The sequence below is a fragment of the Coregonus clupeaformis genome, chromosome 37 (assembly GCF_020615455.1).
Source record: "Coregonus clupeaformis isolate EN_2021a chromosome 37, ASM2061545v1, whole genome shotgun sequence".
NCBI lineage: Eukaryota > Metazoa > Chordata > Actinopteri > Salmoniformes > Salmonidae > Coregonus > Coregonus clupeaformis.
This window is the reverse complement of record NC_059228.1, coordinates 30730962-30967654: the sequence shown is the minus strand read 5'-3', so window position 1 is coordinate 30967654 and position 236693 is coordinate 30730962. Positions and strand designations below refer to the sequence as shown.

The 236693-nt window shown below is 44.2% G+C and overlaps 8 protein-coding genes across 19 annotated transcripts; 3 read left to right on the top strand and 5 right to left on the bottom strand.

Moving 5' to 3' along the window:
• The first annotated feature begins 12802 nt into the window (after positions 1–12802).
• Positions 12803–16465, top strand: LOC121553553 (heme-binding protein 2-like). 2 transcript variants are annotated; one of them, XM_045211446.1, is made up of 6 exons: positions 12803–12844; positions 13423–13482; positions 13637–13718; positions 14295–14415; positions 14539–15442; positions 15776–16465. In XM_045211446.1, coding segments are annotated over exons 1-5 (459 nt in total). In that variant the 5' UTR covers positions 12803–12842; the 3' UTR covers positions 14733–15442; positions 15776–16465. The 2 variants fall into 2 exon arrangements, with proteins under 2 accessions (XP_045067381.1, XP_041722674.1); XM_041866740.2 differs by having other exon boundaries at positions 12811–13482.
• A 2097-nt stretch (positions 16466–18562) lies between these two features.
• Positions 18563–22735, bottom strand: LOC121566943 (E3 SUMO-protein ligase KIAA1586-like). Of its 3 annotated transcripts, XM_045211445.1 has the most exons (4): positions 22300–22735; positions 21623–21806; positions 21076–21171; positions 18563–20921 (listed from the first exon to the last, which is right to left on the bottom strand). In XM_045211445.1, the coding sequence occupies exons 1-4, from the start codon at positions 22357–22359 to the stop codon at positions 19021–19023; spliced, it is 2241 nt and encodes a 746-aa protein (XP_045067380.1). In that variant the 5' UTR covers positions 22360–22735; the 3' UTR covers positions 18563–19020. The 3 variants fall into 3 exon arrangements, with proteins under 3 accessions (XP_045067380.1, XP_041732819.2, XP_041732820.2); XM_041876885.2 differs by lacking the exon at positions 21623–21806; XM_041876886.2 differs by lacking the exon at positions 22300–22735 and having other exon boundaries at positions 21553–22149.
• Positions 22736–39032: 16297 nt separating this feature from the next.
• Positions 39033–154750, bottom strand: LOC121553315 (inactive ubiquitin carboxyl-terminal hydrolase 54). 6 transcript variants are annotated; one of them, XM_041866339.2, is made up of 23 exons: positions 154647–154750; positions 134132–134233; positions 100853–101557; positions 78674–78766; positions 71885–72019; positions 68794–68907; positions 68527–68609; positions 66858–66963; positions 63654–63800; positions 63332–63481; positions 57777–57945; positions 57358–57537; positions 53917–54093; positions 52865–53459; positions 50934–51067; positions 49720–49881; positions 49078–49197; positions 47057–47261; positions 45368–46347; positions 45104–45249; positions 44738–44869; positions 42643–42871; positions 39033–42070 (listed from the first exon to the last, which is right to left on the bottom strand). In XM_041866339.2, the coding sequence occupies exons 3-23, from the start codon at positions 100997–100999 to the stop codon at positions 41433–41435; spliced, it is 4842 nt and encodes a 1613-aa protein (XP_041722273.2). In that variant the 5' UTR covers positions 101000–101557; positions 134132–134233; positions 154647–154750; the 3' UTR covers positions 39033–41432. The 6 variants fall into 6 exon arrangements, with proteins under 6 accessions (XP_041722273.2, XP_045067544.1, XP_045067545.1 ...); XM_045211609.1 differs by lacking the exon at positions 134132–134233; XM_045211610.1 differs by lacking the exon at positions 134132–134233 and having other exon boundaries at positions 45119–45249.
• Positions 154751–155835: 1085 nt separating this feature from the next.
• Positions 155836–162486, bottom strand: LOC121553564 (myozenin-1). Its single transcript, XM_041866753.2, has 6 exons — positions 162318–162486; positions 159982–160075; positions 157361–157548; positions 156864–157095; positions 156499–156679; positions 155836–156275 (listed from the first exon to the last, which is right to left on the bottom strand). The coding sequence occupies exons 2-6, from the start codon at positions 160064–160066 to the stop codon at positions 156038–156040; spliced, it is 924 nt and encodes a 307-aa protein (XP_041722687.1). The 5' UTR covers positions 160067–160075; positions 162318–162486; the 3' UTR covers positions 155836–156037.
• A 13027-nt stretch (positions 162487–175513) lies between these two features.
• Positions 175514–191556, bottom strand: LOC121553754 (synaptopodin 2-like protein). 2 transcript variants are annotated; one of them, XM_041867118.2, is made up of 4 exons: positions 191198–191556; positions 188564–188715; positions 187630–188372; positions 175514–180342 (listed from the first exon to the last, which is right to left on the bottom strand). In XM_041867118.2, the coding sequence occupies exons 1-4, from the start codon at positions 191297–191299 to the stop codon at positions 177623–177625; spliced, it is 3717 nt and encodes a 1238-aa protein (XP_041723052.2). In that variant the 5' UTR covers positions 191300–191556; the 3' UTR covers positions 175514–177622. The 2 variants fall into 2 exon arrangements, with proteins under 2 accessions (XP_041723052.2, XP_041723053.2); XM_041867119.2 differs by having other exon boundaries at positions 191180–191266.
• Positions 191557–196335: 4779 nt separating this feature from the next.
• LOC121553721 (threonine aspartase 1-like) lies at positions 196336–200673 on the top strand. Its single transcript, XM_041867055.1, has 2 exons — positions 196336–196672; positions 200366–200673. The coding sequence occupies exons 1-2, from the start codon at positions 196564–196566 to the stop codon at positions 200506–200508; spliced, it is 252 nt and encodes an 83-aa protein (XP_041722989.1). The 5' UTR covers positions 196336–196563; the 3' UTR covers positions 200509–200673.
• Positions 200674–209163: 8490 nt separating this feature from the next.
• Positions 209164–224765, top strand: LOC121553755 (ras-related protein ORAB-1). 2 transcript variants are annotated; one of them, XM_041867120.2, is made up of 7 exons: positions 209164–209347; positions 209523–209590; positions 218679–218751; positions 219139–219234; positions 223040–223135; positions 223312–223443; positions 223715–224765. In XM_041867120.2, exons 2-7 carry the CDS (start codon positions 209577–209579, stop codon positions 223910–223912), a joined length of 609 nt encoding a protein of 202 aa, XP_041723054.1. In that variant the 5' UTR covers positions 209164–209347; positions 209523–209576; the 3' UTR covers positions 223913–224765. The 2 variants fall into 2 exon arrangements, with proteins under 2 accessions (XP_041723054.1, XP_041723055.1); XM_041867121.2 differs by having other exon boundaries at positions 209166–209255.
• A 1104-nt stretch (positions 224766–225869) lies between these two features.
• LOC121553363 (centrosomal protein of 68 kDa) lies at positions 225870–235525 on the bottom strand. Of its 2 annotated transcripts, XM_041866411.2 has the most exons (8): positions 235332–235525; positions 230599–230972; positions 229011–230385; positions 228698–228912; positions 228290–228412; positions 227921–228017; positions 226904–227108; positions 225870–226794 (listed from the first exon to the last, which is right to left on the bottom strand). In XM_041866411.2, exons 2-7 carry the CDS (start codon positions 230923–230925, stop codon positions 226927–226929), a joined length of 2319 nt encoding a protein of 772 aa, XP_041722345.2. In that variant the 5' UTR covers positions 230926–230972; positions 235332–235525; the 3' UTR covers positions 225870–226794; positions 226904–226926. The 2 variants fall into 2 exon arrangements, with proteins under 2 accessions (XP_041722345.2, XP_041722343.2); XM_041866409.2 differs by having other exon boundaries at positions 225870–227108.
• Positions 235526–236693: the final 1168 nt, after the last annotated feature.

Here is a 236693-nt window from a genome sequence, read left to right as displayed (position 1 = left end):
GGGATATGAGGGAGATTTTTTAGTGAACTATGTGCTAAACAACGTTAAATCACGGACGTCTCTGTTGCTAATGAAGAACTAAGAATGGTTCCTTTCACTGGGCTTGTGTATGTGTGAAATGGGGATTTGACCTAGGGTCGAATTGCTCGCTCTTACCTAAATCCATGGCTGTCTTACCTTATCAGAGACTGAAACCAGACTGTTGCCTAATGCATCTCTCCTCAAACAAAGGTTCTGAGAGCGGAGCCAAAATTGAACAGCGTTTAGACTAGTCATGAGTAATTACAGCATGGTGGGAGGGGAAGAGGAGTAGGTTTGGGTGTGTTTGAAAGATTAAGTGTGAACCTGTCATGTCCAACAATCAATCATCAGGTCAAGCTCAGGAGAGCTGGGGTTGAACAGAGTTTAAACTAAACATGAGTGTTTTTGCAAGATAAGGGATTGATTGATTGTATTACAATTGATTCTGAACTGAATACAAGTTGAATTTAGCCGCCATCATAGACAAAGGAAGTGGGCGGAGCGATAGAGAGCGGAAACTAAAGAGGGAGGGATTTTAAGCTAGGATGTGTGTGAATGAGACTATATAGAGGGGGAGCAGAGAGAGAGAAAATGGGCTACTCTGCAGACTAGCCTGGCTTTGTTGAAATTGTAATAAAGTCAAATCTTGATTCTACAAAAACTCTGGAAGAACTTTGATTTTAATAAAGTATAGTGATTATTTTCCACAACATGCTCTGTTCAAGTAGACTGTGATTTTTCTGTGGTCTGATAGGGGTGTCAGTAGGCTGACTGTGAAAGCTCTGAGAGATTCTGGGTTGAGCTCAGTGATAAAGTAGTTTACATTACTACTGAGATGAGCTATAGGTGTACCTACCATAGGAGTCCCATCAAAGCCTACCATTGACTATGTACATACCCAGCGTGCGACAGAGCTGCAGGAGTTGTGACCTGTTTTTGTTGGTTATGTTGTCGTAGTTGTGCCTAGGGGGGTATATGGGTGTGGGAATGCTGTCACCTCCAGGTAGGTGTTTGTCTCTCTCTCACTCACACACTCACACACACATACACACACACACACACACAGTGTTAGACAATCTGCAGACTGAATCTGCGGTCTGTCAGTTTCTAGTTGAAAGATGCACAAACACTGTGTAAATATTCCCCCCTAAATTCCAGTATTCTGTAGCCTGGTCCCAGATCTGTTTATGCTCTTTCCAACTCCATTGCTGTCATTGTCAAGCCATCCTGACGGAATGAAGCTTTGAGTCTACGCTGTTGCTGCCTAAACAGGCAACAGGACTTAATAAATTCCTGGAGAAGCCGTGGATCTAACTCAAAGTCCTCCCCACAACCGGAAGCTGCATGCTAGTGAAGAAAAGGAGACGTAAATCCAAGGCCGAAGGTCTGGATGTTAAGTGCTCTGTGAACTGCCATAGTGGTGCCAATAAGTCACAAATACGGCGAGACCTTTGCTTGTCAGAGGAATAATAAGGCAACCTCACAGAGAGTTACACACAAGAATGATCTTTATTTCCAGAGGACATATGAAATGGACGTGGTTCTGTACAAAGAGTGATATGAATGAATACTGTATATACAAATACAGTAGCAATACAATGCAACGGGGAATGAAACAGTGAATAGCAAACTAGAGCAATCTATATGGCAAGGACTGCATGAATATGAGAATGCTACCTGAGCATGTTTACAACAAAGCCATCATAGAAACTGAGGAGTGTCTGACCTGAGCAGGCAGAAGGGCTACCAGGTGTCCATCAGTGGCCTGTCCAAAAGCCACTCCTGCGGTGTCTTGTCTGTGTGCTTAGGGTCGTTGTCCTGTTGGAAGGTGAACCTTCGCCCCGGTCTGAGGTACTGAGCGCTCTGGAGCAGGATTTCACCAAGGATCTCTCTGCACTTTGCTCTGTTCATCTTTCCCTCGATCCTGACTAGTCCCCCAGTCCCTGCCGCTGAAAAACATCCCCACAGCATGATGCTGCCACCATCATGCTTCACCATAGGGATGGTGCTAGGTTTCCTCCAGATGTGACGCTTGGCATTCAGGCCAAAGAGTTAGATCTTGGTTTCATCAGACCAGATAATCTTGTTTCTCATTGTCTGAGGTGCCTTTTGGCAAACACCAAGTGGGCTGTCATGTGCGTTTTACTGAGGAGTGGCTTCTGTCTGGCCACTCTACCATAAAGGCCTGATAGGTGGAGTGCTGCAGAGATGGTTGTCCTTCTCAACGTTTCTCCCGTCTCCACAGAGGAACACTGGAGCTCTGTCAGAGTGACCATCGGGTTCTTGGTCACCTCCCTGATTAAGGCCCTTCTCCCCCGATTGCTCAGTTTGGCCAGCTCTAGGAAGAGTCTTGGTGGTTCCAAACTTCTTCCAATTAAGAATGATGGAGACCACTGTGTTCATGGGGACCTACAATGCTGCAGACATTTTTTGGCACTCTTCCCCAGCTCTGTGCCTCGACACAATCCTGTCTCAGAGCTCTACGAACAATTCCTTCGACCTCATGGCTTGGTTTTTGCTCTGACATGCACTGTCAACTTTGTGAACTTATATAGACAGGTGTGTGCCTTTCCAAATCATGTCCAATCAATTTAATTTACCACAGGAAGACTCCAATCAAGTTGTAGAAACATCTCAAGGATGATCAATGGAAACAGGATGCACCTGAGCTCAATTTCAAGTCTCAGAGCAAAGGGTCTGAATACTTATGGAAATACGGTATTTCTGTTTTTATTTTTAACACATTTGAAAACATTACTAAAAACCTGTTTTCGCTTTGTCATTATGGGGTATTATGTGTAGATTGATGAGGATTTTTTTTTTTTATCCATTAGAATAAGGCGTAATAACGTAACAAAATGTGGAAAAAGTCAAGAGTCTGAATACTTTCTGAATGCACTGTCTATATATATATACAAAAGCATGTGGATACCCCTTCAAATTAGTGGATTCGGCTATTTCAGCCACACCCGTTGCTGACAGGTGTATAAAATCGAGTACACAGCCATGCAAACTCCATAGACAAACATTGGCAGTAGAATGGCCTTACTGAAGAGCTCAGTGACATTCAACGTGGCACCGTCATAGGCTGCCACTTTTCCAACAAGTCAGTTCGTCAAATTTCTGCGCCGCTATAGCTGCCCCGGTCAACTGTAAGTGCTGTTATTATGAAGTGGAAACGTCTAGGAGTGACAACGGCTCAGCCACGAAGTGGTAGGCCACACAAGCTCACAGAACAGGACCATTGAGCGCTGAAGCGCGTAACGCGTAAAAATCTTCTGTCCTCAGTTGCAACACTCACTACCGAGTTCCAAACTGCCTCTGGAAGCAACGTCAGCACAATAACTGTTAGTCAGGAGCTTCATGAAATGGGTTTCCATGGCCGAGCTGCCACAGACAAGCCTAAATTCACAATGCGCAATGCCAAGCGTCGGCTGGAGTGGCGTAAAGCTCGCCGCCATTGGACTCTGGGGCAGTGGAAACGCGTTCTCTGGAGTGAAGAATCATGCTTCACCATCGGGCAGTCCGACGGACGAATCTGGGTTTGGCAGATGCCAGAAGAACGCTACCTGCCCAAATGCATAGTGCCAACTGTAAAGTTTGCGGGAGGAAGAATAATGGTCTGGGCCTCTTCGAGATAGGCCCCTTAGTTCCAGTGAAGGGAAATCTTAACGCTACATCATACGATGACATTCTAGACAATTCTGTGCTTCCAACTTTGTGGCAACAGTTTGGGGAAGGCCCTTTCCTGTTTCAGCATGACAATGTCCCCGTGCACAAAGCGAGGTCCATACAGAAATGGTTTGTCGAGATCAGTTTGGATGAACTTGACTGGCCTACACAGAGCCCTGACCTCAACCCCATCGAACACATTTGGGATGAATTGGAACGGTGACTGCGAGCCAGGCCTAATCGCCCAACATCAGTGCCCGACCTCACTAATGCTTTTGTGGCTGAAAGGAAACAAGTACCGCAGAAATGTTCCAACATCTAGTGGAAAGCCTTCCCAGAAAAGTGGAAGCTGTTATAGCAACAAAGGGGGGACCAACTCCATATTAATGCACATGATTTTGGAATGAGATGTTCATGTAGTGCAAATATATAATAACAGATTTTCTCTTATTTTTGGCCCAAATTAAACATTTAATTGGGATTCTAAATATATGCAGCATAACACAGACAAAAACATGCAGCCAAGTTAAATCAGCCCATGTGATAAAGCATCCAGTCAGATTATGCTCTTTGTTACCAGTAGATTAATCAGGGTGTCCCACAGTCATATTCAATTTAACACACACTGTGAGAGCAAACACAACTTAAAGCCCTTATGGCAACATTGGCAGAGCCTGCACCTTATTCATCTGCATAAACTCAATCTAATGACTTACTCAACATTTCTTTCTTGCTATTTCAAAGTCTAGATTCCCCCATGCCTCCCAGGCATTGGTAAATTGAATGATAAAATCACTATTTTGGACCGTAATGTTAGTATACTTTATCTATTTCTCTAGGAAATTATTTGTACCTTTACAGGGTCATTGTGAACATAATAAGACAACAGACACATAAGACAGGGCACAGTTACACAACACAACACAACAACGACACGCATAATGTTATACAATATAAGTACGATATTCCCTGACTGCTTAAAAAGGCAAGAGGCTATTGGTGAGATTTGGATTCTAATAGCAGGAGAGAGGGGTATTGAATGCGGCTGAGCATCAAGCAGTCGTGTTCAGACAAACCCATCTGCCTGTGTGAGGACTGGAGATATGGTGGTTATGGTGCTATGGATCTGAGGTAGGCTTAAGGAAGCCACAGTATATTAATCATTTTATAATCTGCCTTCGATTCTTCCATCTGAACTTCCTACACCCTGAATGAGAGAGCAAGAGAGAGAGAGAGAGAGAGAGAGAGAGAGAGAGAGAGAGAGAGAGAGAGAGAGAGAGAGAGAGAGAGAGAGAGAGAGAGAGAGAGAGAGAGAGAGAGAGAGAGAGAGAGAGACAGGTGAAGTCTTTCTTTTATACACATCCTTGTGCATAAGCTGGGGATGACAGAGGCAGACTTGAGGCGGTTGTTTCACCATGTTGAAATGGGTCAGTCAGCAGTGTAAAAAGGTGCATTGTGCTTCTCCTGGAAAACATGTAATTTGCTCTGATTAAATTGTTGTTCTCTAGAGGTGCTCACAATCATTTGTTCTCAATCAAGCCAACTGGTTTTCATAGACGTGATTACTTTTTTGATGACACACACTCAGGGTACACATATTTACCTTAATTGTACAATTACAGAGGGATAACCTATGGAAAACATGCAAATATGTGAGTTGTTACTATATACAAATAGTAGGTCATCATTGACTGTCTATGTTATGTTCTATGTTATGTTCTACAGTTCTATGTTCTATGTTATTTATGTTCTATGTTCAGTTCTATGTTCTATGTTATACTATGTTATGTTCTATGTTATGTTCTACAGTTCAACAGCTGCACCATTAAGAGCATCCTGACTGGCTGCATCACTGCCTGGTATGGCAACTGCTTGGCATCCGACCTCAAGGCTCTACAGAGGGTAGTGCGTACGGCCCAGTACATCACTGGGGCCGAGCTCCCTGCCATCCAGGACCTCTATACCAGGCGGTGTCAGAGGAAGGCCCTAAAAATTGTCAAAGACTACAGCCACCAAAGTCATAGATTGTTCTCTCTGCTACCGCACGGCAACCGATGCACCAAGTCTAGAACCAACAGCACCATGAACAGCTTCTAGCCCCAAGCCATAAGACTGTTAGTTAAATGTGACCCGTTAGATAAACTGGGTGTATGACGCACGTCACTACTTCACAGGAGAGGCATTTGAACGTAAAAAATATTTTTTTGCTGAAATGCCTTCTAGAACATGTTAACTTTCATGTGCCTTAATTTAAAATAAAATGTTACCTGAGTATTTATAAGGAAAGACGATTACAAAACATGACTTGACAAGTGTGTTATAACTTGGTGGGAGGAGCGCATCAAGGTGTGTGACTCTGAGAATCTGCTGGGAATGACCTGTTTCTACTGTCCTTCAAGAAAGAAAGCAAATCCTTTAAGAAGATAAATTGCAGAAATGGGTGGGGTTTAGCTATAATTATGACTTTGTGGCTATGTTAACTAGGGATGACCGTGGTGACCAGCTGACATCACATTGGTTGTCAGAGGTTTGTTAAAGGTCATGACCTCTCTCATTATTCTAACTGTGAATGCAGAACGGCCTGAGTTGACCCCAAATGGGCATCTCTCTAATTTGAACTGAACTGACTTTGATTGTGCATGCCATGGATGCTTTTATTTATTTAATTTGTTTAGGTTAGGTTTCATTCCATGACTGCATCCATCTCGATATTCAGTGTCTTCCTTTTCTTATCTCCTTTTCCTGCACTGATTTGAAAGAACTGGGACAGGTGAAATCAGATTCACAGTGAGGAACTCCATTTTGTATTCAACACCTATCCTGGGTGTGTCTTCAGGTCAGCTCATGAGAAGGGAAGGAGACGAGGTGAGGAAGCCATTTTAGTCTATTGAGAGACACCTCAGAGTTCTGTTTTCTAGGCTGCTCTCTTTGTGGGGGTCATACAAGTGCTTTCTTATCTGTTTTAGGTGGGGAATATGGTTTGATATGAATTAGAAAATGTTTGCCCAATGTATATCTGCGCTTTACTTTATATTATAATGACATAATAATATCATAATAAAGTTGGATTTAACCAATTGAACCCTCATTGACACATAATGACACATAAAAAACATATAAAAGTGTAACGATCCCGGCAGTCTGAGTCGGGTCCTGTCTGGTGACTAGTTTTTCCTGTTCGTGATCTCCAGTTTCCCGAGGGTTCGGGAACGCTCCGGGGAGCTCTCTTGTTTTCCGCACCTGCATCCCATCAGCAATCTGCACACCTGGTCCTGATCATCACCCTTCTTAGGCTCTGGCCAAACATCCAGTTCCTGCCGGATCGTTAGCCATGAACAGTAGGTTTATCTGAGTATCAGTCCTAGAGCTTCTAGCGTTAGTTTTGTTGTTTTGTACCTTGTTGGTTTATTGTTGACTTACCTCCGTTTTTGTTCCATCTCCAGTCACTCGTCCGGAACCCTCACCCTACCTCTGCCTGATGGTCGGCGGCTGCCGAGCCATCATTGGACCAACAACTGCACCCTCAACAACTCATCCACGCCGCCCGCTCTGTTCCCTGGATTATCCTGCACCTTTTTGAATCTGTAATAAACCCTCACCTTCGTTCAACTCTCCTTGTCCTGGTCTGCTTCTGGGTTCTGTCTGAGGGAACCGTGACAGAACGATCCGGCCAGCAATGAACCCAGCGGACCTGGACTCTGTTCGCCATGCCATTACCCATCAGGAGAAGATGTTGGGCCATCATAGCACGGTACTACAGGAGATCGCGTTGTCAGTTCGGAACCTTTCTACCGGTCTGACGGAGGTCCAGAACCAACGCAAGTTTCCGGTGGAGGATCCACTACCGGTTTCACCCATCTCGCCTGCCGCTTCTGGAGCTGTGTCCTTCCGTGAGCCCGAGGTTCCGACGCCGGATAGATATGAGGGGAGCTGGGAAGATGCCGTTCCTTCCTTATGCAGTGTGGATTAGTGTTCGATCTACAGCCCTACTCTTATGCCACAGACAAGGCTAGGATAGCCTTTGTGATTGCGTTGCTGCGTGGTCGAGCGCTGGAGTGGGCTTCAGCCGTTTGGGAACGACAAGACCCCTGCATGGATTCATACCAGGGGTTCACGGCCGAGATGAGGAAGCTCTTCGACCATTCCGTCCGAGGGAGGGACGCAGCTAGGCGCCTGTTTTCGCTTCACCAAGGAACTCGCAGCGTGGCCGACTTCGTGATCGAGTTCAAGACGTTGGCGGTGGAGAGTGGGTGGAACGAGGAGTCTCTGCAAGCGGCCTTTTACCAGGGTCTGTCGGAGCAGCTCAAGGATGAGTTGATCTCCTATCCGAGCCTAGTGACCTGGACAGCTTGGTAGCCTTGTCTATTCGGGTGGATAATCGAGTCCGAAAGCGAAGGAGGGAGAAGCAATGGGGTCCGTCCAATCGATCAGCTTCTCAGTTCCCAGTCGGGTCGGGTGGTGGACCAGAACACGTCGATCATTCTCCACCACAATGGATTAGTGGAGAGGTCCTCTCTCCCGATTCTGAACCCATGCAAGTGGGGCGGCACGGGTTAACCAAGGAGGAGCGTCAACATAGACGTAAGACCAACTGCTGCCTCTACTGTGGTAGCTCGGGACATTACATCTCCACTTGTTCCCGGCGGTCGTCAAACTGCCCGGCTCGCTAAAGTTGGGAGGACTTTTAGCGAGCCAGTTTCAACCTCTCAGTACCTCTGTCAGACCCCGTTTCCCGGCTACCCTTGTGAACAGGAATCAGAGCTTAGCGCTTAACGCTTTTATCGATTCAGGTGCCGATGGAAGCTTTCTTGATGCCGAGTTGGTGGAACAGCTGGGGCTTTCCAAGGAGCAATTGCCGGAAGCCATTGAAGCGACCACTCTGAACGGCAGTAGTCTGGCACGTATCACGATGAGGACTGAACCGGTTGAGATGCGGTTGTCGGGGAATCATTCTGAGATGATTTCATTCTTCATTCTGCCGTCTTCCCATGTTCCTCTGGTCCTTGGTTACCCCTGGCTGAAGGAACACAATCCCACGTTCGATTGGGTGACGGGCAAGGTAACGAAGTTGGAGCCTTGATTGTCATGCTAACTGTCTCAAGACTGCCTGCCCCCATTCGGTTCCCAGTCAGGTGATTGAGGCTAAACCCCCCAGATTTGTCCCTGGTTCCCGAGACATATCACGATTTGGGGAAGTTTTCAGTAAGCAGAAGGCTCTGTCACTCCCTCCCCACCGACCATATGATTGTGCCATCAACCTGGTTCCTGGAGCTGTCTACCCCAAGGGAAGGTTATACAGTATCTCCCGACCTGAACGTGAGGCGTTGGAGACCTACATCAAGGAGTCCCTAGCTGCTGGTCTCGTTCGTCCCTCGTCATCACCCCCTGGGGGCAGGATTCTTCTTTGTGGGTAAGAAGGATGGCTCTCTTCGACCGTGTATTGATTATCGGGGGTTGAATGACATCACGGTCAAGAACAAGTATCCCCTGCCCTTGATGAGTTCTGCCTTCGACTCCTTACAGGGTGCTACGGTGTTCACCAAGCTAGACCTACGCAATGCGTATCACTTGGTCCGGATCAGAGAGGGGGACGAGTGGTTGACGGGTTTCAATACACCGATGGGTCACTTCGAGTATCAGGTGATGCCGTTTGGACTGACCAATGCTCCAGCGGTATTCCAGAGTATGGTGAACGACGTCCTGAGAGATATGATCGGTCTCTTTGTGTTTGTTTACCTGGATGACATTCTGATCTTCTCGAAGGAACCTTCCGACCATGTCCAGCATGTCCGGCAGGTTCTGCAGCGATTGTTGGAGAATCGCCTGTTCGTGAAGGCCGAGAAGTGCGAGTTTCACGCCCACACGACATCCTTTCTCGGGTACATCATCTCCAGGGGAGAGATTAGGATGGACCAGGAGAAGGTTAGAGCGGTTCTGGAATGGGCCCAGCCCGGTACGAGATTGCAGCTCCAGAGATTTTTGGGGTTTGCGAATTTCTACCGCAGATTCATCCGGGATTACAGCCGTGTGGCCGCTCCATTAACTGCCTTGACTTCCAGTATCAGGACCTTCAAGTGGAATCCGGAGGCGGATCGAGCGTTTCTGGATTTGAAGAGGCGATTCACCAACGCACCGATTCTCTCTCAACCGGACACGGCCCGTCAGTTCGTCGTTGAAGTGGACGCGTCTGATGTGGGAGTTGGCGCCATCCTGTCGCAGCGATGCTCCACGGACAGTAAACTCCATCCCTGCGCCTACTACTCTCGTCGCCTTTCGCCTGCGGAGAGGAATTACGATGTGGGTAACCGGGAGCTTCTCGCGGTGAAACTTGCCTTGGAGGAGTGGCGCCACTGGTTGGAGGGGGCGGAGCAACCGTTTATTGTCTGGACTGACCACAAGAATCTTGCTTACGTGCAATCGGCTAAACGTCTCAACTCCCGTCAGGCCAGGTGGGCGTTGTTTTTCGGACGATTCAAGTTTGCCCTGACGTTCCGACCTGGATCTAAGAACGGCAAGGCGGACGCCTTGTCCCGGATGTTCTCCAAGACGGAGGAGAGTGGGTCCAAGACCGAGACAATCCTCCCCCGGAACTGCGTCGTGGGAGCAGTTATGTGGAAGATTGAGGAGGAGGTGCTGGCGGCCCTTCGGACTCAGCCCGGTCCCGGTAACGGTCCACCCGGTCGGTTGTTTGTGCCTGAGTCGGTTCGTCCTGCTGTCCTCAAATGGTCCCACGCCAGTAAGATGGCTTGTCACCCTGGCGTGGCTCGGACAATGGCGTTTCTTCGCAGACGTTTTTGGTGGCCTGCCATGGCCGAGGATACTCGGGGTTTTGTTGCTGCCTGTCCAGTGTGTGCGCAGAATAAGAGTACCAATCGGCCCAGCTCTGGACTACTTCACCCCCCTTCCTATTCCCGGCGACCATGGTCGCATCTGGCCCTGGACTTCGTCACTGGGTTGCCCGCTTCTGAGGGGAACACGGTCGTTCTGACTATCGTGGACAGATTCAGCAAGTTCGCCCACTTTGTGCCAATTGCTAAGCTTCCCTCTGCCTCGGAGACGTCCGAGATCCTGGTTAGGGAGGTTTTCAGGGTCCACGGTTTGCCCAGTGATATCGTTTCCGACCGTGGCCCTCAGTTTACCTCTGCTGTCTGGAAGTCCTTCTGTTTGGCCATTGGAGCTACAGTCAGTCTCACATCTGGTTTTCACCCCCAATCCAATGGTCAGGCGGAGAGAGCCAACCAGAAGATGGAATCCACGCTACGCTGTCTGGTCTCTTCCAACCCCACCTCCTGGGTCTCTCAGTTGCCTTGGGTTGAGTATGCCCACAATACTCTCCCTACATCTGCCACTGGGATGTCTCCCTTCCAGTGCCTGTATGGCTACCAACCTCCCTTGTTCCCTTCTCAGGAGAAGGAGCTCTCAGTGCCTTCTGTTCAGGCCCATATTCGTCGTTGCCACCGGACCTGGCATCGGGCCAGAAAGGCACTCCTTAGAGTTTCGGACCGGTATCAGCTCCAGGCGAATCGTCGCCGGATCCCCGCTCCCACCTACACCATCGGAGATAGGGTCTGGTTGGCCACACGGGATCTTCCTTTACGGACTGAGTCTAGGAAGTTGTTACCGAAGTTCATTGGTCCGTTTGTGGTGGAGAAGGTGATCAATCCAGTGGCAGTTCGACTCAAACTACCGAGGACGCTCAGAGTCCATCCCACCTTTCATGTCTCCTGCCTCAAGCCTGTCTTCCTCAGTCCTCTGTTGCCTCCTCCGCCTCCTCCTCCTCCTCCTCGGATGATCGGAGGTGGTCCTGCCTACACGGTGCGTCGCATCATGGATTCCAGACGGCGGGGCCGGGGTTTCCAGTATCTCGTGGACTGGGAGGGGTATGGTCCTGAAGAGAGGAGTTGGATTCCGCGGCGACAGGTCCTAGATGCTGACCTCATCAGTGATTTCTACCGCCTCCATCCTGGCGCTCCGGGAGGTCCGCCCGGTGGCGTTGGTCGGAGGGGGGTACTGTAACGATCCCGGCAGTCTGAGTCGGGTCCTGTCTGGTGACTAGTTTTTCCTGTTCGTGATCTCCAGTTTCCCGAGGGTTCGGGAACGCTCCGGGGAGCTCTCTTGTTTTCCGCACCTGCATCCCATCAGCAATCTGCACACCTGGTCCTGATCATCACCCTTCTTAGGCTCTGGCCAAACATCCAGTTCCTGCCGGATCGGTTAGCCATGAACAGTAGGTTTATCTGAGTATCAGTCCTAGAGCTTCTAGCGTTAGTTTTGTTGTTTTGTACCTTGTTGGTTTATTGTTGACTTACCTCCGTTTTTGTTCCATCTCCAGTCACTCGTCCGGAACCCTCACCCCTACCTCTGCCTGATGGTCGGCGGCTGCCGAGCCATCATTGGACCAACAACTGCACCCTCAACAACTCATCCACGCCGCCCGCTCTGTTCCCTGGATTATCCTGCACCTTTTTGAATCTGTAATAAACCCTCACCTTCGTTCAACTCTCCTTGTCCTGGTCTGCTTCTGGGTTCTGTCTGAGGGAACCGTGACAAAAAGGAAGTGATGATGATGGTTGGAACAGACAATGAATAAAAAAAAACGTATTAAGTAGATGAATAGCAGGGAAGAAAAATGCCATTAAACACACCACCGGGTCGTCAGTAGGAGTACACTGAGACTAGTGATTTTGGCCCAACTGTGCTCAGTGAATAAACTCCATCAAAGTGCTATTTGTTTCCTCTAAACTTGACAGCCAGGCTCCTATTGCGAAACAGAAATATATAAGAGCCTACTACATGTGACAAATCTAGGTCACAGCCTCTTTCACATCAAGCTTATTCTAGTTTTGCAAAGAAACATCAACACTGATCATCTCACATTATCTAACTTGGCACACACCCATTTATAAACCGCCTTTGTTTCTCTTCAGCAGGTTAAGTCCATTGAACATATTTGTTGAGGCCACTGAAGTATAAAATTAAAGTTGAGGCCCCTGGGCTATTCGGGGGAAGTGGGTGTCATATGTTTGGGGGAGTGATCAACATTTTCTTTCATAACCTCCATTTGGTATAAATAGTTTCTCTGCAAGCATTTCTCTCAGTCAGTGGATGCATCCAGAGTGAGCTGATCTAAAAGACACACACTCAGCATAATGTAAGTAGAAATGATAGGTTATCATTGCTTTGATAAGGTTTGTTTGATTTGTGATGGTGTTAAATAATTATAATAAGAGTGATTTTTATAGAAATAGACGTGTAATAACATCGTTTACAAACTTTCTTTTAAAGTATTACAATATATTGCAAGAGGGATGAGTACTTAAGGTTTTTAATGTGATGACACTGACTGTATGTCTGTATTTCAGGTTTTTAATGTGATGACACTGACTGTATGTATGTATTTCAGGTTTTAATGTGATGACACTGACTGTATGTCTGTATTTCAGGTTTTTAATGTGATGACACTGACTGTATGTCTGTATTTCAGGTTTTTAATGTGATGACACTGACTGTATGTATGTATTTCAGGTTTTAATGTGATGACACTGACTGTATGTCTGTATTTCAGGTTTTTAATGTGATGACACTGACTGTATGTCTGTATTTCAGGTTTTTAATGTGATGACACTGACTGTATGTCTGTATTTCAGGTTTTTAATGTGATGACACTGACTGTATGTCTGTATTTCAGGTTTTTAATGTGATGACACTGACTGTATGTCTGTATTTCAGGGTTTATCTTGCAGGGTTGGTTGGCTTGCTGCTCATCTTGACTGCTGAAGCTAGAGTTGGGTAAGGAAGTTACACTTCTGTTATTTCTTCTCACACATCATAACCACACAATTCAGAAATCATACGCTGCTTATATATTGAATGAGCGCTGGCCGTCCGAAATCAAATGCTTTTGTCCCGTATTGATTTGTTTTCCACTGATCCCTATAAATAGGAACTCCTCTGAGTCTAGCTTCTGTACCGAGACCAAGGAATGTCTGCTCTATGATCTGGTTTGCAAGAATGATGATTATGAGGTAAGTCGATTGTAAACCACAAATTAACGGCACATAGCGGCTAAAACTAAGTCAGGAGTTTGTTTCACCACCATTTTTGTGACCAGTTTTTATATTGTTTAGTTTTAGGTCAGGGTTGCAGATACAATACAATAGCATTTTCATCACAATAAAGTTTATCATAATGTTCCATACAATTGTGAAAACAAAAAAGATACGTACCTGCATGCGTAAAAACAGGAGCTTCCCCCCACCCAGCTACCAAGCTTCCATCCACCCGACAACCCCAGCCCCAGAAACCAGGATTCCCACCCCTTCCCACCCACCGTGTCTAAAAACCAAAGTTGCTTGTCCCCCCCCCCACCCTCACCCACTTGGCAGCTCCCGAACCCCCACGTCCCCCACCCATGGACTGCCCCTTCCCCCGCACCCACAATGTCAGTTGTTTCACGACATTGGGGTATCGTATTGAGTTGTAGATCAGTAATGCAGGGTTGTTTCACTTTTGCACAGTCCCAACCCAAACCTACAACATCTGTAATGCACTCTACAGCACAGGACTCTGAGTGAATGTTTGTGTCTGTGTCTGTGTTGCAGGTGCGCCACTATGACTCAGTGAAATGGGTGTCGACAGACGAGGAAGCCTACCTCATGGACAAGGCAATAGTCACCTCATTCATGAGACTCTTCAAATACATCACCGGATCCAACGAGGCTGGTGTGTGTGTATGTTTGTGCGTGTAAATCTATTTGTGTGTGTGTACATGCACATGCATGAGTCTGTTTCCATGCTTGTGTGTCTCCCTGGCAAGATGTGTTTACCCATACATTTGTCCTATAGGCGTCAACATTGACATGACAGTTCCGGTGATTGTCAAAATCGAGGAGACGAAGAGGATGTCGCAGTCATCTGTTTACACCCTCAGCTTCGTCCTGCCATCTGCCCATCAGATGACTCCTCCCCAACCCACTGATGACAAGATAAGGCCCAATAGACCCCTACACCCTATGCCCTATGCACTTGTGGAGATCTGAGAGGATTTGATTGGTTTAAGCAATATGGTGAAACTTCCACTTAGCCCATCAGAGGGTAAGGTGGCGCTATTACCATATTGCTGACTGTCAAAAACGTGTCAACCTGACAAGTGCATAGGGTGTAGGGTCAAGGGGTCCATTTGGGATTGGCCCTAACTCTCTTTATAACTGATTTTAACCTGGACGCCTCAGATCTGTAAATTCTGTATAGCCAACTCCTACATGGTCGTTGTCATTGCATGTTCACTCTGTGTCACCAAGTACAGTCATTCCGCGCATGTACAGAATATGATTGTCTATCAGACCTGGGTTCATGTAGTATATCTTTAAAATACTTTGATTCAGCTTTTCTAGAGTGCCAGATGGGTGGGGTTTGCACTTTTGGGACTATTCCACTAGTGCCATTGTGCAAGACAAGCTCATTCGAGCACAGCTAAAGTATTTGAAATAACACAAATACTATTTGAACCCATGTCAGGTATGTCATCAATTTTTTTTAAGACTGCTGGCTAATGATCTTTATGCCATTGTGATTTCCCTGTGCAGGTGTACTTTACAGACGTGTCAGATATGAAAGTGTACGTGAGGAGCTACGGCGGATGGATGATGTCTTTGACATCCAGCATAAACTCCATGCTGCTGAAAAGGCAGCTAGACAAAGTCCAGGCCACCTACAACAAAGACTACCACTACACTGCGGGATATGACAGGTGAGTGCACAGGGACAAATACTTCCATATACTCATATCCAATATCCAATCCAATTCCACCAAAATACTTGTCTGCAACATACTTTAATATTTAATATTTTTTACTATTTTACGTTATATTGTATGTGTAAACTAAACTGTGTGTGCGTTTGTGTGTGTGTGTGTGCTTGCCTCCGTGCGTGCGTCTTGTGTGCACGTGTGTGACTGTGTGTGTCTGTACATACTTGTGTGTGTGTGTGTGTGTGTGTGTGTGTGTGTGTGTGTGTGTGTGTGTGTGTGTGTGTGTGTGTGTGTGTGTGTGTGTGTGTGTGTGTGTGTGTGTGTGTGCTACAGACCAAGCAAGATTCTGAACAGGCACAACGAGGTGTGGTACATGGTTGAGGGAGACCCTGTGTGCCCTGAGCCAATTACCTACCCCTAAACATCCTCCTTCACTACCTCTGTGTCTGGCATTACCATGGTCAGGAGGAGCACTGGGAGGTGCATGGTGGACTGAGAACATCTGAGGAAATTTGGTTTGGGATTAACAAGGATATTAACTAAGAGATGTGTCTCGGATCCGGTGGCACTATAATCCAAAACCAACATGCCACACTCTTAGTTGTACATAGTGTACAGTATACACACTGTATGTCTTAGAATTTGCTCATGCATATTGAGGGTTTGATTTGTTAGGGATGTGCCTAGCCGCCCCTAGCTCCATTGTAATTCCAACCATGTACATGACATGTTCTAACGATGTGGAGTGAATGTAGACAGGGATGTTTTTGTACTCAATTGTGTACTGTATTTGTTTTGACTAAATAACTGGGTCCGTTTGTCAAAAGGGAAGCTACTTTTCCTAAATTACAACATTCAATATTGAACATGATTTTGATGTTTAAAATATATATAGATTTTTTCAATAGAATATAAATAATAATAATTTGGTGGGTGCTTATATTTGTCCTGTTTCAAAAAACTGGACAAAATTTCCGCTAATTTCTTCAACACTCCATCCAAAGTGGGTTATGCACATGCTACCTTACTGTTGCAGTAAAATAAAATCTCATTGCAGTTTTATTTACTCAAAAGCAAAATAAAATGATTTTGGGTAGTGATAAGATATAGGATTCGGCACCCTTTTTAGATGGTGTGGAGCAGCAACAGTTGATATGGTTTCAGAAAATCTGGTGCAAAAATAGGTGGTATTTATTTAACAGTGCAGGTGATGAGAAGACTAGATCCAATTATGTAGGTCTATACACAAAATATACAAATTAAAAGAGGTGCGCAACCTGTGGCTAAAGCTGTGAACATTACTGCCGCAGGCTCACCAAGAAGCCATTTCAACAGCAGTGGTGGTGGAGAGAAAACAATGCTTAACATTTCTAAATAACTGTTAATGGTTACCAGACTCTGGCGTTTGTGTTCACTCAATATATACTGAAAAAATATATAAACGCAACATGCAACAGTTCATATAAGAAAATCAGGCAACTGAAATAAATGCATTAGGCCCTAATCTATGGATTTCACATGAATACAGATATGCAGATATGTTGGTCACAGATACCTTTAAAAAAAAAAGTAGGAGCGTTGATCAGAAAACCAGTCAGTATCTGGTGTGACCACCATTTGCCTCGTGCAGCGCGACACATCTCCTTTGCATAGAATTGATCAGGCTGTTGATTGTTGCCTGTAGAATGTTGTCCCACTCCTCTTCAATTGCTGTGCGAAGTTGCTGGATATTGGCGGGAACTGGAACACGCTGTCGTACACGTCGATCCAGAGTCTCCCAAACATGCTCAATGGGTGACATGTCTGGTGAGTATGCAGGCCATTGAAGAACTGGAACATTTTCAGCTTCCAGGAATTGTGTACAGATCCTTGCGGCATGGGGCCGTGCATTATCATGCTGAAACATGAGGTGATGGCGGCGGATGAATGGCAGGACAATGGGCCTCAGGATCTCGTCACGGTATCTCTGTGCATTCAAATTGCCATCGATAAAATACAATTGTGTTTGTTGTCCGTAGCTTATGCCTGCCCATACCATAACCCTACCGCCACCATGGGCACCTCATCCACACAACGCCATAGACGTGGTCTGTGGTTGTGAGGCCAGTTGGATGTACTACCAAACTCTCTAAAATGACGTTGGAGGCAGCTTATGGTAGAGAAATTAACATTCAATAATTTGGCAACAGCTCTGGTGGACATTCATGCAGTCAGCATGCCAATTACACACTCCATCAAAACTTGAGACATCAGTGGCATTGTGTTGTGTGACAACTGCACATTTTAGAGTGGCTTTTTATTGTCCCCAGCACAAGGTGCACATGTGTAATGATCATTATTATTATATTATTTATCATGCTGTTTAATCAGCTTTTTGATATGCCAAAGGAGAAATGCTCACTAACAGGGATGTAAACAAATTTGTGCACAACATTTTAGAGAAATAAGCTTTTTGTACATAAGGAACATTTCTGGGATCTTTTATTTCAGCTCATGAAACATGGGACCAACACTTTACATATTGAGTTTATATTTTTGCTCAGTATATAATGCACAATGTTTTTTGGGACTAGCAATGGCATAGTTAATTTAGCAAGTAATGTTTGTACCAAACATTCTACCAATTGTACCAATCGTTTTTTTTGTGTGGGGAAAAAGAGAGGGAAATGTCCGATTTCATGTGCAGGGGTGAACATAACGTTCCGGTATGCGTCCCGGCAAAATAAATAGTGGGGGTACGCCATACCGGTAAAACGTGAGCCTATCACAATTAATACAACATGCCCAAAAAACTATAGGCAATTACACCATTATTTAACATTACTGCATGTCAGCCACATGACCATTTTGCGAATTGACTGGAAACCAGGTGGTATAAGCTCCAAATTGCGTTGTGGTTTGAGGAGAACACTTACATTTCGTCAAGGCGGAGACGAGTGGTGGAGACGCTCCCGAACAAGTCGGAGATGAGTGGCGGTGACCCGAGGCGCGCATGGACAACAGTGGATGCATCAATTCAGGCTACAAGTGTAGGCCTAATGACAATCGCAGAATGTCATTATAATACACGTAGGCAGTGGTGTAGTGGTCCCTGGAGAAGTGGGTATACTCTCAGTATTCACCTTTTTTTTTTTTAAGTAGTCCAGAAAAAAGCCCTGTTTTAGAAACAGTGACATGTAAGACTATGATTTAGTTTACCCAAAAATATGTAATTTCTACTTGCACACTATTATAAAATGATCATGACTTGATTAGGAGCAGTTTGTAGTTACTACTGGTCACAAGAGCAGCCTGGATGAATGTAAAATGTATTTATCATGAGGCAAACAGGAAATGGTGTTTCGATTATTTTTTGCACATTTATTTAAATAAAATACTTCAAATCTGAAGGTGACAATGCATCCTTGTTCATATTGCTATATGCTTTGTTTTGAACATGTTCATTTACCGGTAAATCATTCAACAAAATATGTTACAACAATATTTAGTTAACAATTAACAAAAATATATGCATTAACAACACATCAACAGTGATATACTCTCTCAACCCAGCACTGGGTTTCTGACCTTTGCTCATACTACAGTATATTCCAGACAAATTTGCTTTCTGCAGGAGCTTTCACACTGCACTGTCTAGAACGCACCGAAGAGGCAGCACGATGGCTCTTCAACCAGGTCCTTGTATATTTTCTAGGATCAAACTTGGAAGTTGGTGGGCCGTTGATATTAATCATCATCAAGTTTGATATGTTTGAGATCAGAAGGACAGCCCTCTTGTCTGAGCTTATATTGTTCATAAGGCTAAAATTCCTCTCACACTCTGCTGTACCGACAGGGAATGTTTTCATACAGTTCATAAGTGGTTTTAGGTCCTTGGGCTCACTACTGGGCTCTTCCAGTAGGTCCCGCATCCCATTCAGTGCTTGGTCTGTGCACAAGTTAAATCGCTTGCACAGTCGCTTAACTTGTTCTTCACCATGGCGGATGCTGGGCTTTGATGGCCACTTACTCTGATCAAGGATGCTGAGGTCCATGATGGTCTCATCTTCAAAAGACAAGCGTTTCTCCAGATTGTTCACAAGGCTTTGTAAGAACTGGCCTGGATTGATAGACTTCAGCTTTGCATTTGTTTTCAGGGCTATAGACCGATACTCCCCAGTCTGTTTTGCTTCTAAAGCCTCACTATATTTCTCACCTGGACTCTCTTTGAATGACTGGATCACTCTGATTGAGCGTTTCAGCAGATGCTCTGCTCTGAGGAGCGTTATAGAACGAGACTGAAGCTCCTGTGACAGGAGACTTAGTTCATGGAGAGTGTCGTACATGAGGCCAAGGTCACAAATGAATTCTGGACTTTGAACACGGTCTAACAAACCTCTGTACATCTGCCTCTCTTTGGTGGACCTCATCTCATCACTGCAAGCATTTTTAAAGTGCTGCACAAGAGCTCCCAGGGATGTCCAAACAGCATGAACAGTCCGAAAGCTACTGGCCACCCAGCGTACATCCAAGATTCTGCCAATGCGAAGAAGTTGTGAGCCTACTTCAGCTGCTGCATTAACAAGTTCACGTTCATTTTTGTTTGACACACTATACAGAGAGTATAGCTTCTGGATAAAAGTTTTAAAGTGATTGACAGAGTTTACCTCATCAACTGCATCTGACACAGCAAGTTCAAGTCTATGGTTCATGCAGTGCCATACAAAAAGCTTTGGGAATCTCAAAGTCAGTCTGGTTGCTACTCCTGACTTCTTTCCTAGCATGACACTGGCTCCATCAGATACAAATGTTACCCAGTTTTCATGAAGCCACTCTTCTGTAAAGCCAGCATTAGTTAAACAGGTGAGTAACGCCTGTAATATGCCATCTGCTCTCTGATTTTCCAGTTCAACAAGTTCCAGGAATATGAACTCAGGGCTTTCTTCTTGAATTGATGCTTTAATAGAAACTGTCATGACAGCTTTGTGACTTAAAGAAGATGCCTCGTCAATTAGGACAGCTAACTTACTGGATGATGCTATAATGCTACTGATGATTTTGCTCTGCATCTCACTAGCAACATGTTGTATTATTTGTGTTGCACTGTAACGTGAATGAAGTATTGAGCCCATTTTTACACCATTCAGTTCCTGCAGCTCAATGAGGCTCTCATGGTCAGAAAAGGGTCGGTTCTTTTTGGCCAGATGGTAGGCTGTTCGAAACACAGCTTCAGTTTCCTTCATGTAGGACTCAGTCATAGTCTCCACTGCATTCTCAATGGCAGCTTCTTTCTGTTGCTCTGCCACCTTCACAGCCTGAGTGTGGGCCTTGGACAACGCATGTTTCCTCACCTTATTTCTCAAGATTGACAAACTTGTTGTTCTACTTCCCTGGCCAGACACTTGAATTTCAAAGTTCATCCATTCTCTTGAGAGCGATACACCTTGTCCTTGCTCCTTGTCGATCCCAATGGAGTTCACACTGCTACAGACCAGACATCCTGCGAAGCATAAACAAACAATGTAACTACTCCTGTATCCACAGCTGTACGTGTGCATGGTCCTTTACACACACACACACACACACACACACACAAAGTTATCTGTGCCCACTGTTTCAGAAGTTACCCAAACTAGCAATCTACCTAAACTTACCCAATTTTTTGTTTTTGGATCCCAACCAGGGGTTCTTGGATTTGAAGTCTTCTGTTTGTTTAGCACTCCACAGGTCTGGCCAGTCATTATTGATGTCTACAGACAACAACAAAACTAATTATGCATCTCCCTGTCTCTCTCTCTCTCACACACTTACACACACACACACACACACACACACACACTACTGTGATCACAATAGTCATCAGCAAGACATGGGTCCCCCTCTTTACATTAACAATCTGCATAACCAAGTGGAAATATTTTCAGCAAGTGAAGCTGAAGCATACAGGAGATTAGTGAGTGAAATACTTGGGAGAGTTTATTTAACAAAAAAACAACAAATTTAACACAAAATGTTATATAACAGTAGCATTGTAAAAAACAAACATGGATACAGACAAAATAAATAGAAGGGCAATAAAATAAATAACTTCACACAGAAATTCAAAATGAGGCTTAATCTGTCAAAATCACCTTTTGTTACAGTGTGAGGCTTCACTTTTCAATAAACTGGAGATGCAATTTACTGCCTGTGTGTTCTGACCTGGTGGTGGTAGACTGGATCCTTCTCTATGCTCACACTGACTTGCCTGGCTAGCTCCCGGTTGAGAGCTGCCAGGGCTGCTGGTTTTAGGGGTGGGGTCTGCCTGGGCCTGATCTGGGCCTGATTTGTGCCTCTTTACAAAAAAGTCTGCAATATCTCCCTTCCTTTTCATGGTTACCTGTCCCTATACAAAATAAGACAGCCTGATTAGACCTCAATATTGTTTTAGGCTGAATCTTAAACTATTTGTCCCCATTCTTGTGTTTTAACTTACTTAAAAATCAACTACCAGCTTAGCTACTATGCAATTAAACTAGATCATATAGGTTAGTTAGGGCTAAGTAACTTGGCTAATGTTATAATTTAGGGCTTAGTAACTTGGCTAACGTTATAATTTAGACCTTTACAATAATAAACAAGCTTCATAAACATTGAGATAATCAGTTTCATCAGTCTGGTATGAAATTCTTATGAACTGGGTTGATTAAACACTTACTGAAAACCAACAATGCCCCGGTTTCCCCACATTATCCCAATCTATGTAGCTAGCTTCATAACGTTAGCCGACTCGCACTAACTATTGGCGGCAACATCTCTTCTCCTCTAAATGTGCAGTCACTGGCAATTTGCCAGTAGTTTAAAATAATGATTCATTTGGAAACCACCTTAAAACTTACCTCAGAATGATGTCTTCCATCAACTGGGGTGGCACACCGCCGCTTGTGTCCTTTCTTCATCCGTTGTTTGGTCTGCTGCCGTTATCGTAGTCAAGTGGCACCGGCACCTGAGTTTTTTTTTTTTTTTTCACTGGCACCTGAGGTATTAGCGATATTTTCCTCGGCATGACCCGCCCTACTCTGCCTCTGATTGGCTCATCAGTCCTCATGCCTAAAGTTAACCAATCTAATCAGTGAAAGCAGCGAGTACCAGCCAATTAGAGGCAGAGGAGGGTGGGTCATGGCTTCACTATCCCCGAGGAAGAAAATAGGCAATCTGACTCACAGATATTACTGAATGATGCGCATCAGGGGGGATTTAGAAGTGGGTATACGCAATGCTGACTGAAAAATAAGTAGGTATACGCCGTATACCAGCGTATACCCTGGACTACACCTCTGCACGTAGGTGTTTTGTAACCGATGTCTCTTTCCATTCATCAAATTGCGGGTGCACAGTTCTCTGTTGGAGGTTTGGATGCTGAAATCTTTTGTGAGTGGACGAATGTGCGCGAGTAGCCAAGACCCGGCGGCAGAACGAACCAGTTGGACGGGCCTTTCATTTCCATAGGGGCGAAAGTTTTTCACCGGACCTCCTATGTGTGCACGCGCTTGCGCATTCACAATTGTTTTCATGGCTGTAATAGTAAAGACGATTATGCAGCTTGTGAGTTTCAAGTTTGGGGATGCTTACAATTTATCTTACCATTTCTACGGATCCGCGTGCCAGTTAGGATTATTTTTATATGCGCATTTTCTTGGAACAGTTTCATTTCAATAATAACGTTTTCGTTTCTCAAAATCATTGTCACTTGGTTAATCATACAAATGTGAAGTAAAATGATAAAAATCTAAAAGTTAAAATTAAACTATTCAACTATGCGGAGAGCCATTGGCGGCTAAATAAATGAGAGCATAGAACTCAGAGATGCAGCAGTAGGCCTATAACTCCCATCGTCAACTAAATAAAATACCTAGCCCTAAAGCCGAAAAAAATTAAACCTGTAGAAAATATCCTGATGAAAATTCCTGTTCTTTCAATCACATTCATCTCTTTTTTCCGCCTGTCAGCCTCCCTTTCTATCTGTCTAGACTTGAGCTATTCCCAGTGAAGTGCAACATTGAATCAAATCATCACTTGGTAAGGTCAGACGCTGTCTCTAACGAACTTGCAACAGTGAACTCCGGACAGAAAGCTGTTTTTTATGACGTTTCCACTGGATATATAGGATCATCAGATCGTGATATTTTGCACTTTGGCACGGCTTGGTGATTATCGAGGCCGGGAGTGTTGGAAATATTTTTCAAATACCGAGGAACTATCATTCGCAATGGATGTTAAAAAACAGACTTTGTTGACTTGTGTGAGGCGAAGAAAACATGAGTGGTGTTGCCAAATGGCCATTGCCAAATGGGCACTTTCCTACATATGCATGCTTTCTGGAGAGAGAGAGGCACAATATCTTCGACACACCACCTCCCCTTCTTCTTGATGCAACATTTTAAATTATACTCAAGACACATTATCTTCACACATATTTTAGATGCTTTTCACCTGACAGCCGCAACTCAATCAGCTAGACCTATTGCCACGCGCACTACCCAAATCGCAGGCTTTCCAAACACACTGGTGATTTGAAACAATCAGCAGCAAAAAAATATATAAAGAAGCTAATGATCCTCTAAGGCTAAGTCATGCTCCCTGATGGAGTATTTTGAATGATTTTATTTAGACAGGAGTAATTATATAATTTTGGTGAAACATCAATTTACTTTAGAGTAATCCAGCATCCTAGCAGTGCACTTTGCAACCGCTACCTTTCCTTTCCAATTTGCAAGAGGCTGAAACCAGAGATCTCTATATAATAAAGAGATGCTCATGTCTCCACCATAACAATGGGAGTCTTTGTCCCAAAGGCGGAAAGGCATGCGACAAGTTTAGGTCTGCATATTATTCCCATAGAAACGCATTGGGATTATACTGGACAGAATTTGGCGCGAGTGAGCCGTCTCGCTACGCCTATTCCTCTCTGCTTAAACTAGCCTATATCACTGGAGAAAGCTTCCGGGCGAGCGATACAGCGCCACTCTATATGTAGCCCATGTAGGTGATGCTGTCTGGTCAGAAATAGTATGACATGCCATATTATTTTGGTCCAGACAGCATCAGATACATGTTCTACACATACTGAGACAGAGGGGCGCTGTTTCGCTCGCTCGGATGCTTTAAGTGAGATTGATGCGTCTTTCGGTTGGCGCGCGTCTCGGTCAAATAAACAATAAATATTTAAATATTGTATTTGGAAGGGCAAGGAGGTACGGTAGGGTTGGGCAGGCCAGGCCCCATAAGGCCCACCTATAATGCCGGCCCTGGTGTAGCCTACAGGATCGCCTTTGTTAAGTAAGTGTTTGACAATCAGATGAAAACATCATGACTGTTTATTTTTATGCCACATTAAAGGGCATAAACGGCGTGTCCATAAGGCTAGGGGAAGTTAAGCTTTCCCTAAAGTAAATTGAATTAAATTGCCAAAATTATATAGTCTGTCTATACATAAATAAATAAAATCATTCAAAATAGGCTACTACACCAGAAAGCATGATTTGGCCACAGAGACTCATTAGTAAAAAATAAATAAAATAAAAAGCTGTGGATTGATTGTTTTAAATCGCATAGACTACAGTCGGAAGGGCCCGCAATTTGGGCAGCGTGCGCTGCAAATATCAAATAGATGATTGTTGAGTTGCGACTGTCAGTAAAAGCAGAGAGACCCCGCCAGCCAAATCGCAATATTTAAAAATACAATCGCGGAAAAACTGTTTGGAAAGCAAATGGCTATTGCTGTAAAGAGATGACAATGAAACTACTCCAATCTGTCTTTTAGTTGTAAAAATCCTTAACGTAATTGAGCGAACGGTAGCCTATCTTATTGGCACCAGCGGAGAACATCTGCCATATTCCCGGTGAATATGCATATCCACTGTCTTTGTAATTGGGTCAGTGCCACTTGTGTTTGTTTTTGGACAATCATTTCCTTATCCAGGTTAGATGGACGTCATATTGTACTTGTGTAACGTAGGCCAATTATATGGATCAGACAACATCGTTTTTATTGATCTGTTTGTCAGTGTAATTTTTGTAGTATAAAAAAAAATGTGTGCGGGCACTTGGGTGTCCAGTAGTGGTAAGAAATTAAATCTACTTCCACCCCTGGTCACGTAAAGCATCCATCGTCACAGGTACTGTAAAAGATTGAAGGTAGCCTCTTCTCATTAAACTTGGCATTGTTCTTGAAACTGAAAAAAATAAAAAAGATAATGAAAAGCCTCTTCTCACAGGTAGGCTACAGTAGATACTTCCCGTTCTCCAAATGCAATGAAGCACATAATGTGTGTCTGCAGGGAATAATTGTGTATACAAAGATGCATTAACAGTGATATGGCAGGATTGATAGAATCCTGATTGAACAGGATTCAAAGGGTATTATTTTAGCTGTATAAAAGCTTTGTGCATGTACATGAGTGGACAATAGTTTCCTTCATGATTTTAGGTGTCAGTCCTCACTTAGCCTTGGCCGCCAAATGCACTGCAAGTGTTCTCAGCTGGTAAGGCACTATTGACCACCTGCTCATGAATAGAGGTAACTGTTACATAAGACACTGATGCCTCACATTGTCCAGGTCTAAGAGATCCGGTATTGTTTGTTTCAGACAGCTTAAATCAAATTGTATTTGTCAGATAATAATAATATAATAATATGCCATTTAGCAGACGCTTTTATCCAAAGTGACTTACAGTCATGTGTGCATACATTTTTTACATATGGGTGGTCCCGGAATCGAACCCACTACCCTGGCGTTACAAGCGCCATGCTCTACCAAATAGATGCTTTGTAAATAACAGGTGTGGAAAACAGTGAAATGCTTACTTACGGGCCCTTCTCAACAACGCAGAAAGAAAGAAAATAGAGAAATAATATAATATATATATTTTAAATAATACAAGTAATAATAGATACATAATGAGTAACAATAACTTGGCTATATACAAGGGGTACCCGTACCAAGTCGATGTGAATGGGAACGAGGTAATTGAGGTAGATACAGTATGTACATATAACTAGGAATAAAGTGACTGATAGTAAACAGTATCAGCCGCGTATGTGATGAGTAAAAAAAGTTAGTGCAAAAAGGGTCAATGCAGATAGCTATTTGGTTAACTATTTGTGACCCACTGTCTCTTTTCAGTCTTATGTTCCAAAATTGGAAATTGTGTTTTTTACATTGGATAAAAGTACAGACTCAGAGCTTCAAAATGGCATCTCATACACTGTAGTTGGAGGAAACATGGGTGAAGTAATGCTGCAATAAAAGTTGATTAATTTATAATCCTATTTAGGAGAAAAAGGCATTCAAACATTTTGCTGTGATTTTCACAGCATCCTTGGGAAACAAATATTTAGAAAAGGACTACTTTCACCAAATTGCCTAAATGGATTCTCTGAACATTATCTCACCAAGTTACCCTATTAGGCAAACCATTTACAGTATTAAATTGCCTATTGTTGAATAATAAAGATAACCTTTCACCTTGAACAGCTACAGGGCTGCAATTTGTTTATGTCCATTTAGCATCTTTCACACCCTCTAAAGCCTTAGAACCACCCACCTCTTAAATCATTCACATTGGAACACATGGTAGTGCTTAAAAAACAAATAAAATATTTCAACAATAAAATACTTTATTAATTTCAAGTGCTAAAGGTAGTAGCCTTCAATTAGGAAAAACTTAAAACACACAAACACATAAAGGCTTAGTCCTAGGCCTATATCATAAGATCCCTTCAGTAACTTTGGTTCAGGTTATGAACAAAGGAATCTAGCCTGAGAGCATATTTCTGTCCTGCCCTTTGGAGCAGGACATGTAATGTCCATGGCCTTTTCATTGCAAATGTCCTGATCTTCTCAAAAATATATGTTTGCCGGGTTGTGTCCAGTCCGGGGGATGCTTTCACATCTCTGGGAGGAAGGGCGTCAACATTGCACAGCAGCTGAAACCTGGTTCCATCTGAGTGAAAGCTCCTTGGCCACAACACCAGGCTCCAGATAATTAAAGGAGGTAAGCTGACAAAAATAGACAAGACATTAAAACCTTGTATACCAGCAATGACATTCATTGACCCCCAAGTCCAAGCAATAAGCTCAAAGTACAAAGACAAAATACCTGAAGTGTTGCTTGTTCACCCTCGATCATCTCCTTGTACTGGTGGCGGAGAGCAGGTTTATGCTGAGACACATTCCAGAAAAATAGGTTAAAACATGAATGAATTAATGTCCTATAGGTTATTATTGCCTGTTGACTGCTACAGCTGTACTAAAATGCCATGTACACACTTAACCTGCTTCCAGCCTAACAATGGCAATGCAGACAAGATAACTAGCTAGATTTAGCAAATATTTAGCTTAATAATGACGAGCTGGCTCGATGTAAATTGTATTAATCTAGCTAGCCAGCTAGTTGAACATGCAAAAAAGATGACCTCAAAATATATAATCCAATAGCTAGCTAGTTATTTATCTATCAGTTCATTGGGGCTAGCTAGCCAATTTAGCATGTGCCCCTATAACTTAACATGGGGTTTGATTAGCTGAGGAGTATTTCTGTCTGTAATAAAGCCCTTTAGTGGGGAAAAACTCATTCTGATTGGCTGGGCCTGGCTCCCCAGTGGCTGCAATTCGGGAAAGTCATGTGCCCAGTCATGTGAAATCCATAGATTAGGGCCTGATTAATTTATTTCAATTGACTGATTTCCTCATATGAACTGTAACTCAGTAAAATATTTGAAATTGTTGCATGTTGCGTTTATATTTTTGTTCAGTATATATCATACCTGGTGTGGTCCTCTGTAGCTCAGCTGGTAGAGCACGGCGCTTGTAACGCCAAGGTAGTGGGTTCGATCCCCGGGACCACCCATACACGAAAAATGTATGCACTCATGACTGTAAGTCGCTTTGGATAAAAGCGTCTGCTAAATGGCATATTATTATTTATTATTATTATACCTACCAGCCCCATTCCTCTTAAAAAAAGATAACAAAATATTTGAGACTGTATCTAATGACATTCTACTGTCTCTGTTTCCTACAAATAATCACACTTTCTTGTTGGATGCTTTCCTATCACATTTAAGATGTTCAAGATGGCGCCGACAGACATGGCAGCTCTGCTTCTAGCTCCTAAGCAACTTCGCAGTATTTTGTTTTTTTGTGTGTTATTTCTTAAATTATTAGCCCAGAACGTTTTTTGTGTATTACATACAGCCGGAAATAACTTTGGGATATCAGAGCAGCGTTAATTCACCAGCATTATGACCAGGAATACGACTTTCCCGAATTGGATCCTTTGTTCGTAACCCCCAGGGCAATTTAAGTTATCCCAGAGGCTGCTCCAAGTCTCCGCCAGTGGAGAAGAGGTATTTGGAGTGGAATTCTAGTTCGACTCAGGAGGCTGGCACACCCTCCACCGCTTCCGAGTATATTACTTGCTAATGTTCAGTCTCTGGAAAATAAAGTAGACGAGCTCAGGGCGAGGATCTCCTTCCAGAGAGACATCAGGGACTGTAACATACTCTGTTTCACGGAATCATGGCTCTCTCAGGATATACTGTCCCCGTCCTTACAGCCAGCTGGGTTCTCAGTTCATCGCGCAGACAGGAATAAAGAACTCTCTGGGAAGAAGAAAGGCGGGGGGTGTATGCTTCATGATTAACTACTCATGGTGTGATTGTGATAACATACAGAAACTCAAGTCCTTTTGTTCACCTGACCTAGAATACCTCACAATCAAATGCTGACCGTATTATCTCCTAAGAGAATTCTCTTCAGTTATCGTCACAGCCGTGTATATTCCCCCTCAAGCCGATACCACGACAGCCCTCAAGGAACTATACTGGACTTTATGCAAACATCAAACCACATATCCTGAGGCCACATTTATTGTGGCTGGGGATTTTAACAAAGCAAATTTGAGGAAAACACTACCGAAGTTCTATCAACACATTGACTGTAGTACTCGCTTAGGAAAAACACTAGATCACTGCTACTCGCCTTTTCGAAATGCCTACAAGGCCCTTCCCCGCCCTTCCCAAATCAGATCACGACTCAATTTTGCTCCTCCCTTCCTATAGGCAGAAACTCAAACAGGAAGTACACGTGCTAAGGTCTATTCCTTGGGATATGTTCCGGGTAGCCTCTGAGAATAACATTGACGCTTACATAGACACGGTGACTGAGTTCATCAGGAAGTGTATAGTGGATGTTGTTCCCACTGTGACTATTAAAACCTACCCAAACCAGAAACCGTGGATAGATGGCAGCATTCGCGCAAACCTGAAAGCGCGAACCACCTCATTTAACCATGGCAAGGTGATTGTGAATATGGCAGAATACAAAACAGTGTAGTTATTCCCTCAGTAAGGCAATCAAACAGGCAAAACATAAGTACATAGACGAAGTGGAGTCGCAATTCAACGGCTCAGACACAAGACGTATGTGGCAGGGTCTATAGACAATCATGGATTACAATGGGAAAACCAGCCACGTCGCTGACACCGACGTCTTGCTCCCAGACAAGCTAAACACCTTCTTCGCCCGCTTTGAGGATAACACAGTGCCACCGACACGGTCCGCTCCCAAGGACTGTGGGCTCTCGTTCTACGTGGCCAATGTGAGTAAGACGTTTAAGCGTGTTAACCCTCGCAAGGCTGCCGGTCCAGCCGTCCTCAGAGCATGCGCAGACCAGCTGGCTGGAGTGTTTACTCTCCCTATCCCAGTCTGCTGTCCCCACCTGCTTCAAGATGTCCACCATTGTTCCTGTACCCAAGAAAGCAAAGGTAACTGAACTAAATGACTATCGCCCCATAGCACTCACTTCTGTCATCATGAAGTGCTTTGACAGGCTAGTTAAGGATCATATCACCTCTACCTTACCTGACACCCTAGATGCACTTCAATTTGCTTACCGCCCCAATAGATCCACAGACGATGCAATCACCATCGCACTGCACACTGCCCTATCTCATCTGGACAAGAGGGATACCTACGTCAGAATGCTGTTCATTGAATATAGCTCAGCTTTCAACACCATAGCACACTCCAAGCTCATCATTAAGCTCGGGGCCCTGGGTCTGAACCCCGCCCTGTGCAACTGGGTCCTGGACTTCCTGATGGGCCGCACCCAGGTGGTGAAGGTAGGAAACAACATCTCCACTTCGCTGATCCTCAACACAGGGGCCCCACAAGGGTGCATGCTCAGCCCCCTCCTGCACTCCCTGTTCACCCATGACTGCGTGGCCACGCATGCCTCCAACTCAATCATCAAGTTTGCAGACGACACAACAGTAGTAGGCCTGATTACCAACAATGACGAGACAGCCTACAGGGAGGAGGTGAGGCCCCTAAGACCCTCACAAACCTTTACAGATGCACAATTGAGAGCATCCTGTCGGGCTGTATCACCACCTGGCACGGCAACTACACCGCCCGCAACCGCAGGGCTCTCCAGAGGGTGGTACGGTCTGCCCAATGCATCACCGGGGGCACACTGCCTGCCCTCCAGGACACCTACAGCACCTGATGTCACAGGAAGGCCAAAAAGATCGTCAAGGACATCAACCACCCGAGCCACGGCATGTTCACCCCGCTATCATCCAGAAGGCGAAGTCAGTACAGGTGCATCAAAGCTGACTCTGAGAGACTGAAAAACAGCTTCTATCTCAAGGCCATCAGACTGTTAAATAGCCATCACTAGCCGGCTACCACCCAGCTACTCAACCCTGCACCTTAGAGGCTGCTGCCCTATAAACATAGACTTGGAATCACTGGCCACTTTAATAATGGAACACTAGTCACTTTAATAATGTTTACATACTGCTTTACTCATCTCATATGTATATACTGTATTCTATTCAACTGTATTTAGTCAATGACACTCCGACATTGCTCATCCTAATATTTATATATTTCTTAATTTTATTATTTTACTTTTAGATTTGTGTATTGTTTTGAATTGTTAGATAATACTGCACTGTTGGAGCTAGGAACACAAGCATTTCGCTACATATGTGTATGTGACCAATAACATTTCAATTTATTAGATTTTTAAAGTCTTACTCAACCAGCAGTGTCCCACTCTTAGTCTTGTAAAAATAGTCTCCTCTCTTCTGTCTCTTGCTGCCGTCCTCCCCTCCCAGACTTTCCTCTGTACCTTGAATAAATGCCTTCCCTTATTATCTCTATTCCACTGGTCCTGCCATCTCTGCACCACCACTGTATATATAAGGCTTTTTGCCTCTGCCCTGCTCATTGAAACTACAACATCAACATCCCCACTACTAAGTGCTTGTTTAGCCAGTACGTCAACTGCCTTGTTTCCCTCCACCCTGCCATGGGTTTGTAATACGTCATAAAGCAGGTCTTGTCTGTTACGTGAGCTAAAGGACTGCAGACACATCAACATTGCACATGAATCAGAGAAAATAACTACTCTGTCTGGCTTGACTTCCTCCACCCACTGCAAGGACAACAGTATCGCCATTAGATCCGCCGTATATACAGCCAGATGATGGTTCCTGACTGCCACCCCATATTCCTGCACTACAAATGCTGACCCAGTACGTCCTGTCCTTGGATCTTTTGAACAATCTGTATAAATGGCCACAAAATCCTGATATACAGTATCCAGACGTCTATTATACAAATCAGATGGATCAACACCCTCCCTATCTTTCCATAGTCACTCCAACACTTCTAGATAAACTACTGGAGGCGGGAGTAGATCCGCGGAAGCAGAGAGCAGGATGTGCCATTTAACAGAGAAGCCTTGAGTGACAGAATGGACTCTTTCTCGTGAATGTCCCAGCCCCCTCATTATCTCAACCAATTATGGCTAGGCAAGATTGTGTATTCTCTCCATGTCTAAACAGCTTTAAGATTTCACATTTTATTTATACTTACAGATTACATACAAGTATTTTGGTATTTCTGCATGTCAACAGTCAAGTTTTTAAGATATTGGACTTTCAAGAAGCAAAGTCTCACCGGCCACATACATTTCGCATCATCATTGTTTCTTTGGAAATATTCTGTTCAATGTTATTTTCTGACAAAGTCATCTCAATTCATTGAAGGTAGCCTATTATTCATGGTATTTCGCTTAAACAAGGTTCAATGTTGTAGTTGCGTTTTTCTAAACTCAAAGGTTGGGATTAGGATAGTTTTGATGCCAAAAATCTGGAAGGGTGGTTTTCAAGGTGGATTGGGAAAAGTGAAAGATAGTACAGAGAAATGTCAGTGTTACTAAGATGAGGAGGTTCATTATGTTAGATTGACTGCAGTTTTTCAGGATACCACAATATCAAGATCACAGAAACCGTATTTTCAATGCTTTGAATAGGCCTATCCTTGCCATCTACTGGACGGGTCATGTTACTACTTCTACACTCTAAATGAAACAGAGATGAGAAAACTACATGAATAAAGGTAACTAAGATTAAAAATAATAGAGCCTGCATATTAAATCAAATCAAATTGTATTTGTCACATGCACCGAATACAACATGTGTAGACCTTACAGTGACATGCTTACTTACAAGCCCTTAACCAACAATGCAGTTTTAAGAAAGAATACCAAAAAAAATCACAATAAAATACTATATAAAATAATACGAAATAAAAGTAACAAATAATTAAAGAGCAGCAGTAAAAATAACAATAGCGAGGCTATATACAGGGGGTACCGGTACCGAGTCAATGTGCGGGGGCACCGGTCAGTCGAGGTAATTGAGGTAATATGTACATGTAGGTAGAGCTATTAAAGTGACTATGCATAGATAATAAACAGAGAGTAGCAGCAGCGTAAAAGGGGGGTGGGGGGGGGTGGGGTGCAATGCAAATAGTCTGGGTAGCCATTTGATTAGATGTTCAGGAGTCTTATGGCTTGGGTTAGAAGCTGTTTAGAAGCCTCTTGGACCTAGGCTTGGCACTCCGGTACCGTTTGCCATGCGGTAGCAGAGAGAACAGTCTGGGGTGGCTGGAGTCTTTGACAATTTTTAGGGCCTTCCTCTGACACCGCCTGGTATTGAGGTCCTGGATGGCAGGAAGCTTGGCCCCAGTGATGTACTGGGCCGTACGCACTACCCTCTGTAGCGCCTTGCGGTCGGAGGACGAGCAGTTGCCATACCAGGCAGTGATGCAACCAGTCAGGATGCTCTCGATGGTGCAGCTGTAGAACCTTTTGAGGATCTGAGGACCCATGCCAAATCTTTTCAGTCTCCTTAGGGGGAATAGGTTTTGTCGTGCCCTCTTCACGACTGTCTTGGTGTGCTTGGACCATGTTTGTTTGTTGGTGATGACACCAAGGAACTTGAAGCTCTCAACCTGCTCCACTACAGCCCCATCGATGAGAATGGGGGCGTGCTCGGTCCTCTTCTTTTTCCTGTAGTCCACAATCATCTCCTTTGTCTTGAGCACGTTGAGGGAGAGGTTGTTGTCCTGGCACCACACGGCCAGGTCTCTGACCTCCTCCCTATAGGCTGTCTTGTCATTGTCGGTGATCAGGCCTACCACTATTGTGTCATCGGCAAACTTAATGATGGTGTTGGAGTCGTGCCTGGCCATGCAGTCATGAGTGAACAGGGAGTACAGGAGGGGACTGAGAACGCACTCCTGAGGGGCACCCGTGTTGAGGATCAGCGTGGCGGATTTGTTGTTACCTACCCTTACCACCTGGGGGCAGCCTGTCAGGAAGTCCAGGATCCAGTTGCAGAGGGAGGTGTTTAGTCCCAGGGTCCTTAGCTTAGTGATGAGCTTTGAGGGCACTACGGTGTTGAACACTGAGCTGTAGTCAATGAATAGCATTCTCACCTAGGTGTTCCTTTTGTCCAGGTGTGAAAGGGCAGTGTGGAGCACAATAGAGATAGCATCATCTGTGGATCTGTTGGGGCGGTATGCAAATTGGAGTGGGTCTAGGGTTTCTGGGATAATGGTGTTGATGTGAGCGATGACCAGCCTTTCAAAGCACTTCATGGCTACAGATGTGAGTGCTACGGGTCGGTAGTCATTTAGGCAGGTTACCTTAGTGTTCTTGGGCACAGGGACTCTCGTCCGACTCATTTAAAAAAAGATATTTGTGCAGTTCAAAGTGAGTAATCGCTGTTCTGATGTCCAGAAGCTCTTTTCGGTCATAAGAGACGGTAGCAGCAACATTATGTACAAAATAAGTTACAAATAATGCAGAAAAACACACAAAATAGCACGGTTGGTTAAGAGACATAAAACGGCAGCCATCCCCTCCGGCGCCATCATTTCCATCACTTGTGAGAAAATAGATGCATTTATTTGACACTTCTCAATATATCAACTGACCACATACAGTGAGGGAAAAAAGTATTTGATCCCCTGCTGATTTTGTACGTTTGCCCACTGACAAAGAAATGATCAGTCTATAATTTTAATGGTAGGTTTATTTGAACAGTGAGAGACAGAATAACAACAAAAAAATCCAGAAAAACGCATGTCAAAAATGTTATAAATTGATTTGCATTTTAATGAGGGAAATAAGTATTTGACCCCCTCTCAATCAGAAAGATTTCTGGCTCCCAGGTGTCTTTTATACAGGTAACGAGCTGAGATTAGGAGCACATTCTTAAAGGGAGTGCTCCTAATCTCAGCTTGTTACCTGTATAAAAGACACCTGTCCACAGAAGCAATCAATCAATCAGATTCCAAACTCTCCACCATGGCCAAGACCAAAGAGCTCTCCAAGGATGTCAGGGACAAGATTGTAGAGCTACACAAGGCTGGAATGGGCTACAAGACCATCGCCAAGCAGCTTGGTGAGAAGGTGACAACAGTTGGTGCGATTATTCGCAAATGGAAGAAACACAAAAGAACTGTCAATCTCCCTCGGCCTGGGGCTCCATGCAAGATCTCACCTTGTGGAGTTGCAATGATCATGAGAACGGTGAGGAATCAGCCCAGAACTACACGGGAGGATCTTGTCAACGATCTCAAGGCAGCTGGGACCATAGTCACCAAGAAAACAATTGGTAACACACTATGCCGTGAAGGACTGAAATCCTGCAGCGCTCGCAAGGTCCCCCTGCTCGAGAAAGCACATATACAGGCCCGTCTGAAGTTTGCCAATGAACATCTGAATGATTCAGAGGAGAACTGGGTGAAAGTGTTGTGGTCAGATGAGACCAGAATCGAGCTCTTTGGCATCAACTCAACTCGCCGTGTTTGGAGGAGGAGGAATGCTACCTATGACCCCAAGAACACCATCCCCACCGTCAAACATGGAGGTGGAAACATTATGCTTTGGGGGTGTTTTTCTGCTAAGGGGACAGGACAACTTCACCGCATCAAAGGGACAATGGACGGGGCCATATACCATCAAATCTTGGGTGAGAACCTCCTTCCCTCAGCCAGGGCATTGAAAATGGGTCGTGGATGGGTATTCCAGCATGACAATGACCCAAAACACACGGCCAAGGCAACAAAGGAGTGGCTCAAGAAGAAGCACATTAAGGTCCTGGAGTGGCCTAGCCAGTCTCCAGACCTTAATCCCATAGAAAATCTGTGGAGGGAGCTGAAGGTTCGAGTTGCCAAACGTCAGCCTCGAAACCTTAATGACTTGGAGAAGATCTGCAAAGAAGAGTGGGACAAAATCCCTCCTGAGATGTGTGCAAACCTGGTGGCCAACTACAAGAAACATCTTACCTCTGTGATTGCCAACAAGGGTTTTGCCACCAAGTACTAAGTCATGTTTTGCAGAGGGGTCAAATACTTATATCCCTCATTAAAATGCAAATCAATATATAACATTTTTGACATGCGTTTTTCTGGATTTTGTTGTTGTTATTCTGTCTCTCACTGTTCAAATAAACCTACCATTAAAATTATAGACCGATCATGTCTTTGTTAGTGGGCAAACGTACAAAATCAGCAGGGGATCAAATACTTTTTTCCCTCACTGTACCTATACAGCAGTCAATTTAACATAATCTATTGCAAAATAGGAGTTGTTTTCATGAGATTCCTTCGTGCCATGGCTTTCCTGCTCAAAATCTTATTCTGGGCTTTTGCATTTCTGTAATGTTATCTCAATTATAAGATGGTCTTTAAAGGTCAGATTGGATGACCAAATCTGAAACCTAATACGAATGATCACATTCTAATTTTTCAGTTTTGAAATAACCAATTCTACGATTTAATGCAATCTGCTCAGAAAAGTTTTGAAAAACTGGGTGCAGGGGATTTGAGACCGCACAGGCTATCTGGTCTTCTGGTTGAGATTGCAGCATCTCCACCTAATTAAGAAGCCTCCAGGATGCATCCATGCACCCATTTCAGTCAGTTCATTGTTTATTCATTGTTCATTCATATTACACATTGGGACACAGTCATTACTTTGCATGACACACTAACGGCCTGTCAGATGTAATGAAATGAAGAATGGGAGTGTGAGAAGTGTTTAGCATGCAGAGTTAATGCAACCTGATTCCATTATTGAAGCCCAGTGGAGATGCTCTCCTCCTATAACAGGCATTAGGCAAGTCCTCTGGCCTCACTGATCTGCATGCATAATATGTACAGTATGATACCATGTGACCTGACCAGGTGAAAGTCTGGGCTCTAGTTATTATATTGATATAATAAGTATTGGCCCTGATAATGGAGGCTATTCATTTTCATTTGGAGGGCTGGGTAACACCCCATGGACAGTAATGCTTTCCCTTATTCTCCTGTTTACCATAATGGCACATTGATGATTAATGTAACTGTTCAAGGCAACGTCCTCCAAACCTTCCATCAAAACAGAACATTATCTGTTTCAAGGAATCCCTTCCATCATTTCTGTGGCTAATAAAACTCCATAATGATGACAACCCTTCACTAAAACTGCCTTTAGAGGATCACCGAATACAACCACATAATTAGCCGTATGTGGTTTGGTCTGTATCTACACCCTAAGAAAAAAAGGGGTCCAAAAGGGTTCTTTGCCTGTCCCATAGCAGAACACTTTTTGGTTCCAGATAGAACTCTTTTGGGTTCCATGTAGAACACTCTGTCGAAAGGGTTTTACATGGAACCCAAAAGGGTTCTTCAAAGGGGACAGCCGAAGAACAGTTGTAGTTTTTTTTCTAAGAGTGCAGGTCCTCTATGGTTTTGCCTCTTAGCAGAGGTAATATACTGGACACACTCTATGGGTCTCTAACAGAATTAGCACAACAGAATATCTCATCAGGGTGTCTAAAAAGAGATCATCTCAACTAGCCGAAACAGGAAAATCACTGTATATTACCCACTAGAGCAGAGAAGGGCAGTCCAACCAGCTGTGTGCACTATGCAGATATTTGTTCCAGCTCAGATCTAACATGCCTGTTCCACATAACTTTGATCTACATTCAAGACCATGAGCTTCTTCAAGATGGATGGAGGACGCAAGGTTACAAAGCATTTAGTTAGAAATATGCTGTGTCGATTACCCTTTGGAGAACATGTCACCTCATTTCTATCTGCAATGTTCTGAACATTTCATCCTTCTGAGCACAGCCCATGATTGGCTGATTCGTTAAATCAGGTTTAGAGCTGAGCTGGAACAAAAGCCTGCAAATCCAGCAAACCCAAGGAAGTGGAAACACCCACCCCAGCTGTAAAGGTTACCTTACTTTAGACTGCAGTGTATAGTATAAGCTGTCCTCACCCTACAGGGTTAGCTTCAGTGGAAGGATATAAACAGCATTAAGTTCTATTTTCATAGTCCTCCCTCCCTCTGCACCTCCCGGGGTATATTATATTCATGTCATTCCCTGTACTGTGTGCTTCATTCAAGGCCCTGCAGTCTGAGGGCTGGCTGAGACAGCGCTGCACATGGAGATTCAAAGTATCTCGCTCTCTCTGACGCAGATACACACACAAAGGCATTCTCATGTGCAAACACTGGAATTCACACACTGTCAATTTGAGGTAAACGTCAGCTAGCACTAAGTTAGCTGTTCTTTTGACCTTTTTCCAAATTCTCAAGTTGGGGTGCTTTAGGGGTTTTTACAAGAGGGAGCAGGATGTTGTTGTACAGTCATTCTCAGCCTTACTGGCCACAATTAGAAGCGTCATATATCTTAACACTGACTAAGGTCAGTGAGTGACTAACCTATAGAGCACGGTTACTCAAGTACTATTTGAGAAGGTCCGGTCACACAAATTTCCGGATGGATATTGCCATTTATCGTCGTAATAATAAAGCCTCACCTGGCAACCCCAAACTCTTCACACCCTTCTTGTTGTGCGGTTTTAAAGCTAATTTCCCGCAATTCTACACATTGTTCATGGGGTAGGTATTTTTGTTTTGCTGTTTTAAAGCTAATTTCCTGCAATTCTACAATTTTTCGCTTGTCTTATGTGTGTTTATATGATATGGGGTCGAAGCCCGACTAAGTTCCAATACAGTCCGTATTGACCCCGTTCTGGGTCCCCATCCAGACCGCGGTCCGTCAGTTGAGTATGGGGGCTATAGAGCATCTTAGGGCCAGGAGCTTTTCCTGACCACGTGATCTGACCTGGAAAAACTCTGGGCCCTAGTTGTAGCCTACAATATAGCATAGTATAGCATAGTCACACAGAAACAGACCATCTTCATACTCTGCTCCTGTTTGGAGCACTTTATAACAACTTTATTGCAAAAATACAAGTTCCATATGCTAGCACAGCATTTACAGACTAAGTCCAAAATGGAAACCTTCCTTTATATTACCAAGAAAACACATCCTCTTAACATTTAAGTTCGAAGGCTATCATTATCTGTACACAAATGTTCACTGTTCAGCTGTCGCACTATCTGTATATTAGCATGTTAAAAAAAGAAAATGGACACCTGTCACCTGCTCTTCTACTGGCAATCCCCGAGGGGGCAGTGTTGCATAATGTACACAAACTAAGGATTATTAATTCCTTTTCATCAAAATGACTCTCACTAAAGTGGCACTCTTTGGTTAAGTGTTTAACATCTGCAACAATCCAGTTACATTTCAGTTTCAGAGACTGTTTTCCCTAAAGAAGGACAACACCACTCACACCCGGTGAATTGCACTGCAGTTGTGCATCCTAAATTCTTTATTAACCATATGATTTTAGCAATTGTTTTATCTTAAGACACTCAACCTTTCTTCCTTAAGCTACATTCTCTTCATATGCCCTCAGTCATATCTACAGTGTAGAAAAATAAGTGTACAAATATTCCAAAACAAATCAGCAATATCGTAGAAAGCAACAAAACATAATTTAGTAATTTCCTTCATTTCAGATTGTAGATAACGTAAGTGTATTTTATAAGGCTGTAGCTTGCTTTTCCTCCCAAGTCAAAAAAACCGACTTCACTGTAATTGAGGCTCTAATGATCCATAAGTTTACATCATCAGATCTAAAATCTGCCTCAAAAACGAGGCAAAGTTTGCGTTTGTTGTATTCCAGAGCTACTGTATAAATCAACGTCTTAGTAATATCTGGGTTGAGATTTCAATTAGGAACTAATTAGCCATCCCCAATGCTAGCGCATCACAAAGATAAAAGATCAAGAAAAAATGTAAATGCTCTAACGGTCAAGATACATCAAGTACGATTTGTTAAAAGCCATTGAATTGACAGCTTGATAGTCAGTTCCCATCTATGTTCTCTGTAAAGTATCCTAAAATACAGATGTGTACACTGTCATTACATTCTCTCTATGAGTGTAAACCTCTGTACTTCCTTAGCACTCCAGATCACCATCCTCTAAATATCACAAGTCTTTAAAGTACAGAAATAGGCTAATAACATTGAGCACCTCCCGTAACAATGGGAGAAATGTCAATAGAAATAAAACAGCAACAGATAAAACTATCTTAACACTTCTGAAGTGCACTAAACTTGTGTTAACGCAGTTAGGTAAATTCACTGCACTAAGGAAATCTCATATACACTTTATAACGTACACTAAGTTGAGCGATTCCCTCAGTCGTAGATCTGCTGAACAACCATGCATGGCTGCAGGGCTGTGGAAAGCCTAAAGAGAAACGTCTAGGGTCTTTAGCCCTGTCTCTCTGAGAGATACACAGGCCCATTCTACAAGAGGGCTCTAATCACCAGACAGTGCTAGCTAGTTGAAAGAATGCAAAGTACAGCAGGTCTATGGCAGAGTATATACAGGTTAGACCGATAGATTAGTTTGACAATCTATACACTACTTACCCAGGGCTCCCTAAAAAGTATAAATACAGTAGTACAGTAAGTAAATACATCTGAAAGCTCAGAGGGTACTGTTTTAATGTCAGTAATACAATGAGGAGAGGAGAGGGTGTTGTCTCTTCCAATCCAGACAGGGAAGGGTTGGTGTGAGGAAGCAGCCTTATGATGCATCCATTTCACTGTCTCACACCTGTTAAGAGTATTAATGACTGAACACGTTAACTCAACTTCCATCTTCATTCTTCGTCTGTAACAGGCTTCCTCAAAGCATGGGTATTATTGTGACCCCTGGGAACATCAGTGGAACCCATGAACTCCAGCTGTGTTGGTGCTGATGTGTCAATGGGGGAGTGAGGGGTGTACTAAACTCCAAGAAGCACAATGCCTCTCGCCATCCACCTCAGTGGACACTCAGTGCAAGTGGGGCTTTCACAACCCCACTTCTACCCAGCCTGGACTCTGTGACCTTCCAATGTTGTTGGCATCACTCTGGATCACATCATCTTTAAATAACCTTAGACGAGGCTAAACATAAACTCTATAGCAATAGACCAGGTTAAGGACCAGATAGTGGTTGGCCTGTCTGGTTAAAGAGGGTTGGGGTGGGGTTTTACTATAGACAGTAATTAATGGAAAGCGAAAGGGCTAGAACAACGTGCCCCAAGATCGCTGTTAGTCTCCTTAACACTCAGGACTAGAGTCTGACTTCTATAGCTCAACAGGGAACAGAGACAGAAAGAAGACAGAGAGAGAAAGAGGGGGTGTGTGTTGGGAGTAAACTGGGTCTGTTTCTAGGGTGACGGTGAGCTGGATCAGCTGGCATGCCGGAAGCGGGCCATGTAGGCCCCACAGGACTGGCAGTAGTGGCAGGAGGGCTCGGTGGGCAGCTGTTGGCACAGGGAACAAAGTGGGGCACTACCGGGGCCGCGGGATGTTGCCCTCATTCGGGGTTGGTCAGGCTTCTGGGTGGGCTGATGGAGGGGGTGGGCGTCCCGCATGGGCATGGATGGTGGTACCATCCTGTAGTTGGGAGTCCTCCAGTCAACATCCGGGGGTACGTCCAGGCGGAGGGGCTGGGTGGAGGTCTCGCTGGACAGCCGGTGGTGAGCTGGGTGGTGTTGGGGAGGTAGGCGGATGGGTAGGGTTCCGTTGATCCTGCTTGGTTGAGGGGGCTGCCTGTAGCCGTTAATGGTGCCACTAGGGGGGGCAGAACGGCGGGGGTGGGAGAGGGTGGCGTAGCCCGTGTCTGGGCGGCTGTAGTACCCAGGGCCAGGGCCGGGGCTGCGTCCTTCCCTGGGCTGGGGGAGAGAGGATGACCCAGAAGGAGGTACCCTGCGAGGTGCCCGCGGCAGCGTGCCGTAGCTCAGTGCAACACTCTGGTAGTTTTCACGGGAGAAAGCTTCACCCCGGTCAAACACAGCCAGAAACTGGTCTCCCTTCTGGTGATCTCCTGTGGGGCAGATCATTATTAGAACACAGCAGAGCACTAGCTATTTCAGTACAGGCACAGTGGAAAACACACTATACAATCAAAGAGTTCTGTCAATTTGTTCCTGTCCCCTGTCACACTTTCTTTCCAAAAGGGTAGTTTTGAGATATTCATATTAATATTTTTAATGTTGAATAAATTAATGTGGAAATGCATATTTCAGAATCTAGACATACTCCATATGTTAGAGCACACTATAAGGAGCATAATGACACCAATATGTTGTCTGTATCATGTACGGTTCACAGATCATTAAGTCTTAAAAATGGTTTGTGATACACATGTAAAAAGCATGTCAAACATCCTTCCTCCCAATGAAGTTTCTATGTGAGAATTGACTGAACAATCTGGGATACCGAAAATATTTTCTGCTACCGCTGGTATGGAATCGCCTAAACCCTGTAGTGTGGCCAGACATATAGAGACAATGAAAGGGATAACAGACAAAGCGAGAGTGTAATGTGATCTACTTCTGATAGGGCCAGGATGGTGCTGTGGTCTGATGACTGGAGGTGGAGGGGGCTGATGGTTACCTGAGCGTCCCAGATAGGGCCCCGAGGAGGGGGGCCGCGCTGCCTGCTGAGGGGGGTGCTGGGACATTGCTGGGGGGTTGTAGAGGTGGTTGTTGTGGATGTATTGGTGTTGGTGCTCGGGTGGAGAGAGGTGGGTGGAGGAGGGAGGGAGGTGCAGGGAGGACGTGCTAGGGTGACGTGCGGTGACTCGGGGGTCCGCATGCTTTGGCATCCTGGTAACTGGGGTCTCCTTTTTTTTTATTAAAGAGAAAGAACGAGGTTCAGTTTGAGAGAGAGAAAGAGAGAGATTTCCACCCAGCAGTTGAGAGGTAGAAAGGAGAGGAGAGGAGGATGAGAGGAAGACAGATGAGTTAAAAACAGGTTGACAAGGGACGGCTGACCCACAAACGAAAACAAAACGAAAACAACAGTCAGCACTTCAATGGCAGCACAAACCTCACCATCTATTCATATAATGCAACAGTGCCATGTCTAGTGCTGGCCTTTGTTCTTCAGCCAAAGAATGTAAGCTGAACACAAGGTTAAAAGCTTAATGGATGAACTAAATTATTTATTAATCATTTATAGATTCCGCCTCCGGCATTTTGCTGAGTGAAGATCACACCACTAGGGGCTCCATCACAGCACAGCACTGCAGATACATTATGTGAACACCAGATGGTAGTATGACAGTATGAAACAATCACATCCACTGGGAGGGAGGTGTGATGATGATGAGGTACATGATGATGTAATGATGTGCTCACCAAAGGTAACACAGACAGCACTGAGTGGGAGTGACAGCTGTGGCCTTCCCCAGTCAGGAACTGAGGATTGCGTGTAAGGCTCTGTGTTTGTGTGTATGACATATGCACAGTGTGTGTGTGTGTGTGTGTGTGTGTGTGTGTGTGTGTGTAGTGCTGAGGGATTAGTGTTTTTTGAAGTGGGTTCGGTTTGTAAAAAATCATCAAGTTTTTCGAATTCGGTTAAAACATTTTTTATTTTTTATTATTTTTACATTAAATGCATTATGAAATATGACCTTGAAATTATTTTAGAGATTTTTAATTTAAATTCCAAAGCTAAACAATGAAAACATTCCACTGTCTCTAACAACATAGAATAAAAACAATTAATAAAAGTCCCATGATGGTAGTGACTGCCCATTACTGCTTATCACTTACTAAGAACATTACTTAAATTAAATATTTCAGTTGTGATTATATTAGATGGTTGTTTGGCTGTCAGGCAGTAGCAGCCAGACAGCCAGACCACCATCTAACGTTATCTATCTGCTCCCCAACGAGTCATACTATTTAGCTAGTTGGCTCGAAAAGGGTAGCCCGTGATCGTTGGATTGCCAAAGCTGCCCATGCTGCAGAGCTGTCTGGCGAAATCACTATTTTAGTAGTTCTTCAGCATAGATAAGGTTTCAAGACTGCTACAACTACCAATCTGGTAGAGCTACCTCGAGTCACAAACTGTGTCTATCCCTCTCGTCGCTATGTTGTGTACGTTCCTCTGTGTGGGGCCGGGAAGACAAGCGCAATGGATTCTGGTCATTGTAGTTAAATACAACGTTTTCTGCACTGAACTAGGACTTCTGATAGGGCCAGGATGGTGCTGTGGTCTGATGACTGGAGGTGGAGGGGGCTGATGGTTACCTGAGCGTCCCAGATAGGGCCCCGAGGAGGGGGGTAGAGCACGGCGCTTGTAACGCCAAGGTAGTGGGTTCGATCCCCGGGACCACCCATACACCAAAAAAAATTATGCACGCATGACTGTAAGTCGCTTTGGATAAAAGCGTCTGCTAAATGGCATATTATTTATTATTATGAATATTTGCCTATTGAAAACTACATCTCCCTACAGCATCCCACAGTTTGTTCTTGATTTGATGTCTCTCGTGTTTGATATGATTTCTCTCTAGAGAAACGGCGCGTTCAGCTCACAAAAAAACTAACTAAATGGTATTTATATACATTACATTTTAGTCATTTAGCAGACGCTGTTATCCAGAGCGACTTCAAGTAATTGAACCGCCCTCTGTCAATTAGTTGTTTAATCAAAAAAAAGAATCGCTTAGCACTAGTGTGTGTGTGTGTGTGTGACTCACAAAGCTGCGGGAGGGGGCGAGGTGTTCTGGTCGTCCCCCTATGACTGTGCCACTCAGACTGCGGGCGATGCGGCGGAGGTTCTCAGCACTGTAGTTCTCGTCATCTCCCAGTGGTCGCTCACATGACCCAGGCTACAGGGAAACAACAGACACATCGTGTCAAAAACCCTCCTACACACACACACGCACGCACAAATACATACATGTATAGACACAGGGGCTGACACAAACACATGCCATTCCACCCACACACGTCACTCAGATACAGCCTTCACATATCTGCACCAAATCACTACACACAGCTTTGAACCTCACAACCAGCCAACAAACACACACACATATATATGCACACACACGTACACACACCCTGTGGATGCCGACCTTGGGGTGTTGTGTGGGGCTGCTGGGGCTGCTGGTGTAGCCTGGCGTTCTGTAGGCATGTCTCTCTAACTCGGCTGTGGGAGTCTTGGAGCGGCCAGGTGCAGCCAGCCCAGACAACAGCTTCCTAGCAGCTGCAGATACAACACAGAGACACAGTATTAGTGGTGGACAACTTTCACCCAATTCATTTTTCTCATTCATCTTCTCTCTTTTTTTTAACAGTGGTCACTGGTCGGTGAGTATCCTTACGTTGCTTGTTCGTAGTGGGCTGGGGGCTGACTCCGCGTGGGCCCCGGGGCAGGCTGGGGGCCTGCAGGCTCGCCTGGTACAGAGAGTCCAGCTCCGACAGCTCCTCGCAGGGCGACCCCACCACAGGGGCAGGCTGGGAGTTGTAGAAGCGGGTCACGTTCTCTGCCCAGTGATCCACTGGCATGGCGGCACCTGACCGGTAGTCCCCAGACGCTGGGGATGGGGTACGCCCTGGTCGGATGGGGGCGGGTGGAGGACAGTGGGAATCTGTGGGAGGGGTGTAGAAGGGGGAGTCGATAGCATCCGGCCGACCCAGGCTCCAGCCGGACCAGTTCCGGGTGGGAGGGGGAGGAGGAGGGCCGAGCCTGGAGGTGTTGGAGGAGATCAGGACAGTGGAGCTGTGGTTCTGATGGGTAGGAGGGGGCTGAGAGGGTCCCAGGGAAGGCCGTCTGGGGTAGGCATCCTCCATGTTGGCGTGGCCCCTTTCCTCTGAGGTGTGGCTGACTGGGGAGGGTGTCCTGGAGTGGGGGTGTGGGGTGGGCAGAGTCTGGGCTGGGGTGATACTGTTCCAGTGCGGGGATGCAGCTGGCTGGTGGTTGGGAAGAGCTGGGGGCTGGTCATGGCCTCCCTCAGTATAGCTCTCGTCCCAGCCGTCCACACACAGGGCAGGCAGGGAGAAGGCAGCGTGCTTGTGGAGGGGTCTCACACGAGGGCAGGAGTTCTCCAGCACACCTGACATATCCAGTCCTTCCCAGCTCCCCCTTGCCTTCGCCACATACCCCCCTGTGGGTGACCCTGTGTGATTGCTTGGGGGCATAGAGACAGGGGGGTGGCTCGAGGGCTCAAGGAGTGAGTTTGTACTGGAGGGGAGGGGCTTAACATGGAGAGGAGAAGGCGTGCTTCTGGTGGCTTCCAGGACTGCTTGTGGTTGGTCCTCCTGGGCGTCCATCAACAGTATTTTGATCGGGACAGGCTGTTCACTAGGAAGGAGGAGGAAAGAGGCTCATATTATGGGCTGGTTAGTGAATCATGGCCAGGCATCTCTCACATGTCTGAGCTCTGAAACAGAGCTTGTGTTCTAGGTCTAAAACTGGTGTGTGTGTCATGTTCCTGTAACAGATGGACTCTTTAGGCCTGGTACAGGCTAGCCCAGGGGATGGCTCAGAACCGATCCCCTGGGTCCTGGCCTCACAGCAACCCCCACAAGACTAAACAGTAAACACCCACACACACAACCCTTCCTCCACAAAACACAGCAGCACTAGCTACATTTTCACTGAATACGAGGTGGCATTAGCAAATATTAGTACATCTTTAAACATAAGGGTAAAATTGTGTGTTTGGAAAAAATATGTTGGATTAATGGGTGGATGTAGGATAACATCAGCAAACTGTTAAAACTCCAAATATATAGGCCTACTTTAAAGAACCTAGGTTAAATGAAATGAAACAGCATTTCTCACTTTTTGTATGCACGTTGAACACAACTTCTACGTACAAATCAATGGTATTTTTCCTATACTACATGCAAAGCATTTTGCATGTTAAAGAATAAACCAGGACTGTGTGATCCCTTGTTCCACTCCTTCCAGAGCCACATGAGGAGCTCAGCCAGGGGTGTGGGCTGAACAGGGCAGGTCAGCTGGGGGACGGGAGTCACAGGACACAGACAGGAGACAGTGCTGGTACCTGGGGGGCCCCTGGGGACAGGGACAGGGCTGATCCTGCTCCTCTGTCTGCTCCTGATCCTGTTGCTGGGTTCTGTCTTCCTGCTGTTGTTGCATGCGCTGCTGCAGGCCCCTCGCTCTCCTCATGCACTTTTGCAGCCGGGCCTCAGCCACTGTCCTGCTATGAGTGTTAGCACCGCCCTCATGCATGGGAAGCCCGAGTTTAGCTACAGGGCGAAAAAAGGAAGGAAAGCAGAAAAGAAAAAAAGAAAGAAAAATGCAGAAAATAAAGAGCTGAGTTATGGGGATGCATGCAAAAACACTTGGCACAAAACTAAATCATAGGATTAGACTTAATGGGGGTGGGGTTTGGAGGGGAGGGGTGGGGTTTGGAGGGGAGGGGTGGGGTTTGGGGTGGGGTGGGGGAGGACACAAACAGGCACCACGCTTGGTGAGTAACATGGATGTTGTGTGTGTTGTACATTAAAATAAAATTAAGATCAACAGTGACTCTTAACAAAAGATTCTGTTCATACGGCGCAATGGTTAAATCATATACAATAACGTTAAATTAATCAAAGTGAATTATGTTAAGCCAAAAAACGTAAATTGATGGTTTTAAACTGAGCCCTTCCCTAGGCGCAATATCTAAGAAGGCTGAGAAGAAACTAAAGGCTGTTCCTTGGTATTTTGACTCATACTGTATCATGGCAGCTGAATTGAGAAATATAGCAGCAATTTTTCTAACTCTGTCTTGGTTAGCTGGTGAAATATCTTTAGTTCAGATGTTTGTAGTACTCGACTTGACTTGCTGTAGATCTTAAAGAAGAAATGGGGTTTGTGGGACGAGGGTTTACTGGGGTGTCTGACAAGGGAAACAGTGTGTGTGAGAAAGAGTTGGGTGTGTGTGAGCATTCTTCTGTGGACGAGTCAGGAGTATCAAACACACATTCAATGTCCAAGACGCTCACGACAGAGACAGTGATACTGAGAAAGTCACATCAATACACAGATATACTAGGAAATGTGGACAAACACAGACAGAGAGACACACACCATACTAACAGACTCACTTCCATGTTGACATGGTTGTCATAGCGCTGGGTTCCCCACCCCCCTCCACCCCTGACCTGTCCCTCTCTGCACTGCCAGGCGGGCAGGCTAGTAACCACGGTGATGGGTAAACACCCATGCAACTCGCCTCGTTTCATTATCATCAGACAGAGACGGTTGGTAGACAGAGGGCTGCTGACCTTATCAGCATTCCCAAACGTGTGTTTCGACAGACCAAATTGTCCCTTCCCCTTGTCATTACTCATTCAAGACTGCTCCTGCTTATGTTTATGGGCTTTTATTTTAGGTTCAGGCCTCTTATTGTGGGTATGACTGAACAGAAAGCATAAATGTCATAAGATTTGGATAAAACAAGAGCTACAGTTGTGGGCACTAAAAAGTTAGAGTTTTGTAACAAACTATCGCTAGGAGACGATAGAGCACTGTGTTGCACACGCATTGCGGCAATTGTTCTGCCAATACCGTGGCACAACTTAACCTTTCAGGTATAGACTAGTCATATGACTGGTTCAAACCAAGTGACTCTGTGGCCTGGAAGTAGATATTTGTCCAATAGGACCCTCAAGTTCACACCAAAGGTCAAAATTACCCTTCTTGTAGCATTCACGTTCACATTATTAAAAATGTATATATTTATTTACATTTTAGTCATTTAGTAGACGCTCTTATCCACAGTGACTTACAATTAGGGCATTCATCTTAAGATAACTGGGTGAGACAACCACATCACAGTTGTAGCAAGTACATAATAACTCAATAAAGTATTTATCATGGCCAGCATGGCTAGCATCATGGCTAGCAGTTAGCGTGACTGTCTTATGCACAATATTGGTAAGGACTACAGGAGAAACACCAACAGAGACACACATAGACAGACAAACGGACACAGACAGGTAGGTGGTGATACAGTGTTATAGTGGGGCGGCTGGGCTGGCAGCAGGCACAGGGAGGCAGGTTAAGGCTACTTACACACAGCTTCGTTAACCACAGACAGAGCGGCAGACAACTCGCCAGCCTGCTCCAGCCGCAGAGACTGGTCTAGCAGCAGCTCAGCGTCCGACACACACCGCTCAAAGCAGTCCCCTTTGCCTAAGGAACACGCATACCAAAAGCAAAGCTCTTTAAACACACCAACAAAGCTATTTAAAACAAAGAAGGCACACTGTGGAGTTGAGTTAACTCAGACTTTTCTTCACTTCAGAATCGCAGCTGGCTAGCACTACTTACCTAACTCACTCAATACTGCTACAAGCCTCACTAGTTCATCCAATTTCTCTCCACTACAAATGCAGCAAACAGTCAAACATGTTTTTTTCCCTCCCTTTCACACAGTGACTGGGCCATTGGCCGGCCACACATTCTAACCCTCTGAATGAGGAAACTTCCTATTGTGTGTGTGGGGGAACAATGCTCTTTTCTGTTGGAAAACAGCAATCCCATTAGGCAGCCCACTCAGGCTGCTTTAAACATGGAGCACTGAGACACCTGCTACATAAAGAGACACACACACACACACAAACACATGGTGGGGCAGGGCTGCCTCCCAACAGAACAACTAATATAAGTCATTGTTCTCTAGGTTGGGCCTGGGGGCTGTGTCTGGGGCCTTACCCTGGTTCTGTAGTTCGTCTAGGTCCATGAACTTGCTGGGTCTGGGGTTGAAGCCCATGGCGGCCTCCTTCTCCTTCTCCTTCCTCCTCTGTAACTCCTGCTCCCTCGCTCGCCTGGCCACCTCCTCCTGCAGCTCGTCCAGCTCGCTGCGGCCCTCTCCCGCTGTGTCACACATGCACGCACACAAACACATTAATATCGTAGCTTTCTATAATGTTCCCTGTTCTATATCAAGGCAGTAAGAGAAGGTGTGAGGAGTGACAGTGTGTACACTTCATCACACTTTACGCACACAGACACACAGATATGAATGAACATAAACCATCTGCTCAGGGGTCACATGCTATGAAACACAGCGCACATGTGACATAATAATGTGTAAGTACATGCTATGGTGAACACGCAGACATTCACATTAAACATGGTGTGATGTACACTACCGTTCAAAAGTTTGGGGTCACTTAGAAATGTCCTTGTTTTCGAAAGAAAATCATTTTTATTTGTCCTCTTGCTCAGTTGTGCACCGGGGCCTCCCACTCCTCTTTCTATTCTGGCTAGAGCCAGTTTGCGCTGTTCTGTGAAGGGAGTAGTACACAATGTTGTACGAGATCTTCAGTTTCTTGGCAATTTATCGCATGGAATAGCCTTCATTTCTCAGAACAAGAATAGACTGACGAGTTTCAGAAGAAAGTTATTTGTTTCTGGCCATTTTGAGCCTGTAATCAAACCCACAATTGCTGATGCTCCAGATACTCAACTAGTCTCAAGAAGGCCAGTTCTATTGCTTCTTTAATCAGCACAACAGTTTTCAGCTGTGCTAACATAATTGCAAAATGGTTTTCTAATGATCAATTAGCCTTTTAAAATGATAAACTTGGATTAGCAAACACAACGTGCCATTGGAACAAAGGACTGATGGTTGCTGATAATGGGCCTCTGTACGCCTATGTAGATATTCCATAAAAAATCAGCCGTTTCCAGCTACAATAGCCATTTACAACATTAACAATGTCTACACTGTATTTCTGATCAATTTGATGTTATTTTAATGGACAAAAAAATTGATTTTCTATCGAAAACAAGGACATTTCTAAGTGACCACAAACTTTTGAACGGTAGTATATATACACACACCCTAAAACAATTCCACATAGAAATACACTTTCCCACACACATTGTGGGAAACATACTCACACACACGGACTCAGACCTACCCAGGCTTATGTGGCTGTTGCCCCTGCATGAAGCCTTGACATCCTGCAGGAGAGCACTGCTGCTCTTAGACTTGGGCACGGTGCGCCATGATGGACCTGAGCTGGAACTGGAGGGCTTCTTCAGACCGGTGTCCCTGAGAAACACACACAGAGAGACAGACAGAGAGGTCAGCCATACCATATGCAGTTCATCATGTCCCTGTGTGAGTCTACCCTTTTCGGATATGTGAGTTACGATCATCTGGAATCTTTCATAGCGGTCCTAGCAGTATGTACAGTTGAAGTCGGAAGTTTACATACACTTAGGTTGGAGTCATTAAAACTCATTTTTCAACCACTCCACAAATTTCTTGTTAACAAACTATCGTTTTGGCAAGTCGGTTAGGACATCTACTTTGTGCATGACACAAGTAATTTTTACAACAATTGTTTACAGACAGATTATTTCACTTATAATTCACAGTATTACAATTCCAGTGGGTCAGAAGTTTACACACACTAAGTTGACTGTGCCTTTAAACAGCTTGGAAAATTCCAGAAAATTTTGTCATGGCTTTAGAAGCTTCTGATAGGCTAATTGACATCATTTGAGTCAATTGGAGGTGTACCTGTGGATGTATTTCAAGGCCTACCTTCCAACTCAGTGCCTCTTTGCTTGACATCATGGGAAAATCAAAAGAAATCAGCCAAGACCTCAGAAAAAATAATTGTAGACCTCCACAAGTCTGGTTCATCCTTGGAAGCAATTTCCAAACGCCTGAAGGTACCACGTTCATCTGTACAAACAATAGTACGCAAGTATAAACCCCATGTGACCACGCAGCCGTCATACCGCTCAGGAAGGAGACGCGTTCTGTCTCCTAGAGATGAACGTACTTTGGTGCGAAAAGTGCAAATCAATCCCAGAACAACAGCAAATGACCTTTTGAAGATGCTGGAGGAAACATGTGCAAAAGTATCTATATCCACAGTAGAACGAGTCCTATATCGACATAACCTGAAAGGCCGCTCAGCAAGGAAGAAGCCACTGCTCCAAAACCGCCATAAAAAAGTCAGACTACGGTTTGCAACTGCACACGGGGACAAAGATCGTACTTTTTGGAGAAATGTCCTCTGGTCTGATGAAACAAAAATATAACTGTTTGGCCATAATGACCATCGTTATGTTTGAAGGAAAAAGGGGGACTCTTGCAAGCCGAAGAACACCATCCCAACCGTGAAGCATGGGGGTGGCAGCATCATGCTGTGGGGGTGCTTTGCTGCAGGAGTGACTGGTGCACTTCACAAAATAGATGGCATCATGAGGAAGGACAATTATGTGGCTATATTGAAGCAACATCTCAAGACATCAGTCAGGAAGTTAAAGCTTGGTCGCAAATGGGTCTTCCAAATGAACAATGACCCCAAGCATACTTCCAAAGTTGTGGCAAAATGGCTTAAGGACAACAAAGTCAAGGTATTGGAATGGCCATCACAAAGCCCTGACCTCAATCCTATAGAACATTTGTGGGCAGAACTGAAAAAGCGTGTGCGAGCAAGGTGGCCTACAAACCTGACTCAGTTACACCAGCTCTGTCAGGAGGAATGGGCCAAAATTCACCCAACTTATTGTGGAAGCTTGTGGAAGGCTACCCGAAACGTTTGACCCAAGTTAAACAATTTAAAGACAATGCTACCAAATACTAATTGAGTGTATGGAAACTTCTGAACCACTGGGAATGTGATGAAAGAAATAAAAGCTGAAATAAATCATTCACTCTACTATTATTCTGACATTTCACATTCTTAAAATGAAGTGGTGATCCTAACTGACCTAAGACAGGGAATTTTTACTAGGATTAAATGTCAGGAATTGTGAAAAACTGAGTTTAAATGTATTTGGCTAAGGTGTATGTAAACTTCTGACTTCAACTGTATATACTCTACTGTACCTGTGTGCATTAGCAGAATTGGGTCCCTCGCCGAGAGGCATGTCCAGGCTGACAGGACTGTTACTGTTCCTCTCGCTGCTCTCATAGCCGCTCTCCATCCTCTGGATGAGCCTGGGGGGCTGCTGCTCCATGTTATGGCCCCTGGGGGTCGGCAGGGTCCAGGAGGAGGCCATATTACCAAAGGGCTCCTGTCCTTTTCCAGTGAGTGACCCTGTGGGGCCCTCGGCTGGGGCCCCACTGTCTTCAGGCAGGGTGGCCCCTAGGGGACTATACCCGGCCTGTTTGCGTTTCTCCCTGCTGAAGATGCTGTCTATATTGAGGACCTCTCTCCGGGGCCTCCAGGCCGGTCTGTAGCGTCCCCCAGAGGAGCTTGACTTGGACTCACTGCTGGTGCTGTCGGCCTCCCAGTCTCTTGACTTGGTGGTGGCCCCCGGCTCAACCCTTAGACCCCCAAGGGCCCCGGAGCCCGAGGAAGAGGCGGAGAGGGGCCGGCTGTGGATGATGTTGCTCATGGTCTCCTTGAAGTCCCTCAGTCGACTGGAGGAGGAGGACTTGGTTGCGGTGCGAGGTGCCTGCTGCTCTTTCAGAGTCTCACCTAGAAACCAGGGAGAGAGGGGAGAAAAGAGGAGTGAGATGGAGGGAGGGAGACAGAGAGAGAGTGGGAGATAAAGACATTAGTAGTGTGATGTCATGTGTTGATGGGGGAGGTGGAAAAAGCAAGAAAATAATGGGCTGAAAGTGCAACGTGAGTGACAACTTTGGTGATAACTGATAACTGGACAGAACAAAATAAAATGGTAAGGACACACATATTTTTGTATACTACACGATACCCTACTCCTGTACCTGATTCTGATCTTCTGGTTAAATTTCTAAAACCAAAATATTTTGAACTACTGAGGCACTGATTCTGATGAAGTCTAAGTTGCTAGATACAGTATATAGTCTCCTGAGTCATCATGCCCTTCTGTCATAGGTCACTTGTCCCCTGGCTCTGCCATGTGATTGGTCTCTAGTCTCCTAGTTCTGCCGTGTGATTGGTTCCTGCGTACCCTCGCTGTGGTAACCTGCCGACGTGGCCTCGTCAGTCTTAGAGCCCCGGCTCCTCTCCTCAAGTCGCCGTGGACGACTAGAGCTCCGCCTCCTGTCACTGGCCCCGCCCTTTCTGTCCACTGTCCCGCCTTTCCTCAGAGAGTGGCACTGCACTGACCCACTGTCCGCCACTTGGCCTTAGCAACAACGAGAAGTGGGGGAGGACATTTTCAATGACCGTTTATGTGGTTAGGACATGAGAGACATGATGACACATGATCAATGATCAACATGATTGAGTAATGGCTGTGGCTCTAATCCTCTATACAGTACTTACAAATATGTCTCAGTATGTTTGGGTAAGCATTACATGCTTAATCCTAAGTAGTTGCATGTGTGCAAGGTAAAAGCATGAATAAATATATAGCTTAGTCTGTGTATATGCGTGGGAGTCAAATGTTTGGACACACCTACTCATTCAAGGGTTTTTCTTTTATTTTTACTATTTTTTACATTGTAGAATAATAGTGATGACATCAAAACTATGAAATAACACATATGGAATCATGTAGTAACCAAAAAAGTGTTAAACAAAACAAAATATATTTTATATTTGAGATTCTTCAAAGTAGCCACCCTTTGCCTTGATGACGGCTTTGCACACTCTTGGAATTCTCTCAACCAGCTTCATGAGGTAGTCACCTGGAATGCATTTCAATGAACAGGTGTGCCTTCTTAAAAGTTTATTTGTGGCATTTCTTTCCTTCTTAATGCTTTTGAACCAATCAGTTGTGTTTTGACAAGGTAAGGGGGTATACAGAAGATAGCCCTATTTGGTAAAAGACCAAGTCCATATTATGGCAAGAACAGCTCAAATAAGCAAAGAGAAACAACAGTCCATCATTACCTTAAGACATGAAGGTCAGTCAATACAGATCATTTCAATAACTTTTAAAGTTTCTTCAAGTGCAGTCGCAAAAACCATCAAGCGCTATTATGATACTGGCTCTCATGAGGACTGCCACAGGAATGGAAGACCCAGAGTTACCTCTGCTGCAGAGGATAAGTTCATTAGAGTTACCAGCCTCCGAAATTGCAGCCCAAATAAATGCTTCACAGAGTTCAAGTAACAGACACATCTCAACATCAACTGTTCAGAGGAGACTGTGTGAATCAGGCCTTCATGGTCGAATTGCTGCAAAGAAACCACTACTAAAGGACACCAATAAGAAGAAGGGACTTGCTTGGGCCAAGAAACACAAGCAATGGACATTAGACCGGTGGAAATGTGTCCTTTGGTCTGGAGTCCAAATTTGATATTTTTGGTTCCAACCGCCATGTCTTTGTGAGACGCGGTGGGTGTGAACGGATGATCTCTGCATGTGTATTTCCCACCGTAAAGCATGGAGGAGGAGGTGTTATGGTGTGGGGGTGCTTTGCTAGTGACGCTGTCTGTGATTTATTTAGAATTCAAGGCACACTTAACCAGCATATGCCATCCCATCTGGTTTGGGCTTAGTGGGACTATAATTTGTTTTTCAACAGGACAATGACCCAAAACACCTCCAGGCTGTGTAAGAGCTTTTTGATCAAGAAGGAGAGTGATGGAGTGCTGCATCAGAGGACCTGGCCTCCACAATCCCCCGACCTCAACCCAATTGAGATGGTTTGGGATGAGTCGGACCGCAGAGTGAAGGAAAAGCAGCCAACAAGTGGTCAACATATGTGAGAACTCCTTCAAGACTGTTGGAAAAGCATTCCAGGTGAAGATGGTTGAGAGAATGCCAAGAGTGTGCAAAGCTGTCATCAAGGCAAATGGTGGCTATTTGAAGAATCTCACATTTAAAATATATTGATTAGTTATTTTGATTCTATATGTTTTATTTCATAGTTTTGATGTCTTCACTATTATTCTACAATGCAGAAAATAGTCAAAATAAAGAAAAACCCTTGAATGAGTAGGTGTGTCCAAACTTTTGACTGGTAGTGTATATCACCAGTAGTACATTTACCGTTAATTCCTATAATTTATAATCTACAATGTTTGTTTGGTTATGGTAATTTCTGTTAATCCATTCAATATATTATTATTCCAGTCTTTTACCATTCTCATTGTCAGAGTGGACACGTTGTGTGCAGAGTGCACAACCTATGCTACACTTGTGAGAAACAAGTTGGTTTATTTCATTCCATTTACGAGTTTTGTCAATTCAGTCATTGTCTTTTGTTTGGAGCGCTACTGTCAATGTTGAGTAAGGACTCACACCTGATTACACATAGAAGTAGGCCTACTGGCTACCTGGCCTGCGTGCAAATGTAGGCATATATAAATGTGCCCATTTGGGGATCTGATAGTATTTCTGATTGGCTTAATGCGCCACCACTAATGAGCTGTGGAGCTTCTCAAAGTAATGTTTTCTTCACCTCAAACAAGCAAACAAAGTCTGTTTTTACATCCATTGAGAATGACAATAGTTCCTCAATGTATCTTTAAAATATTTCCAGCTCTCTCCCTTTCGATAACCACTCAGCATGAATGGAAAAATGTCATACTCTGATCCAGTGGAAACTTCATAAAATAGGCCTACCTGATGAGCTCTTATCCCTTGCGCAAAAGCCTACAGCTGTGTCTATCCCGAGCTCACTGGCGCTGGAAACTCTGAGGGCCCAGAATATTTTATACAATGTTGCAAGTTTGCTAGCACAAGCTTCAGGCCTGACCCAAGTTAATAGTTGATACAATGTTTCAAGTTCGTTGCAGACAGGCCATGCGTAGCCAATGTGATTTATACGATAATTCACTTTTATCAGGATATTTTCTACCTGCAGGCTGCAATGTTTTTATTTGTTGGCTTTATGTAGGCTATGTTTACATAGTTGGCAATGGCAATAGAAGTTACTTTTTAGGTTTGTATAATTTTCATTTAGATTTGGATAGAATTTTGATTAACCATATGGCAACGATTTTGAGATACGAAGACATTATTATAAATTAAATGAAACTGTTCCACGGAAATGTACATATGAAAACCACAACTGGCACGCAGATCGGTACAAATTGTAAGATAAATTGGCATTCCACATGAGAAAGGTTGCCGACTCCTGGTGTAGCCTATTACCGGCAACTTCAGGAAAGTAGAAAGCCAGCAGGAACTGGAGGAGGATGGTCGGGTCAGGTTAATACGTTTTTTCCCTTATGGTTATCTTGATCTCTGGCTCCCTCTTGAGTCATTTGTGTCTTATTTCATCAAACAGTTCACTTAAAGCATCAGACAAGCATATAGTTGATTTGATTAAAACACATAGGGTGTGTCTATACTGTATATGGAAAAATACACGTTTAAAAATGTCGAAAGAACAGACGACTTTTGGTCGACCAACATTTTTTTTGTCTGGGACAGTCCTAGTATATATATCCTGTCTGTGTGTGTATGTCACCCCTGTATTCCTCCTCCTCCTACCTGGGGTCTCCAGGCTGCTGTGGGAGGCTGCATCATTGTCCGGGTTACAGATTATGGTTCCCTGGGAGTCGGAGGAGAAGTGGCTGGCCATGGACTCATGGTGGGAGTGGGAGTGCTTGTAGGAGTAGCTGTCTGTCGACGAGTCAGTGCGAGTGTCACTGGAGATGGATGGCTCTCGGCCTGATGACAACACATGATAAGCAAAACACATCACCATGACAATGGAACAGACACAGACAGCCTGCAGAGATAATGGGACGACACAAGCCGGAGTACCAGATGGGCAGGGTTTGCAATTTGGGGACTATTCCATTAGTTTCATTTGAAAGAAAACAAATACTATTTGAACCCAGGTGTAGTATGTAACAGCCATCCTGTGTGTGTAGCACTGATCTTGTGTGAAGCGAGGCGTCTCGTACCCGAGTCCTCGCTGTCGTAGTAAGCCTTGTTGAAGTGGTGCAGGTCCAGGCGGGAGGGCAGGTCCTGCACTGACACGGGCGTCCCCCGGGGGTCAGCGTATAACAGTAGCAGGGGCTGGTAGTGGCCCTTGATGCACCGTGACACCACGTCCTTCCACTTGGGTCCAATCTACCAGGAAGAGAAGGAAACTCTGTCACAACTTTCCAGGGAACTCAAAATAATGGTGGTTAGATGTGAGTATTCAGCTCATCCCTAATGTGAATCTCAAACTTTTGGGAAAGAGAAACATCCAGAAAATTACACACAGAGCGATGCGAGTGAGCTCACATAAGAATGAGAGTTAGTCAAGACAACATTTACAGTCCAATATTTACTGGCTAACATTAACTGACTCTGTAAGCGCCAGAGGGGAGGGAACCAAAAGAGTCAGGAGGGAAGTTGTTATCAAGCGAAGTCTTTCCCTCCCATTTTCCAACCCCATCTTACCTCAACCTGGTTTTCCAAACGTACGATGAACGCTCTGCTCTCACTCAGCACAGGAATCAGTAACAGCACAACACCGACGTATCAGCAAAGTGTGTACGTGTGTGTGTGTGTGTCTACAGTGGTGGTCGCTGTGCTCTGGCTCTGTATTGGCCACGCCCTCCTGTCCAGCTGTCCAGATAAACAATGGAAGGATATCCTTGTTTTCAGGCCACTTTTGTTCAAACCCTCACTGGCTCATGTACCGGCTTTACAGACAGACAGAGACACACAGAGAGAGAGAGAGAGAGAGACAGACAGAGACAGAGACAGAGACAGAGACAGAGAGAGAGAGAGAGAGAGAGAGAGAGAGAGAGAGAGAGAGAGAGAGAGAGAGAGAGAGAGAGAGAGAGAGAGAGAGAGAGAGAGAGAGAGAGAGAGAGAGAGAGAGAGAGAGAGAGAGAGAGAGAGAGAGAGAGAGAGAGAGAGAGAGAGAGAGAGAGAGAGCTGCTTTGTGTGCAACTGTCCAGGAGTGAATGTACAGCACAGCCATTATGAGACTAAAGCAATGATAGGATAGAGAGGAGAGAAGGGAGAGGAGAGAAGGGAGATGGGAAAAGTGGGGAGAAGATAAAGGATAGAGGAGGGGGAAAAGGGAAGAAGGGATGTCAGAAAGGAGATGAGAGAGACCCAGACCAGTGGGGGAGGGGGGAGGACTTGGTAGAGAGAGAAGAGGGGAAAAAGATAGCAGAGAGCCAGAGCAGTGGAGGCCGGCCCGGTGCCCACAGAGCTGTGTGTCATTTCCTTCCCCCAGGAGAGGGGCTGAGAAAGATACACCACAGCTGGGTCAGCAGGCCAGGCGTGTGGAACTAACTAACTAACGCCTCTGCTCGTTGCTCACACACCTCGTCACACTGGGAGAGGGGACCTGACCTGGAACTTCAGGAGAAGCCAATCAGTACTCACACCCATGACTGGTCACAACACTGCTGAAGTGTGAACCACCAATCAGAGTTCATCCATTTGACCTCATGTGACAGGCTTTGAGGTCCTCAGAAACTTTGCAGACCTCTCATTGTCCATGATAAAGACTGTGGCAGGTTACATGTTTCTCTGCATGAATACCTGTATATACATGTTGATTGTTGTTTATATTGTCTTTTTGTATGGCGTGAATATCCACCGTAGGATAATAAAGTTGACTAAGGGCAATTCCATTGGTAACAGAATTACGCTGAGATTTTTCACTTTAAAATGTATACCAAACAAAAACCATTGATTTCAAAGTTTAACAAACTATAGAAAACTCTATGCACAAGGACCACTTTTAACAATTTCCACTGAACATTTGACAAAAACCCATTTACAGGAAGAACTGTAAATGGAACTTTCCAGTAAATGTATTTTTTTGTTTTACTGTATAAATTGTTCCAAGCAGTCTCAGCGTAATTCCGTTACTGTGAAATTGCCCCTAAACTAAACTACTCCTATGACAACCATCCTTCCTTTGGCTGTCATGACAACTATGTCACAGATAAAAAATGGAACAAAAACACCCCCAGCCCGTCAGTGAGTCAACGTAAACTAATGGCGCTGCGGTGAAATGAGCAATAAACACACACAGAGAGAGACAGAGGGCTTAGAATAGAGCCGACGGGCCAGGCCACTGTTTAGCAATGAAAGAAAACATTAGGTATTTCGCTGTTAAAAGATTAATATCCTCTCCCTCTTGACACAGCAACGTGAGAGAGGGAGAGAGAGAGAGAGAGAGAGAGACAGAGACATTAACATATAAGATGGAGGATTCATATCTGAGAGGATTCTGAAAAAAGACCTGTATAGCTCATGTTCATCTCACAGTAACATCATCCAAGTGAGGAGCACAGCATAGCCAAACACAACTTGTATGATTTCTTACTACAAACACAGAAACTACGCAGTAAACATTCAAAAAATACATTCACACAGAGTTAGGATGGGCATTTGACATTTTTTGACTGTTCGAGTTCTCAAAATACATATTTAAAACACAAGGCCCACACTGTAAAAAAAATATGTGCGCAATTACAGTGCCTTGCAAAATTATTCATCCCCCTTGGCGTTTTTCCTATTTTGTTGCATTACAACCTGTAATTTAAATGGATTTTTATTTGGATTTCATGTAATGGACATACACAAAATAGTCCAAATTAGTGAAGTGAAATGAAAAAAATAACTTCTTTCAAAAACGTCTAAAAAATAAATAACGTGGTGCGTGCATATGTATTCATCCCATTTGCTATGAAGCCCCTAAGTAAGATCTGGTGCAACCAATTACCTTCAGAAGTCACATAATTAGTTAAATAAAGTCCACCTGTGTGCAATCTAAGTGTCACATGATCTGTCACATGATCTCAGTATATATACACCTGTTCTGAAAGGCCCCAGAGTCTGAAACACCACTAAGCAAGGGGCACCACCTAGCAAGTGGCACCATGAAGACCAAGGAGCCCTCCAAACAGGTCAGGGACAAAGTTGTGGAGAAGTACAGATCAGGGTTGGGTTATAAAAAAATATCAGACACTGAACATCCCACGGAGCACCATTAAATCCATTATTAAAAAATTGAAAGAATATGGCACCACAACAAACCTGCCAAGAGAGGGCTGCCCACCAAAACTCACGGGCCAGGCAAGGAGGGCATTAATCAGAGAGGCAACAAAAAGACCAAAGATAACCATGAAAGAGCTGCAAAGCTCCACAGCGGAGATTGGAGTATCTGTCCATAGGACCCCTTTAAGCCGTACACTCGGAAGAGTGGCCAGAAAAAAGCCATTGCTTAAAGAAAAAAATAAGCAAACACGTTTGGTGTTCGCCAAAAGGTATGTGGGAGACTCCCCAAACATATGGAAGAAGGTACTCTGGTCAGATGAGACTAAAATTGACCTTTTTGGCCATCAAGGAAAACGCTATGTCTGGCGCAAACCCAACACCTCTCATCACATCGAGAACACCATCCCCCCCACAGTGAAGCATGGTGGTGGCAGCATCATGCTGTGGGGGTGTTTTTCATCGGCAGGGACTGGGAAACTGGTCAGAATTGAAGGAATGATGGATGGCGCTAAATACAGGGAAATTCTAGAGGGAAACCTGTTTCAGTCTTCCAGAGATTTGAGACTGGGACGGAGGTTCACATTCCAGCAGGACAATGACCCTAAGCATACTGCTAAAGCAACACTTGAGTTGTTTAAGGGGAAACATTTAAATGTCTTGGAATGGCCTAGTCAAAGCCCAGACCTCAATCTAATTGAGAATCTGTGGTATGACTTAAAGATTGCTGTACACCAGCGGAACCCATCCAACTTGAAGGAGCTGGAGCAGTTTTGCCTTGAAGAATGGGAAAAAATCCCAGTAGCTAGATGTGCCAAGCTTATAGAGACATACCCCAAGAGACTTGCAGCTGTAATTGCTGCAAAAGGTGGCTCTACAAAGTATTGACTTTGGGGGGTGAATAGTTATACACGCTCAAGTTTTCCGTTTTTTTGTCTTATTTCTTGTTTGTTTCACAAAAAAATATATTTTGCATCTTCAAAGTGGCATGTTGTGTAAATCAAATGATGCAAACCCCCAAAAAATCAATTTTAATTCCAGGTTGTAAGGCAACAAAATAGGAAAAATGCTAAGGGGGGTGAATACTTTCGCAAGCCACTGTATCTATAGGCCTATACCAACAGTACGCAACAATGCCTAATTTATCATAACTATTAGAGATAACAAATCCTAATTGCTAAATTGCACCATACATATGTAGTCAATAAAAAAGCAATTGCTATTTAAGATTAATTTATTGAAACCGTAATATCAACTGGTTATATTATATAGTGGAACACAATCTTCAAAAAGGCAGTGACCTCAGCAGTGGTGCTTGCTTGTAGAAGCCTATGGCTGTGCAATGGCATAGCTTTGTTTCGTTAATTTAGCAGACAAGACGGTCTTATTTCCCAAGCCCTTATCACAGTCAAGACACCTATTTTATAGTAAAAAACATGATGTAATATAACAGAATATTTTTCCAAATGAAAAAAGCTGCCAGTGCGAAGTGATGCGCATCTCGAATCTGGAACGGTTATTCTCAAAAAGTGATCATTTGAAGCAGGGCTCAATTTGGCGAGTTGAAAGAAGAAAGAATTCTGGGTTACAAACCAAAATCTGTTTTCTTTTCGATATACATACATTCGATTTAGTTTATTCTGCCTGTTCTTTGGAATTTTGTAAATAGATTAACAATTTCACATTGAACACTGCATGGCAATGCCATCTGTTTGGTGAGTTAGGCCTATGCTTAATGATTCTGAGGAAAATATGCTCTTTGTCTTTATCAAACTAATGTTTTTGCGTATTTTCAGTGTGGAACCTGTCTATGTTTAGGGGAGTTATAGCCTAAGCTAACCAACTCTAAATGGCAGTTCGCAAAGTAGCCTAAGCAGAAAATAGACAGGACGCAATTATTCAGAAACTGAAGCTCGTTGTTGGAACACATATTTTCCTACTTCAATCAAGCAGTCCAGTTAGAATTAATGATAAAACTGTCATCATTTCTCAAGGAATGTAGTTTGTGTATCCTATCAGTTAGATACGTTTTATAGGTATTTATTTCTGTAGGCCTAACGGGAGCTTGTGTGCGCACTCAGCACGGGTGTGTAGGGAGCGGTCGGAATGCAATTGAGTGAATAAGACACAGAGGGGAAAGGGAATTTAGGGAGAAGAACTGTGTGATGTAAAGCAAAGTAACATTGTCTTCAAGACAGAATTTTACTTGGCCGTTCAGGCAGCCACAAAGCACATTCCACCAAATAGTTTTACAGTATTTGAAAATAATTAGACCTCTGGTTGAAGATTGAGCTTTGACGTCCGTTCGAGTACTCGATTACTCATGCCCATGCCTAACACAGAGTAGGTAAAAGTTGCCCCTAACCACTGATACAGGGTCAGATATTTTTTCATCATAATGGTTATGGTTAGAATTAGGGGTAAAGTAATCTAATCCTAGATCTGTGGATAAGGGCAACTTCTGGAGCCTTTCACCCGGGTCGATTTGGTATTTGTTTTTTACCTCCTTGACATGTGCGTCGTCAAAGTACATCCACTTGCGTATCTTGGTCTGGAAGAAGAAGGTGGAGTAGTGCTTGCCGTAGTAACACACCATGCCCACCAGGTAGAGCTCTGTCTGCTTGGCTTTGTCATCAGTCACTCTGTAGAAGAGCTGTGGGGGACAGGGAGAGGACAGATGGATGGTGGCAGGGGCTAGAAACATTACAGAACATGCAAACCCAGTACAGTCTAACTTTGTGGCATCTTGTAAAGTAAACTTTAAGAGTGAGTGTGTGTGTCTCTGTGTGTGTGTTTGTGTGTGCGCATGTGCGCGTGTGTCTTACATCCCCCAGGCGCAGGCAGGTGCCCAGGCTGTGGATGACATCCTCTGCCAGGTCTGAGTGGTCAGAGTCCCACACCAGACCTATAGTGATGATCTCTGGAGAGTTCATCAGCACCCGACGGATACGCAGCTTCTCCCCACAGTTACTCTGAAGGTAGGGAGGGAAGGAGGAGAGAGGGAAGAAGGAGAGAGAGGGAAGAAGAGAGTGTGTGAAGAGGAGGGGGGAGAAGAAAGGTAGGGGGCAAGAGATGGAATGGGAGAGACAGAAGGTAAATTGAGCGTAATAAATCACAAAAATAAACACAAAATCATCTAACAAACAAAAAAATCCTCAAGCAAAGTCTACCATGACTCATTACGTACTGAGTGGACAGTGATCTTTATCCATTTAGCTAGTTCAGCATTGACGATGGTTCATTTCAAGGCAGCCCTCACAGTGAGCTGTGTCTGAAAAGGTCAGCTGGCTGTAGGCCAAGTCCTGACAATGACATCCCCCAATTCAAGTGTCACTTCTATGCCTGTCACAGAGAGCCAACCTTCCTTTACACATACACTCTACCCACACACTGGGCCACACTGGGCCTAGCAGCATGTGGGGGTCCTTAAGAGAAGGTTACCACAGGACTCCTTTCATAGAGCTGATTTGGCCAGAGCGGTATGTGTGTGTTTGTATGTGTGTGTTTGTATGTGTGTGTTTGTGTGTCTGTGTGTGTTTGTATGTGTGTGTTTGCGTGGGGAGAGGGACGCATGTCACCGCATGCACCTGCCATCTTGACCTCGTTTCCCAGAAGTGAGGCTGGAAACAGGCAGGCGGCAGGCCCCCTGAAGGCAGCGATTGTGCACACGCCAAATTTGCCATAAACAGAGGAGACTTTCTCAGAGAACATGAGAGCACTGGGGTTTCTCACACACAGACCAGCGGTAGAAGCCTCAGAGTCAGCCAATACTTAGTGGGAAAAAAATACAGTTCTGAAAAATTTCTAATTTGTACAACACTGTGTGAGCTCGTTATATTTATGTAGACTCTAGTGTTTACCTTATGGTACTTTAGAGGCTTTAATGTTTGATAAGATAAAGCTGGAAGGGAGTATCAGAATAATAAGAGTCATGTCTGACAGAGATTTCATATGGGTTACATTTTCAAAGCTAATACTTTGAGCTGCTCATGTTGAGCCACCCTGGTCCTTTCAGTTCAGTTTCTAACCCAGAGATATTACAGTCGGAGCACTGAGGACTCCGAATGTTGTTTACTGCCACTCTAGAAGCCATGGAGTTCCGCTGAACCAGTCGGCCAACACTCAATACAAGCCTCAGTTAGATTGTGTGTCTGTGCATGCGCATGTGTGAGAGTACATTTATTTTCCTTGACTGAAGAATAACCCAAAGGTGGCTACAGGACATATGAATAATCAGACAATTTTCACCACCATAAGCAATAATATGTGGTGAATATAAATGCAATACACTGAACAAAAATATAAACGCAACATGCAACAATTTCAAAGATTTTACTGAGTTACAGTTCATATGAGGAAATCAGTCAATTGAAATAAATTCATTAGGCCCTAATTTATGGATATCACATGACTGGGAATACAGATATGTATCTGTTGGCCACAGATACCTTAAAGAAAAGGTAGCGGCGTGGATCAGAAAACCAGTCAGTATCTGGTGTGACCACCATTTGCCTCATGCAGCGCGACACATCTCCTTCGCATAGAGTTGATCAGGCTGTTGATTGTGGCCGGTGGAATGTTGTCCCACTCCTTTTTAATGGCTGTGCAAAGTTGCTGGATGTTGGCGGGAACTGGAACACGCTGTCGTACACGTCGATCCAAAGCATCCCAAACATGCTCAATGGGAGACATGTCTGGTGAGAATGCAGGCCATGGAAGAACTGGGACATTTTCAGCTTCCAGGAATTGTGTACAGATCCGTGTATTATCATGCTGAAACATGAGGTGATGGCGGCGGATGAATGGCACGACAATGGGCCTCAGGATCTCGTCACGGTATCTCAATAAAATGCAATTGTGTTCGTTGTCTATAGCTTATGCCTGCCCATACAATAACCCCACCGCCACTATGGGGCACTCTGTTCACAACATTGACATCAGCAAACCCCTCGCCCACACGACGCCATACACGTGGTCTGCGGTTGTGAGGCTGGTTGGACATACTGCCAAATTCTCTAAAACAACATTGGAGGCGGCTTATGATAGAGAAATTAACATTACATTCTCTGGCAACAGCTCTGGTGGACATTCCTGGAGTCAGCATGCCAATTGCACGCTCCCTCAAAACTTGAGACATCTGTGGCATTGTGTTGTGTGACAAAACTGCACATTTTAAAGTGGCCTTTTATTGTCCCAGCACAAGGTGCACCTGTGTAATGATCATGATGTTTAATCAGCTTCTTGATATGCCACACCTGTCAGATAGATGGATTATCTTGGCAAAGAAATGCTCACTAACAGTGATGTGAGAAATAAGCTTTTTGTGAGTATGGAACATTTCTGGGATATTTTATTTCAGTTAATGAAACATGGGACCAACACTTTACATGTTTTGTGTATATATTTTTGTTCAGTGTAGAATGCTGTCACATTCATGTTTTTGGACATTGCATATCATCCATGTCCATGTAAAACTTGCTACTGTAACTACAACGGCACTCTCACATTGAAAAGTTTAGGTGGCTACTGTCAGAATTGTGGTCCTCTGTAGCTCAATTGGTAGAGCATGGCGCTTGTAACGCCAGGGTAGTGGGTTCGATCCCCGGGACCACCCATACCTAAAAATGTATGCACACATGACTGTAAGTCGCTTTGGATAAAAGCGTCTGCTAAATGGCATATTATATTATAATTATAGAATGTAAGAGACTTGATGCATATCCAATCAGCATGTGTTATTTCTATGCTTCAGGGAGTAAGAAATTAGCGACTGGCTCGCAGAATGGGCTGCGGTGAGTTAATTGATTACCCGTCCCGTGTGCTAGGGGAGAAATCTATATTCTTATTTTTATGCCAAGGCCCGGTGGCCTGTTAGCAAACACTCTGCGGCCTCGGTACCGGTCCGGGGCCCGGTGGTTGGGACACCCTGGTCTATGGTATGGTAAGGTATAGTGTGCTAGTATGGGTTAAGTTTTCAACCAGCAATAATCATTCCTCGGATTAACCTCATACGCCTCTGCAAAACTCACCGGACAGTTGCGTAGGTCTCCGACGGTGCTGGCGTTGCGGAGCAACTCTCCAAACATGTCTGGTGTGGGCTTGTCTCTACACTCCAACATCCTCACCGCCTGGTTACTGTAGCAGAGACACACAGAACACTGACACTCAGACATCTACAGTATGAGACAACACTCACTCAGACATCTAGTCCTTGCAACACCGGGGTTGTGGGTGTGACCCATGGGCCACATATACAGAGTGTGTTAAATGTAAGTCACTTTTCGATAAAAACACTTTCGATAAAGACGTCCTACAAAAAGACAGACATACAGCCACAGCCTTAACACTGCTGCTACTGTTCATGTGAGACAGCACTGCCCTTCACTGCAGGGCACTAATCTACAAGGTTACTGCTCCTGAGTGGTGCAGCGGTCTAAGGCACTGCATCACAGTGCTTGAGGTGTCACTACAGACACCCTGGTTCGATTCCAGGCTGTACCACAATCGGCCGTGATTGGGAGTCCCATAGGGCGGAGCACAATTGGCCCAGCGTCGTCTGGGTTTGGCCGGTGTAGGCCGTCATTGTAAATAACCATTTGTTCTTAACTGACCTTTTTTTTAAGGTGACTTTGTCCTTTCCCATTCTCTCTAGGTCTCTGGGGAGCTCTCTCCACCTATAGAGGTGCACACCTCAAAGACACTCCAGGGTTATACTGTAGCTTTTCTCTGTGCTCTGGTGCAGGAGAGATGACTAGGTCTCAGGAGACAGACCTTTGTTATTGGCAAATAAACCGTTGTCAGGATACAACATACTCCTCTGAGGGGTTTGTGGAGAGTGTGTTTGTGTATGTGTGTGTTTCTCTAAGACAGAGAGAGAGAGAGGCTTGTGTTGGGGGATTTTGGGCTTATATGTGGGCCAGAACAACGTTGAAGAATCAGATAGAGCCCATACAGAACAAATACCAGACTCATCTCATGAAATATTAACGGAGACATTTCATCACTTTTGCATAAGGTTGCTCACAACATAACAAGCCCTCTGGGTTGACTGGCTACAGCACACAGCTGGAGACGCAGGCAGGCGGGCAGGCTGCCCCTGGTTCACTACAGCTGGTCTGTCGCCTAACAGAGGGATGATTCTCCTCCCACAGCCCAGAGAGGTGTTGCTGACAGCTCATAACCCCAAGAATAAGAGAGCTATTACCCGTTCCTAGGCGACCTGATATCTAACCTGGCGTGTTACTTCTCTTTAGCGGAGGAGAAAGAAAGCATTTTCGGTCACAATGGTGTAATTCACGGTCTCTGGGCCGAAAGAGCGTACATTTTCTGCTCTGCGTAAAAGAGACCGGAAAAGGTTTTTCATTTAGTCTATTTATGAAGTGAAAGGAGCATATTTCAATTGGAGAGCAGTGTCCATTAATTTTCACTTTTGTATAAAAGTATTCACCTAATGTGCCCCTATGTATGGTGTTAGTTAATTAACTGCATGGTTTGAGTCATATCTACCCAGCCAAGTTATAACTAATCAGAACTTGTCAGAGCCCGCCAGAACCCCTGAAAACAAATCTGAACATTAGTCAGAACCAGTCAGAACTAGTCAGTACCAGTCAGAACACTAGTCAGAACCAGTCAGAGCTAGTCAGTACCAGTCAGAACCAGTCGGTCCAGTGCTGTTTCCCCAGTCAGAGGGTTACTCACCAGAGGGAGGTGGTGGAGATGTAGTGCACCATCTGAATGAAGGGCAGTGGGTCAGAGGAGGCCCCACAGCTGCTGCACACACACTGCAAACACACACACATATAAAGTTACGCGACTAAGATAAGCAGAGATGGCTTCACTTCAGTTAATGAAAATAGGAATGGATGGGCGGATCAATTCTGAGATGAAAACAAAATGGATTGACTGTGATAATATAAAGAAGTTACTTAGGCTTGTGATTGTAGTGAGGCTTGTGTTTGTGCTCACCTGTTCGAAGAGTGTCATGGCAAACTTCTGGTGTGGGATGCAGTGCTTGGCTGTGCAGATGTCCTCTTTGGTCTCGTCTGAGATGTGGAAATGGATCCGCATTAGAATGTTCTCCTGTGGGGGCAACAGGTAGAGACAGTCATGTTAGCGTTATGCCCGTTCTTCTGTGTAATTGTGTATGTACGCAAGTGTGTGCTTGTCCACATATATGTTTTTACTTAATCACGCTACTACGTCACGACAAAGCCAACGTCACGACAAAGCCAACACACAAAGAAAATATCATTTTGGCAAAAACTTGAGAAAACGTATATCACTGAAGTCCAGTGAAGCACAGAGGCTCTTGTCGGCTATACTGGGCTAATTTACTGGTTGATTTATCACTCTAACTGCAGGCAGGAGCCCTCTGGGCGGTGGGATCACAGCAGAGATCTGCACACATAAGCTGCAGCACCGCAGAGAGAGGGTCTCCAGGGGGAGGGTCCAGTCTACAGTTAGCATCTGCCCCGGCCCTCCATCCCACTGCCTCCGGACTGCAGCCGTAGCCAAACACCTCAAATAATACGAATAAAAAACAACCCACGTTGCAGTTTCTGTATGTTCCTGGTTGTCAGCAGAACATAAGGGCTGCTACACAAGCAGGAGAGGGTGAGAGAGGAGAGACAGGAGAGAGGGAAGAGAGGTGGAGTGGAGACAATAGGTCCAGAGAGGGATACAGGGTAAGGAACAACCCTCTGGCTGGCTGCCCAACGCCGTTGTTATACATTGAGCCAGTGAGGGGGAAATAAATGATTCTTTACAAACTCCGCTTTGAGAGGGGAGAAGGAGGGATGGCCAGTGGAGGAGCGCAGGCCCGTTTGTTTCTTTGTGGTAGTTTGGAGGCCAGGTGGACTGTCACGATCGTCGAACAGAGATGAGGACCAAGGCGCAGCGTTGCAGGCAAACATACTCTTTATTAGAGACACGATCAAAACCAACAAAACGAAAACGTGACAGTTCACGGTCTAACACAACAGACTCGAAACAAGATCCCACAAACTCTGTGGGGAAACAGGCTGCTAAAGTATGGTTCTCAATCAGAGTCAACAAGCAACAGCTGAATCACGTTGCCTCTGATTGAGAACCACACTGGCCAACATAGAACCACAATACCAGAATGTGAAACCTAGAACAACACACATAGACTTTACACACCCTGGCTCAACATATTAGAGTCCCCAGAGCCAGGGCGTGACAGTACCCCCCCCTAAAGGCGCGGACTCCGACCGCGCCCACCAAACACCACAGGGGAGGGACCGGGTGGGCACTCCGCTTAGGCGGCGGATCCGGCTCCGGGCCTGAACCCCGCTCCCTCTCCAACCCCCCAAAGTACCCCTGGTCCGGTCTGGCCCCGCTGGCCGGAGCTGGACTGCACACTGGTGGAGCGGATTGCTCTAGCTCCGGCGTGAAGCATCTGACCGGTGCCGGACCAGCCACCGGTGGAACAGGCACGCGGCCGTGCCGGACTGACGCACGCACACCACTGGCTTGGTGTGGGGGAGCAGGAGCGGGCCGAGCCGGGCTGACGAGCGCACCACTGACTTGGTGCGGGGAGCAGGAACGGGCCGTGCCGGGCTGACGAGCGCACCACTGACTTGGTGCGGGGAGCAGGAACGGGCCGAGCTGGGCTGACGAAACGCACCACTGACTTGGTGCGGGGAGCAGAATGGGCCGGACCGGGCTGACGACGCGCACCACTGACTTGGTGCGGGGAGCAGGAACGGGCCGGACAGGGCTGACGAAACGCACCACTGACTTGGTGCGGGGAGCAGGAATGGGCCGGACTGGGCTGGCGACGCGCACCACAGACTTGGTGCGGGGAGCAGGAATGGGCCGGACTGGGCTGGCGACGCGCACCACAGACTTGGTGCGGGGAGCAGGAACAGGCCGGGCCGAGCTGGCGATGCGCACCGTAGACTTGGTGCGAGTGGCAGGAACAGGCCGGACCGTACTGGGAACACACACCACTGGCCCTACGTGGGGATCAGGAACAGGCCGGACCGGACTGGCAACACACGCCAGTACCTCTCGCCGTGCCTCTACATCCTCCTTCCCCCTGGTGACCAGTGACTCCCGTAACCTGGCGGCCTCCTGCTGCCCCGTCGTCCACGGCGTTAGCCCCCCTAAAAAAATTTATGGGCTTCACTCCTACCCGTGGACCAGGTCTCCATGCTCCTCGCCAGCCTTTCACCCTTCTGCCTCCACGTCAAGCCCCTCTCTTCCTCACATGGCTTGACCCAGTCGAGGAGGCGAAGGAGATCCGCTAGAGATCTCTCAGGCGCTGGCTCCTGGACTTGCTGCTTGGTCCAGTCTTGGTGGGATCTTCTGTCACGATCGTCGAACAGAGATGAGGACCAAGGCGCAGCGTTGCAGGCAAACATACTCTTTATTAGAGACACGATCAAAACCAACAAAACGAAAACGTGACAGTTCACGGTCTAACACAACAGACTCGAAACAAGATCCCACAAACTCTGTGGGGAAACAGGCTGCTAAAGTATGGTTCTCAATCAGAGTCAACAAGCAACAGCTGAATCACGTTGCCTCTGATTGAGAACCACACTGGCCAACATAGAACCACAATACCAGAATGTGAAACCTAGAACAACACACATAGACTTTACACACCCTGGCTCAACATATTAGAGTCCCCAGAGCCAGGGCGTGACATGGACTCTGCTTACTGTCGGTGGGATCAGGAAAAGGCCCTGTACAGAACTCTGCACTGCAGCATCCTAAAGTGAAAAACACTTCCCAAACTTTTCCTTTGTTCTGCCAAAGGAAATCTTGGCCCTGCCATTGTTTTGTAAATGTTATGCTACTGCAAATGTCTGGTTTCAACATAGAGCATTTTGCTATGAGATCACTTTTAGCTGATCTCTTAGCTCTTCTGTTTGCTAAGCATGTACAGTAATGTATAAAGAAAAAGAGCAGGAGTGGAAGAATGAAGAGTAATGCACGTGGGGAAGTGAGGGATGAGGTAAGTAAGTATGGAGGAATAGGGGAGGTGAGAGAGGAAGAGTGGAGGAGTGAGGGAGGGGCTGTCTCTTACGAAGCACTCTGCAGCATCGTCCATGATGCCCAGCTGGAAGCGCTGTTCGTCCTGGAAGGTCTTGGCCAGGGCGCTGCGGAGCGCGTCAGACGGCAACACCTTCTCACTGCTGAACTGGAACTGGGCAAAGATACTCTAGAAACAACAAGAGACACAATAACACAGCACGGTCAATAACAGTGTAACTCTCTCTGGAGTAACAGGAATTGTACAAAGAAATTATAAATTCACAGGGTTCACATATTTTGACCGCAACAGGAAGGTGGTAAATATCCTTCATATCAAGTTAACACTCATTTCCTACAGTGTATGATAGTCTTAATACGTAGGCTAAATACACTGCTCAAAAAATAAAGGGAACACTTAAACAACACATCCTAGATCTGAATGAATGAAATAATCGTATTAAATACTTTTGTCTTTACATAGTTGAATGTGCTGACAACAAAATCACACAAAAATTATCAATGGAAATCTAATTTATCAACCCATGGAGGTCTGGATTTGGAGTCACCCTCAACATTAAAGTGGAAAACCACACTACAGGCTGATCCAACTTTGATGTAATGTCCTTAAAACAAGTCAAAATGAGGCTCAGTAGTGTGTGTGGCCTCCACGTGCCTGTATGACCTCCCTACAACGCCTGGGCATGCTCCTGATGAGGTGGCGGATGGTCTCCTGAGGGATCTCCTCCCAGACCTGGACTAAAGCATCCGCCAACTCCTGGACAGTCTGTGGTGCAACGTGGCGTTGGTGGATGGAGCGAGACATGATGTCCCAGATGTGCTCAATTGGATTCAGGTCTGGGGAACGGGCGGGCCAGTCCATAGCACCAATGCCTTCCTCTTGAACTGCTGACACACTCCAGCCACATGAGGTCTAGCATTGTCTTGCATTAGGAGGAACCCAGGGCCAACCGCACCAGCATATGGTCTCAAAAGGGGTCTGAGGATCTCATCTCGGTACCTAATGGCAGTCAGGCTACCTCTGGCGAGCACATGGAGGGCTGTGCGGCCCCCCAAAGAAATGCCACCCCACACCATGACTGACCCACCGCCAAACCGGTCATGCTGGAGGATGTTGTAGGCAGCAGAACGTTCTCCACAGCGTCTCCAGACTCTGTCACGTCTGTCACATGTGCTCAGTGTGAACCTGCTTTCATCTGTGAAGAGCACAGGGCGCCAGTGGCGAATTTGCCAATCTTGGTGTTCTCTGGCAAATGCCAAACGCCTGCACGGTGTTGGGCTGTAAGCACAACCCCCACCTGTGGACGTCGGGCCCTCATACCACCCTCATGGAGTCTGTTTCTGACCATTTGAGTAGACACATGCACATTTGTGGCCTGCTGGAGGTCATTTTGCAGGGCTCTGGCAGTGCTCCTCCTGCTCCTCCTTGCACAAAGGCGGAGGTAGCGGTCCTGCTGCTGGGTTGTTGCCCTCCTACGGCCTCCTCCACGTCTCCTGATGTACTGGCCTGTCTCCTGGTAGCGCCTCCATGCTCTGGACACTACGCTGACAGACACAGCAAACCTTCTTGTCACAGCTCGCATTGATGTGCCATCCTGGATGAGCTGCACTACCTGAGCCACTTGTGTGGGTTGTTGTAGACTCCGTCTCATGCTACCACTAGAGTGAAAGCACCGCCAGCATTCAAAAGTGACCAAAACATCAGCCAGGAAGCATAAGAACTGAGAAGTGGTCTGTGGTCACCACCTGCAGAACCACTTCTTTATTGGGGGTGTCTTGCTAATTGCCTATAATTTCCACCTGTTGTCTATTCCATTTGCACAACAGCATGTGAAATGTATTGTCAATCAGTGTTGCTTCCTAAGTGGACAGTTTGATTTCACAGAAGTGTGATTGACTTGGAGTTACATTGTGTTGTTTAAGTGTTCCCTTTATTTTTTTTTGAGCAGTGTATATTGTTGATTAGTATATGGTCAATTCCATTGGAAAGTCAACCTGACCATCACAAATAAAGTTCATTTCATAACTATCCTTAGGGTCTATAGGTTAGAATTCAGGCTTTATTTGACCAGTTTAAGTAGGAAATTATATGAATTTTCTCCATTACAGAATAGGATGCCAAGTCTCAAAAAAGGCTTTTCAGTCAATAATATTTCATGGCCTTTAGAAAGGGCTCACAGAGCTTGTTTTTCCACTCACCGCTGTCCCCCAGTGTTAGTTATGAAGATGAGATGTTAATGAAGCAATACAGACCAAAGTGTCTTGAGATTTGGTTGCGTGTTCTACAGTGTTGTCTAGATAGAGGGGGTGACTTGGACAGGCAATGTAACATCCATAAAGTTTTTGGGGAAAGTTTTTGTAAAACATGCACCTTACATCGGATCATCTTCAAACGTTCTCTGTTAAGGTTCTGCTCGCCTGAGTTAAAATACTAATGATAAGCTGTAGACCATACTATTTACCAAAATAGTTTTCATCTATAGTTTTTGTTTCGTAGACCACACTCAACAAGCTGTATAGGGCCATAAGCAAACAAGAAAATGTTCACCCAGAGGCTGCGCTCCTAGTGGCCGGTGATTTTAATTACATTAAAGTTGTGATTTTGCGTGCAAATGTAACATCCATAACACTGGAATCTCCCATTATGCAAGGTTCTATTGGCAACCTGTGATGTCTTGGTGATGGCATGATGGGAGTGAACGCTGTAGGCTGACGAAAATAACACCTGCATCTCGAAGACAACACCATCTCCCACAGTTCACCTTCTAAAGGAGTCAGCATGCTTTGTTTCAGCTGGCGCCTAGCTGAACCAAACGAATGTACTCGCATACTCCCTTAAAAGACATTCGCTTGATAAACAAGAAAAAAGCAACAATAGTACTGTTTGTACATCTTAACATTTACATTTTAGTCATTTAGCAGACGCTCTTATCCAGAGCGACTTACAGGAGCAATTAGGGTTAAGTGCCTTGCTCAAGGGCACATCGACAGATTTTTCACCTAGTCGGCTCGGGGATTAGAACCAGCGACCTTTTGGTTACTGGCACAACGCTCTTAACCACTAAGCTACCTGCTGCCCACTGCCAAGATGTGGTGGCTTTTCAGCAGTCGTGGCATCACCCAGGTGGGTGCTACATGTTCGACAATTGAGGACCAGTACCTACGGAAGAGTGGGTCCTATGGAGGAACTGACTGTCGGAGAAGCGGAAGTGGTACACTGATGAAGCCGTCGCCAGTATACACTTCCTCAAAATAAAGATAACTAAAAATAAAGTTTTGCAGAGGTCTTACTCGACAATTTTACATCTAACTAAGATGTTGGGTGCAGTATTTCTCAAGTGAAAACATTTGCATGAAAAAGAGTTGTGAATGACAACAAACACTTCATTGAAGAATCCCTACTGTTGACCAATCACTGACGAAGGGGCGTAGACTTTGGCTACCGACTTCGGCTTGCCTTGAGAAAAAATGGCTTGTGCACGAACAGCCAGAAAGAAAACTTGCAGAATACCAAAACGAACAAAACGTCACAAAATGTAATCATAATATATGCACAAACTGTTCCGAACTGTTTTGGATGGGAAGCATGCAGCTGCCTTAAAGGGATAATCCACCCCAAACCACTAATTCCTATTATTAACAGTGTTAAAAGTGTTAAATAACACTAATATGTGAAAATAATATTTTTGTGAACAAATTTTTCATTTTGTCTTAAGAACAAGATTGGTAGAAACCTGTGAAAATCATTTTGGAAATTCTGTTGCAGCTCAAGTCTACTACAAAACCCACAATGCAATGTTCTCTCTCTTCCTGGGCTGGCTGACTGGCTGGCTGGCTAGGTAGCTAGCTATCTAGAAAACATAGCTACACACAATAATACCAAAGTCAATATCAGCATGTGAAGTAGCTAGCTAGCTGTAAAATCGCCTAAACAAACTGCACTAACAATTTATCAGCAAGTTCAACTTACAGTTCATTTCTAACACTAAGATATAAATGGCGTCTCTGCCCAGAGCGAGAGCAGCATTACGTTTCTTTCCCACAGAGATAATTTTGAGATGGGGAAACTCCATTAGAATCAGATTGCGTGACGATTAGCTTAGCAACAACGTGACGCAGCATGACAATGTGAATGCGATTGGTTGACAGTCAGTTGGGTGGGGCATTTCTCCATTCATTGCCCAATGGGATTACTATCTCCTCCTTTCTGTAATATCACTGTTTCCTACAGACACGGTGCATTGCGACATGGTACTTGAAGGAGAAACGGAGGTGAATAATTTAGTACACTGTTCAGATTGAGCACCTCTAAGCAAAATCTATAATCTGTCATGACGATATAAACGGATGGATGTGTTCTAGACAAGTATGGCCATACCATCTATCGGTTGATTTGGCGATCTGGAGTGCAGGTAATTGTTTTAAAAGCGTTCTAAAATGTGATAGTGTGTAATCCCCTATCTCCAGTGACGAGAATGATATAGCTATGACGCGTTCCTACATGATTTCCTGATTTTCTCAGGCGGACCACTTAGAAGTTAAATCATGGGGGAAGATTGTATTTTACCCACTGATAGAACATAGGCTTTCACCAAATTGACAGGAGTTTCATGATTTTTATTTCTGGGGGTGGATTATCCCTTTAACCCTAACACTTCATCACAGCCATACTGTTAAACATAAGCGTTAACAGCCATAGGGGAAATTATTATAGCTTTGTACTCCTCACTGTCACTGTGCTGCTTCAGAGTGTTCAGTTATTCACCAGGGCATGACACATTCAGGTGGAAGACATCCTTATGAATGGACTAATCTCATAACACAACCTAGATTTACTGAGAGTAGATGGCCCATTATAATGTGCTTTCGTTTCCTCAATCAAAAACACCCTGAACAATGTGAGAGTTTATTGGGAAAGCGGACACAGACACATGCAGGCACACAAACACCCACACGTGTGCATGCAGTTGTGCACGCGATCGCACACACACACACACACGTTTGCCCTGCCGCTGCACCTCAATTTATCTTGCATAAGGAGGAGAGAGGGCGAGAGGAGAGGAGAAGATGTGGGCGAGGTAAGGGAGAGAGAACAGCAGCGAGAGGATAAATGATCATAGCCTAATAATTCTGCTCAAATTAAATGCCTGGCAGAAATGCCCTGTAATCGACCCCTCAAATGAGCCCTGGTGAATTCTGATAAGGCTGAAACATCAAGAGAGAGGGAGAGAAAGAGAGGAGAGAGCGAGACCAGAGTGAGGGAAGGGAAAGAGAAAGGGAGCCTAGGCAGAGATGGAGAGAGCAGAGGGGGAGAGAGAATGGGAGGGAGAGAGAGATGGAGTAAGAGAAGGAAAGAGCAGAGGGAGGGAGATTGAGTGAAAGAGTGAAATAGAGAAAGTGCAGCGGGAGCAGCAGAAGTACACTTACGCCTACAATGACTATGACTCACACTGAGGTACAGTAGACACTAGTGTGAAATCAGCTAACCTGTCACAGTCAAAAGGACCAGACCTAGTCAGCCGGTAGCTAAAATGATGGCCTCGTTGAACCCACAGGGCTCTTTCACTCTCCAAGTCCTGCCAGCTGGCCAGATTCAGCTGCTCTAAGCCATGCCTGCCTGCCTGCCACAGACCGTGTGCGAAGGAGAAGAATCAGACATGCCACAATCAAACCCCTCTGATGGCCCTGCAGCCCTAATGCATCGCAGATCACACCACTCAGTTTCACAAGAGCCCATTAAATCTGCATTTGGGGGTAAAAATCCCACACGGCTGAGTGTGTGAAGTGCCATCCTGCAGCCACTCAAAAGGCATTTACGCCGCCTCGACTGTCACCTCTGGTGTGTGTGAGTTTGTGACACCTCTTCATTAAGATAGAATCAATGACTCAAACCAGGAAAAAATAAACTGCTGGCCCACAGGACAAGCATTGTGGTGTAATGAAAGTAGCATAGAGGCAAAGCTAGTCTGGTTCTGCCAGCCAGACAAAGAAACAGACAATCAGACAGGGATTTGGAATGCCAGACAAAGAGTCCCGTACAGAGTAAGACCTAAGTTAGATAGACCACAATCAGACAGACAGACATGGTCATGGTGAGACATATAGAGATGGTCATTGGTCACAGTGAGAAGGAGACGTCACGGACACGTTAAGACAGCGAGACGGACCATCACGGTGAAACAGAGAGAGAAACATTGAGTCTGTCACACTCCTCACAGACAGACAGACAGAGACAAACAGACAGACGGACAGAAAGGTCTGCTGGAACAGGGGAAAGCACTAATTTCCAACTGAGTTATTGAACGTTTGATGGAGAGTGCCAGTGCCTGCGCATTAGATGGAATGTAATAATAAAAGAAAGAGTGGTGAGAGTGGGGGGATTGGAGGGAGCAGAGTGAGATAGAAAGGGGGGAGAAAGAGGGAGTGTGAGAGAGATAGAGAGATCTACATTCAGCGGTCTGTCCAGATCAGAGAGAAATCTATTTTACATAATCCATAACCACTGGCCAGACATCCAACCACTGCCTGTCCACACCAGGGTAGAGTACTTAGTTACTGACAATTCACATGCTGAGATACAAATATTCACATTGAAAGGCATGGTCATCCATCTCTCTGGGGGCACAGCTAAATCCACAAAAGTCACTTCAGAAAAAACTCCTAGATTTACTGTTAAAATAAACACAACAGTCCAATACCAAAATAACCATCCTCTATCTGCATTATTTGGAAGGCATTACCTGGAAAGCATTGATGAATAAATGAACCAACTCTCCTCCACCCCCAGGCCCCCTCCTCTCTCCACCCACAGCTCTACTCTTACCTTCAAGGCACAGAAGATACACGAGTCCTCCATGCACTTGTGTGTGGTCAACTGCCGGAAGCTCCGGCGAAAGATGTCCAGGTGCCACAGTACCTGTCGGAAACGAGAGAAGAAGGAGTGAGACAAAACAACATAAAACCGCTCCTCAGGTCAGGTCTCCTCATTTCCTGATTTCTAAATGGAGTCTGAGTTGTTTACTGAGTAAACAACATAAAGGTGCTACAAAGGTGCTATGTGCGTGACATTAGAAGGTTGGTAGAGTGTGTCCATCGAACCTCTGAGGGAGACAAAGCTGACAGTCAGATTGTCTCTGTGTCGCCTCTGCTGCTGCCTCAGATGGTCGATATCCCTGCAGTGCGTGTCTGATATAAAATGCAACGGGAGCGTGTGACAAACGTTTGCTCCGCAGCGTCGCCTGCATTTGACTTTCCCACCCTCTCTAAGTGCCGGTGCTTCGCTCCAAAAGTCAAAGCTTTTCACAGATTCAAAACCCTTAGAGAGAGCAGGGTCTGTCGATCTGTGGAAATCTAACTCTAAAACCAGTGGAATTCCCTCGTTAACTCATACCTGATGCTAAAGGATGTCCCTCCCTGGATTTGAGGTTAGTTACACAACCACAGTGGAACCCACTGTTGTCCTGTCCAATCCCCCGTTGGCTCTGAGAGCCCACCACTGCTGCAGTGTCCCAAGCCCATCCAATAGGAGCAAGAGCAGGTCCTCACCAATCAGATCCCTGATGCCCTCCCAGGCTCTTAATCCCCTCAGCATGGGAGGAATCCTGCACGCCTCACCGGGAGTTACAGGAAGATGAAGGAATAAAGACTGAGGGGGGAGCGAGACAGACAGATGGAGAAAGAGAAAGATGGTACGTGCTAGACCGCGGGAGAACGGGAGAGAAGGTGGAATAGAGAGACAGAGAGGTGAGAGAGAAAGAGAGAATGTGTGTGTGTCTTGGGTATGTGTGTGAGGGAGAGCACCAGGCCCCCTCTGAAGCCTATCACTTTGAGGAATGTACGCTTGCCCAGGTTGGGCTGAAATGCAGGTTGTCAGCGGAACAAACGCGGCCCTGGCAGTTTCCTGTCGGTAGGCTCCATGGCATAACATCTCCCATCTGGCACCCTGCCTGGGCAGCCCCAAAGGGATGGGGCCCACCCCCACCTGTCTAGTGTCTACCCCGACCCCACAGTGCCCATGTCATGGTCCTGCTGCCAGGCTGCCACACGTCACCGACCAGAATCATAGAGAGGTCTGTCAGTCTCTGTTAACCTAACACCCCTAACCTTCCTTCTTATATCTCTCTGTTCCCCGTCTCAGACACTACCTACTGCACAAAATTGTCACCCTATACTGTACAGTACAGCTGTGCTATCTTAATTTGATCCCTCTGTTGTCACAGAGAATTTACAAAAAGGCTTCTTAAGTCAGTAATTTCCACTTTAAATGTCAGACTTGACTTATCCTAACTAAAAATGGAGCAACCCCTACAAAAATGTCCATTCATTATAATCCACATAATAATTCACATTTCTTGTTGATGCAGGATTATTTTCCTGCTGTGAGAAACTGGTCAAATTAAGATAGTACATATGTACGTCAATAGTACATCTGTACGTCAAACATGGCTTCAATCAATTGAAACACCAACCATGATCCAACCAATTGTCACCCTATACTGTACACCAATACACTTAAGCAGCGGTGTAAACAGCTATCCAGCTATAAGTATTCAAACTAAAACATTGCTTCAATTAATTTAAACAATATTAGGGGAGAAATAGTGAGTGTGGTCAGGCATGAGTAATGCCTCAGCGAGCAACAAGCCTGGAGCATCTGTTGGCCTCCAGCAGGGCCAGGCGTTACAGCACTAGTACCCAGTGGAGCAGGTTAATAGCAATCAACAGCAATGATTTTGACAGGCCTCCAAAGGTCAATATAGCTGACCTCCAGTGACCTACTCTAACAGTTTCTGCAAGGCAAGAGACTCCTCTAGGACTACTCCAGCACAGTGTGAACCAATAACATTTCTTACCGGTGCATGCTTCCTCAGGCGTGAATATACAATCTGTCCAAGTGCGTGATAAAACACTATCATGGTCACTAAATTTGAAAGGAATTTAGCTTGTTACAGCTGGTACAGTTGAAGTCGGAAGTTTACATACACTTAGGTTGGAGTCATTAAAACTCGTTTTTCAACCACTCCACACATTTCTTGTTAACAAACTATAGTTTTGACAAGTCGGTTAGGACATCTACTTTGTGCATGACACAAGTAATTTTTCCAACAATTGTTTACAGACAGATTATTTCACTTATAATTCACTGTATCACAATTCCAGTGGGTCAGAAGTTTGACTGTGGGTCAGAAGTTGACTGTGCCTTTAAACAGCTTGGAAAATTCCAGAAAATGATGTCATGGCTTTAGAAGCTTCTGATAGGCTAATTGACATCATTTGAGTCAACTGGAGGTGTACCTGTGGATGTATTTCAAGGCCTACCTTCAAACTCAGTGCCTCTTTGCTTGACATCATGGGAAAATCAAAAGAAATCAGCCAAGACCTCAGAAAAGAAATTGTAGACCTCCACAAGTCTGGTTCATCCTTGGGAGCAATTTCCAAACGCCTGAAGGTACCACTTTCATCTGTACAAACAATAGTACGCAAGTATAAACACCATGGGACCACGCAGCCGTCATACCGCTCAGGAAGGAGACGCGTTCTGTCTCCTAGAGATGAACGTACTTTGGTGCGAAAAGTGCAAATCAATCCCAGAACAACAGGAAAGGACCTTGTGAAGATGCTGGAGGAAACAGGTACAAAATTATCTTTATCCACAGTAAAACGAGTCCCACATCGACATAACCTGAAAGGCCGCTCAGCAAGGAAGAAGCCACTGCTCCAAAGCCGCCATAAAAAAGCCAGACTACGGTTTGCAACTGCACAAGGGGACAAAGATCGTACTTTTTGGAGAAATGTCCTCTGGTCTGATGAAACAATGACCATCGTTATGTTTGGAGGAAAAAGGGGGACTCTTGCAAGCCGAAGAACACCATCCCAACCGTGAAGCACGTGGGTGGCAGCATCATGCTGTGGGGTTGCTTTGCTGCAGGAGGGACTGGTGCACTTCACAAAATTGATGGCATCATGAGGAAGGAAAATTATGTGGATATATTGAAGCAACATCTCAAGACATCAGTCAGGAAGTTAAAGCTTGGTCGCAAATGGGTCTTCCAAATGGACAATGACCCCAAGCATATTTCCAAAGTTGTGGCAAAATGGCTTAAGGACAACAAAGTCAAGGTATTGGAGTGGCCATCACAAAGCCCTGACCTCAATCCTATAGAAAAGTTGTGGGCAGAACTGAAAAAGCGTGTGCGAGCAAGGAGGCCTACAAACCTGACTCAGTTACACCAGCTCTGTCGGGAGGAATGGGCCAAAATTCACCCAACTTATTGTGGGAAGCTTGTGGAAGGCTTCCCGAAACGTTTGACCCAAGTTAAACAATTTAAAAGGCAATGCTACCAAATACTATTTGAGTGTATGTAAACTTCTGACCCACTCGGAATGTGATGAAATAAATAAAAGCTGAAATAAATCATTCTCTCTACTATTATTCTGACATTTCACATTCTTAAAATAAAGTGGTGATCGTAACTGACCTAAGACAGGGAATTGTTACTAGGATTAAATGTCAGGAATTGTGAAAAACTGAGTTTAAATGTATTTGGCTAAGGTGTATGTAAACCTCCGACTTCCAACTGTATAAGTTGGTTGCTTGAAGCAGTAGTAAAAGCACTGAGGCGGTTTGAAGACAATGTTGTGACACTGCTGACTGAGATACAACAAGTACAAGAGCTGTGAGGTTGAACTATAAAACTAATAGATGTTCCTTGATTAACAATTACCAACATCAAGCATATAAATTATTATTATTTTTTATTTTTTTTACACTGCTGCTACTCGTTGTTTATTATCTATGCATAGTCACTTTACCCCTACCTACATGTACATATTGCCTCAATTACCTTGACTAACCTGTGCCCCCGCACATTGACTCGGTACCAGTACCCCCTGTATATAGCCTCGTTATTGTTATTTTATTGTGTTACTTTTTATACTTTCATTTATTTAGTAAACTTTTCTCAACTCTATTTTCTTAACATTGCATTGTCGGTTAAGGGCTTGTAAGTAAGCATTTCACGGTTGTATTCGGCGCATGTGACAAATAAAATTTGATTTGATTTGACATGCAATCATTTCTAGATGTAAAAAGGCAATGTGTCAAATACAATGATTTAGTCAAATACAACGATTTAAGTGGCCCAAAAAGTTTTATGTTTCGTTTTGTTAGTACAGACTTCCCTTGAGTAGGCCGTCATTTCAGCAAGATTTGGGCCAGAGGCTGGGGGTTGGAAATACTCACATTGAGATCAAAACATCCCAAAGAGAGGGATGAGAGATAAGAGGTTGCTGGTAACGCTCCATATGACAGCCATAAGAAGGCTGTCAGCCACACGCACACATTCAAATCCCCAGATCTTAAAAAGTCCTGACTGAACCTCTCCTCCAGGTTTCATAACCGGACAAGACACCAGACCATCTGCACTGCAGCAGCTTCACAGAAACACAAAGGATGCCTCAACACCTGGATGAGGCCAAATATGTGAGTTTCAGTTTCACCTAGACTCAAAGAGCTGTGAGTTGGGGTCGAATGCCAGGTGAACCATATGTAATATCCTTGGCCCGTCAGTCTGACAAAAAGTATGCCAGAACATTCTATCTTTGCACCAAACATTCTTAACATCAGCGACAGGAAAACTTGAAATGGTACTGTGTGTGTGAAATACCCCAAGGCCTTCAGTTCTTTTTCTGAAGTATGTAGCCAGAGACATTGGGAATTTCCTCTCATACAGAGACTGTGGAATTCTTCCATTCCAGAATCGTTGGAATGTATGTTCATCTTATTTACGAGACCCCTACTGTGTTGCCACTCTGTGTGACCCTGGCCCTGATAATGCCTTCAGTCTGTCAGCCCTCACTTGCGATAAAAGTGTTTCAGTGAACAAGAGGCATAAAAATCATGATGAAAGGCAGAGAAAAGCTGACTGGAAGACATGCAAATCGATGATATAACAAAAAGAGCACAATTCCAGCTTTAATGCTGCCATGACGTCAGCACTCAAGGCAGGATTAGCAGATTACACTTAAGCAGAGAAAGGGAGGTGGCAGTGGAGGGGGAAAACAGACACAACTTCTAACCCCACCAACACAAACATATGGAGAAAAGCACACGCACACATGCATGCATGCACCATCCAAACACACAGCAAACCCACATCCCCACATCATCTTCACTTCCAGGGGCAGTGCTCTAAATCAACATCTCTAACCTCTCCTCCACATTGAAAGGCTACTGTAGCTAGCTCTCCATCCAGCCTGCCTCGGTGCAGCATGTACGGCACTATGCAACCAATCACACCCCAGAAACCCAACAACACTGACTGATTTACTCTCCCAATCAGAGAAGAGCGAGCATCACAAAACCCAGGGAACCGCCTCATTCCAGGCCTGCCCCTCAGATAAGATTTAGGAAAGAACATGCGGCATGACAGATTTTATACCGAAGGTGGAGGTGTGACTGCAAAACCTTTTTAGGCCATGATGAATAGCTCCCTGCCTTCATGAGCAGTGGCTGGTATGGTATCAGTGTCTGTGTGCAAGTAGTATGTGTTACTGCAGTTATTTTTCGAGGGCTAAGGTAAGAATAACAGAAAATATAGCTTTTGAATCTATATTGCATAAAGAGAGAATGGGATCATATGTGCATCATGCGCAATCAGCACAATTCCTGGTTTGTGTTTTTCTTCCTGTCCTATGCCCCCTACCAGGTCCAATATGTTGCTTGTTCTCCCACTGCGGAGTGCAGACAAAGACCATGGCATTCTTCCGACGCACACAGACTATTCTTCCCAGGTGTGTGAACCCTTCTCACTTTGTGGTGGTCTGTTTGTCTTCGAGACAGATGTCCAGGATGGAAACACTGTCCAGTCCACAGCTGTACTACACAAAGCAGAGAGAAGAAAATGAAGGTACCTCTCCATACAGAATTGATAGCAGGCAGTGGAGGCTCCTCAGAGGAGGAAGGGGGAGGACCATCCACCTCAGTGAATTTCATGCAAACAAAAATGATGAAACATTTAAAAAAGTTTTACTTTACTAAATATATTCACATCCTCAAATAATTGATTAAAACACACTGTTTTGCAATGAAGGTCTACAGTAGCCTCAACAGCACTCTGTAGGGTAGCACCATGGTGTAGCCGGAAGACAGCTAGTTTCCGTCATCCTCTGGGTACATTGACTTCAATACAAAACCTAGGAGGCTCATGGTTCTCACCCTCTTCTATAGACTTACACAGTAATTATGACAACTTCCGGAGGATGTCCTCCAAGCTATCAGAGCTCTTGCAGCATGAACTGACATGTTATCCACCCAATCAAAGGATGAGAGAATTCATCTAGTACTGAAAGCATAAGCTACAGCTAGTTAGCACTGCAGTGCACAAAATGTGGTGAGTAGTTGACTCAAAGAGAGAGAAAGACAATAGTTGAACAGTTTTGAACAAATACATTTCTTCAAAAATGAAAAAGTGAGAGAGAGAGAGAAAGAGAGAGAGAGAGCTAGCTATATTTCGTAGTATTATTTTCACTTTCACTTACTTAGCTAGCGAATGCAGCTAGCTAGTTTATCCTACTTAAATACCCAGCTCAAATTGAGAGTGATGCTATGATAGCTAGCTGGCTATGGCTATCCAACATTGGAACTCTTTCAAGTCAAGGTAAGCTTTTGGTTTTATTAATTTATTGCCACCGGGGCCCGCCGGTGTAACTGCTAAACTGCTTGCTGACTGTACACACTGTACTGCATGATTGTAGTGGGTTTACTAATGCGTAAGTTCTATTAGCTATGTTGACTATGACGTTAGCTAATATGGTGACAATAATGTAGGCTGTGTGTAGCGGTTAGCGGTTATGATATGAAGGTTTGGCTTGGAAAGGTTTTTTCGTCTGGTCACAGACAGCTGATGTGTTGTGCACTGAAGTCCACAATCAAAGGGAAAAGGCGAGAGAGGAAGAGAGCGCATAGATGTAAGAAGGAATTACAACGAGCAAAGTGATCATGCTGTTTGTATGTGGCTGCTATGAAAGTGAACTGTGTTTGCGTGTGATCAGAGGTGTATTCATTCCGCCGATTCTGTTGAAAAACATTTCTTAAACGGAAACAAACGGAACGGGGTTAAACATACCTGAATTTGTCCAATAGAAACTCTTGTTTGCAACTGTTGGACTAATGATTACACCCTAGATCAGCTAGATGCAGGCCAAGAGTGTGCAAGGCGGTATTGAATGTGTCACTGTCTGTCACCTTGATAATAAAAAAATATTTCGACCTGTGCACCTACATTGTAAACTTTCATTCATAGGCTAGGTTGTAGCAACCTCATGATGGGTATAGGGAACATTTTTGTATCATGTAGTAGCCTAAACCTATTGATATTACATTGAGCTGGGTGAATGGAATATGAATGACAGTCATCCAATACGCTGTAATAGAAATAAGGCCATGGTCATAAACAAATAATTGTCCTCATGATCTTAAACGGCACCGACCGCCACTGATAGGAAGGCCAAAGGAAGACAGGTGTCTGTCTGTATGGTAACATGGGACATAGCTGCTTGTTACTGCAATGTTCCAGCCCTTTCCCTCATCCTAATCAGATGTCAGAATAATACGACAACTCTACTCCTCATCTGAGCACAGACCCAACTACTACAATTCACAAACGTGCCATTTCTACTGGCCCTGTGAGGCCCTGAGGTATTCCAAGCATACATCCTCTTGATCACTTTGGTCACAATTATACAACACTTGCATGCCATCCTAAGTCAGGCAAGTGAAGCTCAACATATTTGTTCCCAGGTTTGCGTGTCCTTGTTGGACTGCGGAGTGTAGAGGAGAGGGTTGTTAGGAAGGCACACGGCACAGATGTACAGATGCTGATCTCCTATTGGCCTCGAAGCATCTCCCGGGCCCGTTTCTGTACATGATATGGAAATGAGAGAGGCAGGAGAGCATGACAAAGTCATCCCGACTGGACAGCTCTGGAGGAAAGTGATAGCCCAGCAGAAAAAAAGAGCCGTCGTTGACTATTTGTTTCTGCATTATCATGAAGTGCATGTGAAAAAGAGAAGGCAGGAAGGAGAGAGGAACTGATGGAAGGAGAGAGGGAGGGAGGAGAGAGATGGATGGAGGGAGGGAGGAGGGAGAGAGGAACTGATGGAAGGAAAGGGGGAGGAGGGAGAGAGGAACTGATGGAAGGAGAGAGGGAGGGAGGGAGGGATGGATGGAGGGAGGAGGGAGAGAGGAAGAAGGGCTCTGTTGAACCGCAGGACATCTGTTTCCTGAGATGGGATGTCAGGTGATATATTTCTCATGTTTTCCCAACACTTAATCAGAACTATGGACAGTCTATATATCGTTAAAAAGAAGGTGTGGTGCTCAAAGCAACTTTAGGAAAAATGTTAGGCTAGAAACATGACCAAATCAGACAGAGCCAAACTGTGCAAGTAATTACTATAATCAAAACAAACACCACAAGGCTATTCTGAACAGCAGACAAATGCTCAACTCAAGCTGTTAACTCAAGTCTCCAGGGATGATTAGGACACAGGAAGTACTAAGCTGCCACCAGGAAGTAGGCATGCTTTGCTTTGTTTGCTTGCTCGAGTCGTGACGGGAAATGGGTTATGTAATAGTTGTTTTTTCTTTCCTTCCATCTCAAGCCCTAGAACACATGAAAGACAGATGCCCAAATACCCAACACACAGGACCACTAGATTGGACAGATTTCCATCTGATTAAGTTTTCAATCTGGAAAACATTTACTTGACAGAGGGATGCCATGGGCTGCTTCTTTTCCGATATGGACTATCAGACAGTATTGTGGAGCTGTCCTTTGGCAAAATGAATGTCCTATTTCAAATGGAACTTCAGCGCTAAATCGGACATCTTATAAAAGAGTGATATGATTTCCCCCTGGGATTTATAGGACATTCAATGAACCTTTCAATGCAGTGTGACTTCCATGCTCCCGTGCCCCTTTCTTTTTTCAACACGGCTACAATAGGAGCTACTCAATTGCTTCATCTATTAAAACCAGATATGCACAGACAGTCACAACACAGACCATTTGCTGTGGTTGTCAGCCCCATTTGTGATCAGTCTGGATGAGAGCAAGGGAAATGAAGAACACAGAGAAAACTGAGTGGCAAATATTTTAGCAGAAAGATTGTTCTTCTATAAGAATACATTAACATATTCAAATGAATGAATAAATCATTGCAAACTGCCGCCCCTACTGTACATATTAGGCTGTAAATTAAATAGGCCTAGATGCTCAATGCCGGGTGTTAGGAAAAGAGACACTAGAATGTTGCAATCAATCTAAAGATACTTTATACATGTTTTCATTGTATCCTGTTTAAATCTTACATATCAGTCTTGACATTTATTTTAGATTCCTTTCACATGATAGGAAGCTAATTAACTAAGGCCAGAAGGTCCTTAATCTTAAACATGACCCATGACTCATGTGTGTGAGTTACACTCAGATAGGTGTTTACAAACACAGGGGGTGTCTAGACGCTACATTTCTCCTACTCTCATGTTTTCCCCTCTCCCATTTCCTGTAACTCAACTGGTTCTTATTATGTGCCTCGGTATGAAGGTTTTACTTTCAAACATTTGATGAAGAATGTGAACTCAAACTAAATGGCCTTTTGTGCGTCCCTGCATAGCATGCCTCAGAAACTCAAAAGACCATGATTAGATAAAACTGTAGCGGTGATGTTAGAGAGGGGTAAAGCTAAAGATATTTGTTCGGGCCTCAGGCATGTATTCACACTGCCAACGAAAAAATAAGAAAGTACATGTAGGATTCGGTTCCATCACTGACTGATGCTCATCCACATAGCGAAGAACTTGTAATTTAGTGCTTAAATCATCTCTCAAATGTAGGTACCTCAGATCCTCTCCTCTAAGCAAAGATAGAAGGGCAGGTATGTACCTCAGGTTTCAATAAACCCTTTCACCCAGGGACAGTAATTAAGCAGAGTCCTGCAGCTACCAGAAGTGGTTTCTGGGCTGAACTTTATATGTTAACATGGTGGGTTCTAGACATCAATCAAAGTGTTTTGAGCTGTAGCAAATTAACATTAGAAAACATACTTAAACTCAGAAATAGACTGAAATTAAACCATTCTAATAGCATATAGCAATATGTACATGTCCAGATTACACTTTTAAATGCAGTGGATTGCAAACCTTCTGACATACAGTACACTCTTTGAAAAAAGGTGCTATCTAGAACCAATTTGTAAGTCGCTCTGGATAAGAGCGTCTGCTAAATGACGTAAATGTAAATGTTCTTCGGCTGTCCCCATAGGAGAACCCTTTGAATAACTATTTTTGGTTCGAAGTAGAAGCCTTTTGGTTCCAGGTAGAACCCTTTTGGGTTCCACGTACTGTACCTGAAACCAAAAAGGGTTATCCTATGGGGACAGCCGAATAACCCTTTTTTCTAAGAGTGTACTTCCAACTCAGCATAGAACTTATTTGCTTAAATACTTTTTATATGCCCATATTCAAATGTTCCAAAATTATTTCCTTTTCAACAAAGCTATGCCTGTTAAACCATGTGTAGGTAAAAAAAAAAAAAGCGACAATATCAGAGAACTTAATGAAGCCTAGTTAACGTACAGCATTTAATTTCAGACAAAAATTGACTGTTTTCGCCCCCGGGCTTCCGATGAGCTGTTTCAGCATATTGTTATGGCTCCCAGCAGCAGACAATACATTATCAGCTCCCCCCCTCTGTCTCCTTACTCATAACTGACACTAATTTGTAGCTTTGGAGGTATTATCAGTCGTCTAAGCCCCTGTATTTCTATATGGCTGATTATATGGTAATCCAAAAATAGAGTGAAAACTAATGACAGGTTGTTTGGCTAGGTAATTATGGTGTGTGGCATCATCTGTCTGCCAATTGTTTATGGGGACTAAAAGCTTGGCTTAAGTCACAGGCGACTGACTGCCTGGCAGGCACCATATTAAACTATGGAAACGCCCATTTCCCATTTCCCCCGAAGTACGGTGTGAGTGGGTCCTCCCAGTCAAGCTGGCAGTGCCTGGCCAGCAGTCCTATAGAAGGCAATGGTAGAACCACTTTCTTAAGCCACTTCTGTGCTTTTTCAGGCTGAGTCCATCTGGATGAGAGAGTGGAGAAGAGTCTCCCACCCACTACGTCAAGTAAAGTGTCTATGAGTACACTAATGAGAGGCTGGTTATCCAGGCATTTCATAAGACTCAAGCCTACTTCACCAATAATTTACTTAACATGAGTCCTTCAAGGATGACTTGGTGACTTGTTGGTGTGGTGACTTGCAGTGCTTGAATTTGAAGACGACTACATAATGGTTAGTTGTCCTGTAGAACAAATGAATTGCTGTTATTGTTGTTTTATATTTATCAATGGATTGACATTGTATGGGACAACATGATAATCTGTAATTACAGTAATGCATCAGTAGAGGGATTAGTCAGGAACAAAGGCTGATTATAATGAGATCTAGCATTTAGTTTCATATCACTGACAGCTTGGAAATTGGACTAATCTGAGAATGTGGGTATGAGAAGCTAAAAGTATGGGAAGCAGACTCCGAGTGAAGAACATTACCACACTGAAATATTCAAAGCTACACTTGGCGCATGAAGTTCTGAGAACATACTGGGTGTGTGTATTATGCTATATTAAATGTATTGTTTCCCCCTCTCTGTCATGTCAAGTGAGGATACTAACACGTATTTCAGAGAGTTGTGTTCCACTATAGTTTCCTAAGGGTGCCACACAAAACTAGTCTATTACTGTCTGTTAATGTCCGTAATCACTGCTCCTCCCCTGAAGTGTCACAGAAGTCGAACTTTTTTTCCATAACGTTATCGAGCAAATTAAGAAGGAATGTCGACATAACTTGTAGCGACGTAAGAAGCAAAATTCGGTTTCCATCAAAATAATAATTATTGTGAGTTAATGTGACATAATAAAGGAATTTGCATACGTCGAAAGAGAAATTATGATTCGGCCTTATTAAACTCGACAGATCTTTTTACATCAAAGGATGTCGATTTAACTCGTTTGACTGCTAGGATTGTACATAAATCCCTTTGCGCATGTGCATAATTATTGATAAATCCGACAGGAGAATTTTTATTATGACAGTTGGACAGAGGATCTCAAAATCTCTGTGCAAGAAACACTTTCACGAACTTAAATGTATTTAGATTTTTTTGGCAGTATCCAGATTGTCTTACCGTCATACCGTTTCTGTACCATACCGGGGTGTATGGTATTACCGGAAGTGCACACAAGGGGCGCTATAAAAACAAAAAAATGCACAAAACAATTTAGGCAGCAGGGATCGTGATCCAGGAGGGTATTGAATGTCTCTGCTGTAACCAAGAAGCTTGATCTTGACATCTAGTCACTGCTCCAGCTCCTTCAAGTTGGATGGGTTCCGCTGGTGTACAGTAATCTTTAAGTCATACCACAGATTCTCATTTGGATTGAGGTCTGGGCTTTGACTAGGCCATTCCAAGACATTTAAATGTTTCCCCTTAAACTACTCGAGTGTTGCTTTAGCAGTATGCTTAGGGTCATTGTCCTGCTGGAAGGTGAACCTCCGTCCCAGTCTCAAATCTCTGGAAGACTGAAACAGGTTTCCTTCAAAAATGTCCCTGTATTTAGCGCCATCCATCATTCCTTCAATTCTGACCAGTTTCCCAGTCCCTGCCGATGAAAAACATCCCCACAGCATGATGCTGCCACCACCATGCTTCACTGTGGGGATTGTGTTCTCAGGGTAATGAGAGGTGTTAGGATTGTGCCAGATATACAGTTGAAGTCGTAAGTTCACATACACTTAGGTTGGACTCGTTAAAACTCGTTTTTCAACCACTCCACAAATTTCTTGCTAACAAGAAGTTTTGGTAAGTCGGTTAGGACATCTACTTTGTGCATGACACAAGTAATTTTTCCAACAATTGTTTACGGACAGATAATTTCACCTATAATTCACTGTACCACAATTCCAGTGGGTCAGAAGTTTACACACACTAAGTTGACTGTGCCTTTAAACAGCTTGGAAAATTCCAGAAAATGATGTCATGGCTTTAGAAGCTTCTGATAGGCTAACTGACATCATTTGAGTCAATTGGAAGTGTACCTGTGAATGTACTTCAAGGCCTACCTTCAAACTCAGTGCCTCTTTGCTTGACATCATGGGAAAATCAAAAGAAATCAGCCAAAAAATTGTAGACCTCCAGAAGTCTGGTTCATCCTTGGGAGCAATTTCCAAACGCCTGAAGGTACCACAATCATCTGTACAAACAATAGTATGCAAGTATAAACACCATTGGACCACGCAGCCGTCATACCGCTCAGGAAGGAGTCGCGTTCTGTCTCCTAGAGATGAATGTACTTTGGTGCGAAAAGTGCAAATCAATCCCAGAACAACAGCAAAGGACCTTGTGAAGATGCTGGAGGAAACAGGTACACAAGTATCTATATCCACAGTAAAATTAGTCCTATATCGACATAACCTGAAAGGCCGCTCAGCATGGAAGAAGCCACTGCTCCAAAACCGCCATAAAAAAACCAGACTACGGTTTGCAACTGCACATGGGGACAAAGATCGTACTTTTTGGAGAAATGTACTCTGGTCTGATGAAACAAAAATATAACTGTTTGGCCATAATGACCATCGTTATGTTTGGAGGAAAAAGGGGGGAACTTGCAAGCCGAAGAATACCATCCCAACCGTGAAGCACGGGGGTGGCAATATCATGCTGTGGGGTTGCTTTGCTGCAGGAAGAACTGGTGCACTTCACAAAATAGATGGCATCATGAGGAAGGAAAATTATGTGGATATATTGAAGCAACATCTCAAGACATCAGTCAGGAAGTTAAAGCTTGGTCGCAAATGGGTCTTCCAAATGGACAATGACCCCAAGCATATTTCCAAAGTTGTGGCAAAATGGCATAAGGACAACAAAGTCAAGGTATTGGAGTGGCCATCACAAAGCCCTGACCTCAATCCTATAGAAAATGTGTGGGCAGAACTGAAAAAGTGTGTGTGAGCAAGGAGGCCTACAAACCTGACTCAGTTACACCAGCTCTGTCAGGAGGAATGGGCCAAAATTAACCCAACTTATTGTGGGAAGCTTGTGGAAGGCTACCCGAAACGTTTGACCCAAGTTAAACAATTTAAAGGTAATGCTACCAAATACTAATTTAGTGTATGTAAACTTCTGACCCACTGGGAATGTGATGAAATAAATAAAAGCTGAAATAAATAATTTCTCTCTACTATTATTCTGACATTTCACATTCTTAAAATAAAGTGGTGATCCTAACTGACCTAAGACTGGGAATTTTTACTAGGATTAATGTCAGGAATTGTGAAAAACTGAGTTTAAATGTATTTGGCTAAGGTGTATGTAAACTTCCGACATCAACTGTAGCATTTTCCTTGATGGCCAAAAAGTTTAATTTTAGTCTCATCTGACCTGAGTACCTTCTTCCATATGTTTGGGGAGTCTCCCACATGCCTTTTGGTGAACACCAAACGTGTTTGCTTATTTTTTTCTTTAAGCAATGGCTTTTTTCTGGCCACTCTTCCATAAAGCCCAGCGCTGTGGAGTGTACGGCTTAAAGTGGTCCTATGGACAGATTCTCCAATCTCCGCTGTGGAGCTTTGCAGCTCCTTCAGGGTTATCTTTGGTCTCTTTGTTGCTTCTCTGATTAATGCCCTCCTTGCCTGGTCTGTGAGTTTTGGTGGACGGCCCTCTCTTGGCAGGTTTGTTGTGGTGCCATATTCTTTCAATTTTTTAGTAATGGATTTAATGGTGCTCTGTGGGATGTTCAAAGTTTCTGATATTTTTTTATAACCCAACCCTCATCTGTACTTCTCCACAACTTTGTCCCTGACCGGAGAGCTCCTTGGTCTTAATGGTGCCGCTTGCTTGGTGGTGCCCCTTGCTTAGTGGTGTTGCAGACTCTGGGGCCTTTCAGAACAGGTGTATATATACTGAGATCATGTGACAGATCATGTGACACTTAGATTGCACACAGGTGGACTTTATTTAACTAATTATGTGACTTCTGAAGGTAATTGGTTGCACCAGATCTTATTTAGGGGCTTCATAGCAAAGGGGGTAAATACATATGCACGCACCACTTTTCCGTTATTTATTTTTTTGAATTCTTTGAAACAAGTTATTTTTTTCATTCCACTTCACCAATTTGGACTATTTTGTGTATGTCCATTACATGAAATCCAAATAAAAATAAATTTAAATTACAGGTTGTAATGCAACAAAATAGGAAAAACGCCAAGGGGGGATGAATACTTTTGCAAGGCACTGTATCATTTCATTAAAATCTCAGTTTATGATTGTAATTCAACTTTGCCATGGTTTGCTTTGCCATGGTATAGCCCTTGATAAGCCTATCAGATAGCCTAAAGTAGCCTACACAGCAAATGTACAAGTGTTAGAATCTTGGTGTTAAGGTAAAAAGTGTTGTGTTATATCTGAGTGTTGATTAAGGCTGTCGAGAGTCGTCTGTTCTTTCAACCAATCGATTGGTCAACATTTCTAAACGTGTATTTTTCCATAGACACATCCTATGTGTTTTAATCAAATCAACTATATGCACTGAGCTTGTCTGATGCTTTAAGTGCACTGTTTGAGGAAATCATTAAGACACACAAATGACTAGAGGGAGTCCGACCGCAATTGATTTGATTGTGCCGGGCCGGGCTCAGACTGTGTAAAAAGAAAAACCGCTAGTGACTGTGTGACTAGCACCCATTGTCTCTCTCTCCTCCCTGCTGCAGCGACCACCACAGAACATCAACAGTGTTTATCACGCTGTCCGGGTTGCTGAAGCTGCAACATAATTATAGCCATTTCTGACTGAAAAGTTATGTTTAGGAAAACAATTCCCTATTGCCTTAACCCTTGCTCTCTTTACGTGACACATGTATGCATCTCATGCACGTGACCAATAGGACCTATAGCATATCATAATCACGTCAATAAATTGGATATAACAATCTCCAAACACTGTCACATGTGACAACTAAATGGATCCAGAGGACATGACAAATAAACTCCATACGGGGGAATGTTTAATGGTTGCTCAGGAGGTAAAGGGGAAGTCAGATGTGTGGAATAAATTTGAGTAGTTGTGGAAAATACTGGAGATCAAGAAAATAAGGTAAGGAGCAAGCACTGCGTGCATATTATGTGTGCCAAACAGGTGCTGTTAGATTACAATATAAATTTTCTGACCATTTGGAACCATGTAAATAACACTAAATACATTATATGCGTACCAGAGAGTCTGTTTTAATGTTGTTGTTGTTGTTGTTGTTGTTGTTTTTTAAGCCTTTATTACAGCAAAGACTGAAAACAGTCACATGCATTCGTGAATGCAATTGCCGAAATGGAACAGTTTATTTATTGTTTACACTAATTATTCAAGGTTCGCTTTGATATTTTATTTTAAAGCTAAAATGCTTGATTGCATTTCAAATAGGGAATGACTCATACAGTGAGGGAAAAAAGTATTTGATCCCCTGCTGATTTTGTACGTTTGCCCACTGACAAAGAAATTATCAGTCTATAATTTTAATGGTAGGTTTATTTGAACAGTGAGAGACAGAATAACAACAAAAAAATCCAGAAAAACGCATGTCAAAAATGTTATAAATTGATTTGCATTTTAATGAGGGAAATAAGTATTTGACCCCTCTGCAAAGCATGACTTAGTACTTGGTGGCAAAACCCTTGTTGGCAATCACAGAGGTCAGACGTTTCTTGTAGTTGGCCACCAGGTTTGCACACATCTCAGGAGGGATTTTGTCCCACTCCTCTTTGAAGATCTTCTCCAAGTCATAAAGGTTTCGAGGCTGACGTTTGGCAACTCGAACCTTCAGCTCCCTCCACAGATTTTCTATGGGATTAAGGTCTGGAGAGTGGTTAGGCCACTCCAGGACCTTAATGTGCTTCTTCTTGAGCAACTCCTTTGTTGCCTTGGCCGTGTGTTTTGGTTCATTGTCATGCTGGAATACCCATCCACGACCCATTTTGAATGCCCAGGCTGAGGGTAGGAGGTTCTCACCCAAGATTTGACGGTACATGGCCCCGTCCATTGTCCCTTTGATGTGGTGAAGTTGTCCTGTCCCCTTAGCAGAAAAACACCCCCAAAGCATAATGTTTCCATCTCCATGTTTGACGGTGGGGATGGTGTTCTTGGGGTCATAGGCAGCATTCCTCCTCCTCCAAACACGGCAAGTTGAGTTGATGCCAAAGTGCTCGGTTTTGGTCTCATCTGACCACAACACTTTCACCCAGTTCTCCTCTGAATCATTCAGATGTTCATTGGCAAACTTCAGACGGGCCTGTATATGTGCTTTCTTGAGCAGGGGGACCTTGCGGGCGCTGCAGGATTTCAGTCCTTCACGGCGTAGTGTGTTACCAATTGTTTTCTTGGTGACTATTGTCCCAGCTGCCTTGAGATCATTGACAAGATCCTTCCGTGTTGTTCTGGGCTGATTCCTCACCGTTCTCATGATCATTGCAACTCCACGAGGTGAGATCTTGCATGGAGCCCCAGGCCGAGAGAGATTGACAGTTCTTTTGTGTTTCTTCCATTTGCGAATAATCGCAACAACTGTTGTCACCTTCTCACCAAGCTGCTTGGCGATGGTCTTGTAGCCCATTCCAGCCTTGTGTAGGTCTACAATCTTGTCCCTGACATCCTTGGAGAGCTCTTTGGTCTTGGCCATGGTGGAGAGTTTGGAATCTGATTGATTGATTGCTTCTGTGGACAAGTGTCTTTTATACAGGTAACAAACTGAGATTAGGAGCACTCCCTTTAAGAGTGTGCTCCTAATCTCAGCTCGTTACCTGTATAAAAGACACCTGGGAGCCAGAAATCTTTCTGATTGAGAGGGGGTCAAATACTTATTTCCCTCATTAAAATGCAAATCAATTTATAACATTTTTGACATGCGTTTTTCTGGATTTTTTTGTTGTTATTCTGTCTCACTGTTCAAATAAACCTACCATTAAAATTATAGACTGATTATTTCTTTGTCAGTGGGCAAACGTACAAAATTAGCAGGGGATCAAATACTTTTTTCCCTCACTGTATGCTTTGTGATGACATTAATAAAGTAATGATTGATTGATACAGTAGCCTATATAAATATTAAAATATAGGCTTATAAGTTACGGTATTAAGACTAAAAAGGATGCACATTTAGGCCTACAGCTCGATGGTGGTTATAAAAGGCTGCTATACTAAACCTAGTAATGATAATGACATTTCTTATTAGTATAATGATGATCATAATAATAGTAGTAATAATAACAATAAGAAGGAGATCAAGAAAAAGGAGGGTTATTATTATAAATATAATTTTTCAGACAATTTGGAACGGTGTAAACAACATTTACATTTTACATTTTAGTCATTTAGCAGACGCTCTTATCCAGAGCGACTTACAGTTAGTGAGTGCATACATTTTTATTTTATTAATTTTTTCATACTGGCCCCCCGTGGGAATCAAACCCACAACCCTGGCGTTGCAAGCGCCATGCTCTACCAACTGAGCTAAATAATACCAGAAAGGCTGTTCTAACAAAAAAAGTGTAAAGCCTTCATTACAGCATAGCAAAGATAAAAAATAGCCGAATTTGCGATATTGTTTATCCGACATGTTGTGGTTGCATGAGGCTTGGTGCTCACGGAATCAGTAGGCTATTAAACAAACAGGCAACAGAAGCAGGATCTGTCTTGTTTCTGTAGATATATATGGATGATAAATAAAGCCAGGCACATTTAACAGTTAGGCTACTAAGTTGGGGTTTCCTCTCTCCTTTTCTTAGACAATTAAGGCATGGGCTGTTTTCTCGTCTCCTAACTCCGCTGCTGCTTCCGCCGCATTGTTCTCAACACCAATATGCTGGTTAATATTGCTATTATGCACACAGCAACATGGTCTAGGGAAAGGCGCCAATTCAACAGCACACTGATGTTTCTGAACCGCGGACAGCGACCGCTATCAAACGCGGGAGAAAGCGCATTTCTTATAAAATAATATTATTATCACCATTGTCCTTATCCATATTCAATTTCAGTAGCACATGTCTTAGAGTGATGGACTGTGCCATCCCCACAGCCTCCACAATGGATTAGTCCACTCAGACATTACTTTTTTTTTTTTTGCTACTGCTCGACTAAAGAAATCTCGGTCGACCAACAGCCTATCGACAAACAAATAAATGGGGTCAGCCCAAGTGTTGATTCTGGTGGGGTTAACACCAGTGGGATTGAAATTGCCCCCACATATAGTGAATAAATTAAGTGTTATTTGAATCACAGTGGAGTCAACACTGTGTGGTGTTGTTGTTACTCGACTGTGTTGAGTTCATTTCCGTTAACTCTCTGAGTGAAAAAGACGTGGGAGGGGCCTCTATAATTTTTCCCAGAATGCTTTGTTGCAGGTAGATTTTTTGAATAATTTGTTTTAATATCTATATTTCTGCATGCATATTGACTGATTAATTGATCTTATACTATACAAAGATAAATAACTTTTCTAAACTAATCCAATCTGTAAGGGGTTGGATTTATTGCACCCGTTACTGAGATGGTTGTTCCAGTTTAGATGGTTTAGGTAGTCTTGATTGTTGTGTCCTTAACAATAGCAGTCATTCTGAATGCAGGTTGTGGGTGATAAAATATTCAAATTGTTGGATGTCCTCCCTCTGGCTGGATTCCATAAGGAATTAATAATCACTTCACAAACCAGTTTATTGTGACTTGCAGGTCTGATGTGGCACATAAACCAAGATTTTAAGAGCAAAATGTTGAGGATAACAAGGCAATAACTAAAGGCCTTATGAAATGCATAATATATAAAGGGTTGACTTTTAACTCAAACACATTCACTTAGGCAGTCACTCACTTGGTGAAGGCTTCAGGAATAAAAGTTATTGAATACAACAACTATGTCTCTGTCAATAACAAACACAGTCATGGGTGGGTATCGCTCATGTTCAATTGAAAGGCATGCTGGGAAATATGCAAATAAGGCTTTACAACCTACAACGTTAAAAGAACCTCCCCCACCAAAAAAAATACTGTAACACTACATGAGTTATTCCCTAACACTAAAGTCGGAATTTGCAACACCCATGGTGTTAGGTACCAACACTCTAGGGGTGTTAGTTTGTGAACACTTTGAGAAGTGTTAGTTTAACATTATTTTGGTGGGTCACATATACAGTTGAAGTCGGAAGTTTACATACACCTTAGCCAAATACATTTAAATTCAGTTTTTCACAATTCCTGACATTTAATCCTAGTAAAAATTCCCTGTCTTCGGTCAGTTAGGATCACCACTTTATTTATAATAGTAGAGAGAATTTATAATAGTAGAGAGAATTATTAATTTCAGCTTTTATTTCATTCATCACATTCCCAGTGGGTCAGAAGTTTACATACACTCAATTAGTATTTGGTAGCATTGCATTTACATTGTTTAACTTGGGTCAACATTTTCGGGTAGACTTCCACAAGCTTCCCACAATAAGTTGGGTGAATTTTGGCCCATTCCTCCTGACAGAGCTGGTGTAACTGAGTCAGGTTTGTAGGCCTCCTTGCTCGCACATGCCTTTTCAGTTCTGCCCACAGATGTTCTATAGGATTGAGGTCAGGGCTTTCCAATACCTTGGCTTTGTTGTCCTTACGCCATTTTGCCACAACTTTGGAAGTATGCTTGGGGTCATTGTCCATTTGGAAGACCCATTTGCGACCAAGCTTTAACTTCCTGACTGATGTCTTGAGATGTTGCTACAATATATCCACATAATTTTCCTTCCTCATGATGCCATCTATTTTGTGAAGTGGACCAGTCCCTCCTGCAGCAAAGCACCCCCACAGCATGATGCTGCCACCCCAGTGCTTCACGATTGGGATGGTGTTCTTCGGCTTGCAAGCTTCCCCCTTTTTCCTCCAAACATAACGATGGTCATTATGGCCAAACAGTTCTATTTTTGTTTCATCAGACCAGAGGACATTTCTCCAAAAGGTACGATCTTTGTCCCCATGTGCAGTTGTAAACCATAGTCAGGCTTTTTTATGGTGGTTTTGGAGCAGTGGCTTCTTCCTTGCTGAGCGGCCTTTCAGGTTATGTCGATGTGGGACTCGTTCTACTGTGGATATAGATACTTTTGTACCTGTTTCCTCCAGCATCTTCACAAGGTCCTTTCCTGTTGTTCTGGGATTGATTTGCACTTTTCGCACCAAAGTACGTTCATCTCTAGGAGACAGCACACGTCTCCTTCCTGAGCAGTATGACGGCTGCGTGGTCCCATGGGGTTTATACTTGCGTACTATTGTTTGTACAGATGAACGTGGTACCTTCAGGCATTTGGAAATTGCTCCCAAGGATGAACCAGACTTGTGGAGGTCTACAATTTTTTTTCTGAGGTCTTGGCTGATTTCTTTTGATTTTCCCATGATGTCAAGCAAAGAGGCACTGAGTTTGAAGGTAGGCCTTGAAATACATCCACAGGTACACCTCCAATTGACTCAAATGATGTCAATTAGCCTATCAGAAGCTTCTAAAGCCATGACATCATTTCCTGGAATTTTCCAAGCTGTTTAAAGGCACAGTCAACTTAGTGTATGTAAACTTCTGACCCACTGGAATTGTGATACAGTGAATTATAAGTGAAATAATCTGTCTGTAAACAATTGTTGGAAAAATTACTTGTGTCATGCATGTCCTAACCGACTTGCCAAAACTATAGTTTGTTAACAAGAAATTTGTGGAGTGGTTGAAAAACAAGTTTTAATGACTCCAAACTAAGTGTATGTAAACTTCCGACTTAACTGTAATTTCTAAGAAAGTCTTGAATTTAAAATTCAGATAAAAAATGTGCTGTGTGCGCGTGCAAGCAGGCGTGTGTGTGTGTTTGTATCCCTACCTGCAATGCGCTGTTGAGGAAGCAGCTGTTTTGGCCCGGCTCATTGCTGAGTCCTTTACTGGGGGCGATGGATGTCATGGTGCGTGGGGTAAAGATCCCCTGCAGCCCACCGCTTCCGGACGCAAAGTAGTTCCTCTTCCAAGACATGGTCCTGGCTGTGAGTCACCTCTTCCCCGGGATCAACACTCAACAGTCCGCCCCCATGACAAAATACACAGGGCCATCTTTGCAGAGTGGCAGAAAAAAACTGAGTGAAAATCAGTGGGTGTCGAAAAAGGGCTAGAGGGACAAAAAATCAATACAACTGTGGTTAGTTTTTCCAATGGTTTGTTTTGTCTGATGGAGTCCAGAGACTAATGTTCCTATTGCAATATTGGACAGGGTGTGTCCTGTCTAGTCCAGTCTTCAGAGAGAAAAAGTGAGTGGAATCTTCTCAGGGTACAACACTCATCCTCTAGCTTTCACACTCCCTCTCAGTCTCCTTCCTGGACTCCCCCTCTTTCTTGGACTCGTTTGTGGAATGTCACAGACGTCTGACACTAGGGGCCTTGTTGATGGTAGTTGTTGTTGCTGCTGCAAGTGTGTCGACCTTCACTGGTGTCTCCTGCACAGCCAAGTACAGCCGAGTCTTCGCTCCTCAACAACAGAAGCTCTTTACAGAACAGGCCAAAGGGGAGAGAGGTGAAAGTTCACACTTCAGCAGATCTGCAGGGGGACAAGAAAATAGAAGTTTATGAGCGGGCTCCTCCCCCAACCACCTCCCCTCACTGGTTTTATCACTCTCCCACACTAGATATATTTACGATCAAGACCCTCTCTTCTAGTCAAAGTCAAATTTCTCCTCCAGTGCTCTCCCTTTCCTACCAATTCAATTCAAAGGGCTTTATTGGGCCCTACCTCTTTACTCTCTCGATTTCCACACACAGTATGCAGATGTCTCCACTATCACCATGGTGGAAGGGGAATAGATTTGCTGACAGTCATCCCATTTGAGGAGAGTTAAGACAGGAGTATAGGATACAGCTCAGTCGAAGCCCACCCTCCACTGGGTCTCCACACGCTCTGCACAAGTGTCTGGGACTCCAATCCCTCCAATTATGATAAAGGGGAATAATATATATACACTGAGTGTACAAAACACTAAGGACACTTGCTCTTTCCATGACATACTGTAGACTGACCAGGTGAATCCAGGTGAAAGCTATGATCCCTTATTGATGTCACTAGTTAAATCCACTTCAATCAGTGTAGATGAAGGGAAGGAGACAGGTTAAATAATGATTTTTAAGCCTTGAGACAATTGAGACATGGATTGTGTATGTGTGCCATTCAGAGGGTGATTGGGCAAGACACAAGATTTAAGTGCCTTTGAACGGTGTATGGTAGTAGGTGCCAGGTGCACCGGTTTTTGTAAAAAACTGCAACGCTGCTAGGTTTTTCATGCTCAACAGTTTCCCGTGTGTTTCAAGATTGGTCCACCACCCAAAGGACCTCCAGCAAACTTGACACAACTGTGGAAAGCATTGGCGTCAACATGGGACAGCATCCCCGTGGAATGCTTTCGACACTTTGTAGAGTCCATGCCCCAACGAATTGAGACTGTTCTGAGGGAATAGAAGGCGGGTGCAACTCAATATTAGGAAGGTGTCCTTAATGATTTGTACCCTCAGTGTCCAGTGCATTCGGAAAGTATTCAGACCACTTCCATTTTTCCACATTTTGTTACGTTACAGCCTTATTCTAAAATTGATTAAATAAATAAAAATCCTCATCAATCTAAACACAATACCCCATAATGACAAAGTGAAAACAGGTTTTTAGACATTTTTGCAATGTAAAAAATTTCCATAAGTATTCAGACCCTTTGCTATGAGACTTGAAATTGAGCTCAGGTGCATCCTGTTTCCATTGATCATCCTTGAGATGTTTCTACAACTTGATTGGAGTCCACCTGTGGTAAATTAAATTGATTGGACATGATTTGGAAAGGCACACAACTGTCTATATAAGGTCCCACAGTTGACAGTGGATGTCAGAGCAAAAACCAAGCCATGAGGTCAAAGGAATTATCCGTAGAGCTCCGAGACAGGATTGTGTCAAGGCACAGATCTGGGAAAGGGTACCAAAAAATTTCTGCAGCATCGAAGGTCCCCAAGAACACAGTGGCCTCCATCATTCTTAAATGGAAGTAGTTTGGAACCACCAAGACTCTTCCTAGAGCTGGCCGCCCGGCCAAACTGAGCAATCGGGGAGAAGGGCCTTGGTCAGGGAAGTGACCAAGAACCAGATAGTCACTCTGACAGAGCTCCAGAGTTCCTCTGTGGAGATGGGAGAACCTTCCAGAATGACAACCATCTCTGCAGCACTCCACCAATCAGGCCTTTAGTGTAGAGTGGCCAGACGGAAGCCACTCCTCAGTAAAAGGCACATGACAGCCTGCTTGGAGTTTGCCAAAAGGCACCTAAAGGACTCTCAGACCATGAGAAACAAGAGTCTCTGGTCTGATGAAACCAAGATTGAACTCTTTGACCTGAATGCCAAGCATCACGTCTGGAGGAAGCCTGGCACCATCCCTACGGTGAAGCATGGTGGTGGCTGCATCATGCTGTGGGGATGTTTTTCAGCGGCAGGGACTGAGAGACTAGTCAGGATCGAGGGAAAGATGAACGGAGCAAAGTACAGAGAGATCCTTGATGAAAACCTGCTCCAGAGCGCTCAGGACCTCAGACTGTGGAGAAGGTTCACCTTCCAACAGACAAACAACCCTAAGCACACAGCCAAGACATTGCATGAGTGGCTTTGGGACAAGTCTCTGAATGTCCTTGAGTGGCCCAGCCATAGCCTGGACTTGAACCCTATCGAACATCTCTGGAAAAACCTGAAAATAGCTGTGCAGCAACGCTCCACATCCATCCTGACAGAGCTTGAGAGGATCTGCAGAGAAGAATGGGAGAAACTCCCTAAATACAGGTGTGCCAAGCTTGTAGCGTCATAACCAAGAAGACTCGAGGCTGTAATCGCTTCCAAAGGTCCTTCAACAAAGTACCGAGTAAAGGGTCTGAATACTTATGTAAATGTAATATTTCAGTTATGTATTTTTAATAAATTACCAATTTATTTATTTTAAACTGTTTTTGCTTTGTCATTATGGGGTATTGTGTGTAGATTAATGAGGAAGAAAAAACAATTTAATCCATTTTAGAATAAGGCTGTAACATAACAAAATGTGGCAAAAGTCAATGGTCTGAATACTTTCAGAATGCACTGTATATGCTTATGGTAACATTTATGATACTATGAAACATTTATGAGGTTTGGTGGCTAAAATTCGGAGCTCTTGGCGGTTTTTAAGTAGGCTCTTTCTCAGTCTTTCCATATCCATCATCATCACAATATGCTTTAAATGGTCCGACTTGAGGGCAGAGTTGCAGGGACGGGAAGAGGAGTGATGAGATGAAAGGGAAAGGGATTAAGAAGGAGGGAGAGAACAATGAAAGAGGTAATAAGGCTGAGGTACAGAGGAGGAGTGCAAGAGTCAGTACATCCCTTTTTCTGAGCAGAGCTATTGTGTGTGGCTGTGATGAACCGAGCCTTCTCACCTCTTCCTCTTCCGTTCCTCCTCTCCTCTCTTCTCTCCTCCGGGTGTGTTTACCCAGCGCTGAAACACAGGCTGGCCTGTACTTGTGATGTCACCAGGTCACGTCTGTCTGTTTGTGTTTGCTCTCACAACCCGGACCTGAGGCACCGACTGGCAGGATCAACCAACCTCTGGTGTACAGTGTACACAGTATGACTCTGACAGACACAAAGTTTTGAGTTTTGTGTTTGCAGACACCAAAAGGGAAACATCAATACTCCTGAATGAGTCATTCATTAATGAGTCATTCATAAACCATCACTGTTAAAATGTGGGAAGAAATGTCCCCCTTCCACACACTTTATAAAAAACGGTGTAAAAAAACAAATGTGAGCAATTAGTCACCATCGCGTATTCAAGAGGATAGACTCTTCGTGAACCTGAGGCGACACTGAGAGCAAGACTAAGGTGTGTGTGTGTCTGTGTCTCTACTCTGCATGTATGCATGTCTGCATAAGTACTTGTTTACTTCAAGGAGGAGGATCAACAGCCCACACACCTCCTCCTGTCCTCTCTATCCCACAAGCCCAGTGAATGGTGCTGACAGAGTCCAAAATAGTTCCTCTGCCAGACAAAAACAACACTTTCAGTGCTTGTGGTGGGAGTAAGACAATCCCTGAGCTGGCTGGGCTGGGGAATTATATGGGCGTTGTGCAGCAGCCTAATCACCATCGCAGGGAGGAGAGGGTTCAAAGGGGGGCTTAGCCGTTTCCTGTAACGAGGTGGCTTGTTAACACCAATGCTGGGTGAAGACGGTGGATAGGACGGCTGAGGGTGCTTGGGCATCTCCTATAGGTGGAGTGTTGTGTTGTTATCATCCTGACCCCACCAAGGGTGAGGTTAAGGGGGTGTGTAGCATTGGCATCTCCTATACAGCTAACTACCGTTTTGTTGTGGTCGTGGGGTGGGGGAGGGGAGGGAGTTCAGTTAAGAGGCAGGTCATGTGGGCAGATTAGCCTGATCAGACCCTGCCTAGGATTAGTCTGTCCCATTGGTCAGGGATCTGTCTGGGCCTGGGAGGGAGGCAGACCTGACTAACCTAGCCGCTACGCTACGACATGAAGCTCAAATTAGCTCCACCACAGACACAGATGTCTACTGGGCTGTAGGAGGCTCCCTCAGCATGGCCCGTAGCCACTGTGCATTTGCAGTGGTAACCAACACCACATGGCCAGGGACAGCCACAGGGAGTTAGTAAACATGCTGCTAGTCCCAGATACTCATGAAGGGAGATGGGATTCCCTCCCTCCCTGTTGCCTTCACATGAGCTCATTGCAGACAGCTCTGATGAAATGTTCTCAAAAAGCCATCATCGTCAAAGAAGTGACCACAAGAGCTGAATGATTTCTAAGCAGTAGGTTAATTGGGACACTACACTGCAAGCATAGCCCTAGCGTTCCATATACAGTGGGGAGAACAAGTATTTGATACACTGCCGATTTTGCAGGTTTTCCTACTTACAAAGCATGTAGAGGTCTGTCATTTTTATCATAGGTACACTTCAACTGTGAGAGACGGAATCTAAAAAAAAATCCAGAAAATCACATTGTATGATTTTTAAGTAATTAATTTACATTTTATTGCATGACATAAGTATTCGATCACTTACCAACCAGTAAGAATTCCGGCTCTCACAGACCTGTTAGTTTTTCTTTAAGAAGCCCTCCTGTTCTCCACTCATTACCTGTATTAACTGCACCTGTTTGAACTCGTTACCTGTATAAAAGACACCTGTCCACACACTCAATCAAAGACTCCAACCTCTCCACAATGGCCAAGACCAGAGAGCTGTGTAAGGACATCAGGGATAAAATTGTAGACCTGCACAAGGCTGGGATGGGCTACAGGACAATAGGCAAGCAGCTTGGTGAGAAGGCAACAACTGTTGGCGCAATTATTAGAAAATGGAAGAAGTTCAAGATGACGGTCAATCACCCTCGGTCTGGGGCTCCATGCAAGATCTCACCTCGTGGGGCATCAATGATCATGAGAAAAGTGAGGGATCAGCCCAGAACTACACGGCAGGGCCTGGTCAATGACCTGAAGAGAGCTGGGACCACAGTCTCAAAGAAAACCATTAGTAACACACCATGCCGTCATGGATTAAAATCCTGCAGCGCACGCAAGGTCCCCCTGCTCAAGCCAGTGCATGTCCAGGCCCGTCTGAAGTTTGTCAATTACCATCTGGATGATCCAGAGGAGGAATGGGAGAAGGTCATGTGGTCTGATGAGACAAAAATAGAGCTTTTTGGTCTAAACTCCACTCGCCGTGTTTGGAGGAAGAAGAAGGATGAGTACAACCCCAAGAACACCATCCCAACCATGAAGAATGGAGGTGGAAACATAATTCTTTGGGGATGCTTTTCTGCAAAGGGGACAGGACGACTGCACCGTATTGAGGGGAGGATGGATGGGGCCATGACAACGACCCGAAACACACAGCCAGGGCAACTAAGGAGTGGCTCCGGAAGAAGCATCTCAAGGTCCTGGAGTGGCCTAGCCAGTCTCCAGACCTGAACCCAATAGAACATCTTTGGAGGGAGCTGAAAGTCTGTATTGCCCAGCGACAGCCCCGAAACCTGAAGGATCTGGAGGAGGTCTGTATGGAGGAGTGGGCCAAAATCCCTGCTGCAGTGTGTGCAAACCTGGTCAAGACCTACAGGAAACATATAATCTCTGTAATTGCAAACAAAGGTTTCTGTACCAAATATGAAGTTCTGCTTTTCTGATGTATCAAATACTTATGTCATGCAATAAAATGCAAATTAATTACTTAAAAATCATACAATGTGATTTTCTGGATTTTTGTTTTAGATTCCGTCTCTCACAGTTGAAGTGTACATATGATAAAAATTACAGACCTCTACATGCTTTGTAAGTAGGAAAACCTGCAAAATCGGCAGTGTATCAAATACTTGTTCTCCCCACTGTACGTTATTTTCGGTATGCAACACCAGAAGCAGAAAAACGGAGGCAGCATCATCAGTGCGAGACAATTATTTCAGTTGAGAACACTTTGGAAGCGTGATTGAAATGCTTGTTGATCACAGTGACTCTGTTTCACCAGAAACTTGCACTATGCGAGCGCTTTGGCCGGTTTGTGCCACAAAGCGAGAAAAAATGTATGCACGCATGACTGTAAGTCGCTTTGGATAAAAGCGTCCGCTAAATGGCATATTATTATTATTATTATAAGACCAAAGTGGGCTAAGTCTCCTAGGCAACAAAAGTATAGGCCTAGATGAGAGCTGGGATGATGTGCTCCAACAGGTTTGAATTCATCCATCTCTTTTCATTCACTTAGAATTTCTAGGACATATGAAATAGGTCTCAGAAGGGATGTTCTCTAAAAGAGGGATCATCACTGAATGAAGTCATCGATGAAACCACCAATGAAAGGGGAGTCAGGATAACGACACCGGTCCCTAAATCCACCTCTTCACACAGCAGCACAGCTTTCAGTCAGCATTTAGGGAGCCGAGAGAGAATCTGTTTGACTCAGGGAAGATGGCGCCCATTGCCAGGCAACAGGCTGCCACATCTGATTAGAGGGCTGGGTGCTGATAGACTGGCCTCTCTGACCAGGAGGCATGTTGACATGCCCACATCGATCAGCGTGTGTCACATCACGTCCAGGCCAGCTCTGCTCACAGTGATTCCTCAACAGGAAGCTACACAGACCACAACAGGCCTGGGTGCCATCACACACATCGTGGCATGCTGGCTTCTCTCTCGCCATACGATTGTCAGGTAAGATTAGCCTACATGCTTTTGAGTAGGCCTACATATGAACGATTAGGAGAATCAAAATTGGAAAATGGAATCAATAGCCATCTATCTGCATTCAAATGAATCATGGTCCTTCATAAGAAAGATCCATACTAATGCAAACCACACAGAATGATGCTGGACCCTTGTGGCTGTGTGACACTGACTGGGCAGTGTGTACACAGTGTGACTGTGAAACCCACCAATTTTGACTAATTCAATTGAACTCAGTGAGGCGAAAAGGCTGAGCTGAGTGCTAGCGAGACAGAATAATTAATGGGCCATTATTAATGGGCCATTATACAGTTCTCCCAACCTGTCTGCCATACATCACACAGATAAAGCGGGAAAAGGCTTCTTAAAAGATTCCCCATCAAATTAAAAACGCTGTATGACCCAGAGAAATACCATTTGGGTGCTTGAGAAGTATCAACAATAGTAAAATGCTGTTAAAAGCTTAAATAGCGTTATACTGCCTCGAACACGCTAGGATTAAGCAAATGAAGCCTGACAAGACTCTTTGGTGCAATTCGAGGTTAACGGGCATAAAGAGCATAGTAATCCCCCCCAGCCCTCCCCTTCCATATCATCTCATAATAACTAATCAATAGAGGCAAGAGACAGTCTACAACACCTTTACTGGCAGTCGCTCCCTGGGGGGGGCTTGCCTGGAAGTGGTTACGCAACATGATGACAGTGTAGCCCCTCCTTCGCCTGCACCCCTATAATCACCACTAATGCCTCCCGCTGGCACCCTTCCAGCACCACTCTACCACAATGCCAGCCTGGCAGGGCGCCGTGCCAGGGCCTGGCCACCGGGACTACGCCCACAGGGGGCTGCAAAGTAGACTTGTGGAGGCCGCATGGGGCTCGCTCCCAAAGACATCCCTCTGCTGCTCACATGCAGGCCCACTGCTGTGCTGCCATTTAATATTGAAACTGAATTAAGGACTGTACTGGCAAATCTGTAGCCTGATCACCAGAAACGGTTCATGCCTTAGGAAACTCTTCCAATCTTGAAATGGCATGCCATAATGTTGTTTCACTTTCATTAGAGACAGGTGAGGAGGACAGTTTGGCCACACTGGCATTGAGTCTCACCATCGAGCAAACTCACACTCCAGTCTGACAGTAACATCTTCAGCTACTGGTGATTTTATCACAGTCTACTTCTGCCAAGCAGACCTCTTTAGGAGCTTACAGTGACACATGAAAACAGGAGCCCTGCTGGTGAGAACCACACCACCATTAAACCAAGAGCCAAGGCTCTGGGAGATTCTGGCTTTGACTACTGAGAATATTAGTCAAAAGGCAACCATTGAATGAACAGTTTGATGGGACTTGATGAGGGATACCAATGAAATGTTGGTCAAACAATGAGGAAAGAGGTCACTTTAAGTATTGAAAAACTAGGCTGCTGACTTGTCTGTATTCCAGCAGCCTAACCTGAATAACGTTTGCCACTATTAAAACCCTGGCCTCTGACCTGCCAAATGATAAAACATCTGCCCCCAGCTCGCATTGCTGGTAAATCTGGGCTGTTTGGGCATTTAATCTGTCCTCCTAATTGTCTTAATGCGGCATTACTGTATTTATATAATCAGCTCCAGCCCTATTTCAAATTACCTGGCCTGGAAGATCATTCTAACATGGGAGGAGGGGGGAGAGAGAGACAGGCTAAATTAATATTGAAATAACCTTGCATAATTCTTGCATCTGGTTTACTGTTACTGAGAATGTGGCGCTAAAGCAGAATAAACAAACTAAACTCAGCCAAAAATACTCTACCTCACCTCAGTGAGAGAGAGAGCACTTGGGTCTTAATGAGTATTACATAAGTTAAGTCTAGCATGACATAGGCCTACATCTGTTTGCTGACAGACAGCAACTAGTGACAATTAATGACTCTGAAATCTTAAGGCTGACTCCTGATTCTCTCAGTCATTCACACGCACTTGTGATTTAGTATTGAGATGACTTGCTATGGCTCAGGTGAGGAAGGGGGAGAGATGCTGAAGAGATTAGAAGCATGCTGTGGGGTGTGGGGTGATGCCAGGACAAACAATGTAAGTGTGCAGTGTGTACATCCAAACACAGACACACCCATCCTGGCTGCCTGTCTGCACACTAGCAGAGATCTGGCAGACAGCATGGGGTAGGGGTAGCCTGCGAAAGTAGGAAAAGGAGGGATTCAGTATAGAGGGCTGCCAGTGGGACCCGACATCATTGCGGCGCGGTTGGCATTTTTCATGCTGCGGGCGGGAGTGGGCGGTCAGACAGACAATATTTTTGGTATCGTAGATTAGGCTACTTGGAAACAGTTGTCTGTCTGTTTTGTAGGCTATGCGTTAGCCAATCTACTGTATTAAAAGCACCTCTTTGTCGCACTATTTACACACTCTCTCTCATCATTCGCTGTTTCAAGTTCAATAGCACCTCTTCTCTCCTAGTTGGGTGTGCGAGATCAATTGCACCCGTAGGCTACAGTGGGGGAAAAAGTATTTAGTCAGCCACCAATTGTGCAAGTTCTCCCACTTAAAAAGATGAGAAAGGCCTGTAATTTTCATCATAGGTACACGTCAACTATGACAGACAAATTGAGGAAAAAATTCCAGAAAATCACATTGTAGGATTTTTAATGAATTTATTTGCAAATTATGGTGGAAAATAAGTATTTGGTCAATAACAAAAGTTTCTCAATACTTTGTCAAAGGACACCAGAATCAAAATTGTAGACCTGCACCAGGCTGGGAAGACTGAATCTGCAATAGGTAAGCAGCTTGGTTTGAAGAAATCAACTGTGGGAGCAATTATTAGGAAATGGAAGACATACAAGACCACTGATAATCTCCCTCGATCTGGGCTCCACGCAAGATCTCACCCTGTGGGGTCAAAATGATCACAAGAACGGTGAGCAAAAATCCCAGAACCACACGGGGGGACCTAGTGAATGACCTGCAGAGAGCTGGGACCAAAGTAACAAAGCCTACCATCAGTAACACACTACGCCGCCAGGGACTCAAATCCTGCAGTGCGAGATGTGTCCTTCTGCTTAAGCCAGTACATGTCTAGGCCCGTCTGAAGTTTGCTAGAGTGCATTTGGATGATCCAGAAGAGGATTGGGAGAATGTCATATGGTCAGATGAAACCAAAATATAACTTTTTGGTAAAAACTCAACTCGTCGTGTTTGGAGGACAAAGAATGCTGAGTTGCATCCAAAGAACACCATACCTACTGTGAAACATGGGGGTGGAAACATCATGCTTTGGGGCTATTTTTCTGCAAAGGGACCAGGATGACTGATCCGTGTAAAGGAAAGAATGAATGGGGCCATGTATCGTGAGATTTTGAGTGAAAACCTCCTTCCATCAGCAAGGGCATTGAAGATGAAACGTGGCTGGGTCTTTCAGCATGATCCCAAACACACCACCCGGGCAACGAAGGAGTGGCTTCGTAAGAAGCATTTCAAGGTCCTGGAGTGGCCTAGCCAGTCTCCAGATCTCAACCCCATAGAAAATCTTTGGAGGGGAGTTGAAAGTCCGTGTTGCCCAGCGACAGCCCCAAAACGTCACTGCTCTAGAGGAGATCTGCATGGAGGAATGGGCCAAAATACCAGCAACAGTGTGTGAAAACCTTGTGAAGACTTACAGAAAACGTTTGACCTGTGTCATTGCCAACAAAGGGTATATAACAAAGTATTGAGAAACTTTTTTTATTGACCAAATACTTATTTTCCACCATAATTTGCAAATAAATTCATTAAAAATCCTACAATGTGATTTTCTGGATTATTTTTTCTCATTTTGTCTGTCATAGTTGACGTGTACCTATGATGAAAATTACAGGCCTCTCTCATCTTTTTAAGTGGGAGAACTTGCACAATTGGTGGCTGACTAAATACTTTTTTTCCCCACTGTATATATGTAGTCTAAATTAAATGCATGGGCGGAGAAGCACAGCAATGTTGTGCCTTTTCCTTTTGAATAAATATTGATAACCCCTTTATTTGTCTCTGCCTGCAACTCGTCCCGCTCCTAAAAAGGTAGCCTATAGGCTATGCAAAACGTAAGAGAAAGTGCAAGTGTCCGCTCTCATCATTCTTGCTGCTTCAAGCTCAGTAGCCATACCTCTCCTCTCCTAGTTGAGCGTGTTAGATCAGGTTTGCGTGTGGTCTCTATTAAATAGAGCAGGCTATATGCATTGGCGGAGAAGCATGGGGGTTATCTTTCCAAGGAAATGTACTTCCTAAATATAATTAAGCTATAGTTTAGGCCTACTACATTGTCTGGAAATAAATATTGACCACTCATATTTGTCTCTGCCTTCAAATCATCCCGCTCCTATTAAGGTAGGCTATATTGTGCAAAACGTAGCTCAAAAGAAAGTACAAGTGTGATAACCCCCGTGCTTCTACGTTCTTGCTCCAACTCTGGCTCTCTTTCAAACTACGTCTAGCCTATTGGCTGATATATCCCAGTAATACCAATAGCCTAATATAGCCTAATGGGCCAAGTGAGAATCTCTGGTAATTTAACCTATTTCTTCGGTTATTTCGGATCATTTTGATATTGCCTATAGGGCGCAAAATTGCTGGGGACCATGGCTGCCAAGCGAGCTCCGTGACCTATGCGAGCTGCGGGACTGCGGTCAGGTTCGGGACCAGTTCTTGTGGGAGCGGGTGGGAGTTGGACTAACCTAACGTAGCAGGCGTAAAAAGACGCCTGAGCAGAGTCCCGACATCCATTTTTCAGGGGAAACGGAAGTTAGGTTGAACATACTGTATCCCTGACAACCGGAAACATCCACTTTCTACTGACCCTGTGGAGAGTGGAATTGGACAAAAAGCCAGCAGGAGCGAGCGGGTACGGTATGAAAAGCTGCGGGAGCGGGAGGATGAAATCAGTCCCGCGCAGACCTCCAATTCAGTAAATTTCCACTCCAAAAGAAAACAGGGCAGATAAAGACGTAGCCCGTTGCCATGGAAATGGGCTGGGTTCTTTTTTTGTGATGAGGGAGTGGGTGTGGGTATGTGGGGTGGATGGTCAAACACACAAGACATGATGACACATTCCATGGGGACACATTGGTCAGTACCAACACCCCTCTCCCTCCCAACCTCTTTCCACCTCTTTATCAATATTTCTAAGAAAACTAAAATGAGAGAGGAGAGCAGTCGGAAGCAGTAAGAGGACACTCAATAGTTTCAAGTGACTGACAGTGAGAGAGATGAACAATCGAAAGAGACAGAAAAAGAGTTTGAGGGGAGGGGAGAAATCTAGGAGACATAGCTATGTAGCTAGAAGAGAGGAGATGCGATGAGAGAGAGAGAGAGAGAGAGAGAGAGAGACAGAGAGAGAGAGAGAGAGAGAGAGAGAGAGAGAGAGAGAGAGAGAGAGAGAGAGAGAGAGAGAGAGAGAGAGTGAGATGAGAGAGAGAGAGAGAGATGGAAAGCAGGGCAGGGCAGGGATGAGCAGAGAGCATGGCAGCAATCACTCTGGCCAGATCAGTGCAGATGAACTGGGCTGCAGCCAGCCAGAGGTTGAGTCTGGGCACAGAGCTCCATCTCCGGCTTTTAGCCTCTCTCTCACTCACTCTTTGTCTCTCTCGCTCGATCACTCATCAGGGCTCTAAATTTAAACAATTAATTGGTAGCAAAAAAAGTTAAGAGCACCACATGAAATTTAGGAGCACCAAAAAATATGATTTTTTAAATTGATTGCGACACAGCCTATATTGGGCCTACATGAATTCTAGCTACTTTTGAAGCACATGTTGTGCCCTAGAAACTAATATCCCTCAATATTAGGAATGTGTGCATGTATGTCTGTGTGGGTGTGTGCATGTGTGCTAAGGTGCGGAGAATCAGAGCAGATGGTCAGTCCAGTTCAAGTGTTCAGTGTATGAGCCTGTTGGTATCAGACCTCACGCTCCAATACTGTCTGACCGACGGTAAGGGAGAGAATAGCTTGTGGCTGGGGTGTGTGGGGTCCTTGATGATGCTGTGTGCCTTCCTCAGGCACTGTTTTGGTGAGGTGTCCTGGATGGGTGGGAGCACGGTCCCAGTGTGGAACTGGGCCGTCTTCGCCACCCGGTGGAGGGCGTCGTGAACGGAGCAATTCCCGTACCAGGCCGTGATGCAACTGGTCAGGATGCTCTCAATGGTGCAGCGGTAGTATTTAGAGAGGACCCGGGGGTCATGCAAAATTTCTTCACCCGCCTTAGGAAGTAGAGACGCTGTTGCGCCCTCTTGAAAAGAGTGGTGGTGTTGTTGGTCCATGACAAACAAGTCCTCAGTGATGTGGACGCTGAAGAACTTAAAACTAGTAACTCTCTCTACTGCAGTCCTATTGATATGGATCGGGGCATGTTCCCTCCTCTGCTTCCTGAAGCCAACAATCAACTCCTTTGTTTTGCTGACGTTTTGCTGACACCACAATGCCAGTTCACTTACCTCCTCCCTATAGGCTGACTCGTCGTTGTTGGTTATCATGCCTACAACCGTGGTCTTGTCAGCAAACTTGATGATGGAGTTGGTGTCGTGCAAAGCCACGCAGTCGTGGGTGAACAGGGAGTACAGCAGAGGACTGAGGACATAACCCTGGGGGGCCCCTGTGTTAAGAGTCAGTGGGGAGGAGGTGTTGTTGCCAATACTCACAGCCTGTGGTCTGCTCGTCAGGAAGTACAGGATCCAGTTGCAAAGGGTGGTGTCCAGACCAAGGGCTCTGAGCTTGGGGTCGATCTTGGAGGGAACAATAGTGCTGAATGCTGAACTCAATTGTTACGGCCGTGTGAATAGCTATGGACATGGCATCATCCGTGGATCTGTTAGAGCGGTAGACAAATTGGAGTGGGTCCAGTGTGCCTGGCATGCTGGCCTTGATGTGGGCCATGACCAGCCTCTCGAAGCAGTTCATGATGACCGAGGTGAGCGCGACGATAGTCGATAGTCATTTGGGCATGTCACCTTGTTTTTCTTGGGCACAGGTACGATGGTGGTCTCCTTTAAGCATGTGGGGACCACAGCCTGGGACAGGGACAGGTTGAAGATGTCCGAGAAGATGCCTGCCAGCTGGTCAGCACACACTCTGAGGACACGGCGAGGGATGCCATCTGGGTCGGCGGCTTAGTGAGTATTCACTCTTTTGAGAGTTTTCCTCATGTCAGCCTCTGAGAGCGAAAGCACCTGGTTGTCCTGAGCAGCGAGAGTCTTCCTGGATGGCGCAGTATTGTCTGCCTCAAAGCGAGCATAGAATGTGTTAAGCTCGTGTGGGAGGAAGGCTTCGGTGGGCACCACACAGCTGGATTTGTGCAGTGCTTGCCACATGTGACGTGAATCTGAGTTGTCGAACATCAATTCAAGTTTGAGTCTGTATTGTCTTTTTGCGTCCCTAATGGATTTGCGGAGCGAAAGAAAGGCAGTGCTGCTCTTGGATCAGCTATCTCCATTCAAATCTTACCATAACATTATAATTATTCCACAATACTGATGATGGATCAGCTCCTAGAAAGATTATATCACGTATGGCTACAAATATTGAGGCAACTTATTCTAATGCTTACCCTACGAGAATGCACTAAATCGAGATTTGTTGTTGTTGTTACATATCGTGAAATATATGCAAGCAAAAATGACAGACAGTAGCCTACAATTTGCAAAATAGAACTTAATTGAATGAACATGAACTTGGCTTCAATATTATATAATTATATAGGCCTACAGTTGAAGTCGGAAGTTTACATACACTTAGGTTGGAGTCATTAAAACTCGTTTTTCAACCACTCCACAAATTTCTTGTTAACAAACTATAGCTTTGGCAAGTCGGTTAGGACATACTTTGTGCATGACACAAGTAATTTTTCCAACAATTGTTTACAGACAGATTATGTGGGAAAGGGAGAGATTTAATATGTCCATGAACACACCAGCCAGCTGGTCTGCGCATGCTCTAAGGACGCGGCTAGGGATGCCGTCTGGGCCGGCAGCCTTGCGGGGGTTAACATGCTTAAATGTCTTAATCACGTCGGCCATGGAGAAGGAGAGGCCACAGTCCTTGGTAGTGGGCCTCGTCAGTGGCACTGTGTTATCCTCAAAGCGGGCGAAGTGTCACGATCGTCATCTACAGAGGAGGACCAAGGCGCAGCGTTGAATGCGAACATTTTATTAAATGAATGAACACACGAACAAAAACAACAAAACGAAAACGTGACGTCCCTGGTTACATACACGAACCAACACGGAACAAGAAACCACAAATAATGAATGCCTAACGGCTACCTAAGTATGACTCCCAATCAGAGACAACGAGCTACAGCCGTCTCTGATTGGGAGCCACCCTGGCCAACATTGAATTACAACAACTAGAACATAAACAAATGAAAACTCACACCCTGGCTCAACATACTAGAGTCCCCAGAGCCAGGGCGTGACAGTACCCCCCCCCCCTAAAGGCGCGGACTCCGACCGCGCCAACCAAATACAACAGGGGAGGGACCGGGTGGGCACTCCGCCTCGGCGGCGGATCCGGCTCCGGACATGACCCCCACTCCTTCTCTAACCCCCCAAAGTACCCCTGGTCCGGTCTGGCCCTGCTGACCAGAGCTGAACTGAACACTGGTGGAGCGGATTGCTCTAGCTCCGGCGTGACGCAGCACCTGACCGGTGCCGGACCCTCCACCGGTGGACCAGGCACGGGCCGTGCCGGACTGACGACGCACACCACTGGCTTGGTGTGGGGAGCAGGAGCGGGCCGAGCCGGGCTGACGAAACGCACCACTGACTTGCGCGGGGAGCAGGAGCGGGCCGGACCGGGCTGACGAGCGCACCACTGACTTGGTGCGGGAGCAGGAAACGGGCCGTGCCGGGCTGATGACACGCACCACTGACTTGGTGCGGGGAGCAGGAACGGGCCGGACAGGGCTGACGCAAACGCACCACAGACTTGGTGCGGGGAGCAGGAATGGGCCGGACTGGGCTGGCGACGCGCACCACAGACTTGGTGCGGAGAGCAGGAACGGGCCGGACAGGGCTGACGCAAACGCACCACAGACTTGGTGCGGGGAGCAGGAATGGGCCGGACTGGGCTGGCGACGCGCACCACAGACTTGGTGCGGAGAGCAGGAACGGGCCGGACAGGGCTGACGAAACGCACCACTGACTTGGTGCGGGGAGCAGGAATGGGCCGGGCCGAGCTGGCGATGCGCACCGTAGACTTGGTGCGAGTGGCAGGAACAGGCCGGACCGTACTGGGAACACACACCACTGGCCCTACGTGGGGATCAGGAACAGGCCGGACTGGCAACACACGCCAGTACCTCTCGCCGTGCCTCTACATCTTCCACCCCCTCTTCGACCAGTGGCCCCCGTAACCTGGCAGCCTCCTCTGCCAATCCGCTGGGCCGCTCTGCCGCGGTCTCCTGCTGGCCCGTCGTCCACGGCGTTAGCCCCCCCCTAAAAAATTTCTGGGTGTCTCCCCTACCCGTGGACCAGGTCTCCATGTCCCTCGCCAGCCTTTCGCCCTTCTGCCACAATGTCAAGCCCTTCTCTTCCTCACTCGGCTTGACCCAGTCGAGGAGGCGAAGGAGATCTGTTAGGGATCTCCCTGGCGATGGCTCCTGGACACGCTGCTTGGTCACATCTTGGTGGTTTCTTCTGTCACGATCGTCATCTACAGAGGAGGACCAAGGCGCAGCGTTGAATGCAAACATTTTATTAAATGAATGAACACACGAACAAAAACAACAAAACGAAAACGTGACGTCCCTGGTTACATACACGAACCAACACGGAACAAGAAACCACAAATAATGAATGCCTAACGGCTACCTAAGTATGACTCCCAATCAGAGACAACGAGCTACAGCCGTCTCTGATTGGGAGCCACCCTGGCCAACATAGAATTACAACAACTAGAACATAAACAAATGAAAACTCACACCCTGGCTCAACATACTAGAGTCCCCAGAGCCAGGGCGTGACACGAAGAAGGTGTTTAGCTTGTCTGGAAGCGAGACGTCGGTGTTGGCGACGTGGCTGGTTTTCTTTTTGTAGTCCATGATTGTCTGTAGACCCTGCCACATACGTCTCGTGTAACATCTCAATACATCAGTCAGGAAGTTAAAGCTTGGTCGCAAATGGGTCTTCCAAATGGACAATGACCCCAAGCATACTTCCAAAGTTGTGGCAAAATGGCTTAAAGACAACAAAGTCAAGGTATTGGAGTGGCCATCACAAAGCCCTGACCTCAATCCTATAGAAAATGTGTTGGCAGAACTGAAGAAGTGTGTGCGAGCAAGGAGGCCTACAAACCTGACTCAGTTACACCAGCTCTGTCAAGAGGAATGGGCTCAAATTCACCCAAGTTATTGTGGGAATCTTGTGGAAGGCTACCCGAAACGTTTGACCCAAGTTAAACAATTTAAAGGCAATGCTACCAAATACTAATTGAGTGTATCAACTTCTGACCCACTGGGAATGTGATGAAAGAAATTAAAGCTGAAATAAATAATTCTCTCTACTATTATTCTGATATTTCACATTCTTAAAATAAAGTGGTGATCCTAACTGACCTAAAACAGGGAATTTTTACTAGGATTAAATGTCAGGAATTGTGAAAAACTGAGTTTAAATGTATTTGGCTAAGGTGTATGTAAACTTCCGACTTCAACTGTATATGTGACCCACCAAAATAATGTTAAACTAACACTTTTCAAAGTGTTCACAAACTATCACCCCTAGAGTGTTGGTCCTTAACACCATGGGTGTTGCAAATTCCGACTTTAGTGTTAGGGAATAACTCATGTAGTGTTACATGTAATGTATGTAGCCTATTTATCTTTTAATACAATCATCTCGGTTTTCATTTTTATCCTTCACTTGTTTGTAACAATTGCAAAGACCTTGGGCAACTTTGTATTTGTAGTCAACTTCGTTGTGAAGTTAACAGCGGTCACAGAGAGACAGATAAATATCTTGATTCTATGTTTAGTGGAGATCTTCTGTGTATAAAACGTATTTAATGATGCACTTAGAGTGGTCTGAGGCAGTATATTCCGGACTCTGACCTTTCTGGTTTTGATATTGCTCGTTTTAGCTGTTAGTAGTAATTGTGCAGCCATGAAATCTGTATCTCTCTCTCTCTCTCTCTCTCTCTCTCTCTCTCTCTCTAAATTTCATCTATAATAAAGTCTTCGTATCTCAAAATCTTATCATGTGGTTAATCAAAATTCTAAAAGTAACTTCCATTGCCAACTATGTAAAAATATCCTACATAAAGCCCACAAATAAAAACATTGCAGCCCGCAGGTAGAAAATATCCTGATAAAAATAAATATTCTATAAATCACATTGGCTACACATGGCCTGTCTGCAAGGAACTTGAAACATTGTATCAACTATTAACTTGGGTCAGGCCTGAAGCTTGTGCTAGCAAACTTGCAACTTTGTATTAAATATTCTGGGCCCTCAGAGTTTCCGCTCCAGTGAGCTCCGGACAGACATAGCTGTAGGCTATTTGCGCAAGGGATAAGAAGTAATCAGGTAGGCCTATTTTATGACGTTTCCACCGGATCAGAGCCTGACATTTTTTTACCCTTTTCACACTGAGTGGTTTCCGAAAGAGAGCTGGAAAGATTTATCAAATAGTCTACGTTGAGTAACTATTATCATTCTCAATGGATGTACAAACATACTTTGTTTACTTGCTGTTTGAGGTGAAGAAAAAATTACTTTGAGAAGATCCACAGTGGTGGTGAGTTAAGAGAATCAGAAATACAGTGGCTTGCGAAAGTATTCACCCCCCATGGCATTTTTCCTATTTTGTTGCCTTACAACCTGGAATTAAAATTGATTTTGGGGGGGGTTGTATCATTTGATTTACACAACATGCCTACCACTTTGAAGATGCAAAATATTTTTTTGTGTGAAACAAACAAGAAATAAGACAAAAAAACTGAACTTGAGCGTGCATAACTATTCACCCCCCCAAAGTCAATACTTTGTAGAGCCACCTTTTGCAGCAATTGCAGCTGCAAGTCTCTTGGGGGATGTCTCTATAAGCTTGGCACATCTAGTCACTGGGATTTTTGCCCATTCTTCAAGGCAAAACTGCTCCAGCTCCTTCAAGTTGGATGGGTTCCGCTGGTGTACAACAATCTTTAAGTCATACCACAGATTCTCAATTGGATTGAGGTCTGGGCTTTGACTAGGCCATTCCAATACATTTAAATGTTTCCCCTTAAACCACTCGAGTGTTGCTTTAGCAGTATGCTTAGGGTCATTGTCCTGCTGGAAGGTGAACCTCCGTCCCAAACTCAAATCTCTGGAAGACTGAAACAGGTTTCCTTCAAGAATTTCCCTGTATTTAGCGCCATCAATCATTCCTTAATTTCTGACCAGTTTCCCAGTCCCCGCCGATGAAAAACATCCCCACATCATGATGCTGCCACCCCCATGCTTCACTGTGGGGATGGTGTTCTCGGGGTGATGAGAGGTGTTGGGTTTGCGCCAGACATAGAGTTTTCCTTGATGGCCAAAAAGCTCAATATTAGTCTCATCTGACCAGAGTACTTTCTCCCACATGCCTTTTGGCGAACACCAAACGTGTTTGCTTATTTTTTTCTTCAAGCAATGGCTTTTTTTCTGGCCACTCTTCCGTAAAGCCCAGCTCTGTGGAGTGTATGGCTTAAAGTGGTCCTATGGAGAGATACTCCAATCTCCGCGGTGGAGCTTTGCAGCTCCTTCAGGGTTATCTTTGGTCTCTTTGTTTCCTCTCTGATTAATGCCCTCCTTGCCTGGTCCGTGAGTTTTGGTGGGCGGCCCTCTCTTGGCAGGTTTGTTGTGGTGTCATATTATTTCCATTTTTTAATAATGGATTTTATTGGTGCTCCGTGGGATGTTCAAAGTTTCAGATATTTTTTTATAACCCAACCCTGATCTGTACTTCTACACAACTTTGTCCCTGACCTGTTTGAAGAGCTCCTTGGTCTTCATGGTGCCGCTTGCTTGGTGGTGCCCCTTGCTTAGTGGTGTTGCAGACTCTGGGGCCTTTCAGAACAGGTGTATATATACTGAGATCATGTGACAGATCATGTGACACTTAGATTGCACACAGGTGGACTTTATTTAACTAATTATGTGACTTCTGAAGGTAATTGGTTGCACCAGATCTTATTTAGGGGCTTCATAGCAAAGGGGGTGAATACATATGCACGCACCACTTTTCCGTTATTTATTTTTTTGAATTTTTTGAAACAAGTTATTTTTTTCATTTCACTTTACCAATTTGGACTATTTTGTGTATGTCCATTACATGAAATCTAAATACAAATCCATTTGACAGGAGGGCTACAAACGAATGACAATGAATAAATTGACAACTCCTAAATGGAATGAAATAAACCAAAACTTGTTCCTCACAAGTGTAGCATAGGTTGTGCAGTCCGCAAACAACGTGTCCACTCCGACAATGAGAACGGTAAAAGACTGAAATAATAATATATTGAACGCATTAACAGAAATTACCGTAACCAAACAAACATTGTAGATTAGAAATTATGGGAATTAATGGTAAATGTACTACTGATAATACTGGTGTGCCATCCCCGCGGCCTCCGCAATGGATTAGTCCACTCAGACAGGTGTGAATCAGACAGGTTTCTCATGTGCCATAAAAAAATACATATATATTTTAGACTGCTCGACAAAAAAAAAGCTTGTGTGGCCTATCACTTTGCGGCTGCGCCATTGTTGCTCCTAGATGTTTCCACTTCATAATTTACAGTTGATGAGGGCAGCTCTAGCAGGGCAGAAATTTGACAAACTGACTTGTTGGAAAGGTAGCATCCTATGACGGTGCCATGTTGAAAGTCACTGAGCTCTTCAGTACGCGCCATTCTACTCCCAATGTTTGTCTATGGAAATTGCATGGCTGTGTGCTCGATTTTATACACCTGTCAGCAACGGGTGTGGCTGAAATAGCCGAATCCACTAATTTGAAGGGGTGTCCACAGATTTTTAGTCATGTAGTGTATATATTCCGGACTCTGACATTGCTCTTTCTGATATTTCTTAAATGTTTTGTATTGCTAGGTATTGCTGCACTGTTGGAGCTAGAAACACAAGTATTTCGCTTCACCTTTGTTAACATCTGCAAATCTGTGTACGCGACCAATACACTTTTTTTGATTTGGATGGGATAACACAACTTGGGATCAACTCAATAAAACTAAAGTATGGTATGGTCAACAGAAACACTACAGCCCAAACACAGGAGCTGAGGCAGTCACGTTACTAAAACACACTTTCAAGGCAGCCCTACAGCACTTGTTCCATTGGGAGCTACACTTCAAAAGGAGCTTAATGATGATGAATGTGTAAATACATTGTTTTTGTATTTTTTCAAAAATAATTGTTTATTTGCACATAGGCCTAAGTGATAGATTCACAGTCGTAATTCTTTTACATTTGCATTTCTAACCCTAAACCATTTCTGGACCTGCATAGGGCATATAAAAATGCAGTGGAGGATAACATAAACTAAGTCAAAAATTGGCATCTTCTGTGTTTACAGCTATTCCCTGCCTTTTAGCTTGGATTAAATACTGCTCTATTGCCTATCTAAACATAAACAACATCAGACCTACAGCAGAGAAAACTGTCATTGTTAGGGGATCCGATAAGGAAAACACTTTGTGTGGAAGTAATCTTCCCTGTGTTACCATGACAGATATGATTGCTATTACACAATACAATAAAAGGTTCTTATAGAACTCCTCCAATAACTATAATCTTTGGGAAATCCCATATGAACCATGTCAGTCACAAATGGTAGGCCTATATTGTGTCCTTCAATGACCAGCATTATATAAAATGGGGGTGAAAACTGGGTGAGGAATAGAAGGGTGGGGAATGAGAGATAAAGAGAGAGAGAGAGAGAGAGAGAGAGAGAGAGAGAGAGAGAGAGAGAGAGAGAGAGAGAGAGAGAGAGAGAGAGAGAGAGAGAGAGAGAGAGAGAGAGAGAGAGAGAGACAGAGAGAGAGAGAGAGAGAGAGAGAGAGAGAGAGAGAGAGAGAGAGACACAGAGAGAGAGACAGAGAGAGAGAGAGAGAGAGAGAGAGAGAGAGAGAGACAGAGACAGAGAGAGGGAGAAAGAGAGAGACAGAGAGACAGAGAGAGAGAGAGAGAGAGAGAGAGAGAGAGAGAGAGAGAGAGAGAGAGAGAGAGAGAGAGAGAGAGACAGAGAGAGAGAGAGAGAGACAGAGACAGAGACAGAGACAGAGACAGAGACAGAGAGAGAGAGAGAGAGAGAGAGAGAGAGAGAGAGAGAGAGAGAGAGAGAGCGACAGAGACAGAGACAGAGACAGAGACAGAGACAGAGAGATGCTGTGATGATGGCACTCTGAACTCTAATCACAAATTGGCAGTATGTGCTAATGGACCTTGACTGCTTTCGACACAAAACGGCCAAAACCCACAGACACGCCTTGCCCCAGAGACACCAAATTCTTAATCCAAACCAACCCCTAGCCCCTACCCCATTGGCACTTCTGATCTGAAATTAGTGGATATGAGCAATATGGCAACAACAACAAAAATCCACCCAGCCTTTCAGAGGACATGACCTGGTGATGTCATCATGGGTCAACCAAATTCCTTCCATCATCCTCAGACAATAATCCAGACACCTGATGCAACAGTTGCACTGACAGATTATACATTTGATTGAGTTGAGTTGAATGAGTTTAAAGCTTATGAAAGAAGTTAGCCTACGGGTTCATCAAAGTGAACGTTGTACACACCATTAGTATGTAATTACATCACTTTCCTACTCTGACACACAGACCATCACCCCACCACAACAGAGGGGTGGGCCAGAGTGCAGCGAGTCCTGGCCTGTCATGGGTACCAAAGCCTGTTAACACGGTCCATTAGTTCTGGAGGTGAACCCAGTGTGAAGCAGACCGGTCTTGTAATGGTGAAATCAGTTAATTTGACTGATGTTAAGGTGGAAGCCCAATGATAGTGAATCTGTCTCTATAAAAAGTATTTGTGAAGAGATGACTGGTCAACATGTATAGCAATAGCCTAACAAAATAAGAATCCTCATGATTCATGATCACACTGTAATTTACATGATAATTATCACATAATAAAGTGGAAAATTGATAAGGTTATTTTGATTCAACTTCGGTCCATGTAACCCTTATCAATCTAATACACTCATTCTAATTGAACAATAGAATATTAGTTTCCATTTCTCAATTTCTCATTCACACACATTTATGTCAAACGTTACATGTGAATACACTATACAATGCATCAAAGACAGCTGTTAGCCAGGGGAGTCAGTATAATATCCAATAAAAAGAATGAAAACAAACAAAATATGTTGTCCTCATTCCGACCACCAAAGATAAATCAAGTAGCCTGAAGAGCAGGTGCGTCAAAACATATGAGAGTATGGCGAACTCAATTCAGTCATGTCTGCTATTCTGTTATTTCGAAGGTAAACGTTTTTTGGGGGGATCAACGCTCTATTTCACCATATTACCAGGGTTATAACTGTATAATAGCCCAATCAAACGTAGGGTAGTTTACCGGAAGTCCCCATTCATCATTCGAATAACCTACTTTCAACGTTATGTTTTTATGCTGTTACGTTAATCGCACCGATACATTGTAACATTTCGCGGTGTGCAACATTCAAATGTGAACATGGGATGGATACATGAACGGATACATATAACATTTCTGCTAAACAGTTATCGCGAGTGAAGTTTAAAGCATCTCGTTAGTCAACTCAACTCCCAGAGAACAATGAACAAATTCCGAGCAATGCATCATCCCGTGCCTCACTTCCACAGCTCTATATACCGTTATTCACAGACACTGCGCAAGGGCGAAAACTTATATTCAGCGTTTCTGCTGCCTCTAGTTGGAACTACACCAACAAACCGCTGATAATTCTTCCAAAAAACTTCAAATAAAGACTGTAAAGTTGTATGAAAGTAACGGTCCTGTGTAATAACAACATCTTAACCCAATGTATTTACATGTATTTTCAAAACAACAAGTCAAAACACATTCCTCTAAAATAGTAGCACGAACAACTTACCTTTTCATTCGGGAAAATGTTTCTGGATAGCCAACGGTAGTAACCTTCGCTTCAGCTGCAGGATTCTCAAACCCCCAGAAATTCCGCATGCCAATTTCAGCAGTCATTGAACTCTTCCTAATGTGCTCTGTGAGTCTGTGCTGGGTTGGAAGCTGGGCGGGGGGTGGGGTGTCGCCATTACCTGCCTACCGAAACAACGACAGGCAGCCCCCCAAAAAAATCACAGTGGAGGGGGCGTTTGAGACACAGAGCCGACACTTTTTGCATGTTTGATGGAACTCGACCGCGCAGACCTCCGCGCGAGACATTCTGCTACAGAAAAAAATATTACTCAGTTTAGCAGTGTTCTGCTGTGACTATGGTTAAACTGAGTAGCCTAAGAATTACTATACGATGTTGATAGTGGGAGGAAGGTGTAATGATATGTAGCCTCATCGATTTTGAAATAGGCTATAGAATAATTTGACATGAAATAATATTAGTAATCCTGCAATAGAGTAACTAAAATAAATATTTAGGACCTGGGTGAACACTCAAATATTATGCTTCACCATACCCATTTTGAATTTGTCTGGATGGTGACATTAACCAGCCACAGACCTATTGTACATTCAGTAGAGGGTATGGAGGGTACGCTATTGACTTCTGTAATGATTAGAGCCAACACATGTCAAAATCAATAGATGGCAACTAACTGGCCCCTATATTTGAACGGGTGTTTCAGCAATCAGGATTGAGGGTGTTATACATACCCTGGGGTTGTAGCCAACTAGAATGAAAAAACTTGTCTAAAGGGCCTGCCGAGTGGCGCAGCGGTCTAATGCACTGCATCGCAGTGCTTGAGGTGTCACTACAGACCCGGGTACGATCCCAGGCTGTGTCACAACCGGCCGTGACCGGGAGTCCCAAAGGGCGGCGCACAATTGGCCCAGCGTTGTCCGGGTTAGGTGAGGGTTTGGCCGGGGGGGCTTTACTTGGCTCATCGCGCTCTAGCGACTCCTTGTGGCGGGCCGGACGCCTGCAGGCTGACTTCGGTCATCAGTTGAATGGTGTTTCCTCCGACACATTGGTGCAGCTGGCTTTCGGGTTAAGTGGGTGGGTGTTAAGGAGCGCGGTTTGGCAGGTCATGTTTCGGAGGACGCATGACTCGACCTTCGCCTCTACCGAGCCCGTTGGGGAGTTGCAGCGATGAGACGAGATTGAAATTGGGAGAAAAAGGGGATACAATTTTTTTTATAATAATAACTATCAAAGGTAAGAGAAAAATTACCCACTGGGCAAAAACTGGTTGAATCAACATTGTTTCCACATCATTTCAACCCCAAAAATCTATGTGATGACGTAGAATCAACGTGGAAAACTGATTGGATTTGCAAAAACTCATCAATTTAAGGGCATTTAGTCTTTTTTTCATCCAACTTTTAACCTAAATCCATTGACATGGTGAAATGTTTTGTTGATTTCACATAGAATTTACGTTAGTTGAAAACTAAATCAAAACTAGACACACTGACGTCTGTACCAGTGGATAATATTTCCGCTCTTGTGCTACTCTGACAATGGGAATTACCCAAACAATTTACGCTATATTGAGTGAGCAACAGCTACCACGCCACACTTCTAACAAACAGCCATTTTCATTCTCAAGGAATGTTTACACCCAGTCTGAGGGCTACGCAGCTATGAGCCACATAGTCCTCATCCACCCATATGACTAACAGGGCTATGTTACCCTTTAATCTGGAGCTCTGCCAGTCCGGGAACTCCTTAATTTGAGCCAGTTTGCTACAGCAGGAAAATAATCCTGCAGCAACACAACAGGAAATGTGAATTATTATGTGGATTATAATGAATTGATATTTTTGTAGGGGTTGATACATTTTTAGTAAGGGAAAATCAAGTCTGAAATTTCAAAGTGGAAATTAAAAATTCAGAAGCCTTTTTAAACCTCAAATACACTACAATTTTAAATTTCATTGCAGGAAAGTTCTCCTGCAACTGGGTGATGAAATTAAGATCCTACATCTGTACAAGTACTCCTCAATACAAATAGTATGATGTGGTGTTCATTAGAAATTAAATTGTTCAGGGTCCTTCATTAAAGGTCCAATGCAGCCGGTTTATCAAATAATTTCTGATTGTTTTTAATTAATATGATCCAAAATAAACAAAAATAGCTTCTTCGCAAAGAGCAATTTCTCAAGTAAGAATTTTGCTCGGACAGCCTGGGATTGGTCTGAGTGGGGAGCACAATAAATAAGACCATAAAAAATCTGTCAATTTAAGATAGAGATATCAGTTTTCTTGCATTAGATGCGTCTCAATCCACCACATCCGCCGATGTCGCACTTCCGCATCTGCGGTGAAAGGTGACAGTGCTAGAGAGTGTGTTTTTTTCAGACATCCTGAAAATCTGTCTTCTCACAAAATCGTTTGGCATACAAAAACTATTATGACCCCTCTATGAAAAGACGAGACGCCCACGAACACGATAGCGTTCTCCGTTTTGCTCTACGACCCCCACAAGCGTATTGGGACTAGTCTGAAGTCGGTACCACCGATCTGCCAACTTCTGTCTGTAGCGTCCGAACAGTTTGTGCTACACACTAATATGACTCGTCTGGAAAGGTGAGACTTTCACACAGTGGTTTAAAGTACTTAGGTAAAAATACTTGAAAGTACTACTCAAGTAGTTTTGTGGGGCATCTGTACTTTACTTTACTATTTATATTTTTTACAACTTTTACTTTTACTTCACTACAATCGTAAAGAACATTATGTACTTTTTACTCCATACATTTTCCCTGACACTCAAAAGTACTCGTTATATTTTGAATGCTTAGCAGGACAGGAAAATGGTTTGATTCACACACTTGTCAAGAGAACATCCCTGGTCATCCCTACTGCCTCTGATCTGGCGGACTCACTAAACACATGCTTTGTTTGTTAATGATGTCTGAGTGAAAATGGTGGCATCTGGTTTGCTTAATATAAGGAATTTGAAATGATTCATAAAATTACTTTTACTTTTGATACTTAAGTATATTTTAGCAATTAAATGTACTTCTGATACTTAAGAATATTTAAAACCAAATACTTTTAGATTTTTACTCAAGTAGGATTTTACTGGGTGACTTTCATTTTTACTTGAGTCATTTTCTATTAAGTTATCTTTACTTTTACTTCAAAGTAGCCACCCTTTGCCTTGATGACAGCTTTGCACACTTTTGGCATTCTCTCAACCAGCTTCATGGGGTAGTCACTTGGAATGCATTTCAATTAACAGGTGTGCCTTCTTAAAAGTTAATTTGTGGAATTTCTTTCCTTCTTAATGCATTTTAGCTAATCAGTTGTTTTGTGACAAGGTAGGGGTGGTATACAGAAGATACCCCTATTTGGTAAAAGACCAAGTCCATATTATGGCAAGAACAGCTCAAATAAGCAAAGAGAAACGGCAGTCAATCATTACTTTAAGACACGAAGGTCAGTCAAAACGGAAAATGTCAAGAACTTTGAATGTTTCTTTAAGTGCAGTTGCAAAAACCTTCAAGCGCTATGATGAAACTGACTCTCATGATGACCGCCACAGGAAACTGTTCAGAGGAGACTGCGTGAATCAGGCCTTCATGGTCGAATTGCTGCAAAGAAACCACTACTAAAGGACACCAATAATAAGAAGAGATATGCTTGGGCCAAGAAATACAAGCAATGGATATTAGACCGGTGGAAATCTGTCCTTTGGTCTGATGAGTCCAAATTTGAGATTTTTGGTTCCAACTGCCGTGCCGCTCTTACACTAAAAGTGTATTATCATACATTTCACAATTTCAAAGTATTATTCCAACCTCATAGTTTGGAAATATATATATAAAACACAGGAAAATAAAGTTTTTGACTACACTGGTCCTTTAACTCTGATTGAGCTTTGTGACTGTGTTATGGTGTTAGTGGCACACAGCCAAGCTGTAATAGCTTTAATCCAACAGTGGTTGTTTTCAAAGGTGGTAAATGTATAATCCAGAGAGAGACCATAAAGCGACGTTGAACTCTGAGAGGAGTCTGTGATAACAGCGTGAGTTTATACACACAACATGACTGGAAACAGTTTTCACATGAAACTGTATATGACTAAATAGGTGGATGATTTTCAGTAAATTCCACAGATGAAGGAAGGGAGGAGAGAGACCGGCCAACATTAAACTTTATATTGGCGGATGAATAGTTGTGTGAACCCTCAGTGTGTTAGGCTTTACTTGTAAAATGATAGGGCAGGAAGGGATTGGGGGGGAAATTAAACTTTTTAATACAGGGAGAAAAGTTCCACCACACCACAATAAAAACACAAGAGGTAGTGCTTATCGCAAGGGACATTTGTGGAACTTCACATAAGGAGAAGCTTAGGTAAACACATTGTTAAAGGCAGTAATCTTGTTAAGTCAACAAATACTGTGTTTGACTGCCTACACACTCCCTGCAAAAATCCATAGCACCACATATTATAGAAAGCTGTAGCTGTGGTGTGAAAGGAGGATAAAATATTTCATACATGGAGTTAATCTAAGGAAATCAGTGTTAGCACTAGGAGCATGGTCACAACATAATCTGATCCATGATAAGTCACGTTAGGTTACTTTGTGTGTCACATTTTTTATACAGTTCTCTGAGAAAAACACAACAATATGATTGAAATGCAACACTTGTGTGACTCAATGTGATCATAAAGAAAAGGCCTATTCGGCTCTGTTCTAAGCTTTCCTCCTTTGTTGGGAGCTTGGACGCACCAGTGACTCGGTCAATAAAAAAGTGGTCAGATGAAGCAGATGCTAAGCTACAGGACTGTTTTGCTAGCACAGACTGGAATATGTTCCGGGATTCTTCAGATATCATTGAGGAGTACACCACATCAGTCACTGGCTTCATCAATAAGTGCATCAAATCACGTCGTCCCCATAGTGACTGTACGTACATACCCCAACCAGAAGCCATGGATTACAGGCAACATCTGCACTGAGCTAAAGGATAGAGCTGCCGCTTTCAAGTAGCAAGGCTCTAACCCGGAAGCTTATAAGAAATCCCGCTATGCCCTCCGACGAACCATCAAACAGGCAAAGCGTCAATACAGGACTAAGATCGAATCGTACTACACCGGCTCCGACGCTCGTCGTATGTGGCAGGGCTTGCAAACTATTACAGACTACAAAGGGAAGCACAGCCGCGAGTTGCCCAGTGACACAAGCCTACCAGACAAGCTAAATTACTTCTATGCTCGCTTCGAGGCAAGTAACACTGAAACATGCATCAGCTGTTCTAGACGACTGTGTGATCACGCTCTCTGTAGCCGATGTGGGTAAGACCTTTAAACAGGTCAACATTCACAAGGCCGCAGGGCCAGATGGATTACCAGGACTTGTACTTCGAGCATGCACTGACCAACTGGCAAGTGTCTTCACTGACATTTTCAACCTCTCCCTGTCTGAGTCTGTAATACCAACATGTTTCAAGCAGACCACCATAGTCCCTGTGCCCAAGAACACTAAGGTAACCTGCCTAAATGACTACCAACCCGTAGCACTCATATATGTAGCCATGAAGTGCTTTGAAAGGCTGGTCATCGCTCACATCAACACCATTATCCCAGAAACCCTAGACCCACTCCAATTTGCATACCGCCCCAACAGATCCACAGATTATGCAATCTCTATTGCGCTCCACACTGCCCTTTCACACCTGGACAGAAGGAACACCTATGTGAGAATGCTATTCATTGATTACAGCTCAGCGTTCAACACCATAGTTCCCTCAAAGCTCATCATTAAGCTAAGGACCCTGGGACTAAACACCTCCCTCTGCAACTGGATCCTGGACTTCCTGACGGGCCGCCCCCAGGTGGTAAGGGTAGGTAACAACACATCCGCCACGCTGCTCTTTAATTATTTGTTACTTTTATTTCTACTTATAATTTTTTTAAATGTTTTTTTTGTATTTTTTGGGGGGAGGGGTATTCTTTCTTAAAATTGCATTGTTGGTTAAGGGCTTGTAAGTAAGCATTTCACTGTAAGGTCTACACCTGTTGTATTCGGCGCATGTGACAAATACAATTAGATTTGATTTGATTTGTACTTTGAGAGGATTGGTCCACTTTTGATCCCTTTCCAGCTAATTTGCAGTGCAACAGGTGCCTGCTCCAACTCTTTATTTCCATCACTAGGATCAAATAAACACTTTTGAAGGCTGCAGCACGGCCTGTAATCTGCACACTAATTAAATAAAGCCCAGAGAACATCACAAACACAACCCAGAAAACAAAGTGTACGGCGTGAACACTACTGTGTGTCCTGTAAGAACTGTTACAGAGAAGACGCCCCTATTCCAAGAAAAGCCATTGATTACTTCAATAAAAAATACAAAGGGACTCAATCTGCAAGTTGTGTCAAGCTTTAATTTGGGAATTAGAACACTTTCCCACAATAGGCCATTCATTCAGAAGACAAAAGCTGTTATTTGAAAACAAAGCATTAGCCCCGTAACAATGCACCGGCTTTCTGCTCAAACATGAGCTTCCTCTTCTCCAAAGGCCCTCACTCGGCCAGCTAACAAAGGGGGGTCCACATCCCGACCAATTAATAAGGGTTTTGTTTTGCTTTTCCACGGGGACAAATATGTGTTTGTGTGCGTGTGTATGTTTGTGGGAGAGAGAGAGGGAGTAAGATTGTTGGATATTTTTATGCTTTAGAAGTCTGTTCCAGTTAATATATCATACTTGAAAGGCTCATATGCCTCTATTTAATAACAAAAATACATAACCTTTTGTGTCATAATAATCCAATACTTGAGCATAACAGGGACATTTAAAATGATTAATAGTAACAGTGTGTGGAAACACAAATTAGGGGACTTTGTAATTTGACGGTAAAATGTCTCATCCTAGTTCTGCTTTTGCAAAACAAAGGAGCAACTTAACTTCTCTCAAGCGTTGCAAACAAAGCAGAGTAATAAGATATGTGTCATATTGTGACAGGACATACGGTACAGTAGACCTACAGTACAGTACCTTATTTCACTGTGTCTACTGACTCCACTTCCTGAATGACATCATCCGACCTAGCTCTTAGTCAGCCACCTTGGCTGAGACACTGTTTACTCACAGTGTCATATGATGGTACATAAACACACACACACCCTGGGGCTGTTCTCAGTCATACCACCCTGCTCCCAAGAATTAGAGGCTATTTGATAGACAACACACCTATTAAGTAAAAACCTTGCCCTTCTAATAGGTACCTTATCATTCAAAGAGTTTTCCTAGGACTGTTTTGCCTAACAGATCTTCTCAGTCATTTGAGTCACATAGACTGAGAAAGTATCTTTCAAGGTTTCCCTTGAGGCACTTTTTTAAGGGGAAGTTGCCTAGTGTCTTAGTTTCCTCTCTGTATGCAAATGTCAGGAAAGGATATATGACCATATTCACCACAATAATGGGACAATAGATTCAGCAGGCATCTCTCAACCAAAAGTTTTCAACATTGAGATTGGGGAAGAAATTGCTTGGCTCCCACGGTTTCATACATTTACTAATACACAAATAGTCCAATCTTGGATAAAGCCCAGTGCACTGAGCTGGGAGCATGGTGAATACTGCATCTGGCCCATGCACTAGTCTACTTCAGGTTACTATTTTAAGGGGCATAAATTCAACAATAAGTAAGGGATAATCAACAAGGGGCTATGCGTTCTATGGAAAATAATGAACGACGTGGAAGGTGTGTTGGAGTGGAACTGACCTTCCACGGAGTTGCATTATTTTCCAGAGAACGCATAGAGCCCCGAGTTGATTATCCCTTTCATACCATGGCTATAATTTAACACTAGAAATGTGTGCATTTACTAGATAGCTACAGTAGTTTCCGTGGTAAACAAACAAACAACTTGCTAGTTTAGCTAACCAAACCATCGTAGCTTGCTATTATGAAAATCGAATTCAACAATACCATTACTGTTTTCAATTCGACTTTTGCTTTCAAAAGCAGCTCAAACAAAACGTAAAAATTAACTATAGATATTGAATTCTACTGTGCAACTATACCGTGCGTTATAGGGAAATAATGCACGCTCTAGAATGCCCTTCAAGCCAATCAGAAAGGTGTATTCAACAATGCCATGGCATAAAGGATATTATAAACTGGGTGGTTCAAGCCCTGAATGCTGAATGGCTGAAGATATACCACGGGTATCACAGCACATTTATTTTTACTGTTCTACTTATGTTTGTAACCAGTTTATAATAGCAATAAGGCACCTCAGGGGTTTGTGGTATATGGCCAATATACCATGGCTAAGGGCTGTTCTTATGCACGACGCAACGCAGTGTGCATGGATACAGCCCTTAGTCGTGGTATATTGGCCATATACCACACCCCCTCGGGCCTTATTGCTTAATTAAATCTGCAAATAATATTTTTTAATAAGGTTGCGGCTTCTCACATTAGCATTCAGTTACTTATTCAGGAGACAGCTGTAGTCATCACATCTATACTTAAAATATGCTTCCCCAAAAGATACACTATTCATGCCCCACAAGGGATTACTGGCGGAGAAACATACAGTCTGTGATGTCTGCTGCTCAGTGATGCTACGCTCCCATCCTGTCACACCTGCTACGCAGGAGCTAAGCTACTTGTGAAACAGGCTTCCCGGGTGTAAGACAACCCCTTACCTTGACAAAAGTGCAGTTTCAATAACAGACAGTGCTTTTCTGTACTTACTTATATCAACGTGCCGCCTGGGAGGCATCTGCACTCCGGTCTCTCTACCAGCTGTGAGGTGTGATAGTGGAGCTGCTACAATGTAGGTCTTCCCAGGTGACACTGAAATAATGACATCATCCCTGTCAGCACATACCTGTTTCCTCAGGAAGCCCCTCCCACCTCCCCTCTGTACACCTATTAAAGAGACAGACACTCAGCGGGGCTGCCAGGAAAGAGGAAACACACTGAACTTGACAGGGCTCCCCATACAATGAGTCTGTTTACATTACCTCTACAAGCGCTGAGATACACAAGGCATTATATAAGATGAAGAATTCATGCTGTGCTTCAGTATAAAGGGAACTTTGGAAAACATAAACTTCTAAGACCCAGTTCTAACATGCATTTTACATTTTTACATTTTTGTCATTTAGCAGACATTCTAATCCAGAGCAATTTACAGTAGTGAGTGCATACATTTTTCGTACTGGTCCCCTGTGGGAATTGAACCCACAACCCTGGCGTTGCAAGTGCCATGCTCTACCAACTGAGCTACAAGGGACACGGTTTCATACATCTTTTGGTGTTTCTCAAGTTTAAATACACAGTAAGCATTTAGTAATGCTAAATTAAGGATGAGGTCTAGCTGAGAAAAATGTCTCCCCAAATTCCTATAGTCAGTGACACAGACTGCAAGACATAACCACTGTATAAGAATTGAACAAATGTGTGATATTGCTGTTTGCTGCCAACCCCATTGAAAAATTGCCATTTGCTCCTCACTTTAATATTTATGCATCTCACACACTATGCCTCATTGAATCAGAGCTTCAAATTTATGGTGAGGCAATAGGCAAGCAGAACAGTTATTGATGATGTGTCTCTGCCATTAGTTGGACTTTATAGCAGTTAAATAATCATATTCTTAAGTCTATAAACAGCCAAGGGCTTGGTCTGCAAGTGGCTAATAAATATCAATATTTCATTGCTTACTTGTTGATTGGATGGATTGAGTAGCAATAAGTACTTTAACACTCGATGTTGAGGCACATAGTGGACTCCTAATACTGTCACTCAAATACTACAAATAGCAATAATATGATCTCCCATTAGCAGGAGGGAGATCAGACATTTTCTGCAGGCTAAACATCAATGAGTTTCAAACAAAATTCCACTTGATCTAGGCCTAAGTCACCAACACTGTCATACGGATCATAAAAAGGTTCAAAAATTCCTGTGATGCGTAAATTATTACCATACATCCCAAATTGTATCATAGCTGCTATAAAGGCCAATGTCATGACTGATTTGTCATGTGAACGTGTGATTCATTAGAAAGCTAAGCCCTATCCGGCCCCGCACCATCCTTTCATTAGCCTACAGCCTCATTAAAAGCTGGGATCTGGAAACAAAGTGGCTGTCAGTTATCTGTCACAGGCCAAGCGTTTTCAGAGCAGTGGACGGTGATGATAATTATCATATAATTCTTAATCTGTTTCATCCTCTAATCTGGAGTGTAAAACAGGGGGACATCCTGATCCTGTGACCAGGGAATGGTAGGGTAAAGTTAGGCTACATCAGCCACTGAGGCACATATTGTGATAACAGTGTAATAACACTACAGAGATAGTCTCAAATTAATTGAAAATGAATAAAAAAGTAGGCCTACTGATTAATTTATAGACGGTTTGCTTCAATATTTAGCCTAGCTAGATGACCAGTGTTATTCTCATCAGAAATAGCCTGGTTTCCATGCTCACCATAATGGCAATGCGGAGGGAAATGGAAATGAGGTTGGCCTACTAAAAGCTTGATAAAAACAGTCAATCAGAGAGCTCCCCCAAATGAAATAGAAGAAAACACAAGCAATGCAAAGGAAGCGATAGCGAGCCTTGAGGAAAGATAACCAAAAGACGCAGTGGAAATATTAGCACAAAAAGACTGTGGAATAAAAGACTAGAGTGTCTTTATCAAATCAAATCAAAATTTATTTTTCCACATGCGCCGAATACAACAAGTGTAGACATTACAGTGAAATGGTTACTTACAAGCCCTTAACCAACAATGCATTTTATTATTATTTATTTTTTTAAGAATAAAAGCAAATAACTAAAGAGCAGCAGTAAAATAACAGTAGGGAGGCTATATACAGGGGGGTACTGGTGCAGAGTCAATGTGCGGGGGCACCGGCTAGTCGAGGAAATTGAGGTAATATGTACATGTGGGTAGAGTTAAAGTGACTATGCATAAATAATAAACAGAGTAGCAGCAGCGTAAAAGAGGGGGATGGGGTGGGGGTGGGGGGGCAGTGCAAATAGTCCGGGTAGCCATGATTAGCTGTTCAGGAGTCTTATGGCTTGGAGGTAGAAGCTGTTGAGAAGCCTTTTGGACCTAGACTTGGCGCTCTGGTACTGCTTGCCGTGCGGTAGCAGAGAGAACAGTCTATGACTAGGGTGGCTGGAGTCTTTGACAATTTTGAGGGCCTTCCTCTGACACCGCCTGGTATAGAGGTCCTGGACGGCAGGAAGCTTGGCCCCAGTGATGTACTGGGCCGTACGCACTACCCTCTGTAGTGCCTTGCGGTCGGAGGCCGAGCAGTTGCCATACCAGGCGGTGATGCAACCAGTCAGGATGCTCTCGATGGTGCAGCTGTAGAACTTTTTGAGGATCTGAGGACCCATGCCAAATCTTTTCAGTCTCCTGAGGGGGAATAGGCTTTGTCGTGCCCTCTTCATGACTGTCTTGGTGTGCTTGGACCATGATAGTTCGTTGGTGATGTGGACACCAAGGAACTTGAAGCTCTCAACTTGTTCCACTACAGCCCCGTCGATGAGAATGGGGGCGTGCTCAGTCCTCTTTTCTTTCCTGTAGTCCACAATCATCTCCTTTGTCTTGATCACGTTGAGGGAGAGGTTGTTATTCTGGCACCACACGGCCAGGTCTCTGACCTCCTCCCTATAGGCTGTCTCATCGTTGTCGGTGATCAGGCCTACCACTGTTGTGTCGTCAGCAAACTTAATGATGGTGTTGGGGTCGTGCCTGGCCATGCAGTCATGGGTGAACAGGGAGTACAGGAGGGGACTAAGCACGCACCCCTGAGCCCCCCGTGTTGAGGATCAGCGTGGCAGATGTGTTGTTACCTACCCTTACCACCTGGTGGCGGCCCGTCAGGAAGTCCAGGATCCAGTTGAAGAGGGAGGTGTTTAGTCCCAGGATCCTTAGCTTATTGATGAGCTTTGAGGGCACTATGGTGTTGAACACTGAGCTGTAGTCAATGAATAGCATTCTCACATAGGTGTTCCTCTTGTTCAGATGCGAAAGGGCAGTATGGAGTGCAATAGAGATTGCATCATCTGTGGATCTGTTGGGGCGGTATGCAAATTGGAGTGGGTCTAGGGTTTCTGGGATAATGGTGTTGATGTGAGCCATGACCAGCCTTTCAAAGCACTTCATGGCTACAGACGTGAGTGCTACGGGTCGGTAGTCATTTAGGCAAGTTATCTTAGTGTCCTTGGGCACAGGGACTATGGTGGTCTGCTTGAAACATGTTGGTATTACAGACTCAGTCAGGGACATGTTGAAAATGTCAGTGAAGAAACTTGCCAGTTGGTCAGCACATGCTCGGAGTACACGTCCTGGTAATCCGTCTGGCCCTGCGGCCTTGTCAATGTTGACCTGCTTAAAAGTCTTACTCACATCGGCTACGGAGAGCATGATCACATATTCATCCGGAACAGCTGGTGCGCTCATGCATGCTTCAGTGTTGTTGCCTCGAAGCGAGCATATAAGTGATTTAGCTCATCTGGTAGGCTGGTGTCACTGGGCAGCTCGTGGCTGTGCTTCCTTTTGTAGTCTGTAATAGTTTTCAAGCCCTGCCACATCCGACGAGCGTCAGAGCCGGTGTAGTACGATTCAATCTTAGTCCGGTATTGGCTCTTTGCCTGTTTGATGGTTCGTCTGAGGGCATAGCGGGATTTCTTATAAGCGTCCGGGTTAGAGTCCCGCTCCTTGAAAGCGGCAGCTCTACCCTTTAGCTGCGGATGTTGCCTGTAATCCATGGCTTCTGGTTGGGGTATGTACGTACGGTCACTGTGGGGACGACGTCATCGATGCACTTATTGATAAATATGAAGCCAGTGACTGACGTGGTGTACTCCTCAATGCTATCTGAAGAATACCGGAACATATTCCAGTCTGTGCTAGCGAAACAGTCCTGTAGCTTAGCATCTGCATCATCTGACCACTTTTTTATTAACCGAGTCACTGGTGATTCCTGCTTTAGTTTTTGCTTATAAGCAGGAATCAGGAGGATAGAGTTATGGTCAGATTTGCCAAATGGAGGGCGAGGGAGAGCTTTGTATTCGTCTCTGTGTGTGGAGTAAAGGTGGTCTAGAGTTTATTTTCCTCTGGTTGCACATTTAACATGCTGGTAGAAATTAGGTAGAACGGCTTTAAGTTTCCCTGCAATAAAGTCTCCGGCCACTAGGAGCGCTGCCTCTGGATCAGCATTTTCCTGTTTACTTATGGCCTTATACAGCTCATTGAGTGCAATCTTAATGCCAGCATCGGTTTGTGGTGGTAGATAGACAGCTATGAAAAATATAGATGAAAAGTATCTTGGTAAATAGTGTGGTCTACAGCTTATCATGAGATACTCTACCTCAGGCGAGCAAAACCTCGAGACTTAGTATTAGATTTTGTGCACCAGCTGTTGTTTACAAATATACAAAGACCGCCACCCCTTGTCTTACCGGAGTCAGCCGTTCTATCCTGCCGATGTAGCGTATATCCCGTCAGCTGTATGTTGTCCATGTCGTCGTTCAGCCACGACTTGGTGAAACTTAAGATATTACAGTTTTTAATGTCCCGTTGGTAGGATAATCGTAATCGTAGGTCGTCCAATTTGTTTTCAAGTGATTGAACATTGGCTAATAGGATTGATGGAAGAGGCAGTTTACTCGCTCACCGTCGGATCCTTAAAAGGCAACCCGACCTACGACCACGATATCTCTGTCTCTTTCTCATGCGAATGGCGGGGATTTGGGCCTTGTCGGGTGTCTGTAGGATAACCTTCGCGTCCGACTCGTTGAAGAAAAAAATCTTAGTCCAATACGAGGTGAGTAATCGCTGTCCTGATATCCAGAAGCTCTTTTTGGTCATAAGAGATGGTGGCAGAAACATTTTGTACAGAATAAATTACAAATAATGCGCGGGAAAAAAACACATAATAGTACAATTGGTTTGAGGGCTGTAAAACGGCAGCCATCTTCTCCGGCGCCATTTGAACTCTGCTCATGCTCTGTTACTCTTAGTTGGGATTTTTGGCTACTGTTGTTGCTTCCCCTTCAGGAGTATTCACAGGCACACCTTTAGTGCTGCTGCCCAACTAATCCCAATGAGTCTATCCAGAGGGAAAACACAATATCAGTGTGCTACGCTGTTTATTCCCAGTATAGCACCAATCTGCTCTCTGCCAACAGTGTAATAAGCCAGCGCAGGTCCTCAAGCACAATAAACTATCATCACATTTTCATAAAACCCTACTAGGCAATTCCAAAATTTTGCTCCCTAAATCTCCCTTACACAAGATGAACACAATCAATTATTGAAGTATGCAAATTTGGACAATTAAGGATTATGTGTGGTTGAGATTGGATTCATCTCAGCGTGTCGCCAACGGTGGAAGTGAAATCAACACAGCTTCACTACTACCATTTTCAACACCAAACAGTAGGCTACCTCAAACTATCTTACTTCCCCCTACAGTATTTCGCCCTTTCTCTCTTTCTGACTAACGTTTTATTGTGTGAGACACGTTTAAAAATTGAGATAATGCACCACTTGTTTCATTTCAAGCCATAAACAGAGGCCTTAAGACAAATTAAATTGCTGCGCATCAACATAGAGTACATTATAGATTCCTCTCTTCCCACCAATTAGGAGTGGACCTGACCTGACCCATAACGTCACTACAGGCTAAGAATAGGATCCGTCACTGTTATATATATAGGGAGCAAAGATCAGGAGGGCTAGGGGACGAGGTGCAAAGGGTGCATCAGGACAATGAGGCTAGCTGGCTGTAAACACAGATGCTGTCAGTTTCCTCAGGTGTCAACCTCCACACGTGTCGTGGACAGTCATTCACCATTCACCAATGCTCATGCATCCAGTTAGTCACAATTGCTGGCATCTCTAAGGGATCCAGCTAGCTAGGACATCTTCTAATCTACTGAACATAATTATACATAATTCTACTGTAAAATGTTTTCTGATGCAACACTTAGTGCTCAGAATAGCCTATCTCTCTCTCAGATCCCATCAACGTACTCTAGTGGGCTGGAACCTGGAACTTGTCCCAGCTTTCACGCACCATATGCCTGCCTGGCATACACTGGTGCCAAAGGTAGGAAGTGATCCACTGGTCAACAAATGAGCAACAGTCAAAAAACCCTGATGCTCCTCAAGTCTACAGTCCTTCACTGGTCTTGTTTTGTAACAGAAAAACTGCATAAGGCCTCTCTCTATCTTTAGTGCCAGACACCGGCTTCAACATCATAAGCACAGAAGAGATGAGAAAAGAGAAATCCCAATTCATTGTTGTCTAAAAAGGATATGTGAACATATTATATGTAAGACTGGTTAAACTTCAAATAGAGGCTAATACCTCTGATGTCAACCCAACATGCTCTAATTATGGCCGTCGGGCCGGGCTGGAGTAGGATGACTCGTCACTGCTGGTGTTGGGTGTGGACTTCCTGATGGTGGTTTCTGGCAAACTTTTCTATCCAATCAAAATGGTAGTAAGTAATTTATTCTGTGATGATTCTATCAACACCCCCCATCTTTTTATGAAATTATTTGATCTCTTACAGTAAACCAAAAATCACAGTGGGAGGGAGGAGGGGGGTGTTGGGTGTAGGGCAAATCCACGGTAACAGAATGATGCTGATACTCACTTTCTTATTTAAAAATGTATGGCAAGTGGTGCAGCGGTCTAAGGCACTTAATGACTAATTTCTCTGAACAAATCATCACCAAATTCACTGAGATTACATTACATAGAATGAAGAAAAAATACACAGAGCCGCAGCTCCATACTACTTGTCAGACATAGAAAACTGATGCTGTATACTCGTTGTTGGGGTGGGATTAGCGTGGGGTTTGAGGAGCCTGTGGGTTGCTTTTGACCATTTCTTTGGATTTCTCATGTCTTACTCTTTGTTAGAAAAATAATTGGTCCAAATCGGATGTTAGGTACTATATTTATTGAATATTATATGAATCCTATAAATGAAAATGGCCAATTTGGGTGCAATCAATTAGCTTAATTTCTCAGAGATCAAATTATAATTTAACAAAATAATGTTGCATGAATGCTAATCTTATCTGTTTTTAACTAAATAAATGATTTCAGAACAATCTGAGATGGTGAATTGCTGAAATGAATGGAACGATCCTTCTGCAAACTTTTATTATCCTCTCTCCTCAGAGAAATTAGAAAATATCTTAAAGGTCCAATGCAACTGTTTTTATCTCAATATCAAATAATTTCTGGGTAAAAATTAAGTACCTTACTGTGATTGTTTCTTTTTACAATTTTATTGAAAACAAACATAGCCTCTTAGCAAAGAGCATTTTCTCAAGCACAAATTTTGCTAGGACTGTCTGGGTGGGGAGGGGAAAATGGAAAACTACCTGTTATTGGCAGAGAGATTTGGAACTCTCTTTCTTACTGGTCTATTAACTAATTTACCACCTGGTGATGTCACCAGGCAGGCAAAAACTCTATCCCACCAAAACACGCTGACATTTCAGGCGGTCTTTTCAAACTGCCCTTACACTAAAAGGGCATTATCATCATTTTCACTACTTCACAGTATTATTCCAACCTCATACTCTGGAAATATAATTTATATAAAACACAGGAAATCATGTTTTTGACTGCACTGGGACTTATGTGGGTTTTTGGTAACAGAATGACAATACACTAGGCAATATTTCTAAAACTTACAGAAGGCAAATCATTTCTGCAAACCTAAATATAAATGTAGATATCAGTTGGCAGGGGTCTTTACTTCAACATTGTGTTTTGATGTATTCTTAATACCTTTTAAGACTTAAAAAAAAAAAATTCTTAGACCCCTTTCCACCTGTTTAACCATAAATCAAAGCCTTTGCTTATTCCTAATATTTAGGATAGAAAATTGTTGGAAAATGTATCTATGCCTTCATTTCTCAAAAATATAGACTCTTATCTTTCATTTGACATGCTCCTATGAACTTCACATGTTGGTGCTCATTGGTCCTTTTACATGAAAATGCCCTGTATTAAAATGAGCAAATCTGCATGGTTAGGCTACCCAGCTTGGCAAGCACTTGTGAGCCTTTCTATGACCTATGGTAGAGTGCAATGTTTCACCAATGTGTGAAAGTGGGCTTTGAGAAAGATGGAAAGAGAGAGGAGAACATGGGACTAATGGGTCATGAAGTTTTAAGGAACTTTGGAACAAGATGTCATCTAACCCTCACTACTTCTATTGTGTTGTTGTTAACATAGCTAACATAGTCTTCCTCCCAAGCTTCACACTATTTGAGTGGTCCACAATGTGGTTTAAAAATATATGTATTTTGTATTGTTAATTATTGTATCATTGTGGAGTGACACTTTTTTTTTTTATCGAACCTTCTAACCATACCATAATAATGATCCTACATGTCAGATACAAAGTGTTATGTCAGCTTCAATGACAGCAAATATTGTGGTTCTGATTGTACTGTCATTTTGTAAGAGTCTCAGCCTGTTATTTGTTGTGCTGTAGCCTACATTCATTCTGCCTGTTCTAGCACTGAGAGAACAGCAGGGACAGCTGACATTTGTACATGTTTAATAGCAGTGTGGTTAACATTAAGTCATCTCCTCTTAAGGAGAACTGTAGGTCCAATCAAAACAATGAAGAGAGCATCCTACTAAACAGTGATGCGAGCCAGCCTGACTAACAGGAGCTATAAGCCACCCATATTCTATGCACTCACACTTCAGGCATGCGTTAAATAAGCCTATGCGTAAATTTTGTGATTATCTAACATATTTTATGTGTTGCATATTGCATGGTCAATATCCCGGGGGACATAATGCAATCTGGTTGATTGTTGGGGGCACTATTACTGACTCTAGGGGTAATTTTGTCTCCATTCATTATTGTAGATAAGAGTAGAAATGGCCAATGGCCCACTGATAAGATCCGTCTAGAGCTGTGATCCGTCTAGAGCTGTGGTGTAGCCTGTGAGGGCATTATTAGGTGAACTGGAAATAGACCAACGCCTGAGACACAAGCCTGAGTGCCTGAAGGTGTCCACTCCACCATTCCCTACACATCATTGAACATTAAATGCACCCCTTCTTTCCCTCCCTCCACATACACAAAACAGCTGTGGCAACACATTTGGCAGAACAAGCTTCTTCTGAATCCATTTAACAATGATGTCAGTGCTGAATACTATGCTCAGGTGGACTGACCTCCTAATAATTGAGATACTTGAACAATGAAAACGGATTGAATCTGCATCCCACCGAAACAAGTTACGACAACAGTTCAAAAAGAGTTTGATGCAAAAGTAAAACGTTAATGGATGAGGGGGTGAGACTGGCTAATTACATAATGGCCAGTCTAGACTGCCTCAGCTAGTCTGCTTACACACAGATTCAATGCATTAGGCATTACATGGTGACTGAGCCAGAGGCTACCTCTGTAGAATACTCTCCATTACCATCTAAAGACCAGCCTCTTGTCCCAATGCGTCTGCGTAACTCCTGTTTAACAACAACTCTAATTTCTGCCACGTCCCCTCTCGGCAATCCTGCTTAGCCGTGTTCCATTTCTGCACTGAAGATTACAGCTGATAGAAAACATACGGCCGCTGCTGTCGGTGAAAATAAGCAGGCCTGGGCAGAGAGTGCAGGAGGAGGGAGGGGAGGGAACTCAGCTCCGGGTCCATGGACGACATGCCAGGCATTGGTTGGCTCTGCCACAGAGGGTCTAATGGGAGCCTGGTGCAGTAGGCGCAGGTTATCAGTAGACTGAGCAGCAGTACCTATAGAGAGGTACAGCCCAGCCTCGCTAGCCTCCCGCTGGGAAAGGAATTGAATTTACCCGTTTTTTAACCATCCTCACTTCTCTGACAAATTGAAAAGGGAGGCCACATATTTCAGATCTGTTAGACCAAAGAATTGCAATTTACCAACTTGTGGGACTGTAATGGGAGAAATATAACACATCCTATACCAAAGGAGATGCTGAGTAGGCTAGCTTCAATGAGAGGCGCAGTACTGTTTTGCACAGGACTCCTATTGTATCACCCTCTGACATTCACAGAGATGCTGCTTTTGCTCCACTGTTCCCAGGCTTGTTTATATTATAAATAGGTTGGGATAGCACATCACACCATGGGGTGGTCTCTCCTGCTTATCTGAGTTTGCACAGGATGCTGGCTGCCAGGATGGACCTGCCTGATAATGGAGGTCACTGAAGCCCTGGTTAATAGAGCGGGAGAGGATCAGAGCTTGAATCTAGACACCCAGAGCTCAGGAGCCATGAAGTCTGAGTAGTGATCTAACTCACTTTCTTGGGAGCTCTTTCAAGCAATAATCTGTTTTTGTTTCTCCTCAGAAAGTAGCACTTTTTCCAAAAGTAGGCCTTATCCTCAGACCTCTAATAACAAACTGGCTTTACCCAGTCCCTTCCTGACTAACATCAGGAAGCTGCACCTGCAACTTTCAAGCACGGTATACCACCTACCAAAACAGTCCACAGACCCGCCTACCCACCCTTTCTCTAAATGAATGCATGGGAACACTTCGTCAGTATGTTAAGTTATTCGTCTCCAAATTTTACATAACAATCCATGGCCTAATTTAGCATGCAGGCCAGGACTCACATTTACTTTTCACAGCTAATCTCTGCTAGAGAAAGGGAGTGAGAGACAGAGAGAGAGAGAGAGAGAGAGCGAGAGACTACTTTTCCCAATGCACAAGTGGTCATCTCAACCCTGCTACCACGAAAATACTTCCACCCTGCTACCATACAGCAGGTTAACGCAAGTATTTCCCGTGACTGTGCCTCAAAACCAAATGTCTACCTGGCCCACCACTCCACCCTGAACTTGAACTGCCTTTACGACCAGGTCCACCTATACAGTGGGGAAAAAAAGTATTTAGTCAGCCACCAATTGTGCAAGTTCTCCCACTTAAAAAGATGAGAGAGGCCTGTAATGTTCATCATAGGTACCCGTCAACTATGACAGACAAAATGAGATTTTTTTTCTCCAGAAAATCACATTGTAGGATTTTTAATGAATTTATTTGCAAATTATGGTGGAAAATAAGTATTTGGTCAATAACAACAGTTTCTCAATACTTTGATATATACCCTTTGTTGGCAATGACACAGGTCAAACGTTTTCTGTAAGTCTTCACAAGGTTTTCACACACTGTTGCTGGTATTTTGGCCCATTCCTCCATGCAAATCTCCTCTAGAGCAGTGATGTTTTGGGGCTGTCGCTGGGCAACACGGACTTTCAACTCCCTCCAAAGATTTTCTATGGGGTTGAGATCTGGAGACTGGCTAGGCCACTCCAGGACCTTGAAATGCTTCTTACGAAGCCACTCCTTCGTTGCCCGGGCGGTGTGTTTGGGATCATTGTCATGCTGAAAGACCCAGCCACGTTTCATCTTCAATGCCCTTGCTGATGGAAGGAGGTTTTCACTCAAAATCTCACGATACATGGCCCCATTCATTCTTTCCTTTACACGGATCAGTCGTCCTTGACCCTTTGCAGAAAAACAGCCCCAAAGCATGATGTTTCCACCCCCATGCTTCACAGTAGGTATGGTGTTCTTTGGATGCAACTCAGCATTCAAAACACGACGAGTTGAGTTTTTACCAAAAAGTTATATTTTGGTTTCATCTGACCATATGACATTCTCCCAATCCTCTTCTGGATCATCCAAATGCACTCTAGCAAACTTCAGACGGGCATGGACATGTACTGGCTTAAGCAGAAGGACACGTCTGGCACTGCAGGATTTGAGTCCCTGGCGGCGTAGTGTGTTACTGATGGTAGGCTTTGTTACTTTGGTCCCAGCTCTCTGCAGGTCATTCACTAGGTCCCCCCGTGTGGTTCTGGGATTTCTGCTCACCGTTCTTGTGATCATTTTGACCCCACGGGGTGAGATCTTGCGTGGAGCCCCAGATCGAGGGAGATTATCAGTGGTCTAGTATGTCTTCCATTTCGTAATAATTGCTCCCACTGTTGATTTCTTCAAACCAAGCTGCTTACCTATTGCAGATTCAGTTTTCCCAGCCTGGTGCAGGTCTACAATTTTGTTTCTGGTGTCCTTTGACAGCTCTTTGGTCTTGGCCATAGTGGAGTTTGGAGTGTGACTGTTTGAGGTTGTGGACAGGTGTCTTTTATACTGATAACAAGTTCAAACAGGTGCCATTAATACAGGTAACGAGTGGAGGACAGAGGAGCCTCTTAAAGAAGAAGTTACAGGTCTGTGAGAGCCAGAAATCTTGCATGTTTGTAGGTGACCCCCGCCGAGAGGACCTACATCCAGACCACAGCAACACCAGCCACATCCACACCCCCACCAACTAACACCCCCCCAAGTCAACCATGCCCACACCCCATTTAGGCCCCCTAAGATCAGACCTATGCCCCTCCTACCCACCCCATGGACATGGGACATCAATAATTTCCAGACCAAGGGACATGTACTAGTCTGTGGCGACCTAAATGCCAGAACTGGACAAGAACCTGACACCCTCAGCACACAGGGGGACAAACACCTACTTGGAGGTGACAGCATTCCCTCCCCCATATGCCCCCCTAGGCACATCTACGACAACATAACCAACAAAAACGGGTCACAACTCATGCAGCTCTGTCACAAGCTGGGTATGTACATAGTCAATGGTAGGCTTCGAGGGGACTCCTATGTTAGGTACACCTATAGCTCGTCTCTTGGCAGTAGTACTGTAGACTACTTTATCACTGACCTCAACCCAGAGTCTCTCAGAGCGTTCAAAGTAAGCCCACTGATACCACTATCAGACCACAGCAAAATCACAGTCTACTTGAACAGAGCAATACTCAATCATGAGGCATCAAAGCCAAAGGAACTGAATAATATTAAGAAATGCTATAGATGGAAGGAAAGTCGTTTCGAAACCTACCAAAAAACAATTAGGCAACAACAAATTCAATCCCTTTTAGACAACTTCCTGGACAGAACGTTGCACTGTAACAGTGAAGGTGTAAACTTGGCAGTAGAAAACCTAAACAATATATTTGACCTCTCAGCTTCCCTATCAAATCTAAAAATCTCTAACAGAAAACTGAAGAAAAGTCACAACAATAGACAAATGGTTGGATGAAGAATGCAAAAACCTAAGAAAGAAATTGAGAAACCTATCCAACCAAAAACATAGAGACCCAGAAAAGCTGAGTCTACGCCTTCACTATGGTGAATCACTAAAACAATACAGAAATACACTACGGAAAAATAAGGAACAGCATGTCAGAAATCAGCTCAAGGTAATTGAAGAATCCATAGAAAATTGGAAAACACTAAACAAACAACAACACGAAATGCTATCTATCCAAAACGGAGATGTATGGGAAAACCACATCTCCAATCTTTTTGGCCCTATAACAAAGAACAAACAGCAAAAAAATATACATGATCAAATGCAAATCTTAGAATCAACTATTAAAGACTACCAGAACCCACTGGATTATCCAATTACATTGAATGAACTACAGGACAAAATACAAACCCTCCAACCCAAAACGGCCTGTGGTGTTGATGGTATCCTCAATGAAATTATAAAATATACAGACCACAAATTCCAATTGGCTATACTTAAACTCTTTAACATCATCCTTAGCACTGGCATCTTCCCCAATATTTGGAACCAAGGACTGATCACCCCAATCCACAAAAGTGGAGACAAATTTGACCCCAATAACTACCGTGGGATATGCGTCAACAGCAACCTTGGGAAAATCCTCTGCATTATCATTAACAGCAGACTAGTTCATTTCCTCAGTGAAAACAATGTACTGAGCAAACGTCAAATTGGCTTTTTACCAAATTACCATGCGACAGACCACGTAGTCACCCTGCACACCCTAATTGACAAACAAACAAACCAAAACAAAGGCAAAGCCTTCTCATGCTTTATTGAGTTCAAAAAAGCTTTTGACTCAATTTGGAATGAGGGTCTGCTATACAAATTGATGGAAAGTGGTGTTGGGGGAAAAACATACAACATTATAAAATCCATGTACACAAACAACAAGTGTGCGGTTAAAATTGGCAAAAAACACACACATTTCTTTCCACAGGGCCGTGGGGTGAGACAGGGATGCAGTTTAAGCCCCACCCTCTTCAACATACAGTGAGGGAAAAAAGTATTTGATCCCCTGCTGATTTTGTACGTTTGCCCACTGACAAAGACATGATCAGTCTATAATTTTAATGGTAGGTTTATTTGAACAGTGAGAGACAGAATAACAACAAAAAAATCTAGAAAAACGCATGTCAAAAATGTTATAAATTGATTTGCATTTTAATGAGGGAAATAAGTATTTGACCCCTCTGCAAAGCATGACTTAGTACTTGGTGGCAAGACCCTTGTTGGCAATCACAGAGGTCAGACGTTTCTTGTAGTTGGCCACCAGGATTGCACAAATCTCAGGAGGGATTTTGTCCCACTCCTCTTTGCAGATCTTCTCCAAGTCATTAAGGTTTCGAGCCTGACGTTTGGCAACTCGAACCTTCAGCTCCCTCCACAGATTGTCTATGGGATTAAGGTCTGGAGACTGGCTAGGCCACTCCAGGACCTTAATGTGCTTCTTCTTGAGCCACTCCTTTGTTGCCTTGGCCGTGTGTTTTGGGTCATTGTCATGCTGGAATACCCATCCACTACACATTTTCAATGCCCTGGCTGAGGGAAGGAGGTTCTCACCCAAGATTTGACGGTACATGGCCCCGTCCATCGTCCCTTTGATGCGGTGAAGTTGTCCTGCCCCCTTAGCAGAAAAACACCCCCAAAGCATAATGTTTCCACCTCCATGTTTGACGGTGGGGATGGTGTTCTTGGGGTCATAGGCAGCATTCCTCCTCCTCCAAACACGGCGAGTTGAGTTGATGCCAAAGAGCTCCATTTTGGTCTCATCTGACAACAACAATTTCACCCAGTTCTCCTCTGAATCATTCAGATGTTCATTGGCAAACTTCAGACGGACCTGTATATGTGCTTACTTGAGCAGGGGGACCTTGCAAACACTGCAGGATTTCAGTCCTTCACGACATAGTGTGTTACCAATTGTTTTCTTGGTGAATATTGTCCCAACTGCCTTGAGATCATTGACAAGATCCTCCCGTGTAGTTCTGGGCTGATTCCTCACCTGTCTCATGATCATTGCAACTCCACGAGGTGTGATCTTGCATGGAGCCCCAGGCCGAGGGAGATTGCCAGTTATTTTGTGTTTCTTCCATGTGCGAATAATCGCACCAACTGTTGTCACCTTCTCACCAAGCTGCTTGGCGATGGTCTTGTAGCCCATTCCAGCCTTGTGTAGGTCTACAATCTTGTCCCTGACATCCTTGGGGAGCTCTTTGGTCTTGGCCATGGTGGAGAGTTTGGAATCTGATTGATTGATTGCTTCTGTGGACAGGTGTCTTTTATACAGGTAACAAGCTGAGATTAGGAGCACTCCCTTTAAGAGTGTGCTCCTAATCTCAGCTCGTTACCTGTATAAAAGACACCTGGGAGCCAGAAATCTTTCTGATTGAGAGGGGGTCAAATACTTATTTCCCTAATTAAAATGCAAATCAATTTATTAAAAAAAATTTACATGCGTTTTTCTGGATTTTTTGGTCGTTATTCTGTCTCTCACTGTTCAAATAAACCTACCATTAAAATTATAGACTGATCATTTCTTTGTCAGTGGGCAAACATACAAAATCAGCACGGGATCAAATACTTTTTTCCCTCACTGTATATATATATCAACGAATTGGCGAGGGCACTAGAACAGTCTGCAGCACTCGGCCTCACCCTACTAGAATCTGAAGTCAAATGTCTACTGTTTGCTGATGATCTGGTGCTTCTGTCACCAACCAAGGAGGGCCTACAGCAGCACCTAGATCTTCTGCACAGATTTTGTCAGACCTGGGCCCTGACAGTAAATCTCAGTAAGACAAAAATAATGGTGTTCCAAAAAAGGTCCAGTTGCCAGGACCACAAATACAAATTCCATCTAGACACCGTTGCCCTAGAGCACAAAAAAACGATACATACCTCGGCCTAAACATCAGCGCCACAGGTAACTTCCACAAAGCTGTGAACGATCTGAGAGACAAGGCAAGAAGGGCCTTCTATGCCATCAAAAGGAACATAAAATTCGACATACCAATTAGGATCTGGTTAAAAATACTTGAATCAGTTATAGAACCCATTGCCCTTTATGGTTGTGAGGTCTGGGGTCCGCTCACCAACCAAGAATTCACAAAATGGGACAAACACCAAATTGAGACTCTGCATGCAGAACTCTGAAAAAAATATCCTCAGTGTACAACGAAAAACACCAAATAATGTATGCAGAGCAGAATTAGGCCGATACCCGCTAATGATCAAAATCCAGAAAAGAGCCGTTAAATTCTAAAACCACTTAAAAGGAAGCGATTCCCAAACCTTCCATAACAAAGCCATCACCTACAGAGAGATGAACTTGGAGAAGAGTCCCCTAAGCAAGCTGGTCCTGGGGCTCTGTTCACAAACACAAACAGACTCCACAGCGCCCCAGGACAACAACACAATTAGACCCAACCAAATCATGAGAAAACAAAAAATAATTACTTGACACATTGGAAAGAATTAACAAAAAAACAGAGCAAACAGAGCAAACTAGAATGCTATTTTGCCCTACACAGAGAGTACACAGTGGCAGAATACCTGACCAATGTGACTGACCGAAACTTAAGGAAAGCTTTGACTATGTACAGACTCAGTGAGCATAGTCTTGCTATTGAGAAAGGCCGCTGTAGGCAGACCTGGCTCTCAAGAGAAGACAGGCTATGTGCACACTGCCCACAAAATAAGGTGGAAACTGAGCTGCACTTCCTAACCTCCTGCCAAATGTATGACCATATTAGAGACACATATTTCCCTCAGATTACACAGATCCACAAAGAATTCGAAAACCCAGTGTGCCATCACAGCAGCAAGATTGGTGACCTGTTGCCACAACAAAAGGGCAATCAGTGAAGAACAAACACCATCGTAAATACAATCCATATTTATGTTTATTTATTATCCCATTTGTACTTGAACTATTTGAACATTGTTACAACACTGTATATATACATAATATGACATTTGAAATGTCTCTATATTCTTTTGGAACTTCTGAGTGTGAGGTTTACTGTATATTTTTATTATGTATTTCACTTTTGTTTACTATCTTCATCACTTGCTATGGCAATGTTAACATACGTTTCCAATGCCAACAAAGCCCTTACATTGAAATTGAGCGAGAGAGAGAGAGAGAGAGAGAGAGAGAGAGAGAGAGAGAGAGAGAGAGAGAGAGAGAGAGAGAGAGAGAGAGATGAAGTGGGGGCTAAGAGAGAGAGAAAGAGGCCGAGGGGGCTGGTCTGAGATATCAAGGCATGCACTAATCTAATCACCCCCTCTCTGTCCATACTTCACAGAGCTTGTGTTATTGTTTACTTGTTTATGCAATGCGAGGAGTGTTGAGAAGATACGCATGTCTGCACGATTTAGTCACGTTCACGTGGGAAAAGCACTTAGGGCAAAGGAAGAGAAAAAACTGTCTGGCATTTTACATTTTGAAAGTAGCATAGAATAACTCTCTCTCCCTCTCTAGACTAAGCCTCTCTGTGTTTTTCTAACTTCTGCAGATCTCGAATTGTAACAGATCAGCAATTCATAACCAATTAGCCTAGCTACAGTATAACCTTATATACGTTCCCACCTATCATAGATGAAATGATACAATCCTGTCATTTTCTCTCCATCAGCAGAAAACAAAGTGGAGACTTGCACGGTGGGGGCTTAAAATAGATTTACAATCATGTTATGTAAGAAAACACTGACTATGCTAAATAATATAGAAAATCCAATGGTTGATTATAAATGTGCTACACTCACACATCGATTTGGGTGCTGGGGAACCATATGTTACTGGGGTGAATATTCACACCCACATCACACATGCAGCATCTCCCACAGTCCTACCCAGAATACATGTAATTGAAGGGACATTCAATAACATGCCACTTGGCAAAATACTGTACGTTTTGAAAATGGATGACTCTACAGAAAAGCTGCATGTAATTGTATGCACTTTTCTCAATGACAGAGCCCTGTATGGTCCCGTGTGGCTCAGTTGGTAGAGCATGGCGCTTGCAACGCCAGGGTTGTGGGTTTGATTCCCACGGGGGACCAGTACGAAAAAAGTATGAAAATGTATGAACTCACTACTGTAAGTCGCTCTGGATAAGAGCTTCTGCTAAATGACAAAAATGTTCAAATGTAAAATGTAAGTGAAGAGTAGCCTTGACAAGGGCATATTATCCCCCAAGTGTCTATTTTCCACACCCATAGGACATCATAGGCACACAAGTTTAGGCTATTCTATCTCTATTCACCTGTCTGCAAATTCTATTTTTTTAATCCATCATATTGTAAACTGTCTAATTTCTCTGTACTTCACCTTGAATGTACATAAGAGCAAGTTTATGAAGCAAAACTATTCCACTGTGTAAAAACTGCAGCAAGCAATTTAGCTGTGAATCACTCCTTTTCCTGGATCCAGGACTTCCTGACAGGCAGACTAGGTGGTGTGGGTAGGCAACACACCTCCACCACCCTGACCCTCAACACGGGGGGCCCCCAGGGGTGTGTGCTTAGTACCCTCCTGTACTCTATGTACACCCACGACTGCTGGGCCACGCACGACTCCAACACCATCATTAAGTTTGCCGACAGCACGACGGTGGTGGGCCTGATCGCCGACGAGACAGCCTACAGGGAGGAGGTTAGAGCCCTGGCAGAGTGGGCTCTAATGTTGATCGTGGACTACAGGAAACAGGAGGGGGAGCAGGCCCCTTGTCATCAACAGCGCTGCAGTGGAGAGGGTCAAAAGCTTAAAGTTCCTCGGCGTAAACATCACAGATGACCTGACATGGTCCAATCACACCACTACTGCTGTGAAGAATGCACAACAGTGCCTTTTCAACCTCAGGCGACTGAAGAAATTTGGCATGGGTCCTCGGGTACTCAAGAAGTTCTACAGCTGCACAATCGAGAGCATCTTCACCGGCTGCATTACCGTTTGGTACGACAACTGCACCGCCCTCAACCAGAAGGCTCTACAGAGGATGGTGCGGACGGCCCAATACATCACTGGGGGCGAGCACCCTGCCCTCCAGGACATCTACTCCAGGCGGTGTCTGAGGAAGGCCCGAAAGATTGTCAAGGACTCCAGTCACCCGAGCCACAGACTGTTCACTCTGTTACCATCTGGCAAGCGATATCGGAGCATCGGGTCTCGGACCAACAGGCTCCTACACAGCTACTACCACCAGGCCATCAGACTGCTGAACAGCTAACCCTAGCTGTCTCCCTGCACAGACCTGCACATATAGAGACTATTTGCACCTCAGAGACTATCTGCACCTTAGAGATTATTTTCACTGACTACCCACACATCCAACCCTTACACACAAACTCACACACAAGCACCCACACACACTCATAACTCTCTCACTCACTCACTCACTCACACACACACTCACACACACACACACACACACACACACACACAGTCAACACTGCTGTTCTATTTATTCCACTACGTGACATGAAGACACTACCCACTTTATATTTGTAAATACAGTGTAATACAGTCCAGTATTACTATGCATACTGTATTATTGTTATTGACTAATGTACTGCACTGTTGAGGGAGCTAGCGCATAAACATGTCGCTACACATGTTATACCTACTATAAACTGTGTATGTGACTAATACAATTTGTTTTGATTTCAACTGGTAAACACCGTTGGAGATTATCCGTATCAAGGCACCGTGCACGCAAGTTAAATATCTGGTAGAAGCAAGCAACCTACAAGGTATGGCGTGTATATGGCTACGTACGCGCATTCTAAATAATCAAGAGAGCCCGTTAGTTAGATAACGGAGTCGAAATCCAATGTGCAGTGGTTACGGTGCAGACAGAGCATCCTCTTGCAATGCATCCCTATGGTGAACGTCACTCTCAATTTATCACAGGACTCGCGTGCACTTAGGCTACACGCGATTGCAGCCTGTTTTTGTCCATGTTCCATAACTTAAGTCGTCTTCTAAATAGGTACGTTTATCTAAATACTTCAATTTTATAATTGGGTTTATGTATCAAGTTTGTGGACAGCCGACTTACCTTTTCAGGCCCGATGTTGTCTTGTCCCTTGTCCTGAGAGACTCGAGTGAAACCCTCTGCCGCTAAACCCCAGTCAAACCTCCTCTAGCGTCACCCTGCGCTGCAGCCAAGGCAACCAATGCTCGCGATATTTTGGCTCGGCGTCTTGAGAGGTGATAGTAAAGTGCTTGGCACAGGGGGACGGACTGAGGAGGAAAACAGGGGGCACTGACTGATGAGGAGGAAAACAGGGGGCACTGACTGATGATTTTATTTCACATTTTTAAGGCGTGTTTGTCACAGGTAAAGATACTTTGAAATTCATCCTTGTTACATCACTGTCTTCCATCAAGTGAATTACACTGAGGGGCCCTAAAGAGGGGCCCCACACATTAGACTAACATCCTGTCTATTTTTTCCACTAAAGATTATAGTCAGCCTTACACTGCACACATGCGAGATACAAAGGATAACAGATGCAAACTACAATTGCAAAAAGTTTATTAGGGAGAAATCTTCGTTGTTGCAGTAGAACAGAATCTCTATCATTGAACAGAAATTAGCACACCTCACCTCATGCTTACTGCATGCATCCTAGGCTGGGCTGGATTTGCAGGGGCTTGACAAAGCTGTCAAAAGTGAAAACGGCATAGAAACACAGAAAACACAGAAATACAGTAACAGCCATGATGGTAGAAGGCTAGAAGCTAAAGGAACAACTTGTGGCTGTCCTGATGAGCAACGGGTCACATTAACATGCTGAAAAGCTAAACAAAGCTCAAACTCTCAGTCCTGTTTACCTGTCTCTCCTCATCGACAAAATATGTTATTTTGCTGCTTTGTGAATAAGCTGCAGACTTGTAGTGTGATTGCACAGTATACTATGCCCCCTAAATGAATCATCATGAAAAAATAAGTGTAACCATAAATCACAGTTATGGTAGCCTATTGTGTTTACCAGGAAGTTGAACACAATAGGCTCATGATTGATTTTTTTGTTCATGATTGATTTCTTTGTTTCAAACAGATTCACTAATCCCTCTCTCTCTCTATCTCTTTCTCTCTCTCTCTCTCTCTCTCTCTCTCTCTCTCTCTCTCTCTCTCTCTCTCTCTCTCTCTCTCTCTCTCTCTCTCTCTCTCTCTCTCTCTCTCTCTCTCTCTCTCTCTCTCTCTCTCTCTCTCTCTCTCTCTTTCTCTGTCTGTCTGTCTGTCTGTCTGTCTTTCCAAATTAAAGAACCCAATATTGAGCTACGTAGTTCGTTTCATAGACACTTTTCTATTAATGAATTCAACCCAAGGAAAAGCTGACTCGATCACAAACATTTCAAAAAAAGTTATGGCTTTTGTTTATGTAATTGTATATATTTGTGTGTGGTCTTTATCTGCACATCTGGGTCTGTGGGGCATGCTGTTCACAGGTCGTCAGTCTCCCCATCGAAGGGCATGGCGTCCAACTCGATGTGGATGCTGCTGGGCTCACCGCTCCCCACCCAGCCTATAGGAGTGCGGTTGAAGGAGGGTCGAGCACCAATCTCATGCTGGTATACCACAGCCAGTTCAGGCTCCTCATTGGCCACCTCATGGGTGTCTGGCAGCTGGAAGGTCATGAGCTGAGAGGCCTTATCAAAGCCCCCAAAGGGTGTAGCACTCCTAAGACAGATAAAGTGATGGGCAACACAAGAAGATGAGGCAAATCAATTAAATGAATCTCCTACGATAACTTCTGTACATGTGCTACACATACATGGATGGACAATATATGTGTCTGAGTTTAAGAGTAAATGGGTGGGCTCCATTACTTCATACTCATTTCAAATAAATACTTTTTTTAATGCTATCGAGTCGACCAGGCAAAGCATAGAGGGGACTGTACCTGTTGAAGGACTTGAACTTGGGCAGATCATGGTGGGCATGGGGGCCTGGCATATGATATCTCATGCTGGATGTCAGCTCCTGGTTGCCTTTCATGGCCTTTTCCCATGGTGATATGTATGAGGGAACATAATCATGCCTCTTCTTGGCCTTGTCTAAGGCAACCTCTACTCCATGACTACCTGTAGGAAGAAAACAGTGAGTCAGGAAAACAGATTTTATATCACATGATATTTAAGCCTCTTTGGAATAAATCTCCAGGAAAAGTCAAATCAGGCAAAATATGATATATTAATTGCACTGCAGGTCCATTAATTCCAAAATCACTTTTTCTAATCTCATGAGTTGATATGAGCGGAGACTGACCATGACCATGTTCTCCTGGAGCAACATCATCATGATGTACATGTCCATGGTGTCCATGCTCATGTCCATGTTCATGATCATGACCATGCCCATGCCCATGACCATGACCATGCCCATCTTTGCCTGGTTTGGGAGGGGGCACAGGAGGGCCTGCCTTCTTCTCCACCATGTGGCCACTAGCATCCAACATCATTGTGCCACCCAGGCTGGGGACCAACTTCTGGAAGTTCTCCTGAAATGAAACACACAAGTAAGACAAGCTTCCAACCTGGGTGGTTGTTGAAATATACATTGATATCCTCAACATTGTGATCATTTCCCTATTTATCCATGCGTAGTACTTCCTTCCCTCATCCATTGCCAATTTTCACTGCAATTGTTTTATGTTAAAGCTCTTTGGACAGAATTTCTACATGAACTATCTATAACACTAACATTTATTATTGTTATATCAAGTTTTTAATTTTGACTTGGATGATTTACCTCCTTTTTCTTACCATAGACTCACTGCCGAAGAGGTCAGGGTTATTCTCGTATATGAACTTCTCCACACGCTTCTGCCTCCTCTGGAACATCTTGGAGCCCTTGTTGGTGAAGAGGTTGAGCTCCTCCAGCATGGTGTCCTTGGGAATCTTGATCTTCGTCCCCAGGTCAAACTCTGACGCCTCAGGCTCTGACTCATACTCTGCAGATGAGAAATGTCCACATTGTCTATTCATTTCTCTTGTTGTTTCTCTACATTATACTGTATGAACATACTGTATAAGGCCCTATTCCATTAAACTTGTAGACCAGGTTTCCGGGATAAATCTAAAACATAATTATTCTGGTTCAGCAATTGTTCAAACTTGGATTATAGGACTCAACAATGTCTGCAGTGTGACACAAAAATACACTCAGCAATGTATCTCACTATGCAGAAAGAATCTTACCGATTACCTGTTTGGATTGAATTGGTTTCACGGTTTGCTTAGCATTGTTTGAATTAATGTTAAAGTACTTTGTGTGCATCATCTTTCACCTATAAAACACATCTGTGTGGGTGTGAGGTGATCTCTACGTCTTTGTAGAAATTACGCTCAGCGCAGATGGTTGCCTAGGATGGGGATGCTCTCAGATTCTTGGTATCATTACGGTGGAAAATTCATAAATCTCTCTGCCCAAAGATGAACTGGCAGTTCTTCAACAATGTGGCTGTTGAAGGAGTGAGAGCAGAGAACATCTCATCCCCGAGTCTGGGCCTGGCTGGGAATGACTCTGACTGCGGCTTTATGAGGTAAGGCCTGAGTCGTTTTCATATCTGTGTTGTCTCAATTTGTTCTGTTCTCAGTGCTTATGATTAATTGGTCAGAAGTCACAGGGTGTTGAAACAGAGAGGATGGGTGAAGGGAGAGAGTCTTAAGTCCATAACACTGCACAGGGAAGATGTTCCACAACAATTCTAAAGCTACGGTAGCAGAGTATAGTAATACAATACCTGTGTAACAGTAGGCTATACTACTAATATGATGCATATGTGTCTTTTATACTTTTTTTTGTAGTAGCCTAATCATTATTTGCTTTGTTCTTTATCTATCTATCTACGGTATGCTCTAATGTAAAATGTTCTCTGTGTGTAAAAAAACTGGTTGTTCAGATAGCAGCTGATTATTTACATAACACCACCAGGCCCTAGAACTTTGTTATGAGAACATTCATCCCACACTGTTTTGACTAAGCACATCCTCTCAACATTATCCTTTTAGTTCCTGCTAAGAAGTTATTGCCACCCTTTTCCATTGTAGGAATTGTCACTGGATAAACACATATTAACTCTGATTAAGTTTGGTGGATTTAATAATTTAAATTTTTTCACAGGTCAAAGGAGGCTCAGGGAAATACATGATCCAAAATATATTTTGGAGTTATTTTCATTAAATAAACACACAGTGATTTATTAGACATGCAGTGATGATTTCAAAATAAAATGGCAAAGATTGTATGGGGACTTTAACCCTAACCGTAACCACACTTCTAACCCAAATGCTTAACCCTAACCGTAACCACACTTCTAACCCAAATGCTTAACCCTAACCGTAACCACACTTCTAACCCAAATGCTTAACCCTAACCGTAACCACACTTCTAACCCAAATGCTTAACCCTAACTGTAACCACACTTCTAACCCAAATGCTTAACCCTAACCGTGACCACACTTCTAACCCAAATGCTTAACCCTAACTGTAACCACACTTCTAACCCAAATGCTTAACCCTAACCGTGACCACACTTCTAACCCAAATGCTTAACCCTAACTGTAACCACACTTCTAACCCAAATGCTTAACCCTAACCTTAAATGAAGACCAGAAAGCTCATTTTTGTTTTCATAACTTTTTACAATATAGCCAATTATGACTTTGCAGCTGGCCCATCTAGCGGAAATCGCTCAGTTCTGCCTTAAGGACAAGATTTATCTCAATAATCATCAACCTGCTGTTAAAACACAGCTTTCTGCTTAGGTTTTATAGCTATATCTATCAGGACACTTGACACAAAAAGTGTGAAGTGCACTGCACAACTGAAGTGTAAGGGCAGCATACATTTACACTTGACTGATGTCAAAGGAAGTCTACTATATTTACTTGCACGCAGATCTGGAGCACTTAATGGATGGAGGGGACAAACACCTGTCATAATTTTCATAAAAAATGGTTATGCCATTGCTGGTTAATGAAGTATGGATCCTAACAGCTGAGAGGGAGGGTGTAAACCATTACTGTGATGATTGTAAAGGACAGATCGTATTTGTGCTGTGAAATCTAGGAGATAAATGTTTGTGTGTGTGACAGGGCGCTAGTCATTAGGACATGTTAAGTGCAGCCATGTGGAGGAGCCTCTTTGACAAGTGTCCCCCTGCCTGCCCTCTCGGTTTACCAGTTAGTGCAGTATGTTACTCTTGATAATACCACGGGCTCATATTGATAAATGTTACTGAGCAGAATTTAATGTATGGTACTGTACGGTCTCTTACATAGTTTGGAAGATCTCCTTATTATATATTTTTAATGATGTGTGAGCAATGTACATTTGTACATGCAATGTATTGTGTTTATGAGCTCACATGTTCGTGCCTTACCATCTTGAGTGACATGTGACAGGTCAGTGATGATCTTAGAGGGCTTTTTCCGCTTGTTAGGCGGGGCAGGTGTTCCATGAGGCATGACTGCAGACTAAGAACACATGTAAACAGGAAGTTAGAAAAGGTCACACAACATACCAAGCTACTGTATAATATGTCTGGATTTAGCTTATATACATATATATATATATATATATATATATATATATATATATATATATATATATATATATATATATATATATATATATATATATAGTACCAGTCAAAGGTTTGGACACACCTACTCATTTTTACTATTTTCTACATTATAAAATAATAGTGAAGACATCAAAACTATGAAATAACACATATGGAATCATGTAGTAATCAAAAAAGTGTTAAATAATTCAATAATTTCTGCAAAACTAAATATAAATGTAGATATTAGTTGGCAGGGGTCTTTACTTCAACATTGTGTTTTGATGTATTCCTAATACCTTTTAAGACTTTTTTAAAAATGTTTTCTTAGACCCCTTTCCACCTATTTAACCAGAAATCAAAGCCTTTGCTTATTTAGGGTAGAAAATGGTTGGAAAATGTATACCTTAATTTCTCAAAAATATAGACTCTTAGCTTTCATTTGTGTTATTTCATAGTTTTGATGTCTTCACTATTATTCTACAATGTAGAAAATAGTAAACATAAAGAAAAACCCTTGAATGAGTAGGTGTGTCCAAACTTTTGACTGGTACTGTATATATACAGAGAGACTACATACATTACCAGTCAAAAGTTTTATAACACCTACTCATTCATTTTGACTATTTTCTACATTGTAGAATAATAGTGAAGACATCAAAACTATGAAATAACACATATGGAATCACATAGTACCCAAAAAAGTGTAGATGTGTCCAAACTTTTGACTGGTAGTCTCTCTGTAGCCACTCAATAGCAGAAAAAAACGAATTGTGGAAAATAATGTGTTTCTGTTCAAGGCAGCACAGAGAGAGGAGATAGGGGATTGGAGTCCCTCTAGTGATAATATCTAACCATTGCACCATTTAAAGACCAACCAACCACCATCCCCGTTGGGATACACACTTCTGAGGCCATGCAGACTACGTGCAGACTGCACCCTGCTCATTTTTCAAGTTCAGAGGGGCTTCAGATCCCTAACATTCCCCGAGCCAACAGATGTCTGTCTGTGAGAAAACATATAGCCCACTGTAAGTTTCAGTTTTGTTTGGTCTGACAACTCTAGACATTAGATAGGTATAACACATAGAGTATACTCTAGGCCTACAGTGGGTGCAGTAAACACATTCCTCTTGATGAGCTGATGAGCACAAATGACAAAGACTTTCAGATCAATCCAATTTGCATTAAACACATCGATCCAATTTGATGGATACGATGAACATGGCTGTACTCATAGATTCTTACATTATGTAGAAATCTGACACAGGAACTCTGTAGTCTAGGTTGCTAGGTTTAGCTTGAAGATATGGAAGATCTCAGTTGGGATACAGTATAAGCGCCACACCACCTAGCATGTTTATGTCTCACAGAGCCCACAGAGCCCTTTTTCTCCTTTGGGCAATACTGTTCTGTACCTACTGAGAGTCTGCAGCTTCTTTAAGACCCACTCAGTGGCAAACTTCGCATCACATCAACTGACTGTAACCTAATCCACCAGAGCTATTTTTAAGGACCATTTTCAGCCAAGACCTTTTAGCGACGAGTAGTGGCGTCAGTGTACTATCAGATGTGTGAGACGCAATGGACACTCATATACAAACACATACACACTGGCACAATTGTCAAGAGAATGATCTAATCTTCCCAAAAGTCAAATGAAGATGTTGATGGGTGAGAGGTGGGTGGATTGGAGGAAGGATTGTGGGGGAGGACTTTGTAAATCCCCTGTAAAATTATCACGAGCTGAGAACCCCAGCGCTCAGGTTTCCCCTCCCCAGCTGGGTATTACAGGCTTTGCACACCATATAAAATGTGCAGTTGGACAGAGGGGAGCGGTCAGCACATTCTCTCAGAGCCTGCCTGCATCTTTGGGACATGGGGCAAATTCTAAAAATGTTCAAGGAACTTCAAGATCACTTCACCATGCCTTCAAAAGCACTTTATATCCCATAAATGAATAAATAATGCATTCCTCATTGATTCAAGGTCTTCAACCATTAGTTCAATTCTCAAGTGCAGTTATTTTCATCCCAATGAATGCTATATGTAAAGTTATTGCACAACTTTATTTACTTTCCAGTTTGCCGTTGACAGCCAAGTCATGCATGCAATTGGTTAGTACAATCAAGCTGATGGCATGATCCACTCACCCAGTTGTTTTAATCCTTCTGTTCAGAGAGGTCTAGTAATACCAGTTGGAGATGAAGGCTTCAGGTTAATCTCAGTCAGAAGTTTACAAATCCCAGGGTGCCTCTGACCTGTGGCTGGACTCAGATCCCAGGGAGTGCGAAATCCACCCAGAGCTTGGATGGCAGATCTTTGAGGGGGGTTGAGGTTGGGGTAAAAGTAAAAGTGGGGGGGTGGGGGTGGGGGATGGGGGGTGAAAGTTCTTTGCACAGCACAAAGTGCTGATGGGGCTATCAAGAGATGGTCCGGGAGGCCTATATATAGAACCGGAGAAGAGTGAGGGGGGAGTCTAAACTTAGTTATAATATAGCCTCAAAGGACAGAGGAGTGTCCGAGGGGGTGTTTTGGGGGTGGGGTCATTGGTTTGCCCATTTTCCCCTTCATTAATTAACTCCAACCTTCCAATAGATTGTCACTTTTCTGTCAGGCAGAGGCGTCCTTGCTGTTCTATAGTATTCATGGTCATATAGCCCCCTAAACCAAAGTGGGTGCTGATTTGTTGGCTCAGACAAATCCCCAGCTCTCTCCATTGCTTAACGGCTGAACATTATTTAATATATGTGCCTGTTAGTATTATTTCGATCCATATGTTAGACCAGGGTGTGATGTTTTGTAGAAGAGTGAAGAAAAAAAGCAAGGTGAATTCGGGTGAAGAGTGCCATCATACATCTCACCCCCACATTCCTATTCTCACTTTGTGATGATTTATTTTACAGTCATCATCGCTGCCTCTCTCTCCCCTGTGTGCTCACTAGAAGAGAAGAAGAGAGTAAAATGTACCATTTGCACCTTGCCTCTTCATTTAAAACATTTCCGTTAGGACGGGAGGTCAACAGTTTAACCTTGACATTTGACCTTGCGGCTTGCAGTGCTTCACTGTTAGCACCAGGAGCTGGTCTACTAAGATTGAAGGAAGGGTTGTGTTGTGTTATGGTGAATTGTTGTGTTATAGGAAACAAATCCATTAATCACAAATAAAAACTGCTGGCATAATATTGTATAATATAAAATATAATGTACTGAATTTCCCAGCTGAGAATGGATATTCCTTATTTATTTTCCATTGTTCTCATTTTTAATGTTTTTTTCTGGACTCATCATTTTAGCCTTGGTATATCCGTCACAGATATAGGCTACTACTGTAATACTACTGTTATACCATTTCCTCATATCATATTTTTTATTTTATTTTCTTATTTTACCCCTTTTTTCTCCCCAAATTCGTGATATCCAATTGCAATCTTGTCTCATCGCTGCAACTCCCCAACAGGCTCGGGAGAGGTGAAGGTCGTGTCATGCGTTCTTCCAAATATGACCCGCCAAACCGCGCTTCTTAACACCTGCCCGCTTAACCTGGAAGCCAGCTGCACCAATGTGTCGGAGGAAACACTGTTCAACTGACGACCGAAGTCAGCCTGCTGGCACCCGGCCCGCCACAAGGAGATGCTAGAGCGCAATGAGCCAAGTAAAGCCCCTCTGGCCAAACTCACCCCTAACCCGGACGACGCTGGGCCAATTGTATGCCGCCCTATGGGACTCATGGCTGGTTGTGATGCCTCAAGCACTACGATGCAGTGCCTTAGACCGCTGAGCCTCTCGGGAGGCCTCCTCATATCATATAAAATGGGAGTGTTGAGCAGCCATAAATACTTTCTGGATTATAACAGCCCTATATATAGGTGGCAAATGGAAAAGATGCCAGCTAAATGTCCCCACCAGACTGTCTGTTTTTTAGCATAGAATGTATGGGTTTGTAGTACCCTTCATCAAGAAGTTGTGCCCTGGTGCTAATGGGTTTCAGAATGAGTTGAAAATATAGCCCATAACACCATCATGTGGTGAATGGTTGTTAGGATTTCACTATTCTCTGTAGCTCAATTGGTAGAGCATGGCACTTGTAACGCCAGGGTAGTAGGTTCAATCTCCGGGACCACCCATACGTAAAAATGTATGCACACATGACTGTAAGTTGCTTTGGATAAAAGCGTCTGCTAAATGGCATATTATTATATTCTGTTTACATGCATTCACTAGTTTACATATTGTGGAAATGGAGATAGACCGGAGTCTTTTTGATATCCTACTATTAGACCATGATAAGATTCTTTGGGACAGTTTCTTGGACACAGATTAAGCCTAATCCTTGACTAAAAAGCATGCTCAATGGAAATTCTCTATTAAAATGTTTGGTCCACAACTGGGCTTAATCTGTGTCAGAGAAACTGTCCCTATGTGTTCAATTGTCTAATACAATCAATATGTTAATGGAAGACAACCTGGGACAATTAAAGCTCTATTTAAAATCAAATCTAATTTTATTTGTCACATGCGCCGAATACAACGGCTGTAGACTTAACTGTGAAAAGCTTATATAGTAACACAAGAGGAATAAAATACACAAGAATGGAGCTACCAGTACCAGATCAATGTGTTTGTACATTAAGGCAGGGTATAGTGACTATGCATCAGGATAGATAATAATAATAAGACTAAAATAAAGAACGGAGTAGCAGCAGCATATGATGAGAGTATAGTGTGTGTGTTTGTGTGTGTGTTTGTGTTGTGTCAGTATGTGTGTGTGTATTATGTGTGGGTGTGCATATGTAGTGTATGTGAATGTGTGGGGTTTGTGTGAGAGTGTCAGTGTAGTGTGTGTGTGAGTGTGTATATATAGTCTTGTGAGTGTATATAGAGTCAGTGCAAGATAGGGTCAGTACAGATAGTCCAGGTAACCATTCATGAACTATTTAGCAGTCTTATGGCCATTTAGCAGTCTTATGTCTTAGGAGTAGAAGCTGTCTCAGAGCCTGTTGGTCTGAGAGCCGATGCTCCGGTACTGTTTGCCAGATGGTAGCAGAGCGAACAGTCTATGGCTTCGGTGGCTGGAGTCTTTGGCATTTTTTCAGCCTTCCTCTGACAGCTCCTGATATAAAGTTCCTGGATGGCAGGGAGCTCGGCCCCAGTGATGTACTTGGCTGTCCGCACCACCATCTGTAGTACTTTGCGGTCGAGGGTTGTGTATTTGCCATACCAAGCGGTGATGCAGCAGGTAAAGATGCTCTCGATGGTGCAATTGTAGAACCTTTTGAGGATACGAGGGCCCATGCCAAATCTTTTCAGCCTACTGAGGGGAAGAGGAGCTGCCGTGCCCTCTTCAGGACTTTGAGGGTGCGTGTGGACCATGTTAAGTCCTTAGTGATGTGGATGCCAAGGAACTTGAAGCTCTCGACCCGCTTCACTACTGCCCCGTCGATGTGGATGGAGGCGTGCTCTCCCCTCTTTCTCCTGTAGTCCACACTGCTAAGTCTCTGACCTCCTCCCTGTAGGCTGTCTCATCGCAGTCTGTGATCAGGCAAACTTGATGATGGTGTTGGATTCGTGTGTGGCCACGTAGTTGTGGATGAACAGGGAGTACAGGGGGGGGACTAAGCACACACCCTTGAGGGGCCCCAGTGTTGAGGGTCAGCATGGTGTTGTTGCCTACCGTCACCATCTGGTGCCATCCCGTCAGGAAGTCCAGGATCCAGTTACAGAGGAAGGTGTTCAGTCCCAGGGTCCCTATCTTGCTTCCCTACCCCACCTTCCTTGCTCGGTTCAGGGCGGTGTTATATCATCCCACGGAGGGAAAGGACGTGGGTGAGCGTCTCCTCCATCTACAACAGCGAAAGGGGCCCGTGTCGGAGTACGCTCTGAGCTTTCGCGTGGTGGCGGCGTCTTACGGCCTTCAGGAGAGGCTTACGGGAGGACATCAAGACGGAACTCGCATGTCGGGATGACGAGATGGACCTTGATACCCTCATCACCACGTCCATCCGTCTTGACGGCATGTTGAGAGAGAGACGGCGTTCCCAACACCTTCCGGAGCATCGACGCTCACCCCATCTGAGCTTTGGAAGCCGCCCTGCTTCCAAGTCCTCACCCATGGAGGTGGGCAGCACCCCCTACACCACCACGGACCACAGATCTCCTGGCAGCTCCCTATCTAGGCGGTATGACTCCCGTCACCGCTCCGTGAGTGTTACGTCATCTCCTATCACCAAACCATTGTTTTTAGTTCCCATAACGGTGACTGGTTATTCCTTCTCTTCCACTTCTACTGCTATGATAGATTCCGGATCAGCGGGGAACCTTATAGATAGGGAGCTGGTCTCTGAATAGGGGTTGCCCACCGTGCCACTGCCATCTCCGCTACACATCACCTCACTGGACAATAAACCCCTTGGATCAGGCACCATTACGCACGTCACTCTCCCCATCACCATCACCATTCCCACACTACCGGAGCACCATGAGGAGCTGTCATTCCACATCGTCACGTCACCCCTTCACCGGACCGTCTTGGGATTGCCCTGGCTCAGACTACACAACCCCACCATCAATTGGAGCACCAAGAGGATCACAGCCTGGTTCACCTCATGCCGGAAGACCTGCCTGCCAGTGGTTTGTTGTTCCATGTTAGTGGAGAGTCCGGAGTCCGCCCTCCAGCCCAACATTCCACGTGAGTACGCAGATCTCTCCGATGTCTTCTCTTTATTAAAGGCTACGTGTCTCCCTCCTCACAGGCCCTGGGACTGCGCCATTTACCTGCTGGAGGGACAACACCCCCCGAAGAGTCGCATTTACCCCCTTTCCATGGCGGAGACTGAGGCCATGGAAAAGTATGTGGAGGAGACCCTGAAACAGGGGTTCATCAGACAGTCTACCTCTCCTGCCTCCACCAGCTTCTTCTTCGTGGCCAAAGAAGACGGAGGACTGAGACCATGCATTGACTACAGGGGGCTGAACGCAGTCACCACCAATACCGGTACCCCCTCCCTCTGGTTCCGTCGGCCATCGAGCAGCTACGAGGGGCCCGGTACTTTACCAATTTGGACCTGTGGAGTGCCTACAACCTGATCCAAATCCGGGAAGGAGACGAGTGGAAGACTGCATTCAGCACTACCTCAGGCCACTATGAATACTGCGTCATGCCCTGCGGCTTCGCCAACGCACCTTCTGTGTTCCAGTCCTTCGTCAATGACATGTTCCGGGCTGAGTAGACAGGTGGTGGTGTACATCGACGATATCCTGATCTACTCAGCTACGTTCGAGGAGCACGTCAGGGACGTCCGAGCAGTCCTACTCCGCCTCCGGGAACACAGCCTGTTGGTGAAGGGCGAGAAATGTGAATTCCACCAACAGGCCATCTCCTTCCTGGGATACCGGATCAGTCCTCAGGGGGTGTTCATGGAAGGAGTGAAGACGGACGGCGTCAGGTCATGGCCAGTTTTCACCACCATCAAGGGTCTACAGAGCTTTCTGGGCTTCGCTAATTTCTACTGGCGTTTCATCAGGTCCTTCAGCTCCATAGCCGCCCCGCTCACCTCTCTCCTTAAGGGTGGGCCTCAGAAGCTGGCCTGGAACCCTGAGGCTGACGCTGCCTTCAAGAGGCTGAAGGAGAGGTTCATCACAGCGCCCATCCTAAAACACCCAGATCCATCTCGTCCTTTCATCCTGGAGGTGGACGCATCGGAGGAGGGCATGGGTGCGGTCCTCTCCCAGCGGTACAGTAAGCCAGAGAAAATGTATCCCTGTGCCTTTTTCTCTAAAAAGCTTACCCTCACAGAGAGGAACTATGGAGTTGGAGACAGGGAGATGTTGGCGGTGATCCTCGCTCTGGAGGAATGGAGACACTGGCTGGAGGGTGCAGTCCATCCATTCCGGATTCTTACTGACCACCGGAATTTGGAGCACATACGGGCAGCAAAACGGATGAACTCTCGTCAAGCCAGGTGGGCCCAATTTCTCACTCACTTCCAATTCATTCTGTCCTACCGCCCAGGATCCCAGAATGTGAAGGCCGACGCACTCTCCAGGATGCACCATACTGGAGAAAGGAAGGATCTGGGGGGTCCTATCCTGCCCTCGTCTCTCATCAGAACTCCCTCGTTCACTCCTCCACGGGGCTCACTCCCTTCCAGTGCGTCCTGGGGTACCAGCCGGCCCTGGCCCCTTGGACACCCAGCCAGACCGATGTGCCTGCTGTCAACGAGTGGTTCCACAGGGCCGGACAGGTCTGGGACGCCGCACATGTCCTTCTCCAGAGGGCCATTCGTCGGCAGAAGGACCAAGCCAACCGGTGGTTCCTGGTCCTCTGGCAGATCCGTCCCCCGGGGTATGCCTCCTCCGCCCCTGGACATTGACGGGAGTCCGGCGTATGCGGTGAGGGACCTGCTGGACTCCAGGTTCCATGGGGAACGGCTCCATTACCTGGTGGACTGGGAGGGGTATGGTCCTGAGGAGAGGAGCTGGGTTCCGGCTGGAGACGTTCTGGACCCCAACCTAATTCGGGACTTCCACCGTCGCCGCCCTGACCGGCCCGCTCCTCGTCCTCAGGGTCATCCTTCTGGTCGTCCAGGAGGGGGGGGGTACTGTCACGTCTCCTCCCGTTGCTCCCCTCCGGCGCTCTGATTTGCCGGTCTACTGAGCCACCAGTCTGAGCGCACCACCTCGGCAACACCGGAATGGAAACCCAACGCACCCTAATCACCTCCAGCGCACCTGCACCTCATCATCTCATCACCACCCCTATTTAGCACTGGACTGTTCTGTATGATGTTGTTTGTGATTGTTTAGCTTCGTGTCGTTTACTCTATGTTTGTTATTTAACTTTCTCATTGTTAAGTAAACCTTGACCTTGTTAATTCCTGCGTCTGCGTCCTGCCTCTTCGTATACTCAGTACTCGTCACAGTAATCTGCTATCGTCTGCAAACCCTGCCACTATCATGTTTCAGGAGAAGACCCAGATGCAGACAGTGTCGAAGTAACAAAAGTTTATTACAAAAACAGAGGGCAGGCAAACGACAGGTCAAGGCCAGGCAGAGGTTAGTAATCCAGATCAGAGTCCAAAAGATACAGAACGGCAGGCAGTCTCAGGGTCAGGGCAGGCAGAGGTCAATAATCCAGGGTGGTGTGACAGAATGGTAAAAACCGGGAAAACTAGAAAACAGGAACTTGAGAATGACAGGAGCAAGGGGGAAACTGCTGGTAGGGGAAAATGGGGAAGATGGTTGACACCTGGAGGGGGGTGGAGACAATCACAAAGACAGGTGAAACAGATCAGGGTGTGAGAGCCACATACGACGAGTGTCAGTGCTGGTGTCATCAGATTACACCTTCCTCCAAAAATATTGTCCTTTTGCATGTTTGATGTCTTGTCGGAGGTCCGTGTCCCCTTTCTTGTAAGTGGTAGCTCTAGTCTTTAGCCCAGATATTGCCTGTAATTCATGGTTTTTGGTTTGGATACCTTCATATAGTCACTGTGGGGACGATGTCGTCTATATACTTACTGATGAAGCCCGTGACTGATGTGGGTAACGCCTCAATGCTATCGGATGAATCCTGGAACATATCCCAGTCTGTACTAGCAAAACAGTCTTGTAGCCTCGTGTCTGCTTCATCGGACCACCAGTCCATACAAATTAATCATTGATATATTGGATTCACGTCTCCGTCTCAACCAAAAAGTTAAAGAATAGGACTAAATCAAATCAAACTTTATTTAAAGTGCATTTAAAGTTAGATTTTGTCCTATTCTTTGACTTTCATTTTTGGTTGATATGGAGATGTAAATCCAACATATCAGTTATAATTTTAGACAAACTGGAATTAAAGGCAGACTAACTCAGTGGCACAGATGGAACAATCCAAGCAGAAGATAAATCACCTTCAAATGTTGATATTTGGTTGCGTTGACAACCAAACACAATTCAATATCACTTTTGAAATACAAGAAATTGTCTTTTAATTTATTGACAAGTTAACAAATTACATGTTGGATTCACATCTCCAACTCAACCAAAAAAATAAAAGTTAAAGAACGTGATTAAGCCAGTGGCTCAGATGGAATTATCCAAGCAGTAGATACATCTCCTTTAAATGTTGATATTTAGTTGCATTGTCAACTAAACATAATTCAACATTACTTCTGTTATACAGTAAATAGCCCAAAGTTAAGGCTATCTTACAAACTAATGTAACACTCAACCTTATTAAAATTAGTAACACATCCATGGACACATTTTGAGGTTACTGTAACTATACATTTCATTTTATGTAATCATATAAAGCGTGCATGTTCAAGATAGCATGCATAGGTCACTGCAGGTCTGCGGAGAACCTTAAATGACATTGATCACTTGCACCATGTACTTTTAGTGTAATCTCAACTCCAATCTTGGTCATTTGGTTCTGCTGTTAGATGAAGCACAGTGATAACACATGCATCTGTTGTATAAATAAACAAAATATCTGACATTGTATTCCCATTTGAACTTTGCTGTGCTTTTAAGTGGTTGAAAGTGCAGTTAAATAGACACTTGGGTGACAACTAAACCAAAAATCAGACATTGTTTTTCCATTGGAAATAGGTTGTGATTTTAGATGGTTCAAAGTAAAGTGATAACACATTGGAAATTCAACTAACTTTTGGCTATCTTTTTGAGTGGGTGAATAAAGGTTGTAATCTCATTGATCAACGTCTCAACCAAATATTACCCAATTATCCACATTGAAGTGATGTGATGTGCCCAGTTGGCAGGATTCCGGGACGTTTCCCGCGTCTACGCCTGCAGCGTTTTGAGGCCCTTGGGGTCCAGTATGAACAAGGGAAGAGTTGAGTCGGAGTTAAAGTCAGATTTGAAGTCAAAATCAAAGTTAGTAACCTAACTGTCGATCTGATGTCCAGAAGTGTTTGGCGGTCATATGTGATAATAGTATAAACTTTCTGTTCAAAAATAAAGCTAAATGTGAAAAAAGTAACTAAAAGCAAAGAAGGGTTGGAACTCGTAAGATGTCGCCCTTCTCCGTCGGTGCCATCTTTCAGAAGTATTCATTTTGACAGAACTATTTCATTTTGAATTTGTAAAAAGGCATCTGTTTTAGAATATTCTATTTCTTTGTAGTCCTGTTTAGCTGTTTACATCAAATAGTTCTATCACATCATGTGTAGGCCTAGTTGGCCTATATATATCCTACAGGTGGTTTTTGTAAGTGATATCCCCTTTAACAGCTGAGATAGTTGCACAGCAAATTGGCCAGTGTTGATTTTTCAGTGCAACATTTCTAGTTATTCAGGAGTTAAATTCATTCTGTAAGAGTGAAATTAACACTCAGTGGTGTAAAAGAACCCCCAGTGTTGGTGTTAATAACCAGAGTTAGTGTTTTACACTGTGGAGAGTAAAACAGTCCCATCAAAACAACGCTCATATTTCCCAGCATGCTCTACTGCAGGTAGATGTTTTGGGATTGTTTTTAATATCTGTGTTTTTGCATGTACATTGATTGATTGATTAATCCTATGCTACAGAAACATAAATAACATACATTTTTCTAAACTAATCCAATCAGTTAGTTAGATTTATTGCACCCGTTACTGAAATGGATGTTCCGGTTTAAATGGTTTAGGTAGTGATTTTAAAAAATCTAGTTTCCTAACCCTGACAGTCATTCTGAATGCAGGTTGCAGGTGAATAAAAACTCAAACTGTTGGATATCCTAACTCTTGCTGGATTCCAATAGGAATTACACATCACTTTGCAAGCCAGCATATTGTGATTTGCAGGCCTGATGTGGCCTGTAAACCAGGAGTTTCCTAACACCACTGTGTTAGGGTAGAACTAGGCCATCAACTAGGCCAATATGTATGGCCTGCCCGTCGAACATCTAATTCTAAAGTCATGGGCATTAATATGGAGTTGGTCCCCCCTTTGCTGCTATAACAGCCCCCACTCTTCTGGGAAGGCTTTCCACTAGATGTTGGAACATTGCTGCGGGGACTTGCTTCCATTCAGCCACAAGGGCACTAATGTTGTGGCGATTATGCCTGGCTCACAGTCGGCGTTCCTATTCATCCAAAAGGTGTTTGATGTGGTTGAGGTCAGGGTTCTGTGCAGGCCAGTCAAGTTCTTCCACACCGATCTCGACAAACCATTTCTGTATGGACCTCACTTTGTGCACAGGGGCATTGTCATGCTGAAACAGGAAAGGGCCTTCCCCAAACTGTTGCCACAAAGTTGGAAGCACAGAATTGTCTAGAATGTCATTGTATGGTGTAGCGTTAAGATTTCCCTTCACTGGAACTAAGGGGCCTAGCCCGAACTATGAAAAACAGCCGCAGACCATTATTCCTCCTCCACCAAACATTACAGTTGGCACTATGTATTGGGGCAGGTAGCGCTCTCCTGGCATCTGCCAAACCCAGATTTGTCCGTCAGACTGCCAGATGGTGAAGCGTGATTCATCACACCAGAGTCCAATGGTGGCGAGCTTTACACGACTCCATCCGACGCTTGGCATTGCGCAAGGTGACCTTAGGCTTGTGTGCGGCTGCTCGGCCATGGAAACCAATTTCATGAAGCTCCCAATGAACAGTTCTTGTGCTGACTTTGCTTCCAGAGGCAGTTTGGAACTCAGTAGTGAGTGTTGCAACTGAGGACAGATTATTTTAACGCGCTAAGCGCTTCAGCACTCGGCGGTCCCGTTCTGTGAGCTTGTGTGGCCTACCACTTCACAGCTGAGCCGTTGTTGCTCCCAGATGTTTCCACTTCACAATAACAGCACTTACAGTTGACCGGGGCAGCTCTAGCAGGGCTGAAATTTGATGAACTGACTTGTTGGAAAGGTGTCATCCTATGACGGTGCCATGTTGAAAGTCACTGAGCTCTTCAGTAAGGCCATTCTACTGCCAATGTTTGTCTATGGAGATGACATGGCTGTGTGCTCGATTTTATACACCTGTCATTAACGGGTATGGCTGAAATAGCCGAATCCATTAATTTGAAGGGGTGTCCACATACTTTTGTATATATAGTGTATATGTAATGTATTGTCATATAATTACATTATTATTGCTAAGATTTGTATAGGAACTCACTACATGAAAGCCACAGGCCTTAAAAAGTAGAGTTCAACAACCATGTCTCTGTCACTAACAACTACAGTCATGGGTGTTAACTGTACAATTTACTAAAAAATAAAAGGCAGCCTGGGAAATATGCAAATTAGGCTTTACACCATACAGTGTTAAAGCAACACTCAGAAATGATTTACTGTAACACTACAGGTGTTAATTTCTAAGCAAAGTGAGTCCAGTTTACTCTAAATCAAGCGTTGTGTTTTACACTGTAGGTGTTGCGTAATCCTCTACAGTAGAACTATGCAAACACCACAATCGAGTTCCTTTGAACACTTTAAGAGTAAAATGGGGAACACTGCAACAGAGTTAAATCTTTAACACTTTCAAAAGTGTTATTTTAACACCAGTACAGTGGGACTCATATGTTAACAGAAAAAAGTGTACATTTTACACTTTAGAGTTAAATGTATGCCATTGATTTTCCTGTGTAGGCTTCCTGTGACGTCAGACATTTCACTCCATTCCCTCCCCATTTGGCGCCAAACACAGATTGACAATGTTTGCTAATGTTTGTGTCCATTGCCAGCATGTGTGCCTGGCTACACACATATTATTGTTGCTAAAACGTACCTAGCATCCATTGTATTTGTTATATAAAAGAGCAAACGAGAAGAAATGTTAACATTGTTTATTTATAAGTTAAGTTACATTGTATCGCAGGCCTGTAGCCTACCACCGCAGATTGTTAGAGGACTGATGCTTCGCACCCCCTGTCAAGACCATGGGGACAAGACCGCCAATTATCCAATATTTGACACTTCTGTAGGTCTACAGTAGGCCTAGCCCATGCAGCACTGCATTAGTGGAAACCAAGACTGTTCTCAGGGCAGGCATGGTTGTAGCTAGATATGTTTGAGTTGCATCAGGGACAATTGTAGCATTTTAGCTAACCATAACCCTTTTCATAACCTTAACCTAATTCTCCTAACCTGCCACATTAATTATTCTAACCTGCCAAGTTAATTCTCCTAACCTTCTGTGTAAGTTCTACAAACGTGCTACAAAAAGTCACTTCTGCTAATCAAAACGGGCAGACCTACCCTGAGAACAGTCTTGGTTTCCACTAATGAGGCATGTGCACTGTGACTTTCATGGAAAAGTCAGATTCTGTACTGGCTTCTTGGAACTGATATTAACTTGTCTTCATTCTATTCAGTTGGTAAGTAGCTGCATGTTTGTTACCTTTTGCAATTTACCTTTTGCTACCTTTTGCAATTGAAAGACCATTTTCTGGCTGTGGGTGGTAGAATCTGTGTTATAATTAGGTTTGTTGTAGATGTTTTGAATATCAAATGGGTATTCTCCTAGATTACTAAAATAGATAGATAGATAGATAGATAGATAGATAGATAGATAGATAGATAGATAGATAGATAGATAGATAGATAGATAGATAGATAGATAGATAGATAGATAGATAGATAGATAGATAGATAGATAGATAGATAGATAGATAAAATGAGCTACACAAAATTAATAATTTGACCAAATATTTAGGAAGAGGTCATCATTTCATGGAGGCTGTAAAGGAAGAAACCACATGGAAAAAGTGGTAATCAACTTAGGTCCAAAAAACCAAGTCAAATTAATTTATTGTGTTATAGGTTATGATGCTTGAAGGAAAAGCAGCCAATAAGTGCTCAGCATATGTGGGAACTCCTTCAAGACTTTTGGAAAAGCATTCCAGGTGAAGCTGGTTGAGAGAATGTGCAAAACTTTCATCAAGGCTAAGGGTGGCTACTTTGAAGAATCTAAAATCTAAAATATATTTTGATTTGTTTAACACTTTTTTTGGTTACTACATGATTCCATATGTGTAATATTTCATAGTTTTGATGTCTTCACTATTATTCTACAATGTAGAAAATGGTAATAATAAAGAAAAACCCTTGAATGAGTAGGTGTGTCCAAACTTTTGACTGGTACTGTATGTATCTTTGTTAGAAAGAATACTATATTCCCTTGATGGAGTGATGCTGAATGTAAAACATGTCTCAACTTACCCCACTCTCCCCTAATTGAATTAGAGAAAAAATTGTTATTTTAGGGAAACAATGGCATTGTCTTCGCATGTATCCTACTATTCCTGTTCATAGATTGGTGTGCTGTAGTACACAAATATTGTGTATCTGAGAATTGCAGTGTCACACAGTGCTTTTTAATGACAGGGGGCAGTGTGGAATCAGAGGATTCAGACAATTGGATAAATGTTTAAGTATTTTTATTCCTCTAAAATGAGCTCATCTCTCAGTCAGTAAAAAGCTCTTACTGCCCTCGTTTATTGCGGCTTCATTAACAGACATTTCCACACTCACTTTTATCTAGCTATATCCAGGATAAATGACAAGTCAATTATTGTATTTTTACACACCGAGACCACTATGCACAACATATCACATACTTTAAAACCCATAATGACATTAATGCAGATAGCCTACGTTAGGTTCAATTAGATTAACAAATTAGAAAAACAACATGAAATTACAACGAGTTACCATTGTCAGATAGGTAAGTCATGAACCCTGTCAGTGAATGGGGGTCATATCCATATCCAAAAGCCTGTATATATTTACAGTTAATTACCATCAGCTGTTTTCATTGTTAGAAGAACATGAATGTTTATGGTTTCATTCATGATCGGGTTCATTATGTGTCATCTCTGCCATTTTATACACTACCTGATCACCTCCATGTCTCAGAGAGGCACCGGTGGAGTCTGTTATTCTCTCTCTCTACCCTCCTCCCTCACTAGGCCTCAGAACCAGGCTTTCCTAGTCACTTTCGTCTACTTTCTAAAGGCTGTGGGAAATCCTTGACAAATATCCAAACTGAAGTTTCTCTCTCATGGCACGCTGTGACATATCTCCCCTCCTCTAAATAAGAGGCTAACATGCCAGTGAGGACCTTGCCTCAGTTCATAACCGACACCCCTCTAAATCCTTTGGCAGGGACTGTATGTCCTTGGTGCTTCCATATCCACAGCCCATCTCATGTCTTTAACACTTCTGTTGCCGGTGCCTCCCTGTTTCTCTATACAACAAATCAGATTCAGTCACAAAAAAGAAGAAAGAAACATCTGTCATCAGTGTCATTTGTTTTAATACAACATGGGTGGTGACATGGACACCAGACATTCAGAAAGGGAACACTAGTCTGGGAAGGGCTGGGTTGCTGTGCTCATCCAGTTCGGTTGGCTGTCTGATCAGCTCCGCAAATAGGCAGTGACTGGCTAGAAAAACACCTGTTAACTACGAGCCCCGCCAAAACAGATGGCATTTCCCACTGACCACTGGGAGCCGGGGATCTGGTACCACCAACACAAACAGTCAGGATGGAGAGAGGTCTAACATACAGTATCTTCTACCTCCTCTGATCTTCCGAGGTCGGCTTCAGCAGACTGGAAGGGAGCACCAGCCCTAGGTCCATTAAATATTCAACCTAGCCATTGCCCAATGAAAAATTAGCAATGACCTCTGTTGGAGAGCCCAAATTTCATGAGAGAAGCATGTCAGTGGTTTCTTCTGAGTGAAGCATCATCGTGCTTGGCACTCGTCTGATGGTGCTCACATTGAATCAGCGCTGCTCGGACCCCTCTGTGTTCACCACTCTCTGTGTTAGCCTCACCTCTCCCTCCTCTGTCCTCTCATCAGAGAGATAGAAGACTCATGGCCTCAGCGATCCTCCTGTGGTAATTTTTTGTGAACGGTCGGTTGCTATGCAAAATGATATCCACCACTTAATTTCATTTCAGAAATCCTACATGTCAACATTTCAAGTTTCAAATAATAATTCAGTACAGGCTCTCTCACTCCCATGGCTATTTAAACAGTATTTAGATGACTGTGTAGAAAGATAAGCCTTACAAAAACCTCCTCCAGGACAGGTGTATTTGTGACATGACTGGGCCAAATGAGTTAAAAGACAAACCAGACAAACGCAGGTCAGCAACAGCATGTGTGACAAGCAAGTTAATCTACGACTGCAATCACATGGATGACCATGATTTGAAGTTGATCATAGTACTTAGTGACGTTGATAGCAAATGACCTCAACTGCACAAACAAAAGGGTTGAAAAAAATCAAATGAATGGAAACACATTTCTGAGTTTCACCAATCAAACATTCATTTAGTGAGGCTTTCAAATCATTACAATCAAAGATACGTAATACATTTGTGAAAACGTATTTGTTGGGCACTGAACAAGCTTATTGATCAGTATTTTACCACTTTATTAATTTGTTGTTTTGCAGATATGTATTTTTTTATAGGGCTGGGATGTGTCCAGTTCTCAGACAGGGTCTCCCACTCCCGTTCACATGGCACCTGGTCTCCACACACGCGGCTGGACACCCACCTTGGTGGCGATGAAGCGGGGTTTGGGTGCCTGCATGGCATTCGCCCTGAGGGGAGGGGGGAGGTTAGCAAGGAAACTCAGATCAGGGGCACTCTGAAACTGCTTGGCTCCTTGGAGCCCACTGTTGGACACTCCAGGATAGGGTGCTGGGTGGGGGATGGGGATGGGGTTGGGGACAGGGGTGGCATTGATTCTGGGCAGCCCGGGCAGGCCACCTGAATAGGTAGGAGCAAGGACGGGATGTGGGGCAGAGACAGGGGCAGGGAGTGGGGAGAGAGGAGCAGGGGTTGGGGAGATCATGTCGGAGCGGGTCAGGCGCTCTCCCAGCGTTGTGGCTGAACGAGGAGCGATTACGATAGGGGCCAGGCACGGGGCTGACATGGGCGTGGGTGTGGAGAAGCGTTTGATCTCGTACACACGGGCCGCCTTTACTGGGATCTGTCTGGGAGGAGTCATGGTGCTGCCCACCATAGTAGTATACCCTCCCTGCTGCTGCCTCTGGTCCTGGTAGGAGGGCATCGCCGACAGGTTGGCAACACTACCCCCGAACATAGCTGAGTTGAGCTGGTAAGGCTGCCTTCTCATGAAATCCAGAGCTTTGATTCCCTCCCTATGAGAGGCTATCCCCCCTCTGCTTCCCCAGCCCCTCCTGTCAGACCTGCCTGTATCTCTCTGTGGCCCCACAGGGCAGGAGGGGGCCAGCAACGGGTTGTAACCAATGGGCGGGGGGGCACGGATATTAGGGGATAACTTCCACTGTGAGTTGATATTGGGGTTGGGGGCATCCTGGGACTCGGCCCCTGGATGGGTGACCTCTTGCTGGTAGGCGGTCTCCAGTGGGGTGTCTACCACATACCGGTCCATGCGGCTCTGCCTGCGGGCAAACAGCTGAGCCCCCTTCCCCTCCGCCTGGGGAATCTGGGGGGCCTCGTGGATGACCCTGGGTTTGGGGGCCACCGGTGGAGGCATCCTGCCCCGGCCGGCTTCAGCACCCTGGTCTTCCTCTGCGCCTGACTCAAAGCCCATCATACTCCCTGAGTAGCTTCCGTAGCGGGGCTTGTCATCCAGGTTCTGCACCATGTTCAGCAGGTCAGGGTTGGGAGAGTTCTTCTTCTCATCAGGGACTCGGAACATGGGCCTCCTGCCGCTGCGCCGACAAGCCTCCTGGAGGTAACCGGTACGACCACCAGGGAGAGGTGGGACCTTGGACATGGGGGATCTGGGTACAGGTGCAGGGGCTGTGGGGGGTGGGAGTGGGACAACTGAGACTGAAGCTTGGGGCATGTGGGCAACAGACACTTGAGGTTGGGGTATGGGGTCAAATGACACTGGAGCTGGGAATGTTTGGGCCACTGAGACTGGGGCTAGGTGTATGGGTGCACCTGAGAATGGCGATGGGGGTGGAATTGAGGGTACGTTGGCAAATGATACTGGGGGTGGTGGTACGGAGGCAAACGAGACTGGAGGTGGGGGTATGGGGCCACCTGAGAATTGTGCTGGGGGTGGAGGTATGGCTGTAAAGGATGCCTGTGGAACAGAGGGCATGGGTGGTTCTGCCAGGCTCTCCACAGAGAAGGCAGGACGGGGATGAGTGGCCGGTGCTGAGGAGGGGGTGGAGAATGGTCCTCCGGACACAGAGGACGGGGGAGAGAAGAAGGAAGGATAACCACTTGGAGGCAGCTCTGATGTGGTGGAGAAGGGAGATCCTACAATAGACACAGAGGTTGCTGGGCGCTGGGCCCTTTTGGTGACGACGGGGCGGAACACAACAGGAGCGGTGGCGGCTCGGTTAGTCACGAACCCTGGGTTGAAGGGTCGGGCTGTTCTGTTGAGCACAGAGCTGGAGGAGAGTTCTGGCAGCGGTGTTTGGGGCGGAGGTATGTGAGTGGTTAAGATGGACACTTGGGCGGTGATTGGTTTGGGTGCCACAGTCGGGGGTAACATCACCATGCTAGCTGTACTCACTGCAGAGTAGGCTACGTCTCCGTTAGCCATACTGTAGGCAGTAGGAGCAGCTGGGGCCGGTGCCATAGGCCTCTCTGCCACAGACGAAGCCTCCTCCTGGAAGGCTACAGGGGGTGGTTGTGCCATAGGTTGCTGAGGTTGGTACATCTGTGGTTGTGTCTCTGGCTGGCTCTGTGCATATGGCTGAGGCTGCTCCTGGATCTGTGGTTGGTTCGGTGGTTGGGTCTTTATCTGAGGCTGGGGCGGCACCTGAGGCTGGGCGGCAGCCACCTTCTTGGCATGCTCTGCCGCCCTCTTCCTCTGCTGCTCAAACAGCTGGGCGCCCTTCCCAGAGATGTCACTCAGGCCGGGACTGGGGGCATCTTCTGCCCCATCCCCTCGCTCTCCCCCTGCGGTCGCCCTCTTCTCCAGTGCATCCAGGTAGTCACTGTCCCAGGTGGTGTCGGGGGCGGCCGAGAAGCCATCCTCATCAAACTCTGACTCGCTTCCTGGGAAAAGACCATCTTCCTCCTGGGAATCTTGCTGCATGTCCTCGTCCACGCTGCCGAAGCTGGTCAGCGTGTACTTCTTGGAGCGCTGCCGGCGCTTCTTGAACATCAGCACGCCCTTGGAGTGGGGGTTGGGGGCGTCTGTCAGAAGGGAGGCAATAGAGCGGCACTTGGTTCTGGCCTCCTTCACCTGTTTGTCTTGAACCGTGTCACCCCGGTTCAGTTCTGTAGGGGTCAAAGAGCATGTTTTAGGGTGGGTACATCTGTAGAAACACCATTACTGTTTCTATAACATCTCGGTTGTGGTCATTTCCATTTCAATTCAATCGATTCCATTTTTTAAAAGCTCAATAAAACTTATTTTCAATTCTTGAATAGGAGTTACAATTCATCTGAAATGATTACCTTAAAATGGAACTGCACCTAACATAATATACACAAAAAGATCACAGGATAGTCTTTTACAGGGTGGACTTTGATGCATTGGCAAAAGTAAAAGGGGATTTTTTTTTACCAGTGTTGAACGACCAGATATAACTTTTAAATTGAGAACTCATGACATCAGATTTAAAAAAAAACAACAACAGCTAACTACAATTCTACACATTTTTGCCAAGGATAAATATGCTATCTGGGGAGGAGGGGGCGACCTCCAGGGGGAAGTGGGTGTGTGGTACGCCAGTGACAAGCATCCATATTCTAACATGCTACCAGAGCACATCCGGAAAAACGGCTGGCAAGCCACAGGATTTTACATTTACCAAGGTGAAGGAGAAATCCCAAGTTCCCAGCTATTAACTTCACCAAATAGCATAGAGTTAACGAAAAGTCCCATCTTGTAGGTAAACTTCAAGCAGACGTTGTACATTTCCACTAACTTGTAATAGTTTTAGACAGATATGATCCCAATGTGCCCAACTATGTAAGGAGTTGTTATTTAATTTGTCACCGGCAGTGTCCCTGAACAGGACATGTGAACCTCTAATTAGGGACACACAGGGATTTATGGCATTTTATGTATTTAAACTTCTTAAAACAGCATCGTCCTCAAATAGCCTCAGCCCTCCCTCTCTGGGAGTTTATGACGGTGACAGGTGGACAGGTTGTAAGTCTTTGGCATATATATGTGTATGTACTTTGTCATGAGTTTATTATTGGCATACAGTTTGACATGATCACATACTCAGGGGTTCCCAAACTCTTTCACTCGGGGCCCCCCTTCCAGCATTGGGGAACATCCTGCGCATGCGCCACGTCTATCTCTATGGGCAAAAGCACTGTTCATGACACAAATTGTTGACACCCCTCTTGTTGGTGGAGAGAATTTGGTATGTTTAACGCTTATTTCCTGCAATTCTACACATTTTGTCATGGGGTGCAAATACATTTTTGCAGTTTTAAAGCTAATTTTCTTGCAATTCTATACATGTTACCATGTCTTATGTGTATTCATGTGATATTTGAGTGACAAAAAAATGACATGGGCTAAGAAACCTACAGTTGAAGTCGGAAGTTTATATACACTTAGGTTGGAGTCATTAAAACTTGTTTTTCAACCACTCCACACATTTCTTGTTAACAAACTATAGTTTTGGCAAGTCGGTTAGGACATCTACTTTGTGCATGACACAAGTAATTTTTCCAACAATTGTTTACAGACAGATTATTTCACTTATAATTCACTGTATCACAATTCCAGTGGGTCAGAAGTTTACATACACTAAGTTGACTGTGCCTTTAAACAGCTTGGAAAATTCCAGAAAATGATGTCATGGCTTTAGAAGCTTCTGATAGGCTAATTGACATCATTTGAGTAAATTGGAGGTGTACCTGTGGATGTATTTCAAGGCCTACCTTCAAACTCAGTGCCTCTTTGCTTGATATCATGGGAAAATCTAAATAAATCAGCTAAGACCTCAGAAAAAGATTGGAGACCTCCACAAGTCTGGTTCATCCTTGGGAGCAATTTCCAAACGCCCTGAAGGTACCACGTTTATCTGTACAAATAGTACGCAAGTATAAACCCCATGGGACCACGCAGCCGTCATACTGCTCAGGAAGGAGACGCATTCTGTCACCTAGAGATGAACGTACTTTGGTGCGAAAAGTGCAAATAAATCCCAGAACAACAGCAAAGGATCTTGTGAAGATGCTGGAGGAAACAGGTACAAAAGTATCTATATCCACAGTAAAACGAGTCCCACATCGACATAACCTGAAAGGCCGCTCAGCAAGGAAGAAGCCACTGCTCCAAAAAAGCCAGACTACGGTTTGCAAGTGCACATGGGGACAAAGATCGTAGCTATTGGAGAAATGTCCTCTGGTCTGATGAAACAAACATAGAACTGTTTGGTCATAATGACCATCGTTATGTTTGGAGGAAAAAGGGGGTTGCTTGCAAGCCGAAGAACACCATCCCAATCGTGAAGCACGGGGGTGGCAGCATAATGCTGTGGGGGTGCTTTGCTGCAGGAGGGACTGGTCCACTTCACAAAATAGATGGCATCTTGAGGAAGGAAAATTATGTGGAAATATTGAAGCAACATCTCAAGACATCAGTCAGGAAGTTAAAGCTTGGTCGCAAATGGGTCTTCCAAATGGACAATGACCCCAAGCATACTTCCAAAGTTGTGGCAAAATGGCGTAAGGACCACAAAGTCAAGGTATTGGAAAGCCCTGACCTCAATCCTATAGAAAATCTGTGGGCAGAACTGAAAAAGCATGTGTGAGCAAGGAGGCCTACAAACCTGACTCAGTTACACCAGCTCCGTCAGGAGGAATGGGCCAAAATTCACCCAACTTATTGTGGGAAGCGTGTTGAAGGCTACCCGAAAATGTTGACCCAAGTTAAACAATTTAAAGGCAATGCTACCAAATACTAATTGAGTGTATGTAAACTTCTGACCCACTGGGAATGTGATGAAAGAAATAAAAGCTGAAATAAATCATTCTCTCTACTATTATTCTGACATTTCACATTCTTAAAATAAAGTGGTTATCCTAACTGACCTAAGACAGGGAATATTTACTAGGATTAATATCAGGAATTGTGAAAAACTGAGTTTAAATGTATTTGGCTAAGGTGTATGTAAACTTCCGACTTCAACTGTAAATTTAAAAACATTAGCTGACATGGGCTAATTGAGCTGGACATTTCTGACAAGTTATAAATAGCTCTCTAAGGTATGCAATGACTAACATGACAAGAGGAACTGATGATGCACTACCCAATTTGGAAATTGCACCTTGTGCGTTCTACTATTACAACTTTCAAGAATAAGTTTAAAGCCGGACTGAGTTCCTTTAAAAAAAAAAAAAGATATATATATATATATATACAGCGCATCCGGAAAGTATTCAGACCCCTTTACTTTTTCCACATTTTGTTACGTTACAGCCTTATTCTAAAATTTATTAAATACTTTCCCCCCTCATCAATCTACACACAATACCCCATAATCACAAAGCAAAAACAACTTTGTTTGGCAGCGATTACAGCCTTGAGTCTTCTTGGGTATGATGCTACAAGCATGGCACACCTGTATTTGGGGAGTTTCTACCATTCTTCTCTGCAGATCCTCTCAAGCTCTGTCAGGTTGGATGGGTAGCGTTGCTGCACAGCTATTTTCAGGTCTCTCCAGAGATGTTCGATCGGGTTCAAGTCCGGGCTTTGGCTGGGCCACTCAAGGACATTCAGAGACTTGTCCCGAAGCCATTCTCGCGTAGTCTTGGCTGTGTGCTTAGGGTCGTTGTCCTGTTGGAAGGTGAACCTTCGCCCCAGTCTGAGGTCCTGAGCACTCTGGAGCAGGTTTTCATCAAGGATCTCTCTGTACTTTCCGTTCATCTTTCCCTCGATCCTGACTAGTCTCCCAGCCCCTGCCGCTGAAAAACATCCCTACAGCATGATGCTGCCACCACCATGCTTCACCGTAGGGATGGTGCCAGGTTTCCTTCAGACGTGACGCTTGGCATTCAGGCCAAAGAGTTCCATCTTGGTTTCATCAGACCAGAGAATCTTGTTTCTCATGGTCTGAGAGTCTTTAGGTGCCTTTTGGCAAACTCCAAGCGGGCTGTCATGTGCCTTTTACTGAGGAGTGGCTTCCGTCTGGCCACTCTACCATGAAGGCCTGATTGGTGGAGTGCTGCAGAGATGGTTGTCCTTCTGGAAAGTTCTCCCATCTCCACAGAAGACGTCTGGAGCTCTGTCAGATTGACCATCGGGTTCTTGGTCACCTCTCTGACCAAGGCCCTTCTCCCCCGATTGCCCAGTTTGGCCGGGTGGCCAGCTCTAGGAAGTGTCTTGGTGGTTCCAAACTTCTTCCATTTAAGAATGATGAAAGTCACTGTGTTCTTGGGGATTTTAAATGCTTTGGTACCCTTCCCCAGATCTGTGCCTCGACACAATCCTGTCTCTGAGCTCTACGGACAATTCCTTCGACCTCTTGGGTTGGTTTTTGTTCTGACATGCACTGTCAACTGTGAGACCTTATGTAGACAGGTGTGTGCTTTTCCAAATCATGTCCAATCAATTGAATTTACCACAGGTGGACTCCAATCAAGTTGTAGCAACATCTCAAGGATGATCAATGGAAACAGGAGGTCTGAATACTTACGTAAATAAGGTATTTGTAAATAAGGTATTTCTGTTTTTTATTTTTAATACATTTGCAAAGATTTCCAAAAACCTGTTTTTGCTTTGTCATTTTGTAGTATTGTGAGTAGATTGATGAGGATTTTTATTTATTTAATCAGTTTTAGAATAAGACTGTAACGTAACAAAATGTGGAAGAAGTCAAGGGGTCTGAATGCTTTCCGAAGGCATTGTATGTATACAGTATATATATATATATATATATATATATTGGCTGTTAGCCCAGGTCACTGGTCCATACATCAGCTGCCAGTTAGCTCTGACAGACTGATCACAGCAGAGGGCACTCCGCCTCACTATTATTAACTATTGGTGTATTGGTGTCTAAACCATCTGACCAAAGACAGCACGTGTGTCTATTGATATGTGTATGAATGGAATGGTATCATATTTTGTTTACTCTAGATACATTTTAAATGTGTCTTATTTATACCTGTAAATAGTGAATGTACGTTTTTGTTAAATGTGTTTTTTGTTGCAGTCTTAGCGAGATGTAGCAAGACATGAACATGAGAGGTGAAGATAGTGGAAGAGAAGGACAGAGTGATCTATAAAGGTGGTCAAAGAGGGAAAGTGAGAGGGGGGAGAAAGAGTCTGCTACTTGATACCAGATAGCAGCTGCATGGAGATGCCTTTCCCAGTTCATATATGCAGTGCTCGGGTTAGCGGATCACTGAACTAGGGGACAAATATAGTCTCTGTTCTACGTAGAATGGACCGCCTCTGTCCTCTAAAAGGGGCCCCATGCAGACTGATGCTGTCTCATGAGGAATACTCTGCCTTTACCTGAGAGGACACCTATGAAAATAACATTTGATTTGATTTGAGAAGCCACCAACACCATCTCATTATCTTAATTTTTTTTTTTTTTATATGATTTACACTGAACAAAAATGTAAACGCAACATGCAACAATTTCAAAGATTTTACTTCATATAAGGAAATAAATTCATTAGGCCCTAATCTATGGATTTCCGATGACTGGGAATACAGATATGCATCTGTTGGTCACAGATACCTTTAAAAAAAAGGTAGGGGCGTGGATCAGAAAACCAGTCAGTATCTGCTGTGACCAACGTTTGCCTTATACAGCGTGACACATCTCCTTCACATAGAGTTGATCAGGCTGTTGATTGTGGCCTGTGGAATGTTGTCCCGCTCCTATTCAATGGCTGTGCGAAGTTGCTGGATATTGGCAGGAACTGGAACACGCTGTCGTACACGTCGATCCAGAGCATCCCAAACATGCTCAATGGGTGACATGTCTGGTGAGTATGCAGGCCATGGAAGAACAGGGACATTTTCAGCTTCCAGGAATTGTGTACAGATCCTTGCAACATGGGGCCGTGCATTATCATGCTGAAACATGAGGTGATGGCGGTGGATGAATGGCACGACAATGGGCCTCAGGATCTCGTCATGGTATCTCTGTGCTTTCAAATTGCCATCGATAAAATTCAATTGTGTTCTTGTCCGTAGCTTATGCCTGCCCATACTATAACCCCACCACCACCATGGGGCACTCTATTCACAACGCTGACATCAGCAAACCGCTCGCCCACATGACACCATGCACGCTGTCTGGCATCTGCCCGGTACAGTTGAAACCGGGATTAATCCGTGAAAAGCACACTTCTCCAGTGTGCCAGTGGCCAGCGAAGGTGAGCATTTGCCCACTGAAGTCGGTTACGACGCCGAACTGCAGTCAGTTCAAGACCCTGGTGAGGACCAAGAGCACGCAGATGAGCTTCCTTGAAACAGTTTCTGACAGTTTATGCAGACATTCTTCAGCTGTGCAAACCCACAGTTTCATCAGCTCTCCGGGTGGCTGGTCTCAGATGATCCCAAAGGGGAAGAAGCTGGATGTGGAGGTCCTGGGCTGGCATGGTTACACAAAATCTGCGGTTGTGAGGCCGGTTGGATGTACTGTCAAATTCTCTAAAGCGACGTTGGAGGCAGCTTATGGTAGAGAAATTAACATTAAATTCTCTGGCAACAGCTCTGGTGGACATTCCTGCAGTCAGCATGCCAATTTCACGCTCCCTCAAAACTTGCGACATCTGTGGAATTGTGTTGTGTGACAAAACTGTACATTTTAGAGTGGCCTTTTATTGTCCCCAGCACAAGGTGCACCTGTGTGATGATCATGCTGTTTAATTAGCTTCTTGATATGCTCAGCCCAGTCAAAGCTGTTCGCTGCTCTGGCACCCCAATGGTGGAACAAGCTCCCTCACGACGCCAGGACAGCGGAGTCACTCACCACCTTCCGGAGACATTTGAAACCCCACCTCTTTAAGGAACACCTGGGATAGGATAAAGTAATCCTTCTACCCCCCCCAAAAAAAATAAAAATAAATAAAAATAAAAAAGTATAATTGTAAAGTGGTTATCCCACTGGCTATAGGGTGAACGCACCAATTTGTAGTCGCTCTGGATAAGAGCGTCTGCTAAATGACGTAAATGTGCCCTTGAGCAAGGCACTTAACCCTAATTGCTCCTGTAAGTCACTCTGGATAAGAGCGTCTGCTAAATGACTAAAATGTAAATGTAAATGATATGCCACACCTGTCAGGTGGATGGATTATCTTTGCAAAGAAGAATTGCTCACTAACAGGGATGTAAATATATTTGTGCACAACATTGGAGAGAAATAAGCTTTTTGTGTGTATTGAAAATTTCTGGGATCTTTTATTTCAGCTAATGAAACATGGGACCAGCACTTTACATGTTGTGTTTATATTTTTGTTCAGTATAGATAACTCACAATATGCAGTGCCAGCCTCAACTAGCCATTACATTACTAATTATTTGTACAGTAACACATCCCACATCACCCTATGGGGCATGATTAGGATACTCACTGGCTTGCTTGGCCTTGTCCATGTAGGTGACACTGAGCTCCTCGTCCAGAGGGGTGTCTATGGGCCCCACCATGGGCACCAGCTGCCTGCGGGAGCTCAGCTGCATGGCCCCTTTGGCCCTCTCGGGGGAAACCAGTGGGACCACGTTGGAGGGCTCCTGGAAGCCACTGTCCTCCTCCGCCACTCCGTCCCGTCCTGGGCCCTGGTCCTCAACCGAGGAGATGATGGAGGAGGTCTCTGTGGAGGTCTGGGAGGACCACATCTCTGGAGGGGGCTGGTAAATCACCTCCTTGCGGGCCACCCCCGGCAGGCCTTCTCCACCTCCTCGGCCATCCATTAGCCCGTGGCCCTGGAGTCCTGGGTAGAACCGGCCATCTGGGGCGCTGTCATAGCCGCTAAACTCTGAGGTCTCCCCTCCCTCCTGGGAGGCTCTGCCAGAGGATTTACCGGGTAAGTTGCTGGGACTTCTACGCTTCTGCCTCCTCTGCCTCTCGTGGGCCGCCACATCTGCGTCGCTGTCTGTCTCCCCGTAGTAGGCCTCACTGCCTGGGGGAGAGGTGAGGCCGCTGCGCCCCATGGGGGACAGGACGGAGGACCTGCCATGGGGGACCTCCCTGACAGCTGCTGTGTGGTGGGGTCTGGAGGAGGGGGACATGGCGCGCAGGGCGGCTCGGTACTCTTTGTCAATGCGGGGGGATGGGGCGCGGGTCAACAGCACCACAGACTGGAAGCCTGCTGGTGCCCTGTGGGAGCAAATTCACAATACGGTTACTTTACTATTGTTGGGCATACTGTTCCGGCTTATGCTATTTGCATAAGACTTAATGATGGAGTAGCACTTAATGCTAATATAACAGGTGAAACAATATGTTAACCTCAGGATTTTTATGCATAAAGGTGTACACATCAATGGCGATTGTAATTGCTCTCTGACCTCTTGACCCGGATGTGTAATATTCCTGGGGAGCTGTCGATTATGGTCATGGCCTGGGAATGGGACAGACCTCCACATAGCTGCTCGTTGATGGACACCAGCTCATCGCCCTCCCGCAGTCCTGCCCTGCACGCCTTACTGCGCTTACGCACCTACACCAGCAGGGAGAGACAAAATATCACCCACAGTAATCCATGTAAGATAGGTTTGCAAACAGTTCCCAATTCCATACTCTCTCTCTCTCTCTCTCTCTCTCTCTCTCTCTCTCTCTCTCTCTCTCTCTCTCTCTCTCTCTCTCTCTCTCTCTCTCTCTCTCTCTCTCTCTCTCTCTCTCTCTCTCTCTCTCTCTCTCTCTCTCTCTCTCTCTCTCTCTCTCTCTCTCTCTCTCTCTCTCATTCTCTCTCACTCTCTCATTCTCTCTCTCTCTCTCTCTCTCTCTAACAATCTCTCTCTAACTATTTATCTCTCTGTCATCTCTCCTTCATTCTGAAAAGTGATATTGGATGGAGAACATGGCAAAGCAGCTCTTGATGTCTTGTCTTGATGACTTGCCCTGACAGCTTGGACGTGCTGCAGACATTTCCCACAAGCTGTGGCTGAAGTGAAGCCCTCTTACCCACTTCAGCAGGAAAATGCCAGCCAGCACCTCTCCTCCCCCATGCAGTCTCCCACTATCTGTGCCCAGGGTCAATCCATAGGATAGCACAGGGGAATGACACCCTGCCAGTCCTATCTGTTATACTGTGTACATGTAAGTTATGTAGTATAGCATATTTCAGATGCATTTCTTTATCCTAGATCCCTAGAGGTTATTCTAAGATATGATACTGAATACATCTGCATATTGAATATGATATGACTACAAAGAGTGTGTATGTGTTCATTGTTTGGACCCGAGGAAGGGTATACAGTGTTCAACCCAATTAATCTCTATAAAAATATTCAGAGCTGACATTGTTGGCCCGCAATTAAATTACAGGTCCCAGTTAGCTAACCCTGTCAAAGTGGCCCTAACTTTGCGTTGCTACTTGTGGAAGGGGACATTAATAAGTCAATCAGTCACCTTGTGGTCTTAGCTCCTGGCTGCTGCCCCTGTATCAAACACACACATGCACACGCACACGCACACATAAACCAACACACACACACACATCAAATGGGGGACAATATCACAAGTCCCACACATTTGTCACATTGCCACGGCTCTTTCAATAAAGCCACATCGTCCCCCATAACCCCCACCTGTGTGTGTCATGGCATGCAGCAAGAGGCCTAACATGATTATGCCACCTCCTTTCTGGGGTCAGGGGCCATATGGTTTTAGATGGGCCACCACAGACACAGTTGTCTGTTCAGATTAGGTGAGCTGACGTCTACACTCCTGTGCAACTCTGTGCAAGTCACCTCCATGTTGGATAATGATCAACTATTTTTGAGGGATCACTATTCTTAGGGCTCTAATAATAATGTTGTTCTCTATTACGCAATTCAGGAAGTAGGGTATGGCGGTTGTGCTGATGCAACCTATGAGATTTTAAGAGAGTATACATGTTGAAGCTACATGATCTGTAAGGACCTCTTACTCTGGTAGATACTTGATACTTGTGTGAGGATAGAGGAATTTATATTTGTTTTGAAGGGGTTGTTTAACCTTTTGGATCTCAGCTAGCACTGGCAAAGAATATAACCCAGACAATTTCTTCACTAGGCTGAAACACACACCTTGGTGAGCCACCCCTTAACCCAGAATAGCCTGTTTGAAAAGCGGTTTTGCTCAGTCAACACTCAGTAAATGTGGTTTCAGTGTGTGTGTGTGTGTGTGTGTGTGTGTGTGTGTGTGTGTGTGTGTGTGTGTGTGTGTGTGTGTGTGTGTGTGTGTGTGTGTGTGTTCATACTATATGTACTAAAATCCCCTATACAGAAAAATGACTTATATTCAGATGGGTAAAGAATAGATCCAAAAGAAATACTTTGGTAATGTGGAAATGCAATGGGGTAATGCATAGGCAGAGAAGTGATAAGGCAGTTGGATTTCTAAGGTGTGAAACTGATATGCTGTGAACTGATATGCTGTATGTATCTATGAACTGGATATCCTCTTATGAATATGTGTAGTGACTGACTGAGAACCCTGACTGAGAACCAACCATTCAGAAACGAGAGAGATCCAATGATGACCTTCTGCAAATGATGATCTAATCTGTCCAACATCTGTACAATCATGCACCAAATGCTTTATGGAAAACAGTAGTTCATGTGTATTTTGTAACTATATGTTTTTTCTGATGTCATTTCACAAAGCATGAAATTATATCTGCCTTGCTACATACACTCCAAGCAGGAGAAGTTTTAAGTTCAACAGCTCTATCAATCACTCCAATGTCTCCACATGAGACCCATTCTAGAACAGACACATGACTCATGCTCAGGCCTCTCAGCCCCTGCCCATGATTGCAGCCAATATTCCATCTGAACCACATTCACAACCCTTTATAACCCACTAATTCCAGACCCAATATATTTTAGAATGCACTTTCATAGACATAGACACTGTTATCGTCCAGAATGTCCCTCTTACCATATCCCCTGTCCCTTGAAACAGTTTTACCATCCTACCTTTCACTGAAGCCATACCTTGGCCACCTGAAGTGGTTTCTGGTGCTCCGCGCCCCCCTGGAGACGAAAGCCCCATGGTGCTCCACCGGACAAGGTGATTATAACCTCTTCTGCCACCATTATTGTGTGAAATGTCCTCCTTTTTTGTGTTTCTGTCCGTTTGTCTCTCTTTTTGTCTTTCTGGGGGGCCCTCAGTGCATTTACTCCATAGTCATCAGGGCCCCCTCAGAGAGCTCTGTCCACTCTCCTTCAGCTATAATGTCATGGAGCTGACTTCTCTCAGCCCACTACTCTGGCACCTGGGCACGCACACATACACACACTCTTTCAATGACACACACACATGCCCACCCACACCCTAAGTATGGGCACTGCTGATAGGGCTGCAGGCTGGGGGAGCTGAAATAGAGATAGAGAGAGAGAGAGAGAGAGAGAGAGGGGGGGAGAGAGAGAGAGAGAGAGAGAGAGAGAGAGAGAGAGAGATGGGGGGTAGGTGGAAAAGAAGAGGAGGTGGTTAGAGACCTGTGTCTGCTTACACAGTGGAATGCTGGCCTGAGTGAATGAGAGGAGGGTCTAATTGCACACTTGTCCTGTCAATCAGACAGCGGAGTTGTCAAGGGGTTGTTGATAGCCACTCCAAAAATAAGCCCCTACCTCCAGTGTGTTGTCCATGCACCTCTAAACCTGTGTAGGACTGGAATCTGGAGTATCTAAATGATTTATATCCATGTTCCCAAATGGTGGGTGGGGATCCACTTTTGTAGTGGGTCATGGCTGATTCCTTTGAGGTCGTGACTTAATCAATCAGTCAATCACACATTTGATTATAGCACTTTTTGTAAAATCATTAGTCACAAGGTATTTGTGCTTAGGTCCTGGATAGAAACTGTGATCTGTTCAGGGTCCATATTAGGACAGCCTCAGTTTCAGCAAGAGTTGTACATCTGGTTGACTTTTTGGATCACAAAAACTCAACCACTGACAATTCAGTACTTGTTATTGTGACACTTTCCCTGGGGGTCAGATTACTTTCCTCATGTTTATTTTCCTAAGTATCATAGCAAGAGGTGGACATACAGTACCAGTCAAAAGTTTGGATACACCTACTCATTCAAGGGTTTTTCTTTATTTTTACTATTTTCCACATTGTAGAATAATAGTGAAGACATCAAAACTATGAAATAACACATTTGGAATCATGTAGTAACCAAAAAAGTGTTAAACAAATCAAAATATATTTTATATTTGAGATTCTTCAAAGTAGCCACCCTTTGCCTTGATGACAGCTTTGCACACTCTTGGCATTCTCTCAACCAGCTTCATGAGGTAGTCACCTGGAATGCATTTCAACTAACAGGTGTGCCATCCTAAAAGTTAATTTGTGAAATTATTTTCCTTCCACAACTGATTGGCATTTGAGCCAATCAGTTGTGTTGTGACCAGGAAGGGTTGGTATACATAAGATAGCCCTATTTGGTAAAATACCAAAGTGCAGTTGCAAAAACCATCAAGCGCTATGATGAAACTGGCTCTCATGAGGACCGCCACAGGAAAGGAAGACCCAGAGTTACCTCTGCTGCAGAGGATAAGTTCATTAGAGTTACCAGCTTCAGAAATTGCAGCCCAAATAAATGCTTCATAGAGTTCAAGTAACAGACACATCTCAACATCAACTGTTCAGAGGAGACTGTGTGAATCAGGTGGATGGAGTGCTGCATCAGATGACCTGGCCTCCACAATCACCAGACCTCAACCCAATTGAGATGGTTTGGGATGAGTTGGACAGCAGAGGGAAGCTGAAGCAGCCAACAAGTGCTCAACATAAACTACCGGTAATTAAAAAATATATATATATTTACTATTTTCTACATTGTAGAATAATAGTGAAGACATCAAAACTATGAAATAACACATATGGAATCATGTAGTAACCAAAAAAAGTGTTCAACAAATCAAAATATATTTTATGTTTGAGATTCTTCAAATAGCCACCCTTTGCCTTGATGACAGCTTTGCACACTCTTGGCATTCTCTCAACCAGCTTTACCTGGAATGCTTTTCCAACAGTCTTGAAGTGCTGAGCACTTGTTGGCTGCTTTTCATTCACTCTGCGGTCCGACTCATCCCAAACCATCTCAATTTGGTTGAGGTCGGGGGATGGTGGAGGCCAGGTCATCTGATGCAGCACTCCATCACTCTCCTTCTTGGTAAAATACAGCCCTTATACAGCCTGGAGGTGTGTTGGGTCATTGTCCGGTTGAAAAACAAATGATTGTCCAAACCAGATGGGATGGCGTATCGCTGCAGAATGCTGTGGTAGCCATGCTGGTTAAGTGTGCCTTGAATTCTAAATAAATCACAGATAGAGTCACCTGCAAAGCACCCACACACCATAACACCTCCTCCTCCATGCTTTACGGTGGGAAATACACACGCAGAGATCATCCGTTCACCCACACCGCGTCTCACAAAGACACAGCGGTTGGAACCAAAAATCTCAAATTTGGACTCCAGACCAACGGACACATTTCCACCGGTCTAATGTCCATTGCTCGTGTTTCTTGGCCCAAGCAAGTCTCTTCTTCTTATTGCATTTACATTTTTAGTCATTTAGCAGACACACTTATCCAGAGCGACTTACAGTTAGTGAGTGCATACATAATTTTTTTTAATTTTCATACTGGCCCCCCGTGGGAATCGAACCCACAACCCTGGCGTTGCAAACGCCAGGCTCTACCAACTGAGCTACATCCCTGCCGGCCATTCCCTCCCCTACCCTGGGCCAATTGTGCACCGCCCCATGGGTCTCCCGGTCGCAGCCGGCTACGACAGAGCCTGGATTCGAACCAGGATCTCTAGCGCCACTCGGTGTCCTTTAGTAGTGGTTTCTTTGCAGCAATTCAACCATGAAGGCCTGATTCACACAGTCTCCTCTGAACAGTTGATGTTGAGATGTGTCTGTTACTTGAACACTGTGAAGCATTTATTTGGGCTGCAATTTCTGAGGCTGGTAACTCTAATGAACTTATCCTCTGCAGCAGAGGTAACTCTGGGTCTTCCTTTCCTGTGGCGGTCCTCATGAGAGCCAGTTTCATCATTGCGCTTGATGGTTTTTGTGACTGCACTTGAAGAAACTTTCAAAGTTCTCGACATTTTCCGTATTGACTGACCTTGATGTCTTAAAGTAATGATGGACTGTCGTTTCTCTTTGCTTATTTGAGCTGTTCTTGCCACAATATGGACTTGGTCTTTTACCAAATAGGGCTATCTTCTGTTTACCCCCCCTACCCTGTCACAACACGACAGCTACTGATTGGCTCAAACGCATTAAGAAGGAAAAAATTCCACAAATTAACTTTTAAGAAGGCACACCTGTTAATTGAAATGCATTCCAGGTGACTACCTCATGAAGCTGGTTGAGAGAATGCCAAGAGTGTGCAAAGCCATCATCAAGGCAAAGGGTGGCTACTTTGAAGAATCTCAAATATAAAATATATTTTGATTTGTTTAACACTTTTTTGGTTACTACATGATTCCATATGTGTTATTTCATAGTTTTGATGTCTTCACTATTATTCTACAATGTAGAAAATATAAAAAATAAAGAAAAACCCTTAAATGAGTAGGTGTGTCCAAACTTTTGACTGGTACTGTATTTTACATTGTACATGATGGAGGAGCCACTTTGGATTTAATTTTAGATTTAATTCGCAATCTTTTACCTTGCTGTTCTAGCACAGCTGAGAATCTGACGCTGCATTCTTACAAATAACCACTCTTAGCAGAGGAACTGGGATGGTAAGGCCAGCCTTGACAGGATCCTGGCTCTCAGCCCACAAGCCCTCACAGACATCGAAGATACCCTGTCCCAAAGGAAAACTGAACCAAACTAAGAGCAGACAAAGTTAAACAGTTTCTCCAGACACACAGTGTGCAGGATTATAGCTAGTGGACCACAGCTATATTATTTTGTGTCATGATCACAAACCTGTATGATAAGCTTTATGCTTCACACACGCCCCATTCACACCCTTGACCATAATACATGAATCAGAACAATGTGCTGCAGGTATATTCATATAGCATAACGAGGCAGAGGTCTTTACCTAATACCTAATCTAGTGTAAAGTAGATCTCTGTGGCAATGAAAAGCCTTTAAGTCCTTTTGATGGGGATTCAATTATTTTTATCCCCACAGTAGCCCCTATCCATTCAATGCTGTTTTTATCAACAGTGCTGTGTTTGTGTTACCAATGATAGCTTCTCCTTTGGGTGTTGTGTTCAGCAGCTGTCCCCATTGCTCAGATCACTGACTTGAGCCTGGCAGAGGGCAGGCATTATGGAATGTTGTTGTGCATATCACTCCCTCTGCTGATTGGGGTTGGGATTACAGTCTCATGTGGTCTGTTGTCTCTCCCTGTTTCCTAATGTCCTCCCGCTCCATATGCTTCCTATTAGAAGAAGTACAGCTGTTATGATTTTCATCTTTTTTTTAACAGATTGGTCTATATGCAGTTAGTGGGTCTGATGGAAGCGGCAGATAGAGTGAGAGCAGGTGAAAACGGGACAACACTATTTTGCCATTCAGGGATCTGCAAGGGATGTGAGGGGGTACGTGGGGTAGCAGAGAAAGGATTAGGTCATGTGGACCAGGATGAGTTTGGGGCACTGTGGGTTTGCTGTGATGAGCTGATTAGGGATATACTGATGTAGTCTGCAAGAAACTGAAAGGAAGAAGAAGAGGAAGAGGAAGAGGATCACTTTCATTGGCTAGTGCTGCAAGTCGTCATCGATCGGGAAGTGGTAGACACCACTCTGCAGTGGCTCCAGCAAAGAGGGTCCATATAGAGTGATACCAGAAGAGGCTGGTGGGAGGAGCTATAGGAAGACGGGCTCATTGTAATGGCCGGAATGGAATGAATGGAACAGAGTCAAACATATGGTTTCCATTTGTTTGATGTGTTTGATTCCGTTCCATTAATTCCATTCCAGCCATTATAATGAGTCCGTCCTCCTATAGCTCCTCCCACCAGCCTCCTCTGATTTCTATACTGGTTGCGGTGAAGTTAGGGGGGTTAATCCTGGGTCATGTCCGTATTCTACAACCACCTCTTTTCATTTCTCATTTCTGCCCACTAGAAGCATAGATAGGGATCTCTTGCTTTCCCCAGTCCAGCTTTTCCAATGGTGATGACTCAGGAAAGAAAGAAGATGATGAAAGGAAAGTGCTAGTGCATTGTTCATCTACTAGTTTGCTTATTTACTAGTTTGTTTAACCCAGACCTTGGATGTGGGGACTTTAATTTGCACATGGATTGGGACTATACAGTAGCTACCCTGTGTTTTGTCCTCCTAGAGCCAGTAGTTCTTCAGACAGTGGATCCATGGCAGCTGTCAGGACATGGGGTTTCTCTCAGCCTGCTGCGGAGAGAATACGGTCCCTGATTACCGCTGGACGACATGCTACGGACGCTGTAGAGGACGCCATTGCAGGTTGGCATGAGTTGGCATGGGTGACCCACCGACTACAGTTAAGCAAAGCAGCATCTCTATTTATTATTATTATCTTTTAACATTTTAGTCATTTATCAGACACTCTTATCCTGAGCAACTTACAGTTAGTGCATTCAACTTAAGATAGCTAGGTGGGACAACCACATATCACAGTCATAGTAAGTACATTTTTCCTCAACAAAGTAGCTATCAGCAAAGTCAGAGGTAGTAAGAGGGAAAAGAGTCAAGTGTGAGTGTTAGTTCATGAAAGGGGGGGGTTGTGGGATTATTTAAGATACTCTTTGAAGAGGTAGGGTTTCAGATGTTTTTGGAAGATGGGCAGGGACTCTGCTGTTCTCGCTTCAGGGGGAAGCTGGTTCCACTATTGGGGTGCCTGGACAGAGAAGAGCTTGGACTGGGCTGAGCGGGAGCTGGGGTGGGAGGGCCAAGAGACCAGAGGTGGTAGAACGCAGTACTCTGGTTTGGGTGTAGGGTTTGAGCAGAGCCTGAAGGTAGGGAGGCGCAGTTCTTCTTGCTGCTCCGTAGGCAAGTGCCATGGTCTTGTAGTGGATGCGAACTTCGACTGGAGCCAGTGCGGAGGATTGAGGTGACATGGGAGAATTTGGGAAGGTTGAACACCAGGCGGGCTGCAGCATTCTGGATAATTTGCAGGGGTTTGATGGCACAAGTGGGGAGCCCAGCCAACAGCGAGTTGCAGTAGTCCAGACGGAAGTTGACAAGTGCCTGGATTTGGACCTGCGCCGCTTCCAGGGTGAGGTAGTGTCGTACTCTACGGGTGTTGTAGAACAGGAACCTGCAGGAGCGAGTCACTGCTTTTATGTTTGCAGAGAGCGACAGAGTGTTGTCCAGGGTCACGCCAAGGTTATTTGCACTCTGGGAGGGGGACACTGTGGAGTTATCAACCGTGATGGAGAGGTCTTGGAGCAGGCGGGCCTTCTTCGGGAGGAAGAGCAGCTCCGTCTTGTCGAGGTTGAGCTTGAGGTGGTGGGCCGACATCCAAGCTCCAGATATCTACCAGGCACACAGAGATGCATGTCCCCACCTGGGTGTTAGAAGGGGGGAAGGAGAAAAGTAGTTGAGTTGTCATCCGCATAGCAATGATAGGAGAGACCATGTGAGGATATGACAGAGCCAGTGACTTGGTGTATAGAGAGAAGAGGAGAGGGCCTAGAACTGAGCCCTGGGGGACACCAGTCATGAGAGTATGTGGTGCAGAGACAGATCCTCTCCACGTCATCTGGTAGGAGAGGCCTGCCAGGTAGGATGCAATCCTAAACTGTGCAGAGCCTGAGACACCCAGCCCTGAGAGGGTGGAGAGAAGGATCTGATGGTTCATGGTGTCGAAGGCAGCGGATAGATCTAGGAGGATGAGAACAGAGGAGAGAGAGTCAGCTTTGGCAGTGCAGAGAGCCTCTGTGACACAAAGAGCAGTCTCAGTTGAGTGACCCGTCTTGAAGCCTGACTGGTTAGGGTCAAGAAGATAATTCTGAGAGAGATAGCGAGAGAGTTGGTCAGAGACAGCACGCTCAAGTGCTTTGTAAAGAAAATAAAGAAGGGAGTTTTTGTAGTTTTTGACATCAGCAGGGTCGAGTGTTGGTTTCTTGAGAAGGGGAGCGACTCGGGCCATTTTGAAGTCAGAGGGGATGCAGCCAGTGGTCAGGGATGAGTTGATGAGGGAAGTGAGGAATGGGAGAAGGTCTCCAGAGATGGTCTGGAAAGGGAGGAGGGGATGGGGTCGAGCGGGCAGGTTGTTGAGCGGCCGGACCTCACTAGTTGCAGCATTTCATGTGGAGAGAGAGGGGAGAAAGAGGTCAAGGCGTAGGGTAGTTCTGTGTGAGTGGGACCAGTGGATTCAATAGGCTGAATGAATGAGGAGTGGATGTCGTCAACCTTCTTTTCAAAGTGGTTGACAAAGTAATCTGTAGAGAGGGAGAAGAGAGGGGTGGAGGATTAAGGAGGGAGGAGAAGATGGAAAATAGTTTCCTAGGGAGGCAGAAGCTTGAAATGTAGAGTGATAGAGAGTGGCTTTAGCAGCAGATACAGAGGAAGAGAAGGTAGAGAGGAGGGAGTGAAAGGATGATAGGTCCTCCGGAAGTTTAGCTTTCCCTTATTTTCACTCAGCCGCCCGCAGCCCTGCTCTGTAAGCTCGCAATAAGTCACTCAGCCACAGAGCAGAAGGGGAGGATGGAGCCGGCCAGGAAGAAAGTGGACAGTGCGAGTCATAGGATGCGGAAAGGGAGGATAGTAGGGTTGAAGAGGCAGAATCAGGAGACAGGAGGGAGAAGGATTTAGAAGAAGGAAGAGATGATAGGATAGAAGAGGAGAGAGTAGCGGGAGAGAGAGAGCGAAGATTGCGACGGCGCATGACTATCTGGGTAGGGGAAAACAGCCTCTAATAAAGATGAGGTCAAGCATATTGCCTGCCTTGTGAGTGTGAGGGGACTGGGAAAGGGTGAGGTCAAAAGAGGCAAGGAGGGGAAGAAAGAGTTGGAAATAAATTAATCAAAGTCGGACGTCGGGAGGTTGAAGTCACCCAGTACGAATAGCGGTGACCATCGTCAGGAAATTAGCTTATCAAGGTGTCAAACTCATTGAGGAACTCTCTATGGTGGGCGATAGATTAAAACAATGTTAAGCTTGACTGGACAAGTGACAGTGACAGCATGGAATTCAAATGAGGAGATGGACAGGTGAGTGAGGGAGAAAAGAGAAAATCTCCACTTCGGAGAAATGAGCAGCCCTGTGCCACCACCGCAAAGACCAGGTGCTCTCGGACTATGAGAAAAAAAGGTTGTCAGATAAAGACAGAGCAGTTGGAGTAGCAGCGTTCTCTGGGGTGATACATGTCTCTGTCAGGGCCAGAAAGTCTAAGGACTGAAGGGCAGCATAGGCTGAGATGAACTCAGCGTTCTTGACCGCAGATCGGCAGTTCCAAACGCTGCTGGTGTTGGCAGGGTACACTAAAGGGTTGCAGCCAAGTGGTGGGGAGCGCCTGTAAAGCCAACAGGGAGAGGGGTGAACTGGGATAGAAAACACACATATAGTTGCCAAAGCTAAAAAATAGCAAAATGAGATCATCTGAAAATAACTAAGTAAGATACTAAAGTGAGAGAGTGGTGTGGAACTTTACTCTTTCCTTCCTCGAATAACTCAGCAGAACCATCTTTGTTTCGGCAACGGTCTTAGTTTTGATAACAAGACCACCGCTGACACAAAACCACAACAGTCACAAATTGCCCTGCCCCTTAATCCTGATGTGTCAACAATCATCTGCAAGTTATGAGCAGTCAGCAGTGGTCTAAGGCACTGCATCTCAGTGCTTGAGGCGTCACTACAGACCCCCTGGTTCGATTCCAGGCTGTATCACAACCGGCCGTGATTGGGAGTCCCATAGGGCGGCGCACAATTGGCCCAGCGTCTTCCGGGTTTGGCCGGTGTAGGCCGTCATTGTAAATAAGAATTTGTTCTTAACTGACTTGCCTAGTTAAATAAAGGTCAAATAGATAAATAAATAAACACACCAAGTAGGCTACTGGGAAGACAGCCAGCATTTTAAAGTAGATGGTCCTAGCTAGCAAAAAGACAGTACTAGACAACAACAGATTAAGTAAAAAAATCTGGAGTACTCTAGCTATAGAATGAAGCATTATGATACTCTTGTGTTTCTTCCAGAGGTTGAAGATGACCCAGAGACTGGGCATCACATTGTGGAGAGGGGAGGATTCCCTAACAGTGGGGGAGTGGTGGAGTGTGATGCTGCCATCATGGAGGGCATCGCCGGCAGGTTCGGGGCAGTCGCAGCACTACGATGGTGAGAGAACCACCTGCTGAAACCACTGCCATGGGAAAGAGATGTCTGTGAAAATAAATACTCATAGGGAAACCCATTGATAAATGTACTGTCTGTACGGTATGAAACTATGATTTCCAGGGTTGGACAGAAGCCCCCACAGACTGCTGGTTGGGGATGGAGCAGCAGCTTTCGCCAGGGAGCAAGGCTTTACTATAGAGCCCAATGACAACATGCTGAGTGCACAGTCAGCCAAGGCTTACTAGGTACCAATACTCCATGGGGGAAAATGGCATGGATAACTATTTTAAATATAAATGACAGATATTGGTAAACTAAAATTTTAACTCATAGTTGCAGGACTTTCTGGAACAGAAGCAAAGTGTCAGTGGACATGACACACTTGGTGAGAACTGAAACTTGCTTTTTAAACATTTGTATTTATCATGTTTTCCTGCTCATTGTAGAACATTGAGTGACAGTAGAACACGTAGCTATCAGAGGGGTTGGGTTGAATGCGGAAGACACATTTCAGTTGAATGCATTCAGTTGTACAACTGACTAAGTATCCCCCTTTCCCTTTCCCTTTCCTTTATTGTAACATAATTGAAAACAACTGATAATGTATGACTGATACTTGTGCAGTAAATTGTTTGGTCCTCTAGGGGGAGTCCTAATCCATATAATCAAATTAGTCTGGGTTGTCTATTACATAATTTATGGGTCCTGTTCCGACATCACCTGTTTTGATCTGGAATCTCCTTATAATAGTCTTGATTCCCCCATCTCCAATATGAATGTTTCTCATCTCGATTAAATAACTCCACTTTCCCTTTTTTCCATAATTTTGATTACTGACCATTCCTGCAAGGCAAGTTGGTACAATACATCTGTGGACCCAGGTCTAAAAGTGCAGGTTACATATTTATTAGCACATCTAACACCTTCTCATCTTCCCTATCTCAACAGGACTTATAGTGAAAGTTAGACAACATGGGGAACATAACTGTTCGTGAGGAAATTGGTGTCTTCTGTTTGTTTTAGTTTTTTTGCTCTTTCTTCCTTATTATGCAAGGGTGTTTTCACATATAGTCCTCTTTAAAGGAACCGATATCAGTCCTCTTTAAAGTGAACTCTGGGGTAAAAAAAATAGCTAATGAACCCAGTTCTCTTTGTATTCACACTGCCCTTGCCTTTGGATGAGGACTCAACTATTTTGCCAGTTCACTTCAACTACTTTGTGGACTGAGACCTCTTTGCCTTTGAATGAGGACTCAACTCTTTTGCCAGTTCACTTCAACTACTTTGTGGACTGAGTCCTCTTTGCATTCACATTGCTATGTTTAGAAAGGAACCAAGATCTTTTTCCAACATGCACTCTGGGTTATTACAAAGTGCAGGACAAGCCATTCAATCAGAATGTGTTATCGGAGAGGTAGATATACCTACTTACATTTTGGAAACTAATAGATTGCATTTAGTTAAAATATGACACATAATAATTGTAATCAGAAGATACTATTAATATGTAGATTTGTTTGGTAACAGAATAAATAGCAATAGAATAACTGCAGAATAAATAATGCTGTAATTGAAAATTGCACACCCAAGGTAGGTTAGTGCCTCTTGAAGCTCTCTTAGCCTATAGATCACATATTGCAAACAAATAATCTGAACTAAAAACTCCACACATTTTGGAATTTCTGTGCGTCCTTGACAATCGCTAATCAATATACAAAAACAGCACACATTTATTTCTGCGAACCTGCACATCGTCATCTTCTCTCTTTTGTGGCACCAATGTGAGGGTTTATGGCAGGGGAAACGGTGTTGCAGTAGTCTAGTGTGTGGTGCGGGAATAATGACAAGCGAACCTGGGGAGCTTTGCGTTCACATTGTCCTAAAAAAGGGAACCGGATCACGGAATTCAAGCGAACCGAACTCAGACCACCTCTGGAGATTGTCTCAGTTCGCTTCGCTTCGGGGGCTCTTTTGAGTGGTCTGAGTTCCTTTGGAGTGTTCACTCTGCACAAAAAATTAAGCGAACCGCATTGAGTTCACAAAAATTGGCTGAAAGGGACCAAGTGTGAAAACCAGTGGAGGCTGTTGAGGGGAGGACGGCTCATAATAATGGCTGGAACGGAGTTAATGGAATGCCATTCCACTCATTCCGCTCCAGCCATTACCACGAGCCCATCCTCCCCAATTAAGGTGCTATGAACCTCCTGTGGTGAAAACACCCTAAAAGACATTCATTGACTATTAATTTTCCAAATCTAGAGATACTTCCATAGTAGCTACAGTATGAGGTCAGGTTGTAATATTATCATTCAGCTGATTTGCTCATGTCCTATTTTTCAGGAGTTTTTACTTCAGGTGCCCCCTTAAAATCACCAGGGAGGGTGGGAGACTCGCCCCTGTCGGGCTGTGGCCTATACACTGAACACATGGCAAGTTTACAGCTACCAAAATGAACTCAGTCAAAGAACTGCACACACTGATGAACTTTTTCCCCTCAGTGTTTTAGTAGTCTTTTCTGGATAGTTGTGTTATGTGACATACTACATAATTAATTCATGTTACTGCATGTTTGTTGATCCTACAAAGACTGAATGAAGGTTTATGTAAAGTTTGAATACATTATTGTAATGTTAATGTAAACAGTCTATTTAAACCAGTACAATATTCAATGGACAAGTGGGGCAAGTAAAGTGAATGTAGAATTGTTGGGGGGACACACACACACACTTTTTGGCCTTATTCCAAAAACCTAGAAACAGTCTCTCTTTGACCTGGATACTATCGCCTGGGAGTGGAGGAAATAATCTATACACTTTTATTTTTTTTATTTTTTATTTTTACACACCCATGTCTCTGTACCAGTACGCTTGAGGGAATCTTATTCATAGACAATTCACCACACACCACAGTTTAGCATCTTATGATCAATAAGAAAACACTAGAGCAAAGGAAACAAATGTTGAATTGAAAGAGATGTGAATATTAAAACAGACTTGTTGTTTTTCAGGTGGGGGCCACTGAAGGGACAGTATGTGAACTATATATGTATATATTTTTGTTGTTGTTGCATGCTCAAATATGCTTGACATTACACTTTCATAAGGATTCTTCTCTTATCAGCCACAGGTAATGGTGATAAAATAATGTGTCATTGCCAAAGCTTTCATGCAGTTCAACTGATGAAACAGGCAGTGTTATCAGATTATCAAGCCATAAATCATTTTACGTTGTCAACCTTATACTGAGTCAGGTGTAGGTTTGATGTGCCCTGTGGTTAAGATGTTTGAGCAGCCACACTGTCCCTTGAAATCTATCTAGCTATAATTCACACAGCATTAGCCTGCCTGGAACTTGACCTCCCCTTTACCTCAATTGACTCCCTGTCTCTCCCTCAGGAGTCATCATCCAACGAGGCCTGTCACGCTGTCCTGGATGACATCATCAGGAGGACTGCCCCAGACAGGTGCTTTGAGATTGGACTCATCGCCCTGAACGCGATGGTGTCTTTTCTACTCTTATATTATAGAAATTGAGTGGTCATTGCTATATACAGTGCAGTCAGGAAGTATTCAGACCCCTTAACTTTTTCCACATTTTGTTACGTTGCAGCCTAATTCTAAAATTGATTAAATCATTTTTTCCATCATCAATCTACACACAATACCCCATAATGACAAAGCAAAAACGGATTTTTTGACATTTTTGCAAATGTATTAAAACTTAAAAATGGAAATATCACATTTATATAAGTATTCAGACCCTTTACTCAGTACTTTGTTGAAGGACCTTTGGCAGCGATTATAGCCTCGAGTCTTCTTGGGTATGACGCTACAAGCTTGGCACACCTGTATTTGGGGAGTTTCTACCATTCTTCTCTGCAGATCCTCTCAAGCTCTGTCAGGTTGAATGGGGAGCGTCGCTGCACAGCTATTTTCAGGTCTCTCCAGAAATGTTCGATCGGGTTCAAGTCCGGGCTCTGGCTAGACCACTCAAGGACGTTCAGAGACTTGTCATGAAGCCACTCCTGCGTTGTCCTGGCTGTGTGCTTAGGGTCGCTGTCCTGTTGGAAGGTGAACCTTCACCCCAGTCTGAGGTCCTGAGCGCTCTGGAGCAGGTTTTCATCAAGGATCTCTCTGTACTTTGCTCCGTTCATCTTTCCCTCAATCCTGACTAGTCTCCCAGTCCCTGCCGCTGAAAAACATCCCCACAGCATGATGCTGCCACCAACATGCTTCACCGTAGGGATGGTGCCAGGTTTACTCCAGACGTGATGCTTGGCATTCAGGCCAAAGAGTTCAATCTTGGTTTCATCAGACCAGAGAATCTTGTTTCTCAAGATCTGAGAGTCCTTTAGGTGCCTTTTGGCAAACTCCAAGCGGGCTGTCATGTGCCTTTTACTGAGGAGTGGCTTCCGTGTGGCCACTCTACCATAAAGGCCTGATTGGTGGAGTGCTGCAGAGATGGTTGTCCTTCTGGAAGGTTCTCCCATCTCCACAGAGGAACTCTGGAGCTCTGTCAGAGTGTCCATCGGGTTCTTGGTCACCTCCCTGACCAAGGACCTTCTTCCCCGATTGCTCAGTTTGGCTGGGCGGACAGCTCTAGGAAGTGTCTTGGTGGTTCCAAACTTCTTCCATTTAAGAATTATGGAAGCCACTGTGTTCTTGGGGATCTTCAATGCTGCAGAAATTGTTTGGTATGCTTCCCCCGATCTGTGCCTCGACACAATCCTGTCTCGGAGCTCTACGGACAATTCCTTTGACATGCACTTCTTCTTCTTCTTCTTCTTCTTCTTCTTCTTCTTCTTCTTCTTCTTCTTCTTCTTCTTCTTCTTCTTCTCAGAGGTTTATTGGCAGACTACAATCATAAGGTGTATTGCCGCCACCTACTGTACAGGACAGTAAAACATTTTTGGGGATGAACAAATCATGCTAATTACCTAAAAGTAAATAAACACGAACCAAATTCACGCCACTATCCTGAATTTAAAACAAAATCGGTACTATTCAGATCCCTACACGGGCTCAGGAATCTGGGAGGGGGGAACCACTTCATTCAGCACTCATTTCGTCTGTAGAGTCCTGGAGATCCAGAAATCTATTTGCCGCCTTCACAATGATGTCTAGCTTCTTAGATGTTTTATTATTTTGACTAGTCCAATTTATCACTTGCGCTATAAACACAACAAAGTCCACCTTCTTCACTATTAGTATGTCGGGATCCTTCTCCTGCATGGCATTCACTGCAGACTGTGGGACATCCACTACCATCTCCTCTCTACTTACTCCTTCAGTTATTTTCACTACCTCCACATAGGAGACCTGCAGGATGGCCCTGATCCTAGCCACTGCGATCTCCTTCATCCGTACAGGGCACTCCGGGAACGTAATTCCAATCACAATTACAACAACATGCTTCATCTGACACTTCAACTACTATACATTTATTTATTCGACAAACACTTGACACGTGTCAAAACTTAACAATTGTAACACTGCAACGGCTTCTTTACATACGGTCTCACCGCATATCTCACATACCCAAGTTTTGCATAAGTTGGGAGAACCACTTCACCAAACGACAGTAAAACCGATAGGCTTTGCTCCTTCCTTCCGTCTATCATTCGATTCAATCGACGTGCGTCTACCACTCCTGGAATGTTATCCCTAAACCACACAGCCTCTATGTCCAACAAAACACCATTACTCTGAAAATCATAGCTTTCCACATCATACGTCGAGATCTTGTTGAGCCACAGAGCTATTTCCCTTTGCACTGTTGACACACACGAAATCAGCATCATACTACTCCTGGTCACTCAAACCGATTCCACTTTACCCAATTTGTCCTTCACCATCTTTGAGACAGCAAACGGGTCACCCAAAAAAACATCCTTGCTCGTGGATCGCACTCCAACCATAAACTGCTGTTCATTTCCAACTTTAGTCCTTTTCACTCCACTCTTCTTCACCATCGTCCACTCATTCTCACCAACTGTAATCGCGCCAAGAGAATCACACAATACTTCCGCTTCCGCCGTTGCTCCTCCAGTCATCCCCCGGACTCCCTCGCTCTTTGCTGTAAAAGATGCAAGAGTTTGTGTTCTCGAAGTAGCACCCATATTGTTCTCATTCCAGCACAGCTGTTGCTTCACCAACTTTTTCTCCATTTCATCCGCACTCCTCGCTGCCATTTCCCTTCCTGACCATGTCCTGACATGCACTGTCAACTGTGGGACCTTATATAGACACGTGTGTGCCTTTCCAAATCATGTCCAATCAATTGAATTTACCACAGGTGGACTCCAATCAAGTTGTAGAAACGTCTCAAGGATGATCAATGGAAAAAGGAAGCACCTGAGCTCAATTTCGAGTCTCATAGCAAAGGGTCTGAATACTTATGTAAATAAGGTATTTCTGTTTTGTCATTATGAGGTATTGTGTGTAGATTGATGAGGGAAAATGTTAATTTAATCAATTTTATAATAAGGCTGTAACGTAACAAAATGTGGAAAAGTCAAGGGGTCTGAATACTTTCCGAATGCACTAAGAGCTTTACATTAAGTGGCAAACAAGCCAGCTTGGGTCTTTCTGTCTCCTCGACTCCCTAACACTAGATTGAAACCTGTCCTCTGTCCTTTCAGTGGAGTTTCCCTAAACATTCTGGAACCAGGGGAATTATTCTTTGGAAACAAGTACTCAGCTTCCACATTCCACAGTAACAGAGGGCACAGAAAAATGTGACACACATGTACAGTGAAAGAAAGGTTGTCATTGTTATCAGTGATGCCTTGAATTGTATTGATAGTATCAGTAAAAGATAATTAAACTATTGTATGCTTACTATATATAAGGGTCTAATAGTGCTGTCTGAAAATATATTTTGAAGTAGGCCTACACACAGGTATGAAAATGACGTTATAATGGTATGTAGCAGACACTTTTTTCCTCCCCAATCTATGGTATGGAAGTTTCTAGCTTTAGCCTACTTGTGTTGAAATGTTGAACTCCTTTCACATGCATGGTTTATGTTATTGACTAACTGTAACTGGCACAATCATAATTGCATACTCGCGTCCTCGCTCATCTCTCCTTGCCTCCTTCTCAAAACCCATTGGATGAGAAAGCCAGATCTCTCCTCCAATGGCTTTTGAGAAGGAGTCGAGGAGCTAACCTTTGATGATATCATATGATCTGATGTGGCTTGTCCCCAGGCGAAGGAGATGGGACTGTATGGAAGGGAGTTTAGTCCAACTGTACTTATTCCTGTAAATCCACCATGGCTACTCCCACCTCCAGTAGTTGATCTAGAAGTGTTGGAGAGACTACAGAAAGATAGGGAGGGTGTTGATCCATCTGATTTCTTTGAGAGACGTCTGGAAACTGTGTATCAGGATTTTGTGGCCATTTACACAGATGGTTCAAAAGGTCCAAGGACGTACTGGGTCAGCATTTGTAGTGCAGGAATGTGGGGTGGAAGTCAGGAAACGTATTACAGATCATCTGGCTGTATATACGGCAGAGCTGATGGCCATACAGTTGGCCTTGCAGTGGGTGGAGGAAGTCAAACAAGACAGAGTAGTTATTTGCTCTGATTCATGTGCAGTGTTAATGAGTCTCCAATCCTTTAGCTCACATAGCAGACAAGACCTGCTTTATCAGGTGCTACAAACCCATGGCAGGATTAAACAGATGGGTATACAGATAAGATTTACTTGGGTCCCAGCCCATGTGGGGGTGGAGGGGAACGAGGCAGTAGATGAACAGGCTAAACAAGCACTTAGTAGTGGGGATGTTGATGTTGAAGAATCAATGAGCAAGGCAGAGGCAAAAATACTGATATATACAGTGATGGTGCAGAGATGGCAGGAGCAGTGGAATAGATATAATAAGGGAAGGCATTTATTTCAAGTACAGAGGAAAGTCGGGGAGGAGAGGACTGCAGGAAGGGACAGAAGAGAGGAGGCTATTTTTACGAGATTAAGGGTGGGATACAGCCAGTTGAATAAGACATTAAATGTGATAGGAAAGCATCCAACAGGAAAGTGTGATTATTGCCAGGAAACAGAGACCGTGGAGCATGTATTGCTACAGTGTGGGCAATATCAGAGGGAAACAGAGAGGATGAGATCTAGTATGAGGGAGAAAGAGATACAGGAAATTAATTTAAAGAGTATATTGAGTAGAACGTCATTATATATAGTCTCAAATATGTTGTTATCTTTTTTAAGCGCAACGGGGCTGGCAGGTAGGATGTAGTTTCTCCCTGTCTCTGGCCCACACTCCAGTACAGTAGGTGGCGGTAATGCACCATAACGTTGGATGCCAACCGCCGATAAACCCCACTGAAGAAGAAGAAGTAGAAGCTATGAGGGAACTGGACTGTGCCTTCAGTTCATTAAGCCATCGTTACGTTCTATCCACCAGTGGTGGTGGTTGTTGTGGTCATTCATTTACTCATCCAAAACACGATCATGGTCTTACATTTTGAGAAAGTAATGACATAGAGGATTTTTTTTTTTTTTACTGATCTCATAATTAATTTAATAAAATATGACAGGCTTAATTTAGATGTGATTAGGTATGATTAAGCCATATGGAGAGCAATTGATTTCCCCAGTGCAGACTGAAATTCACGCCAACATTTTGCCACGTTTCACTAATGACGTAATCTTTCCTTAGCTTTGACAACAAGCAGAAGGGGAAACGAGCTGTTCAAACGTCGACCAACCTAGTTGCCTACATTGTCAGTAGGGTACTGTAGTCATATTATTCACGGCAGAACATACTGAATTTTCGACGATCCTTTAGGAACAAACTACGATTCCGAAAATCGCTAAACTCGCTGTAAGGCTTCTCTGTTTGTGGAGTTGCTATTTCTTGGTCGGTACTAGCAGCCATTTTGGGGTTCAGACAACTAACCTGGTTTTGGAGGAGTACCTTGCCATCTAGTTAGTTAACTTAGCTAGCTACTTTTTTATCAAAGGAATTAGCTAGCTAAGTATTTATTTCAATTTTTCAGAGCGAAAGGGGGTGTCGTTTAATAAGAAGAGGGGATTTCTGTGACGAGTCCACGATGAATCCCGAATAGTAAGTAGCTAACGTTAGCTGTTCTGCAAGCTAGCCAGCTAACGTTAGCTGACCAACTGTCATACGTGCAAGCTAGCTAACTACCATTGTCACCGTGTTGTTTATTGAGGGCATATTAACGTTTCACACAGGTTAATCAATGTCATTACATGTTTGTTGTTTACAGCCAGTTAGTAGTTGTGAGTTTGCTAGCAAGTTGCTAAGTAGTCTTTACCATAGCTAACTATTCTTCAAAAATATTAGCTAGGAAACGTTACCTAGCAAGCCAGCCTACGTAACGTTAACTAACAACGTTAATCAGTGAACGATAACTGCTGTTGTCAAAGGGGAGAGTATTTTGGTTGGTAACTACTACTTACCTTTTTACTTAACATATTCAAGCTAGTAGTCTGACAATACAACGCACGTCTGCTAACGTTACATGTCATGAGATATGTGGTCCTCTGTAGCTCAGCTGGTAGAGCGCTTGTAACGCCAAGGGAGTGGGTTCGATTCCCGGGACCACCCCATACACAAAAAAAAATGTATGCACGCATGACTGTAAGTCGCTTTGTATAAAAGCGTCTGCTAAATGGCATATTATATGTTATGATTATCGTTAGCTAGATAGCTAAGTAACGTTAGCCATGCAAGTCATGATGGGAGTGTGTAACCTTACTGCAGCCTTTGTGCGCTTGTGGTCAATAATTAATGTAACTACCTTGCCTTTTCCATGACATTCAGTGAATTTGGCCCTCAAGTGGAAAACAACTAAGCAAGAGGACAGTCAGTGCCACCCCTGCTCTACATCTTGAGTCAGTCATGTGTAGGTCACGAGCATGCCTGCCATATGCCATGCCTCTCAACACATTCATTGGGTTGTTGGGCAATTCATGGTTTGTGTCTACTACTACCATCCCTCCATTCAGGTTGGCAAGTACCTGATTACTGTAGATTAGGCCTATAGGTTTCGTTTTTGTGATACATCTTTTGTATTTTAGCTCAGTTTAAATAATTGATTTCTCATCTATTCAACAGTCCCACTGGCATGACTGAACATCTGATTTGAAATGGGCGGCGGGTAGCTTAGTGGTTAAGAGCGTTGTGCCAGTAACCGAAAGGTCGCTGGTTCTAATCCCCGAGCCGACTAGGTGGAAAATCTGTTGATGTGTCCTTGAGCAAGGCACTTAACCCTAATTGCTCCTGTAAGTCGCTCTGGATAAGAGCGTCTGCTAAATGACTTAAAATGTAAATGTCTTCACAAGATTAAATTCTGATTACACAATATAGTGCATATGACTGCATTGCAAGGGTAGCCCTTTCCTTCCTTTTTTAGACAGGCACACTATAATATTGCCTCCATTTTTATAGTCAGTATAAAATCAGTTTCCATTTCAGTTATTTATTTGAAACCTCAAGGGGTATGTTATTAATTGTAACTCAGTTGTTCTTGAACTCTTAAACTGAGTATGATGTGTGTAGCATCAAATACAATTTTATTGGTCACATACACATTTAGCAGGTGTTGTTGCGGATGTAGCAAAATGCTTGTGTTCCTAGCTCCAACAGTGCAGTAGTATTCTCTGTGTATATCAATGATGTCGCTCTTGCTGCTGGTGACTCTCAGATCCACCTCTACGCAGACGACACCATTTTGTATACATCTGGCCCTTCACTGGACACTGTGTTAACAAACCTCCAAACGAGCTTCAATGCCATACAACACTCCTTCCGTGGCCTCCAACTGCTCTTAAACGCTAGTAAAACTAAATGCATGCTTTTCAATCGAACGCTGCTTGCACCCGCCCGCCTGACTAGAATCACTACTCTCGGCGGGTCTGACTTAGAATATGTGGACAACTACAAATACCTAGGTGTGTGGTTAGACTGTGAACTCTCCTTCCAGACTCACATTAAGCATCTCCAATCCAAAGTTAAATCTAGAATCGGCTTCCTATTTCGCAACAAAGCCTCCTTCACTCATGCTGCTAAACATGCCCTCGTAAAACTGACAATCCTACCGATCCCTGACTTTGGCGATGTCATTTACAAAATAGCTTCCAACACTCTACTCAGACTACATCCAATTTGCTATCACAGTGCCATCCGTTTTGTCACCAAAGCCCCATATACTACCCACCATTGTGACCTGTACGCTCTCGTTGACTGGCCCTCACTACATATTCGTCGCCAAACCCACTGGCTCCAGGTTATCTATAAATCACTTCTAGGCAAATCCCCGCCTTATCTTAGATCATTGGTCACCATAGGAACACCCACCCGTAGTATGCATTCCAGCAGGTATATCTCACTGGTCATCCCCAAAGCCAACACCTCCTTTGGCCGCCATTCCTTCCAGTTCTCTGCTGCAAATGACTGGAACGAACTGCAAAAATCTCTGAAGCTGGAGACACTTATCTCCCTCACTAACTTTAAGCATCAGTTGTCAGAGCAGCTTACCGATCACTGCACCTGTACACAGCCCATCTGTAATTAGCCCACCCAACTACCTCATCTCCATATTGTTATTTACATTGTTATTTATTTTGCTCATTTGCACCCCAGTATCTCTATTTGCAAATCATCTTCTGCACATCTATCACTCCAGTGTTAATACTAAATTGTAATTATTTTGCACTATGGCCTATTTATTGCCTTACCTCCATAACTTACTACATTTGCACACACTGTATACAGATTTTCTATTGTGTTATTGACTGTACGTTTTGTTTATTCCATATGTAACTCTGTTGTTTTTATCGCACTGCTTTGCTTTATCTTGGCCAGGTCGCAGTTGTAAATGAGAACTTGTTCTCAACTGGCATACCTGGTTAAATAAAGGTTAAATAAATAAAATAAAAATGTACATAGGGCAGCAGCCTCTAAGGTGCATGGTTGAGTAACCAGGTGGTAGCCGGCTATAATGGCTATTTAACAGTCTGATGGCCTTGAGATAGAAGCTGTTTTTCAGTCCCTCAGTCCCAGCTTTGATGCACCTGTACTGACCTCGCCTTCTGGATGATAGCGGGGTGAACAGGCCGTGGCTCGGGTGGTTGATGTTCTTGATGATATTTTTAGCCTTCCTGTGACTTCGGGTACTGTAGGTGTCCTGGAGGGCAGGCAGTGTGCCCCCGGTGATACTTTGGGCAGACTCTGGAGAGCCCTGCGGTTGCGGGCATATGTGGTTTCCAGTTTGTACAAAGTCCAGTGTAGTTCCTTGAGGGCCGTCGTGGTATCGGCTTGAGGGGGAATATACACGGCTGTGACTATAACCAAAGAGAATTCTCTTGGGAGGTAATACGGTCGACATTTGATTGAGATTTTCTAGGTCGGGTGAACAAAGGACTTTAGTTCCTGTACATTATCACAATCACACCATGAGTACCTAATCATGAAAGATACAACTAGGCTACAGTTGTATGTTCCTGTCTGCGCGATGTACTGGGAACCTAGCTGTATGGATGGGGACAGTATATCTGGAGAGAGCCATGATTCCGCGAAACAGTATGTTACAGGCCCTGATGTCTCTCTGGAAGGAGATCCTCTCCCTGAGCCGTCTACTTTATTGTCCAGGGACTGAACATTAGAGAGTAAAATACTCTGTAGCGGTGGATGGTGTGCACTCCCCCTGAGTCGGACTAGAAGTCCACTCCGCCGGCAGTGTCTTGGAGCAGCCTCTGGGCTAAGCCCAATTACCCTGGGGGGTACGAACAAAGGATCCAATTCGGGAAAGTCGTATTTCTGGTCGTAATGCTGGTGAGTTACCACGGCTCTGATATCCAAAAGTTATTTCCGGCTGTATGGAATCTGGGCTAATAATGTAAGAAATAACACACAAAAAAACACAATTCTGCAAAGTTGCTTAGGAGCTAGAAGCCGAGCTGCCATGTCTGTCAGCGCCATATTCACCCTTGTTGGCATGCTATGTTTGAAGTTCCACTCATTAACTTACACCTGGACAATGGACATCGCATAGGCCTATCTTATGTATTGTCTTGGCTAATCCATCAACAATTACCCCAGCCCACCCAAGCACTTTTGCTTTGGTATGACAATAACTAACTACCAGAGAGAGATCATTGCCTAGCAGAGGTCATTTCCACTCTCACACTATTGCCCCCAGCCCTTACACATCCCTCAGTCCTCTCAAGAGGTAGGGTACTTATCTATCCATCCCCACACTGCTTCCATGGACTCAAATGCACCTGGTGAACCCGGCAAACTGTCTTTGGGCTTCTCTGAGTTCCCAGTTACTAGCCTAAAGATTTCTTTGCGGTCCCAGTTGCTAGCCTGCAGAAAACATAGGCTACATTTGTGTTTTTGCAGAGCACTTGCTTTAGGCCTATCCTTTGCCTAACCCAAGCTCTAGTTTATCGCATCTGCTGGAGCTGAGCTGCTGATCCACAGACTGTTAGGGCCTGGCTGACACACTGACTCGCATTGACCCTCATTGACCTCTGTAGTAATGAGGAAAGGGAACCTCAGGTCTGATCTAAACCGTGCTTTTCCTCGACACCTCTTGTCTTATTAGACTGCCCTCCCTGAAGAGAGACCGAGACAGGAATGCTAAAAGTGCAGTATTTGATTCTGTGGCATTTGTAGAATTTTGTGATTGAATGCCATGGAGTGTGTTTGCATGTGTTAGAGGTGTGGGTGTTTTTTTAAAGGAGTTTTAAAGTCAAATGTCATGTGAAAGTCATAATGATGGGCAGTATCATGTGTTTGGTGTGTCTGTGTGTTTGCAGCATACAAAGTATAATTCAATCCAACTTAAAACATAAACAATGACTGTGATAGAGGAGTGGGATGGACAGTTTTTTGCTGTAGGCTATTCTCCCTCTCTCTTGCATGACCAATCAGCGGTACTACTAGCCTTTCATAGGGACTGTCATTATTGTCCTCAACCATCTGCTTAATGAAGAGGGCATGACTGGATTTCATTACAATGGGAAAGGAAAGGGACAGGGAGGCAGGAAACAGGCCTGCCTCAGAGCTTCTTAGCCTTGGGGCTGGGTCAGGTTCTTCCAAGCCTACCTTCCTTCCTTTGACTGTACTACTGGAGAGACTGGAAGAGGGTCCGAGCTGAAGTCCAGCTGCATTCCCCTCTACTGTGGAATGCTTAATCAGCTTACAGGAGTTTCCATATCTTTTTCTGTGTAGCCTAGTTGTATGGCACAGCACGTCTATGTTAAATAAACAACACTGCATACAGAGTGGAGGGGGTTGAGAGAGAGGGAGAGCTCTCTGTGTGTGAGTGTGCCTCGGTCAGAGCTGAACATGAGTGGACAATAGCTGTAGCCTATAGTTTGCGAGAGATTTATTTTGCTGGTCTGACCTATTTTGATAGGGAAGCATTAGTATAGCCTAATTCACACGGTTGAGAGTGGGACAGGATGCTCAGCATTTTGTTGTCCTCATGCATCGATCCTAATGGTGTTTCTTCTCATATAAATGAGCATAGCATGAATTGGTGTATTTAAGTAAGCATCAGTGGAGCAAGGAATGGTGTTTTAGAAGTTAGGCCTATTGTTTCTTTTTGCAAGATTAGTGTTTGGCAAGCTCATGCGGTTGCTATGCTGTTTTAGTACAGGGTTAAAAGCCTATTCGACATGAGGACCAGTTAGTCATGTTTGTGTGAGTGTGTGTCTACGCGTTTTGTGTATCTCATAACTGATCAAGGTTAGCAGCACTCTGAAATCTGAGCTGATGAACTACAGGGAGCTTTGGCAAACTGAACAACAACATTAATTGTCTGAGCTCAATTAAAGTAGGCTTCTTGGTGAAGTCAGGCACAGGCCTACTAAGTTGGTAGTGTATTCCGTTTAACATACTACGCTGTTGTCAGTCACAGTGCAGTCTTTACCTCTTAAAATGTCCTTGTGAGTGTGTATCACATGAGAACTGAAACATTGACCTCCCCAACTGACCTTTATGTGATTTTGCTGATCATGCACAGCTCAGTATTGTGAGGTTTAATTTCATTTGCTTGTAAAACCACATAAGCTGCTGAAATCACTACTTTTCTGTACCAATAAGTATGGAAGTTTGTGTTGCTGTGTGTTTGGACTTGAATTGGCCTGTTTTCAACTTGTGTGTTATTGTCTATAAATGGGTTGGTGTGAAAGAGCTTTTTAGGTATTATGCAAGCGTCATAAGACATCAGACACATCCTCGCTGCTGATTGTGTGGTGGTGAGACAAAAATAGTTATCCTAAGCATTTGCCCAACGCAGCATCTTGCCCAACGCACTGAAAGCAATAGGCCTAACAGCAATGGCATCTTGGAATTGTCTGAAGCATGATCACAATTAGATCTCTTCTGGTGAGACGGTGAAGTGTGAAGAAACTGTTCTGTCTGAGGAAGCAATCAAAGCTAATTAGGTCTGTCCCCGAAAAAAATTAAAATATTGGTCGACCAGGAGTCTTCTGTTCTTTCGACCAATCAATTGGTCAACGTGTATTTTTCAATATATAGACAAACTATATGCACTGAGCTTGTCTGATTCTTTAAGCTTGTTTTGTCTGATTTCATAGGGCAACAGATAATCTTCCATTTGGGACTTATTTTATTGTACTGATCAACATTTGCATAAAGTAGCTTATTTTAACCAGTAATGATATCATTCAAGAGGCAAGAAGGGTGCAGCCCCTAGGAGCCCTATTCTCTCTCTCTCTCACACACACACACTGACTGTTTGCTGAGTCAATAGATCATCTTTGGCTAATGGAGAGACGTAATGAGAGACAGATTACTTCAGGGGTCTTCAACCATTTCTTGCCCAGGGACCCCCTCACAGGCAAACTGGGGACCCAGGGACCCTCATCATGTCTTATCATCAGGGGAATGATAATGGCAAGGAGAAGTAATCAACATTTTTGTATTATCTTGACATCCCCACATTATAATTGGAAGAGTCTATTAGCTAGAAAGAGAGCCTATTCGCGGGCGCTTTTTCAAAGCCTATGACCGATACTCCAGTGAATGTAAGTGGCTCAATATTAGGAGTTGAGAAATAAAATCATTAGAAAGATATTCTCCTCTCTTCTACTGTAGGTATGTAATTCAACGTTATTTAATTATGTTGCTAGCGATATTCATAGAAATAAAAAAGATACAAATGTCACTGTTTTGCAAGGGGTCACCTTGTAGTACCTCGGGGTCTGCGGACCCCCGGATGAATACCCCTGGATTAAGTGAATTAATAAAGTTTTGGTGGCAATCAGCTTTGAAATCAGCATATTTTGTGTTATGGTATCACAAACAAAGTACTAGGGTAGTGAATTGATGTTCGCTGTAAGCTAGGAAGGAAAGTTAGCCTACAAAGCTAGAAGTTACCATTATGTTCTAGCATTGTAAAGTGTTCTAACCTATATTGACATTGTTTTGTTAAGTTTCAACATTTTTACATGTGTAGCATTATTTAAGTGTGTTAACGTCTGTGCAGCATGAGTGCAGCCCAGACTCCCAGTTCAGGCTAGCAATGAGTAAGTGGAGCAGGCACGGTACGTGTCTCGCACTCACAGACGGGCCTAGATAAGTGGCGATGGGAGTAGGGTGGCGGGTGGAAGAACGCAAGCAGTTTTGCAAGCGGTGCTGTTCGTGGTGCCCGTGAGCGCCAAAAGATGAAATTTGAAGTCATGAGCGGCCACCACACATGGTTCACCAGTGAGCATCGTTCATCTTGTCAACCAATCAATTTTAATGACTGCATTCGAGCTGACAACAACCGGGACCACTGGTCTCTCTATACACGGTAGGCAGATTTTCTCTGATAGAGTTGATCTGTGAGACACATTTTGACAGAAGTACCAAAAGTAACAAAAAAAGGTTTGAGTATCAAACCGTTTTTCATGTTCTAGTATCGAAAAGGTACAGAAGTTTCAGTATACCGTGCAACACTAATCAGAACATGACGTTTTTCTCTTTCACGCCGAGGCTTGGTGGTTATCGAAAGGAAGAGAGCTGGGAAGATTTTAAATACATTGAGAAACTAATGTCACTCTCAATGGATGTAAAAACAGACTGTTTACTTGCTGTTTGAGGTGAAGAAAAAATTAGTTTGAGAAGCTCCACTGCTCATTAGTGTAGTTAAGACAATCAGAAATACTATCAGACATCCCCAAATGGGAACATTTATACATTTACGTGCAGACCAGGTAGCCTAGGCTTACTTCTATGTGTAATCAGGTGCGCGTCCTTATTCAACAATGACAGGAGCAGCGCTCCAAACAAAAGCCAGCGAATAAATTGACAACTTGTAAATGGAATGAAATGAACCAAAACTTGTTTCTCAAGTGTCACATAGGTTGTGTCACAATGTGTCCACTCCGACAATGAGAATGTAAATTACTGTTACTGAACAAACGATAGGCATTAATGGTAAATGTACTACTGGTGATTAGGGCAGGGAATTGCCAGGGACCTCACAATACGATATCACAATACTTTGGTGCCGTAACGATATGTATTGCGATTCGATACTGTGATTTTGTGATTCAATGTTCCAAACATATTGCTTATCATATGTCAGAGGGACAAGAGAGAGCCATGAGAAAACACGTTTTGATCAGTCATGGAAATAAGTGTTTTAAATTATACCCAGGATGCATTATCTTCAAACATACTGTAGTCCTAAGGAATACTCTCAAACGGTGTCAGGTCAAAGCAGTAGCCATTTATGGAAAACCAATGCAATTTCGAAATTAATTAAATTTAACTTATTTGATCAATTTTATCAAATTGCTTGGTGTGCCAAGGCAAATACCCTCACGGCACGCGTGCCTTATGTTGCAAATGCCTGTTTAAGAGTGATGGCCTGTGCCATCCCTCCTGCCTCCGCAATGGATTCGTCCACTGAGACGGGCGCGAATCAGACCTGTGTCTCGTGTGCCATGAAATAAAATATATTTGCGACCGCTCATCTAAAAAAATCTGTCAACCAACAGCCTATCGACCAAACAATTGACCAGTCGACTAAATGGGGTCAGCCCTAAAGCTAATGCTGTCTTCCGAGTTTAGAGTCCCAAGCTTGACAAGGCTATGCTTTTGTTGAAACTGTGGGAAATCTGGAATCCTGTTGTTTTAAAACACTTTACTCCTCTCTTCACAGTGACTATTTATTCAAGCTGCTCCTGATCGGTGACTCTGGTGTCGGAAAGTCATGTCTTCTACTCCGATTCGCAGTAAGTGTCCTGTTGATTTGTCCATGTCCCATAAGTGTCTCATAGCCATTCATAAATTGCTCGCACTAATCACTCATTAGCTGTTCATAGGCTGAACTAGTCATATTAATAATGTCATATTAGTGCACTGCTTGGAGTAAATTCAGCATGTAAGAACTGGATGCCCTGTAATGCGAACCAGTTTCAATCAATCATAGGAATAGTATTCAAATTCTATATTAATACTTATGTATGTTAATTTTACTTATCTTGTTTACTCTCCTATTGCGGTGAATGATCATACTTTTGATTCGTTTTTTCTCTTGACTGAGAATGTATGAAAGGATTTGTACTTTGAGCAGGATGTGAGTGCTTGTTCCCTCACCGACTCCTCTCCCCTCTCCCCAGGATGACACATACACAGAAAGCTACATAAGCACAATCGGAGTGGACTTCAAAATACGAACTATAGAATTAGATGGAAAGACCATTAAACTTCAAATCGTAAGTGCTTCCCCGCCACATCTTTGTTTTTCTAAAATGGAAAGGGATACGCCAAGCTATACTGACAAGGACCTAACAAGTATGCCTTTCTGCATCTGGCCACATTTGTACCATGGAATTTCTGGAAAAATGCCATTGTAGGCATTCCTAAACAGAACCTAACTCTAAGATTGTTCATCAAATATCCCAAGGCAGAGGCCTCCTACATTATTAAGACTCATGGTTGACTATAACATTGTGAATTATCGATTAGAAATTCCCTTCTCTCATCTGTTTGAGGTGCTTGCGTGTGTTGGTCTTATTTGTCACAGTTGGTGAATGTGCGATGAAGCAGCATCAATTTGCAGGGTTGTCCGCGGGTCCTTAGTCTTAAAATATTTAATTAATTTATCTAAATTAAAGGCTTTAAAATGTCTTAAATGTTCTTAAATTCAGTTTTCAATGGTCTTAATAAATGCGACCAGAGATGACTACAGTGTTTCTACTATGTTGTGCAGCTGCTTAATTGTTGCCACCACGGCAAAATCGGATGAAAAAAATGTAGATCCAATTATAGCCTACTCCTACCGAGGCGCATTTTCAAGATGCTAGAGAGCTCCAAATGTAGCCTACGACTCTGTATGCGCGTGTGCCACTACAAGTTGGCAGTGGCTAGATGAGCGAGCGCAGCGAGTAAGGTAGGCTACAAAATAGATTGCTTGCAGCTTGGCTAGTTAGCTCACTCGTTAGCTAGCTAGTTAACTATTCAGATATTATATGATTTGGTCAAACAGTAAAGTTAATTCTCTTCATAAAACCTGCAATGAAAGTGTCTGCCCTGCCCATGTGCCTGTTTCTCTGTGGCCTGCTGCAGTGATAATGAGCGAGGCACGTTTTACTGCCTTTCCCACTGCACTCCTGTAGAAAAAAAAAAATAGTAATCTGATTCTAGCTGTAAGAAAAAAACGGCTATCCTGTGTAATACTCAGGGCCTAAAATTAAGACCCACCACCTGCCAAACGTGGGTAGATTTTGGCATTGTTGGGTAAGAATGTCTAATTCACCAGCCACGTTGCTGCATGGTAACACTCAGGGCTCTACAGTGTGAGCATTTAATAAAAATAGTAAAGTATGGCCACCAGTGCTAGTTTTGATTTTATAGCGAAATATTTGCTGCAGTAGCTGTTTTCAAAGTATTTCTGCCGTTTTGTTTCATATCTGGTAATGCACAAAGAAATCTGAATCATAACGTTATAGCTATCCCACCTTGCGCAGCAACATTACCTGTCTGGGGGGCTGTGACCACTGTGAGTGCTGAAAGATTAGTTTTTAGAAGCAATGGGCACAGACATCAAACTTGGTCTAATATCTCGGAAGTCTACTAAAGTGAGACATTGTCCTCATGTTTCTTGGCCATTTACATGGTTTTGTTCACAAGCTAGGTTGCTTTTCAATTTTTTTGTTAACTCCCACTGCTAGCAAAAAGAGACATTGTTGGCCTGAACTAGTGACATATTCTAACAGGCACACATGACTCAAGTGGCCATGTTACCAAAGTAACCTTAAAGGGGCAGCTAAATATTTTTGTCTTGATATTTTTGTTAAAATACTCAGGTCACAGAATATGACATTAAATCGAGCAGTATACCACATTACTTCTTACTAGTAATACATTTCTTGTTTTAGAAACATAACTAAGCATGCCCATCTGTTTGTTTTGTGTTGGCAACAACAAAAAATGTGGTCTGGAAAATATTGTGGTGGCTGGTAGATTTATTTAATCTACCTGCCACAGCGGCTGGTATACAGAAAAGTTAGTTTTAGGCCCTGGTAATACTTGTCACAATTGAACAGTTGAAGAGAGGATGTTCTCAGCTTTGTGCAGGTATATATTTTTTTTCTCAGCTGTCTGTTTTACAACTGAGATATTAATATGGATTTGAGATACGGAGCGCGCGAAATGAGCATTGGCCATTGCGAGCGCATTGGGCATTAGGCTATGACCGCAACGTTTTTGTTAGGACAATAATTACTTTACTGTTCAATTAAAGCATGGCTACTTCCAGTGACAATTATATTTAGAGGTAGTGATCTAGCTAATGTGTTTTGAGTTTGCACTTACCCAGCTGGTGAATTGCACCAAATATATTAGTCTGTTAGCCTACCAGACAAGCTAAATTACTTCTATGCTCGCTTCAAGGCAAGTAACACTGAAACATGCATGAGAGCATCAGCTGTTCCGGACCACTGTGTGATCACGCTCTCCATAGCCGATGTGAGTAAGATCTTTAAACAGGTCAACATTCACAAGGCCGCAGGGCCAGACGGATTACCAGGACGTGTACTCCGAGCATGCGCTGACCAACTGGCAAGTGTCTTCACTGACATTTTCAACCTCTCCCTGTCTGAGTCTGTAATACCAACATGTTTCAAGCAGACCAACATAGTCCCTGTGCCCAAGAACACTAAGGTAACCTGCCTAAATGAATTCCGACCCGTAGCACTCACATATGTAGCCATGAAGTGCTTTGAAAGGCTGGTCATGGCTCACATCAACACCATTATCCCAGAAACCCTAGACCCACTCCAATTTGCATACCGCCCCAACAGATCCACAAATGATGCAATCTCTATTGCGCTCCACAATGCCCTTTCACACCTGGACAGAAGGAACACCTATGTGAGAATGCTATTCATTGACTACAGCTCAGCGTTCAACACCATAGTGCCCTCAATGCTCATCACTAAGCTAAGGACCCTGGGACTAAACACTTCCCTCTGCAACTGGATCCTGGTCTTCCTGACGGGCCGCCCCCAGGTGGTAAGGGTAGGTAACAACACATCCGCCACGCTGATCCTCAACACGGGGGCCCCTCAGGGGTGCGTGCTCAGTCCCCTCCTGTACTCCCTGTTCACTCATGACTGCATGGCCAGGCACGACTCCAACGGCATTATTGAGTTTGCCGATGACACAGCGGTGGTGGGCCTGATCACCGACAACGACGAGACAGCCTATGGGGAGGTGGTCAGAGACCTGGCCATATGGTGCCAGGACAACAACCTGTCCCTCAACGTGATGAAGACAAAGGAGATGATTGTGGACTACAGGAAAAAGAGGAGGACTGAGCACGCCCCCATTCTCATCAACTGGGCTGTAGTGGAGCAGGTTGAGAGCTTCAAGTTCCTTGGTGTCCACATCACCAACAAACTAACATGGTCCAAGCACACCAAGACAGTCGTGAAGAGGGCACGACAAAACCTATTCCCCCTAGGGAGACTGAAAATATTTGGCATGGGTCCTCAGATCCTCAAAAGGTTCTACAGCTGCACCATCGAGAGCATCCTGACTGGTTGCATCACTGCCTGGTATGGCAACTGCTCGGCCTCCGACCGCAAGGCACTACAGGGGGTAGTGCGTACGGCCCAGTACATCACTGGGGCCAAGCTTCCTGCCATCCAGGACCTCTATACCAGGCGGTGTCAGAGGAAGGCTCTAATAATTGTCAGACTCCAGCCACCTTAGTCATAGACTGTTCTCTCTGCTACCGTACGGCAAGCTGTACCGGAGCGTCAAGTCTAGATCCAAGAGGCTTCTAAACAGCTTACACCCCCAAGCCCTAAGACTCCTGAACATGTAATGAAATGGCTACCCAGACTATTTGCATTGCCCTCAACTTGATGGAACCTGCAGGTACCCTGTATTTGGCGGAGTGTGTGTGTGTGTAGCAGCATCTATTTGGCAGAAAGAGAAAGGGCATGCGTGTGTTTGGCCGTCTCGTATTTATGACAGTGACTGAATATCTCTGCTGTGTATTGACGCTGACAGTGGGACACGGCGGGACAGGAGAGGTTTCGCACGATCACATCCAGCTACTACAGAGGAGCCCACGGCATCATCGTAGTCTACGACGTCACAGACCAGGTCAGTCTGTCTCTTTAGCACAGTCGATCTTTACCTTTTCACTGTGTTTGGGTTTTCTGGCTTCTTTTCCAGAATTGAAAGTCAGGAGTGCAGGTGAATTAGTACTTTCAAAGACTTACTTCACAAATATCTTGCCTACCCTGACATGTTGGTGTTGATTATCTTTCTTCGTCTAGGAGTCCTTCAACAATGTAAAGCAGTGGCTACAGGAAATCGACCGCTACGCCAGTGAAAATGTCAACAAGCTATTGGTGGGGAACAAGTGTGACCTGACCACAAAGAAAGTGGTGGATTACACAACAGCAAAGGTAAGGGCTTCCAACCAAGACAATGGGTTATCAGATGGAGCAGGAGTAATGCATTTTTTCCAATTAACTCTTTGAAAAAATGGTGTAGGTGCTGTGGTTACCAAACTTTCAAATTGAGATTTTGTTGAGGCCCCCAAACATTCAAAATGGTTTTGGACACAATCGGGTCTCTGCAACCCAGTAGTAAAATAGTAGTAGTAATAGTTTACAGTCCTGTCATGAATGCAGCAGCAGCTCCCCTAACCCTCTCTCGCCATTCCTTTCTCTGCAGGAGTTTGCAGACTCCCTGGGGATCCCGTTCTTAGAAACGAGTGCCAAGAGCGCCACCAATGTGGAGCAGGCCTTCATGACCATGGCTGCTGAGATCAAGAAGAGGATGGGCCCCGGGGCCACGAACGGAGGCAACGAGAAGTCCAATGTCAAGATCCAGAGTACGCCTGTCAAACCTGACTCGGGGTCCTGCTGCTGAGCGAGAACCCCACCACCCACCAACACCTCTACCCCCACCTCAAGCACCCCACTCTGGCCTGTCAGCCCCCTCCACCTGGCCCCATTCTTCACCATGCCCCACCTACCTAGCCTAACAGTAACCGAGAGAGGGAGAGTCCGATAGAGATTGTGTGTCAGATGGACAGCCCCTCACTGGCCCCCTCCTGGTGAGGCTTTACCACACACCCTTCCCCGGACCTCCTCAGAGACAACTGATTTCGTTTGCCCCCGCAGTTAACGCCCCCCCGTTGTGTGCAGGTTTATGAGAATAATGTGTCTGTGTATCTCACTGCATTCCTACTTCAGGGTTGGTCTGTGGTCAAATTCAATTCTATTTTTTGTTCTTCTGTCCCCCTCTTTTTTTTTTTTCTTCGCTTTTGTTTCCTGTTGGTTGTTTTGCTGTTTGTATCAGCATGTCTCTCTTTAAGGTGTTTATTCGCCAATATGCGTGTCAGCCAACTGCACAAGTCTCACTGTCTCACGAAAAAGTACTGAAAAATGTGTATGTATGATCTGATTTGCTAGTTCTTTAGACTTCATTACTTAATCTCTGAATTAAATTTGTGGCTGCTCAACATGTCAGATTTAAACAAAAATAATAAATATTGTACTTCCAGACTGTATGATACAAAGATCTGTCTGTGATTCTTGGTGGAATATGTAGAAAATGTGTTTTATTTGTTCTACATTTATGGCAAATATATTGCACCAGTAATTTAATATTGGTTTGCAAATTGGCCATTACCTGTGGAATATTTCCGTTCAGAATTGCATATATAAAACACTAGGTTCTTTTTTCATAATAAAGGCAACTGAATACAGTTTTAAAAGAACTCTGTTCCCATTTCTCTAGCACTGTTTACCTAGTTTGGTGTGTTTGCTATATGGATAAGTGTGTAGATTTGTTTTATAGTATAAGGTCAGAACAGAATGCCTATGTATCACATTCTCATGAGACCCCCCCCACACATCCCCACCCCCACTACACCAACTGCTCATTTCAGACACATTCTAAGGAAAAGGTCAGAGATTTACAGTTCCTTGGATCTTAGCTCTTACAATATGCCAGGCCACATTTAAGGTTTGTAACTACAGTATTTTCACTGACCTGGCCTCCATTGAGCTGCTCCATAAGCAGCTGAAGTGTGACCTGATTTCCAGTAGACCCAACTCAGAATTTATAGTTGAGGAAATACTGTCCCATGAATCTGGGGCCTGTAGACAGCCTATTTCAGATGACTCAGCTTTTAGAGCAAAAACTCATTATTATACTTGAGCTCTACACTGCAACTGATTATACATAAAATGAAGTAGCCATATAATAGGTTTGTTTAATCAGAAGGAGCAATGTGTAGTTTCACCAGGTTTATTCTGTGAATGAGGATAACAGTCTGAAAAAGTTTTCCATGGTGTTTAAAAGTTAACATTCCCAATTGATTACTACAGTAACAAAGACACTAGTTAAAAACATGTTGCACATTAAAAACGCTGTAGTTATGTCTGAGCACTCTATTCAATCAGATCCGCTTTAGCCGACAGCAGTGGAGGTGGAACTGCGTTAGAGCTGTCCAATCCACAAGCGGCTCCCGGCATTATACCTAAAGCGGACATTGCCATTGGCTGCACCGAGTCTCATTAAGAGAAATCCCATGCAGCTTGTTTACATTTTAGAACACTGGAATTTGAGATCCAATCTACAACCCGATTCGGCTGATAGAAATCCTCATTATTTAGTTTAATGATTTTCAATTTGAGCATAATTATTTCTATATAGCCTACACTTTCTCATTCTGAACTTCTAACGTGAGTGGGAGGGGTGTGGCTTTGTGACAATGATCAGTGGTCCTCTGTAGCTCAGCTGGTAGAGCACGACGCTTGTAACACCAGGGTAGTGGGTTCGATCCCCGGGACCACCCATACACAAAAATGTATGCACGCATGACTGTAAGTCGCTTTGGATAAAAGCGTCTGCTAAATGACATATATTATTATATCAAGAGCAGCTGCTCACCAATTTGACAGCTTCAACACAGTTACACCGCCAAAACATCAGGTATGCGGGTGTCGACTATTGCCGGTTAATGCTTGATCTGATTGAATTTAGGCACTTTTCATCCAGGTTTTCCATGCATACAAAAAGTACCAAACTCATAAAAACATGGGACCTCCAAACTGTGCTGTTGTCTCAGGCTGGTGATTATCAGTGACCATATCTTGCACATAGCTGCCATCTGATCAAGGAGTTTAGATGTAGGCCTATGATTTCAAATACAACTCTAAGGGCACTGAATGGTTCATCATCCTATATTACCAGTCTACATATACAGCATCAACAAGTGCAGACCTTCCCTTCTGGACCTTCACTCAAGGAAAAAGACTCAACATTATGTACCAGAGACAGGTGATGACACAACCTGAGACCATGATCAACTGGCTGATGAGTTCTCCCTGAAAAAGACTTGCTAGAAAATATTGCAGTGCTCTACCCAGTGTACTAAATCCACAGCACGTTTAGTGAAGACACTAAAATGACACAGAGCGATATCAAAATAGGTTAACAATAATGTTACGTGTGTAGCATGTAACAGAGTGAGTTGCAAGAAGAGTGCACTGGGTCGTTATAACTGTAACTCAAAGAAATGCCTGAGCATATATCACAAGGCAAATAATACTTAGATTCTTCAGCACACATTATGCATACATTTAAAAAGCACTTAAAAAAAGATTGAAACAAAAGCATGACAACAGTCAAGTGGTTATCTTTTCAACACAACCAGGTCATTTCCTTTAAGGAATGTTACAGTGAAGAAGCTCCTCCCCCTCATCATGCCTGCTCCACCAATCCGCTCTCATTCCTCATCACTGAAAAGGATAATAATTACTTATGATAAATAATAAAACTGATAGCCCGAAACTAGACGGTGCTATAGAGTAATCATAGCCCTATCTCTACGTAACCACAGAAACATACTATCCATATCTTGCATGGAGCCTTCACTGAGCTGTCCCCTGGACCACCCTATCGGGGTCCCCAGCTCCGGTCTCCTCTGCCCCGCTGGGCTCCCTGGGCTGGGTCAGGCTGTCCATGGCCGAGAGGATAGAGGAGAAGAGGTGCTCTGAGTGGGTCTCCAACGCCCTTGACTGCCTCTCAATAAGACCAAGCGTCTCTTTCAGAACTGGGTGACATAAGAAGCGGAAGAGAGAGAGGGGAGAGAGTAGTATAGAGATATAAATAAAAAGAGGAAGAGGAAATAAAAGAGAAATGGGAAACTTTAGTGGTACATTTGTACAATCAACCCACTAAGATTCCTTCCTGTTTGCCTGTGACACAGTTTGGAATGAGAGAGGAAAAAAACAGAGCCCCAACACAGCTCTCTATAGTCATGGATGCATGGCCGCATTCTCCTCACACAGCGTTTCCTCTTTCGGTCAGAGGAGAGTACTGTTGGTATAGAATTACCCCTGACTGCCAGACCTCTACAGTATGCAAGTGTTAGCTGTTGAACTGACCCGTATGAGACCTGAAACAAATAGACAAGCTCGCCACTGTTAGCAGACAATAAATGTTACCCTTGGATCAAGGTAGCATTCACACAAACATGTAAGCTAATCATGTAATGTAATTTGAATTTGGAGTCCTTTAAAAACACAGGCAACGCCCACATCAAGAATCTCAGATGTTGCTGTGTCACGCAATTAATTTTACTCTTCCTTTAGTAAAGGAGCACAAGCATATTTCAGCATTCACAAAGGGAAATATAGTACAGGGGGGTGTTGGCCTCATCGTCTTCTTTCAGTAAAACACTTCCACACCCTTTACTATGAAGAAGTCTGGTCTGACAGGCTGATCTGCTTGAGGGGTCATTCCTGTGTGAAGGAAGCCTCATTTGTCTGACCTAATAATCAGGGTGGGTGACACCTGACATACAGTAGGTACCAATGAAATAGCTGCAGGCAAAGAGAAACTAGTCAGTGATGGAAAGCTCACCGGGAGAAGTGGAGGTCATACAACCCAGGAGAAGCTCTCCAGTCTGCAGAACAGAGGTGGTCAGAGGCTGGTGGGCGTTTACTTCTCTCTGAAACCTCTGTGGAGGGAGAGGCAGGGGAACGAGAGAGAGGGATTGGGGTGAAGGAGACAAAGGGAAAAACAGAGGGAGTGGGGAGAAAGAGGCAAATAGAGAAAGAAAGACAGCAAAAGAGAGAAAGGGGCAGAGGGGGGTGATTAATTATAAGGCACTTCCCATTCTCCCAAGATACAATGCCAAGAGTTATCACCTTTGAACAAGGACGTGTATTGTACAACCATAGACTTACATTTAGAATTGATTTATAGGATCTCTGTGCGTACACTACTGACCTTATAATCCGCCAGTGACGACTTGACACTCTCGATGTCCACAGTGGGTGGAGCCAGCACCTCCATCCTCTCCACCACAGTGTACAGCCATTGGATGAGATCCTCCAGGTTAGAACAGAAGGTCTGATGGGTAAACAGGTTGCCAGTCGCAGAATTAATATCAAACTGCACCACAACCGTTTGTTACTGGATTTGGATGTAATAATATTTAATAGAGATGAGACCTATGTACTGTGCATGTATTATGCGATATACCATTATCAACACATTGCATTGATTGTGTAATGTGTATTGTATTTCATTGTGTTGTGAGGTACTGTATCATATTGCATTGTACTGGTAGCAGTGGCACACCCTCGTCATTATATTGCACATAATAAAGCAATACCTTTAGCTCTCTGTCCTTACCTGGATGTGCTGCATGAGGGACTCCCTGTGCTCCTGGTCCCCCTGTCTCCCCCTCTGGAACTCAGGCAGGGTTAGTCCACTCAACTGGTCCACCATGGCCTCCACCTCTCTCAGACTGGCCCTGCTCACTCCCCTGCCTGCTACCCCAGCCTCCATCCTAGAACCAGAGCTTCTGGCTGCCTGGGAGGACTCCCCACTATGGACCACTTTAGAGACTAAAAGTGTTTAAAGTCAAACACATGCTAAGTTGAGAAATATTCCAAATACAATACAATTTAAAAAAGCCTAATGAAATGCTGCCACCAACACATACCTTTATTAAAGTATTGAAGTGCTTCAGAAACGGACACCTCTTTCTGCTTCTCCTCCTCATCATCCTCTCTTTCTTCCTCCTCATTCTGCTCCTGCTCTTTTCTCTCCTCCTCTGCCTCCTGTTTCTCAGCCAGGGTCATGGAGGACTGGACGGAGGTGGTCCCCCTCTCCAGGGACTCCCAGCTGGCTGTGACAGGCTGGTTGAGTTGGGCCGTTACCTCCCTGACCTGCCGGGACAAACCCTGGAGCTCCTCCAACTGCTCCGGGAGAGGCCAGAACTCCTCATCCCAAGCCCCCCCTCCGAGGCACCCTGGCTGGGGAAGGATACTGGTGGTGCGGATGAACGTGGTGGAAGAGGAGGAGGAGATGCCGTGTTGGCGGTAGCGACCTTCCCAGCTACGATGCAAAGGATTTAGACCACCACCTCCACTACAGTCCAGACTCTCCACGGATAGACCAAGAGGGTCCGCAGAGGAGAAGGGGCTACTGGAGAGTCGACCATCAGAGGACTTGGGGTGTGAGAGCCCATGCAACTCAGATGACCTCTGACCTATACCCAGCATCCCCCTCTCCCTCTCCCTGGCCCTACCCGTCCCCGCCGTGCCCCTCAGAGAAAAGTCCAAAGCTGACAGGCTGGTGGAGCTGCAGAGGCGGTCCAGTTCTATTCCCGAGTCCTGGAGGCCTGGTTCTATCTGGATGAGAGGCCCACCCCCTGCATCTGAGGTATCCCACCCACCCACCACCCTACCTGGCCTCAGGGGGTAGGTGTAGTCCAGGAGGGCTTGGTACTCCTTATCAGGGTCCCAGCTCGAAGAGCGTCGGTCTGGGGAGGGGGGTAGGGAGCTGGGAATGGCGCAGGCCCAGTAGTTGGCCTGGTGGGGGGACATGGTGTGGAGCGCAGGGTTGGAGCGTCCCTTGGAGTAGCCCACTGAAGGGCCTACGTTTAGATACGTTTCCCTTCCTCCTCCACGTGATTGACAAACTTCACCTGCATCCACTCTCAGCTCTGTCCGTCTCTGTCTGGACGGGCGCGAAGGGGGGATGTAGGGGGGCGAGAGGGGGGATAGCAGAGTGGAGGTCCACTTGGGGCTGAGTGGAGTAGAGATGGTATGGCCCTCCAGGGGTGGGCTGGAGAGGCTGCGTCGGCCGGGCCTGCTGCCCAGGTACGATGAGCTGAAGGTGGGTTCTTCATGTGACAGCCAGGTCCTGAGGTCTGACACCCCCAGGGAGGTGCTGAGGTCCTCTCTGGAGGCTGAGCAGGGTGTGATGTTGGCCTGAGAGGGGTTGCGGTTGTCTGGGAACTTCTGTTCAGCCCATCTGGTCTGGAACTCGCTATGATGGTGTGCTTCATTACTGCTACCTTCCCACTGTCGCTCCTATGGTGATAGAATAGGGAAGGAATAGGACATTAGGTAGAGCTAACATACAATGTGGTGTTCATTGCTGTTATTTGTACAGTAGTAGTAGAATTTGTTTAAAATGTGCAGTCAAAGGTAATCTAAATCTAACGTTGTTGTAACACTTGTCATAAGTCATACAATAGTAGCAGTCAATGCATTTGTTAGAAAGCTTACGCACTCCCATCTCACCTTTTCTGGGTGCTCCTGTAGGTATGATTTCTTTAGGATGGAGGTCTGCTGCTCTGTAGTGGTGACCAGCGGTTTCCTCATAGAGTACTGCCTCCTGTCACTCATATACCTGGAGGTGGGTGCCATGGTAACACTCTTCCTGGGACCACCCCGGTCCCTGTCCCCTGTCCCCCTCTCCCTGTCTTTGTCTTTGGAATGCTGCGTTGTGGTTGTCCCCGTCCCAATCCTGATAGACTCTGGAATCCGGGTCTTCCATTGCCCACTGCAGCCCTTGGACTCCATCGAACAGACGGATGCTGGGAAGGCCCTGTCAACTCCCAGTGCCATGGTTACGGGGAGAGGCCCAGAGATGCATCATGTGTCCAAGGCGGCTGCTGAAATTGACAGCAAAATATACATTTCAGTCTGTAAACAGTTGTTGAGATGTAAACCAAAGACACTTGTGCTTTACTACTGGTACCACTATCTGTTGTGTGGTCAGGGTTGGTAGCACAGATAAGAGGAGGAAGAACACTGCCCTTTGTCCACTTCTGCAGTATACCTTATATTAGCATAGCTACAACCAAACAGACCAGCCATATAAACACAAACATTTAGCATCCATCCAGCTAGAGCCGTCAGTCAAGTAATGCTGAAATAACATATGTAAACCATAATCTTATCTGTATTCGTCACGAAGTTGAATAGCTCTCATAAGCTCGATTATATTTAAATGATAGTGAGATTCCATCCTGGACTCATTGTGAACCAAAATTATTGTAAATACAATTTCAAACAGACAGCTAATGCTCTTTGTGTGTCTGGGGTGTTGCGCTCCCTCTAGCATCCTCCCTGCCGGTTTGAGTATGTCTTGTTGACAATTTCACGATAACGGAATTACGCTGACTCAGAATTTTCCCTTAAAAAATGTATACCAAACCAAAACCATTGTTTTCAAAACCAAGTTTAACAAACCATACGACTCTATGCACAAGGGCTACTTTGAACAATTTACACAGACAATTTAACAAAAACACATTTATTGGAAGAACTTTGCAGATGCAAAGTACGGTAACAGAATGACGGTAAAATCTCCCTCCGTTTTTATGCGACCACGTTTTCCAAAAACTCTTAAATGTCTGCTCTGAATTAAGATTCAAAGGTGTCTGCAGAAAGAATGGGGTGTCAGCTATGACATGACATCTTGAGTTAAAAAAAATATATTTTGGTTATTGAACTACAGTAAGTGAAGTGGATTTACACCCGGTAACAAAATTACGGTAACGGAATTACATCATGGGTCCCTGATCTGTACCACACAGAAATGCATAATTATGGATATGAATGTCACTTTCTTCATGGTGATGTACCCTGAATAGGTACACAAAGGTAGAAATAGGCAATCTCATCCTTTGCATATATGGGTATTATTCTACACACTGGCTATTATTCTAATGAGCCCCGCCCCCAAACCAAATTTGGTTGGTCCGGACCTAATCTAAACCAATCATAGACATCTATATTTCACAAGTTTGGACATCACAGTACAGCCCAGTAGAGTACAGGACAGTAGAGTACAGTACAATATACCGTACTCTACTGGGCTCTACTGTACTGAAATATCCTCTACTTTTCTTCACTCTACTGTGTTGTCCAAACTTGTGAAACATAGACATCTACGATTGGTTCAGATTTGGTCCAGTCACCAATCATGGACGTTTATGTTTGGGCCAAATCAACATCCATGGACGTTGAAATCAAGGCCAGGGCAGACTGAACATATTTCAATGTCCATGGGTGTCCGGTGACAGTCGGTGCTCAGTGGGTGCGGATGCTGGTTACAGTAAATGGAAAGAGAGGGGGCTCATTACATTTTACATTTTAGTCATTTAGCAGACGCTCTTATCCAGAGCGACTTACAGTTAGTGAGTGCATACATTTTTCATGGCTCATGGATGTCATTAAGAGCCGGAAGAGGTAACATTAACTGAGAGAGGCCTTTTCTCAATTAGATTTGCTAAACTCCCGCGTCCTCTCTCCTCCGTCCTCTCTCACCTCCTTTTAAAAAAGGTCAAAGGTAATCAAGGAGAGGCGGCGAGGAAAGTGAACGTAGACTTTTATGAAATGAGAAGCACCTTCTCGTGTACCATCAGGCAAATGACATTTCCAGGGGTGGATCCCAAAATAAATGTGTAAAGTGATTTGTGCAAGAATTGTATAGATAAAAAGGATAAGTACAATATTGTTTTTAAATGTGTGCATTCTTTTTTCCTCCAGCAATACAACATCTGATTCAAAGGGGGTGTGGCAGATATCAAACTCTTCCGCGGTAGGATACACTTGTTCTTCCTCGTCAAAAGGAGGCTATCAAGGATGGGAGGACCGTCTTCCGTTTGCCTACTAACGAACTGACACACTCCGCAACCACTTATCGGTTTCCAGGTCACGGAGGAGAGAGGACAGACTTTTGCCCAAATGAGAAAAGGCCAGAGAGAAGAGAGAGGGAGAGAGGCAGCGAGAGAGGGAGGTGTTGTCCAGACTGTTCACATTCTTGCTTTGACCACCCAGAAGACAGAACAAGAAAGAAAACAAGCATGAGCTGAACATAACAGTATGCCAGTGGAAGGGAGGACAGTAGTAGGTGAACCAACTGCGGTTTGTGACTACTATGATTTCGCATTGTAGCCAATTCAAATGCAGTAATTCCGTAATGGATTTCTTTGCAATTCTGTTACCGATTTGGTAACAGAATTACGAGTTTTAATCACTTAATAATTCATATACAAAAATGTAAATCAGTAAAAACACTAACTAATTGGTAGGTCTACCTTTACTTGTTACTTCTGTGAACCTTCATTATCCTCTCTCAAAAGGGTGAGAAATTAGGTAATATCTTAATATCCTAGATAATATCTTAAAGATGTGGGTTTTTGGTAATGGAATTACAAGGCACAAGGCAATGTTTCTTAAACTTACTGAAGGCAAATAATTTCTCCAAAACTAAATATAAAAGTGTTGATATTAGTTGGCAGGGGTCTTTACTTCAACATTGTGTTTTGATGTATTTCTAATACTTAAGACTTTTTATGTTAGATGTTTCCTAAGACACCTTTTCCATCTGTTTGACCAGAAATCAAAGCCACATTTTAAGATGGAAAATGGTTGGGAAATGTATTTATACCTTCATTTCCAAAAAATATAGACTTAGCTTTCATTTGACACCCAATTTGATATGCTCCTGTGAACTTCACCTGTTGGTGCTCATGGAAATGACCTATGGCAAACGACTATAGAGTGTCTCTCTAGAACACTGATCATGAGGGTAGTGTCAATCAAAGCTTAACTACAGAACAAAGACTGACATAGAACACACAGTCTGCCACATTACCTTCTTTGTTACCTTTATGCCTATACTACAACATATGATATCAGTGCAGAAAAAAGCTCCTACTGTGTTGTCTGAATACAACGAAAAATACACTTATCAATGTAATCAAAGTTAATTTCTTACCTCTCTCTTGAAGCTGCCACTGATCGAATTATTTTAGCCCGCTGTACTTCTTTGTTACTCTCATTTGAGGAAGAACAGTTGTGGATACTGCCCTAGCAACAACATGTTTGCCTTTACTCACAGATGGCATAGGTATGCTCATTGAATTACTGACAATGTTGTTCAAGAGCCAATGAGTCTTCTTGTAGCTTGCTTGCCATACTTTTCTGGGAACAAGACTAGTTTTCTTGTATACATTTCTTATTATAGACTCAGCCATATAGTTCTTGCCTGGTAAGACTAGATGTCTTTGGTGATATAATTTTATTTATTTTACTGGATAATCTTGGACACTCTGCAGCTGTGTGTTTGAATGTGTTGCTCAATGATTTTCCATCAGTCAGGGTATTTATACATAAACTTCAAACATCAATTTAGAGCCAAGCTGTCCTGGCCTTCCCTTGAACATACAGTAACATGTATGCCTTGTCCAGCCCAAGATAATGAGTCCTTGTGGGTTGAATGCTTGGCTGGCTACCGAAACTCATCACTCTGGTCAAACGCCATGCCCACAAACATTTATTCTCCGCAATGAGTCTGAATTTGAGTCCCACCTCAACATTTTCTAGAAGGCAAACACATTCTAGCCGTTTTGATTGGTTCCAGAAACGGATGGGTACAAAGCAGCGTTTTGAAAATTCGTCATTGCCTTTGATATGCTGATTAGTTAGAGACGATCCCATTGCTGATGACTTTGTTTTGTACAACACCCCCCCTTTTGACATCAACACAAACGACTTCAATGATGGCAGTCTCTGACTGAAGTATGTAGCGAACATAAAACTGCGTAAGAATTCAGTTTGCGTCGTCAGGCAAGTAGAATGCTTAGAAAACTATCACTCTAGGAGTCTAGGCCACTGACTTCTACGATGACGTTTAAAATTTGAAATGAACTATCCACACAGGCAAAATTCTGTAAGACAAAGGCCCTAGTTTATCCTAGGCAGCCGCTAGTGCGATCTAGCGCCCACTAGCGGCTGGTTAGGCTACACTAGCTATATACCTCTAGAGAAACCCGTGACAACACATTCAAAATAATTCTCAATGTAAACTATAGCTTTACTCTACAGTGTATAACGAGGCTACTTGTTTTTCCTTCTTCAAATAGCCTATTGCTATCCTCAACCAGTCCTAAAATGACATTAGCAGCCCTAGCCATATATTAACAAGTCTTCACTCCACGAGAGGCTCGAACAGAACATACCTTCTTTCTTTAGCGTGCGCGTCTGTTGGATGAATGTATGCCAACTAAACTTGTTGCAATGGACTCATTCTTACGGCAACATTTGTTTCACCACATCCCTTCTTGTGACAAAGATACATCGGCAAAGGAAATCGTTCAATTGTAAACAGGCGTGGCAAACGGAAGAGGCTGCTGCTGCTAATCTAGCAAACCGTTCCCAGTCACAGGCCGTAGCTAACACTACCCCCTAGTGGGGCCACATCTGTAACAATTACTGTAGTTCCTTAATTTTAATTATTCTACGCATTAGTTTTTATTTTCACATTGTTCACAATATTTCATAATTTAATATCACAACTGGACTCAATACTGGTCAAGAAGGTCATATTGGTGTGCTGGTATTAGAACACTCATGTTATCTCAGTTTGTTTTTAAAAAAATCGTTAATACAGCCACAACGAATCAGACCATCGGCTACAGATGGCTCCACTGCATCAATACTGAACAAAAATATAAACGCAACATGCAACAATTTCAAAGATTTGACTGAGTTACAGTTCGTATAAGGAAATCAGTCAGGACATTGCTTACATCCGCTATGACAGGCTCATTGAAGCCTGGAAGGGATGAGAGAGCCAAGCCTATGGGTTCCTAGCTTCAAGCCTGCAGCACACACACTCACACTTACACACACCAATTGATGAATGGACTGCTGAATGTATATATTTTTTAATCTTGCTTTGTTTGCGCTTTTCCATGTTATGTCTATCTCTGATAAGCTACCCAGGAAAGGGCTGAAAATAGCCCATATTAATATATGTAGCCTTAGAAATAAGGTTCATGAAATCAATAACTTGCTAACATCAGATAACATTCACATATTAGCCATTTCTGAGACTCACTTAGATCATTCATTTGATGATACAGAAGTAGAAATACAAGGATATAACATCTATAGAAGATATAACATCTATAGATGCTTATGGGTGAGGTGTTGCTGTATATATTCATATCCATATCCCTTTAATGCTTAGAGAAGATCTTATGTCAAGTGGTATTGAAGTGTTGTGGTTGCAGGTTCACTTGGCACATCTAAAGCCTTTTCTTTTGGGGTGTTGCTATAGGCCACCAAGTGCTAACAGTCAGTATCTAAATAATATGTGTGAAATGCTTGATAGTGTATGTCATGTAAACAGAGAGGTCTACTTTCTTGGGGACCTGAATATTGACTGGTTTTCATCAAGCTGTCCACTCAAGAGGAAGCTTCTCACTGTAACCAGTGCCTGTAATCTGGTGCAGGTTATTAATCAACCTACCAGGGTGTTTAAAAACACTACAGGAACAAGATCATCCACATGTATCGATCACATTTTTACTAATACT

Coding starts and splice junctions, on each gene's coding strand:
- LOC121553553 (XM_041866740.2), top strand. CDS start 13,367: ATGTCTGTATTTCAGGTTTTTAATGTGATGACACTGACTGTATGTCTG. Junction 13,483..13,636: donor ACTGCTGAAGCTAGAGTTGG/GTAAGGAAGTTA, acceptor CCCTATAAATAG/GAACTCCTCTGAGTCTAGCT. Junction 13,719..14,294: donor GCAAGAATGATGATTATGAG/GTAAGTCGATTG, acceptor TCTGTGTTGCAG/GTGCGCCACTATGACTCAGT.
- LOC121553363 (XM_041866409.2), bottom strand. CDS start 230,925: ATGGCACTGGGAGTTGACAGGGCCTTCCCAGCATCCGTCTGTTCGATG. Junction 230,386..230,598: donor TACAGGAGCACCCAGAAAAG/GTGAGATGGGAG, acceptor CTATCACCATAG/GAGCGACAGTGGGAAGGTAG. Junction 228,018..228,289: donor CGTCACTGGCGGATTATAAG/GTCAGTAGTGTA, acceptor CTCCCTCCACAG/AGGTTTCAGAGAGAAGTAAA.
- LOC121553564 (XM_041866753.2), bottom strand. CDS start 160,066: ATGCCTCATGGAACACCTGCCCCGCCTAACAAGCGGAAAAAGCCCTCT. Junction 157,096..157,360: donor TCTTCGGCAGTGAGTCTATG/GTAAGAAAAAGG, acceptor GTTTCATTTCAG/GAGAACTTCCAGAAGTTGGT. Junction 156,680..156,863: donor TCCAGGAGAACATGGTCATG/GTCAGTCTCCGC, acceptor TTCTTCCTACAG/GTAGTCATGGAGTAGAGGTT.
- LOC121553755 (XM_041867120.2), top strand. Junction 218,752..219,138: donor GTCTTCTACTCCGATTCGCA/GTAAGTGTCCTG, acceptor CCCTCTCCCCAG/GATGACACATACACAGAAAG. Junction 219,235..223,039: donor AGACCATTAAACTTCAAATC/GTAAGTGCTTCC, acceptor TGACGCTGACAG/TGGGACACGGCGGGACAGGA.
- LOC121566943 (XM_045211445.1), bottom strand. CDS start 22,359: ATGAAGAAAGGACACAAGCGGCGGTGTGCCACCCCAGTTGATGGAAGA. Junction 21,807..22,299: donor ATGGAAGACATCATTCTGAG/GTAAGTTTTAAG, acceptor TATTTTGTATAG/GGACAGGTAACCATGAAAAG. Junction 20,922..21,075: donor ATCCAAAAACAAAAAATTGG/GTAAGTTTAGGT, acceptor TATGCTTCGCAG/GATGTCTGGTCTGTAGCAGT.
- LOC121553315 (XM_041866339.2), bottom strand. CDS start 100,999: ATGTCTTGGAAGAGGAACTACTTTGCGTCCGGAAGCGGTGGGCTGCAG. Junction 63,482..63,653: donor CCTGCCTGCGCCTGGGGGAT/GTAAGACACACG, acceptor TGTCCCCCACAG/CTCTTCTACAGAGTGACTGA. Junction 57,946..63,331: donor ACGACGCACATGTCAAGGAG/GTAAAAAACAAA, acceptor TCTTCCTGGTAG/ATTGGACCCAAGTGGAAGGA.
- LOC121553754 (XM_041867118.2), bottom strand. CDS start 191,299: ATGGTGGCAGAAGAGGTTATAATCACCTTGTCCGGTGGAGCACCATGG. Junction 188,716..191,197: donor AACCACTTCAGGTGGCCAAG/GTATGGCTTCAG, acceptor CTGCTGGTGTAG/GTGCGTAAGCGCAGTAAGGC. Junction 180,343..187,629: donor GGACAAGGCCAAGCAAGCCA/GTGAGTATCCTA, acceptor TGACCCCTACAG/AACTGAACCGGGGTGACACG.
- LOC121553721 (XM_041867055.1), top strand. CDS start 196,564: ATGGCAGCTGTCAGGACATGGGGTTTCTCTCAGCCTGCTGCGGAGAGA. Junction 196,673..200,365: donor TGTAGAGGACGCCATTGCAG/GTTGGCATGAGT, acceptor TGTTTCTTCCAG/AGGTTGAAGATGACCCAGAG.